Source organism: Chlamydotis macqueenii, chromosome 13, assembly GCF_036417535.1.
Source record: "Chlamydotis macqueenii isolate bChlMac1 chromosome 13, bChlMac1.mat, whole genome shotgun sequence".
In the NCBI taxonomy this organism is placed as follows: Eukaryota; Metazoa; Chordata; class Aves; order Otidiformes; family Otididae; genus Chlamydotis; species Chlamydotis macqueenii.
The window spans coordinates 16,375,410-16,651,179 of record NC_141568.1 but is presented as its reverse complement, the minus strand read 5'-3'; the positions used below and the strand labels follow the sequence as shown (position 1 = coordinate 16,651,179).

General features: G+C 44.5%; 10 protein-coding genes across 14 annotated transcripts; 4 read left to right on the top strand and 6 right to left on the bottom strand.

Moving 5' to 3' along the window:
- Nucleotides 1-6,841: 6,841 nt before the first annotated feature.
- LOC104475306 (receptor-interacting serine/threonine-protein kinase 2) lies at nucleotides 6,842-23,251 on the bottom strand. Of its 2 annotated transcripts, none has more exons than XM_086758025.1 (12): nucleotides 23,176-23,251; nucleotides 20,541-20,706; nucleotides 18,210-18,363; nucleotides 17,861-18,016; nucleotides 17,571-17,719; nucleotides 15,228-15,277; nucleotides 13,967-14,128; nucleotides 12,970-13,055; nucleotides 11,384-11,452; nucleotides 10,446-10,620; nucleotides 9,396-9,545; nucleotides 6,842-8,101 (listed from the first exon to the last, which is right to left on the bottom strand). In XM_086758025.1, exons 2-12 carry the CDS (start codon nucleotides 20,690-20,692, stop codon nucleotides 7,779-7,781), a joined length of 1,626 nt encoding a protein of 541 aa, XP_086614151.1. In that variant the 5' UTR covers nucleotides 20,693-20,706; nucleotides 23,176-23,251; the 3' UTR covers nucleotides 6,842-7,778. The 2 variants fall into 2 exon arrangements, with proteins under 2 accessions (XP_086614151.1, XP_010120319.2); XM_010122017.2 differs by having other exon boundaries at nucleotides 20,541-20,702; nucleotides 23,176-23,213.
- A 46,801-nt stretch (nucleotides 23,252-70,052) lies between these two features.
- On the top strand, nucleotides 70,053-81,126 carry OSGIN1 (oxidative stress induced growth inhibitor 1). The gene is made up of 6 exons (XM_010118753.2): nucleotides 70,053-70,189; nucleotides 74,405-74,507; nucleotides 76,996-77,132; nucleotides 77,456-77,647; nucleotides 77,977-78,068; nucleotides 78,736-81,126. The coding sequence occupies exons 2-6, from the start codon at nucleotides 74,423-74,425 to the stop codon at nucleotides 79,724-79,726; spliced, it is 1,497 nt and encodes a 498-aa protein (XP_010117055.1). The 5' UTR covers nucleotides 70,053-70,189; nucleotides 74,405-74,422; the 3' UTR covers nucleotides 79,727-81,126.
- An 18,085-nt stretch (nucleotides 81,127-99,211) lies between these two features.
- On the top strand, nucleotides 99,212-173,886 carry NECAB2 (N-terminal EF-hand calcium binding protein 2). The gene is made up of 13 exons (XM_086758028.1): nucleotides 99,212-99,445; nucleotides 108,428-108,452; nucleotides 135,532-135,640; nucleotides 153,181-153,206; nucleotides 155,743-155,840; nucleotides 168,869-169,005; nucleotides 171,214-171,332; nucleotides 171,496-171,575; nucleotides 172,335-172,391; nucleotides 172,501-172,613; nucleotides 172,934-173,011; nucleotides 173,349-173,440; nucleotides 173,626-173,886. Exons 1-13 carry the CDS (start codon nucleotides 99,245-99,247, stop codon nucleotides 173,652-173,654), a joined length of 1,164 nt encoding a protein of 387 aa, XP_086614154.1. The 5' UTR covers nucleotides 99,212-99,244; the 3' UTR covers nucleotides 173,655-173,886.
- Nucleotides 173,887-174,490: 604 nt separating this feature from the next.
- SLC38A8 (solute carrier family 38 member 8) lies at nucleotides 174,491-179,029 on the bottom strand. The gene is made up of 10 exons (XM_086758263.1): nucleotides 178,853-179,029; nucleotides 178,198-178,396; nucleotides 177,848-178,001; nucleotides 177,598-177,702; nucleotides 177,187-177,244; nucleotides 176,850-176,964; nucleotides 176,554-176,701; nucleotides 176,257-176,456; nucleotides 176,006-176,057; nucleotides 174,491-174,605 (listed from the first exon to the last, which is right to left on the bottom strand). Exons 1-10 carry the CDS (start codon nucleotides 179,027-179,029, stop codon nucleotides 174,509-174,511), a joined length of 1,305 nt encoding a protein of 434 aa, XP_086614389.1. The 3' UTR covers nucleotides 174,491-174,508.
- Nucleotides 179,030-180,732: 1,703 nt separating this feature from the next.
- Nucleotides 180,733-205,824, bottom strand: MBTPS1 (membrane bound transcription factor peptidase, site 1). 2 transcript variants are annotated; one of them, XM_086757869.1, is made up of 23 exons: nucleotides 205,529-205,824; nucleotides 203,852-204,344; nucleotides 202,407-202,664; nucleotides 201,791-201,994; nucleotides 201,301-201,411; nucleotides 199,895-200,004; nucleotides 199,413-199,529; nucleotides 198,338-198,405; nucleotides 197,599-197,701; nucleotides 196,707-196,858; nucleotides 195,559-195,720; nucleotides 194,834-194,978; nucleotides 193,901-194,089; nucleotides 193,550-193,722; nucleotides 192,474-192,589; nucleotides 190,181-190,337; nucleotides 189,177-189,301; nucleotides 188,085-188,162; nucleotides 186,224-186,364; nucleotides 183,973-184,104; nucleotides 183,382-183,508; nucleotides 182,574-182,704; nucleotides 180,733-181,555 (listed from the first exon to the last, which is right to left on the bottom strand). In XM_086757869.1, exons 2-23 carry the CDS (start codon nucleotides 204,036-204,038, stop codon nucleotides 181,359-181,361), a joined length of 3,183 nt encoding a protein of 1,060 aa, XP_086613995.1. In that variant the 5' UTR covers nucleotides 204,039-204,344; nucleotides 205,529-205,824; the 3' UTR covers nucleotides 180,733-181,358. The 2 variants fall into 2 exon arrangements, with proteins under 2 accessions (XP_086613995.1, XP_086613996.1); XM_086757870.1 differs by having other exon boundaries at nucleotides 197,599-197,614.
- A 756-nt stretch (nucleotides 205,825-206,580) lies between these two features.
- Nucleotides 206,581-213,099, bottom strand: HSDL1 (hydroxysteroid dehydrogenase like 1). The gene is made up of 5 exons (XM_086758245.1): nucleotides 212,910-213,099; nucleotides 211,740-211,972; nucleotides 210,669-211,114; nucleotides 208,464-208,691; nucleotides 206,581-207,526 (listed from the first exon to the last, which is right to left on the bottom strand). The coding sequence occupies exons 1-5, from the start codon at nucleotides 213,011-213,013 to the stop codon at nucleotides 207,425-207,427; spliced, it is 1,113 nt and encodes a 370-aa protein (XP_086614371.1). The 5' UTR covers nucleotides 213,014-213,099; the 3' UTR covers nucleotides 206,581-207,424.
- Nucleotides 213,100-213,110: 11 nt separating this feature from the next.
- DNAAF1 (dynein axonemal assembly factor 1) lies at nucleotides 213,111-227,248 on the top strand. Of its 2 annotated transcripts, none has more exons than XM_086758244.1 (14): nucleotides 213,111-213,229; nucleotides 213,365-213,596; nucleotides 213,941-214,081; nucleotides 214,543-214,678; nucleotides 217,176-217,267; nucleotides 218,087-218,308; nucleotides 219,054-219,220; nucleotides 219,477-219,598; nucleotides 220,110-220,324; nucleotides 221,091-221,351; nucleotides 221,947-222,056; nucleotides 224,727-224,795; nucleotides 225,937-226,288; nucleotides 226,623-227,248. In XM_086758244.1, exons 2-14 carry the CDS (start codon nucleotides 213,461-213,463, stop codon nucleotides 226,718-226,720), a joined length of 2,121 nt encoding a protein of 706 aa, XP_086614370.1. In that variant the 5' UTR covers nucleotides 213,111-213,229; nucleotides 213,365-213,460; the 3' UTR covers nucleotides 226,721-227,248. The 2 variants fall into 2 exon arrangements, with proteins under 2 accessions (XP_086614370.1, XP_086614369.1); XM_086758243.1 differs by having other exon boundaries at nucleotides 225,934-226,288.
- Nucleotides 227,249-231,555: 4,307 nt separating this feature from the next.
- Nucleotides 231,556-252,511, bottom strand: HSF4 (heat shock transcription factor 4). Its single transcript, XM_086758463.1, has 13 exons — nucleotides 252,389-252,511; nucleotides 248,643-248,751; nucleotides 247,393-247,520; nucleotides 245,921-246,045; nucleotides 243,689-243,764; nucleotides 242,231-242,295; nucleotides 239,326-239,425; nucleotides 238,424-238,548; nucleotides 236,321-236,545; nucleotides 235,662-235,767; nucleotides 234,157-234,222; nucleotides 232,627-232,714; nucleotides 231,556-231,749 (listed from the first exon to the last, which is right to left on the bottom strand). The coding sequence occupies exons 1-13, from the start codon at nucleotides 252,509-252,511 to the stop codon at nucleotides 231,556-231,558; spliced, it is 1,530 nt and encodes a 509-aa protein (XP_086614589.1).
- A 625-nt stretch (nucleotides 252,512-253,136) lies between these two features.
- FBXL8 (F-box and leucine rich repeat protein 8) lies at nucleotides 253,137-259,702 on the bottom strand. 2 transcript variants are annotated; one of them, XM_086758054.1, is made up of 4 exons: nucleotides 259,328-259,702; nucleotides 258,718-258,921; nucleotides 255,374-255,604; nucleotides 253,137-255,162 (listed from the first exon to the last, which is right to left on the bottom strand). In XM_086758054.1, the coding sequence occupies exons 3-4, from the start codon at nucleotides 255,535-255,537 to the stop codon at nucleotides 254,187-254,189; spliced, it is 1,140 nt and encodes a 379-aa protein (XP_086614180.1). In that variant the 5' UTR covers nucleotides 255,538-255,604; nucleotides 258,718-258,921; nucleotides 259,328-259,702; the 3' UTR covers nucleotides 253,137-254,186. The 2 variants fall into 2 exon arrangements, with proteins under 2 accessions (XP_086614180.1, XP_010125500.1); XM_010127198.2 differs by lacking the exons at nucleotides 258,718-258,921; nucleotides 259,328-259,702 and adding an exon at nucleotides 257,966-258,251.
- A 27-nt stretch (nucleotides 259,703-259,729) lies between these two features.
- TRADD (TNFRSF1A associated via death domain) lies at nucleotides 259,730-272,304 on the top strand. The gene is made up of 5 exons (XM_086758055.1): nucleotides 259,730-259,765; nucleotides 262,226-262,377; nucleotides 264,919-265,196; nucleotides 266,702-266,894; nucleotides 268,230-272,304. Exons 2-5 carry the CDS (start codon nucleotides 262,236-262,238, stop codon nucleotides 268,535-268,537), a joined length of 921 nt encoding a protein of 306 aa, XP_086614181.1. The 5' UTR covers nucleotides 259,730-259,765; nucleotides 262,226-262,235; the 3' UTR covers nucleotides 268,538-272,304.
- Nucleotides 272,305-275,770: the final 3,466 nt, after the last annotated feature.

Here is a 275,770-nt window from a genome sequence, read left to right as displayed (position 1 = left end):
ACTTTGCTCCTTTGTTCCACACGTGGCTCTTGATTACTTGGTGCATACAGTGTCCCACAGAGCAAATGGTAGTGGACTAATTAAGAACTACCAAGAGTTTCCCAAGTTATGCAATATCCCCACAACTATGAAAAGCCTTTTCAGGTTCCCAGTCACATACTGTGAAGTGCCATAAATCAAACTTTTGAAAACACTCAAAGCTGTGCTGCAGATACTTCCAGGTACATTTTAGCTCCAAGAGAAAGTAGTTACTTTTGTTAAAATTTACTACTGTTTTTTTTTTTTTCAGTGCTTTCAGTTTTTCTTAGTTTAACTCACACAAGCTAAGAGCATTTTTAATACCAGTGACATTGATTTAATGAGACATGATCACTTACGCAACATTGGTGACATTGTCTTGTCACATGAATCTGCAAGAGTAAGTGAAGTGAGAGCAAGCACTTGTGCTTCTATGTGGGAGCTCAGGCAGTATGATAAAGGAAGCGAAACCTCGTGGTTATGGGTGTCACGTTACTGCTTGTGGAGGTCAGGGGGATATTTTTACCTCAGTGTCACTAGTACAGGAAAACTTGGAAGACCTCAGCTTATTTTGAAACTAGGAGATGTCCAGGTTACTTGTTAAGATGGGTCATCAGTGTCATCTCATGCAACAAACTTTATGGTTGAAGTCCTGTAAGCGTCCTCACCTCACACTTAAATCGGTTGATCACACAGGTTGCTCAGTGTCACACTTATATCAACAACTCTGTATTTGTTCTTATTACAAAAGACAAATTTTATTACTGAAGTGTTCTGTCACTGGATAATTTTTTTTTTTTAATTATTCTGTGCTGGAATAATGTATGTTATAGTTGCCCATAATGTTTTATCATTAAAACAAAAACCAAGCAGATTTCTCTTAGGTGGTTGTACTTCTGAAACAATCAGAAGACAGCTGTATTACATACTCTTGGAGTTAAATCCAGTATATACTGTACAGTAAAATTAACAGCTGTGAAATCCCAATAATTATTTTTTATTTTGTTTTTTAAAAAGTCTTCCTTTGTCCAAGTAAAACCATCTGTGATTAAATAGTCAGCTGTAAAAATGGACAAGAAAAATCCCAAGCATACCTTAAAGGAACAAATTTGTAGTGCACCTTTACCTAGGCAGTTTTCACTGTGCACAGTAATTGGTACAGTTAATTGGCACTGTCATAAGCAGGAGAGGCCTGGCCACAGTGTGTGCACCTTCTTTTGCTGCTGAAGATGAAGGTAAAGAACACTGAACAAGAAATGACAGCTTTCACTGTTGGGGGCTAGTTTGGGCAAAGAAACTGAGAGTTGCTATTGGATTGAAAAAAAAATAATTGTCTCAGACCAGTTAAGAACAAATTAAGTTGCTATATGGATATACTAGTAATGGAATAGCAGAAAACATTCCTACTGAACCCATTAAAGTAAAATAAAATGCAACAGCTGAGGAATTTAAACCCTATTATTTCTCTCATATAGAAAATGAAATCAAAGACTATCCAATTTTGGTTTTGAAAGACATGATAATATGAACCAGCATCCAAATCTCTCTTCTCTTGACTATTTCAATAATTCTGTACTTAAGTGAGAGATTTCTGTAAAACAAATAAATCTGCAGCTTTGAATACCAGCATACAATTGATTTTAGCAGAGAGAACAGGTTTTAGCCAGAGATGCCAGACTGCATTTGAACCAGCTCTGCAGGAGTCAAGAGCAGGAGGGAGGAGACAGGAGTATTGGCTTGTTTTGCAGAAAGCCTCCCTGAGTTGAAATATTTATTTGGCTGTAAATCTTTGTGTCTCATACAGAGTTTAGTAAAACTTGTCTGAGACATGCAGTCTATCAGAAAAACAATCGAATTTCTGTGTGAGGTCATACCAGTTCAGCACAAATAACATTCTGGGTTTTTTTCTATGATTTTGTTTGCACTTTAACATTGTATGTCGTAAGTTTTTCTTTATGTTCCTGTGTTTTCATGCAAAAGGATGGAGGAAAATATATTAACTGGAAGAAAATCCCATTGTAAAAATAGACAAAGGAGACAAGAGCAGGTTCAGAGTAATAAAGAATCTTAAATAGTTTTAATTATTTTTCTAAATGAAAAATGTTACATGTTTTAGTGGCTCTCTCACCAAAGTTTTAAGGGATTGACAGAAATCTTGCTTGTTAATGATTGCGTTTTAATAAAGATGGAAAACATTTTCATTGTATTTTAGAGAAGATGACCAACCATGATCTGCAGAGGAGCAAAAATGTAGGAGCACCTTCTTTTCTTTTTAGAATTCACAGAAACACTGTAGAGGGTGGAAATAATTTCCATGGCTCTTTAATTCAGGTTTTCTCTATTCCATCTTCCTGATAGCTGACTTGCTAACAGGCACATGACTTCACAGGTAGATTTTAGTGAAATAAATAGTGATTTGAGTTACAGGGCAGTTATAAATATTGATGTTACGTAATTCCCATCAAAAAGACATTAATTTCTTCCTTAAATGACTTTAAACATTTGTATTTTGCATAAATAAACCGAACGTGCTGAGGGGAAAGGCTTAGCAAGTCACTGTTGTTTATATTAATTTTGTCAACTAAAGAGCTCTTGTTCAGGTTAAAAAAAAAGTTCCACGAATATTGCCAGTCGCTCCGGGTGTGGGAAAGGAGACTGCCTTCATAACAGCCTTTAAGTCTTTATTGAACACCTCCTTGAAAGCCACTCCAGAATCGTAAAGCTGTAAGAACTGACAACTGGTTGGTACCAGATCCTCTGTTTCACCACTGCATGTTCACTGCCTCTGCTCCAGACTCATATCTTCCCTTCATCTTCTGTCTGCTAGACCAAACACACACAATTTTATCAACTTGTTCCTGCACGCCAGGTTTCCTCACTGCCTATCAGCCTTCCTCTCTCTTCTGGGCTCTCCTCAGTCCCTGCTTAGAGCTGAATACTATTTTCCGATTAAAACATTGCCAGTGTGGCATGGAAAACAGTGGTTACGTCGACACCCTGCACACACTTAAGTGAACGTGGCAGGCACTCACCTCACAGTGTTTACCTTCTAATTTTATCTTCTTTTGTGACAGGACACTATCCAGCACATGTGGCATAAAGACAATTCTGTTGGGAACATATTTTGCAGCTATTCCAAGGTTAGAAGTCTCATACAAATTATTTTTTTTTTTTTAATTTTCAAGGTGTATTCCTTTGTCACTTCTCTCAGGTTTTTTTTTCCCCCCAGGTAACATTCTAATGAGCTGAAAAAAAGCTTTGAGCCCTTTTCGGTCAAAGGAAAACAAATATAATGTTGATAGTCATTCTGTTGACAAATATAAATATTTGTCCTTGAAATCTAAAGACAGGACTAACTGTACAGAACTTTCTGGAGTACAGCTAGGTTACTTTTGAAAGGGTGAAATTCAGCTGCGCTTTCTGCTCATGTGGATATTGCTGTTGCTGTGTGGACAGTTCAAGACCAACAGCTGGGAACAGGTGTCGAAATACTTCGGAATGTTATCACATTTCAAGGGGTAAATAAGTTTTTCTTCTAAGTCACTACCATTTAATTCAGCTTGCTTGAAGGAGTCCACAGTTTCTTCAACTGCTGCATCTCTTACTTCTGTTGAAGAGGAAAGGTCAACCTTAAAGCCCAGTGAAAGCAGCGGTTTGAGGCTATAGATCTTTAACTCTTGCATGCAATGTATTCTTGGAAAGAGGAATAAAGGCAGGAAGTAACAAAATACTGATCACCAGTTTCTGTCATATCAGCACAAGAGTTGGAAATACTACCTCTGAGCTTCTTGTCTACTGTTTTTATCATGTTAGGATTAAGCAAAATACAATGCTGTAACTACTAGCAGCCTTTCTTCAACACATACTGCATTTAACTGTACAATTAATGTATTCTTGCAGCTAGGCCAACTTTAATGTAACACAAATAACTCCAGGTTATTTTCAGACCTTGCCAGGTCATTTAATTTCTGGTGGACTTACCTTCAAAATCCAGGAGTTTTGTTTAACTGTGCTGATACACCAGCTATCAAGTCAAACATGCGATCACTAGAGGAGCGAGGGATTACTTCTTTTGATGAAGAACGAAATCAAAACCATGCTAAGGTCTTTTGAGCTCCAGTGTAATATTTTGCAAAGGGAGCAAGAAAAGAACAAAAGGGAATACAGTGCAAGACAATTTATTCATAAAAATTTCTGCATAAAAAACCCCCATTAAAAAAAAAAGACAACATATATTACTGGAAGAGAGCATAGTTAATAGCTGTATAGCACTATGATCAATAAATAACAGTAAAGAAACCTAAATTCTCTATGTTTGCCTTGATGATATTTGGATCCTTCCCTAACATACCAGTCCCATATGTGCACTTAACCTTCCTTACAAACCTTCACATGAATAGCTCGAGTGACTAAACCTGTGCAGGCATGAAAATGTTTACAAGGCTATGTAGAATTCACACTTGAAATAATAAAATAAGAATACTTGAAGTTTAGTATGTTATGGTTAGTGCTTTAGTTTTTGTACATTTTAGACTACCTACCTGGTGTAAAATTCTTCTGTGTACATTAGCAATCCATTAATGCATTTTGTAAAATTTTGTAGATTAGTATTTTATGAATATGCACTTGTTGTCTTCCTCTGTTGTTCTCTGGAATTGTTTTTAACAGGCACTGGCAACAACTATTGAGTGGTATTTATAGCTTTGTTTGTTTTGCTCCCTACTGGAAGGACTAATCTCTTAGACATTTCATTCTAGTACCTCAGATTAGTTTTCCACAAATTAACCTCAAACAAATTCTAGTGCAGACGTTCTTACACTGCAGGAAGTATCCCAGCTAAGATAAAGGTGTTGTATAGATAGGAAAAAGGGCAAGGGACAGTCATCTTTTTGCAAGTCAGCAAAACATATCTGCAATCAGCATCCAGAAGAAAAAACACATTACAGTAAAATCAGAAAAATAACTATCTGCCTACTCCACTTACTGTTCCTTTAATAAATCTAAATAGTTTCATAGAATTTGAATATGACTTATTTTTAACATCTACTAAGTGCAGTTTTGCCTTTTCTGAGTAACTGCAAGAGTTTTACAAATCACTTTGTATGGTCAGTCCTGAAGTGACTTCTTTTTATTTTTCCCTTTGCTGTTTGTAGAGTTATCCATGCTTTATATTTCCTTTCTGGGACTCTAGACATTCTTCACATGCAAGCCTTTTTTCTTCCCATAGATTCTAAAGAACAGTTTGATTATTCTATCTTTACTCTTGCTCAATGTCATTTATTCCATATTGTTTTGTGATATCAAGAGAACTGTAGAACACAGAGGCAAGGACAATAGAACTCTTAGCTAATGAACTAGCTTGGGTACAAGCAGAATACCATATATGAGCATTAAGCACTTTGATATTTCACATCAGTGATCAACACATTATGTTAATGTCTGTTACATTGCCAACACATTATAGGCCTGATAAGGAGATGTATTTTTGGTGAGACAAAATGAAATTATGCTAGTTGCAGGTCACTGTATTCTAGTTTTGTATAAAAACATGATATCAACAGTAGTTTCGTTTCAACAAACCTTCAAAAATACCACACTTAAAGACTCCCAGCAGCTACAACTGTCAACAAACCCCTAAATTTAAATATTTATATTTCATAAGGGAGAGTTATGAGGAAATCTGTGCATTTGACTACATCAACTTAAGTATGTTTATAGCAAGGCTTTAGCAGTAGCATAGCTAGTTATGACAATGCTTTTAGACAAAGTATTAATACAAAAAAAAAATCTCTAACCGATGCATTGATTTCAGTTGAGCAAGGTGGCAAAAATCTGATTGTGGATAGAGTTAACTATTAAATAACATATTTAAAGAATTCTATTCAGGCTCTTTTGAACATAAAATAACAAATTTGCCTTTGTTTTGTAATTGGTTATAAACTGTCTACTAGGGGTATCTTTTAAAAAATATAATAGTATCTTTTTTGATAGTAAGGGTAGTAATTGATCTAACTCTTTTTATTGCATGGTAGAATAGATCTAACTTTAAGGTCACATCCTATTACAAATACTTAAATTGGAAAGCTAAATATGAGAACAAAAATCTGTCTGGAAAAACAGATAACTTGTGCTCGCACTGGTTTGATGCCAGTTCTGCAAATAACAGTTAAGATTGAGTTTAGGTCTGGCATCAAATGATATGCTCAAGTAGGCAGCTGTTTCAAGAAAAGAGCAAAAACTGTTTCTGTGTCAAAAACATAATGACTAAAAATCAGCATAACCTGCCAGCTGGCACATCTTTCACAAAAGTATAAAGTGTCCAGCAGAACAACTGAATGGCCTAATTTTTGAAAGCTGATAATTAAATTTGAACAGTATTGCCGATTTCTCTCTTAGAAGTCTGTAAGTATTTCCCACAGGTGAATGATTATCTGTTTTGCTCTGATTATTTTATACCTTCTAAACAGGCAAAACCCCATGACAGCAGTTCTTTTCCTCACAATCAAGACGTTCTTTTTTAGCAGAGACTGTTGAAAGTTCCCATTTAAAGTATAGATTGAAAAAAAATTCAACAGTGAAGTAAATGTTTAGCTCCTTTAATAGGCAATACATTCCGATAGACATTGCTTTTAATTTTAACAACATATTACCTCAAGGCAGTCTTAAAGTTTAATCAATTTACATTTTTAAAAATATGTTTATGTTTCCAGCAGCATTGTAGTGCGTGATGTAAAAAAATTATGTCTTAAATGTGCCTAGAAAACACATTATTACTGTATTGAAAATTGCAGCCTGTCAAACAGTTTGAAATTGAGGAGAGAACAAATGCAACATAGAGCATGCTTTTGCATTTGAAATACTTGTAGATTGTGTAAAAATTTCTCATTTAATCCAGTGCCATGAAGCCTGAAGGAATCCCACTGTGCCTTCAAAAAAACAGCATCTTATATAACCTCATTTTCATTGTAATTAAAATAATCTTACTACTTTCCTTTACAGTTCAGCAAAATCACCGTTTCAAAATGATCAACGTGGCACCTCTTCTTCCTGGTTTAATTTTACATTTGAACTGCAGATGTACTTGGAGAACTACATGGATGTAAGGTATTAACGTTTTTCCATTTAGTATTTAAGCCCCACCTCTCCAATGTTATGCTATCAGTGCCTCATTTTCAGAGCACGTGACCATTTGTGAGTGAAAATAAAATTATTTAGATGCATAATAGAAAGTTTCCAAGCCTTTCTTCAGGCCCTGTTGAAGAAATATTTCTTGATTCTCTTAAGCCTTTCACTCTAACAGCTGGCTCAGCTATGAGTTCAGTGAAAGGCAGTAACTTTTTCCTCCTCATCCAGAACCTTGGTGTTTGCTATCCTTATTTGGAAGGATTTTGTAACAGCTGTTCTTTCACAGTGTGACCTCCAGAAAGTCACAATCCATTTTCCTCCCTTCTGAAGAAAAAAAAAAAAAAAAATCAAGGAAATAAGGTGTCATCTGACATGAACTATATTTGCTCTGGTACACATTACACTCCTCCCATCTCTGAGGTCCAAATTAGAATTTGTTATACCAGTCTTTGTAATTTCTGCAGTCAGTGGTTGACTTGACCTTTTAATCCAGCTAGCTTTTTCTACTAGAGAACGTAAATCATGGGCTGAAGGAAGAATTTACTTCAGTCAATAGGTTGTGAGGAATTAATGTGAATGATTGCCATTCCAAATCACCAGTGCTGATGTATGTAACAAACTGCAGAAAAAAAAAGTCATGACAACAGCCTGTTCACCTTAGAAGAACAGTCTGGGCAATGGCTGCCTCGTCCCAGAGGACCACGTTTGGTCATTGAAAGTACAGTCACTACAACCTGTGCCGCCCTCTCTCCAAGGCAAAGGCAAGTGTCCAACAATGCCCGAGCACGGCCAGTCACTGTAGGGTAAGAGGTAATTGTTTCATAATCCATTCGGGACAATGTTTGCTGTGAGCGAAGGACATCAAGGATGTGGTTGAGGCGTCCTTCTGTCATGCAGCTTAATATGGTCTGTCTCTGGCAGGCTAGTATTTGACAGCAGTTTCCTTTGCAGCAAGGATCTTAAGTGAAAAGGAAACAAAATGAGATAAACTAAGTGCTCTTTTCTTCCAGAAGTTATTAGCAAATGATAGCATAAACACCAGAAATCAGTGGAGGAAAGGAGTAGGAGTTAGTTTATTTGCATTCTTTGTTCAAAACTAGTCCAATGTATTTTCATCTTTTGTTCAAAACTCAAAGATCAGATTACAAAAAATAAGTGTTTCTAAAGATTATTAAGTGCTCAGATTGTGTAAGGGGAGATGTTCAGGTCTTGCACTATTCATCTAGCATCTGTATCAAACTTCATGCAAAGCAGCTTGGCTTGACATAGATGAGAAAACTTTGTCCCATAGGAAGTGGAAGAACAGATAATGGGGAGTTCAGGGTAGCAGGACTGTTTGAAACTGGGAACTTGAATATATGTCAAAGCCAAATGAGTAATAAAAAGTAATACTCATGGCAAAGTGGTCAAGAGCTTTAGGTTGTCTCTTTTCACAAACTGATTGGAATACTTAGTACTGACATTAGGGTTTTTAGTGTACAGTACATGCCATACAGCAAGAGAAAATTAATAGCCAAAAGCCGTTGCTGCTTTGGAGAACACACCTCTGTCATCCTGATTCCTGATTGTTGCCAGTAGAGTTCTGTGATTAATTTTTCCTGCATGAACTAGTCTGTTGATTTATCTAGAATTTACATCACCATTTGGAAGTAAATTGAATTAGAGAAGGATGGCCATTTAGATGTGAGAACTATCATAGGCCAGCTTGCGAAGAGTTAGCAAAAAAACCTGACAAAGCTTCGCCTACAGGCGGAGCCAGGCTTCACAAATCAGCTGGCCTTTCCTGCCTCTTTTCACTAGGAAGAGCTGAGACCATCTGAGTAAGGAAATGAATGGTCCCCTCTCCTCCTGTTTCTGTAGTCAACAGCTATTTTGTAGAGGTATAAAATACAGCTTAAAATAAAAAAAGTCCAGACTTAAACAACTAATGTCTTTCACATTCACTGTGTGCTACATTTTCTGCATTTTTATTATAGTCTTTTCATAACTGTTCTCAGCTTGAATATGACCCTGGAAAAGAAGAAGAAAATGTTCTCAGTAGCCGGTGCCTGAAGGTCTGAGAACAGAGGAGTAGCTGTACACAAGAAGACTCATGAGACATTTGTATCAAGTTTGGAGGAGTTATTACACTAAATACTTGAAAATGTGCACAAGATTTAGAGATATTTGTGTCCTCCAAACTTTAAACAATTTAATCACTAAAATCTGGCCAAGGAGAATATTGCCATCTCAAACTGGAAATGGCATCTTACCTGTCACTGCTTGTTCGAGATGCATAGTTTGTGGTCTGTCCTTAAGAGCCAGTGGTGGGTCCTTATGCTGAGTGCTTCCTTTGTCTGCAGTTGAATCAGATAAAGGAACGGTGCAAAAGTTTGATTTTCTACTGTCAGAGCCGGGATGATCTAGAAGAAGTTTAAGTTTAAGATGAGTAAGATGAGACCCTTGAACTGAGCAGCAGAACATTATACATATGTCAGCCACTGCAGAACACTGGAACTGAAGTGGAAACTAACTTGAGAGTGGTTACTTACTACTAGGTGTTCTTTGGGCCCTTGTCAATACATCACTATTCCAAGGAAGATTTTGGCATATGTTACTGCACACATCTGACTTTTTCAAGCTGTCTGTAAGAATTTGTTTCTGAAGTTACAGACAGAATAGAATGTTCCATAAGTCTGACAGCTATTGATCGGAACTAAAGTGCTTGGAAACGCAGATGTTGCTCTAAGTGAATTGATTTCTTATGGCTCAACTTTTGTACCCAAAGTCACGAGGAATACAGAAAAAGCTTTTAGGGAAATACATCACTTCTTGACACAAATTTAAACATTTTGACAGGACAAATCCACATTAGCAAAGGAAGTTATCCGTATAGGAATGGTGATTACTGGGAATCATTCACATGTTCCTGGCAACACAGTCTTTTTAAAACACGTAGTTTTCTTGTTAGCAAATTAAAAAAAAAAACCAAACCAGTTATTTCTGGTGGCACAGTGTCGTTCTTGGGAGAGACTTGTTCTGTCAAAAGCAACAGCAATATTTGATGTGCAGCTGCACATTACAGGTCAGTGCTTTTTTAAAATATACCCAAAGAGGCTTTTTTATCTATACACTTAATCAAAAGGTGTTGTGGCGTCTCTGGTCTTCTGTAGTGAACTCATGCTTCAGATGATACTAATAGAGGGCACAGCTGTACACTGAGAAGGGACAGTTTTACATGGAAAATAATGTGTATCTGGAACAACTGCTAAGATTTATCCTTTTCTTAGAATAGTTGGAGCTGAGTGTTTCAAAGTAGAGACCTTTCTTTGTTGTTGTTGTTGTATTCTGTGGGATAGAATTCGACAGACCCAACTCAAGAATATTTCCTCTTCCTGCATTATTTGCACTGCTATCAAGTAGAATAGTTGACAAGCTTGGCACTACAAAAGGAGTTTTCTTGCTGATTACACGGTCATTTTTTTGTGGACAGATGACCTGAAAAAGATCAAAATAGAGAAGAGTTATCTTATTGGTAACTTTTGTTCCAATACCTTTTCTAAGCAATTTTCTTTTGGAACATAAGGCAGTAGTATCACAGTGCAGGGCAGGTGGGTATGCAGCTGTTGAGCCTACGGACTTACTTCAACTTTAGCTAGTTACCTTGGGTCACTGTGGCAGCATAGATCCGTAGGCTAACTATTCTAGGGTTTACTGCAGTCCTAGATGGCTTCTGCAGCCTGCGCTGCCAGCAGCTGTGGTATCACTAGAACTTGATCAGTTTAAAGCTAGCTCTGATCCAGGCATGTGAGCTTCATTTCTATCTCTGTATCTTTCAATATTAGCAGACTTGACACAAGTACCAAAATGGAAGGTAACTGTATTTTGGAGTTATCACAAGGCAGTTGGCCTTGCTCTAAGAAAACTGGTTGAAAATGCTAGAATTCAGCCTAGAACTTTTCCCAGCCATCATTCTGAACACACTACAAGAAAGGTTAGATTTTTGCCATTTCATTAGGACTCCTTCAAGAAAGAGAGGTTCAGAGCAACTCTTAAGCGGAGGAGGTTGTCTTTGCAAAAGCAACATCAGAGTCAGCTGCTTGGAAGAAGGTAAACCAGTGGGTTTTGTTGGTTAACCAGATGGAGTTATCCTGATTAGGGACATTTTGCCCCACAGTGTTTGTATTATACATTATCAGGACTGGCAGGAGAAACAAGCAGCTTGTGAAGTACTCTCGTAAGACTCACACCACGTACTCACCTCTGAATTGCATATGTCTGTCTGCAATGTGTATATTTCTGAGCCTTTGCATGCATTAAGTGCTGCCTCCTGAATAAAAGAGCACAGTAACTCTAGTAAGTATACATATGGTTTGTTCAATTCACAGGTGTCAGGAGCAAGAATTTATACTTATAACAATTTATACTGACGATATAATATTCTTAGGTACGCTGATATATAGTAACAGTGAACTGGACAGAGCAGTTTTGCATTTTAACACATGTAAGTTTCAAATTATTTTAAAACCCAGTTTTGAATGATGCAGGGGAAGGTGAAAGTAGCCCTGTATTGAGACAGGGAAAGACTGGGCTAGCTATAACATGTCTTTCTTTAAGTATCCAAACAGCAGGGCCATCCTATGTTTAGTGTGCCAAACTGTCTGCAATAAGGATGTGTCAATACTTGTAACTTATTTTCCATTTTGTACATCTGCAGCAGATTTGATCAGCTATTATCTAGTTTGTATACTTCACCACTTACAAACCAATGAATTTTCAATTATCTCCAGTAGTATTTTCATAGTTATTTTAGACATACTATCAGTTTTTTGAATAATAAATAGTGCTCTTTGCTAGTTTAGCAAATAGAAAAATAAAACCTTGCTCAAGGGAGACTGATTCTAATGTAATCTGTTCCATTAGATTATGGAATATTTGGTAGTACAATCCTAAATAAACTTCAATGGTAGTAAAAATGACTTGGACTATAACTATGCCACCTATTAAAACGTTGATCAAGTCTGTTCTATAATCCCAGAAAGTGACTGCAACACATAGAAGTAATCCAGCATGCATTAACATAAACAACTCATGTAAGCACAGCAATGAAACCAACAACATTACATGGGTTGTGTAAATCCAGACAGACTCAGAATACTTGCTCAAGGGCTGAAGAATGTGTCACTGGTTTCCCCACTATGACTATCTCAGTTGACTAGATAGGATATAGCTATATTTACGGCAGTCAGATTTGTGCCAGATTTCCCGAGGCAATGTAGACATATATGGAGTTAGCTGTATCCCTCAGCTGTTGGCCATTCCCCATCCATTCCTGTGGTATCAGAGAACCCTCTTAGACCTTAGGACAAGCAGTGTCCTGTGCCTAAAGCACATCAGTTTAGAAGCAGTGAAGCATACAAAAAAAAAAAAGTGCTGATACTAGTATTGCTGCAGCAGGTACTAACGCTGTTTGGGTTTTGGAATAAATGTTTTCTTACCAGTACATAAGCCAAAAATTGGCTTTGGTTCTAGCCATAATCTGATGTACTTGAGGCTGATATTTGTTCTCTCGTGAGTTTCCCAGTCTGACTGCAGCTGGTGACTAGAAAGAAGCTGTCATAACTTATAATCACAGGCAGCAATTGACATGGTTTCTAGAGAACCTTACAATATCTGTTTTCTATAATTCCCGAATGAACCTGAAGCACCAAAGGATACTCTCCAGCTCTCTGGCATGTCCAATAAAACAATGAAGACAAAACCTTTTCTATTTTTGGACCACAAAGACTGCAGTTGAAAGAATCAGTTAATGTCCTTGTAGGAGAACAGAACTTAATTTGCACTAACCTTTGCATCCATCAGATTGTAGATCGCAGTGGAAATTGCCTCCTTATTTATACTAGTCAAAATTCCATTTAGAAGATCTACACATTCTGCAGAGGGAATAAAGCATTTTAAATACCACATTGCATATAAAAGTATTTACATATTTAGGCTTCAATCTAAAATCTAGTAAAATCTATTGCAACTAATTTTACTATTATGATGGGTAGCTAGATTAACTATATGAAACATTCAAGGCCAGGCTGAATGAGGCTTTGAGCAACCTGATCTGGTTGGAGATGTCCCTGCTCCTTGCAGGGGGGTTGGACTAGATGACCTTTGAAGGTCCCTTCCAACCCTAACCGTTCTGTGATTCTATGAAATTTAATACAACTTCCATATCATACCTCTTGTCTTGGTTTCCTTTTTTAACTGATTTTAGGGAACAGTTACAGTCACATTGGAATCACATTTTCTTAAATGTTCATACAGATGTAGTGGACTCACTTGCAAAAGGTTTACACATGACTATGTAAATCCATCAGAGTAAAGCTGTATGCAGATTGCTTCCTCAGCACTTGTATCTTTCGAAGCTGAAATTTTGCTCAAAAGTCCTCAAATATCACAATTTTAACGTATCTTGGCTGTCTTTTTAGAAACAGACGATAAACATAACCATTCCACTAGAGTAAACAATGATTGCACACTTCAGGAGGGAACTGGATATGCATTCCAATCAAGACAGGCTGATATTTGTTGAAATAGTATATATAGCTGATGGTATCCCTTCCTTTATTTGTACTCACTTTTACTTTATACCAAACACAATTTTGGAGATAAGTATGCCACCTCTGATAGGAAGCTTCAGTTAGAAAAAACATCTACGGTACTCTGATCATCTGAAGACCGGTTTTCCTTCCGCATCAGTTGTTCTCTCATTGCTGTAGAGTGCTAGAGTGCTGTTCCCAGCAAGAGTATCTCCATTATTAATCCTGCAAAGAAAGCACATCCTGAATGTTACCTGCAGTACGTGGTCTGTAATCTGGTTCTTGATGCCAGCACAGAGTGATAAAGTACAACAGTCTATTCCTCTCAGGCAAATTGCTTGGTATAAACTTTTCTGAAACGCCAGGCCGCAAACTCCTGCAGATTCCTGTCAAAACTTCCAGCAGGGTTGTCTGACCTGCAATTTATAGGAAAATGTCACTGCAAAAAAATAAATACCTCAGAACTCTCTTAAAATTATATTCAGCAGAAGTTATTTTGTGTATTTTAAAACAAAAAGTGCTTTTAAAAGCAAAAATTAAAAAAAAAAGTATTAACACACTTGTAAAACAGATGTGCTAACCTTTAGCAATAACCATAGCTACTTATTGCACCAGGCCATATCAGAACAAAGAATCTGTCCAAACAAGAAGTGATAAATGGCTATGTATACAGGCATTGTAAACTACATGCACAGATACCTCCGGTAATTTTTCTGGGTATATTCTAAGCACATCATTTTATATAAAGCCTTATACTTGCATTACAATAATATAACTCCTATTGTACCAAAAAAAAAAATCTACTTTGGGCAGCCACAAACTGCATGAACATTAAGATACTATTCTATGCAGCATTTCTAAAAGGTCCTCAACCTGTAAAAATACAGGAGGTCCTTCTGTTTTGCCATGCAGAATGGAGCCCATAGCAAAGAAGCCTTTCATTGATCTCCACCTCCATGAAACAGAGATAATTTCTACACTGTGACAATTATTATACAGTGTTTTCCAAACTAACTTTTAAAAACTGCTCACACTCACCTAAGAAAGTAAGATTCCCTGCTTAGTCAAGAGAACCCAGCATGAACTGGCATTTCTTAATCAGGATTTGAAATTTACCACAACTTTATAAACATCCAGTTAGCTGCTTGTCACTGAAATATTCTGTGATTTTAAAATGACAACTGTTAAATATAAAGTAGTATTCTTTCTCACTAAAGGTAAGCAGAAAACCCAACTGAGTAACAGAGTGCTTCAGCAAGTACAGAGCAATGGTACAAGTGGGCTAAGAAGCTTTCCCCTGCAGAAACACCAGCTTCTTTGGAAACACTGTGGATTTGTTGAAGGATTCCAATCTTTGCATTCCATAATGTGGAGCAGTGTGCTGTAACAGTAGTATAAAGCAAAGAGATATCTGAAAAGACAGTGCTGTTTGTATCACAATTCCCCTACAATAAGGGAATTTGTGAAAAGGATTAGGGTAACACAATGTCTGACATGAACAAAAGAGATAAATACCTTCAAAAGGTTTCCTTCTGCTTAGGCTCTCCCAACACATTATTCCAAAACTAGAATTAAAAAAAAAAAAAAAGAACAGCAAAAGACCATTCGTTAGTTTGTAATCCATATCTATGTTCTCATTTCCAAGAGCAAGTTTATTGGTTTAAGGGAAAGGACTTTTTCAAGACAAAGGCTATCCAAATCTTTCATAATTTGATAAGATCCTTTTTCCTGCATTATTAAGTTTCAGTTTTCAACTGAACTGTTCTCATAAAATAATAAATCAGAATTTTTTTTTTTAAATTACTCCTGTGAATTTCAGAACCTTCTATTCTCCTTTCTCTATCATTTTTGTTTTGTTTTAATGTAATTTAAGTAGCAACTGAAAGAGCTGGACTTTTCAGTAAGTACTGACAAGCACATAAGTTAACCTACCAAAAACTTGATTCTGACTCACTATGTCTGTTTTCTTCAGCAAATTTTAATGGAGCTCCAAATGCCTTTTTCCTTTTCTAACCTCGTAGAAAGTATGCCAGTGATACCATAGATCCATATGTATAAACAAAAACTGTGTGTAAAATGCAGCTTGATAAAAAGCTCAGTCTGCAAAATCGGAGGCAGAAGCAAGGAGTCTGCTGGAAGAAAGAAAGCAGGGTATGGATGAGTCAGAAGCAAAGCAATGGAAAGGGGAAGAAGTATTTCTAGGATAAACTTATCTGTTTACTCATATATCTTGCTGTAGTGCTGAATTACAATCTTTAAAAGAATCTTCTCTTCTGCCTTCTTTCCACATAAAATCTGAAAGTGCTTTTACTTTAATATCCTCTAGGAAAGTATTAATGTGGACACACATGTAACTTCCATGTACTTAAGTAATATTTCACATGACACATACTTTTGTTTTCTCAGGTGCTTGTCTAGACAGTAGTGGAACAACCTCATGCCCTGAGTCACATCTGAGCATCTCAAATTATGTAAGAATGACAAGCTGGAAGAGAATTATGCCATCTGAAAGTAAGCTGCCACTCTCCCTGCACAAAAATCTTATGTTTATGAACAACATCAGATTAGTCACATCATTTATAGGTCTCCACAGATGTATGCATTATTTGACTCATCTTAGAGCCTGCCTCTGTGTTGTGGCTTAGCCCTGGTTACCACGCAGTTGCTCCCTCTCTCTCCCCCACCCCAGTGGGATGGGGGAGAGAATGAGGAAGAAAGGAAAACTTGTGGCTTGAGAGGAAGACAGTTTACTAGAATAGCAAAGAAAAATAACAATAATAACAGAATATAAGGTTACTAAAATATACAAAATGAACAATGCACAAAAGCAAAGGAGCGAGAAGGAGAGATGCCCCCTTGGGCCAACCCCCACTTATATACTGAGCATGATGTTTACAGGATGGAATACTCTCTTTGGCCAGTTTGAGTCAACTGTTCTGGCTATATCCCTCCCAGCTTCCTGCACTGGCACATTAGTGAGACCTGGGAAGCTGGACAGTGTCCTTGGTCTCTTTAGCAACAACTCATAACATCAGTGTGTTTATCAACATTCTTCAGGTCTGAAATCCAAAACATATCGGCTACTGAGAGGAAAATTAACTCCATCCCTGCTGAAACCAGGACACTCTGACAATAAAGCAGGAGTTTAAATTTGTTGCCTCCATAAAAGCTCTGAGAGCAGAAGAGTGGTCATGCTTAAAAGTTATTTATAGTGTTAGTCCAGAGGCTCTGTATGCCAGTTGTAAATATGAATGTCCATACAGACAACAGTTGCAATTTGAGGTTCTCTCATTTGCTGAGGCAACTACAAAGCATGTAACATATCCAAAAGGGACACATGGCGGTAGGTAAACTTCCTCCTTTGTATAAATCACATTAGTTAAAAAGTATGAATGCTTGAGTGACTCAATAAGTATTCCAGCAGATATTCCTAATGGGATACTATTGAGAGAAAGGTCTTATTTTTACTGGGGCCTCATCTAGGCATCAACAGTTCTTCCTGAATCTAAAGCCAACAACAGTTCATACTTAGAATCTCTGTGAATTGTAGTAATTAGGTTTCAAAATGTATATGAAACAGTTTTGGCAGCTATGTTACACTTTTTCAACATTTAGGTCCATTATATAAATATTTATATGATGAACTTTGAGAACAGTTCTTAACCTCTGTTTACTATTTACTAACTATGGGAATTTCAAATTCAATTCACTGCTGTAATCGGCCTCACGTGGAACACTATCCTACTGCATTATATAGATCTGACATTTTTACTGTAGCGTCTTTGGAAAAAGTATTTTGGCAACATTGCAGAATGTAGCAAGGACTACGCATGACCTGCCCTTAGAAATCCCATTCACCTGTAAATATCGGCTTCCTGGGAAGGAAGGCCTCCTTCAAGTATTTCAGGAGGGAGATATACTAAATCCTGGCAGTTTCTCTGATTGCAGTTCTGCAGATCTGACCTCAGTTGCTGTTTCCTCCAGTTGGTTAGACCATAATCTGATATCTACAGAGATGAGAGAAAAAGTAAGTTTTAGTAACAATACCTCAAGTCCTGGTGTTAAATATTGACTATTAGGATAAATATATGCAACAACAGGACAATCATTGGATTTTACATTAATAGGCTAAAAGTAGAAGCTCCCACCTTGGCTCTGTACTGTGTATCCAAAAGCACATTGCAAGGTTTCAGGCTGCAGTGGCAGAAAACAGGCTTGAGGCTGTGAAGGTAATGCAGCCCTTCAGCCACATCCGACAGGATCCTTATGAGTAAGGGAAACGGAAGTTCTGGGTACAGCTGATGCTAAGTAACACAAAATACAGGTTTTGTTAGTGTGGAATTGTTACTATTCACATTTTCATTTGACAATAAACAGAAGTGCAATACAGAAGTTAAGAACAGATTGACTGTGACTACTGGCATAATTTACATGCTGATTGTTCTCTTTTGGCTGACTTTTAATTTTGTCACCTAAATGATGACTTCTTTTCTGTACCTCATGGATGAGTGAGTGGAGGGATCCACTGTTCATCCATTCAGTCACTATACCCACAAGTCCATGATACTGGTAAATCCCAAGAGAGGGCAGGAGACGTTCAGACTCATAGCATCTGACATTTGCTATATCCTGAAGTAGCAACTTCCACTCCCTGTAAAAAACAGCAAGGGTTAAAGGTAGATTAGACTGGAGGGAATTTCAGCCAGAGATGAGAGTATAGGATATGGAAGTGAGAGATAACCATATGGTTGGACAGAAGCTAATAGACTTCTACCAATAAACCCAGCATTGTATCATCTTCCAAACATTTCTAAGAAAATGAGGCAATCTCTTGTGTAGTGTAATTTTCTAATATAGCATGAAAAACCTCTGGATGCTTTAATAGGAATGTAAGAGCACAGTTTAAAGCAGGATTGAAGTGTGAAGGCAGGAGAAAAATGAAATGCTAGATTAAGAAAAAAAAATCATTTTTCTTCCCCTCTTACTGTGCCCAATAACTTCTACTGTAATCCACATTTACAAGGAAATTATGATCATCCATGCTTATCTAATGGGAACATGTTCTATAAATGATATATGATACCATAACATGTCATAGCTTGATATAAAAAGTGAAGACAAATTCAGATATAAGTAGTACAACTCTAGTGACTTTGCCAAATGTGAATCAAGCTCAGCTGTGGTTGGATTGTAGAACTGAATTCAAACAGTTTATTTACAGAGAATAACAAAGCTTGGCTTTGATCATCATCAGAAGAATAAAGTTTTGTTGTCTAAGGACTTCAAACAGTTGCTTCCTCATGCACAGGAAACACAGAACTGTCAATTCAATTGTGCATTTTCATGGAAATAACTGAACTTCTACAGGTTCAATTTTTGTTAATTGTATGTTTGATTTATATGATTTGATTATCTCTAAGGTACTTGTGAGCTGAAAATTCATTGAAATTAATTCAAAACACAGTTGATTTCAACAGACGTGGAACACATTATCATTATCCTAACCAGCCTTTACATTGAGACTTCAGTTTCAGTTTCTCATATTTACAGTGTTGATTCACAAGCCTGTAAACTAATCACCAGAAGCAATTCACAGCCCTACCTGTTTCCCTACTGTTCTGGTATTATTATCAGCACACTCAAACATTTGCAGCCAAGTGAAACACAGTTTTTTCTCCCAGCTTTCCTATACACTGTGTAGTATAAACAGGAGATCAGAATGGTAGAAAGAGAAAAGCAGAACAGTGGCTTTAGATTTAGGGAGCAAGTTTGGGTGAAATTATGCCAAATCAGGATAGCACATTAAACTCAAAGCAATGTAAAATGTTGATTTCCATCACTATTTTGTTTTAGGGTTTTTTTGATTTAAAGAAAATGTGGACAGAGGAAGCTTTTTTTTCTTTAAACAAACTGCCAGACAAATAACATTTGTTCAGATTACAAAATTACTGGACTTTTATTGTCTAAAAACCAAGCAGTCCTCTCCCCCAACCACAAAATAAAACCACCCTTAAAATTTTTAACTCTTCCTGAATTCTGGCAGTATTTGGTTTTTGAAGTATCACTAATAATTTAAACTGTCAATGTAAAATACTTGTGTCAAATACTGTTTTTTTCCTCCCCTGCCTTTATAATGGAACAAATTAAACACTATGTGTTCCACTAGGACACTTTTGTATTTTACTTTTAACAAAAATCATTTGAATGGCAGCATTCTCAGTTAACAAGAGTAACTAGTCCATAGATGCACATCAGACTCTTCTTTCAATAAACAGGTCAGTGCATTCCCTAAAATGCTTTCGTTTTGCTTCATCAGAAGTAGCTTGTGGTTATTCTTGGACATTTTCTGTGTTTTTGTCAACAAGCTGGAATTTTGTGGTCAGTAGGCTGACGCCCATCAGTTACTGCTCACTCGTTTTTATAATTACAGCATGTACACATCTCACTGCCCTGTAATCCTGATGATTATCCCTCCCCTCCTCCCATTTCTCTAGTCCCTCACCTGCTGATTTAGATTAAATTCAACTGATATCTCTTCAGGGACCTCCAGAAAGATGTAAAACCATAGCATGCTGAGTATTACTGATCAAGGTTTGTAGACATTATTACAGTAGAGATAATTAATGACTTCAGGATTAAGCTCTACTTTTATTAAAATTTGTAAAAAACCATAGAGCTTGTTTCTCAGTGTAACTGCCTCTACATTGCCTCTTGGCTAGTCGGGATTTCTAGGAATGGAGATGTGTTTAGGGATCAGATGGTCCTGGGCATGCCATGATTCCTTCTGGTGCCATTGCTGCAGGTTAGCTAGCCAAATAAGACACGTACCTCTGTGTAGTGTCCTGGCTGGTCAGAAGCTTCAACGAGATGTGAGTGTTCCAAGAAACATGAAAGGCTTTGAGTGCAAAGCCTGAGCCTGTCCTGATCAAGGTAAAGCTATCCAAATCTTCCTGGGCTACTGCAGGTAATGATTTGGCCATTTCTTGATGGCTGGCTTGGGGGGAAAAATGGCAGAAAAGAAAACAGTTTTAAGGACTACTTTTTGTCACTACTACCAAAGCTCAGTGAAGCTGCACCACCCCTTACTTTCCAAATAACTATTACTCTAATCCAACAAGCTTCCTTTTACCACTGTGTCAGACTTTCCTTATAAATACAGGAAAAACACACTAATTGCAAAGGAGTGTCTGGACCATAACTTGCCATCTGAGACTGCCAGGTGCTAATTAATTGCTTATTACTATTTCCATCTGACAACTTTGAAATCTTAGGCCATTATTTATAATGTAAAATGTGCTTCTAAAGTGATACTGAATTGTGCAAACAACAACCTAGTATCTTATAGTTACATGCTAGACAAATATAGTTTTCTCGCTTCTCATAAAAAAGACAGTTATTCAGTAAGACATGCCAATGTGTTCTGCGTCATTCTTGTGTATCTTCTTTAATAGAAGATCACTTGTCAACACAAAAGCAAATTTCCTGCTGCTGGAAGCTGGCAGAACTCTGCTAAATGGAGTTCTCTTTATAGCAGTCACTAATTTGGCCAATACTCTCTCTACACTTTACCTCTGTAGGGCCATCTGAATCTCTCAGACACACTGCATGGCAATGCACATGGATTAGAGATAACCTCTGCAAAGTATCGCTGGCTTACTACAAGAGTAACATTTTAATTACATCTGTGAAGCTACATTAGACTAGAGATAACCAAAAGTCAGTGGTAAAAGAGGAAAACAAGCAAGCTAAGAAAACAGAAGGGATAAAACCATTAGTAAGGATTACTGCAAGATCAGCAGTCAGTGAGTCAGAAGAACTCAAACTGGAATACTCCCTTCAATGTCAACTAGGTATATGGGCTAGGAAAGGAAACACATGAGGGAACTGAAGGGCCAAAAATTTAAAGTAACCTGTTAGGACTGTTGAGCATACATTGCGTCTATTTAGAAGACAGGCTCTACAAAAAGAGCTTCTGGGATGTAGAAGGCCTGAAAGTCTTCTGACTTTGAACACATCGCTTGTTCTCCATGAGGGAAATAGAAACAAAGCCCTGAAGACAAATTAGCCTGTTCTTATGGTTGAACTTCTTCATTGGTTTATGACCAATTTATTTTCAGTTAATCTCAGTATCTCAGCTGTGTCATGCAGACACGTTCACAGTCACAGAGGGGTACTAAGCTCAGTTTTGCATCTAACCATAACCAAAATACAGATAAAAATTCAGGAGCTGATTTACTAGTTCAGCTTCAACAGTATCTGATTTTGATAGGAAAGCAAAGTTGAACTTTTTGGGTTTTATTAGATTATTGTAGTTTGAAAGCAATAGCTGCCTTAGGAGCCTCACTTCAAGTTTCCTTAAAGAATAAATCCAGTATGGTGTGAGGTTGACAGACAGGTTAAGAGTTTCATAAAATGTGAAGACATTCCTGTGAATTAAGGTAAATTTCCAAATGAGCCATTTATCCCTTAAAGTTGCAAAGACAGACCACATGGATCTACAAATCCTAAGTATAAGGGAAGTAATCAAAAGACTAGCAGGAGCTAAATTATGTCTTATTTTTATTGTATATTGTGATAAACAGTCATTTAAACAGCCAAAATAATTTACTCAAGTCCAGACATAGTAGAAGGAGGGTCAAAGAATGAATACATAAACTAAACTATTCCTGAAAGTATCTATTTCTATTTAAAATTGAATCAAGTAAATCTGTAACAGTTTTTTAAACTCTTGCTAACTGGCTACTTAGATAAAAGCTAGCCACCAGCTCCTATTTTGGATTTGGAAAACCTAATTTAACTAGAGATTTTCCAAAACCAAAACCACTTCAATTTTTCTCTGTTATGAACCATGACATGCCAAACACCATTGTCCCTGTGTCTGGGTTTGTACATGTTTTTACATCTAGGCTTGGAGTGGTTTGCAGCTAATCTCCAAAATAGTTTAATTCTAAAGTGAGAATTTTATTTTATTTTATTTTTTTATCCAAGGTGCTACCCAGAATCCTAAAACAGTTGGAGGGATTAATAATGGAATATGGGACTGTCATGGAATTACAGATAACAAAGTCTCTCTCTGCCCCCCAGAGAGCAAGTTTGGTACCAAAGCCATTTTTCAGTAGTTCTGCTCTTCTGAATGCTTTTTCTGCTAGACCCATTTTTAAAACTCAATTGTCCAACCACAAACCAAATATTTCTTAGGTGACCTGTGCAATGAAGGGTTTCATATTATTTTTTAGTAAGACACTAAAAGTTTCAGACAACTTTGTCATCTTCCCCTAGTTGGGCAGGCAGGACAGGAGAGAGAGTGCTATAAAACCACTTATTTTGAGTTTCTAATTTTAAAGATAATTTTTTTAAAAGTAATTCATAACAAAGATGTTTTTCTTAGTATGACCGAAACTCTATGTTGTGTTAATATTCAGATATCTCAGTAAAAGAAATTGGAAATAAAAGTTAAACTTACCTCTGGGAATATGGACATAAAAACTCTCGAACGATGGAGTGAAACTGCTGTAGATACCAAGTGCGATTTGGCTTTGAACTGCATTCAGACACGGCTCAAGCGTTCCTGCCTGTGAGTCAGCTGCGATCTCTCCTTTTATTGGCTGCCTGCAAACATCTAAAATTTCCTGGTCGGATATACCAACTGTAACTCTTTAGTGACCGCAGATGTGTTTTCACAGGCTGATTCGTGACTGCCTGTAATTAACGAGAGGAATTACAGAAGAAGAGGTTGGATAGCTGCTTTTTCCACAAAGAGGAATGGCAAGAGGGAAAGCTACGTGACAGGGAAAAACACCACATTGGATGCAGCCTAGGTAAGAGGCAAGAAGTGTGTAGAGCTGTATGCAGATTGTGCAGCTGGTGCTTATCTCTGTAGATCAAGCAACAGCACAGGTCCAAAATCCCTTTAAACTTTTAAAGTCAAGTTGATCTTAAAACAGGATGAGAAATGCTAGTTTTCTGGTTAGAGGGTAGGTAAACAGAGGAGTAATGTCAGGTTGTGAAGAAGAAGTAAGGATCAATTGGCTCTCAAGTAGCCCCACTGAAAAAGATGTAGGGGCTATGGTGGAAGCTAAGTTGGTTGTGAGCCAACAGTGTGCTCTGGTCACAAGTAGGGAAAATTGCATGCTGGGCTACAGTAGAAATGCAGTCAGCAAAGTGAGAGAAGTCATTATGCCTCAGTGCTCGGAAATGGTGAGGCTGCATCTGAAATACTGTCGTCAACATTAGGGCCCTCAGTTCAAAGAAAATGTTGAGACACTGGAGAGGATGCAGTAGACAGCTACCAAGAGAGGGCCCTAGAGCATGTACCTAACAAGGAGAGGCTGAGGAAGCCAGTCTTATTTAGTCAGGTGAAGGATGCTCAGGGTGGGGCATCTACTAGAAGGCTCTAACTATTAAAAGGTCACTTACGAAGACAAAGCCAAATTCTTCTCCATAGTGGCAGATAACAATTAGTGGCATAGGCACATGTCTCTGCTTCAGAGGTTCAAGCCAGATGCTAGACAATTTTTTTTTCACTAGGTGGGTAATGCAGTACTGGAATGGGCCAGTCAGGTTGCAGAGTCTCCATCCTTTAAGGTTTTCTAGACAGCTAGGTAAAGCCATGGCTGATCTGATCCAGCACGGTTGGTAGTCCTGCTTTGAGCAGGAGGCTGGGCTAGAAAAAGCCAGAAGTCCAGAATATCTTTACTTTTATGAAAATTCTGTAAGGCCTAATTGTGTTCCTGCTAGGCCCCTGGCATATATATTCACATTGAAAGTTGATGAGACTGCTGGATGCATGGTGGAGACTTCAGGAGAAAGCAGGCATTTCAGTTGATCACATTTGCTCTAACTTTCCACTCTGTGAAGACTGTCTATTTCTAGAGCCTGACTTTAAAAACCAATGTCAGTCGATGAGATTCTGTCCACAGATTTCTGTTGGTTTTGGATCAAATCCAAACCCCCAACAGGGAGGGGAAAAAGCAGTAGGGCAGTTACCTAATCCTCCTATGATTCCAGGAAAGTCCCTTATATCTAAAAATCATGTGGCTCTGTGGCCTGAGAGGAAGCACATTGCAAGTAGGAAGCGTGGAGTACGCCTCAATGTACAATGCGTTATTTCCTGGCAGCTGTAGCTATCTGACTAGTATCAGCTTTCTCTGCCCAGCACACCCCTCCAAAAATGGAATTAGGATGAGGGAGCTGACATAGCAAAGGTAGAACAAGTAGGCTGTAAGAGTCCTGGAGAAGGCTGGAAGCATGTCACGTTGCTGTGGCCACAGGACTCTCCTCCTCTTGGCTTTGGTTTATCAACAACACATTAAATTATGTCCACAGTCTGCACTTCTATAAGAAGTACATTAAAAATTATTTCCTCTGTTTAAGCCTGTCAGGCTCAGACTGTACTGCAGCAGAATCAGAGCTGTTCAAAATCCTTACAACTAATTAAAGAAACTTCTTAGGGGGGGCATTGTAGACAGTTTGAAGGACTTAATTTTGCAGAAATTCTTTGACATCTAAAGTAGCCTTAGGTATTTCTGTATTTTTAGAATATCACATGCTGGGGAAGCAGAGTACTAGAACAACTGTGCATTTGTTTACTCCTTTTGACTATTGTTTTCAGCTTAAAGAAAAACCTCAGTATAAAACTATAAAGCTTCATTTTAATCCATATTTGGAGAAACCAGAAACATATAGGCCAATTTGCAGTGCAGGTCAGAACTAATTAAACATCATTATTACTAAACATTTTAATTTAGAAAAGAATCAGTTAATATTTTACCTACACATAATTTATCCAGAGAAATTTAAAGCCTGTCACATAATATGAAAGCTTGTAAATAATGGGCAAGGAAAAAACCTCTATAAGCTCACACAAGGGCTGTCTTGTGAAGTAAGTAGACAAAATTAAGAAAACTAAAGTTTTGTTTGACTGTCAGTAAGTTGTAGGTGGTTTGTGGTTTTTTTTTGTTGTTGGGTTGTTTCCTTTTTTTTTTTTTTTTAAATTATGGGAAGTACTTGGAATAAAACCTTCCAGCAAGGAATAATAGGTAAGACAGACATTGACTCTTTCTAGCCTCCTATCCATAGGATTCATTCATTTTCATACAGATACCTAAAGACATTGATAATGGAGACGTACAGACAACTGTTGCCAAAAACAGTAGCTGTCTAAAGACTGCATGATATCATCAAGGAATGGGAAAGATTGAGATCCTAACAGAAATACCACTGAGTGCACCTCTGACGACATGCAAGGGGAAACAACAACAAACAGGAAGGTAATCTGAAGAGCACTTAAGATGACCATTATGTGAGTGTCCGCAGGAGTCCTTATTTAGTGAGCGAATCCAGCCGTCAAAGCAGCATTGCAGTTACACATAGCAGACAGTATCTGACTATAACTGCAGGAAGAACTCGCAGTATGTTATTTCTCCTATGTACATTTGTTTGTGCTAAGTGACAGCCCAGGTCTTTCAGAAGAGCCACGGGTCTCAAAAAAAACTGAAGACCAGTTTTTATTTCATTCATAAGACAAACAAAACTCTGAGCCTCTGAGTGTCAAAGAATGAACAGTAAAACCTCACCATATTTCAGCTTTTCAAAGTGTCCAAAGAAGGTCTTAAAACCTAACTATAACAATGCAAGAACGAGAACATTTGCTTTTTCAATCCAAACTTGGTTTTGTGGCTCACTCACAAGCGAAGACAGTATATAGGGAACACAAACATATTCCTACTTTCAGGATGTTAAGAAGTTAAGAACAATAGTGATGTCTAAAGGAGAACATGGTTTAAGACTTAAATGGTTTGTAGGTCTCTCCCTCATAATAATCAAGCAGAGTGAGCCCAGTGACAGTAACATTTAAAACAAAATGGGATCTTTATAAGCAGCAGTATTAAAGGACCACAAGGTCCTTTAAAGGACCGAGACAAAGCAGTAATAGAGCAAGTATGCGCAATAAAAGAATGACACAGTACCAGAAGATCGAAGCGTTCAGATGACCCAAATACCAAAGCCTCTGATGCATGTTCAGTAAATACTACACTTTGATATTTCAGAAGAGTTATCATCATCATTTCTCAATCTGGTTATTCCAGTTGAGCATCTGTACAGGATAACTTTTGACAAAGAGCTAAGTTCTAAGGTGCTGTTTCTTTGACACCTTGTGTATTTCAGGAGGTCTTGCAAGAAGTGAATATTAAAGTGTTGTTAGGCTTCAAATTTGCGGGATTCAAATGCTCTGTCTTTCACCTTTATAAAACCTAAGATGTAGTGCATGAGTGCAGCCAATGACATAATCATCTTGTTCTAGGAGATAGGACTCCAAACAGGCACAATATTTGCCCACTGTAATGGGATACTTCAAGATACAAAATTATGATGTCCATTTCATGGATTTGCACTTGAATTAAGGCTTCTTTTTTTTTTGTTTAAGAAAATTGTTTCCTCAAACACCCATGCCATGTTATTTTGGAAAATAGTCATAACAGTCCCCTTGTAATTAATGAGATGACTAAAGAAGAGTACCACAGCTGCTAGCCTTAGGCAGTTTCTGTAAAATAAGCAGTGCCAAGCACCTCTGCTAATTAAATTGTTCCACAGAAACTTATTAATTTTTTAACCAACTGTTTTAAATAGTGGAATCTTAAGCAGGTATCACACAATTCATAATTCATGTAAATGTGAACAATAAGATGAAGAACTCTTAGACTGCAGAGAGCTTAGGGTATCATACCTCAGCTTGTTAAATAGTTTGTAAAAAGTGCTCTAGTCCACATCCCAAGCATTTGTGATCTGTTTTGGAACATGATGTACTAAATAGTATTAAGACAGGGTGGAGAAATGCTAAGCCTCCAGGTCTATCAATTATACACCTGCAGATAAATAGTTCCAGTAAGCTAATGGTGAAATGGCAGAGGCTTAGATTGTATGACCTCGCTGTGAATGTATAGCATAGGTATGTAAGAGAATATAAGCAGGCTTTCAAAGCCTTTACACATACCAAGCAAATTTCAAGCTCTTCAAGGCAAAGGAACATAGTGAGCATCCTCTCTGTTCTCCCCTAAGGATACCTGTTCCACGGAGACAGAAAGTATAGCCATATTCACCAAATCCCCCAAAGAAGCCTGTTCTGTAGAAGAGCACAGCACTAACATCTTTACCACTGCCATGTCTGTCTCCTGGATTTTCCACTGGAAAGTAGGTAAGTTTTTTAATTGGCTTGATCCTAAGTGGTGTGTTTTCTGTACCTGACAATTCTGAAAATATGAAAATATACAAGTGAGCACAAATAATCAACAAAATTTTTTTTTACAAATTTAATCTAAACTAAATGTTGTTTTTCCATTGTGGGGCTGGTTTGGGTTGGTTTGTTTTGGGATTTTTTGTTTGTTTTTTCAAAGTTGCAACAAGTCGTTGTGGTTTAACCCTAGTCAGCAATTGAGTACCATGCAGCCACTTGTTCCCCCTCCCCAGTAGGATGGGGGAGAGAATCAGGAAGAAAGGAAAACTGGTGGGTTGAGATGAAGACAGTTCACTACGATAGCAAAGGAAGAAATAATAGTATATCTATAAATAATGATAATAATAATAAAATATAGGGATAATAAAATATACAAAAGATGCACGATTTCTCACCAGTTGATGACCTGATGACCAACACAGCCCATCCCAAGCAGCAATCATGGAACAAAACCCAAAGCAATCCTGAAGTGATCCCAAGCAGTGAGAGAAAGAGCAACAGGGCTGCCCACCAGCCAACCCCAACTTGTATACTGAGCATGACATCTATGGTATGGAATACTCTCTTTGGCCAGTCTGAGTCAACTGTACTGGCTATACCCCTCCCAGCATCTCGCACCTGCACATTAGCGAAACATGGGAAGCTGAAAAGCCCTTGGTCTCTTTAGCAAAAACTAATAACATCACTGTATTATCAGCGTTCTTCACATACTAAATCCAAAACACACCAGCTACTGGGAAGAGAATTAGATCCATCCCAGCTGAAGCTAGGACACGTACATTAAAGGCATCTGAAAGATACAGATTGCTAGTGACTTCCTTTTAAGTGTTGGTATAATCACTTGCATTTAGTGACATGGAGAAAGAATTCTGCATTGCTACAGTAAGCGTCAGTGGACTTTCAGTCATTTAGGAAAACACTCTGCTTATGGTGAAAATACGCTCTACTAAAATTGACTTCTATTCAGTTCATAGTCTTTGACTTAAGATGTTAATACACTAAACTGGATTTAAGTCCAACAGTGCTGGAGACGAGTACTTCCTTCTCTTATGTGGAAAGCAGCCAACTAACACAAAGAACGTGAAAAAAGGACAATTTACCTTGGTTTCCCAACAGTCTTTCCAACCACAAGTGTCATTGCCCTTTACAGATTAAAGAAGCCTTTGTCAACCTGAGAAATTTTATCTAGAATAGAATTTCTGAATTGCATGAGTGATGTGAAGAGATAGCACCTAAAAAAAAAAAATTAAAAAAAAAAAGAGAAAGCAGGTCTTTATATACCAAAAAATCTACTTATGGAACTTCAGTCCTGTTAAAAATTTATTAATAAAATAGTTTTAACAGATCTTGCAGTAATGAAGGGGCTAAGTACAAGTTTCAGCTTTCATTTGGAAGCTGCCCAGTTGAAAACCCTCTGAAACTCTATTCATTACAGACCTACAAGTTTGGAAGGCAACTAAAAAGAACACAAGACATTATTTTTTATTACACATAATCTCGTGGAAAACATTAGTTTGAGAGGCTGAATTTTTGAACGTTTGAGATGGCAACATTGCATACGAACTCCTCAAAGGAAGCAAACACTACAGTCTTTGGCTTTTGCTAATGTTCTGGTTTTGTTAGTGAGGGGGGGCCTAAGGTGGTGGCTTCTGTAGGAAACTGCTAGAAGTTGCTCCCCTTTGTTCAGTGGACTCGGCCGGGCCTAGGGCGGACCTGCTGCTGGCCAAGGCCGAGCCAATTGGTAGCAGAATGTCCCGTGATAACGCCTCTGTGATAACGTATTTAAGTAGGGGAAAACAGGAAAAAGAGGAGGAGAAGATGTGAAGCAGCTGAGTGGGGGGCAGAGAGGGGGAGGCACGAGCCTCATGGGCCTTGCAGGCCTCACCCTCTGGCCTTCCACCGGGCAGCCGACTGGGCCCAACTCGGCCCGGCCCGGCTGCAAGAAGTGGAGAGGAGATGAGAAGTGAATAAGATGTAAAAAGGATCCTGAGAGGCGTCTGCCAGCCTGTTGTGAGGAACGGCTGCAGACGCCAAGGTCAGTTCAGAAGGAGGGGGAGGAGTAATATGGCTCCTGGCCAAGATTCCTCTGCAACTCGTGGTGAAGACCATGGTGGAGCGGGTTGTCCCCCTGCAGCCCATGGAGGTCCACGGAGGGGCAGAGATCCACCTGCAGCTCGTGGAGGACCCCACGCCAGAGGAGGTGGAGGCCTGAAGGAGGCTGTGGCCCGTGGAGGGCCCGCTGGGACAGCTGTTCTAGAGGGACTGCACCCCGTGGAAGAGATGACCCACGCCGGAGCAGTTTCACGAAGGACTGTGGCCCGTGGGAGGGACCCCACGCTGGAGCAGAGGAGGAATGCGAGGAGTTCTTCCCCTGACGATGATACAGCGGCGTAAAACAACGCGTGATGAACTGACCACGACCCCCATTCCCTTTTCCCCCCCCGTGCCGCTCGGGAGGGGAAGGTAGTAGAGATAATGTTAAGCCTGGGAAGAGGGAGGGGTGGGGGGAGGTTATCTTGTTCCCTGTCTCATTCTCCTGCTAATTTTAGAAAATAAATGAATAGTTTTCCCCAAGTCGAGTCTGTTTTGCCCGTGACGGTAACTTTAAGGATTTCTCCCTGTCCTTATCTCAAACCTTGAGCCGTTTTTCTTATATCATCTCCCCCTATTCTCTCGGAGGGTGGGGGGAGCGAGAGAGAGACTGCGTAGTCTGGTCCCGATCGGGGCTGAACTACGACAGCTTAGTACTATCTTCCAGTAAATTTTTAATTGCTTAGCCCATGGAGATCACTATCATTTCTCCTGTGAAAGTGATGAGAGAAGAGGGACACGGAGCAAGAGACACATGTAGGCAGCATCCAGACAGCTAAGAGAACCCAAGTTCTGTCTGTCCTCAGTAGCATGTTGCCTGTTTAGCTATCTTGCTAGCATTCTTTGGAAACCAGCATTTCATCTGTAGCAAAGACACTTGAGCCAAAAATATAATAATTAGTCACATGGTTTAAGAAAAATGTTTCAGTAATGCAGCATAATCTTCTTTTAAGACTGAATATTCTGACTTTTTAACTTCTTAATTATCTATCCATCCCTTTTAATAGAGGCGAATGAACCTAACTGAAAAGTAAACTGTTATTCTAATAATATCACCTTAAGTACTTTTTTGCTTTTTAGATCTGAAAATAGCGGCATGGCATGAGTGAAAACAAGCTGTACAAAGTGGACTTCGTTCTATTATGTTCTTTGCAGGAAGCAGCAACAAAAATTGCCTATTGCAAATTCCTCATTTGTAGTGTGAGAGAGAAGAAAACGCCAAGGCTTATCCATGTCCTGAAGTGATGTATACACCCACTTCCTCTTGTTTTCAGTAGTACAGGAGAGCAGGTAGTAAAACTGACAGCTGTATTGGAATTATTAAAAAGGAAACATTTAGAAATTGTGCAAGAGAAGCTGATGACCCGTAACACTGGCAGGCTTAGGGAAAAGCCATGGTCTTTCCAGCTTACGTAGATGCCAGATATAGGCTCAGGTTCATGATTGTGAGAAGCAGCTGGCATCAAGTATATTTGCACAACGATATGCATGTCTCCAGAAAATATTTTCCTCTTAAAGCAAAACACAACAGCATACGTTTGGCAGTGTCTATACCAAATTTAGTAACTCTCTTGGTTAATAGGCAATGATTGTGCTGCCACTCAGAAGCAACTCAGCAGGATGAAGGAATGAGCAAACAGGAGTCCCATGAAGTTCAAAGGGAAATGCCAGGCTCGATACCTAGGAGGGATAGTGCCAGGCACCAGCACATGCTGGGGGCCAATCAGCTGGAAAGCAGCTCTGCAGAAGAGAACCTTATCTACGAAGAGGACCTTATCTACTAAGGACCTTATTGTTCTTAGTAGATAAGCAGCTGAATCTGAGCCAGCAATGTGCCTTTGTGGCAAAGAAGGACAATAAGCATCCTGGGCTGCGTTAGGAAGAATGTTGCCAGTAGGTCAAGCGTGATCTTGCTCAGCACTAGTGACACCACATCTGGAGTTGCATCCCCAGTTCTGGGTTTCCCAGTACAAGAAAGACATGAACCTACTGCAGTGAGTCTAGTAAAGGGTCAAGAAGATGATCAAGCAATTGGAGTATCTAACATAGGAGGAGAGGCTGAGAGAATGAAGATTGCTTAGCTTCAAGATAAGGCTCAGAGGGATCTACTGATGTACATAAAAGCCTGATGGGAGGAAGTAAAGAAGGTGGAGCAAGACTCCTAATGCTGCTCAGTGAATGGACAAAAGGCAATGTGCAGAAAAGTCTGTTTAAACATAGGAAAACACTATAAAGGTGATTGAACACCGGAACAGGTTTTCCAGAGAGGTTGAAGTCTCTGTCCTTAAAGATTTTTAAAACCCAGCAGGACATGGTCCTATAACCGTAGCTTGATTACAGTTCTGCTGTTTTTTCAAAAAGAGTTTTCTGCAAAATAACTGACATACAGTTCTAAGAAAGGATGTGACATCAAACATTTTGAACTAGCTTTGAACTGCTGAAAAATTAGGAAAAATCTCCACTTAAAGAAGTAAACTGTGAGGTTTTTTTAGCTCTTTTGCTGCGGCTGCCACACAAAGCTGTCAAATATTTTAAATCTGGGTGTGGAAAGCTCTACAATCTGGTGCATTTTATTATATAAGATGAGGGACTTCTTGTGAGTCTGGTGAGCTGTGTACACATTCAGGTAAGAAAGCTGGTGAAAAAGAAATTAATCTCAAGCGGCATCAAGAGGAGGGGAGGTCCATTTGAGATTATTTTCTCTGCAGGTAGTTTTCTATGTGTAACATTTGACATTCAAATCCAATAGCAAGGAAAACAGCACTGCTTAAATCGCTTGCTTTTGCTCGGACTGGCTGTTTCCGGAAACCTGTCTGTTGGTACCTCCCAAGTGAAAAGTGATACCTGCAAACAACATTGTCATAAAAATAATGAAATAAATATGAGCATATTCATGGTTAAGCAAGTAAGATTTGGAGTTTCTTTGAAGTATCTTTGCCTTCTAGCCTTGATTCTACAGACTAAAATTAACATCATCTAAAATGGGAGTTTCCACAGTTGGTTCACATTTGTATGTACACGTGCATCACTAGCTGTTGTCTTGCTTAAACAACATTAGAAAGCAGAGCCATGAGAAAGATCAAACTAAAAAAAAATAATTTATCAGGTACTAAATATTGGATATTATGGCCACATGTATAACCTTTTTTAAAGTATTATACTGGCATCTGGAATTTTATCTAGTCTTGTGCTTTTGACTTTGCCATGATATGATACTGTCTAGAAAAAAAAAAAAAAGTATATTATTTTTCTGTGCTTATTTTCTCCAGACTATAGAGTAGAATACAGACTGTTAGCTTGGAAAGGTTCAGCTAAACTTTGACTTTATCAGTTTCTAAATTTTTAAGTTTTAGATTACATATAATACCTGTTGTCATTAATACATAATAAATAGGTAAATTGGGCCTGTCAACCCAGTTTGAGTTGTTACATGTGGCTTCATCAGATAACCAAAATCAAGGGTATCTACAGGTTTTTTTCAGAGGTTTTTTGCCTCGCCTCAGTGTCATGAAGAGATTTAGGTCAGAGGCTCATGAGTTTCATCACTGCCTTTTCTTGCTTGCCTGCAGAGTGTAGTTGCTTAACTTTACTGTCCTACATCTTTAATAGAATAAAAAATTATGTGAACTGCATTGTCAGATCAGGTATAGCACAACTAGCAACTTCACTGTGCTCTTGTAACTTTACTGTAAAAGCTCAGTTCCTGGTGCTTTAAAAATGTACAGTAGAGAGTCTCTGCAGTGTCATGTTGTGATACATGTGTTATAAGCATACCATAGACGGAAATAAAAGTGAGTGAAGCAATCAGAAAGGCTGACAACAATGAAAGACAGAAGTACTAAGTCCTACCATGATATGTTACAGTTTATTAATAGCAATTCTAAGTATAATTGAGTTCTCAGCATTCACAAGCAAGAGTTCACGAGCTTCTTAAAGCTTGGTCTAGAAGGAACACAATGCTAAAACTATCATAGCACATCTCAATCTGTACCCTTTCCGTAGTGCTGTAATACTTTTAAAAGTCTGAACTATCTTTTACTCAGGAAGAAGATTCCCAAAGATACTGACTTCCCAAAGGTGTTTGAACATAAGGAGCTTGGTAGAAGAGAGAAACACACATGAAGATCGATCGGCAGTGCTACAGCAAGAGGTAAGTTCTTACAAGACTCTGAAGACTCTACTTGTCACTAGGTTCATGCTGCAACTTCAATATACTTGAATTTAAAAAATTATTAACCACAAGATGCAAGTCATGCTATATTAGTTTCAACACCAATGCAGCTATTTATAATTGAAATACGTTTTCAGTTCTGTCCATCCCAGCTGCTCTTTGTCTCACCTAACTTCACACGGGCTTGATTCTACTTCTTTTGGTTCCGGAGAAACAAAAACAAACTGTAAGAGAAAGGCTACTATAATGATTTATCCTATATTGATGTTATTCTATATCCATTAGAACGTTTTTTTTTTAACCAAAATAAAGTTACAGTGTTGCTCCTTTTAGTCGATGCTTATTATTATTAGTGTCAGAGGGCTGCAAGAGAGGACTGCTGTGCAAGGGAAGTTGAGCAGGAGCCACAGGGGACAGGCAGGGACCACATCCTTACCAGCAAAGACTGCAGCACCCAAGCAACAGAGCAAGTCAACGTGCAAGTACTGAGCAAAGAGGTAGGTCCGAAGGCAAATCCTAGTCAGCAAGGTACTACACTGAACCCAAACACACCAGTAAGGTAGCTTGAAGAAGAGACACTAGTGCGGGCCTTAGCTTAAATCCAATTCCTGGGCCAACAGGCAGTCAGCACTTGGGTGGAGGTCCCAGATGATGCTGATGAGGACAATTAGGAACTGCTGGTGCTCTCAGGGCCCTGACAGAAGATAAATTCCAGTAGTCATAGCTATCTTTTCTTATAGTAGGCCCTTTGAAAGTACTGAGTTCGAATTAAAGATTTTGTGTGGTTTTATTAGGCTATAATGAATTTTTAATCTGTAATTGTTCAGTAGGCTTTGGTAGGATCTGTTTCTGAATGTCTAACACAGATCTTACAAAGAATAATTTTAATAGCATCATATGCTGTAATTCTACCTTCATGCAGTTCTGATTAGCTAGTGGCCAAAGCTACATAATTTTATATTGTTATATCTTCTGAAAAAGTCTCTAATTTTAGTGCTCTAAGTGTCTTCTCTCTTCTCTTTTTGGTAATACTCCCAAAAAAGCATGTTTTGACAGACGAGTGGATAAGTTTTGTTTCTTTTAGCACAGGGATTGTTTCACAGACATTTCAAGTTTCATGTCTGTGGTATCCTCCTAGAGAAAACAGTCATGATTTATTTAGAGGAACTTCATCAGCAGATGGAAAGAAATGAGGGAAGTAGCAGAAGAAAACAAGTTTCTCTAAATAGTTTCTGAAAGGTTTCATATAAGCTAGCTTCTTCCTAAACTAGAAGTTAACACATTGTGGTCTACTGGAGACTTTAGGAGATGAAGGCTTTGTTCTTGTCCATGATAGTAGGTCTGGTCAGTGTGTAAAACTACAAAAGTCATAACTAGAATCAGGTCTGATGTGAGAACGGTGTTCAGAAAACACTGCATGTGTCTTCAGGCCTCAATGCTGCTTGGCAGATGGAGAAGGATTACTCTGTTCATGAAGCTTTCTATGCAGTCATGCAGTGACCGCTCACAAGGGTCTGCTGACTGCTACTTGATTTTTCGTCATGGAAGCCAAGTACTCTATGTACAGGATGAGTATAATGGAAGAAGAAGTAATACTTAAACGTTAATGAAGATGTTAAAAAATAAATTATTCTTGTCATGTGAATATAGTATATTGATGTTGTGACACATTACATACCATTTGAAAGATTGCTGCTGTTTTGTCTTCCAAGAAAATACTATGCATGCTTTGAAAAGTCAGTGTATATACTGAATCACAAAAACAATGATGCTTTGGTTTTGTGAGGTCATGTGCTAATCTGAGCATTCAAATCTGAGAACTGAAAATCGTAGCTCATTTTTAAAGACACAGAGTTCACAATGCTGTATCCACATGAATAAAAATGTATTAAATAAAATCTATTTTTATTTTGCCTTCTTGCACCTCGACATAGTTTAATTTTGTCCAGCTACGACATTACCACTACTCCTCTCTCTCATCCTTTCAGTGTTGGGAAAAATGTGGCTGAGGTTTTTTCCTGCTATTTCGTCAGTGGGGCTTTCTGGTAAATTTTTGTAGCCTTACTTGCAAAACATTCACTTTCATTCTGAGTATCTGGGAGCTATTTCTAAGATTCACTTTAGAGGGAGAACGATCCCTTTCAGCAAATGGTAACATAATTGCTTTTTGTTTTTCTGCTGGCAAGTGTAATCTCAAGATGCTTAGCAGCGTTGCATATGTAAGGCAGTGTCCTGGTTCTGGCCAGGATAGAGTTAATATTTACCTGAGCTGGGTGGAGAACTGAAGCTGGTAGCCCCTATGGCTGGGATAGTTAACTAATTAGCTAACAGCTGGGGTTAATTTACCCAAATTAGCCAAAGGGCTATTCCATCCCATCTGACATCATGCTCAGTATATAAGTGAGGAGGGTGCTGAAGGGAGGCCCCCTGCTAGTTGGAAGAGACTGGATGTGGAGATCTGTTGTGAGCTATTGTACTGTATTTGTGTTCCATCACTCTCTTGTTTTCTTTTGTCATTACTGTTAAATTTACTTTTTGTTCAATCTCAACCTGTGTGTTTGTTTTTTTTTTTTCTGGTTTTCTTTTGTTTGTCAAATCTCCTCCTATTCTCTCGGAGAGTTGGGGGAGTGAGAGAGAGACTGCGTAGTCTGGTCCCCATTGGGGCTGAACTACGACAGGCAGAAAATACGGAATACTATGGTTCTAGAAAGTAGGGTGGAAAACTGTTGGTTTGTTCCTGGCCTTGAAACAGACAGTTTGTATGTTGACAATATTGTCTTCCTTGCTGGGCTGTACTGTGTAGCTGCTATTTTTTCTTGCTGCTTTTTCCACAAGTTTGCTTTCTCTCCCCTTGTTTTACCTCATTGCTTGGGAGGATTGTAAGCTGTGGCTCAAGCACAGCTGATGTGTCTTTATAGTGCTTAGCACAAAAAGGTCCTGATCATAGGTCAGAGAGTGGCTATAGCAATGCTGAACAAATAGGTATAAGGTGAAATGATGAGATATACAGATATTTGAGGTGGAAAGTGCTACCAAAAATGGTGGTAACAACAGTGAGATTTGTAGAGGAATGGAAGTTAAATGGTAAACAAAAATATGGCATTTTCTAATATTATCTAGGAGAGGTTAAAGCAAGGAGGTGAATGTGAACTGGACTTTGAGCTTATAGCAGAGTTGGTAAGGGAGGAAGGGAGCAGAAGCCTTCATTTTCAAGGCCATAGGAGGCAGAAAGGGTAGAGGATTCCAGCAAGCATCTGGGAGGGTGGTGGGTATGGACAAAGAGCTGCACAAGCAGTAGGAGCCTTAAGAGACTGCAAAACTCCGGGACCAACATAAAGAAAGGTTCAGCTCTTTAGTTTATGGAGGATTATGATAAGAATGTTTCTTTCCCTTCTCTGAATGTTACAACAGGCTTTTAATGCTCACTCCAGCTTTCTGTCAGACATAGCTTTTGCTCGTGTATTTGTGCAGATCTCCCAAGGGAGGTACACTGTTCAGTGTAAGGATGGAAATTGTCCCACTGTGCCCAGAACAGAGGTGATGAGGACCCAGCTATGCCTTGAACTGAAATTACTATGTTCAGGTTAGTTAAAATAAACTCAATGTGCTGGAGGGTTGGATGGGACTGCTGGAGAGGACAGCTTGAACAGGAATGGCTAATGATGGAAACTGAGGATGAACGTGGTGTGTTACTTCATGTAGTCCAGGGTGTAAAATTTAAAAGTTAGAAGGAAAAGTACAGACCTGTCTCATTTTAGCAATGGCAACAGCTCAGTCTTAGATAGTGGTGGTAAAATTATTTGTAATTCAGTACAAAAAACTCTATATAAATACTTGCATATTGATGACAAAAGAATCTGAGTGCTTGTATAAGCTGAGGATTAAACAACACTTTAATCCTAAAGTAACCATAGAGACAAACAACATCAGCTGTAAGAAATTTTTCATTTGACTATGAATCATTTGCAACCAAAAGTTCTCCAAAAATGCTGCTGAAGAGATCTGTCTCCAGATACTTAATTTTGCCAAGACTTAGAGTACTAGTGATAATCCATTCATTATCTCTAGAAAGATTTAATATATTTTATTTGTTGTTTCACAAAGTCAAGCAGATAAAACTTACAAAGTTCATACGTTAAAGATATAATAAGCTGAAAACCCACCAACTTGCATATTACTCCTGGAGGAGGGATGGTACCACCATTGCTGGTATGAACACCCCTCTGACACCAGTCATGATACAAGATCATTCCATGGATCCAGAAAGCTTTGCAGGCACATTTGAATCTCATTTAGAGGACAACATTCAGGAATGCTAAGTGAATATATGTACTTACTGGTACCGAGTATGTATTTGTTTAATATCCTTAAGATAATCTATTTATCCCAGCTTTCTGGGATATTTCTACACTTAGTTCCAAGGAATGTTACAAATGTAGTGCCAATATGGCAGAAGTACAAAGCATTCTAAACATATGAATCCAGATTATTACTTAGCTCAAACATGAAATATGTTGCAGGCATTAAATGTTTTGAAAAACTTGCAGAATTTTGTGAAACCAGAAGAGTGGTGGTGCCAGGATTTACAAAAGAAAAATTCTGATTGCCAGGATTTAAAGAGGACATCAAGTTGTAACTGCAGACAAGTTTGCTTGACATAAGTTTTGAACAAAATCATAGGAAAGCATGGAAAAGATTCAGCTGAGAAGTGATTAGAATATAATGCCAGCTAACATATTTTTATGGGAAATATTTATTTCTGAGAAAACTAACCTTATTTTCTGAGACTGCAAGTTCGGAGGGTAGCTGCATAGATAAAACAGTTTTGTTAAAAGTTTTAGTATGCTATGACATTTGAAATAGAAAGTTTTACAAAACTAAACAGGCATTTTACAAATATTAAGCAGATATGAAGTTGATGATGAGCTAGTTTACAGGAAAATCTAAGAAAGTAGCTGTTGGAGAACTGCCTTTTATTAGATATATCACTGGTAGCGCTTCACAGTGGTTTGTAGAGGACCCAATACCTTTACCTATCTGAGAGTAAATATGAAATATCAACTTTTGAGATTGATGCAAAAAATGGTAGAATATTAAGAAGCGATACAGAAGAGAGCTAGTTTGCTTGCTTGCTGGGCTCATTCCAGCAAAATGCATTTTCCATAAAGGTAAGGCCGAAGCTAATGCATTGTGGGGAGAGAAAAAAAAAAAGTGTGAGCCGGCCTAAATAATAAGACTTATCCTGGAAAGCAGTACCTCGGGAGATAGGAACAGAGTGGTAATGTTTGTGTAGAGGCACCAGTGAGGTGAAAATCCGCGCACAGCTCCAGCACATTTCTGAAAAGAATGTTGAAAAACCGGAAAGAGCAAAGAATGATTTGCCAGAAAACTTGAAGACTGGCAAAAACACTTCACAGCAAGGCACTAGAAAATGTTGTACGTTTCATTTATCAAAAACACACTGAAAAATAACTAACTTGCTTACAGGTTTTAGGTTCTTCTATGAGGAGGGAAAATGGGACAGATAAGCTTTTACAGAAAAAGCAAGGATGCAGAAGTGACTGGAGACAAAAACAAGGCAGTGTGAAACAGCGGCACGCCTTTTTAACAGTGGCTGTGATTGGCTGTGGGGAAAAAAAAAAGAAACAGGCACAGGAGTATATTGTCTCCCATTTGATTTGTTCAGACAACAACTAGATACCTTTTAGAAGAGGTACGTTACTCAGGTAAAGTTTTCACCTACAATATAGGAGGTAAGGGATCAAACTGGATCATGTATAGGAAGTCTTACAATCTGAAACAGTGCGGATGTGTGTGTATGCATAGCACTGACAAAAATATAGCCAGATTATCCAAAAAACAAGCTACTAGGATAGATCAGGGTTCATCTGCTTCTTTTTAAATTGTCATCACCATGGCTGTTGTTTTTAGTCAAGCCCATAAGATTAGACACATCTACATAACTTCTGGGGAGGATGACAGGGCTCTTTTTACATATCACTCAGTATATTCTTCTGAAGGCCTATGTTTTTAATTCCTCACAGCAAAGCTTGATTTGAGGACAAAACAGTTTGCTATGTTCTTCTTAGCAGAGCTTCTGGAATTTGCGTTAAGTATTTGGAGAAGAGCTGCATTTGGTCAGTGGTACAGTATATTGCACTAGCTCTCATTTTGTATTATTTTAAAAGCCTTGGGTTTTTTTTCAACAATTCCCTGATACTGGTGTATAAAGAAGGATCTTTATAGGAGTCCTGGATGCTCAGTAGTCTAAATTGAGAAGTCAGAACCCTCCTACTTCATAAATCCCACCCTCCAGTGCTTTCCCAAGGAAATCTATAGGTGCAATCTTAATCCACAGCTGGCATCAGTGTTTCACTGATGCCACCAGCAAGCCAGCTTCCCTCACTCGCTCACTGTCCTTTGCCTTTGCACATCTGAGACTCAAATTTTGAAAAATATTTTTACTCCTGTTACCAGCTGAATTGGGTGTCACCAGCTGTAGTAAATGAGTAATAACTTCACAATGCTGCCAGGAAGCTTTCTGCTTATGGCTGGAGGGTTTGAGTGAAAGTTTCCTACTTGCTCAGCCTTGTTTCACCACGCGGAGGCAGCGTGGGATCACACAGCTTTGCTCCATGCCAGCTTTAACTTTTTTTTGGACAGGGCAGTGTGCAGTAAGGCTGGACTGTTGCAGGGCCCAGACTCACATTCTTCATGTATGCAATACAGGGACAGGTCCTGGTCCCTTGGAAAGAGAAGAAGAGTTGGTGGTGAGAGGGAAGGGGAAGAACAGTGTTTTACATGTTGCTCCTGTTGATTTAGTACAATTTATGGTTGCTCAGTACTTCATTAAATCAAATCAAGAGGCTTATGACTGCTCCCATATGCTCAAATAGAGTCAAGAGCTGAAAACAAGCATCCTGTCTTTTTTCCAGTTTGTATTGCTTTGTCCCATGGGCAGTGTGGAGTGTAATACACAGGCATGACCGTGCCATTTACAGTAGTTTGATATTCTGCTGATTCTGCACAGGAAAGGGAGAGATGATCTTGTGATTAAAGAAGATTTTAAATAATTATTTCCCCTGAACTTGGTGCCCCTGCCATTGATTTTTGTGGGTGACTGCAGGCAAGTCACTCAGTAGCTTGTACCTCAGTTTTCTTCCCAGTAAAATTAACAGAAATATTTTTGAGGGTAGTTCTAGGTTCATTTGATGCTAATACTGGTTTTGATAACCAATGAAAGCATTAAAACATAGTTGTGGTGTGTTCATGCCAGTAACTTGAAAAATAATCTGTTGTTTAAACTCTCCTATTAGAATAAAGAGGAGTGCTCTTACCTTGAGTTAAGAATACTTGCTTTTGGAAAAAAAAAAGTTGTATTAATTTATCTGAAAGAGTGTTAACAGATTTATTTTAGCAGAACCAGTGTGCAATAGCATCAGCCAGGCAGCAGAGGTCACTACTGCATTATTGGCATAAATGCTGCCATGTGGCTGATAGCCCTGACCAAAACGATTTCTAATTCACAAGAAATATTGTATGTCAATAAAAGAAAAATTTCCCTGAAATTTTTGTTTCTTAGAAACAGAGGAAAAGCACCAGATGAGCCATATATACAGAACTTGCACTCCCAGGATTCAGCAGCCCTTTGAAAAACTTGGTCTTGACCGTTTCACAGGCTGATAGGAAACTCTCACAGACAGATGTAACACAGGCACCTATTTTCACATCATGTCTTTCACTCTTAACGTCCACAGAATTGACAAGAAGCAGTTTTACAAAGAAGTCACTGCAGGTTTGTCTTTCAGTTGAAACAGGGCACCTGAAATGCTCCCAGTTCCAAGGCAGAGATCCTCAAGCACATGCCCTGTGGGGCTTGTTAGTAAAGAACAGGCCTTGTGCCATAAATTTGCAATGTAGTTACTCCTTATGCATTATGCCTTAATAATACTTACTCATTTAAGAGTACTTACCCATTTCACACCATTGATCATCTTATAAAACTTTGCAACTTTTCAGCACCATTCTGAAGTGAGGTGGGACAGAAGAGTCCAAGATGTGGTTTAGATCCAGTGACTCAATAGCATCAGGCATCTGAAAGTCTTTTCAGGATGTTTGTCAAGATGAGAAGTAATTACACCCAATGTTTTACCCTGTGCTGACTACTCAACCTGGAAGAAAGATGGAGAAATGTGGTATTCTGCCAGGACTTTGTTTTTCATTATTTAAGCAGAAAGATTAAGTAGTAAGTTTAAATTCAAATCTGTAAATCAGCATTGTTATGTAATCCTAAAAAAAAAAAACACCAAAAAAACAAGCCCATTGCACTTCAGTAATTTTTGGAATGTTATCAGGGGTTATTTATAAATTTAATCATGGTTTTAGAGAGTGTTTGGAAGTGTGGTGAACTTCCTCAATAGAAAAGTGTAATGAATGGCCTTTGTCCATTAAAAGCAAAATTAATTAAGCACAGCATCAAATCTCTCTGTTCCCAGGCATAATCCTGTAAGAACAGTGATCAAGGGATAAGCAAAGAAAAGGAACAAAGAACCAGCAATTATGATTTTCAAAATGTTAAAGACTGCATTGAGGTCAGTCAGGATGCATAAGCCTAGGGGAGACAGAGAAGGGAGCAGTGCAAGATCCCAATGTTCTGAAGAAGTGTGTCAAAAACATAGCACAAGTGCAAGGAAGAAGAGTTTTGTTACCCTCCTTTGTTCCTAAGAGCAACACAAAAAGAATTTAAAACTAGAATTTGAGTTATGTGAGACATAAGTGTCAAAGCCTCACTGAAATGAAAGGGGTTGTATAGAAAAAAAGATTTCACCTCTGCCAAACAGCTAGCAGGGGTGGTGTCTAAACCATTTCTGAGCACTGTTTACACAGAGATTATTTCCAATCACAACTGAGCCAGGTTAGTATTAAAGTAAAATTCTGGGCTTCATTACAGTTCTGTACATTCTGGTTCCAGTCTAGCAGGTTATTTAAGTATGTCCTTAATCTGCCTAAGGAGGGTTGTAGGATTCAGAAGGTGCATTTCGAGATCGAGACTGAGCAATAGCAAAGCTACTCTTGGCCTTTCTGCACCCCATGCTCAGTCCTCCAAGCAAGACACTCTTCACGTGACTGATTATATTAACCTCTGCTTCACAGCTTTAAGCTGTATTTTCCAACAGAATTTCTGGATTATTGAATCCTTAACTCTTCTTTTCCAGAAAAGTCTCAAGCTCTTTTCTTTTTAACAGTTTGCACCTGTTTGGTGTTGTGAGTCCTCAGGCTCTCTGAAAAGCCAGTCCAAGCTATGTATTAAACTGACCTACCAACACAAATAGAGGTTTTTGTTTATACTTGTCTCTAACAAACATGTGGATCTTCCTATACCAGTTGCAGTTCTGCAGTGGATACAGAGGGTAGATCTCCAGTTGTTACAGATTCTGCTGAATTCAGTGCTAGCTGAACATTTTAAAAGCAGGATTGAATATTTCCATCATCTCTTTATACATGAAGCTTATATAACTCTTTCCCAGAACTTTACCAGTAGATTTCAGATAGTAGATTTTTACATATTATGATCACACATCAGTGTTGGCATGAGGAAAAAAATCCTACAGTGAATAAACAAAACCAGACTGTCCCAGGAAATCTTAGCATGAGAACTCCAGAGTGATTTTGGCACTTGTCCCTGGCATTAAAATTCCCTCATATTGTTCCATTATAGTCTGTTATGTTCCTAATTATTTAAGAAACCAAGCATCTTGGATAAATTCCCACCTGATACTAGCAGGCAAGTGCTGTGGAGTCCTTTATATAACTGTCCTTCAGCTATAAAAGACAGCAAACCATCAGCAGCAGAGGCTGGAGAGCAGCAGTAAGAGTAAGATTCAGTCAAGAATGGGAATAAGTTGAAAAACCTGTTGGTGCTTTCAAGTGAGTTGCACCAGAGATGTGCTGCAATCATGCTTTCAGTTAGCCAGGAATGTCTGGACCAAATTAAGTGTTCAACTGTCTGCAGTACTGACAGTGCAAAGCAATGGAGATGAGCTTTTTTAGAAGCATGCGAGGGACTTACATGTGTTCAGAAACTTTACCCAGAAGCTTGTGTGTAGGAATAACTTGAACTCTAAAAGATGATTAATGATTTAAAAAAAACCAACAAAACAAAGCATTGCTTTAATATTTTAATTAGTGCTTAAGTAAAGCAAAAAATGTGAGCTATTTCCTGAGTCGATAGTTGTTCTTGCCAAAGCTTACAATGAATGCTCAGTCAAGAGTGGTACTTCATCCTTGTGATCCCTGACCATGCCGAAACAGTTTTGAAACCTCCTGCTCCCTTCACTCCAGTGATTTCCTGGTTGTCCACTCTCCCTCTGATCATTCCCCTTGGTATATCTTTGGAAGTTCTTCCAAAGCCTCTCTCCAGTTTTCTGTATGCAAGGGGCCCAAATGCCTCTTTTCTGACACTTTTTTTTTTTTGCAATGATTCATATACAAAATTATCCACCATCACTTGTTAAGGACTAAGAAATCTACCTTTTTATTTCTGTCTTCTATCCAAAGAAAGCCTTGGCTGAAATTTGTGCTTGTGGATAATTTAACATTGTGTTAAATTCAGTGTGGCTGAACAGAATAGTTGAGGTTAAAAGGGACCTCTGGAGACCATCTAGTCCAAGCCTCCTGCTTAAGCAGAGTCAGCTAGAGCAGGTTGCCCAGGGCCCTATCCAGTTAGTTTTTAAATATATCCAAGAATGGAGGCTCCAGAACTTGTCTGCACAACCTATTCCAGTGTTCAGCCACCTTCACAGTAAAAGTAGGCCTCCACTTCCTCCTTCTGCAAGTCATTTTATCTGAGTCTTTTATCTGTGGAGATCATTGTCCAGCTTGTCAAAGAGCTCAAGTTGTGTTTAGACTTATCTCTAGGTTCTCATTTAAAGTTTCTAATTCTTGCTGCTGGACAACTACAATAGCAAAGCTTTCACAATTGAGTTCTCCACCTGAGATATTTTCTTCCGTTTCCTTGACAGAAGTAGTCCTGGCAATCCAGATGTTTATAGAGAGATATTTCTTTTAAAGTCTTCCCAGCCTCTGTTGGCTTGTCCCTTTCTATGGTTCTTTTAGCTCCTTACTCTTTTCTGTCGCTTCCCAATCAACATCTGCTTCAGTAAGAGGGGAAAGAACAGGATGTAGAACTAAACCAAGAAGCCCTAATCGACGTATACTGGCTATGCTGTTTCTTCCACTGTAGTTGTCTTGAACTAATGTAGAGGTGGGCCCAAAGAGGCACCTTCCCAATTTTCTTAAACCAGGTTTGTCTATAGGAAGGTCAGAAGAACTGCTTGTCTGCATTTCCAGATCCATCTCTACATGACCTGTCATTGGTCATAGTCTGCTCTCAAAAGCTGTCAAACACTTATTTGTCTCTCAAGGTGCACTCTGTGCTTGCAAATAATTACTTCTATAGCATGTGTGGGTACTGGAATGTGCCTTACCATCAACAAAAAAATACCAACACCAAAAGCATACAGAAACTCTGACTTCCTTCTACTAATGTCCAATCTGATAGCCTCATATTCAGCAAATGCAACTGACGTTGAAAGTGATGGTAAAGGACTGTTTTGTTTCTGTAACTGAGACTCATAATTAATGCAAAGAATTGGAAATTTACTGAAGCTTCTGTGAGACACTTCTGTACCTATCTGTAATTTTGAAAGTTGCTGTCACTTGATTCCCAAGATATTGTTATTACTCAACACAAAGTACGATCACAAGGGTGTGATGATGGCTTCTTCTTAAAGAGTTACCAGGATACTGATGCCAGTGCCACCAGTGTAAAGGACAATACCTTGACTGCAAGTCTGAGAAGATCAGAGAAGCGAGTCTGCTATTAAAGTAGCAACATAGTCAAAGAGCAAAATCAGAAGATACCTGTTCTTCACTATTTGATCCTGGCACCTCACATTCCTCCCCAAAGTAGGCTTTAGAGCAGCAATCTGAAGGTTGATCCATGGTCCAAGGCAGATCAATAGATCTGTCTTCCACTGAAGATTTTTATACAACCTGTTTTCAAAAATCTTCTGTGGTAGGGATCCCAAGGCCTCCTCAGGCAGTTTGCTCCACTAACTGACTATTACATGTGTCAGTCTGCTTTCTGAGAAACTCCTCCCAAATGTCCCACTTAGATCTTCTTTGCTGTAATTTTACAGCACTGCATCCTGCCCTGTTTGGTCTATATAGAGCCTTGTAGCAGCCTTTTGTGTTTTTAAATTCATTATCATGCCACAGGCCCTTCTTCTCCAGAATGAGCAATCCTAGTTCTTTCAGTCATTGTGTGGGTCAGTGTTCCCAGTTTCTCTTATTTTCTATGGACTATATTTTCTGTGTATTCATTACCTAGAAACAGTATGTGGGTTGGTTCTTGGAACTGGGAATGAATCACTGATTCCTCTTCTGGTTTATGGATAAACTCTGGACAGGGTTTGAAGGCAACTTTCAGAAACCATAAGAAATTATGGTACAGAAGTTCCTGGGGTGACATTTGGTACATCATTACCTTATTTTTCAATCTGCAGTAAGCATACTGTGATTATTCTGCCTTAACTCTGATGTTATTTAGAGTAGAACTGACCTTTTTTTTCCTGTTGGGAGTTTGTGGTGTTTTATTTTGAAACCAGCATATACTTACGCTTTTGTGGTATCCTGTGCATATCATACTGGATGGAAAAAGCCTGCACTGGCATCTGACTGAGATCACTTGTATATTTAACATGCTAAATTCATGCCATGAGCTGTAAGCAGCAGTAACAAAGTACATCTATGGGAATGGTTATTTAAGCTTAATTGAACAGGCTTTGTTTTAGTTTGCCTATTGTCTGCAAGATGCTACATACTTTAAACTAGAAGGAATTTTTAAGCCAAAGTAATGAAACTGTGGCATCTAGAACACATCTCCCTAATCTGTTTCTGGGCCAAAGATCACAGTGCAGTACTTATTGGGATTACAGAACACTATCCTTTTATATTCTGACTTACAGAAAGTAATTGAATTCTGATAAAAGTGTAAGTGCTGGAAGCTGATTTTTTTGAGAATGCTCACCAGGATGGAAGTTAATGTATGCAATGAAAGTTTGCATCTTCCATGTTTGTAAGTGACATTTTAGACATGGTTTGAGACACAGACTGTTAGTTCCATACACATTACAAACAAGTAAATACAGTATCAGAAAAACACTTAAAGGCTTACATTGTATATGAATAGAAAAGAGCCAAGTTGAGCAACATAGACCCATAGCAAAATAAAGGTTTCCCAAAGGATTAGAAACTCCAGTCTGCTGTTTAGATTCAACTTGTTTATCAAGCAGCTGCTCCCTCTTGCAAGCCATCAGCGGGCACGCACCTTGGGGAGCTGGAAGTGTCACTACATAGAGCAGAGCCCACTCAAGGATTCCAGCTGTGGCTTTAGCTCCCAGCAATGAGCAAACTGGAGACCCTGACTATGTTCTTTCTCCGAGTGCTCAGGTTACCTGGAGAGATTTATGGTTACATCTTTCCTCAACCTCCTTTCCCAACAATTTAATTGTTTGTCAGCTTGATCCCTTTACAATAACTTACTTTTCTTGTACATTACTCACCAAGCACACTGGCAGGGAGAAGTGAGAAAGGGATGCTCTGCAGCAGTAGTGTCCTTCCCAGCAAAGGCTGCAGAGTTCCCATACCTGAACAAGAGGTCTGGTGGTTATTACACAAGTCCCAAGCAGTAAGATGGAGCTGAAAGCAAGACAGGAGAAGCAAGATGCTAAGCTGTGCACAGCTCAAACAAGATCTAAAAGCAAGGCCTTGAGTTTAAATGCAGTTCCTGGGCCAGTGGGACAACAGTGTGTGGGTGGAGGCCCCAGATTTTATTGATGAGGGCAATTAGGACCTGTTGGTGCTACCAGGGCCCTGACACATTCCAGCAAATAGAAAAATGTACATAAGTAAGATTCTGCTTTTGTAAATGGAAGTCGTATGTTTTGCAATGTGAGGGGCTAAAAGAATGTAAGTGCAGCATTAGCTGAGAGAGCAGGAGCAGATCTGGACCAGGGTACCAGAAAAACTTTATACAAGGGAGTTTGTTATTCAGACTGTTCCAAGGACGCATAGTTTCAGAATGCCTTGGAACAAGAAACCAAGGGTTTTTTCTGGGTGGGTTTTTTTTTTCTTTCCCTTGCCTCTAGTTATCTAATACTGTCTTGGATAGATGGACTTAAGTTATCTTTTTCACTACCTAAATTTCTGCAGGAAGGTTTTTTTTTTCTGCACATTGCCTTTTTCATTGTTATAAGTATGTCTTCAACTTAACTCTGCAGAGCTTTTATTTGGACACTGGTCTTAAAAAACATTGAGGACGTTGACCATTATTTAGCACAGCACACTAATCGGAGTGTATTTTAGCTTCCAGTACAGTAAATATTTATTGGACAGTAAATAAGATTCCTAAATAAATGAATCCTTGCAATGAGGAGGCTGGAGAAGGATAGATGATCCAATCTGAGCTGAGACAAGAATGTCAGTTTAAGTTATCTAAATGTTTGCGTGTCGTGGGAAAACAGCTCCTTCATCTAATGGATTTTATTTCTCAAAATATCTTTGCATGGTCCTATCTCATTTAGAATGAGTATAAAAATTCTTCTATATAAAGAATCTATGATTTCACCAGATACTGGAAGGAATGTACAAATACATCTCCATATAGTGCCGTGCTGAAGTTAGTAGACTAGAAGTTAAAGAAGCTGGCTACCCGTTTTCCCCAAAACAAGAGGCAGAGATCATTTCAAAGCTCCTCTGTGAAGAAAAGTAATTTAAACTTATTTGAACCCAGAACAGACACAGCCATTCTCAGGCTAGCTTGTTTTCCCTATCTATTAAAACGCGTGCCTGGCAGCAGTACTGTGCTATGAATCATGGTTAAAAAATCCAATGGAAAGAAGTTATCTGCTTGAAGCCCTTTCTGCTTGTAACACTGGCATTGGGATATAAATGACAGAGTGAAACTTCTTTTTTCTTCTCTAATGAGATAAAGTCAGCGTATAAATCTTGACTAACAAACCTTTCTATCTATTAACACAGTCTTTATACTCTAGGAATATTGACTTTCTTATTCTCTTCCATTTCCTTTTTGAAGATAGGCAGACATCTTAGCTCTCTGAGGATGTTCTGATGGACCTAGAGGAGTATTCTCCTGGGTACATTGCGCAGCTGAGAGCAGAGAGTTATGAACCAGTATTACACTGTATTATCTTCACAAATAGTCAAAGTTTTCACTCTGGCAGCTGGCAGACACAGGATATAAGATGCTGGGTAAGGTAAAATTCATGTATGTTGAAAGATCTTTCAGTCAGGATGGTTTTGCTTTACTTTTTCAAGTTAAATAAAGGCAAATAATACAGCAAGTAATCATACAGACCTTGCTGCTAGGTAGGGAAGCCAATGATGGGATTGGAAGGAGACACCTTCACACTGAATTGAAGTAGGAAGCATTTCTTAACAATGGATTTAGAGCCTATTTAAGACTTCCGAAGATCAAAAGATGACTTAAACAGGCAGAAAACTCCCACAAGGAACAGAAATTCATCTGGGACATTTTGAAACATTTGGGTTTGAGAGTCAATGCTTGAGACTGGAGGCTGTGCAAGCTGCTGTCCACAGTTTGCTTCCCATGGCACCTGGGCAGTATCCACTGCTGCTGCCACCCCTAATTTTTGCACCCTGTGTATCGCAGCTGGAAGAAAGGGGATTGTCAGAGGCACCAGTTGAATGAAGGAGCCTTTGGAATTCATGGTGCCAGAAGAGGTGTAGAGAGTCAGACAAGGTGATAGGGAACAGCTAATCCCGATGTGAAGCCTGAGATATTTTCTCTCTCTTGAGAATGATTGAGATCTTCTTAGTGTTTGGTGGCCTTGTCGTGTGCTCTCTGCAACTGCTTTGCGTAGAGGACATATCAGTGAGAAACTTGTGGGAATTTAAATTTCGTATGGTTTATTACAGGAAGCTACACAGCTAAATACAGTCTCCTCTTGCCCAGAGAATGAGAAAATGTTCTGTTATGCCAAAAAGGCCAGTTTTCTGCTTTTCTATTAGGAAAGTGATGTGATGAAGTAATTAATGCTTACCTGCTCCTGTGATTCAGGCAACTGCCTTACCTGTCCCCAGAATCCATATGTCAGAACTGCCAGTGTCAAGTTTATGTTTTAAGTTTTTAAAACCCAAAATAACAGATTTCATTGGTCAGAGCACTGGCAGGAGAGCAGAAAGGACTCTAAGAGCCCAAGTTAGGTGCCAATCATTTAATATACATGTGTGTGTGTATATATATATGTACATATATAATAACTACCAAAAGCTTAGAGAGAACAGTAGTGCTTAGGAGCCACTCAGACTAATAACCGTGGAGATGGAAATCACCTATTCATCCATACAGCAAGAGGAGGAAAAGTTAGCCATGTTCTCCTGAATGTGCTTATTTTTGATGGGGAAAGATGAGTTTCAGAGTATTAGGGTGGTCTTACTGACATTATTTATTTCTTTACCTCTCTGGACACACTGATAGGAGACTTGATGGGGCTTATTTTTATAATTATGAGAACCTGAGGGCAGGCTTTAATGGCCCTGGGCAGCCTCACCTGGGATCTCCATCCCACCCCACCCCACCTATGGGCCCAGGAGCTCATTTAAGCTCAGTCCTGGGGCTCTGGTCCCTGTCTGAGCTGTGGATGTGGTAGTCTCTATGTGTTTGGCGCTGCTTCTTGCTGCTGTTGGCTTGTGGGCTGACTTTTCACTAACCTTGTCTCTGTGAAGCTGTTTAGCAGTCACTGGCCTGCATCTGACCTTGGTTATCCTTGCTGGAGCTGATCTGTGTGTTGAATCCCCAACTTGACTGTGGACCTGCCTTGTTACCAGGAGCCTTTCTCAAGATCTGGGCTTTCAGCTGGACCTGGTCATGGGAGCCTTCAAACTTTCAACACTTTTTTTCCAGGTAGCTACTGATTTTCATGAGCTACCTTGATCTTTCACTCTTAATCAGCTTGGAAGCAATGAAATATTAATAATCAGATGAAAAGCAAAGCAAGAACCTAGCTCATGCTCTTATGACTAGTATAGTGGCTGGAGCCATAAGGCAACCTGGATTAGTGTTTACTGGCTTAGAGAATATGCAAGTGAGTTTTTCTTTTTAAATAGGAATTTGTTGCTGATTCTAATTGACTGTCACAACAAACAGCATGGTGATACAACTGAGGGCAGAGGGTGACAGGATGAGAAACCACTGACAGATAAGGTGGACAAGTAGGGTGGCTTAGCTCTTTCTGTTGCTAGTAGTTTTTATCCTCACACTATATCCTGAGAGTCCTTTTTGTAATTACAGCATGGCTTTAGGGGTTACAGTGGAACACAGTTTATAGAAATCATTTTTGTGTTGAGATTTTCAAGGTTGTTCAAAGTGGGTTTGCACCTGTGCCATGAGATTGAATTCACTTGAACTTGATTGAACAAGTGCTAAGGGGTTGTTAAGATTGCTTCCCCTCTATGCCAAGGCTTCTTCACTTTAACTGCAATGCTGACCCAATTTTTAAATATAAGCATTAATTAAAAGCAAATTACTTTAATATTTTTTAATTTATTTTTTATAGTATTATACTACAAGATCAAATAGGGGTTAAATAGTTCTTGAAGGTCACCTGTAATTGTATAGCTGTGATAACATCCGTGACAGCTTAATTGGTTTCAGTGTTCCTCTCTGGAAATAGTTTTTATTTCAGATCTCTGGCTAGTGTTGGGCATCTTGCATATGTGTTTTGTGTGGAGCTGCCAGGTTGGGAACTCACAGGAGCTGAAATCAAACCTTAGGTAACTGTGTTTATGTTGGAATAACATCTAATTGTCAGTTGCATTAAATGTAGTGTAAATGTAACCTGGTGTGAGACAAACCATTCCTTTCTATGTTAACACTTCAGTTAATCTTTAAAGCAATGTTAAGCAGCTGCTGTGAACAAAGCCTTTGTTTTCTTGGTGGTATCTTTCTGACAGAAAATCTGGAAGTGTGAAGTGTTAGCAACTTGAAACTTGCCTGTGTTTTTCACTGAGAATCCCTAATGATGGGCACTTAAGTTTGATTTTAGACCATTAAAATTTTTTTCTTCAGTGGCTGTCGAAGTACAGATTTTACTGAAATCAGTAATATCTGCCAAGATGCAGCCTCTGCAATTAAGGCTTTGTCATTTTTAAGTCACCTAGTTGGGAAACTATTAGTCTCTAATTGTTTTTATGCACTTACTAATGATACAAAGCAAAGCATTTCTTGTAGCTGAGAAGTGAAAGGTGTAGCTAATAAAAAGATGTTATAATGTAAAACACACTGATCTCTCTAATAGTGCCTTAGTATCTGTAGTAAACTGCTTAGTTATCTTTGAAGTGGTTAGAATGGTGTGTATACATATATATATATATATTTGGAAATCAGAACAATATGCCTTACTACTGTGCATAAACAATATTAATATCACTAAAAGTAGGTGTGGGAATTAAAACAAACTTTTTTTCTGGGACACTTTGTATGGCTTTAAATTGTAAATTTAATTGCTAATGTCTTCTTGAGATATGAGTAGTTAAAGGTTTCTCTTCTTCATCTTAAAGTACATTTTATTAAGTATATAAAAGTCTAAGCTTAAATAATGTTGCAGCTGTTCAATGCCTGCTGATATTTATTAGCTGTGTAATAATTTGTGTAGTGTACCTTCCCTTCTACCTTCTGCAGGAACAGCTGTGGTGGTTCAATGCAGCCAGTGGTTAGAGGCACAGTGTGATACTTTAAAGAATTTGTTGGTGATTTTCTTGCCTCCTTTTACCGAAAAGAAAATACTTATCTTAAAATACACATTTGCTCTTCTTGGAGTTTCATGAGGCAGATATTATCCTAGCTTTTCTTGTCTTATACTTGTGCTGTATGGACTGGAGTTGAGTTCACCTTATAGCTATGGAGCCAGAATCCACGTTGTTACTCTCTTGGGAACGTGGTTGTGTGGTGTTGGCACGGGATTTGTTCTGTCCATTTTAACTTACAGCTATATTGTTTCAAAAGCCAAGTGTCCTATGTAGTGCCTTTCATCCTAAAAGTACCTCACACCTTGTCTAGAACTCCCTTTTCCTCTCTTTTCACACCAGCTGTTGTTTGTTTAGTTCTTCTGGCTGCAGTGGGATGGTTTCTGATCAAGCTGGGCTAAGTAGACTGTTGTCACAATATTTAGGTATCTATAATGCAAATAATACTGGACTGAGAGCCAGCAGCTTGTTGAATGCTACTGCTTTGCTAATTCCTCAGGCTATAATGATAAAACCTGAATTTCACCATAATACTATATCTGAATTTCCCTTGTAACTGGACTTAAAATATCTTCAGTGTTGGGTGTTTTTTTTTCAGTTGCTAGTGTTGCTCAGTAGCTCAGACTGACCTTCCACAAGATGGCACTTCAAGTATCGTGATGGCATCTGTTCAGTGCTAACATACAGGAAAGCATACTGCATTATACATCTTGATTTGCAGTGTGCTGCCTTTGATTTTTCAGTGTCTTAGGACTGGAATCAGAATGGACACCTGTATCCCCAGGTATAGACCCTCTGAATGCAGTCACATTGTGTCATCTCACTCAAACTAGCTTTTATGCTTGTTAAGCTGTTTTCCTTGGAAATCACCATCAAAATACATCTTGGTCAGTCCTGTTTTGAAGATGTATGAGGTGAAAGCTTTCAGAGGTATGGCTGCAGGCCACTTAATACAGATATGTGACCAGAAGTTTGCTGAGAGTGTCAGCTGGAGTTCACAAAGACCATGCTGGGTTTAGAGATATGACAATGAAATACCACAGGAAGAGAGGCAGTTGTTTAATGGAGGGTAATACATCTTATTGATTCAATACAAATGTAATCGTGTATAACTTTAAAAGCTCTCAAGAAACCATGAAAATGTCATACTGGAATATGTTCAGTTCCTACTGTGGTGTTAATATACCAAGTGCTGGAACTTTCAGATTACTCATCCAGAAGCATGAAAAGTATACTTACATATTTGGAAAACGCCTCTAATTATGTGGTTTAAAAAGAGATGTTCATCATTATAAGTCTGTAGAAATGATCTTTAAACTGTTTGTATTAGCTTTTGAAGCTGTAAAAGGGATTGTGATCTAATTCTTCTCAATGCTGTACAAACATGCTTTGAGAAATATTCCCTGTCCGTGAAATGTAATTACCATCAGAGGATAGGAAGTTCAGAGAGCTCAAGTGACTTACTAAGCATGACTCAGGTCTGGAGATAAAACCAACCCAGATATTAATGTTATCTATCAGGTAATGCTTTTGTTTACTAACAATGTAAACTCTTGGTTTCACGTAGATGTCTTCTGTTATTCCTCTGCATTTTTCCCACTTTCCATAGATACAGATCAGGAAAACTCATTTTATGCTAGAGTGATTGTTTCAAGACACAAGACTTCTAAAGCTCTCTACCCATTGCTTTTAAAAATCATATTCTCAGTTTGAATTAACACTTCTAATAGCTAAGCATAGCTGAAAAGTGTTCTAAGGCACAGGAGAGACTGAAGTGAAGCCCCTTCTGCTACTGTAAGGTGACTGTGGTACTGTCACAACTTCCAACAGTTTGGAAGTGTTGGACAGTGAATAGAGAATGTCCAGGGAGCTATAACAAGCTGTGTAACTGAGTTAATCCTTGACATGGATAAAAACCTTTTTATCCCTCATAGGACCCATTACTGACTGATCTCCCTGGGGATGCACAGGTCAATAAGGGATCATGTCCCTGAGCAGACTGGGTGCCAATGTTTTCTGCTCTAATGTAGTTCACATCTTGGGAAGCTGCATGCCTTTGCAAAGTAACAGCCTTCTGGTTTCCCTAGGTATGAGTCTTTATCTTTTGTAGCATCTCAGACTTGGTCAGATTGGATACTTCTAGTTCAACAAAACACTGGAACCCTTTCCGTTTTTGAATTCTTAGATCTGCATCTTTTATTCTCTGATTATATAGTAAAACCAAACTTGGAACTGAGGGGAATGTGATTGCAAAACTGTGGGTACTGGTGTCTTGATTGAGTTCAGTGCTACTTGCAACTGAGCTTCATATGTGAGTTACTTCTGCAAGGTTTTTCTGCTAACTGAATTGTAGGAAATAGCTGGTTGTTAATCACCCATGACGAGGAGACTTATATTTGCACATTACTTGTTTGATCCGTGTGTGTGTGAGATGCAGGTAAAATCCAGTTTATAATATAAACAGGACTCTTCAGATGCCACTTATTTTTTTTTTTTTAATCTAATGAAACACCATGAATGGGGCAGTGAGAGTAAAGATAAAGTGAACTTACAGGCAGACATTTAATAAGATGAGTTAGGGAGGAGGAAGTTAAGAGACAAGTGATCAGTATGGTCTGATCAGTGTGGGTGAGGGCAGCGTCCTGGCTTTGTCAGCATAAATAAAACCCTGGAGCTGAAAGGTTAAAAATGTACCTGTTAGTCTCAAACTGGCACTTCAGGAGTTGCCTGCCCAGCTTTTGTAAGGGGCTAAAAATGGGCAGATGTTACACTGGAGAAACTAGAGCCCATTTTTGCTGCTCTCAGCAGCAGTTAGGGAATTGAAAGAGGAGTTGAAGATGTTTTGAAAGCATGAAAGGCATCTCTGAATGCCTGTTTTCACATAAATGGAAGGAGCATGTGATGGACTGCAGCAGACTTGTGTTCAGATCAACTTGGAATTACTTGCACAGGCTGCTGCTGTGAGCCAGAGGAAGAAAAGACTTGCAGATATAACTTAAAGAAGCTGTTACCATAAATACAACTGCAAGCAGGTTTAAAGTTACTATAATCTATTTGTTTTTATTTATTAACTCAGTGTTTTGCAGAAAGATTTCAGAGTCTTGCATCATGTAGAGCTGGTACTTACTGTGTAAGTACTCATGCACCTTCTTTTAGTTCTCTTCTGAAAAGAGTCTGAATAAATGTCTCTGGTAGAGGTTGCCCCAGAGACAGGTTATGAGCACACCCCTAAGAATTGAAGAGGGACTGGCAGCCCACAGAGCCATAGGCTATATTCTTTTACTGGTTACTGTTACTGTATTTTACCTATATGCATGCACTGGAAACGTGTTTCTGGGCTTTTCTTTGATAGGAGACTGGTCCAGCTCAAAGCTCTAAGACTTACATCCACCTTTAATATTAATTTGGTTTTTTCATGCTTAGAAACGCAAGTGTGTTTTCTAGGAAAACACAAAGCCCTACTAGAAAAGGAGCAATCTGATTCTAGTTTGATTAATCTTCTCTTTGCCAGGTTTCTTCCTAAGACTTTGAGATTACTGCCTTGGTGTACAGAAAAACATTGTACCTTTTCCTATGTTACTAAAACATTGTAATATATCAATTTTATAAGGTGGCTGTTCCAAAAGCCATTTAAACTAATGGTGATGCTTACCTTTGTTTCAACAGGCCTCTATTTAATGTGGTGTGATTTGGCTCTAACATCTCAAACAAAACACACAAGATGTTCCAAAAGTATGTTTTCAGAATTTTGACAGCCTCTCCTGCCCTCCCACAACAACCTCATTCTTGTTAGTGTTTCAGATGAGGAGATTGAAGTGGGTAATTAACATGTATGAGCTGCGTTTACAAGCTGAAAAAATGTTTATTGTTTTTTTTTTCCCTTAAAGACTGACTGCCTTGCTCAACACTAGACTGAATAAAAAAAAAGAGGAGGAAAACGATCCTAGTTCTTATGAAAAATGTTATTCTGAAAGTAAGGAACTAAGTGGCTAAGGTTGTATGCGATTGTGGCAGCTATCTTATGGTGTCCAGCTAACAAATTCCCTTTATCCACCACTGATACTTAGCCAGATAGAACTCCTTTGTGATACCTGATACTAAGCTGTTATAATGAAACTTTACAAACTTGAAATTCAGGCTTGTTTTAATGTGTTGCTCAGACTTTTTTTTGTATGTCTTGGACTTCTTTCAAAACTGCTTTATGTTTAGGAGTTTAAATAAACATACCAGCAAGGTTTTCTTTTTGAGTAAGAGGGATGTGGGGTACCTGCTGGCTTCCCAACAGGTGATTTACTCAATAGGCAAGGCATCTCTGGAGATGTGGGCTAGAGTCGTTCAAATGCAATACACTGATCTGTATTTCCCAGTTTTTAGAGCAGTTCAGTGGTGAGCAATGTCCTGTGGAATATTGTGTGATACCTGTTTCCACTGGTGGAAGCCAGCTGCTGCTGAAACTAGCAAGTTTCTTCCCAGGAACTGTTGCACCTAATCAGATAGAGACGGGATTTTTCCCTTAAGGCTCTTTTTCTCCTTCTGTTAGCTCTAACTAGTGAACCTGCTTTCCCTGCTAGGCACATGCTTTTGATGCACCAAACACTCCTTCAGCAAGCTGCTGAAATGCCTGTTCTGCTTCAGTGAATATGCCAGTATTACTCCTGAAGTGGTGTTGGGCAACTGATTTTCAAAGACTTTGGCAGAATCCTTAAAGGACTGAAGTTGATATTAGGCAGAAGTTTGGCATGGGGTTCTGCCTGACTCCATTGTTTCATTTCCCAACAGAATCCTAAATGCAAGCTCTCTGCTTTGTGGCATGTTGCTTTTGACGAGCTTCTACCTGTACCAGAGCATGAAGCCAACTTTTGCAAGTTTTTGAAAAGTATGTTGCTGCTCAGCTGAAGAAATAAGGAACGGGAAAAAATAATTTGGTAAGTTTCAGTGAGGAATTTTTGTAGGGAAAAACCCTTGGAGGCAGCATAGTTGCAGTATAGGAGTAATCTGAAACCCATAACATGAATTGGGTAGTAAAGTCACCATCCGCTTCTCAGAAAATTAAGTTAATTATTATTTCTAGAAGATTAGGAAGAGTAGGGGAGAGTGGATAGATGTTTAACGAGTTGACCTTCCAAAGTTCATGGAAGTAATTTCTCAGTAGAGGCTAAAGATAAGATCAGAACCTGTGGGACAAACATGCCTCCAGAATAACTGCAGCATACAAATAGTTTTAACACGAAGTTCAATGAACTTGCTATATTAGACTGCTTGTTTTAGTTATTCACATCAATATTAGGAAAGAAATGCTTGTATATTGGAAAATATGCGAAGCTTTTGTAGAAGTTTCTGTAGAAACTTGCAACATCTTGGAGAGATGTGAAACTGAAAATAATGTAGCTATAAAGATACAGGAATATCTAAGTCATAGACTGTTCCTATAGTGACCTGTTATACAGGGACTGTTGGGGATTTTCAGTGAGAATGACTGATATGAAATGCGCTCAATCCTGCAGACGAGATGCTTGTTTACAGCAGAACATGCCTAAACAGTGTGTGGTTATCTTTATAAGATGCTGCATGGCTGAGGAAACTGGACAGGCATCTTGGGACAAAGTCCACTCCAGCATGCAACTGTGAATTAATTTCTAGGGGTTAATATTCTATAACTAAAAGTGAACTGGTGTTGTAAATTAATATTGCAAGTCACTTAGTCTGTTGTGTTAGAAAGTTTTAGCACTTTTTAATGAGATGCTCAATATTTGTGATCAGGCACAGAGGTGTGTGTGTGACACAGGTTGTTCTCTTGTAGCACAAGAAATCTGAATAACTCTTGTGCTGGAGTAGCCTTGTGGCTGAAGCACAGGCCAGGAGATCTGAGTTCATTCCTTGGCTCTATTATGTCAATTACTAAGGAGATACTTAATCTGTGAACTGTTTCTGTGTCCTTAAATGATTGAAAGCATTTATTTGACACCCAGTCACACCTATGTGACACTCATGTGACAGGCTGACACCCTGTTAAGATTAGAGATTTTTCTTTCTATTATGAAATTTGCCTATTGTTTTGTAAGAGGATTTATTCTATTATATGTTCATTTGTGTGCCACTTGCTTATTTGATTGGACTTTTTCTACTACACTTTTGTGTATTTGTGATGAACTGTGCAATCTTTGAGTGCGTTCTCAGGACAAAGCTTAGTAATGACACACTGACCTTTAATGGTGTTCTAAGACTAACAGCAGTACTGTGAGAGCAGGAGAAGTTTGCTCACGCCTTCCCAAATGACAGAACAGGGAGAACCATCAAGACTCCATACTGAATGCACTTCACTTCTTCCAAGGTATGAAAGCATGCTGAAGTTAAGTGCAGCAAGGTTTTATGGGCAACTAAAAAAAAACCCTGTATTTCCTAAAATTATGTTCCATTGTAATAGCTTGTGTTAACACAGGTGAAACAATTCATAAAAATCAGTGGTGTATATGGCAGCTTGCATAAGTCTATAGATGAATGTATGTAACTCAAATTATTTTGCTAAAGACACTTTTGTCCCATTCTGTCTTAAGATTACTGGATGCTGTAACATTTGACCTGAAGTATAAAGCTTTGATTCAGCAGAGAACTTGAGGATCTTGAGCACTGAAACATTCTTTCCTCAGCAAAAGTGCTTGATCACATGTCTGCCCTTAACTATAAGTGCAGCTGCTCTTTTGGAATCACATGTATGCTTAAATTAAAGCTAAAATACATGAAACAGAAAAAGTAATTCAATATAATTGTTTGACAGTGATAGTTTCTGTCACCTTGCCTGTATGAAGTGCAATTTATTTACCAATATAGTTGTACTCATAGTTTTATTAACAGACTGAACTGAAGAGTTGAATAAAGTGTCTGGTGTACTCATGAACACTGGTAGTGGTTTTGGTAAGTGTCATGGCTTAACCTGAGCTGGCAACTAAGCACGACACAGCTGTTTTCCCACTCCCCTGGTGGGATGAGGGAGAGAGCTGGAAGAGTAAGTGAGAACTTGTGGATTGATAAATACAGTTTAATAGGGAAAGCAAAAGCTGTGTATGCAAGCAAAGCAAAACAAGGAATTCATTCACCACTTCCCATTGGCAGGCAGGTGCCATAAGTCCAAATGTTTCCCCCTTCCTCCTTCTCCCAGCTTTATATGTTGAGCATGACATCATGTTGGGGTCAGCTGTCCTGGCTGTGTCCCCTCCCAGCTTCTTGTACACCCCAGCCTACTCACTGGTGGGATGGCATGAGAAGCAGAAAAAGCCTTGACTCTGTGTAAGCACTGCTCAGCAGTAACTAAAACATCCTCGTGTTACCAATGCTGTTTTCAGCACATATCCCAAACACAGCCCCATACTAGCTGCTATGAAGAAAATTAACTCTACCCCAGCCAAAGCAAGCACAGTAAGTGATGTGAGAAAATAAAAATTCATTTTAGAATAGTGAAGCATGTTAGTTTCCTTGGTTTTTTTAGTCTTAAGTTTAAAGTTTTAGAATTTTTTTTTTAAATCATGTGAGTAAAGAAATAAAATGTGGGGTTTTTCGTAATATTTAGATGCAACTGAAATTATTACATGTCTTTCACAGAAACTATAAATTCTCTCAGCTGTACTTCCAGTGCAAAACATTTGTTTAGAAACTCAGTTCTCAACTCTGGAGTCTTCATCCTTTGCAGTGCATTTCATGGTGCAAGTCAGCATGCTGGAGCAATTCTGGCCCAGGACCTGAGTTCCTATGTGCCATGAAACATGTCCATGGCAGGGTATGTGACAGTATTTTAAAGAGACACTGACTTTGCAATGCAGTGAATGTTGAGTGCCAAAAACCTAGGATCGGTTGTTTCCATTACAGCTTACCATAGCAGGGATATCAAACATGAGCGAATTGACAAACTGGCATGTGGCTCAGTGTTGCTGCTGAGACCTTTATGAATGCCTGGCTGGCTTTCTTCATGGTCACTAATAGAAAAGCTTTTCATGTAACTCTGGGCTCAGCAGTGAGAAATGGGTAGGGAAAGACTGCAGGGAGAGAAGAATGAAGATTATAAGGTAGGCCACGTGGAAGGTGGGGTGAGGGACAACAGATGGAGAATGATGTTGTACAACAGTCTTAGTTTTATGCTGGGATTGTTAGCCTGAAGTGGAGAAGCAAAACTTAGAGGAAAGTCAACAGAATAGGCTGCTTTTCTAGCAAGCCTGGATGCAAAAGGGGGTTTAACATTGCAGTGATGGTAGCAGATACACAGAAGATTTGGCTCTCCCAGGCTCAACAGCCTCATTTGTTTCCCAGTTGCAGTAAGGGTAGGGAGTACTTCAGAAGTCCTGCACATTACCTTGGTGCTGCTTAATATCCATTGTCTGTTCCAGGTTAGCTAAGGGTTCATACCTTCACTGGCTGTGCAGGTACTTTGTCTCTTTCAAATATGCATGAATAACAGCCACTCCTGAGGCAAACCTAGGAGTGACTTTGCATAAGCTCTTCATGTATGTTTTTTTTTCCAGGTGAGAGAATAAGAGTAGATCAAGATTAGGCCAGGGGATGGAGTGCAGTATGAGCCTTTCGTGCTTCTCTGCTGTGTTTACCAAAGGCCACCTCCCTCCTGAGGCATAAAGTGAGAACATGCTTCCTCCTACATGCTTGCCCTTCAGTTATTTTGTTGAGGTTTCTCTGTGAACAAGAAGTATCCAGAAAAGTCTCCAGGGCTTTCCACTTCACTTTTTATCAGACATACGAGTGACTGCATTGGTTTGAAGAACAAGCTGTGCAATGCTTCTGTATTGTCATGTTACTTCACACTTTTGCACAATTCCTGTGTGTTGTCTCACACTCTGGCACAGGTGCAGGAAAGGAAGCTCAGTCAGAAGGGACTAGCTTGAACTGGAATCTAAGGTCATGATAAATAGTCCTGTGGAACTGTCAGCTCAGTGCATACTGGTAGAGAAGCAAATAAAGTGCTAGGAAGGAATGGAGGCCAAACCAGAGGGCTGCTGCATACACCTATGGTTCACCCATGCTTAGATGACTGAATGATGTGCTATTTTTCTCATCTTGGCATATAAGAGATCTGAAGAAGGTCTAGAGGAGCCGAAACAGGTTGATATAAGGTATGGAACAGCTTCTGTACTGGGAATAAGTCAGAAGACTGAGAGGAACATAGTAGAAGTATATAGAGCTGAGTGGTGTGAAGAGGGATCGGTTGTGTAATCTCCCTTCAAGTACTAGAGGCCACATGTCAAATTACTAGGAACTAGATGAAAAATAAATGGATGGCATTAGCAAGTGAATAAAGCTCATCAGATTTCAGCCAGTTCCCTTGGCTGCAAATAGCTGGTGGGTGGGGAAGACCCAAGACAAGCATCACATGCTTATCCTTCTCTCTTCTGTGAGTGTCTGCTAATGCCCACTGCTGAGGATGGGATACCAGGCTGGATGGACCCTTTGAGTCAATCTGGCCTACCTTATGTTTGTGTCCCTACAGGCAGTGCAGATACAGTGAGCTCTGGTTACCCAGTGGGATGACTCACATATGTGTTCAGGCACAGTGAACTGCACCAGTAGAGACAAGGACATAAGCTCCTATGGCAGAATAGCTCTGATCTGCAGTTATTGCTGATAGCCTTGAATGTTAATCTGCAGAATGTCAGGTGTGTAAAAGAAGGCTTTGGATAACATGCTGGTCAGAGGTCCCAGGGAATTGATATCAATGATAGCCTGTGCTTCTGGCCACCTTGGTGCCCCACCATCCTGCCCTGCTGAGCATGTATCAATCTGGACTGATAAACAGAGAAAGTTGGGTACTCCATTGTCACACCTCTGCCGTGTGGCTTCAGCCTCGAGGTAAAGGGTCACTTAGTATTGCAGCCCTCAGGCCCTTTGGTAGAAGTTTTTATTTGATTCAAACTTAGCATTTTCACAATCAAGACAAATATTGACTAGGGAACCAGAGACACCTCCTCCTTTTCATCCTCGCTTGGGACAGTTTCTCTGTGGAAAAAACAGAAAAACTGGTGCATGCTGCAGCTGGTCTGACAGCTGCCAAAAATGTGAGTGGATTATAATTAAGTTATTTCTCTCTATAGAACAATTATTGGCAAGGGTATGGGACTAATCTGGAGTCCCTCATCTTTAGTCTAGAAATAGCTGTTTTATAGACAAAAAATAAAGCACAATAAAACAAAAACCAAACTAAACCCAAAGTCATTCAAGGAAAAAATACACCTGAAACAGGAATAGTAAGCTTTCAGTAAAATAGCTGGGGAGGAGAAGCAAGTAAGACACCTTTAGTGAAATTTCTCCCCCCAAAAAAAGGCAACTTGAACAAGATCTTCAGGAGATTTTGGGTTTTAATCTGTTAGATGCTGAATATGTAGGTTGAAAGATAATTCTTGCTACAGCAGCATTGCACACTTGTTTCATTGACTTGTGCTTAACTTTGAGCTTTGACATGTGCAAAAATGAATGACTGTCAGCTAAATGTGGAATTATGCAAATCGCTAGGTATTTCTAAGACAAATGTATCGGGGCATTAGTTACTGAATGGCTTTATTCTTGTGCAGAAACCTTGCCTCTTGCTTTCCTGTAAGTTCACTGTGACAAATCTTTTCAGGGTTCATAGCGAATATTTTCTATGTTCCTAAACCAGAGAAATGACCCCAGAATATATGCACATACTTCAAAATAGCACATCCTGGTTTACTGCAAGTGGCAGCTCCTTTCATGTTCCAGCCTCCTTAAACTAGTCTAGAAACAGAGCTGTCAATTACAGGTGAGAAACCTTGACCTATGAAATAATTTTGTTACACTTTAATGCATTACTGTTATACTGTGACTAAGTGATAAGATTGTCTTTTTCAAAGATACTGGCTTATCCCGTTTTACGCAGAACAGTTCTGAGGGACTTCAGATTTCAGTCCTGGCAGTCTGTGTTGCAGCAAGTAGCACTACTGTGAGGGAAAATTGGGGTCTAACAGAAACTTATGTTTGAATATATCACCTCAGCTGATCTTTCAATGTGTGTGACTGCCTTGTTAAGAGGAAGGGACTTGCCTGCTAAAATCTTAGAACTTCCCAGAGACTCTTAAAGTTACAGCAGAAAGAAAATCTTGCAAGTCAAGAACACCAGAACTGGAGACCTGGATCTAAGCAGCATCCACCTCTGATAGTATCGCTGCTTCAGAGGAAGGTGGAAATAAGCCCCAAGGGTGGGAAGCTGTGGGATAACCCTAGCACAGTCCTTTTCTAAATGCTCACAGCTAAAAACTATTGTGCTCTGCTGCATAAATGCTTATTTTCCTTTGAGGAAATCAATTATGTTGGTTATATGAGCTCTGGATGCTCTTAGCTGTACATACTTCTAAGCCTTTCAGGAATGCTACTAAATTCTTTATCTTAATTAAGTGATTCTTGATCTTGATAAAGTGAAGGAAAGAAAACTTTTTAAAGTTTAGCTAAAGAGCTGCAGAATGGCTTAAGCTGTGGCAAGGAAATAAATCTAAATCTCCAAAGGCTTTCTGCAGCTCTCTATGAAATTGTGCTACTGAATTAAGCTCATTGCATTATGTGCTCCTTTTCCAGTTTTCAATTACCCACTTGTATATGAAAAATTACTGTTTTACCTTGTACAGAAAAGATGCTCAGTGCTCACAGACTATATCTCCTACTTCAAGATCTCTTCTCTATTGATTATTCCAGTCAAGAAACCATGAGCGTTAGCTTTTGTGGGATATTTTCTGCTTTTGGGCATATGCTTGCCAAGTTGCTAAGTCTGGCACATCATAATGATACAGCAGTTATTAAACTATCAGTTGCCAAATGCTAGTGCAGATTAAAAGAACATAACTGAACACTGACTGTAAGATTGTAGAGACTGAAGGCTGTGTCTCAAATGATCCTGCTGTCCTGAACTCATATAAATCTTTATGAATATATTGACATTAAGATAAGATGAAAATTCCCTACCAGCATCATGTGCAGTTTAATCTTTGACTAGGTCATTGCTGCTATTTGTCTGAAATGAAAGTGCATGTGTTTACTCTTTCCCCAAACCACATCAGTGTTGATCATGATGGAGGTCTGCGTGCAGTACACGTGAGCTGAGCTTTCTTCCACATCTTGCACTTGTGGAACAAGAAATCTGCAAAGGCCCGGTCCTTCTGGCAAACAAGCATGGCTGTAGTCCCTTGAGCCTAAGGACTGTACCTCTTTGCATCCTGCCAGTTTTTGAAAGGAAGCATATGTGCTGGGAAGTAGAAAGTGCGTTAGATTTGGCTATCATCCCCATACACTGTCATCTGTGGAGAGAACAGTCCTCCTGCCCTGCTTTCTAAGGGTGGAAATGCATGCACAGCCACTCAGCACTCTGTGCTACTTCTCTACATGGGCTCTTCACATGTGAACTCAGAGTGGCTGTATTTTTGCAGGATATCCAGTACTGTCTCACAGTGTAGTGGGCTACTTTGTACTTACTAGGAGCATTCTTTTTTGGGGTGTGTTTATGCAGACTAGCCAGATCTATGCTAAAGCTCTCCATCATTGTTCCTTTAGCCTGGATAGGGAAGATGCGAGATCTCCCAAAAAGACGTTCTTAGTATGCACTGGAGTGCCCATGCATGTCTTCACTGCAGAGTAGCCAAAGGTATGACTGCAAAGATATGACTGCATGAATGCAGACAGTAGAGTTTGGCCTAATTGATTTAGGAAGACGACCATCTTAGAACAGTCAGAGAATGATTTCAACATAATGAGCTGAGAGCAGGGAAAAGCAAAGATCACTGTTTTAAAATAATTCCAGCAAAATGTAGGACTTTGCTTTTTATTTTCCTCAAACAATTTTCCAGGTTACTAGGACAAAACCATTTCAATTGTTTATTTGACTGGGAGGTCAATGTTCCTTTGAGTAGCAAATAGGTGCAGTGAACCCTTACTTCTCTCCCCTTCAACACAGCTGTCTCCCTGCTGCAAAAAGTATGAACATAGGACAGGTATGGCCTTGGGAATGTAGGACACGTGCTCTGGGCCAAATCTTTCTTTAGAGGAAGCCATGTGAAAGCACAAACGCATGTAGGAACTCACGAGTGTAAGTGGGAGCGGAACTGGGTCTCACACTTGCAAAGTTGCCTAAGCTGCTTTTTCTGTCAAGCCTGGACTTTCCCATGGCTTTTTTACCTCTGTTATTTACAAGCGCAAGTAGCATACTTCAGAGATCCAGTTGCTGTCAGAGGTGGTGTGGCCACAGCTTGCCTCTTCTAATTTGGAGGGTGCAAGGACATCCACAGAGAGCATCTTGCTGATGTGGGTCCAGGTTATGGTGTTGGTGACAAATGTGGGTTGTAGTTGAAGCAAAAAGAAACGAGGTAAAACATTTTGGCATTGATGTCAAACCATTTATTATCATTAAATATGTGGATTCTGCTTTTGGTGGGTAGGCTAACTTACAGTTTTGTAAGTGGAAGTTTTCCTGTGTGAAAAAGGTGGAGATGCTTTTGGCAGTAGCAGAGTGAAGCTGGATTTTGGGTACTGCGTGGAGATCATATGGAACCAAAATAGCTGGTCAGGTCTTCTAAGTCTTGAGTTTGAGATTCTGCTTTAGATTAAATGATCTGCACTGGAGATGAGCAAAGCACTTGGTGTTCCCTCAGACAGAAAACATGCAGAATTTTATATTTGTGTTTTTCTGTAATTGGAAGAAACATCAAAGCATCAAACGCTACTTGGCCCATGGAGGATCACACTGGGAATGTTCCTCTGGTTATGAAAAACCAGCAGAACATGAAGTTCTAATGTGTGAAACAATGTAGTATGTGATGATAATTTGGCACAGAGTGATGGTACCTTAAGCCTGCCTAGAGGGGAGGGTGGATGCCTGAAAGGTACTGTAAGAAGTGTTCTGCCATCCCTTGTCAGCTGCAGAGGTAGCAGCAATGAATTCTGACACCAGAAGGATGTTACTCCTTAAGCTCCCTCAAATCAGGAGACAGCAGAATCAGGGCTATCTGACAGGTTATGTGAGTAGGATGTGGATGGTTAGAATTTAATGACCTGAGGTGAAAAGTCAATTGGTAACAAGGAAATTTATTCCCATAGGGAATGGTTCAGGTGCAAAATATTCCTCCAGAACAGTGCTATGGCTCTGTTCGTGCTTTCTAGCATATTCTTCAAACTTTACCTTGCGAAAACATAGCATCGACTTGTTGGACTTCTGAGAACTCTATCATGGCTGACCTAAAGGGAAACAAACTGACCTTGACAACAAATGCACTTGATTGCTGATACTGTGAACTACAAGTACAACTTGAAGGTGGAATGAATGACTGCCAGTGAAGTCTGCCCCTCTTTTCTGCAGGCCAAAACTTTCTCAAGTGGGGACTGATGAGTGGTGCAGTGTTTTGAATTCCTCCCTATGCACTGATGGGGGGTGATTGGCCTAGCTACCATTATAGTATGGGGGAGCTCATTCCTATAAAAGCAAATGTAGTGCTCTGCCCCTGTGCCCTGTGTTTTTGCAAGTGCAAAAAAGATAGTGTAAAGGCTCTATCTGAAGGCAGTACTTAATGTCATGGATCCCATTAAAAAAAAAGCAACTTCTTTAAAGAAGGAAGCTTGAAGCTTTTCACAAGCTGCTGCATAACTGTTTTCTTTTTGCTAGATCATTTGGTGCTGTCTTGCTAATCTAGCTTGGTATCTGTTTTCTGGATAATGTTTTTTAGAGACTAAGCTTTACTATTTTATTTTTAAAAGATGTTTAAAGAACAGAGGAGAAACCCTTGCCAATAATTTGTTTTATTGACAGCTTCCACTTAACTCAGACAGATCTATTTGTACCTTGTGTGATAGAGATGTGGATTCCTCCAATCTCAGCTGAAATATAGTGCAATACACTTCAGTCAATTAGCCTACAGAATAGTGGTTTAGAAGAGTCTTTTTCCTGTAAAAATCTGAAGTCCTTTAAAGACCTTAAATCTGTACATGAATAAAATGTCTTTGTCAGTTTGTGCAAAGAAAGAAGTTAGTATTGTTAGTCAACTGCGTACTCTGACAGCTATGAAGAGACAGTGCAAAGTCATGCTGGAAATCTCCAGGCTTTTTACTTGAGCACTTAACTAATCTGAGTGATACTGCATGCAATAAATCAGGAAGAAAATATAAATGAATCACATGAATTTGTAGGTCAAAGGCCAGCTGCCAGGCCAAATGCAGATTGCACAATTACTTCCTCATCTGGAAAGTTTATGCTAAGTGTTGAGCTGAATGATTTGTTTCCAGACAAGGTACACAATGAAAACCAGTAACATTGATATATATTCCATCTGATATGTTTGTTGGGATTAGCTATAAAAAAGAAGCCTCTAAGTTTCTGTATTCAATGATTTTATACAAGCAAATACAGGACAGTGGGTTATTGTACCTGAACATTTTCCTGTAAAGAATTGTACTGTGTGGAAAAATATGATAGAGCTTGTTGTTTTGGAGAGACATCCTGGCTTTATCTGGAGGTAATAGACTTGAGTTTTCCAAATTCCAGTGGGAAACGGAATGGATCTCCTCTTGTGCATAGAGGACAACTTTATTTCTGCAGGTCTGCACACATAGGAAGTATTCCTGGTTTTACTGCTTATAAAGCATGCCAAACCGTCATGTGGTTTCCTCTTGCATCGATGCTATGAGCAAGTATGGGCTTGAACACCTTTGTTCTAAAGTGTTTGACATGCAAAACTGCAATATATTAAAGATGGTTTTTGAAAAACTTAGTAACAAGACAGTCTTAAATCAGCTAACCAAACAAATGCCTTCGTTTCTCTGGAAGGTTAATTTTTCCTTGACTGATGTGGATACATTTGTTACTTGCCAATAAATATCTAAATAATGCATATAAAAGCCTTTGCTCCTGTCTAAAAATCTGTATGAGTTATTTAAGAGCTCTGTGCAAATGTTACCTTGGATAAAGGCCCAGACGACTTGAAAGAGACCTTAAAAAAACACCCCTCAGTCTGACAATTATGTACTGAACCAGATTTTCAGAGGGATCACTGTTAGTTAAATTTTAAGTGAAACAAAGGCTTCGTATTTATTAAAAAAACCTTATTCTGGTGGAATTAAAATAGATTATGAAGTATCCTACTTTGATATGAGTTGTGAGAGTATAGAATTCCTTCTCATGAACTGTTTTTTATATCACATGGCTGAAAGTGTGTGTCTTAACTGGATATCAGCAGTCCTCCTCGTTCCCTGGAGATTGTTGTTTCAAAATAGATGCCCTCAGAGATAAAAGTATGCAGCACTTAATAATTGACCTGAACACTGGCAAAAGTTTATTTCATTTGTTAAGGGCACTTTAAATTTAGCTAGCTTGATCGATTAGTTCACTGAGTTGAGTAAGATACCTTGGATGAAAATCCTGCTGTGTTGTAAGTTGTACAGGAAGCAGTCTGACTCATTTTACTGCTACTGTGCCACAGGTTTTGAAGACTTTATCTCACTGAAGAAAAAATATAAACTGAAGTCTGTATTTTCAGACCCACTATATCCATGAATATGATAAGGTGAAACTAAAACCACAAACTGTCCAGAGTGGGAAGTCATCATCACATTTTCTTACCCTTTTGTGGCCAAAAAGATCACTAGTTTTAAAACAAACATGGTGTTATCCTATCACTTTGCTTCCCACCTGTAATTGCAACTAGCAGTTTTTATTTTAGATACGGAGGAAAAACCCAGTTCTGCCCCAGGAAGCATTACATTTTATGAAGTCTCAGATTTTAATTTGCCCTGAGGGTTAAAAATGAAGATATTTGGTCAATGCAGGACTTCTGCCATGCATGGTTCCTATAAGGCTGCTTTTGTTGTGGCCGTGTAGTCAGCTGAACATTACTAAGAAAGATCACTGTATCATTCATTCACAAGCTGGCAAGGGGAATATTCCTGCTGACTCATGCTTATAAGTATTTTCCTTGCTCCGCCTCCATTCATTTCGGCTCCTCCTCTCCTCTCTTAGTGCTGGTAGCCTACTCTATTTAAGCAGCTGTCTTAGAGCAGAGGCAGGATTCAAGGCTTGTAGTTTGGTTGGCTTTCCTGACTCTACAGGCATTTTCATCAAGATCTCACCTCTCATTGGAACTGCTGCTAAGGGTAAGAAGACTAAGGAAACGTGAAGAGCTTTGTCTGCCTTATTGTAACATTGCTTTCTGAATATCACAGGGCTATTTTTAGAAAGAGGTGTTATTTTTATGTACCATAAAGTTGAATTTTTCCATATACTTTCATCATGTTTATGGGGTAACTGGCCTGGCATGTAAGAGCAATAATGTAAATAGGTAAAAAAACCCTTCTTGGAAACTTGTAGGAAATTTTACAATGTTAAAGCTATTGAGATTTCTGTTTCTTAAAAGCACTAATGAATTAAATCTTAAAAAAATACTGATGTAATTAATGGGTTGATGAGGAAATAAAGCTGTAGAAAACTGTTGCATTTGTTAGCATTGTACTTGTTTAAAACTTAAGTGTCATGATAGCACTTTAGGTCTCTTCCATTATTTATATACTGACTGCACTGCTCTCTTGAACTCTCCCCATGTGCTGTACAGGCCACACTTGGTGGTCCTTACTTGAGCAGAAGTCTCATGGATGTTATAGGGAGAGCTGCTTGCGTATGGCTGATGTAACTTGGCCATTTATTTCTGCTAAAGACCATTTAGTGGCTTTGTCCTGTTAAATACATTTTTGCTTTTTCTTTTGCTTACTGAAAACTGGTTTTAGTTGTGCAGCCTGGGACTACTGGGGGTCACACTGACTGGCTTTGAGTTATAGTCCCTCCAGGCTTAAGGCTGTGTTGGGAAGGTATGCGGAGTTTGGTCCAGAATAAGCTGGATGCTTTTCCAAGCCAGAATAATTATGTAACATCACATAGACGCTGAAATGCTTTGGAAGCAGTGAGGAGATAAATTGCAGAGCTTGTAACATGGTCCTAAATAAAGAGGAGGAAAGAGACACCCATTTAAAGTCGGAAACTTAAAGCAGGAGCCAAAAGAGGAATCAGTGTCACTAAGCTGACTACATGTGAGTGCCCAGGAGCCTATTCTGCATAAAAGGAGGGTGAGAAGAGCAGTCTTGGGTTTCCTGCTAGCTCAGGCTCTCTCTGCTGCTAACTAGTTCTGTAGAGATTTGACATGAACTTCAGTGTCCTGTGTGCTTTCTGATAGCCTCTGCAAGAACAGACTTTAATCTACTACACTGTATTAGCTGTACAGATTATCGAGGTATATGTGGTCCTTTGATTCTAATGTTGAAAAAAAAATAATAATCCACATTTACTTCTAATGTCAGGAAAAGTGAACATTTTGCCTGAGATGACCTGAGAACAGTTTTACCCCCAGAAGTCAAACATTTAGCCTACAGGGTAGGAATAGCTATAAACAGGTTTAGCATCTGGTTCACTTTCTACTTAAAAAGAAGAATTATTAACTATGAATTACAGAGATGGCAGCTATAGGATGTGAAAGGGACTTCTCCCATTTGTAGAAAAATGCTAGAATAAACAGAAGCATCTCTGATGGTTAATCTTGTGTTGCTAGAATTGTCCAGTGTCAAAACTTCAGGAAACAAAGCGTGTAGCACTAAATTGGTCATTATGGGGTTTTGTGAACCCAAATCCTGAATAAAACTATGGCTAAAAATGGTCATGTATGTGCATGGATCTAGTAATTTCATCAGAATAATAATTGCGCTCCTCTGGCCATTAAGATTTGGTTTAATTCCAGCAAATGCTCCTTTTTCGTGTGTCAGAAGGTACGGAATGAAGGAGGAGAATGAAATAAGGGGAGTGTTATCACTGAACCTGCAGCTGCTGGCTTTGCTATCAGGGTGGGGTAGGGTGGCATAGTGCAATGGCCGGGAGCCAAGGCAACCTTCCTCTACATGAAACTGGGCTGCCAGGCTGACTTCTACCATCCTGTGCCTTTTTTTTTTGTCCCCTTCTGTGCTCCCCCAGAAAAATGCTGGCACACAATTACATGACTTTACGCCCAAGCCTTACAAACAGCCTTGCAGGCTCGTTATTTATATGCTGGCTTTGCTGCTCTCCTGGAACTGTTGCCATGTGCTGTACTGGGTTGGTTTAGCAGCCCTTGCTTCCAGCAAAGATGTTGCTGGGTTACCACTGTCTACAGAGTGCATACAGTCTTTCTGTGCGTGCTGCTGTGGACTGCTACAGAGCAGAAACCTGGAAGATTGCTCCCAGAGATCTTGCTTCCCTCTTCCAGGCTCCCAGTAGTTTCACAGAAATAAGATGTGCACTCTTTGTTAGGAAAAATTAGTAAGAACTTGTCTTCTTGTGTAGTACAGCCATGGAGAAGAATTTATTTGTTATCATGGAGAGGAAACCTCTGCTAACCTTCAGATAGGTGCTGTGATTTAGCTAGTTTGAGGGAATACTGGTCCAGTGTCCTGTTCGTTTGGTGCCTCGGGCCCTCCCAGGTGCTAGTGCTGGATTCTAACAATTGCAGCTTGAGCTTTGTGGTAGGGAATTATTTGGGGGGTAGATTTACACAACAATCTGCTGAAGGTGGTGCAGGTCTTGGTTTGTGTGGCAGAACGAACTCAAAAGGCTGGGGAAATACTTGGGCAGTTACGCTGTGCTCCTGCAGCTTCCAGGCTTGGGCTAAATATGCCTTAAGGGGTTGATGCGTGCCTTGGTATGGACACAACCCAGGGAAGTGTTCCTCTTCTCCAGTGTATGCCTCTACCTTCGAGTCTCAATTAAACTGGGAACCTAAGTTTCCTTGAAATCCAACTCTTCAAAGCTAGATGCTTGAAATTACTTAAATTAGAAAGCATGACTATTATTTGTTTTAAGTGGTTCTTGTCAGGCAAAATATGTGAGAGTCTTAGACTAATGCTTTAAGTGGCAGTAGGCAACCAGTAAGTGTTACTAATCTGTGATCCAAAAATTTGAACAAAGCTGCTAGTTTTCAATTCAACTTGTAAGCCTTATTTTGTGCCTCTCTACCTGGGTGAACCCAGTCCTCTTGGAAAAGCTGTGTCTAGCCCAGCGATGGCTGTATATTGGTGTATATGAGAATTGTCACATCCTTGCAGGCAAATGCACTTACAAGACTCCCTAAAAGCCTGGGATTCTGCAAATTGTGAACTCACCTGTGGTTTTCTGGCTGCTCATTCAATCACCAGGGTCTTACCACAGTACTGTAGTTGCTGGTGATGTAAATGTCAGGCTTAAAGTGGAGCATTCCACTTGTAGGATGACATTTGCTGCAATACCTACGTCAAAGGCAGTGATGTGCCAGACCTTATGGGAGTGTGCAGCGTGCCTGCCAAAGATCTTTCTGCGCTTGGAAAGGGTGTGGAGAGCATGGCCCGCTGAACAAAGTCATGCCATTCAGTGAATTTTTACTTAGCTTTCCAAAATGAGTCATGTTTTTAGAAAATACTGTGTTCTCTGTAGAGTAACTTAAAAGTTTATGCTGAATTTTGAAAATTTAACTTTTACTGTGGTGAAAAACTTTTTAACTTCTCTAGATTAGTGATAGTGTAGTTGAATCCCTTGGGTGACTATATAAGTAATTATTTGACACAGTAGGATACCTGCAGGAATGGCAAAAAACTGTGATTCACTATTCGTTGAACATCTGCACAGCAATCAGATGAGCTTTGTAGATTCCACTCTAATGCCACCTTAGTCTCCAAGATAATAAATTTGTTGTATGTTTTGTTTAAAGACTTGCTGTTGTTTACTTGTTCAGACCTAGAAAACTCTATTTTTCTGGAAAATTAAGAAAGAAGGTTCAGGAACTAAACTAGCACTTCCCAAAAAGCCCTTTAGTGATGGAATGGCACATATTTGAAAATGCAGCCAAAATATTTTCAGTATTTGGGCAGAAGTTTTGAGTGAGGTTTGCTCTACTTATCAATAAATGCACAAATGGCTTTAGAGAGTACGAAGTATTAATGAATGTGTTCATGATAATTATGGTAATAATGTTTTTCTACACAGTATGGAAAGAAGTGAAGTCTTTAACAAGCTGCAGGACGTCAGTTACTATAGTCAGAGAATTACCGAAGTTGCCAGCTGTTCTGAAGGGCCTGGAATTTGTGTGTGGAAGAGAAAGATATGGGTTCTCTCCCTTTTTTTATGGTATGATCAAGGAATCATGCTTTGGTTTTGAACGCAGGAGCAGAAGAAGATAAGCAGGCTTGTCCTGAGTGTGAAAGTGTAATGTGATGGTCTGCAATGCAAGGATAATGCTTGAGATCAGCCTGGGTTTGTGGGCTATAGAAAGTCATGTGTTTTGTCAAAAAAACTAATAATTAAAAACTTACTCTTTTTAACAGGTAGACTCCAGGACCTAAATGCTTCCGGACAGGAAGATGTATGCATTATTGAACAGACCCCAAAATAAGAGTGGGTTCAAGCCACTGCCTGTTGTGATCATAGGTAAGTTTGTTTTGGTTTTACTTGTTTGGTTTTGTTTTGTCTTTTCCTGACAGCATTGCTGTGTTTCCTAGCGCTGTTGTTACTTTGGGCTTGCTGTCTTCAGCTCTTGTTCTGTGTGCTCTTACTCAAACCAGAAATGCCTAGCCACTGTTTCTGCATCCTTTCCCTGACAGCCAAACTTTCGCTAGCACTGAGAGACACCACTAAGAGTTGTGAGAAGTAGGGAACTAGGTATTTGACAAACTAAACCCCATACTCATTTTTTGATAGCAAAATTGGTAGACTTCTGGACATCAGTTCGGCAGGGCCTGGTTTTCCTCTGTTGGATATTTAGAAGGGTGTTTAAACCTTTTCACTACAGATAACTAGTCAACTTGTTGTGAAGTGGTTATCTGTAGTGCTGGAATTGGGAGTAGGTTTGTGTGATCTTTTTTCCTCATCATGTGCTTAGAAAGTACTCCAGATGCTGTTAAAGTTTATGGAAACTTTTCATAGATTTTAAAATGCAAGTCAGCTACAGGTTATATAGTAAACAGGTTATATAGTAACTGTCTTGTCTCCCTTGCCAGAGTGGACCTTTGTAATGCAAGGTGATTCCTGGAGCAAAGCAGAAGTAGTGACGTCAGTGCCTTCTTCTGTGTGACTGATTATGAGCTGTGCTGGAGCACAGATGTTGGACCCTTTTCATCTGAACATGTGTTTAAATGCATTGTAGAGCTGGGTTCCTTCCTTATCTGTCATCTAACTTACAGCCCCCAAGAGAGCTGGTCCAAAGTTAGTGCACCGCATAAATCACACTTCATCCTTGTTAACAGCAAATTAACAAGGACACTACTACCACCAGGTTCTAGTCTGATAGTGACTTTCTACTGCCCAGTTGTACAAGTTTTCAGGTGGAAGGGAGGATATTTTGGTACATCCCTAGTGCACCTATACAGGAATCCAGTGTGGAGATATCACTAAAGCCTTGGAAGCACCAGTGTGAAGATGTGCTCTCTGAGGAGGCTGTTGGACTGAAGCAGCTCAGCTGTTTCACTGCAGCTGAACGTTGCACGCAGGTTCCAGCTGCTTCCCCAGGCCCTGCTCCAGGAAGGCTGTGCACTCCCTCTGCTCTGCTGGGAGCCTCATGAAAGCGGTTTCTTTCTGGAATAGCGTGAGCCCCAGAGGCAGCTGTGCTTGTGACCATCTGTATGAAACTTAGATGTGGCTCAGAGTAAGTTCTCTGTATGTGTTGCTAAGCGTGCACTCAGATGATTAAGTCTGCCTTAGGTACCTCCTTGTACTTCCTAAAGCACAGGAGTAAGCTGAAAGGTGTTAGATTTTACTATAGCTGCAGTCTGGTTTGCTTTTAGTTTCTGTTGCTGTTGGTTTTAGATAACTTTCCTGCAAGTGGAATATTCCAAACACTGACCTGCAGCTGCTGGTCCTTGCTCAGCAGACTTTGGCCTCGGCGTGGCACGTACTGCCCTTCACATAGCTCAGCTCACTATTACCCTTACAGCCTGGGCCTCCCTCTATCTCAGATTCCCAAGAAGCAGCCTGTGCTCCAGTCACTCACACGTGCAGCACGGGGACTGTGTCAACACAGGCTGCCGTGTCACTTCATCTCTCCTCCCCTACATCGTCACAGCATTATGTAATGGTGGTTAGTCACCTGCTAGTGAGCAGCAAACCCTGAACAGCCAGAGAGGCTGACACCTATTTATGTAGACAGCGTAAAATATTAAACATACTGGAGAACAGCCATGTGAAAACTTTCCACGGGCTACTTTCACAGGACTTTGGAGTCGCATACATCAAGTTTTTCCACTGGCAGCAGCAAGAGTTCGGTCATCCAGCAGTTTGAAGTGCTGTATTCTGGGGAATTGTCTTGGCATGGCAGAGACCTTTTTCCTTAACACGCTGCCTACAGTACCGTGGTAGGGTTGGTTCCCATTTGAAAGTGTCCTTAAGACCCCTTAGTCAAAACTGCTGTAGCCAAATATCCCTTATTAGATGGGATTTCTTACTGAGCAGAGCTGTTTCCTCTTCACTTCAATAGTCCCTTTTCTGGACTTACTCTGTATCCTGTGCACAGTGAACTACTCTGCACTGGTGTGAAATGTGCCTCCAGGAGAGCTGAGGCCCCCAGTCAGTATGTGACCTGTTTCTAAACCTTTGAAGACGTTAATGAGCAATAATTCAATTCATTAGCATGCTAGAGACTTCAAGCTTCAGGTGAGGTTAACCTCTGGCTTGTTTAACTTGATGTCTTTTCAGCAAGTTCTGAAGACCTTGCAATGCAAATAGGTGCAATGGATAGGAGAGGCGGACATATGAGGGTAAAATGACATCCTCACCTCCATCCAATAGATCAACCTGGAATAGAAAGTCCTCTGTATCCACAGCAGTGTCTTATCCTTTGAATTGATCTGGATGTTAGAAACACTTCTGAAAGGGCTGCTCTATCTGCAGGAGTATAAATTCTTCTCCATTGTGTGTTTTTCAGGGAATGGACCTTCAGGAATCTGTCTCTCCTATTTGCTGTCAGGCTACATCCCTTACTTCAAAAGAGACTCTCTTCATCCTCATCCCATTCTTCAGAGGAAACTGGAAGAGGCACCAGATGTCTCCATTTTAGACCAGGTTTGTATAAAGAGAAACAGTATAACATCATAGTAAAGCATGCTGGGGGTATATTGTAAGTCATAACCTCATTTGAATTTTCAAAGTGCACAGGCAGAATGAGCCTTAAGCAAAGTGCTTTTCATTGTCCAGATCTCCCTTGTATGAAATGCCAGCATTGCTGTTAAGGTCCTTGAGGTAGTCCTTGGGAAATAACAAGGTCTGTGTGTCAGTAAATGAGCTTCACAGAACACCAAAACCACGATTGGAAATACTGGAGCAACAAACAGTCTGCTGCCTGACAGGACATGTGGTTTTAAGTTATCTGATCTATCTCTCTTTAGGATTTGGAGTATCTGTCTGAAGGCTTGGAAGGACGATCCCACAGCCCTGTGGCTCTTCTGTTTGATACTCTTCAGCGTCCAGACACAGACTTTGGTGGAACAGCAGAATCCGTCCTCACTTGGTGGCACGAGACTGACCGAGCCATCCCCCACCTGGTCCTTGGCAGAAATGCTCCTGGAGGAGCCTGGCATGTATGTGAATCAAAGTCTCACTGCTTAGGGGTCTGCGCCTTGTAAGATAGCCAAATGTGACTGGAGAGATAAAAGCTCTAATATGCCAGTCAGCCATGTTTGATTTTATGTATATAGACAAGTAAAAGTATAAAAGGGAAAAAAGCACAAGAGGCGTTTGTATTTCCAATCTGTTCTTCTCTTTGGGCAACATGGATGCTTCATCCATGACAGCAGATCAGAGGAAATCACTGATCTCATGATCTGTGCCATATTGAGATATGACAAAATTGCATTTCACTTCTTACATTAAGTGATTAAAAGTCATTTTACTGTGTTTCTTGTTCCAGTCTATTGAGGGCTCCATGATTACCCTGAGCAGAGGGGAGTGGATGGGACTTCCAGATCTCCCATTCAAGGACTGGCTAAAGCAGAAGAGAAGGTGAGATATCTGTGATGTGGTTATTTGCAAACATGTGGAGGGTATTTGGGAACCTGGAGTGGACTTTTTGAATGTAGCTACCCGTCTATTACAGATGATTCTAGTGAGAGCAAGGATACTCTCTCACCCTCCAGTAAAAGTCCATTCTGCATTCAGTGATTCAGTGAAGTTGCACTGCTGTGTGGAATGTGTCCGTCTCAACACCCACTGGGACAATGGATCACAGTGACCCTAAGTTCTGAATAAAGCTTGGTAAAGGCACGGTCATCTGACTTCTGTGTCTACTCTTGCTGTCTCTAATGACAAGTATAATCAGCTCAGCTACTGGGCATTCTGAGGTGCTGCTCTTCCTGAGATGTGTACCAGTTAATCTTAAAAAGTTCATGAGTAAGAAATGGAATAGAAGCTAGATGTGAGAGGAAGGCATAAATGAGCAATCATGTTCTTAGGGATGGGACTCGTGTTAGAGAAAGCCCCCTCTATCCAGCAGCTTGTGAACCTGAGCGTTACCTCTGTATACCAGGAATAACTTCGCTGAAGTCAGGGAAACTAGATAAGTCTTCTCTGGTAGTGCTAGGATAGATGGCTCTAGCATACACTGAGTGGAAGCGGGGAGAAATTCCAGTCTCTTACTTAACTGCTGCTTGACCTTTGTACTATATTACAGAGGCCTCAGAAACAATAGAGCCACAGCAGAAGATATTGCTCAATACTACCAACACTATGTGATGAAGAAGGGGTTGCAGAAGAACTTCAGATGTGGTACTGTTGTGACCTCTGTGAGGAAAGTGAGTGCAGAGAGTGTCTCCAACCACGCACAAGATATGCACGACAACAGTGACTCACTCCAGAACTTCAATGAGAAAAGTACAGAGGTCTTTCAGGTGGATGGATTTTTCAAAAGTGTGAGAGGTGATAAAGAGCCCTTTTCCATCTATGCAGAGAATGTGGTCTTAGCTACAGGAACATACGATAGTCCTACTTGGCTTGGGGTCAAGGGGGAGAACCTTTCCTATGTCCATCACCAGCTGTCCGCCCTAGAGGAAGCGGTGAAGAACAACAGCATTGGCATCATGTCAGATCCGGTCTTGATTGTAGGTGCTGGTCTGACAGCTGCTGATGCCATTCTCTTTGCTCACCATTGCAATATTCCAGTAATCCATGTTTTTCGGAGACAAGTCAGTGATCCAGGTCTTATTTTTAACCAGCTCCCCAAAATGATGTACCCAGAATACCACAAAGTCCATCAGATGATGAAAGAACAATCAGCTGCCTGTGCTGGGCCCTATGAGCGTTACGTTAGCCTTCCTGAACATCATGTGCTCTCTTTTGGCAAGGACAAGAAATGTATCTTTCAAGACAAGAATGGCTACCAGAAAGCTTATAAAATTTCCATGGCTCTTGTTTTAACTGGTTCAAACCCTAACCTCTTCTTTCTGCCAAATAATGGCATTGACTTGGCAATGGACAGTGCCCAACCAGTCAATCCAAAGAGGAATCCCATAGATGTTGACCCATTCACCTACGAATGCACTCAGGAGAAAGGGCTTTATGCTCTAGGACCCCTAGCTGGAGATCACTTTGTACGCTTTGTGCAGGGAGGGGCTCTGGCTGTGGCCAGCTCTCTGTTAAAGAAAGCAGACAAAAATCCCCCCTAACAAAGAGAAATCCCCATGCTAAATGTGACTGAATGCGTTACTGCTGTTTTCGTAGTGAAGCAAATAATCTGATTTCTACATCCTCAAGTGTAAAGCCCACCCCTGGTATTCTCCAAGGTTATGCAGAGAGTTACTAAGTTCTGGATGAGTTATTTAGGAAGATTAAGTCACCAAGTACAGAGTGGGTTTCACACACGGCAGTACCTTCCGTCCCTGAGCATTCAGCTCCTTTCCCGCATAGCTGTGCTTGAAGGCTGCAGGGGCTTTGGATCTTGTGCCTGGAAAAGCAGGGGGCAAGAGAGTGGTTGCTCTTCTATACAGCACCTTCCAGATTGCTGAAAACTGAATTGGGGAACAATCAATGGTAATTATTGCTGGACAGCAGGCTGACAACCCTTGTCTGTCAGTGTCTTACAGTGTTTTCATGAAACAAAGCAAGCCGATACGGGTTTCTTTGCTCCTGTGGCTGGGCTATATGTTCTTATCAGACAAGAAATCGCTGAAAAGTGCTGCAGGTACCTCTCTGGCACATGAAGTGGTACTCTGCAAATAAAAACTGACATGGAAACAGTCAAAACTATGTTGTCTTACATAGCAGCAAGTAATATGTATATCTTTTTAATCAAGAGATCCCCGTGATATTTTTTCTCCTTCATGAGAAGGGATGGTACTGATTTACAAACACTTGGTTTGCTACCTTGCAGCTTTCTGCTATCTGAATCCTAAAACTGTGATGGCCAAACTCTTGGCAGCTGCTGTAGAGACAGCAGAACTAAAAGTCTGTCTTGCTGCCCAGGTGCCGTACGGGGCTTGTGCTGGACAGAGTATTTCAGAAAGAAACAATATGTTATATATTGTGTTAATTTCTAATCTGAGGTGATTTATTTTTTTTAAAGAGAATACTATTTGTGTAATGGGGAAATGGCACAGCCACTTTCAATAGTTTTGTGCTGTATATAGCAATTTTTATACTAAAAGATTTTTTTTTATTCTAAAATATTTTTATTGGCAAAATATTTTCTTACAGGCTTTCACTCAGTGTTTTGAATGAGCTGGAGTGGGTGGGAATGGTGCCTTATGTTGCGAACAGCCTTCTCAACAGACCTACAGGGCCTTTCATAGTGCTCTTAGAAAAAAAAAACAGACATGGCTGATCTTATTTGATGTAAAGCCAGACTCTGCTCCTTGTGCTGCATGCACTGAATGTCACTGACATGTCAGGATGTCGCGTATGTCTCTGGAAAGCTGAGTATTGGGGAGACAGTGGCTGTTTGTAAATTAATCGGCCTCAAGTTGAGATATGTAAGGAGTTTGTCTCTTGTGTTGCTCTGTTGCACTTGAATATTTTTGCCACTGACTGTTCTTTTATGAAATTTTTCAATAAAGTGATTTCAGACTTAGTCTGTGTTTGTTTTTTAACTCTGACTTTGAATCTCTGACCCAGAGGTCTAATGAACTGTTCTTCATCAGCTTCCTGGCAAGCACCAGGTTGTGGTTTGATGTGCCTGCCAAATCCTGCATTGTTCCCCTCCCTAGGAGCGCAGCCCTATGGATTTGCTTTCTGTGTATCTTCCTCTCTGGAGCAGGATGAAGAACCTTTGTAGAATGCTTTGGCAGTGTTTGTGTCCTGTGAGGCTAAAACGCAATACCAAACCAAGCTATTTGCTAAGCATGTTCTTGCCTAGGGTGTCTTAGATGTTGTTCCTGTTATTTAGTGTCTTCTCCTGTCTGGAAAAATTCCAGATCATGGCCTAGTCCAGTAAGTCAATAAGACAGTTCAGATCTGAAGGGAGTTGAAGGTCTCTTGTCCAACCCCATGAAAACAGGGCAAGCTTTGAAGTTAGATGTGGTTGCTCAGGGCCTTGTTGGGGAAAGCTTTGAGTATCTCCCAGGATGGCAATTGCACTATCAACATTAGATTGCTCTATTCAACATCTGACCACCTTTGTTGAGAATTGTGGGGTATTTTCTTAACTAGTTGAAGTGTCCCTGTTGCAGCTTGTCTGCTCCCTCTTGGTGTGGGTTTTTTAATTGCACAGCTCTGAGAAGAGTCTGGCTCAATGTGTTAAAACACCAATCTTCATTTTGTGGGTGCAGAGGTGTGGTATGGATGAGTTTCCTGGTCTGTGTAATTCCCCACTCGCCAGAGGGGTGGCAGTGTCCCCAGGGATCTTTTTGACAGCATTGCTCAAAATGAGGTTATTCTTCATTATTTTAGCGATATGGTTATGCCTGAGTATGAATTATGTGGTCCTGTGCTCTCTTACATATTTTTGGTACTCTCCAGGAGAGATGAGATGAGCTAGTACTCCTTTTGCCCGACTTTATGTTCCTCTAGACCACGTCCCAAGCAGTGTAGGATTGTGCTGTTCTTCCCCTACAGCTGACCTTTGCTAGAAAAAAAAAAAAAATCATTGATCAGTGTTCACCTTTCTAAAAATACCATTTTGGGCCAGATCTTGAGCTCCCTCATCAAAAGCAAATGAAGCAGAGAACAAAAGCCAAAGGGCATCTTAAAAAAACAAGAGGCATTGGAGCATGCCGGGGATAAGTGAAATGCTGCTCTTCCTATCACTGAGGTCAAAGTCACTGTGTTCAGGCGGATGATTCTCCTGTATCCTGTATTGCATTGCCGTGATCCGACTTGTCCTGTACCAGAGAGCTCCTAACTAGGACAGCAGCCTGTGCCTGTGTTGGGGGAGCTTGGGTGGCCGTATTTTAAATAGCCGGCTTTCTTGCCCAAGAGGGATAAGCTGATGGCCTGCCCTGTGCAGGACCGGAAAGGGAAGTGATTTTTCACAACTGATGCTTAGAAAATATCCTACATTCTGCTCTGGAGGGATGTCAAAGCAGAGGGCCTCGGTAGAAGAGGTGGTGGTTTACTCAACAACAAGTCCTTGGGGCAAGGCTGTGTGGTGCTAATCCAAGTTGCCATTCAGCTCTCTGTATCCAGGGAGACAAACATGAATGATTGTTCCAAAACATCAGCCATGAGAGTCAACAGATAGCAGCTTTGTTATTTGTGGCATTCACCCGTGCATTATAACCTTGACCTACAGCACATGATGGGACCAGGAAAAAAACCAGCCTCCTCCTGGGCATTCTGCACATCACGTGTCCCCAGTGGGAGTGGCGCGGCTTTGTCAGGCGAGGTAGCAAACACTTTCACCACCGTTTCCATTGCTGTGTGTGAGGCCTGGCCAGGAGGTTACCTTGGTGAATTAGCTGGCTATTTAAAACTGGAGACTGCTTTGCTTCATTTCTCTGTCCCCTGCAAGACCTTGGTGTCCTCTCCGTGCTGCTCAGTGGGGACCTTCTGCAGCCATGGTGACCAGAGCAGGTCAGTCTGGGAAGCCTCAAGCAACTCACTGCTCTGCTCAATTTGGATAGAGCTACTTTATTTTTATTCAGACCTCTGGCTGCTGCTAGGAGGTGATGTTCGTCGCTCCACAATAAGGGCTCTGTGTCAGGCACCCATTCCCTTTTTTTGTCCTTCAGGGCTCCTCCGCCCCCTTTGGTTTCCTCCCTGAACTGGTCAGTCCCCAGTTTGTGTCTGCAGAACAAGCTCCTGAGGTCTGCCGGCACTCACCAGGAACGGTGGAAAATTATGCACCCGGAACAGAAACAAGAATTGGAAGTTTACCAGCAAGACTAAAAGATAATTACAGATTTATTTATTTTTTTTTTATTTTATTGTGCTAGTGAGTCCTTGTAGTCAAGGCTGATGTGTTCTAAATAAACATGCTTGTGGGTGTGACAGAACTGACTGTACAAGTCTAAACTCGGGTACCTTTTCTTACGCAATTATTGGTACAAACTTACTGCTTCTACTTTTTGCTGTGGTGAAGGACTTACGAGATGTCAGAGCATGTTTGTTGTGAGCTTTCACTTCTTAAATGAAGAGAAGGATACCATCTTTGTAAAAAGAGCCGTCCGAATTGAAATTATTTTGGTAAAGTAGCCTTGGGAACCTCTTTGGTTGCTCAGCATTCACTTCTCTCTTTGAGCACAGGACTAAATCGAGCCACGTCTTGGCCAGACCTCTCTATTTAAAAGCTCTACAGAGAGCATTACTCTATATTGCAAGTCAGATGATTGCATAAATCTTAGCTTTTTAAGGACCCTTGGGGAGCTGTCAGGCTATTGCAGGCTGTGGTGGCTTAAATTAACCTGCATTGTTTAGGAAATGGAGATATTTGTGGGCAGGCCAGCAGCCAGTGCATCACTGCTAACCGACAGCTCCCGAGGGTGTGCTAAGCTGCTTGTAATTGGGGGGCACTTGGGGGTGGACGGGGGGTGGATTTTCTAGCAGAAGGAGTTTCAAGCTGGAACCAAGCCGGGAGGCTCCAGAGAAATCCATCTGACTTCCAGGGTTCTGGAGCTGCGAGGGTCGAAGCAAGCGCCTGGCTAGAGAGGGGCTAAGTGAGGGGTAAGAAAAAGGAGCACAAATTTTGCTGCTATCGTTGGCTGGATCCTGCCTTCTGCCAGAGCCTGGAAAGCTGCACGGATCCACTCTCCAGGAAGTTTCCTTTGCTGTCCCTTAAGTCCAAGCCCTGAGGACCAGGACAAAACCTGGATCCTCTGCTGTGCAGCTCAGAGACAGTGAGATTCTGCTCCGGCGTGGGAAGGAAAAAGTCTCACGGCATTTCTACCTTTGGCCGTATGAATGTGCCCTTCTGCTCTGTGCGGGCACCCGTTTTAACAAAGCGTGGCTCGGAGAAGTGGGACCTACTGCTATATCAATTTACAGGAGCCTGATGAGGAGGGGCAGAGCAGGCAGCTTCTGTGAACTTTCTACGAAGGAAGCAGAAGGGATTCTGCTTTCCAGCCCAGTTTTTGCTGTGGCATTCATTTCTTGGAAGGGCTGTTAACGGTTCTGCCTGTTTAGAGCTATGCTGCAGCAAGGCCGCGTGCATGCGTGGGCAGCGTGGCCCTGCTCCGTGACTGGCATCGCTGCCAGCTGGGAAGCCCTGTTTGGAAGGTGAAAGCACTATTTATTTAAGATATTTACCAGCAGGTGAATTGCCACATCTCGGTCTCACTGGAACCAAAGGGGCTGGTGAAATAACCGCAGGAAGCACCTTCACAAACTGGGATGAAGCTGCAAAGCCAGCCGAGCCGCGGTGTTTGATTACAGCCCAGCTATCTCTGGGGGTAAACAGAGCTGGTTTGGCGGCAGCGCTGGAGCGGGGCCAGGTCGGAGGGGGTTCGCTCGGTGAAATAGCAGCTAACTGCGAGCCGGGAATGAAGAGGTGGCACAACAGGGGTTGTGAGCATATAAAGTTACTGCTGATGACAAAGTACGGATTCTGGGATATGACGTTGGGTAAATCTCCACATTTGAGTTGTGCTTTTCTAGCCCACTGATCCTTTTGCCAGGGAGGCAAACTTTAACCAGAGGACAAGCAAGGGGCAGGATGAAATCATCCCTTTAATGGCAAAGAAATAGAAAACCAGGAGAGCTGTACTTTTTAATGAGACCACAGACAGAGTTTCAGGCCTCAAACATTCATTCCTTTTGAGAGCTGGCCCGGTGGAGCAAACCTCATTTGCAACTTGGCATTAATACCTGAGTTACCCAGTATTACCGTAACTGCGAGTCAGCGGAGGTCTCAGAGGCACAGATAGCTTTCAAAGCTAATAAACCGGCTGGTAGATCTTTCAGCTTAAGAAGCCAGGGAATTTGTATGTCAGAAAAAAATTCCTTTGTGTTTTTCTGGAGGAATAAATGGAATTTTCAATTTAAACATTAAGGTCTAGTAAAAACAAGCAAGTGACAAAGTGGTGGGTTGCTGCACGCGATGCCTCAGCAGCTGCAGTGCCGGGAGCACCGTGAGCTGCACGGGGCTCAGCCCATCCCTCGCAGAGCATCCTGCTCGGGGACCGAAGGGGACAGAGGGACTGCCCGGCCTCATCCAGCTGGGAGGAAAGGGGTTCCTGTGATGGGCATCGTGGCATGGAGAGAGGGGAGAGGTTTCTCTTCCCAAGCTGTAACCATTTGTTGCCTTAAGGCAGCTGCAAAAAAGATGAACAACAAGTCAAGTTGCACCAAGTTAACATACCAGTGTTGTTTCTAAACAAATGTGCACCGGTGGGAAGTTTATGCCATGTGAATCCCTTTGCTGTTGCAGCTGAGTTTTCTTTTTCTTCTCTCTCTCTTTTTTTTTTTTTTTAATCTAGTTGCTGGAGTGCCAGTGCTGGATTTACTGTTTTATCGAGCCGCAGCCTGGGAAAAGAAGCCGTGGCAGCAGATGGTGACATGTGGTGGCTCGGGGCTGATCACAGTCGATGCTTCTGAACAGCTTTGCGGGTGGGATGTGCCGTGGGCTTGCTCCCACGAGGGTGGTGGGTGGCAGCGCTGCCCGGAGATGCCAGCCCTCCCTCCCCAGGGCAAGTGTGGGTGCCTGCATGGGTCTGGGGGCCCTGCGGATGGGAGAGGTTCAGCGGGGTCTGACCCTGCATAGGGAAAACACAAGGAAAGGGAAACTGGAGATACACGGTGTCCGCTCCCCAGCAATTTTCCTGCAGCTGGTTGGGAAGGATGGCGTCGGCACAGCCAGAAAGGCGAGAGCCCGTGCTGGCTGCAATTCCAAGCTCAGATGTGGCAAAGCTTTCCCTGAGCCCTTTCCAGCACCTGTTTGCCGAACTCCCGTTCACAGGGGTTGCTGGAGCAGCTTTCCTGTAAATGCTTTTGTCACGGCAGCTCTGGCAGCTGCCCAGGAAATTAAGGCGATTAATGAGCAGCAAGACACATAAGCAGCGAGAGGGAAGGGCCGCGTTTTGTATGAATGAATTACACGTGATTGACCCTGCCTGAAGTGACCCGTTTGAAAAAAACACACCTTGTTCCCCAAGCTGCACTTTCACAAAGTTTAGGCTAAAGAGGTTTCTCAGGAGCGTCGATAACTGGCAGTATTTTTCCCAGCCGGAGTATAAATAAGATGGCTTAGGGCAGTGTGTTAAAGCAGGCAGCACGTCCCCTCTGTGATGGGCTGATCTGATCAAATATGCAACAGTAAGAAGGTTTTCTCCCCTGAAAATGAAAGCTTTAAAATCCTCCCTCTGTTTTACATAGAGGTGGAAGTGAGACCTTTGGAAATTTTTCATGAAAAACAGAGACAGAAACCAGTGTTTGACTGGGGACTTGTAGCAGAGCCTCAGACGCAGCACTCTGACATAGCAGTGAACCCTGTAACCTCCGGGATTTTAGGGTGGATTTCTGGTTCCCTTTTTGGCTAGCGCTTCCATCTCACGGCTGAGCAACACTTCCAGATTTGTGTTTGACCGGAACTGGTTTCTTCCCCTGCATAATTCTGGGTTTGATGAACTGGTGTTTGTAAGAAGCAAAAAAAAGGTCCCAGGCGATGCTGCGGAGGTCGGCGGCAGCCACTTGTGTCAATTTATACTTAAAGTGACTGTCATCCTGAGGTTGATATAAATAAGTTCACATTCCTGACAATAAAAATATTTATATTTTTCAGAAGATAGAGAAGCAAGTGTCTGAGAGAAAGATAAAGTTATATAAACAAATGTTATCTGTCTGATGTAACATTCCAAATATCTCAAGCACTGAGTAATCTGGACGTGACATCAGGGGGAGCTGGACGAGAGCTGGCCAAGTGAAATGTTCTCACCCCGAAACAAAGGAAAGCAAATCAAAGGGAGGCAGAATCACCCGTTCCCAGGCTGCCTGTTCCCTGTGACCTTCCTCGCGCTCTGTTACATCCATTTCCAACAAAAGGCTATTTTTTTCCTCCTTCCTTTAAACGATGTAATGGATACCCTTCCGTTCGCGCGCTGGGAAACGGCTCGCTGCAGAGGAAGCGATGTGGCTCTGCTGGAGCAGATCCCTGTTTGCAGGCGGAGCGTGTGCCGCTTTCCTAGCGCTAGGTGAAGAAAATTACGGGGCTTTGAAAGCAATCCCACAGCAAAAAAATAAAGTCTTACTCTGGCCGAATATTATTATGGATGAACTGTCTTTCCTCGTGTGAGCGGTCCCGGTAGGCTTTGAATACAGCACTGACAAGGGAAGTGGAAATGCATGGATAAAGGTGCTTATTCTGGTAAGGGCTGAATGAGCCCCAGATTCTTTCCCAGGCTAGAAGGTCCCAACGGCCCCTGCTTGGTGGAAGGACTAATACTAAGCATTTTCTGTATGGAAATGTAATTTCTGTATTTTTCTGATTCCCTAATACTCAGATTTGTCAGAATGATATTTCATGAATTATTTACTACTTTAAAGTTTATATTACATGAAAAAAACCCAGCAAGCAGGACGGTGACTAGTGATGCGTATTCAAGCAAACACAGGGAAAAGGTGAATGGGAATATTGCTGTTCAGATGGGATATTTTTTTTCTTCTTTCTTTTTTTTTTTCCTACCCAGTAAAGTGTTATTTGTAGCTCTAGTTGTCCTAGAGCTGCTGCTTCCAAGGACAGGAGCACAGAGGCAGCCTTGGTCCCTGCAGCCCAGGGCTGGTGCAAGGCAGCAGGCGATGGGATAGATGCCGCATGCCTTGTACTGTGGCTCTTCCATTTCGTGGTGTAGCATCAGGCTCTTTGCTGGCGGAAAATTCAACATAGTTCAGGTTTGAGATCAAAGCATAGGTGTTCATGCGTGGACATGTGGTTTGCTTGATGCAGTTATCTCATGCTGACAGTCTTCATTTAATAAATTCAGAACAGGCTGCCTAAACAGATAACAGGGGGACCTGACAGCATCTCTTTCTCCACACAATTTCTCAGCTGGCATCCTCTGATTTCTCCCCAGCTCCCAGAAGGAATCTGGGCTGTTGTCTTGTCCCCCCAGATATCTCTGTTCTCCCAAGGTGTTTGATCACACCTTGAAACCGCTGCCTGAATGTGGTGGTTTTTTTCTTTTCTGACAGCTCTTACAATAACAAATGCGAGTTGCATTCTCTGTAAACAGTCCACCACAGGAGATATGACTGCTGGCTAAGTTTGGGTTCAAAATCCTTACAGTGGCTGTGGGTAGGCAGCCACCCTGTCTACGAGAAGGATTTGACGTGTCCCAGTGACGGACGGTGCCTGGTTCAGCAAACAGGGCTGCCCCGAACCAGGAGCTGAAGGAAAGCCCTCTACAGGGCAGCAAAGGTGTGAAAGACCAAAAGGGGACAAGCGTGGAGAAAATGGACTATTTGAGGAAATGTCCTCGGATTTGGGCTGGAGGATCTGAAGGAGGCAAGCGTGGCAGTGCACAGAGTGCTGGTGTGCGCGGCCTCGCAGCGGCTGGTGGCTCTTCGGAGGCTGCTGCTTCGTACAGCGGCACTGTGCCGAGGCGTGGGCAGGCCGGGCACGGGCTGGGAGCCTCCTGCTGCCCTTTGATTGAGAAATGCAGCGCATTCCTGGTGGAGGAGGAGTGAGATTGTTACAGGGAGCCAGGAAATGCTTTTGCTCTTTATTAAAAGTGGACATCTTCTCGGGATGCTTAACTGCCCTTCACTGACGCCACGCTGACCTTGGATGAAGCTGGTCCCTGCTGTGTTTTCAGTCTGGGAAGGGCAGGCAGTTTGCTGTGCTGCGCTGTCACGTAAAGGTGGTGTGTTCAAACTGGGCTGCCTAGGAGCCACAGCACGTCTGGTGCCTTTTTCTTTCCAGTTCTTCTCTCCATTTTCGGCTCTCATGAACCCCTCCAGCGCAGGGCACAGGGAGCATCCTTGTGCTGGTTTAGGAGGAGTGGTGTTGTATTTATCACGGCCTGCTCGCCCGGGGTGGGACCGCCGAGCCCCGCTCCCCAGCCAGCTTACCTCCTAGCGTGACCGCAAATATAAAAACTTCCCTGTGTGAGCTGCTGCTCATCTTTCAGTAAAGATTAAAATAAACTGTTGTTTATTTGTCGAAGGAACAGCCCCAGATATGGCCTCCTGGCAGTACCTAATCTGGCTGTCAGAGCTGGAGGGCACTGCCCATACTTCCAGACATTTTGTGGTTGATACTGGGCCAGGCTGTTACCTGAGTGTGTTCCATCACGAGCTTTGCTTGTAGCGGGGGCACGTGAACCGTCATGAGAGATGCAGCATGGGCATCAAGTCACTGCATGAAGGATGCAGTGCACAGAGGATGAAGGCGTGATGGCCTTGTGTTGTCATAACTCCATCCCCAAAAGTTATCGAGAAAACCTCCTCTTGGCAAGTGGACTTGGAAACAAGCTTTTGTATTTGTCATAAAAAAAAAGAGGATCCAGTGCTCGTCTGCAGCTTGCTGGGGTGGGTGAGCACTGGTGTCTGTGGCAGGAGGGGTGTGCAGGAGGCAGCTTTGCTGTCAGGGATGTCTTGATTGCCAGCGTTGGGGCTTGCCAGCATAATGAAATCTGAGCAAGAGCCAGGGCTGGGGAAGGGATGGGTTAGTAAGCCAGCATCACCCATATGGCCATTTTCCAAAATCTGAGACAGCTGCCTGGAAGGACTTTTTCCCCCAACCGGTTCAGGACCGCGACGTGCGGCAAGTGTAATTCCAACCAAATGCCTTGGGGCCCTACCAACAGTTTATCTCCTTGATCCCTGAATTTCCTAGCAACAAAATTAGTCCCAGCAATACCTGGCCAGTGCAGCCACACCAGCCCAGCTGGCCCCACTCCGAGCCCCTGTGGGCTCCCGAGTGCTTTCCACCGAGCTTTGTGCTGTCTCCCCATCCCACTCCACCGCTCCCAAAGCCGACAGCCCCGGTGTTCTCCAGCCTGCTCACTCTCCAGGACCAAACACGCCTGCTCCTCTCAGGAGCTGTTGTTCAGAGACTCACATCTCCCTGCTGCAGTCCAAGCCTTGATGTAATTTGTGTTTGCAGTGGGACACTGAGGTGTGCCCTGTAATGCTATAAAACAAACAACTCTGGATTTATTTTATTTTACAAGTTTGAGACTAATAGCTGTAAATGCTCCACAGCCATGAAGAATAGTTAGAAGTAAAGCAGTTAGAAATCCATAATTTAATAGCTATTTTTCTGCCATTTTAATGTGAAAAGTCATGCAGTAAACTATTTGCTTCATATTTTTGCTGGTGTGTCTCATTCTGCATGGTCTCCTACTGAAATATGCGGACCCTCAGGCACACCTAGAAATTGAGAATGAGGGCATCATGAGAAAGATGTTACAATAGGTGTTTTGCCACTTAAATTTATGGTTTGCTGTGGATCTTTTTTTCTGTGATCTTCCAGAATTTACAAAGTCAGAGTTACCTGGAGTTCAATTGCCACCCTGCATCTTCCTATCTGAAGTCACTAAGCAGTAGACAGAGGAAGGGTAAACCCCTTCAGATATCAATTGCTTATGCTGGAAGAGGGGTTTCTCTGGAAATCTGTGCCAGGGAGCCCCCAGGAGATGCTGTTCTTGCTGGGCCGAGGGCTCCACACGTGTGCCTGGCAGCAGGAGCGGGCAGCCCGGGCTTTGCCAGCGATGCTCAGGGTGTTTGCACAGAGACAACATGGGGATCTGCTCCATCAGGGTATTTTGGACATTGCTTTACGTAATTACCTGGTTACGGACTGTACAGGCATGCCTTCGAGGAGGTGGTTAGCTGTCTTGCCAACCCCGACGCACCAATCTGGACTTGCACAGAGCGGTAAAGCTGCCGGGACAGGCTTTGCTGGGAAACAGTTTCGGGCTTCTGAAGGTGCGATTCAAACACCAGTTAAGGGCTGAAACCCAGGTGCGTGTGACTCGGGAAGCAGCTGGCGGTGGGAAAGACAATTTTAAAAACATTGATGAAACGCAATTATGTTATTAAACACAGTATGCTGCAGAGCCTGGTGGAAAGCAGCCCTTCGGCCCTGCCTGGGGTGTCCGTCCTGCAGCAGCGCAGCTCCCTCTCCCGTCTGCAGCGCTCACCAGCTCCGAGATGGAGGTGATGTTAAGTTCTCTGTGAGACAGGGTCATTTTTGCAGAGTAGAGGTCCTTCAACACGTGAAGGAACACATCTCCACCTGCGGGGATGGGATGGGTTAAGACATCCCAAATCTGTAATTATTTCAGGTTCTCCACAGGACTGTGCGCAGCAGTGGGATCAGTTTCCTACGCTGCAAACCCTGCCATCAGCTCCGTCCCCAGGTGCAGCTCTCAGTTAGGGTGCTGGACCTGTGCTGGGCTTTGAGAAGCCCACAGAACAGACATAGGGATGGAAAAGTGGGCACTGCAAGTGGATGAAGACACAAATCTCACATTCTCACCCAGGTGCTGCACTACCTGCGTTATCCCACGGAGCTCAGCTGGGGAAAGAGCCCCAAACTGCCCCAAATTGGACTTGTAAGAGACGCTGCGGTTCAGGGAAGGGGGCATGGGCTGTTGGGGGGGTACAGCAGGCCAGACGAAGCCTCGGACATGGCAGACAGCTGAAATGCACGTCAGGGCCTCGCAGCGACCCTCCCGCTGGGACGCTGCTCTCCGGAGCACCACTGGTGCTGAGCCCACAGAGCTTTTTTCTTGCTGCCAGGAGATAAACCACCAGAAACCCCCCCGTTTTGCCATAACCCAGAGCCTCCTTGCAGCCTCAGCAACAGGCACTAGATGTCCTTGCACACCATGCCGCAGGCGTGCAGCCCTCCGGTGCCGCACAGGCTGCGGGCGTTACATTTCCACGGGATGAACCACGGGATGAAGGTGGCTCTGGTCCTGCAGGATGGAGAGGACTTCATGAAGGAAAGGTGCTTGCTGCTTCACTCGCCGTGATGCTCCCCCAGGGATGCCAGTCTGGGATCTCACTCAGGAGATCCTTTTCCGTCAGATCCTAGCAAGCTTTCATCTGTGCGCATCCCAGCGCCTGCAGCTCGAAGTCACTTAATGGCGATTGTGTTAAATTATTTCAAGAGCAGCACTTTGTTGCGGGAAATCGATAGCTGCCTCACAGGCCTGTTGGTGTCTCGGTGAAACCCATTAAATTACATGAGTTTGATCCGAAAGTGGCAAACACAGCAGCATTTTAAAATAGCTTCACAGCCAGGAAACCCAATATCTGCTTATAAAATGAATTTTCTTGTGTCCGGTGGTGTGCAGGGCTGGAGAGATGGAAGATGTTACTCACCCAAACTCTTAGTGAGTGAATAATTACTGGAGGGGTTTAAGAGATAAATAATTTCCCCACTTCTGTCACTTCGAGGACAGGAAATAAGGACAAATAAAATGCAGTGGGGAAAATGAGCGTGCCTGGCACTAGAGCAGGAAGGAGCAGCCTTGAGTATGCTACTAAATTGATGGTCCGTACACGAAATCCTGATTCACTCCGGGAGTTGCAGTATCTTTTGGGGAGCCCTGACAGGCCTCTCCTCCTCACCACAGGTGCTTGCTCCCCTTCTGAATAATCTCCATGTGTTCCCAGCTTCAGCCACAAGCTAAATATGTTAAGAATAAGGCAAATTTCTATTTTATTTCTTTAAACCAAGCATCCCCTTGGGCAGCTCTCAGCCAGAGTCCTGACCGCGCCCCGGCTGTGCCCTGTGACCCTGACCTTGCTGGAAGGGGCTTTGCCATCCTGCCTGGATTGGGTACCCCAGAGGTAATCTCTCTCACATTAGGAGCTGTCAGATTTTACCCTCTGAGCAGTAATTAATTGTATTTAATGTCAGTAATAAATTGGGGAAATCTTCTTTCCTCCCACAAATGCAGCCAGAGGTGGTATCTGCTGGGCAAAGGAGGAAATTACTTTAGAAATTAATTATGAAGGGCGATGGGAAAGATGCCAGTCCCTCCCTCCCCACTTTTGCTATGACAAAGCTTGATAGCTCTAATTTGAATACATTTGCAGTCACATTTTGTCCATTAAACTCGTGTAAATTAATAGTTTTACATTGCAATTGGGGAGGACACGAGGTCAATTATACAGAGGCAGGAATTTCTTAGGTGCAATAACTCCACTGTTTTTTTAATTGGTGGTCGTGCCCACACACAGGCTTACACATTTGAAAGTCTCCAGTTCCCCATTTCTGTGCTTTGTGTGCTATTATATATGATCCAATACGAGATGTACCAGGCACGAGAAACAATGGGTAATTTTGAAAGGTCATCAGAAATGGATTAGCTTATTCCAAGGGTTCTTAAGAGTTCTGACCTAAATTACACATTGAAGAGAAAAATATTTTGGTTTGCTTTGTGTGAACGCTATTACAAGTAACAAACATGCACGAAAAATGTTGCAATGTCTCTGCCCTGTGAAGACACAATCACAAGCTCTATCAAGTCAGTGGCCTGTTACTTTAAACAAGGGTGGGTTGCTTTTGGTGTTAAATGCTAATTTTCTCAATTGCCAAAACAACACAGCTGGGTAATACCCCCTGAAAACCCAAAGAAGCAGGCTAAAAACCACCAAAACCAAACCAACCACTCTGGATTTATTTAGCAGCCATCAGCAGAAGGGTTTTGCCTGATGTTCGCCTGCATCCCTGCACCTCAGAATAACAAAAACACGATATTATTTGGTTTTTCAGGTTTCTGCTAAACAGTGGCAGCTTCCCTGGGAGGGCAAGGCCGTGCCTGGAGCTGGGTGGAGCTGGTGCCCCCAGCCCAGGTGTCCTGAATTTCCCAGGATGTCCGTAGCCCATGGGCAGCCTCAGCTGGGAGCTGTGCTGCTGGAGAGGGCTTGGGAGAAGCTGTGCAGGTCCTGGACCCTCTCTGGGATGAGCCTGTCTGTGTCCTGGAAGGTGAGTCTGTTACAATTTGGAACTTTTTTTTTTTTTCCTTCTTCTTATGGTGGTCATTCCTTGTGTTGCTCTGGAGAACTATCTCAGAGCTCTGGGGAAATCTGGGCATCTGAGGACTATGACCTCCTAATGGTACAGGAGTTTTATTTGATGGTGAGGTCAGTCCAGGTAATTCCCCTTTATGAGGTTTCCCGGATATCTGCAAGTTGCCTTTAGGATTATGACCAGCAATAACCTGTGAACTCTCACACTGTGCCTGGTCTCAATTTGCAGCAATTGGGTGGGACGAGTAATTTCTCAGAAAATCCCTTTTGGTCCCCTGCTTTCATGCAGGAGCTCTCCCATCCCTGGGCTGGACCTGCCTGTTTCCCCCCACGGCTGCAGCACTGGACCCGTAGCAGGAGGGAATGGTTGGATGCAAGCAGGAGAGCTTTAAAAGAGGGGGGGGTTTGCTCATTAGCGTACCTGTAGTTGGAAGAGGCTCTGGAGGTATTTAAAGTCAAGGTCTATGTTTTGTCTTAAAGCAAGAACCAGTGCCGCACTCTAAGATCAATGCGATGTAAAATGGTACATTTGAGGCTGCGCACTCGCTTCAGCTCCTGCCCGAGTCAGAAACCCATCATCCCAGTGACTGGGGTCGATGCTTGATTAGTGTGGGTGAGCTGTGTCCCCTAAATGATGGACTTGCTGAGGGGGAGGGGGGTTGGTTGTATTTTTAGGGTTTAACATACATTGCACGTATTACATGGTCTCTCTGGGTCTTCTTCAGTTCAGACAGGTGCGTTACCCTTGTGCTGTTGGCAGTGTGGTGTTTTCAAGCTGGGGTACAAATCTGTTATAAAATCACCCAGTGACTACATGTTGCATTATAATAAACATAAATTAGAGCAGTGACTAAAGTGGTATTTCGCCTGCACAGCCCGGAGGCTAAGGTTGCTCTGCCTAACTCCTGTCTCTGTAACGGGGTCACCATTTCCCCTTCCTGCCATCGAACTGTTGGATTAACCCCAATCCCTCGGTCATTAGCAAATATTAGTCAGTCGTATGTGACATTTTGCACTGAGCGGGGCTGCAATTCCTGCCTGTTGGAAGTGTTTAATTAAATAGAGCTCCCCGCTGTTCGCGGAGGGGCTGGAGGGAGAAGGCAGAACTCAAAGGGGAGATGAAAGCCGCTGCCATGCCGGGGTGCGGGCAGGGCTTCTGCTCTGTCTCGGACCTTTCTTTCTGATGAGCCCTTGGGTTCTTCAGGCGGCTTCTTTCTTTGTGGTTTGAGCTCCTGCTCCAACAGCCTTTCCAGAAGCTGCTGGAAAACTTCGAGTGAATGAGCCCAATGAGCAAACATCGCCAGCAATAGGAGTAAACCAGTGCTTTGTGCTGAGCCCCATGCACACCAGGGAGGAAAAACCCACCGGGCCAAGAGCAAACTTGGAAAATGGAATGGCAACAGCCTTTTCCTGAGATCTGAGTTTCTGAGCTTGGAGCTGGGGGTGAGGAAGAACAGGTCTGATCTCTCCCAGCCTTCAACAACCTTCCCATCCTTTCTGTACCCTTTATGTACGAGGTTGCAGTGGTCTGGGACCGTGCTTGTGCCCGGCTAGCGCCGCGGTGGGAAAGCTTGCCGTTAAATGTCAAGGAAGAAAAGGTGGAGCTGCAGCTGCTGCCTCTGCCTCCGCAGCTCGCCCTCACCGTAGCTGGGCAGGGTTTGAGCTCTCTGCCCTCAAAGTAGCATTGAAAACAAAATGCGGCTGGGTCAGCAGCAGAGGCGGTGGGCTGCACTGCGTTCTGGGCTTGCCTGTTGGGCACTGCGCGGCCTGACCGCTCTGCATCCGTCAAGACCTGTAATTGGCATTTACCACTTTGCTGGAATGCGCTTTGCCTGGATTTAACTGTGCTTTTTGTTGTCTCCTCTCTAGTCTCTCTTGTTTTTTTCCTATGCCACTCAGCAGCTGTGTTATGCGTAAAGCTTTCAAGGCAGCCAGGGGCTGCTGGTGGTCCCACGCTCTGTGCCTTTAATGAAAGAGCAGAAAGCTCCCGGGTGCCAGCTAAAGAGATGCTCCACCATCTGGCTAAAGAGGCAGGTGTCAAAACCATATTGTCTCCGCTTGTCCATGGCCCTGGCTGACGGCTGCTTGCCGGGTACCTGGGCAGTGCCGCGACTGGTAGCACAGGGTGGCAGGAGAGGCTGGCAGAGCCCTGACGTCTTGGCTGTGGTTGTGTTTATTTGCACAGGACAAAGAGCGTCCTGTCACCCTCAGCAAAAGGCAGGGGATGAGTTTCGTCACACAGAGCCCAACCCGAGGTCTGTGCCTCTGCCCTTGCCCTCGGCTGTGGTGTGGCAGGGGCTGGGACCAACCTAAGCACATGATTGGGGTTCCTGTGCCTTCTCACCTGGCTCAGATAAGTACAGAAATGTCTCTTCCATTTATTCCTCAAAGGGAGACTTCAGCCTCATGGAAATCTGGGAATAACTGAGCCCCTAACAATACGGCTGGTTAACTTCTTGTGGGAATGGCTGGCTTCTTCCTAATGCCTGAGTGGCTGAAACTTTTCCTATCTAGATCCATTTAGTAGGAAAAATGAGTATTTAAATGCCATGGAGCTGGTTTTGGCATTAACAAGAACTGATTTTTTGACAGAAGCATGGAAATAGCCCCAGACTTCCAAGCCAAGTAATGAATCTTCATGGCACACAGAAAAGAAAGTTCCAAGAACCTTATTTAAAACTATTTACTCAATAAGCTTACAAATAATGAGCATATCGTAATCCTAAAGTGAATGTGATTAATACATTAATTACCAGCCATTTAGCAGAGGAGAAAGTAGCATATGAATAATCTAAGGATTGTAGAAATACAAAATAGAGCAATAATCCAGGCCATGAGGGGTACAGGCCGATTGGCACCAGCGGTCGGTGCACAGGGATCCAGCCCTCCTAAGCCCATGGCAAGGATGATAAAATGTAGAATCATAGAATGGTTTGTGTGGGAAGGGACCTTTCAAGGCCATCCAGTCCAACCCCCCTGCAAGAAGCAGGGACATCTCCAAACAGACCAGGTTGCTCAGAGCCCCGGCCAACCTGGCCTTGAACGTTTCCAGGGATGGGGCATCCACCACCTCTCTGGGCAACCTGGGTCAGTGTTCCACCATGCTCAGAGTAAAATTTTTTTCCTAATATCTAATCTGAATCTACCTTCCTCTATTTTAAAACCATGACCCCTAGTCCTGTCACAACAGGCCCTGCTGAAGAGTTTCTCCCCATCTTTCCCATAAGCCCTCTTTAGGTACTGGAAAACCGCTATCAGGTCTCCCCAGAGCCTCCTCTTCTCCAGACTGAACAGCCCCAACTCTCTCAGCCTGTCCTCATAGGAGAGGTGCTCCAGCCCTCTGATGATCTTTGTGGCCTCCTCTGGACCCTCTACAACTGGTCTTGCTGTAGATTCTCTGCTGTGAGGTCTAAGTGGAGATGGAGTGATGGCTGGATTGTACAGCAGCCTGCTCTGAGTGTCCCTGTAAATGAACACAGAGCCATTAAAGTGCTCCACACAGCTCCTGTGAGCCCACATAAACCCCCTGAAGTTCCTCAATTTTCCCCCATTAATTTTGTATTGCTGGAGAAGAAGGAACCCCTGAAAGGTGAGAGCTTAGTGAAAGAGGGTCTCAACCCACAGGCGTCCTGGCCTACTGCCACGCTTCTCTGTGCCCCATCTATTTAAAAGCCTTTTGAGAGCCTCAAAGCCATTATCTGCATACTCTTGCAGAGAGAACTGGGCTCCCACTTTTCTATGAGCAGCAGCTGAGATGTAAATGCTTGTTCCCTCACCTGTCACCTCAAACACAGAAGTTTCACTCTAATTTAGCTGAATAAAGATGGGTGGTTAGAAAAAGAGGCCAAATAATACCTCCAGGTAGGCTTGACTGGGGGGGTCTGGGCTCTGGTGCACTGCAGTATATAAGCTCTGTTTAAAGAAAGTCTTTATTGCTGCTTTTTTTTTTTTTTTTTTTTCTTTTACCTCTTAAAACAGCAGCTGGTCAGGGCTTTTGGCATGATCATGCTGTTCCTCGTTTGGAGACCAGGCCTAGGGCTCAGTGTGGGAAGTGTGTAATGCTTGCACAGGGGTGCTGGGCTCGCTGGCTCCTGTGTCAGAGATATTCAAATGTGGGGACGTGGCACCTGTGGGGCGTGAAGTTCTCTAGAACTCGAACTGGGAGCATCCCCTCAAGTGTGGAGGGGAGATGAAATGATTTAGCGTCACTTTGGCCAGAGGACTTATTACCCCTACTGCAAGTCTAGATCTTGACCCATGTAGGTGAGCATGGGAGCATCCCAGAGGAACATCCTCAGAATGCAGAATTCAGGATTAGCAATATTGGTCCAGCTGAGCACTGTCATTAGCTCTGTAGCCACAAGTGCTGCAATACCCCAGCTGGAATCGCTGGCTGTTCATCGTAAAGGGGTTTTTGGGAGAAGGGGTAGGGGACCAGGGGCAAGTTTTATTTACTAGCAGGAAATTTGTTCTCTTCTGCTCTTACAAAGAGCTGCGAAAACGTGTTGTGGGGATAGGGAGGCTGCAGAGGGGAGAAGAATAATCTTTTTTTTTTTTTTTTTTTTTTTTTTTTTAAGATAGAAAACGCCTAAAAGGATGCTTTGTGTTGGAGCTGGGGGGCTGTATGGGGGCGGCAGCCCGCAGGTAGCACCCACCGGGGTGACTTACCCCCACCTCTAAAATCCGCGCCCCCCCCTCCCGCCTTGCTCTTGGGGCACGACCCCCCAACATCACCAGCCTCCTGGATCCCGCCCCCGCCCGCCGTGTGGCGGTGGGAGGAGGAGGAGGGGGCGGGGGGAGCCCCCGGGCGCGGGATGAGGCCGGGCTGAGCGATGTGCGAGCAGGCGGCGCGGTCCTGCCGGGCCGGGGTGCAGAGGCTGCTGCGGAAGCCGCCGCCGGCGCTGCGCGGGCTGGAGGGGCTGCTCCGCGGGCTGCTGGCCAGGATGGGAGACAAGGGGGTGGGCGAGAGGGGGCTGCTCAGCCCGGCCACCACCGCTGCCGCGCAGAGGAAGGGTACCTCCGTCATCCTCGATGTGAGTGGTCCCCCCGGGGGCGGGCGGGCGTGGGCGGATGCTGCGGGTTTTTCCTCGGGTCCTGCATCCCCCGGATCGGTTAGGGACGGGTTGTACCCCGGGTCCTGCGACCCCCGGCTGGGTGGGCGTGGAGGGTGCAGCCTGGAGCTTGTATCCCCTTGCGCGGGATGGGTGGGCGCGCAGCCCGTGTCCCGCATCCCTCCAGCCAGCTGGGGATGGGCATTATTTCTCGGTTTCTGCATCCGTGGGGCTGCTGTGCCCGGGTCCGGACCGGCTGGGCAAGAGGCTGCAGCCCAGCTCCTCTGTCCGCTTGGCCGGGTCCTGCAACCCCAGGCTGCGTGGGCGCGGGAGTGCGCCCCGAATCCTACACCCCTCGACCAGCTTGGTGTCAGGGTGTTATTCCGCGGGTCCTGCACCCCCGGCCGGTTGGGGATGGGGTGCAGTCCAGGTCCTGCGTCTCCCGAACTGGCTGGGCGGGGGACTGCCCAGACCTGGCAACCCCTTTTCCGGATCCGTTTGCCCTGCACACCTGGGACAGCTGGCAATAAAGTGCACCTCGGTCCCGCATCGGTCCCGGGTCTCGGACTGGCTGGGCATGGGGGTGCAGCCTGTATCCTTTATCCCCTTGTCAGGATCCTGCACCCCTGGGTTTGCTGGACATGGGCGTGCACTCCAGGTCCTGCATCCCCTGGACCAGCTGGGATGGGGATGCACTCAGGGTCCTTAATCTTGGTATTAACTCGACCAGGTAGGGATACGGGACTCCAGGTCCTGCAAAGACCCCAGTCTTGCAGCGTGGGTTGCCCTGGGCTAGTTTGGCACAGGGGTGCACCTGGGTTCTGTACCCCAGTCCCTGAGGGGCTGTGCAGTGGGAGCTGGGCAGTGTGGTCCTGGATGCCTGCGAGTGCCTGGGGCTGGGGGCTCCCTTACCCAGGCATGGGTTGGGCAGACAAGGGTGTGCTTAGTGCCTGGGCTGCAATATTTATAGATTTTTCTGATTAGGGAGCTAAGGAGGCTATTTCCACTTAAATGAATTGGGAGAATGGAGCAGAATCAGCCAGAGTGCAAACGGTGTAATTACAGAGTCTTTCTGCAGCATCTAGTAATTAAACATAGATCCTCAGCTTTGCTATCTTCTAGCTCTAAAAAACTGTAGTGAAACCAAAAACAAGCTGCTGGGGCATTGACTGTAGTAAAGGATAACTCTCACTCTCCTCCAGCCTCCTCGGAGTTAGGCAGTAGTAACTCTTCAGGTGAGCCCTTGCCTTTTTAAATAATTTGCTGAATCTTCTGCCACATCCCTGGTAGGCACTGGCATGGGCTGCTGAGTCCAAAACTCATTACGTCTCTGAGCACCCTGGGCTAACAGGCATTTCTGTTCCTGAGTGAACCGGTTCGACTGTGTATACTGAAGGGCCAAAAGCGGCTTGGAGAGCAGAGTGCTGATGGGTGGTCGTGTGTGGTGAAATGGGCTGCAGGTGGGCAGCTGTGGGCTCTAGGAAATGCTGCTTCACGGGGAAACCAAAAGCAACTGACACCCTTAAGTCTTTTAAGTTGTTTGTTTTCTTCTGTTTTCTTTTTCTTTTCTTTTCTTTTTTTTTTTTTTTTAAATTTAATTTTACAACAGTTGGGAATCTGGGCTTCAGAACATAAGTGTAGTTGGGAAGCAACGCTAAGTTTGCACAAGAGACTCTTGAGTTAGGACTGTTTTTCCAGCAAAATGGTGTCTTATCTGTTCAACTTTACCATCTTTAAATGTTTGGGATTTTTTTTTCCCACTTTGAGATATGAGCTGAGAAAATGAGCCCTGACCTTGCAGAACGGCTTCACTGGTGGGAAATACAATAGAGCTGGGTGTGCAGCTCCTGATCCTTTCTCCCTTTCACAATGGGACTGGGAGCCCTTTCTCACCTGCTGAAAGTAGAAACAGATGCTGGAAACTTAAGGTTTGAGGGTTTGTTCATTTTTTTTTTTTTAATTTTTTTTTTTTCTCCTTCCTTAGTGCTTGCTTCTCTCCTTTTTCTCCAGTTACAACAGAAACATCAATTGCAGCTGTGGCTTTGCTGTAACAGGCTCGTCAAGTGCACTGTGAGACCCCCACTTTCATACAAAGAGTTTAAATGTAGGAACACGCATTTAGATTAATTTTTTACACGTTAGCAGGAAAGTAACAAGGATCCCACTGAATCCTTGGGGATGAGAACATATTTTTCAATTAACTCATTCACGTTTGTGTGTTATGTGGATGTGCTGGAGAAGCAGTGAGTCCCAGCAGTGCGGCTCCTCGGTGGGTGGGAATGAAGTAAAAGACCTGGAAGATTTTATATTTAACTAACACGTTTGCCTGAGCTGGTGTGCTGGGTAGGCAGTTCATCGGGGGCTGGGGAAGGAGGGTTAAGCTTGGTTTTGGCTATGGATTAGGTAAGGTGGCTCTGATGCTAATGGTGCCTTAGTAATTTTTTCTTCCTCTTCTTTTGACTCAACCATCCCCAACGTGCTTGTTCTGACTGCTCCAGACTGTGAGGGTGGCTGGTGCGTCAGTATGAACCCTTTCCACCAGAGAAACAAAACCATAGTGTTATGGCGCAAAACAGGGCTCAGGAAGAACGAAACACAGCAAGGGAGCTGGATATCTTCTACTATCAGCCTGGCTACTGCTGGTTGGAGGATGAATCTTGACTTTGGGCTAGTTTCAGTACTTTTATTTAGCTTGTGCCATTTCAGGTAAAGGATTAAAAAAAAAAGTTGAATAAAGTTTATTTTTCAGCTCAAAATCACAGTTTTCCAAGTGTAAAAATAGCTAAAACTGCAGGTTAACTAAACCCTGGTAACAAACTAATGAAGAAGATATTTAAGTCCTAAGCATTGCCTAAAACAGGCAGCAAGTAAACCTAGGGAGCAAGAGATGCTCTTCAGTGGTGGTGGTAGATCAAGCGGAGGTGATGTGTCATTCTAGGAACCTGGAATACATCATTTTACATTTGCATTTAATGATCAGCTCTTAAAATGTCAATCAAATCAGTGTAAGGTGTTGAGGTTGAGCAAAGGGGCTGTGTTTGTCCTCAGATATTTGCCTCTGGGTGTTTGGGTCTGGATAGCACGTGGCTGCTCCGTCTGCAAGAGCCACATGCTCAGGGGGGGCAGCATGTGCTGTAGGTAGCTGGTGTCTAGCCATTGCTTATGACATGAGACCGTGGTAAAGCTACGTTCTCTATCTGCCCTCTGGGCTGCTTGAAGATGCCTTCCAAAGGCTCTGGGCTTCTCTTTGCACCCACGAGGACAAAATCTCTCTGTTAAAAGGAAGCTGAAACTGTCATGATGCTGCTTAAATCCATGTGTGGTGACAGTGGCATTTCCAGTCCAGAACAAATCCGCAAACGTCACAAGACTCGTGAAAGGGAGAATACAGCGCGTGTGGCGGTGAGCCTGTGTCGGATCGTGTTTGCTGAGTGTGAACGGGTCCACGTGCAGAACAGAGCTGATGTGGATGGCTCCCAAGGCGTGGGACATGTCTAGACTAGTATTGCTGTCTGGGAGTTCTTCAGTACTGACTTACCCACTGTCCTTACTCATCTCTCCCTGCCTTTATGCCACTGTCAAAAGCCTGCGTTGGCAGCAGACGTGTGAACTCCACCCGGTGCAAGGCCCGGTCAGCCGCCACGGCTGCAGGCTGAGGTGCCCCATCTGGTTCACAGCAGGGAGAGCCTGTTGAGAGAGCTCAGCTCCCGCTTGGTGTCTGAAATAAGGACCAGCCTTAGGTATGGGTGAGCATCCTGGTGCAGGACTGTGTGCTCTGAGGGGCAGTGGCATCCCTGCTCCCTTTCTGGCTTTGCCAGTAGTGACTCAATGCATTGCTTTTTGGCTTTATTTTAAAAGCCCCTGAAGAAAGCAATGCCATTCATTTCAGGTCAAATGAAGCTCTTTGATCTGCTCTGTCTTTTGCTGACAACTAATTTTGACCTTTGTCTTCCTCTTTCCTCCTTCAACAGGGTCAAAAAGATCGTTTTGAATCCAGCTCCACTGCTTATGGCTCCTCTTGCACCCTCTCTTAGATGCCCAAATCTGATTTACGCTTCTTCAGCCACAAGGGATTGAGTGAGGTGTTTGGATAGAAGATACAGATAATTTGATTTGTGCCAAGGGTGCATTTCCAAGTGTAGATCCAAGAGCTGGCACTGTTTTCCAACTGTTTTCTCAGTGATGCAATTTCCAGTGCAGCCCTAACCAACAAAGCTATCGTAGCCACAGGAATCCCTTATCGATCCCCTTCTGCTTTGACCTTTTTCCTTCTGCCTTTTTTTTTTTAAATTTATTTATTTATTTTAAGGTTGATTCACTCCTCTTCTTGTGTCCTCTTTACCTTCTCACTTCTCTGAAGAGCTGTAAGAAGAAGAGCTGTAAAAGCTCTTTGTTTTTCCTCCTTCATCCTCCCTATGTGACAGCCGTGGTTTGAGGTCGTCCCCTCATGTCATGCTGGCAGTGCATGGCTGGAAAGCAGGGACAGGGGCTGGCTGGGCTCTCTGCGTTCAGGGGTTGCTCACCACAAGGTACATAATAACACAGAAAAGCTCATTCTTTCTCTTCTGCTCTTCAGAGCTCTGTAAGGCGGTGGTTGAAATGAAGCTGCACCTAGGGCCGGTGTTCAAGGAAAAGTAACTCCCAGTGCTGCAAAGGTGGTAACATCTACTGCAATGCTTGCCTGTCTTGTGCAACTTTTACTTAGGACAGCTAGGTAAAGTCTAAGCAGAAAGTGAGAGTGAAAGGAGACAAAAAAATAATCTGCTTTAGAGTGGGGAAAATGCCATGGGACCTGGAGCTTCATAGCATCCTTGTTTTGGAGGGGGAGCTGCTCTGGGTGGGGCAATGTTTCCATGCCAATGACATTATTTCTTACTGAAACACCAAAAGCAAACCTTTCTCCTACATGGAGAAAGGTTGTTAGCCTGATGATGTCTAACAATGTAGTCCAAAATGGCAAAGCTTTGAGTCGTTATTTTCTTGCGTTGGTACCAGAAGGAGAAATGCTGAGAGGCTGTAGGGGAGGAAATTCCTACTGGTACCTTGAGTTAGAGAGCTAAAGGCTGTGCCTGATAGAAAACCTTGTCTTGGCTCCAAATGAGGTGTCAAGACTTGTAGGGAGAAGAACAGAAAGGAAGCACAGGAACAGATTAATTGTGAAAAGAACCACAGTGAACAGATTAATTGTGGTTTTATGTATATCTGTGTATCTGGATACTTTCTTACCCATAGGCTTTCCTCACCCAGGAGACTTAGTTTTTTGTTGTTTTTTTTTTTTTCTTTTGTCCTCAGTTCTGCACCAAGATTATGATGGAAAACAAAGCTCTAGCTCAGTTGCACTCTGTTTTAAACCAACATCATATCAACCTGCTGAAGCAATAATAAACTCTACAAACTCTGCAATAATTCTTAGGCTTGTTAGGGGAATGCTTGTGTGAATTTAATAAAATTGCCGAGAAAACCTTCCTTAAGCAGCCTCCAGTGTCGCACATTCTCATCCAGGAGCTTTGAGAAGGCAGAACTGAATGTTTAAGTTTGAAACCACAATTTTTTTTCAAGTTTATTATTACCAACTGGTGTTTTGAATTGCTTACTTCTAACAGCCAAATATCTGTAGTAGCCATTTGAGAGTACAGCAAAAATGTACATTTTTTAAAAAGCTATTGGAAATCTTGACAGAGGCTCCTTGCTCTAAATAAAATAGATTTTTGTATTAATCTAAACACCTGGTAAATGGAACAAGTATGCTGCAGACAGCAACTGCATGCATTGCCTGGGTAAATCCTATAAAATGGGATAATCTGGCCCATATTGTGGGCATCCTGCAGGCTCACCGTGCGAAGCGTAGCTGATGGGGGAGATGGTTGCTGTAGTACTTTTTGGACTGGATAATTTCTCGTTTCCCATCTGAAAGCAGCACGTTTCCCTGACTGTTGGAGAACTGGGGGTGATGGAGCAGAAAGAGCATCCCTGCTCAGGCTTTGTGGTGCTGCCAGCTCCCGCTTTGCGGAGCCCTCAGCCGCTGGGGACAGCCCTCGGCTGAGGTGGAGGCGCAGGAAGCCAATCGCTGCCGAGGGCCTGGTAGGAAAGAGTGTTTCTCCATCAATATTTCATCACCTCTGCTTTTGCTGACCTGCTGGTCTGCTGCCTTGGCTAAATCTAAGCAACTCTGCTGCTAAGAATAGCAGCGATGGAGTTACTGCAAGCCTGCAGAGAGCGAGCACGGGGCGGACCAGCTTTGCAGCCTGTGTACTGGAGATGATGCAGCATCCTTGCTTATATTCCCTTCTTCCTGGAGCTGGTTGGAGCTTTCCTTTCCCTGAGCTCCCTGGGAGCCTGGTGCTGAGTTGCCCTCAGGGTTTTCCCAACTGGTCCCTCGAGGAGGTGTGAGGGGCTGCGGTTTCCCTCCCATCACCAGACCTTATGCCTTTCTCTCACTGAAAGCATACCACGTCCTTCACGCGATGGAACGATGTATTCAAGACATGTACGGAAGGCATCTTCTGGGTGTGTGTGTGTGAGAGCACTCTGTTTGCTGAGCTAGAGCATAAGTCCTGGGTCTTCACAGAAGCAGCTCTTTTGGCAGCATTACCAAGCTGTCACAGAGTGTATTATGTCTTTATCAGCTCCTGATGCTCATTCCAGTGTTCAGACCCTGATGTACTGCCTGCCTGTGCTGACAGATGACTTTATCTTAAATTGCTTTCCCTCCAGGTGTCCTGTTTTAAATTTTTGTGTGTGTGTGCAGATTTTAGGGGGTCCAATTAAGTTGGAAGAATAAATCTTGCTCATTAGCAATAAAAGCTAAATAGCTTGGTCCTGCAGAATAAACCTTGGTAGGTAACACAGCTGATGTGATTTTCCATCGTAGTATCACGAAATGGTTTGAGTTGGAAGGGACCTTTAAAGCCATCCAATCCAACCCCCCTGCAAGGAGCAGGGACATCTCCAAGCAGATCAGGTTGCTCAGATCCCCGTCCAACTTCGCCTTGAGCGTTTCCAGGGATGAGGCACCTGCCACCTCTCTGGGCAACCTGTTCCAGTGTTCCACCACCGTCCTAAAATTTTTTTCCTAATATCTAATCTGAATCTACCTTCCTCTGTCTTAAAACTGCTTCCACTCATCATATTACAACAGGCCCTACTGAGCCTTCCTCCCACTTGAAGCTGCGTTCTACCCATTGTCTTTGCCTTTCCGTGCTCCCTCTGACAATTGTGCATAGCGTGGTGGCGATCTCCCACAGGACCTTAAAATAGACATCGCTGCTTCTGTGTTAGGCTTAACGTAACGTCTTTGTTTCAAAGCAGTGGGAACAGTAATAGAAGGATGTGGCCATGAAACAGAAAAAAAAAAAAAACAAAAAACCAAACCCAAAAAACCAACCCAGAAATAATCGACATCTACAGAGAAAAGTGCCTCAGCTGGATCTGTTCATGGGGAGTGAGGAGCTGGGATGTCCAAGCCAGGAAAAAAAGAATATTTCATACTCTGGGCAGGGCATATTGTGCACAAGTGGGTGATGTGCCAAAGCCCCAGGATTTGCCAGGGTCCTGCTTGTCCTGCCTGGCTTTATTCTTTCCTCTCATAGACAAGCCATGACTGGCCAGCCCTTCAAACACACATTTAACCTCAGTGAAGTCCATGATTATAGGGACAGGCAGGAGTTTTGAAGCGGTCACAAGTCATTAATCCTTTTAGGGTGTTTATCACCCTCTTCTCGTGAAGCTGGGCCTCAGTGACTCCCACCATTTGGGTTTGGCTTAGATAGAGGGTGTTTGCCTCTGCTGCAGAACACCAGAAAGTCCAGCTTTCACTTTCCCCTATGCAGCCTAGGAAGAACTCTGGGCGAAAGAATGATTAATGCTCCTTAATTAAGCCATATTCACTTAAATAGTACATTCTGCTATTCAGTTTATCTCTTGGGTTTCTTGTTTTGTGCAGCAGTTTCTCTTCTGATTTTTTTTTTTTTAATGATTTTATGACCCAGAAAATAAGATATTCTATTTTACAGCTGACTCTGATCTGTCCTGCTGGTGCTTTTATTCCCTCCCCAGAGAAGTTTCTTTGTGCAGCCAAAATCTCTGCTCTTGCTCAAATTAATAGGGTCAGGTCTGAAGAGACAATGAGAATGTTTTCCCTTTTCTGCTCGGTTTATGACCACGTTAATTTTTTGTTAATTTATGGCCAAACCTGTGCTAGCAGCCATTTTTAGCAGGAACCGATTAAGACTTCAACCCTTGCCCAAGCCTTTTGCTATTAATTGCCTTGTGTCAGGGGACTATTCCTCATATGAGTCAGAAAAATAGCAGCCGTTTCTGCTGTCTTTCTCCCTGGCAAATTCTATTGCACTACACGTTATTGCAATTTTTTTTTCTTCTGAAAGGGCTATCTGATTCCTCTCTGTGGGCCGTTCCACCACTCTGTAGTTTTAAGTCTAAATATAATCTCCTTCCCACGCAGGAAACTTGCTTTAAAAAAAAAAAAAAAGTATTGTAAATAATTTGTTTCAGAGGTGCAGAACTGTGAAACTTCGTTTAAGAGATATTACCGATGCTAGAGAAATTGGCTGGGCTGGCTGCACGGCTGTTGCAGGTTTTTTTTAGCGGGTATTGTTCTTGTGTTGGATCCACGTTTTTGGCTTTCTTCTGCGAAGGAGATGCTGGAACTGCTGGAAGCATTTTGCATTGTCTTTATTTTGCTAGCTGCCTCCTTTTCCAGTAGCTATAATAAAGGCAACTATGTGGATGATCTGCCCTGGCCGTGGTTGTCCATCGTGTGGGTTTAAGGGTGATGGGCTGAGTCTGGGGAAGGGTGAGCTCAGTAAAGCGCCTAAATTGGCTCCTGGGGGGCTGGAGCGTGTGGTCCTGCCCTGTGCATGGGGTTGAACGTTGTCCTGGTGCTAAGGGCTTCACCTTTTCAAGTTAAACATAGTAAAAATATTTCTTTCTCTTTTTCAATTCTAGATTTTCAGAAGAGCTGACAAAAATGGTAAGTCTGTACACTCACATTTCTCATTTCTTGATTGAACTTTTGTCAGTATTGTATTTTTTCCTGACAGTAACATCTAACTGTTTAAATGTCCTTCAATTTACTGGGTCTGATGCTGACACAGTCTATAAGCGTCAGAACGGGTTTTGTCGTTTCTTTGACTTAGATATTGTTAGAGCAGATGTGATGCTAGTGTGCAAGTTGGCATGGCAAGATCCACCAGATTTGGGGCAATTTCACAAAAAAAAAACCCCATAAAAATAAGTTGCAGCTAAGTGATAAGTGAGGATCCACCTCTCTATAATCTTGGAACAGCTTTGCAGAACAGACCTAGTCTGTGAATATTAGTAGTTTGGATTCTGAAGGACTGGACACATGCATCAAGGAGCAACATGAATTGATTGATGTGTGCTTTCGGTCTGCGCCTGTAGTAAGCTGAACAGCTTCACTGAGCCTGGTCTTGTCCTCAGATGGGGCATAACACAGAGGTCCTCGTTAAATAACTTGGGATCCTGAAAGGAGAGAGCTGCCCTGCTGTCAGATAACATAGTTATGGGAAAAAAAGAGGCAATGGGTTCAATCCCAGGATCTCTCTCCACCCTGAAACGCAATTTAATTTTAGCTCCTTGCTAAAATCCCAAGAGCTAGTCTCTATTCTTTCCCTGTTGTACAAGAAGAAAATTAAACATGCATCAAAACGGTGTTTGTTTGCAGAGAGACACACAGGAGGGTTGTGCAGAGGAGCACAGGGGAGAGTTTTTCGTTTTTCCCTACCCGCTTTCTGCAAGAGCTTGTAGATTCATATGCTCACTGCTCCTGGGCAAGGCCGTGAGGGCTGCTGTGAGCTGGCTGGCATACAAGCAGTAAATGCCCTGTTAAAGCAGGCATTTTATTATAGCAGCTGACACTGTAATAAGACACTGAAATTTGTTGCTTAGACAAGCGGAGCAGTTGTGCGGCGGAAGGGGAGTGCTGGGGCGCTGGCGTCGGGACTGGGCACCCGAGCGCCGCTTACAGGGAAAAATGAATTTGTGCTCTTGACACCCAGGCTGTCGTACTTCACAGCTTCCTGAGCACTTAATTGTTGCATAATTGGAGACCTGAAGGTTTTGTCTGATGAAATATTGAGAGATGCTGCCTGCTTGCTTTCTGCTGGCTGGTGTGCCTGCCCCGTGGAGCTGAATGTCGAGGTTGCCAGCTTGTGATGAAGCCTTACCTGCCACTTGCTCTCCGTCAGAAGCCTGGTGATAGGCAGATACTGGGCTAAAATCTGTGCTTAGTTATTCCTATCTCCGTTTGAAGTTGAAAATGCCGCTCCAAACTTCAGCCAGTGAAACTGTTCCTTGTTAAACTCGTGTTTAGCCTCTCTCCTGCCGCAGCCAACTTCAATTTCCATTACAGCCTCTGCGTAGGGCAGCCAAAATCCAAAGCAGTGATTTTTCTTTTTTTTTTTTTTTTTTTTTCCTTTTCAATAACAAATGTTACTCTGCTGAACAAAGCTTGAAAGGATTCACTTTAAGGTCCTGGTCTTGATGTCGTTGTTTCCAGTGACTGCTTTTTGAGCTCTGTCAAATGATGCTGCGCTTTTGTTTCAGTCTCAATTAAATTTGTAACAGCTGCGATGGGGCTGAAGAATCGGAACTTGAAGCACAAAATCTTGTCTTGGCTGTTGTGGCAATATTAATGCTTTTCTAGGATGGGTGAGCAGAGCAGCTCAGAAGTTGCTCTTGAAGCTTTGGCTCACCGCAGCACGATGGAAGGAGCTGCCGCATGCCAGGGGCGGACAGATATGTTTTTCCAACCCAGCCAAGAGGGCAAAGCTGTCATTTTGGTGGTTTCGCCACGTCACAAGGTCATGGGGGTTAAATTTTAGTGCAGTTCTTGCCACAGGGACAACTCTCTTGGTGTATTTGTTAGGTGCCAGTGGCAGGCCATGAATCTGTGTGGCGTGGGTGGTAACTTGGGGAAATGATGAGCCATTGGGCCCCCTTGGTCTGTTCGGATAATGGCTCTCTGAGAAGAGAGACATACCTTTGGAAAGCTAATGACTTTTGCTGGAATTGAAATTGCCGTTGTTGAAATCCATTCAAACCTTGCGCTTTGTTACTGATAACGGGCAAACGCTCCTTTAGTGCTCTAGCATGAATAACAGGTACAGGCCAAACAAGGTGCTTCCATCAGCAAGAGCAAACCTGTTGTTTTTACCTCTGCCCCTCACCCTGGGAAAAATCTGCCCAGCTCCTCCATAGTCTTTTCCCTGTATGTTCCCCGCTCTGTAAGGCTCCAGCAAGTGATCCATGCAGATAACAGGCAGGATCACTCCACTGCACATGGACGGGAAGACAGCAAGTGGCTTGGGTACAGTGTGACACTTAAAAGCATTTTCCTGTCCTGCTCATCTGACCAGAGGGAGCTTGGATTTGAGCAAAGAAGCAGGGAACAATACCCCAGAGTTGTCCTTGGGGTGTTCCTTGGCCACCCTGGGCACCCAAACACCTCTCCATGGAGCTGCTGTCCTGCCCAGCAGATGTACCTTCCTGGGGACCAGGGACCCCATAACATAGTGCCCATGGGGAGCATCGCTCATGGATGAGTGCTCTCTTTGGTTGGCTGTGCTGTGCAGAGATGAGAAGGTGTTCACCCCTTTGCAGGTGTTCCCCTGGATACTGTTTGTCTCAACGTCGTTATTCCATGATAACCAGTAGTATCCCAATTAAAATTCAAACAAGGATGCTTGCACGGATTGGGAGAATTGGAGGAGCTCTTACCTAGGTCACAAAATGTTAAAACGAGTGTGGTTTGCCAGTGGCGTGTCTGCCACCCTGTAGCTGTTGATGCATTGGGGGCAAAGGGGATGGACTGGCTTGTCAGGACCCGTAATCAGCTTGGGGTGGTACAGACATGCACCAGCAGGACAAGCCCTACCCCGTGTCTGGTGGTTAAATTGGTGGTTCATTGTTGAAGATGGTGCTGGGCAAGAATTTGGCCTGCCGAGGGTGAGAGCTGTCGCTGCCAGGACGCAGCTGGTCTGAGCGCTGGGCTTGCAGGGGCATGAGGAGGCCAACACCCCTGAGCAGAAGAGGTGCCACAGCTGGCTCTCTTAATAAAGGCCAGATGTTCTCTGAAGAAAGTTGTCTCTAAAGCAGCTCTATCCCCATGCTGGTTCCTGCAAGGCGAGGTGGCCAAGCATGCGTCAGTGCAGCTGCTTTCCAGTCCCACTGACTCGAGTTGTCTCTGTGATCTTGGGGCTGCCTTCTGAAGGACTGTATGTCCTGCAATTGTTTTCCCCTATATTTTTCCAGATGCTGCTTTTTTCTTGAGGCAACATCTGCTGGTTGTGGTGGCCAGCTTCAGCAGCCACTCATATCTGCTTAACTCTTGACAGCAGAGTCTGCCACTCTTCATCATTAGCTCAGTGTGTTCCTCCCCAGGCTTTTGGGGTCAGGGCTGCTCCCCACAGCAGCCCCTCCAGCTCCCCGTGGCTCTCGGCAGCTGCCGCAGGAGATGTGCAGGAATATTTCCCATTGTACAGCTCCCCGCAAGCTGTGGCTCAGAGGTTTCCAGAGCCAGAGGTAATATCTTTGTGTTTAAAATCCCTGGGGACTCTTCTTTTTGCAATTTTCTCTTTGATATCCTGGCCTTTAATTTACCGATTTGTTGAAATTTAGTGTCTTCATGGCTGTACCTGGTACAGCTCAGAGGAACAGTGGAAGCATCAGCCTGCTGCTTTCATGTCTCGCCGCAGGCAGCCTGTGTGCTTTACCCAGCTCTCTGCTGAAAAATGAAAATCTGACGCTTTATCGATTTTTGTCAGAATCCCAGGAAGGGTCCCTGAGCCCTGGCCAGGCTGCTGAAAACACAAGCTTGCAGGTTCCCAAAATATTTCACTCTGTTAACAGGCTTCTGCTGTCTCCACACCTGCAGAGGTTCTTGTCTGGCAGGGACTTTGCTCTTTTTAATTAACCAGCTGAGACAAGTCATTATCCGGCGCTGTGTGCTGGTGCCATACTGGGGAAGAGAGCTCCTGGGGCAGGGAGTGCTGGCAGCTTTACCAGAACTGGTAACTCTCTTTTTCCTCGGCTGTGATAAAGCCTCTCTTATAGACCTGTGTAGGAAATTGAGGAGGAGATCTGAAGAAAACTTCAGCTCTTGCCATCTAGTTTAACTAGAACATCTCATTTAACCTCTGCCTTCCAGAGATCAGATTATTAAAGGGTCACCTAAGAGATCAAGGAGGGATTGTGAGCTTAAGGAATCGTCTGTTTAACGCGCAGCTTCCTACAGCCAAGGGGTCATAAATTTGGAAATCTTTTCAGCATCTGGGTGTGTTGGTTTTGTTTTGTTTTGTTTTGTTTTTTCCTCTCAGCTGGTAAAAATGGCACGTATGGTGCTAAAGCAACATGGCTGGTTCAGACACAGTAACTACGGAGTCTGATTGTGTGAATTCAAGAGCTTCTCCCTCCTCCCCTTCCTTCTAAAACTCCTTGGCATAAATTGTTACTTCATGTAAAATTGGATGTTCTTGGCCCAAGATGTGAAAACACATCATTGTCCCTGCCATGTTCAGGTACTTTGTATTAAGGTGATTTGATTCCATGCCTACATGTACTGAGAGACGGCTAACAAAGCAGCTCTTCCTCGTTAAAAGACATCTTGCTCTCCTGCCCCAGACAAGTGAGATTCTGTCTCTAAGGTGGGTTAAGTCCTCAACCTTTTCCCCATCAATAACAATAAACCCAGCAAATGTTCTGGGCAGCACACCTTGCAATGATGCGCACCCTGGAGATAGCTGGGTAAACTGGCAAATGGTCCGAAAAAGGGAGAAGGGCTGGCGTGTTACCTTCTGACAGTGAGTAACTCGGCTCGCTCTCGTCGTGCTTTGCAGGGGCATGGCTGTTAATCATTCAAAATAATCTTTTTCTCCAGTGTAGGAGTGTTTTTCCTTTCTCTGCTAATAAATCCACCTACTGTCTTGTAATCCTCCCAGTCCCAGTAAACAATACTTAATCATTTAATTGGCATGTGGTAGGAAAACAGAAGCATCTTGGTTTAGGCTGGTGAAGCAGAGCTGTCAATCATCTGAATTATCTACTGTGTACTTTAATCCTCTCATTAGAAAGCTGTTCATCAATTATAAGTTAAATAGCCCAGGATTCTCTTTGAAAGACTAGGACGGTTTTATTTTGACAGAACAGCCTAATTGCTAACGATTCAATATAGAAATGTCGCGTTCTGAAAACTGGAGTCTTGTTATCTTGAAATCTCCAGTCACTTCGACTACCCAACTCCCATGTCTTGAGTGTAACTAAGTGGTTTAGTTTTGAGTTTTTGCCCTAATTACTACATCTTGTTTGTGGAAATGGCCGTTGGGCTGCTCCATCCATGGGGCTGGCTTGCTGGGCGCTCGGGGTTAGGTGATCCCTCTGGATCTCTGCCGTGGAAGAGGAGAGATGCAAAAGAAAACGTGCCAAAAATTCTGTGTGGCAGAGTTGGCAGGGGGAGCTGGCGGTGGTGCAGTATTTCACTGGATGGTGACCAGGGATGAATGAGTATCGTGATTAAGTTAACTTGGCACCTTCCTGTTGCTGCTGTCCTTGTGACTTCTGCATCCAGAACTGGCCCAAAAGGTTGCCCTTCTCCCTTGAGTTCATCAGATCTAGGGAAGGTGTGGATGGGAACGAAGCTGTTCAGCCCCTGCTGCCTTGGATAGCTTCTGCTGTTGCAATGAAGTGTGAACATTAATTAAACTCATTTAACTTATAAATTTAGCACAGAGATCTGGAGTGCAAATGCAGAGGGGAGTTTTTGTTTTTTAGCTGATCTGGATGATCAGCTGAAGGCCTGCAGGGGACGTAGCAGAGCTGACAAAGGGGAAAAGGAAGCGCGAGCGCAGCGTGAGTGCATGGTTGGAAAGGGCTTCTTGGTGAAGAGCCATCGAGGGCAATAGAATGGTGCCCGTTCCTATCCCGGTAGTGCTTGTCCTTTAAATAGGTGCGCACAGATACCTGTTAGCCACTTAGGAGCCCGTAAAAGGAGACTGATGCTGTTATTCTTTCTAAGTAAAGGTGTGCATATCCCAGCGTTAAATCCCACATGGTAATTGTCCACAAGGTGGTTTTAAGACTCAAAGTACTTATCTCCACACCTTCCCTCATCAATTCGAGGCCCTTTTGGAAAATACACTTGCACAGGACTTGAATGGTAGTAAGCAGCTGGGACCTCAATAATATGGCACCCAAGGCATCACAGAAGAAAAGAAAAGACATCGCAGCTTCGGGTGCTTTGTCAGATCTTAAAAAGATGCCAGGCCAGGGCCGTGATACCTCCCTGTTATGTATCTGAATAAAAAAAAAACAACAAACATCTAACAAGCCTCCTGTTGCATGCAGAACTCTTCCTTCCACGGCTGTGCCCCTATTTTGAAATTATACTTTTACTGAGAGCTCCCAGGAGCCTCACAGTCCCTGTGGTAATGGGCTACTGCTCATCAAAAGCCACTTGTCTTCCAGACCTGGGTGATTACCTTCTGCGTGGCTACTGCTCCTCACGCACAGGGAAAACCTTGAGCTACTCACATCTCACTGGTGTGTTCAAATTAAATCATTACCTCTAAGTGAGAATATTTATAATTCTTGCATAACAAAAACATTATTAGCAGCTGCCCATATATACATGGAAAAAAGCAGTGATGAATTGGGTTTTCTCGGTATGGGTATGGGTTTTCTCAGTACGGGTAAATCTAGTAGATTATTCCATGACCAGACGACCAGTGTAACAGTATTTGTCTTTTAAAATAAATAAATAAATATTTGTGGTTAGATTGGTCTAGATTTCATGTGACAATCAAAAAGCACCTTCGAAAACTGCTTAATAACCTTAATTTACAAGGAAAATGTTTGGCCCTGTTTTCAGTTATTTGTACTCCTGTATAATTTCCTCCCTCTCTCTGTTGTACATGCAGTTATCCTTCCAAGTCCTTGCAAAGTTAGCAGCACGTGGTTTTGAAGAGATGACATCTGTTTAAGTCAGGACATGCTGTTCCTGAAATAGTAAGCAAACCTATGAACCAGATGATGGATTGTGAGACAATGCAGAAATTGTGAAAGGTGGTTGCTGGCCATGCTCTATAGGCTATCACTAGATGTGTCCAGTACTTTTGTCCACCCTTCAGCCCTATGACCTTAGGACTTGGTTTTCATCATTGACTAGCTTGAGAGGGCACATCTCAGCCACTTGTGCCCTTTCAGAGCTACTTTTTTTTAATTTTTTTTTTTCTTTCAGCAGAGACATGAAGGTAACTGCTGCACACTGTGTGCAGCAGAAGTGAAGAGCTGAGAGCTTTTAGGGTCTGTTTCTCTTCTCATGTCACTTCTTGTTGGCAAATGCATGTTAAAATCAAGGGGCTTTTTTATACTTTTTTGGCTGGACCACCTTAATTCTGCAGAGCAGACCTTGGATTGAGGATCAGGACTTCATGAACAGCTGCATCCTCATGTGCTAAAGGCTGACAGCTATGCAGCAATCATAGTGCAGGGAGGTGGATTGGGGGTTGTCCACAGCTGGGACAGTTGCTGTATTTAAACGGAGTGCTTGGCCTTCCATGCAGCTGGCTTGCCGACACTTCAACTGGTATCTGATAGCTCAGGTGCCTAACTGGTATCATGCAGAGTGCCCTTTCCTCTTTATTGAAGGTACAAATCATTGCGGTGTTGGTGGCCATCATCTGTGTCCTTGCCCTTTTGCTGTAAAACCCACAGCTAGGATATCAAGCCAGAGTCAAAGGAAAAAATTAAAAAATCATCATCACCCAATATTTGTCCTTCTTCAGGCATACTTGCTGGGCTACAGTACTTGCTGCCCTGTGACTGTAAAGCATATTTGTGTGCCAATCCACCCCGGGGCTGTGCTGGCAGGTCCTGGCCGCCCTCCCTGCCCAGCACCCTCCCTTCTTGTGGCTCCAAGCCTTTCTCTCCACTCTCTCTCAAAAATTCAGCTGCTGAGCAGAACCCATGATGAAAGTGAATAACTGCTGTAACCTTCAAGGCTTCCTGGCATTTCTGCGTTGATGATGAATAGATTTGAATATCAAAGACAGTCAGATACCTCAACAGCCGCTTTTGTGTGTCTGTGTGATGGAGCCTGAGCGTTTCTATGGGCAATGCTCTTTTTCTGCTGTATCCATCTCACTTGGCCCCTCCTTTCAGTTCCTTTAACACAGAGTGTTGGAGACAAGCAGCAGCACTCAGGTGTCCCCGAGAGATGTGGGGAGGGGGCGTCGAGCAGGAGTTACTGCTTTAGCCTGGCAATTTGAGGCTGAGCGTTTGATCTGGAGGGCAGCGTTTCAAAACACTCCCACTTTGCTCTGAAGTGCACCAATTACGGTTTGACATACGATGTAACCCAAAGAAGACAGGGTTTATTTTCTTCTTCTCTCTGCGGGTTGGGAGATGTGGGTTTTCTTCCGCAGCCCTCATTAGAGACTTAAGACTGGACAGGAGCAAATGGGATATGTTATGGTGACAGATTTAATGGCCTTGTTGCAAGTTGTGGAGGGTGGGAATGAGGGATTGTGGTTTCCCAAGGAGACTTTGAAAGGCCGCTCAATTAGCCAAGAGGATTTTTAAAGACACTTCTTTCTGGAGCCAAACTTGAGAGATTTAATTGGGGTCTGCACGCAAATGTGTCTATGTGGCACGATGATAGCCAGCAAAGGGCACTATGAAATATTTATGGAGCTATTACCTGCTGGTGATCCCTAGCCAAAAAAAGTGAGCTTTATTGGCGGTGCCAGAAAAGCGGTGGTTCTTGCCCTGGCTTTTTTGAGGATGGAAATCACTAGATGCTGCCAGCTGGCCTGGAGAGCCGCTGCTGTAGCCATCCTGAAGGCCATTTCACTTGAAAGGTGGCATTCCTGTGTTTTCAATGCGGATGGGTCAGTCTGTGCAAAACCGCCCTGCCATCTCTCCCCCCTGAGTTCATGACGCAAGCCCCGAACCGACCCCAGGCTCCTTGTTCGGGTCGGGTGCGGGGAGTGTCCATGTGATCTGTCTCACCCACAGCACTCACTGTAGCAGGCAGCAACCGTCAAAGGGCAGAGAAAGCCAAAACAGCAGGGCATCCTTGAAAGGCGCCAGCCGTGAGTGCTTCGTGGGTCTGCTGAGATTTGGCTGCACCAGACGTGCCCCGTACCTGCGGACGGGGATGGAAATAGTGCAGGTTTGGTGGGGAGAGGGGGTGCTTCCCCCACCACAGCGAAACTGTGAGCTCGTGGAGATGTCACTGTGTGCGCTGGCCCAACCTTACCATGATGCTGTACTCAGTTTCAGGAGAGGAAGGTGTCTACAGGAAGGGTTTTTTTTCTGCATGGAAATGGCAGCAGGAGGCAAAGGGAAGGCTCGGGCTATAATGGCAATGCAGGGAACTGATGGACGCTGAGGGTTTAATGCCCAGGGCACTTCTCGATCTGTCTCATTAATATCTCATGTTGCTGTATCTGGGAAGCTTTTCAAAGTAGGTCCAGCAATCAATATTCCTCCTGCTGAATCCTTCATGTTGCTTTTTTAGCAGAGATTAATTTTTAAAGTGCTTGGAAAGGACTTTTGTGACTCAGCTGGCTGTGGTACTCTGGCAGATTAAATGGGTGCAGCTGACTGTGGGCTCTGGGGGAGTCGGCCGACGCAAAGCAGCGGCCACAGGGCATGGCTTGGGTGCAGGGATGAGCTGCCAGGAAGGCACCTTTAAAGCCCATCCAGTCCAACCCCCCTGCAAGGAGCAGGGACATCTCCAACCAGATCAGGTTGCTCAGAGCCTCGTCCAGCCTGGCCTTGAATGTCTCCAGGGATGGGGCATCCACCGCCTCTCTGGGCAACCTGTGCCAGCATTCCACCACCCTCAGCATAAAAAAATTTTTCCTGATATCCAGTCTCAATCTCCCTCCGTCTGTTTTAAAACCATTACCCCTTGTCCTGTCACAACAGGGCCCACTGAAGAGTTTTTCCCCATCTTTCCTGCAGGTACTGAAAAGCTGCTATAACGTCTCCCTGGAGCCTTCTCCAGGCTGAGAAGCTTTCCCTTGGAAGCACTTACACACGATGCTGCCTTTGGTGGAGAGACCTTTCAGTCTGGATATTTTACCTTATTTTTTTTCCAGTGATGTAGTTTGTGTGCTCCTGATGTATTAGGAATGAGTGACAAGGTACAGTGTAGCAATGGTGATACACACCTGGGTGGAGGTGACCAGCACATAGGAACCCCTTAAAATGCCTTCGCCGCCACCGCAGGCATCTTGTGTGACCCTCAGGTTGAGTTTTTTCTCTTCCACCCACACCTAAATCTCACTTATAGCTTCCCTTGCTGCTTCTCTCTCAGTAGCAGGGCTTTCCAGTGTTTGCCTCTCTGTTTAATCTGTGGGAAGTTCCTTCAGAAGCAGTGGAGCAGATCTTGCGTGGAGGAAAAATCACTGCCCTTGCCTCCCACCCTGCTGCCTGCGTGCTGTCCTCCGCTCTTGGCAGCGTGGGAGCGAGGGGCAGTGCTGGGCTCTGGCCCCTTTTTTAATTAGGTATCTTCTGCAGATCAGCTGTATCTATTGAAGATGGTTTATTATAGCTGTAAAAATTAAATAAGGAAAAAATTGAATCCAGAATAAATACACTGCTGCAAGTAATCCTTATAATTTGCTAGCAATTTTTGCCAGACAATTGTGAGAAAATATGTTCTGGCAGCCTGCGTTCAGGCAATTGGCCAGGAACAGCTATGAATCATGTGTATCTGTTTCTTCCCATTATCTTTCTTGCTGTTTTAAAATCCATGGATTAAAAGATAATATACATTGGAGAGGGGGGAATAATTGTCCTAGTGACTGGCAGCGGGGAAATAAGTGTCTGAAGCTACAACAATGATACATCCAGATCTGTAACTCCCAGCAAGGACAATCTGGGGGACGAGGAATAGCTGATTTTTTTTTTTCCTGGGTAGATGTGTTAGTGAAGAGTGAAAACAGATGTTCATGGACATGAGATGTGGGAGCCCAAGTGCCTTTGGTTTTACGCTTGGTTGTCTGCACTGTGGAAGGGTAGCGCGTAGCTCTGCAAACAGCCTGCAGTGCTTTCAGAAAGTTTTACAGGTGGAAATAATTGAAAATTATTTTTGGAGTGGAAAGTTTTCTCTTTTTTGAGTGACCCTGCTGCAGCCTCAGTGCGGAGGGGGAAACCTGCCTGTGTGTTGGCCGCGACCCAGCCGCAGCTCAGTTGCCAGGGAAGATGCTCTGGCTGTGCTCCCGCTGCTGCTCAGCAAAACTTTCAAGGGCTGGTTCACGCTGGGCTTGGGTTCAAGAAACGACTTGGCCTGGGCTTTAGGTTTGGATCTGAGATCAGATCCTGCTGCCAAGTTTCTGCTTTAATGAGACACTGGTGCTGGGCACCCAGCCGGACACAGTGTAGGCACAGGTCACTTCAGCCCTCGTTACTCATCGCTCCCTAACCTCAGACTGTGAAAGGGGCCAGATTTCAGGGCACTGCTATCAATAATGACCAGAACGGGTGGCTTTCGGGCACTTCTGGTGCTAAGTGTGTAAACACAGGATTTCTTCTCCTTAAGCCAAAAAAATTGCTTCCAGGAGCCCACAGAGCCTGTGTATTCTTTAGGCACGTCGTGGTTCAGTTATGTGTGCTGTGCCAGCACTGAAACCCAAGTTTGCACCTGGTCTGCTAATAAAAATAAGTATGCTGAGACTTACTTTCCTTTCCTAAGGATTTTCTGTTCCTCGTGGAGATGTTACTTTTGCAGCTGGCTGGTTTGCTGCCTTTCAAACATGCTGCACTCTGTTAAGCAAGGCTGCTTTTCCTTCCGTGCCTTTGTAGTACCATCAGTTGCTTGCTTTGTTTCCTTACACTTCCCTCCCCAGTTTCTGAAAAAGGTTGAGTTAATATTGGAAAATGGCCCAAGATTAACCAAAGTCAGTGTATTTACATTAGCAGGCTCCCCACAGAACAATGCGCTTTTTGCTTTCTTAATCTGTAATTAAGACACACCTGTTAGGCATTAATAGCTGATGCTATTTAGTGGTTTGTTATTCTTAATAGGGATTACTTTTGGCTCTGTGGGAGAAAAACAGGGCAATCTGCACCCCTGGCTGGCGGGAGCTGCCACAGCAGGGCTGCCGGCTTCCTCAGCATCAGTGCTGGCTGCAGATAGCAAACGTGCAAGGTTCATTGCTTTCTTGCACAAGACTGTAAAACCGAGGTGAGATATTTATATTTTTCAGAGAAAAGAATGAGGCTTGATAGCTCTCCCCTCTGTCCTACAATCTAGTTGTTGGAAACCAGCAGAGTTCAGATCTTTCAGAAGGAATTTCTAGGTTGGAAAACAGAGGGGAAATTGGTTTTGTAGCGTTTAATTGGAAGAAGGGTTAACTGAGAAGGTGTTACAAAAGTGGGACTGTACGTCGTAAGGAATATTACAACCACATATACCAACAGTACCATGAACAGACAAGGTGATAAATCCACCGAGATCCAGGGAAGACGAAGCGGAAAGGAAAAACCAAGCAGTGGGGATGTTCTTGCAAAGCATTGTCTGCAAACATGGCTGGAGCAGGACACAGACACTTAAAACTTCTCAAAACCAGTTGTTGCTTTCTAAATGAGGAGCCTGACATTTTAAAGGTCAGCAGGCAGGGAGAGGGTGACCCCTGTGAAGCAAATACAGTCAGAGACTGTGCTTACTGGTTTGCCATGTCCTTTACCTCGGGAGCTGGTGTTCCCTAAGTGTCTGGGAAGACAATTTCTGTAGATGTTTCCTAAAAAGGCAGATTTGCAATACCCAAATGCGGGAGGATACCTGATATTTTTCCCATTTCTCCTCTCTCTGGGAGAGCTAAAAAGGGGGAAGTGAGCGAAGAGAGACCTCATGGTAGTTTGAGGGTGGATTTGGGTGGAGGAAATGGAAGCAGAAGGTGTCTGTTGGCAGGGGAGACCTCTCTGCAGACCAAGGCAGCAGTTAATAGCAGAGATACACCCTGCCTTGCTGACAGCTGGGGAATGCAGGGCGATGTGTCCCATCCTGGCGTGTCCCTGCCCCATCCCGGCACGGTGAGCCCTCCCCGGCTGTAGCCTCCCTTGGCTGAAGGCTCGGGCTCTTCAGTGCAAAACCCGACCAGTTACAGCTGGAGGAAAGATGAGCTGGGTGAACAGATCTGCATTTTTTTTTTAATATCAAGAACCTCAAATTGTGGGTCGCTGGAGCCACTTGCTTCCTTCCCATGTGCTTTTTCTGAGAGCCATGCGCTGAATTGACCAAATGTATTCGTACAGTGATAGACCGAATAACGAAGGCAGCATGAAAGCAAGCAGTTTTCTTAAATTCATGAATCACTACAGAACAGGACTGGGCCATTGCAGCGTAGCACAAGTAGGTTTTTTTTCCCTTTTACCTCCTGTCTTCTACAATTTTGGCATTCGGGTTTTAAGCTCGTAGTACGTATTTCTTTGCTCTGACACTTGGATATTGGGACTGCTAAACCTTTGAATTATCAACATGCTGAGCATTTTGATCCTTTTATAAAAGAAGAATGAGGATTAAGTATTTCTCACAGTGCTCGTGTTGCAGCACTCAGTGCCGATTCAAGGAGGCTGATCTTGTGGCAGGAGCCACATTATTCCATAGCACAAACGTCCCACGGGACTTTGGGTGGGAAACCACCGAGCCGATCATCTGCCAGTGCCTTTCTCTCTGCAGCAGCACATCAGCATGCTCTGGGAGAGAAACGGATGAGGTCTGGAATTAGCTTCTTTTTAATTAGGGTGGAAATAGCAGGCAACAGCAAATGTTGTGCTATCTCCTGTGGCAAAATGTAACCTCAGCCCTCAGTCTGAGGTTTCCTAGGAATCAATGGCATCAAACCGTGTAATCACCCAGGTCTTCCTTGGCCAGACCTCGCTCTTTGCTGGGAAGGTTGCTGAGGTTTCCCTGAAGGGTAACTGTATCTCAGATCACCCTCAGATGGGCGCAGAGGGCAGCAGAGCACCCATGGTCTGCTTGGCCAACGCTACCTCCTCCTGCTTGAGGCTTTGTAGTAGGTCTGACCAGCACCACCACCTCACCAAGACCAACGGTTTTGTAAAGACTGTTTTATTTCCTATGTCCTCCATTATTCTTATGTCTTTCTTTTTTCTTTTGTACCTAAATAAGACAAAAACATTGCAAGCTCATGTCTGCACAATGAGGCAAACAGGTCCCTAAGAGCAGGGGGTGGCTCAGAAACCGTGTTAACTTCACCCATAGCTTTGTGTGTTGGACCAGTTTAGAAATCCAGCTTGTGCTCATAGCCTGGAAATGCCAGGTATGGTCAGTGTGTTTCCTATAGGCAAAGGAGAGCCTGGAGAGAGCTGTGCTCCTCCAAGGCTGCGACAACCTTTGTCTGCTTTCTGAAAAGCTTTGCTGTGACAGGTTTGTCAGTGACACGTGAGCTGTTAGTGCTGGGAGAAAGAAAATATCTCTGTAAACTGCTCCTTTGATGATGCTTATTGCTTCAAATGGATCCAATCTCTGCTAATAAAATCACCTCCTCCACCGGAGGAAGGTTTGATCGAACATCACAGGAGATATCATCAAGGGCTAAACTTCACAGTTTCTATTCCATTAGCTAAATCTCATAGCGCCGAGTATTTCAAAGCAGGACAGTGTTCCCTCAAGTGTTTCTATCGCTGAGTCAAGCAACCCGTGGTGAAATCTCCATGTGCGGAGTGACTACTGATTTTTTCTTTCTTGGTTGGTTATCTTTAAACCTTTTGCAAGTTCCAAGCTGAACACAGCAGGGCTGTGTTCCCCAGCTTTGGAAAAAAATATCAACAATTTGGATTTCCTATGAGTAGCCTGTATAGTGTTTCCTGGGACGGCACTTTTGTGAAATCACAAAGGTGCTGTTGGGTTTCGGTGGGATTTTTGTTTGTTTGTTTGTTTTTGGGGTTTTTTTTTTAAACTATAAAAAGATTCCAATGATTTTGTTACCAGAGCTCAGGGGAGGAGGAGACAGCTTGAACAAGCATGTTTTATCCTGTAAACTCTTGAGCATCGCAGTGAGCGCTGGAGACCCTGGAGAGCAAAGAAGGGGAGAGAGCCAGAGGCTGCACGCAGTGCTGCGCTGGTGGCTTTGGACGCGCCGATACGAGCAGTGTCGACGGGCATTCCCTTGGGATTCGGCTGATCCCGTGTTATCAGTCGTGCCGAGAAAGGCTGCGTGCTGCTGCAGGTCTCATAGCTGCAGCGGGCGCTACCGAGATGGTGCAGAGAAAATGTGGATTCAGCAAAAGCTAAGTAGCACATGGCATTAAAAATTCAGAAAGGCTTCTCTGAAACCTGCTCTGCTGGAGAAGCATTTTGATGAGCTGCAGCATGGCTGGATGAGAGAGCGGGGGACCCTTCCGCAGCGCTGGGCCAGGCAATGGCCCCCGTGCACTGGTCACCCTCGGCAGATTGCACATTCACTGTTCTCAGTTTTCAGCGAAAAACTCTACTAGAGCGTTTTTCATCTTCTTTTCACACTCGGTGGAACCTTACTCAGGTTTGCAGTGGAAAAGTAAAATAAAAGTTGAGAGGCTGTTGTCAGTGTTCAGGGGAAAATGTCAGGATTAAACCGAAACACTTTGGGATTTTCAGGTGTTGCTTTGAAAGCTTTCTCTAAGAAGAGAAACCAGGTGACCCCATTTTCCCCTGGAAAAGAAAAACAACCAGCCAACTTGTGGGCATTTTTCCAATGGCTTTGTCTCCTCATTTTAGTTTAGCCAAATTAAAGCGGGCTGGGCTGAGCTCCAGAGCCGGTGGCTGGGATGCAGGTGATGGGGGCTGAAAGGAGCTGACTGGGAGATGCTGAGGCAGGGAAGGGGTCTTGGGGTGCTTTCAGACAAGAGCCTTGGGCTGGTACACAATGTCCCCTCTGCCTTTCCGGCTGATACTAGCAGGCTTTGGCTGCTTTTGCAACTAAATCTTGAGTGCAGCACATCAGACGGGTGCATTGGGGATGCTCTGCCTCAGCCTTCCCAGCGCTGTGTTAAACCAGCGCCTGTTTGGCGTGGGTATTGTCATTTGTACTTTATTCTCCATTCTTTACAACATGGGGAATTGTGGAAAACACAGCAAATATCTTTCCCCTTTCTTAAAACCAAAAAGCCTGTTAAGAGTCTTTTTTTTTTTTTAAACCTACTTTTGAAAAAACCAACTACAAAAAAATAGAAAAGATATTAAAATGAAAAGATATTAATGCTGCAGCTTTGTTAAAAGCTAGTTGCAGAAGTATGTGATTAAAGATGTGCTTGTTGGATTCACTGGAGCACAAAAACATATTTGGGGTTTTTTGGTTTTTTTTTCTTTGCAATCTTTTCAGAGCAGATGCGCTTCCCCTGCAGGAACGTTCTGCTTCTGTGCTGCTCAGCCGGTTTGCAGATCAAAGAGCGTGGAAAAGATCTGCATTGTTTGCTTTAGCGACATTAAATGTCTCTGACAGAGCTGTCCTGCCCTGGACAAATAGCTGGAGGCACGGAGCGTAGGGCTTGCATTTTTATTTGTGAGAATAAATAAGAAACGCAGAAGCTTATTAAGCAGGAGCATAAAATTAAGAGCCACTGTGCTAGATTCAGTGAGGCTTCGCTCGGCTGCCCTCCATGGGAAGCCGGGATGGGCGGCACTGGAGACCCACAGGAGCATCCTGCGAGGAGGGACAGCTCTGGCTCTTGTTTATACGGAGTCTTGAGGCAAAGATTACCCCAAAAAAGAAGTTTGTGGAGGAGATTTTGTTGTTGGCAAACTTCTTCAATGGGAATTTTGAGACCATTAGGTTTCAAGAAACGAGATGTTCGTGTTCTAAGGCATCAACTTCATAGTCCAGGGGCTAAGACAAGGAAGTAAGTTATTAGTTAGGCAGGTTCTGATTTGCCATTCAAATAATGTCTTGTAAGTCCTGGCACAAGGACTTAAATGTCCTACTCTGCCAAAGCTAATGCCATAGGGTGACCTTTTTCTGCCTTTTGAGAATGCAAATGAGGGATCAGCTTTTTGAGCTGGTTTAATTTGCTGTCTCCATCTCTGCGCGTCTTATTAGCTGAATGGAAAACTCTTGATGCTGCCAATGCAATCTGGATATTGTTTCAGGGGACTGGAGAAAACCATGAGTTTGTAGCTCTCTAATCCATGGTAATTTGCTGCTAATTTGTCAACAGTCAACAACTCCAGTGGCTACAGCACCAAAGCAGCCACGATGCCGCTGCCTTCCTCTTACTGGTGGCAGTAAAAGGTCATTTGGAGCAGCGCTTTTCCTCCTCGCCGTGGCCACACCAGGACCGCACTTTGGATAGACAACAACATGCATTTTCATAAATTTGTCCTCTTTGGCTCAGACGCTTGCTTCTCCCTCTTTTTTGAAGCTGAGTGCTGGATGTAATGAGCTGAAAACAGCCCAAACCCTACCCTGGCCCTCTGAAATATTCATCTGCTCCTTAGAGAAGGAAAAACAAGTAGGAAAGGCTGGTTAATGAGGAGCAGGGGGGATTAGGGCTGTTTGGTGCCTGTTTCTGAGCTTTCCAGGAAACCTGGATTTAATAGGCTATTGCAGAGCCGGCGTGTATTGGAGTTGGTAGCGCTGGCCTCTGCTTCATGTTGATAGAAACATCTCAATACATCATCCCACGTTCACTTTTCTTGACGTTTCTGCCAAAGTTTAACGATTGAGTTTGAAAACTTGATTTGTGAGGCTCCTCCAGTTTGAGCTGTTCCCTAAATCTGATGGGATACAGAGTACATCTGACAGCTGCATCAGAGCTGTCGTGCCCATGCCTGGCTGCTCCAACGATTTCCCAGGATTATCAGTCCTACTTGTCCCGGTCTGGCTGGGTGCGGGAGGGAGCTGTAACTCTAGGATCTGCTTGTCAGCAAAACGGAGCTTTTGATTGCCCTTACAGAAATGGAAATAAAGCGACCCTCTGAGAAGCTCCGGAAGTGATGTTTTCTCTTGTAAATACAGAGGAACCCAGGTTTCCTGTTTTTTTCTTTGCTGCTGAACGTAGCAGGAGGGCAGGCCCTGGTGTATCTGTGGTCTCCTCAGCCACCCTGGAGAGAAGAGACACTGCAATACGTTACCCATGGTAGCTTCTCAGAGCCTTTTTGTTCAGATAAGATGAAGGTAACCTGGAGTTCAGGAGTGCATGAGCTCCCTTGGGCCCCATCTTCAGCCAGGAGAAGAACTGAGGAGCATGAAGCACTGGGCTAGGTGGAGAGGAGGTAGAAAAATTGCTTTTGACAACTGGAAGTTGACTGTCCTGGGTCAAAGCTGAACCCAGTGTGGCTCGGAGGAGGGAGAGGTTGTGTTAAGTGTGGGAGCTGTGCTCTCTCAGTCAGTAACAAGGTGCACGACTTCCAGCAGCTCGGATGGTGCGTTTCGTCTATTTACAGCTATTCAGTATATATTGATATTCAGTCAATTTTAAAAATTTAATTGAATTCCTCCATTCAACATCTATAATGCAGCCTTCCTCACGCACTGCTTGCATGCAAGGCAGTGGCTCGATGCTGGAGGAGATGGTTAGCCAGAAAAGATTCCTTTTACAATTGTGTATGGGAGATGAGAGGTGGAGGAACACTTTACAGACACTTCTTTATGTCATGGCTTGGAGCATTTGCTTGGCATGGGTTTGGGTCATTTGGAGAGATATGCACGAGAAAAAAAACTTTGTTTAAGGGCAAACTTGAGTGGTAGGAGACCTGAAGGAGAGCACACTGAGTGCTGCTATGGTTTTTTGTCCCTGCCCACCACCCTGAGCTTTCTGCCTTTCGGTGTGATGCATCCGGAGCGGGACCGTGGTGTGGCAAGAGCAAGAGCTTTGCAACATGTGTAGCTTTTGATGTGTGTGATGGGAATGGTAAAAAAGTCTCCCAAATAAACTTGCTCCTCTGCTTTGATGGTGGCAGAGCTCAGTAGCAGATTTAAATATCTCTCTGTGATTCCCAGGCCACCTCTGTTGTGCATACAAAGCAACACTTAACCTTGCAGGGGATTGCGTATAGCACTGTGGTTTGCTGATGCATAGGAATGAACTATTTGTTGCATAGGAAAACAGCAGCTATACTATTTAATATTTTAATATACGTATCCAAATGGCATTTTTTCTGCCACTATTTAGTGTATTTTTTGTGGTTTGTAGTACTTCCCGTGCAGAATAGTCATTTTTAGGGCACAGTAGGAGGCAGGTTCTGTTCTCTTTTAGCAAGGTCTCCTCGGGAGAATTTTCCCTTAAATAGAAGGAGGAAGTTTTGAAGTCGGGATTTACAGCTTTGGGGTTGCTGGAGCATGGAACGGTCTTGTATTAATGACAAGCTGTGCTGTCTTTCTGTTTTATTTCTCCTTTAGATCAAATGTTTAGATAGGCTGTCAGTAGCCCCTGTGTTTTTAATGGGGGTTTGGTGGTGGAGAGCTTCATGGTGTTCCTGAAATGCAGCATTTCAGGAAAGGGACTAAAGAAGGGGTCTGCAACAAGACTGCCTGGGCAATAAATAGAAACTTTGGGGGTCAAGTGGTAGGGATCAAAGATTGATAAAATCTTTTCTAAACCAGAAATCCTAGTTTTGTACTGCTGCATCCACAACTGGAGTTCAGAAAGAAAAAGAAGGTGGGAACTGTGGGGAGGGAAGATGCTGAAGGCACATTGATGGAGAAGGAAGACAACATTCGGGATAAGAGGGAAAGCTGGGGCTGAGTAACGCTGGAGAAAGCAGGGCAGGTGTTTGAACCCATGGAGAATCAAAGCCTTTGGGAGAGAGAGTTGGGCTCTTTGGGTCAGAAGGCTGCCAGCTCTGCACAGGAATCTGCTGCTTCACCGAGGTGGCTTGTGCTTGCATAACTCGCAGGGGAAACGGCTTGGATGGGCAAATAAATCAGAGGCAATAAAGAGCTGTGGTGGTTCAAAGTCAGCCATTTAATAGCACCCAATATAAAGGAGACAGGCTGAGGCCAACAAAGATGAAAAATAACCGAGAGGCAGTGACAGTTGTATGTCTGGAGCTAAACTGGGGTTGCTGATGGCTGTAGCAGCTTGGAAACAGAGATCTCCTCTGTGGCTGATGGAGAGGGCAAAGAAAAGGGGAGAAGGTATGTCCCTAATCTCTTTGTATTTATTTATTTATATGTATATTTGTAGTATTTAGCCCAGAGGAGCCCAGAGGTCTGCTGCGTGCCACCGCACTGACGCTTGGTGCGCATCCATCTGCACTGCTTCCCCTCCGGCCTCTCTTGGCTGCTTGGGCTAGACCCCAAAGATAGGACCCCAATCAAGAGTTCAGGTATTGCCTCTTCACCTGAACTATTTGCCAGGAGGTTGGTTACTGCAGGCTGCAGTTTCTTTTCCCAAATATTTTCCCGCTAGTCTGCCCTAAGCTAGACCGATGTGTTCATGTACAAAACATCCCGGGGGCCAGTTCTCCTGCGGTTTTCATGAATTATGACAGAGCAGCAGCACGTGGAGGGGCTGACTTAGTGTTTTCTTGTGCAACCACGGTTGTGAAGCAAATGTGTTGAAATCAGCAGTTGACACTACTTTTCTTGATAAATTGCAATAAATCTAATTAGCCAGAGGAAGACTGAAACAGGTTACCTCCTGTTTTCCACAGGAAAATGGTGGATTAGGAAAGCTTTGTGGACTGCTGGCATCTCTGCCCCAATCCTCTTCTAGATGTTTGGGTAGGGTTTGTTAGAGGCTCTGTTAAGCAGCGATTGCATTGAACCTGGCCAGGCTATTTGCACCCTGGGGCAGTCTGATCCCAGCATCTAATTTGTCAATAGCTGGGAATTTCTTTGGAAGACACTCCTAAACAGCTCTGGTAAAACATCCAAGTCAATATATTTGGAGAGTGCAGGAAAAAAAAAACAACCCTATTTAAGTCAGCCCGTCGCAGCAGGGTGAGGGTTATCTGGGAAAGTGAAAAAAAGCAGAGTCTTCACAAAAGACAGTGGGAGAACATGTGGTGTATCACTCGTGTGTCTCCCTGCCTGCCAGCCTACATTTGATATCTATCTATAGCTGCTATTAAAAATAATTTCAAAATTACTTCTAATTCTAGAACGACAAAAGGCTTGATTTGATGATAACAGCTGAGCGGCTTGGGGAACATTCTGGCATGCTAATGGACATTGCTGGATGCCCAGGCTATTTCTGGGGAGGACGAGGTGCAGGTTTCTGACTGCAGTGGAAATCCCCACTTTTCCCCAGGCCAGGTCCTACGGGGAAGATTGCCAGCTGTCCTCTGCTTGGCACATGCATACTCATCATCCTAGACAAGAACCGGGCTTTAAGTCACTCCTCAACATCTAATGCTGACTGATGCGGTCGTTTTGAAATGAAAGTGACTTTTCTCCCTTCTTAATGAAAATGAAAGGTTAACCCTGGCACAAAAAGGAGCCTCAGTCCTGTTCTATCAGTGCCCCTGAAGCATTTTGAATATGCACCAGTTCCACTTGTACCACAAAACTGTGTCATCTGCTGCAGCACAGAAAGGCAAAGACCTAAATTAAGCAAATATTTTGTTTGAAGAACTCTGTGCTTTGATACAGAGAGAAGTACCTTCAAATTACTAAAGAGCTCATCTTTATCACTGGGGTAAATGACTAGGGAGGGGTATTGGCTGCCTTCTTAAGAGATGTTCTGTCATTTGCTGTGTGCAGCTTGTGTTTCTATAAGCCCTCAGCTGAGCATAAGAAGGAAAGATGTCCTGGGAAGACAAAAAAAATCCCAAAGCTTTGTATTAACACACGGCAAAAGGAAAACAGTGATGCTGAAAGCAGAGCTGCCTGTGGCAGCTCTTGGTGCTGGGCTCTGGCACATGTGCACAGTCTGCCAGTCTGCCCTGGAGTAAGGGGACCAGTTGGTCCCATCAGCAGTCCCAACCAGCATCAGGAAACACACAGGGGTCTTTCTAACAGAGGTCATCAGCTGTGATGGAAACATCGGTCAGTCTCTCAAGCTGTCTGTGCGATCGCCTGGTGTGGTACCAACCCTTGTGAAAAGAACTGGGCTGGGCATTAGTTAACTTTAAAAAAAAAAAAGAAAAACGTTATTTTGGAGTCATTCCATAAGTTCCTTTCTCTAGAAAATTACTATAATTCTAGTAATTTCCTTTTAACAATGTGTGTTACGTTTCATTAGCAAAGACGTTTGCAGGGGCCCTGTTGCAGTGGCAAGGGGACCGTCCTTGTCAGGAGTCACCAAAACCTGGGCTGTGCTCCTCACCCAGAGCTCCGGTGGCTTCACAGCTTCAGCCAAAGACAGTGGTGAATCACCAGGCCTGCTTCCAACCGAATTCAGTTGCCGCTGAAATAACATGGGGGTAGGGGAGTTGAAGCGGGCGGATAATTTTCAGCTGGCTGCAGAGGAGCTGCGGATGAACTTGGGAGCAGAGAGTGAGCTGCGATAAATGCACCTCTTCTTTGGCCGGTACATCACTTCTGTGGACCTGGAGGTAAATTTTCCTAACAGCCCAGGACTGAAAACTCAAGTCTATATCCAGCTTCATTTAAATGAATAAAACCCTCCTGCTGACTTCCAACGGGGCTGGATGAAGGGTCCTGGGTAGTAGCCAGTCCATGTTCTCGCTGGCTCGTGTATCTGCACACACACCCCAGCAAGAAAGAAGAAAAAACATCTAGTTGTCATTTTTATTCACAGGCCACGGTAAAATCCAATTTGCTTACCTGTAGCTCTGCTGGCACTTGCACATTAAGCAGGGCTTTTAGCATTTTAGAACTTATTGAGTCATAAAAATAAGTAATGAAATATATTCATAATATAGCTATAAAATATATGAGAAGTCTCAACCTGATGTAATTGAAAATGGATTTGGCAAACTTGGGCTCAGAACAGTGACGTTATTTTGTAGATGCTTTAAGCTATTTGTATCGCTGAGTGAATTTACAAAAACTCAGCCATCAGATTTCCTATATTTTGGACAATTTATCATCTTAGTTTGATTTTTTTTTTTTTAATCTTGGCTGCCTTTGTGGGTGAGAACAGCCTGATTGTGTGAGTTAGAAGGAGTAAAAGCCGCCACTAGAGTCCTCAGATTTTCATGACAGCAAATGGAGCAATAATGAAATCCCAGTTGGGGCTTTCTGATGTTCTCCATTATATCCTTCTCCAGTTAGCTGTCACTTTGATAGCTCCATTTGGCCGGTAATGTGCTTGGGTCTTTGCCTGTGATTGAATTATTCTGAAAAGCTAGCATAATACAAAGATTATTCTCTCAGGAAAAAATGATGGCAGAATAGCCGTGCCCTGAGTATCTCTTTTCTTGGCTGATCAGTGCCAGTGTAGACGATTTCTAGTTGGTGACGTTTGTCCTCACTGCGAGCTTAGGGGCTGACTTCAAGTACGGGGTTTAAAGAGTGGTGGGGTGAGTAGGTGAAAGTAGGTTTCCTGCCTTTAATGTGGTTGTCCAGATGAAAAAGTCACAAAGATTTCTCTAGATCTTAAAAGTGACGGAAGCTTTATTTTTTTTTTTTTTTTTTTTTTTTTTAGTGAGATGAGGTGTGGAATCTCAATTTTTCTATTATCCTTCCTGTCAGCTGCCTAGGGCTGATGTGTCCCCAGACGAGCTCCTGCAGGGCAGGGCATGGGTGAGGCTGAGCCCAACGATTGACGCTGCCACTCTGGTACAGACGCCTGACGGTTCATTTGGAGAACTTGTATCTCTCGCACCCAGGCGCTTCCAGCGAAAAGCAGGTTTCTGGAAGTCTTATCCATTCTTTGGATAAGTGTTCTTCACAGAACACTTCCACTTTCAGAAAAAGCTTGCTTTTCTGATAAGGCTGCTCCTGGAGTGCAGCATCTCCGTCAGCTCTTATCACAGCGCCCGCCGGCGGGTGGACCTGGTGTCGGTACTGTTGTGGTCAATCCTCCTTGCCTAGGATTTCCTAGCATTTTAATTTCAGCTGCCAATTCCCAGCCTGGTCTGCTTCCTCTTATCACCCAAGTTCCCTGAAGGCTTCCTTGCCTGATGGGCTCCAGCAACCTGTGGCTTTCAGGCTGATTCACAATTTACAGATACGCAGCTCGAGGATTATCTTGTTGCTCTGGACGGCTTTTGCTCTCTGTGTTTGCAGACAAGTATTCCAGCTTGTGTAAAATAATGATCAGCTTTAAGCTGACTGGTAATTTGTGGTGTTATTTGTTGGGGGATAAATGTCTTGAGCACTGTTTACCAGTAAAATTTGTACTTTTATTCAAATTCCTGCCAAGACCCAACCAATTCTGTGACATCTCCAAACAACAAAAATGAAATAAAATTTGCTGTCACCTCCTCCTTCCTCTAGATCCTTTGCTCATCCCATTTTACTTTGGCTGTTAAATGCCAATGAATATTTGGCACGTGTTGGTACCTGCCTCCCTGCACTCACCTGCTACTCCAGAGACTGCAAGATAGGAATCAGAGCAGCATTTTGGCACAGATTTTAAACACTGATGCTTCAGAGGCTGCAGCAAAAATGCAGCCTGGCACTTACTATTAAAAAAAAAAATCAAGCAAGAGTAAAATGAAAGACAAGTTATAATATATAAACTAGGAAAGGGAAAAAGATGGTTTTCCTTAAACCTAGAAACATCTTTGTGCCTTTCAGAGGTAAGCAAGCTGTAAATTTTGTTTAAAATACTCTCCTGAAAAAAAATTGCTTGATTTGCAGTTTCTCTTTCCCTGTAAGTTGATTTATGAGACTTTCCTGGGAATTTAATTCTGCCTGTCCTCTATGTGGAAGGACGATTTCAAGGTGAGCAAGCTCTGATTTAAGGTTTGCAGGAATTATACCCCAGGTAAGGAACTGTTTAGCCCTCCTGGGACTGAAACACCATTATCCTTTTGATCTTGATGCTTGAAGACAAATATTCATTGCCAATCAGGATCAAAAGAAACCAAACCTTGATCTTGGCGAGGATTCTGCATAAATGGGAGCGCTGTGGGGGGAAGCTTCTCACCCAGTCATGCAACGTGCAGAGGTGGAGACGAGTGGTGTGGATGGGGCTCTTGCTCTGGGCACAGACTTTTCGTCTCCGTTGGCAAAAGTGGGTTCCCCGCCAGGCGACACTGGTGGGATGCTTCAGGCAATATGTGCTTGTCGAAGCATTTTCCTCCCACCAGATGCTTTAGTTTTCTGTAATCGAAATCAGAAAGCGAATCTGGGACCCATCCTCTGAGCCGTGCGTTCGTATCTGCACCCTGCCTACTGCAGAGAGGTCATATTTTGGGGAAGGAAGGCAGAAAAACAATATAGGCAGCTGAGTGCTCTCTATAGCCATTGTGGTGCTCTGAAAATGGTACTCTTTTCACCCGGCGTTGCTATAGATTTTGTTCTCCTGCTGTGTTCCTTTCGTAATTGCCAATTAAATAAGTATCTTGGACTCAATTTATCACTGATCTAAATTCGTCTGCCAGGCAAGGGAAACTGGGTTAGCATTTGGCAATGCAGGTATGTTTTAACAGAAGCAGACTTATTTAGGTTGGGGAAGAAATATTGATGTGTATGTGGTAAGTTGCCTAATTTTTTTCTTCTTGCATCATTTCCTGAAAGAGAAGCAACAGGGTTTATAACTGATTTGCTTAAATAATAAATGATACATTCTCCTACTGCAAAGCAGGCAGCGTTTCCAGTCTATGAATATGGATAGGCTGGATCTATCCAGTGGATATGAATGGAGAGACTCTGAACAGGATGTGACTGGGGGCAGTTATTCCTCCAGAGGCACTGCTGCACATCAGGGCACAGTGTCAGCGACCTGAGCAAGAAACTTGAGGTTAATTGAAGGCTTTTTAGTCTCTCTCCTGTTTCTTTGTTGCTGGACCTCACAGGAGCTTTCTCCAGACCTCACTCCCAGCTGTGGCTTTAAAGCTGTGCTGTACCTGTCCACAGCACATGAAGAAAGGCTCCATATTTAACCATTAAGCGTAAACCTTTGTCACCTTATCAGCCAAAAAAGAATTGCAAAGGAGTCTTGCCTGTATCCCCTTGTATATGGATTTGATAATATTTTTTTTTCTTTCTTGGTCATTTAAGTAGACTGTAATAAGGCTAATATTAAATTAATGCTGGGACCAATATATAAAATAATACGCTAAGTGTATGGCCAAATTTTCAGATCTGGATGTTGTTCTTGGATCTCTGAGTCAAGACCAGAGATGCTTTCCCCCAGGCACTGGCTGTCTGCGTGGCCGCTTCGTACGGCTGGAGGCTGCTGAAGTGCCTGTGCACTTCTGGCCAGAGCTGGTATGAAAACGTTCGAGGATGAGCTTGGAGCTTGCTGCTGAAATTCCTGCAATTTCATCTCTAGGTGCCCAGGAGAACATCATTAAACCTCTGCCTGGTGGCTCCTTCATGTGCTGGTAGGTTTGCCAAAAGGCAGCCAGCAAGATGTAGCCCGTATGGCTGGGCAGATGGGTTCTGTGTGTCATCGGGTCCCTTTGGAAGAAAAGGCACAACATGAAGGGGATGCAGCCCTTGTGTGTTTAAACATAACTGCAGCAAGATCTGTCTTGGTGTGCTTGGTGGCTGCTGTTTTGCATTTCTGTGCAGAACTGGGAGATGCTCTGTGTTGAAGAAGGTGCAGCTGGATGGAGATGGCAAAATATATGGGTGGGTCTGTCGTTAAATCCAGTGTTGGGTATCTGCCTATCTGTTACATGTCCCTTAACGAGCATCCTGCATCACTTGAACATATGGTAAACTAAACACTCTGTAATTTCTTAAATGTAATTCAGTTTTAGGCTGAAGCTTGCAGGCTTTTCCTCTTTAGGTTTGAGTCATGCTTTGGGTTAACAGCCCGGTTAGTTGCTGATGGCCAGTGCATCCCTACCCAGGAGTGATGAAGCTTCATCTAGCTCTGGTGCTGCCAGGTCCCACCCTGTGGCGGTGAGCTCTGCGTTGGTGTGGGGCCAGTTCTGCAGAAGCACTTTGAGATAGTTTTTGGTCTGAATCTTTACATCTGAACATAACCCTTGATTTTCAGTTATTGTACCACTCACTTTGCCCCTTCACTAATGGCAGCTGTGTTACTGTTTGCAGATGACGGGAAGCTGTCCCTGGAGGAGTTCCAGGCATTTTTTTCTGATGGGACACTCAATGAAGAAGAACTTGAGAAACTCTTTCACACCATTGACTCTGACAACACCAAGTAAGTTCTTTGTGCTGACATGGCCCTGTTTCACAGAGTCTTTGGATCGCGGTGTTGGTGTGCACGGGTAGTGCTGCTCTGGAGAGCTAGGCACCACAGAGGCTGCGGAGGTGCAACTCGCTCTGCGAAACTTTGCAAAATCTCCATTTCTGCCCAGTTTGTGTCTCATCGTGATGGCCACTGTGACTTCCTTTGTCTTGGTGGGTTTTTCAGGCCATTTTCTTTAGTGCAACCTGATCTTTACAGCATCTGAAATACTGCTTAGTTTTACCCATGAGGACATTGAAATGGCTCTTCAGCTTCTCCACTTTATCTAAAAGCTTTGCTGTGCTACAAAGGGTAATGGTGTGAACCTCTGTAAGTGTTGTCCTGTTTTACGCACAACATACTGGAATGATTTGCGGTCTTGTTGCTTTGTGATCTCTCTGTATCCCCTGCACTTGGACCATGCCAGCTTTACCCCCGTCCAAAACATCCCCTGATGCAGCAATCACTTTAGCACTTAATAGAAATGAGCCCCCTTCTCTTCAAGGTGGAACTGGGCTGTGTGGAGGGCAGCCTAAGCCCTGCAGCCACTGTTGCCGATGCTTTACCCCTGCTCTGATCCCAGCAGCCTCATGTGGCTGTGCTTCTATGTGTACAAAGCCTGGACAAGGGTCAAAAGCCCTCTGGCAGGGTCTGAGAGGCTTGTGAGCCCCCTGACAAGTGTCTGGCACTGGTGGTGTTTGGGATTGACACGAAGCCATGGGGTCTGAGGGGCCTCAGTGGGAGCCCCCCGGCCAGCAGCTGGTGACAGCGCTGGGCACCGGCACAAAGGACACAGCCCACTGGTGGGTTTTCTCCTTCCGGGAGGAACCCATCTTCAAAAGCCTGAGTAGTTTAGTCTGTTTGGAAATGCAAACGAAATCCAGCTTTGAATCATATTCCAGTGTCACTCTTATTTCTCTAGAGAGAAAAAAATCTGTCCAAAAAAGCAGATTAAAAGAGAATCCAATTTCAAATGAGAAGTCTTGCAGTAAGTGCTTAAAAAAATAATAGTCTGGTTAATTATAAAGCCTTCTGGCAGCGGGTAGATTGAGTCTTGCCTGTGTGAGTGGTGCGTGCTTTGCCACCCATCCAAAATATCCCCTGGAAAGCAGTGATGGCTCTAGAGTGCGCTGGCACCAACGCAGCCGATGTAAAACCCGTCAACCTGGTACAGGGGCTGCTGCTGAAGACATTTCTGAAAGCAAAGTAAATGTCCTGTTTCTCAAAAATCCCACCTTTCCAATGTGTGTACTTCCCAGAGTTGATTCTAAGATCAGAAATGCCAAAGGTCAGCTTGGTATATACTGTTCACTGAGTAATTAATCAAAGGAACTTAAGTGATCTTGTTACTAAAATTAGCTGAGAATGGTCTGTCCCTTCTGATGGTTCTTCTTCAACAGACACTAGGTGCTGCCTTGTGCTTTCCAGGTCTGTCTGTTGAGCTCCAGGCGATGCTCCCAGCTGGGCTCTCCATAGGCTCTGGGACTTGGGTGCTCACCTGCCTCTCTTCTGACAGAATTTACAGGACTGCCTGTGCTTACCAACCTTCATCTGGAGTTTGAAAGGATGCAGGTTGTGTGGGGGTTAGTGTGTGGATATTTCTGCTGGCCTTCTGGAAATGAGAAATTGAATCGCAGTCAGTTTTTGCTGGGGGATTGTAGAGAATCTACAGGTTGCTCTGAGCCTTACTAAGAGATCTCCTCTAAACTGAACAGAGAGAAAACGTGCCATTTCTAAATGTCATGCAACAGCACTGCCGGCAGGCACCGTCTTGCTGAGCAGCTCCTGAGCATGGCAAGAGTTCCCACAACGCAGGAGTGTTTTTCTGTTGCCAAGCTGGCTTGATCCAGTCATCAATACTCGTTAGGGACCGATGCTCGCACAGAGCAGTGTAGCATCTGCTGTTCTTGGCTGAAAGAAAAAGCAATGAGTTGGTCACCCTTCCAAGTTAAATCCTTGCGTGAAATTGGTGCTTGCTTATGGATTTGGAAAGCACAGACACCTACAGCAAATTTATCAAGTTGGGGGAATAAAATATTCCTCAAATTTTGAGCATTTTTCCATTTTACAGGGTAACACAGGAAGAATATTAACTTTATCTTTCCAAAAGGCTGTTTGAATGACAATTATTTGCTGTTTACTTTAAGTTTGTTTATTTTAAAGCTGTTTTTTGACATTTTGTTTTATCTGTGGTTTTTTTTTGTATTGCCCATCGTGTTTGTTTAGTGTGCAAAACGAAGTTTGCTGTTGAAATTACATTACAGCTAGAGCAGAAAATGAAGAAAATTGTTCCTGCTGATTATTAGTAATTGCTGTTACCAGCTAAATTACAAAATGTTGATTCAATTTCCTAGAGTAATTTTAGGAGCAGGGAGCTGCCTTACTGGAGTAGACAAAATGAATGTCTGTATTGGTTTCTTGACTTGCTTTAGTTGGGAAGATGGTGGAAAGGAGAAAAGTTGGGCAGATGAGCGGAAAGATGAGGATGCAGGAGTAGCTGTGCTGCTGTGGGGAGTCCATGATGACAGAAGTTGTGTGCTTCTGTCTTGGGCATTACAGTTCCCCAGCAAAACACAAAACACCCCGTTGGCAGCAAGGTGCGGTTAGGAGGATGCTTAACTGAAGTGGGATACTCCAAAATAGCCCAGGGACCTTAGAGAGGCTCCTTCTTTCTTCTTAACTGCCTGGGAAATGTCTCTAGGAGGTTGATGATGTGACGTGGTGGGCATGGGCTTCAAACACCCACCCTGGGGTTTTATTACAGGCTATTTCCCTAAGAGAGCCTGCCATCCATAGCAGGGTGTGAGAACTGCGCTGTTAGTCCCACCGTTGCCGGTTATTTAATCTGACAGCAGGAACATGCAAAATGTATCATGTTTTCAACCCTTTTTTGACAAAATTATATTCCTAAACCTGCTGTTCCTTAAAAATGATGATCAAATGGTGTTTTTCTCCATTGCTCACACTGGCTGCTCTCCTCCCAGCTGGAGCAGGAGGCAAAAGCAAGGTGTTGCTAGGTGGTTTTTCATTTTTGACTTTGGCTGCTATTTCAGGACGTTTCAGCAGTGCTTTATGGGGAGCTGCCTGAAGATTAATGGGGAGGTAATGATATGTTACTATTAATATCAATGCTGCTGGAATCGCACAAATTATGTATATGATATGTACACACACATTTTAATACATATGTATTTCGTTTAGTGGCAGATTAGGGCTTTATAAAACGTTATGTTGATGTTCACCTGGGAAACCCTGTTATATTTGAAGAATCATCTACACCTTTTCTTACCTTTTCTAATGATACCTATCAGTTTTGAAGGGGAAAAGCAATTGCAAATGGAAAATCAAACAATTTTAGGGCCATGAATGACCGGATCAAACCCTCTCAAAATGTCCCTTTGCTACTGGACAAAACTTGCTTTGTCTGACCCACAGTTTCATGGTCTTCCAGCTCCCTGAGCCAGTGCTTACCCGCTCTGCATCCCCTTGGAAGGATGGAGCACCTCTCAGTCCTGGTGAAAGCTGCAGGAGGTCAGTTATGGTTGTTGACCAAACTAATTTAGTCCTGGCAGGGGATTTTAAAAATTTCTTTTCTATCTCGTACATTTTTCATAGTTGCGGAGGACAATTCTCTGGGGAGAGATCTACTCACTGGAGCAGGACTTCTCCGATGAGCTGTACAGGTCCATTCAGAAGGAGCCAAGAACATGACATTAACATTCTGCTGCTCTGTCGTTTATTATCTCTTTGCTAGGCTTATAGCTATTATTTTAATTGCTTTATTTTTTTTCCCCCATCTCTAAATGAGCTCTTCTCTCTGGTGGCAAACACTAGAAAAGGTTGGAGCGTGCATGTAGGATAATTAATAGAAGCGGTATCTCTTCTCAGAAGCCCTTCCCAGCTTCCCCAGACTGTCACTTTTGCTGGAGAGTTGTGACAAACAGAGAACCGAAGACGATCGGGTCCTCCACCCTGTACCACGTCCGGCAGTGTGCCACTTCCTGCCCGTCGTGGCAGTTCCCTAGGGCGGGACTTGGAGGGGGCGATGGTGGGGATGGACAGGAAAACATGAACCTCCTCTAACTCAGCAAGGAAAGATCCCCCCAGGTCTTGTCTGATTTCTACCCTCTGCAGACATCGTCAGGGCATTTGCAAGGCTCAAAAACTCTCAAAATTGGGCTGATAGCTTGCACGGGAGAACTCTACCTCTCTGTAACTTTGATTGTGTTGATACTCGGAGATCAAAATTGTTTTACGTTAGATCAGGGTGCTGCTAGTGTAGCTAGGGGTCCAGACTGATGCTCTTCCCCATGAAAAGAGGCAAAGGAAGACATCTCCATAGCAGCCCTGCAGCTCCCTGGCTCAGTGGTACTCGAAGCTCTTGAAACTCCTGTTTTGGTGTTGTATAAGAGTAATGTGACATTCTGAAGGGGCCAGAGACAAAGGCAAAGGAGCTCAAAATCTATCCCTAAGCGAAGCGCAAGCAGCGAACAGCTTGCAAGGAAGCTTGATGTGTGCAAGTTAAAGCTACACTTTGTGCTCCAGCCGATAACCTGGGCAGAAACGGAGCTTCACCTCATCACACGTGAACGTGAGGTTCTCAAGACCCTGCTTCCAGCACACCACCCTGCTCCAGACCTGGACACCTTTGATCATGCAGCAGCCTGCTGCCCTTCTGCTCCAGCAATTGTTTTCCTCTGGTGGAAAAGGTTTGTCGTTACCACTTTGTGTGGGTACCACCGTCCCCCCCAGGCATACCCTCTGAGATGCTTTGCCTTCCCACAGCCTACATCAGGTCTGGTGCCCTTTGATGTGACGAGACTCCATCTGATAGAGGCCACTATGGCCTCTAGCTCATGCTGCCTGTACTTTTCTCCAGGCCTCTGCAGTCCACTCCTCTCAAAGTTGAAGAGAAAATACTTCTTCTCGGGCAAGGAACAATGATGATTATGATTGACTTTTTTTTTCCTGTCTTTTCTCCCCCTCCCTAATCTTGGCTATTTGCATTGCCAACCTGATTCAGCGGAGTGCCAGATTCGTCTGGGAGCTGAAGCCCACGCTGCAGAGATGGATGTGCCCATTGAAACCAACGTAATTTTTGAATATTGAATGTTCTCAATTAGCTGTCTGAGAAACAAACTATGTATGGTATAATCAGCTGAGATTTTGATTAACTGATTCAAGAGAGAGTTCTTGTCTCTTCTGAAAGGGACAAAATAATTGCACAAAAATTATATGTCTGGCTCGAATTTCTGGCTCTCAAGAGCCTGGGCATTTGGTGGATTTTGTTCTTTCTGTGTATGTGGAAGATGTTTTTTGAGTCCTAGCTTATTCTTCCCTGTGCTGACATGTCACTTATGCTGTACTGTGCTCTGCGTTTAATTTAAGTGAAGAAAATCTTGGTGCTAAAGCTGGTGCTCAGCAGCTGTGTGCTGATAGAGCTACAAAACATCTCGGGCTCTCCAAAGAAAAGGGTCTTTTAGAACAAATCACTCAGTGGGAAGGTCATCGGGAGAAACATGGAACTAGAAAAGCTGCACAGAAACTTGTCTGAAAAAAACATTTGAGAACGTTTTTCTATTTCTAATCATATTTCCCAGGGGTTTTCCCAGGCAGCCTCTCGGCAGGGTCCTTGACGGGAGGCTCTTTAGTCTGGCAGCAAGGCAGATGGGAGCTGAGAGCAGCGGGATGGTGTTTGCTGCCGAGGGTGAGGAATAGGGAGGGTTTGTCTGTGCAAATGGAGTGGAGAAGTATCACACCAGAGGGTTTTCTAGCTGGGACTGGGGCTGGATGGCTTGTTTTTCAGGCTGTGCAGGGCCATTCTGCCTGAGAAATTTTATTTTCTAGGGAATGGAAAGACACCAAGATCTTGCATTAAACCATAGAAGTGACTAAGATATTTAATTCTGATCAGCCACTTGTGTGTGAGTCATGTGGACTTTCAAAGAGATTGTAGATTTTGGTTTACACTCTGGTCTTACAAACTTATCCGTGTGTTTTTTTTCTGAATAAGTGTGCATAGGGCACGCGATGGAGCAGCTGCTCCTTGGCAGACAGAGCAAGTCCTCTGCCTTGGGACTGAGTTTGGGGAGAGGTTTTCCAGATCACTTTTCAGTAGCAAGAGAAGATAATACATGAGAAACAAAGATATTGGAAAATACAGGCAGCAGAGTACAGGGATTTCTTGCTTTACTATTCTTTTACTGGTTCCCTGCCAGTTGTTTGTCACGTACCCTACCCTGCACATTTGTTGCTCTGATTTCTTCTGCTCCTACATAAAACTTCGGTGACAACAGATACATCTGCAAAATCTAAGAGGAGGAAGCTGATTTAATTTGAACTCATACTCTCAATGCCTTACCATTGGCTTCTGGCAGTTAGCAAATCGTTCAGCTGAGCTCTGAACAATTAGTTTTTCCCTGCCTCTTTTGCAGTTCAGTATTACAGAGATTACAAGTACAAATCAGATTAGTCCAGGCTTCCGTATCAAGTAGAAATAGGCAAAAAGTTAAATGTTCATTCATCACAAAAGGCCCTTTAGGACTGATTCATACTGTTGGCAGTTTGTGCAAACAAACCTGAGAGACTTTCTCCTCTCCAAAAAAAAGGAAGGAATATTTATTTGTTTCAATTATTTGCTTTGAAAATTGAGCCGAAAGAAATAATGAGAGGTTCAAAACATGCATAAATGACTTCTTTTGCTGGAAACAAGGGGGCCAATAAGTGGAGGGAAGTTTGTTTCCGTGGAAAAAACAGCTGAAGTATAGCTTTGCTGCAAGCCACGGAGAGTTATCAGTGCCGTTATCCTGCCCCTGCGCAGGAGAGAAATCACAGCATCCCTTGGCTTTTTGCTCAGGGGGACTGGGACACCAGCCGCCCGGCGGGACAAGGGCATTCAAAGCACGGTACTGCTCCAAAACCCAGGTAGTGATTTCCAGTCCCTGTTAGGAACATGTAAATCTTTTCCACCTTTGTAACTGGTTGGTATCACCGTGTTCCCATGCCTGTCTTGCTTTCGGCACGTGGCACCATAGGATTGCTCTCTGTATGCAGGGCACGCCTGAAGCGGTCCCGGCTGAGTGTTGCTTGGGCTTTAACATGCTTGTGGGTGTTGTTGGCTTTTAACAAAGCAGCTGGGAAAATATTATTGGACTGGCCAGACTGGGAAAACAGGCGTGGGTTCAAAGGCAGAGCGGTGGGTGGGAGCCCATCTGGGCATCTCTCTGTTTCTTTGTTTTTTAAAGCATTTTATGGAGCACTCCATGGCAGGAGGGCTACGTCGTGATTTCATAAATGAGCATCATAGGTTGAAACCTTTATTTTCCTTCCTGCATTTTTTTTATATACGTTTTTCTGCAAACAGGGGATCCCTATTGTGCAAAACTGAAATAGTTACAGTAACTATCCCAATAATAGTGTTGACATTACAAAGCAGTTCAAATGCATCACAAACGGCTGGTATTTAAAAGTCTGTCTTGAGGCTGATCAATTTGAACAAGCCTGACAGCAAAACTGATGTGTTATTACCTCAGACAATTGCTGTACTTACTGTTTGTGAAACGCACGGGAGATGAAGGGCTCGGTTTAAAGGGGGCTGTGATGCAGCATGCGGGCTGAGGATACTGGCTGTACGTGGGACAGGGGTGCCAAAATTAAATAATCAATTATCCCAATGCAACATGATGGAATGATCTCAAAAATTCATGGTTTTTGTTCTGTTTCTGAAGCGGAGCTGGTGGGAATACCCTGAGAGCAAAAGGGGGTTGCCTGTGCCACCCCCGTGCTGGCCGTGGCGTGTACAGCCCGTCCTTCCGAGGATGAGAGTCCCAGTTTTGCCTGGCACTGACTGGGGATAAATTAAATGAGAGCTGATATGACCCAGTGTATATACACACTGGACCCAAGCCTATGTATAATAATCAGCAACTTAATAAATTCGGAAGTGCCATCCCTCCCAGCAGCTAAGTTACTTCTAGGCTGTAATTAAACCTGGCTGCTCTTTTCTTTCATGTACTTGCGAGCAGAGTGGTATTTTCAAGATCAAGTCATCCAGCCAAAAGAGAAGGAAAAAAAAAAAAAGGTTGAGGGTATAGATGCAATTTATTAGTGATCTGGCACACGCAGAGACTTGAAAATGTTTAGTACTGTACTAAATGTCTGTTTTATTTAAAGCTTAAAGACCAACTGTTGGATTAAGCTTAGTAAATCAGTGTGCTGCATCGATGTATTTTTCAGGATATCAATTGTACTGTAAACAAGCGTTTTATTGTGTTGTCATCTTGTTCTGAGTTTTTAGGAGCTTTTCAAGAGGTGTTTCTTTTGTGAGTGAGTGGTTAGAGGTTCCAGCCACCTCTGACAAAGCAGAGAGAGACGATGTTGATTATTTTTAATAGACTGTAAAATGGTCTTGCAAGATACAAAGAGAGATGCAAGAAGAGTGTGCCTTGATCACCCCAAATTTTCTTCTGTGGGCAGAAACAACCCCACCAATTTTTGCCTCTAACTTGCAAATCCTGGGTGGCTTGATTGGATGTGCAGAGGGAAAAAAAATAAAATCCCCTTGCCCACAACTGAGCTGCTGTGCTTTGCAGAGGGCAGGAGGAGAGAGCGGCGCTGGGACATCTCTGCCTTTGGCTTCTCCTGCTCTCCCATGGTGTCTGGATTCATGATTGGCACTTTCTGGAAAATTATACCTTTATGCTGCATTTTTGTGTTAATTTCTAGAAGCAATAGGGCAGGAAGGGCAGAGCCTTACTGATGCTCAGCCCGGCTGATCGGCGGTACCAGGACCCCGGCTCCCGAGCTGTGCGACAGTGCGAGGCAGCGGAGCGCCGGCTGGCAGCCTGGCATGCCATATTGCAGTTGCTGAAGAATGAACAAACAAACGTCTGGTGCTCCACAGGTGCCAGTTTAATGCCCCTGCCTTTTTTCAAAGTGACATTTATTTCTCTTTTAACTAGCGAGAGCTTAGAGCCTGTTTTCTAACAGCATCCAGAACATTGTTTCATTTTTTTCCATATTCAATCTCTTTTCTTGGTGCCGTTAATGATTAGAGCTGAGAGTTTTGTTCTGAAAAATCCTCCACCCTACAGAAAATGTTATTTTGGTTGTCTTGAAACCACTGGAGAAATAAAGCATCTGGCCTGCATCAGGGGTGGTTTGCAGCTTGGGACTTTCTGGGGGTGCGGGAGAGGTAACTGGGGTCTTCGCCGTCCTGTTCCTGACCTGTTCCTGCAGCTGGAGGTGGGAAACCATGTTGCACAGCGGCCTGGGCAGGGCAGGCAAGGGCCCGAGGAGCAGAACCGGTCTTGAAATAGAGCAGCGTGTGGGACTCTTTAGAAATGAGAAACGAAGCAAATAACATGCTGTGTTACACCAAGAGCCTTTCCTCGAGGAGCGTGGTGAGTGTGAAACCATGGCGGGGGTAATGGGGCTCTGCTGGGAGAGGCGGGGATGGATCCTGTAGGAGAAGACCAGCAGCCAAGATGGGGTCACAGAGGCAGAGATCCTTTCAGCTGCTGCATTGGCTTTGATGGTTTTGGATTTCAGAGATTCTCTTTAGCAAGTTCAATAGCCTCTTCGCGTTGTTTTGACGAGGTTTATTACTGCTACAAAGAAAATGCCATCGCATTGCGGGTCATTGGCTAGAGAAGAGACGTCTTCCTGTCACATCCCTAATTACCGCTCACACTAAGCGCTATGGCAACGGCCTTTCTGCGAGGCGCTGCCAGGCAGGCCATCTGCACTCGGGTGTCGCAGCCTTTTTGGAGCAGGTCCAGGCTTTTTGGGGGCCTGTTATTCCCCAAAGTGTGCCACCCACCTGTGGCATTCAGCATCATGACAAATCAATCAGGAGTTAGTATTTAGTGCCAACTGTCCTTTTTTTCCCTTCGCAGTTAGAGCTGGAGTAGCCTTTGTAAGGCATAGACCTTACTGCTGAGGCACAAGAGCTGCTCCAAGCTGAACTTGGCATCTTCTGTCATGGTGGGAAGGATGCCAGTGAGAAGGTCTGCTTGTAAACTCTACGCTCTGGGCTGTGTTGTGGCCATAAGGTGGTCTGGCACTTTGCTGAGGATGTGGCTGTCCCTGGAAGAGCCACCAGCCACACTCATGGGTCTGCCCAGGGGCTTCCACACTGCAGAGGAGAAGGGCATGAAGGTCTTCTACTGATCTTCCCCGTGATGCTAGAAGGTCACCTGGTCTTTGGTGATGCTGAAACCACAGATGTGGATATCTGAGATGCTTTTTGTCTGGTTTAGACAGCGAGAGCCGTACCTGCTGGTGCTCAGCAGGGAAGCAGGGCTTGGTGGTTTCTCCCTGTGTTTCTGCAAGAAGAGCAAATCCGTCCTGGCCTGTCCTGCTGCATGGTACTGCAGCAACTGCATAGGGACTTCTTGTGTAGGGGGGGAACAACCTTGAAACAGGATGAGTAAAGGAGTCTGTTTTATCCTGCGCCTGCCAGATTCACTGTGCTTGTTTGTACTGAAGGTCAGTTCAGTTTACCTTGAAAAATCAGTGTTTTCCAGATTACTGGCTTGTAATGAGGACTCTGCTGCCCTAGTGCACAACTTTGTGCACTGACGTTTCCAATAAACGTGGCTTTATGGTTTGAAAACTGGATCTGGGCAGTGTCTGTATTAATGAGAAAGCAGATGGCTTATCAAGGCAAGGAGCCACAGGGAAAGCCATATGAAAATATAAATATTAAAATATCAATATTCAGTGAGTCTGAATACAGGCTTGCTGTTGCTGAGCGACATCAGCCGCCGTGGCCGTGCATTGTAGAAAAGCAGAGAAACTGCCCTTTTCTTCGTCATCGTCTGCCTAAATCCAGAGGAAAGCTGTGCGAGGAGCTGGAAGGAGCCACACCCTGGGTTTAGGTGGGCGAAACGTCCTCGGGGACACTAGACTTCAAACCAATGGGTGAATGAAAATCCTACTGGTGGCAAGAGGAACTAGGAGGAAAGAGATTGTCTCTCAGAGTACCTAGAATCTGTTATAATCCCAAATCAGGCACCGTGGGTGTAATACAAAATCTGTATGTGAAAACTTCATACAAAAATCCTCCTTTTGCCTCTCTGTTTCTGGTCAATTCTTTGTACCTATTTTTTCTTCTCTGTGCTACCAGCACTTTGGAGAAAAATGTGATTCGCTGCCAGCTTTCAGGCCCCCTTACTGTGCTCCCCAAGAGCTCGGTGATGGAGCACGTGCCAAGGGGAGAATACAGTTACTAGTTTTGCTTTAGAAGGCAGCATTTATCTATCTCCCTTTCAGGAGCCCCTGCGGGAGCTGTTCCCCACAGGTGTTTTAATGTAAATTGTTGTGCTCCAGCTCTGGAAACATCCCAGTTATAGGATGCACCTGTTTCATATAACATGAATTTTTGGGAAACCTCTGTCTTGAGTGAATGGCGAACCCCGTATCAGCTCATGCGAGTGGGGTCTCCTCCATCTGTTGAACCTAAAATTAATTGTTTAAACAGATAAGGGAAATTATGTCAAAAGAGAAAGAAAGTGTTTACTGATGAGCTTATCTTGGAATGAAGAGGGAGCTGCAAGGGAAATATTAATCAAGAAAAGCAAAGAATAACACGGCAGACATGGCCCTGAAAGAACAGGGTGACACCATGAATCTGCCAAAACAAGGAAATCCCAAGGCGAGCTCAGGAAGAGCAGAACAGAGAAAATTACTTGAACGGTGAGCGAACTATGCTAATTCACATACTAAAATACCCCCCCTTAGACTAAGTACGGCCCCACTCTTTGAGCGTGCGTAGTATAGAGTTAGAGCACTACCACTTTAAATGAAAGCAAATAATTAGTAAAGACTAATATCAATAAATGCAGAGATAAGGAGATTTCTGCATTTTTCTGTCTATGGAAGAAACCATGTGTTATGGAAAAGGTGTGCTAGCTTTGTGAGACATCACGTAGTGCCCGTCTTTGCGCAAACATGAAATAAAACAATACCTGGCTCAGTGTGTGAACTGGTTTTACGCACAGCAGGTAAAACGAGCCCAGATTTGGGACAACACTTCCACTCTGGGAATTTAAATAGGTGGTACTTTCAGCCCTGCTGGAAAAAGCAGAGCTGAATAAAAAAATACCTGCTGGGTTATTTAAGGCTTGCTGCTCGCCCTGTTCATTGGTTGTACTGAGCCCTGTGCAGGACGAGTGTGCCTGCACCAGTATGTGTGTCTTTGAATTATTCCTGCTGAAGCACATCACAGAACGTATTTTTCACTTGATTTTGTGCGGGAAGCAGGGACATTTGGCAGGAGATACGGACCATCCTTTAAAGTAAGACCCAGGTGCCCACCAGAGCCCTGACTCTATCAGCTTGCTGTGGCTAAAGAAATTAAAGCCAAAACTGACATATGTTGCGAATACTTGTCTGCCTGTGCCACTGGAAGCTGCAGGTGGCTGGATGTGCTTCTGGCTGTGGATGGCCTTGGCATATGGTTGGTGCTGTTTCTTTGCTTGTGGCACCTCCGGTTTTGGAAGTCCTTTTTTATTTATGCCGTAAGAGCGGGGCTTTTCAAAGAGGGTGGGCAGGTGAAGGAGGTACTTGGGTAGGTGCGGGGAGAATTTAGCAGGATTCTCCAGAAGAGTACAATGATGGGCTTGGAAAGTTGCTTAGTTCTTTAGAATTAAAGTTATTTGTCTCCTGGCTGGCACCCGGTATTTCATATTCCTCTTGCTCTTCCTGGAATAATTTCTCTCACTCTGGGGTTTGTGTAAAAATGTTTCATTGAGTTCAGAGACTGATGATCAAGAGTGACCATCTGTGACCCCTTAGTAGGCATCTGGATGTACATTTTCCACTTCCGAGCTGTTGAGATAACACAGTGCTATTGCTGCTGGGACGAGGAGGCATCTCATCAGATATAATAATACTTTCCAGCTGCACATGTTGTTTTTTAGTCTTTCCTAAATGGAATGAGTTCTGCAGGTGGCTAATGCTAGAGGATAAATTATTCCCATGATCATTTGAAGCCTTGTAGCAAACCCAAAGACAGAAATAAAAGAAGAACGTGATTTCAGAAAAACTTCCATTTTCTGTGCTGGTGGAGCAGCTAAGCCGTGTGGCTGCTGATGCAAACCTTTCATCTGGCCAAGTGAAAGAGTCATTATCTTCAGCCGACGCGATCAGGTGTTGAGTGGCATTTGAGCGTCACAGCCAGGCAGATATTTGCATGAGAAATACGCTGCGAAGATGAGACTTTGATGTATTTGCAACTTCTGAATTCCCATTATGTTTTTGATTGTGCTGCTGTTGGGAGAGCCTAGGACATCTTCCCTTGGCTGAGCTCCAGCTGAAGAAGGGATTTTCATGCTCCACTCCTCCACATTATCTTTCCGTTCTTCTCCTAACTTTCCTGCTCTTCTCTGTGATTGAAGAGAAGCCTGGAGAAAGGCATTAACAGCAGCAAGTCAGGGGCTGTCAGCCCTGCCTTAGGGATATGCTGGGAAAGAGAGGGAGAGATGCTGGACGGTAGACTCAGGGCTGTTTTGGTTGGAAGGGACCTCTGCAGGGCTCTAGTCCCTGGTAGTGGGACTGTCATCAGCACTGGACTGGAACAGCCCTGACCTGGCCATGCTGAGTCCTGAAGACCTGCTGGGATGCCCTCTGCGTAAGCTGCACTGGGCTTGCTGCTTAACAGCTATAGCGAAATGGCAACGTGTTGCAAGAAAGGTAGAGAAGAAAAAAGAAAGCTTATAAGTGCTTTGAACCAATGGAGAAGCAGCAGAAAGTCAGTACAGGGACAACTCTGATAAAAGCCTATCCGCTGGATAATCTGCAATCAAGGACGTGACAGGGCAAAGAGGCGACTTCCCAGGGATCCTCCGTAGCTCGGGCGCTCGTCAAGCTGCCTCTCGCATTTTAACGTCGGGTGAGGGTTTGGGGGGAGAAATGTGTATATTTCTGGAGTATGCAGGAGGCACAGCGATTACTCTGGGCAGCTGCCTCCGCTTCCTTCTCGTGTGGCGTTAATTACTCTCTGGGCAAATTCACTTAATTAAGCCCACTGAGGAGATGCTCTCACAGTGTGGTTTTTGCTCTTTAAACTCCCACGTATGAGGGGGGAGTATCACGCTTTGAGGACTCTTCTTTTTCTTTGAAATAGTTGGATATGAACCAGCAGGGAAAACTATTTCCCCATTGCCGATATGTTTATCTAGTCAAATTATCCCTGTGTGTTTAAATGGTGGTGGGTGGTGAGCAATCAAGAGTCCTTTTTGTGGCCAAATCAGTTTATGGCTTGGGCTCTGATTTTTCAGAAGATGCTGTATGTTGAAAGCTGAACTCTCGTGTTTGGCTCGTATTTCTGTCAGTCAAATTAGGTCCCAAGTGGCAAATGGAGGGTCTCCAAAGTATATCTTTGCCTTGGACAGTAGTCTCGAAGGGTGCACACCCCCAGCAAGACTGGGGATGCAAGTTTGGGCTGCTCCACATTACAACTTCATTGGCTGGAAAACAGAGAAAAAGGCCTGGAACCAAAAAGACTTGAATTTAATTTTCTTGATTTTTTTTCTGCTTTAAAAGAAAGACTTTTGTTTTGGAAAGAAATCAGATAGATGTGGTCTCTACTATGCAGAAAATAACTGCATAGCACAGACTTCAATTATCTCTTCATTTAAAGTTTCACTTGAACATTATTATATTCTGCTTAGTTGGGTTATGACTTCAATAAGTTCTTTAATTAGTCATACTATTAATGTAGGAATGCTTAAAATTAAAAGCTAATTCACAGCCAAGTGTTCTGGTAGCTGAAAGTTTTGGGTTTTTTCCTGAAAAAAAATGAGAACAACTTGTTGCAATTTTTCTTTTTAGTTTATTGTGGCTTACAGGAATATTGAATATTTGGCAGCTAAAAAAAAAAAAATTGGTAACTAATGCTCACCCAAATGTTTTCATGTCAAAGGGCTTTGTGATATGTGACCACTCCAAAAATGTCCTCTGAAGGGCAGTGCTGGGATGAAGGGTTAGGGAAGATGATGGTGGGGAGCCGCAACCTCCCGTTTCACAAGGCTTGAAACCCAGATCCTGAATATTTGCATCATTAAAAATCCTACTGACACAACCCATGGGGTGGTTAGTTACTGAAGCATTAAACTACCAGAGCAGCTTGTAAATTGTTTTGTAGCTGGATATTGCACATCCCTTGCATTACATGTTCAGCTGTGCAGCGTCCACGTTGGGCAACAAAATCCCCTGTAACACCGATGGGGCCGTGGCTGTGTGTCAGCAGTGTTCCCAACAGGCACGCTCCTGTGGGATGGAAACATCCCAGGAAACGCCATGGGTTGTGCTCAGGTACCAATTGATTTCTACGTATAAATTTTCACTTAAATATTACCATATTTTTTTATTAAGTCAGCTTATGACTCAATAATTTCTTTAATGAGACTTATTCTTAATGCAAGATGGCTTGAAATTAAAAGCAGCTTCTCAGACAAGTTAACATTCAAGCACAATTAAGTTAAATACTACGATGGCAAGGTCTGAGGAAATAAAAGAACTTTTTTGGCAGCAGCAGATCAATTATTACAATCCAAAACCACATGGAATACAATAATATATATTTTTCTCAGTAACGTGCCCTAGTTGCAAACTCGTAACCAACTTTGGTAGGTGTTTGTAAACACTGACTGGCTTCTGAAAAATGTTATTTAAGCACTCTGTGTGTGGTGCTGACCTAAAAACTGTGCAGGTGCCTGAGAGTATCGGTTGACTTCTCAGGCTCTGTGCTGTGAGAGCTTTGATGAAAGACCGGCCATGGTCCTTGGGCGGGCATGGGGCTGTGCCGGTGCTGGAAATGCATCTTCTGGGTTTCTTCCCCCGCCTGAGTTTTCTCTGCCTGTAAATTGCTGAGGCTTTGTCTTAGCAATCACATGCTGCCAAGGCACTGTGGACTCTTCGGTTATGAGTCGGCTCTTTTGGGTGGGGTTTCGGATCTGCATGTTTAGTGGATTTGGGCATGAGAACGGGAAATCAGGGAAATTTCACTCACAGCATCCCCGGGAGGTTTTGTAGGATTCAGTGAAGTAATTCCAGGATGTGAGAAAGATCATAAATCTCTGAGGGAACTAGACAAAACCACAACAGGGAATGAAGATAAAGTAGTGCAACAGCTCATTTCGCAGACACACACGTGCTGCTGGCAGCTCCGGCTGAAGCTTGTGCCAGCACGTTTGCCGCCAGTAGCTTCCACGCCATGTATCCTGCACTGCAAAGGTGTCTGAGATGAGGGATGACTTTTTCGTACCGTGGCAGATGTTGGTTACCCACAAGGGTGCTTTTACAGCATGAGGCAGGTCGGGTGGCACAGATGGCACAGGGTTGAGATGTTTGTGTTTGCCTCCAGCGCCCGGCAGGCCCCACAGCTCAGGAATGGTGGTGAAGGGATCCCCAGTACTGTCACCAGGGTTCAAGCATGGCCTTGGTAGTGGAAAGGAATCCCAAATTAATGCTTTCTCACCACATGTCATCCCTTCAGAAGGATAACTCATCCCAAGAGAGGGTCAGCAGTGAGTGAAAGCTTCGGGTCATGGAGGGAGGGAAGAGCCCAGGGCTAGGAGCAGATCTGTCAGTCAAGGAACAGGCAAGCGGTCGGCAGGATTTCGGGATCCAGGGCAGGACTGCGAGAGGATGCTAGTAATGAAAGCTGTATTGAAAACATCTGTTTCCTTAATCCACTTATGTTGACAGGTCAGACAAGCAGGGATGAGTTTAGTTAAAGAAATATCTTTCCAGGACATTAATGGATTGATAAAATATAATTCTATTAAGAGATCATTCCAGTGCTTGAATAGCACCAATAATTTTGTGGGAATCTGAGGCACAAAGAGATTAGTAGCGATCTTTATTTCCCAAGCAGGTTGTCTGTTGAGAGGTCGTTACGTAAACTAAGTGTCATGTATTAAGAAGTAATTGTGCAATTTTATCTGGAGAGAGTCCCAGGTGGAAACTGTGCACAGCCCCGTGGATGCTTCATGGGGACAGAAGCAGGAGAATTGATCCAGCTAGAAAAGTAAATTTTGCAAATTTTTATTCTGAGCCAATGGGATCGAACACATTCCTGTACCACATCAGGTGCCTCACCAGGGTGTTTCCATGGTGGATATTTGGGAAGAAGGCAGAGGAGATGCTGCACTGGGTGTACCGGATCCCCCATAGGCACAGGTCCACCCCTGGGTGGGAGATGCACAAGTCTCCATTTCCCCCTGAGGGAATATTCAAAATAACGTGTGAACCCGTCCTGACTGTGCAGATGCTGAAGATGCAGAGGTGTGTGGATGCCCTGAGCAGCACCGACCATTGCCTTCTCCTCAAACTGTCCCCACTGCTGGCTGGGGGATGCTGGGGGCACGGGTGATGCTGCAGGTGGGTATCCGGAGTTAAGCCTGCAGAAATCCTGACTGTAGCCTTCATTTGAGCTTTACATTAAAAACTTCTTTCTCTCTCTTTTTTTCCTGCTTCCTCCCCTGCTCGTCCTCCCCCTCTTCCAGCAACGTGGACACCAGGGAGCTTTGCGGTGAGTGCGGTCCCTCTCCTGGGGCAAAAGCAATCGTTACATGCACGTGTGCTTTCCAAGGATGCATGAAACCCTTCACAAACCTGGTGGTGCCATGGCGGCTGCAGAGCTGGTGGGGTCTCAGCGCTTCTGCTGCTTTGCCCCTTATTCCACAGGAAAATTGGCAAAACTTTGCTTTATTTTCTTGCAGCACAAACGGGGTCAGAGCTGAGCGGAGCCCATGGCTGCTGTTCAATAACAAGCTGGAGTTTAATTTCTGAGAATAGCACGGCTTCCAGCTCTGCTCTGATGTTCAATAAACCAGTATCCCTCTCAATACCCGTAATGTGTTTCTCCTTAGGCAAACCTTTGTGTTTCCCAGCAGGCTGCCTAAGGCGTACACCACCTCCACTGCACCTCCCACAGCTTGCAGAAATTAAAGGCTGGAAATAGAATCTCCAATAATGTTTTGTCCCACACCTTGACCAGAAAGGGAATATTTTCTGCTGGGATTTCTGAAGAGCTTTGCCTCGATGGGAGGTGACTCATGCACAGGGCTCCTGCTGCTCACTTGGGCGTATTTTTCCATGGATACTTGGGTTTGGGAAATGTTTTGGCCAAATGGACGCTGTAGTCTCTCTCTTGAAATCAGTTGTGTGTTGTAAGACGTTGAGAACATCTTAAAAGGGGATTCTCGAGCCCTGCAGCTTATATGAGAAATTTGATATGATGTCATCCGTATCAGGTGGCATCTTAAAAAGTTCCGAGGTTTTTTCCTGCCAATGAGTGCAGCCATCACCAGCACCTCGACTGACACACACAGTTGTGTGGCTTCTTACCCACAGAGGAGCTCCCATTCATAGCTAGGAGCACTTAACATGCCCAGAAAATGTGAATGCAGCTACCAAACTATACCTGCCCCTTTCATTTTAAACTAAACAGAGACATTGCATGCAAAGGCACAAGCCATCCGGTGAACCGAGGTGTGCTCCACAACCAGGAGATGCACATTGACCTGTGACAGACTGCCAGGGCGGTGGGTGATGGGTGGGCTGGGGAGAGGTGGGGCGGCGGGCCCCCACCTCCTACTGTACCATCCCTGTCTTGCAGCGATGCTCATATCCTGAGTATTGACATCATTGCTCTCTGCGGACGTGTAGGAGCCACACAGGGTAGGAAGAGCTGATCTCAGATGGTCACGGGAGTAAATGAGGCTAAAGCAGTAGAATGGAATACTTTGGTTAAGTCAACACCATTCTCCTCCCAGGCGCTCCTTGGTCGGTCTCAAGGGCTGTGCTCTGCCTGCAGCAGCTCATTTCTCCTGAAACATATGAATTCAACTTTTTATTTCAGGACTTACAGAAAGTTGTTACCTTTAAGCTCTGCTCAGTTTTTCTTTCCCATTTAAAATCATAAGAATAACACAAATAAACACGCTGCAGTGAGAATAAGCTGTTTGGCTTATCGTGGAACAGCAAACAGTTGCTGTCAGTCATGCTGTGACATTCCAGTTTCTGCCAAAATCTTCTTCCCCTTGGATATGTTCTCAGACTGTAAATAGCTATAGGCACTTCTAATTAAGCCAAGAGAACCTAATTAGCGGGATTGTTTCCTAGAGTTTATGTCCTGTTGCATTCTGCAGAGATGTCACCTCGGTGTGAAGGTTTGTGTCTTAGTGCTAAGGAACGGCGCTGGGGGCTTTTAAAGAACAGCTTTTAGCTGTAGTCTGTGTCAATCACCCAGAAACCAAGTAGCTTCGCATCTACGCTGCGAGCTCACTGCACGCCTCGCTTCATTTCACCATTGCCGTTGTGAACAATGAATTTTAGGACGCCGTAGCTCGTGCACAAAACCCCACTGGGGCTCATAAGTGTCATGGAGCCACCAGCTGCATGGGAACGCACTGATTTTGGCTGTGTTTTGCATCAGTGAAGAGCAACTGGGATTGTGTCTGGCCACTGCAATCCCAGCTGTGACCCGCAGAAGGGATGAGGATGGCACGGAGAAAGTGTGGGCTCGCTCTCCATGGAGAACATGTGCCTTTGGGCGCAGCTTGCAGCTCCATTCTCTTCCTTTCAAGGCATACTTTGCTCTCAGAGGGAACGTAGGGAAAGATGTAAAGCCAGTCTCAGCTTGCATAAATTGGGGTGAACCTGGAGGTATTTGGATGCTTTGGATGTAAAGACTACCAACGGAATGGAAAGGGGATTTCTTTGGAGACTTCTCCCTCTATATTGGCAAGAGGGAGAGCACTAAGATACGGTCAAATGCAGAAGTGGGCATGGAAATAAAGCACCTGCTAATTTATTTTCAATGGGAGCTGCTGTGCCTTGCATCCCTTTTTTACAGTGGTCCTAAACTTCTCAGGAATTGCACCATTTCCTGTCTCTGCAGGACAAATTGTGACTTTGGCTCAGGATGTAGAATATAAAAATATACCTGAAACCACCCTCTCAGGTTTTTCCCTCCACTAATAAACAGACCTTGCTGTGTCGCGTAGCCTTGAAATGTTAGATTACATCAACAGTTCCCACTACATTCCTCTTGGTTTTCCCAGACTATTTCGCTGACCATATGGGAGACTACGAAGATGTCTTGGCCTCACTGGAGACACTGAACCTCTCCATCCTGAAGGCAATGGACTACACCAAACGGGTGAGTCCTCCTGACGGTGCCTTGTGCTCTATGGGCTTGGAGTGGATGGTGCAGATGTTGCCTTAACAGAGCACCTAAATCTGAAGGTCTTCATCCTGTTCAGCAGTGTTGTCTCCTCATGCTGTTGCATTTATGTGGTAAGTGGATAGTCACAGCAACATGATGCCAGTGGATTTATGTGTGTGTGTGTGTTAGCAGCAAATGAATCATGAAGATCTTGGCCAGATTGTGAACCAAGGTGCCAGTGTCATGTGCAGTAGATGGTGGCATGGAGGCTTTGTGGCAGAGCACCGCACCTTCTCAGCACCCTACCTAATTCTGTCAGGCGGTCTTGACTGTTCTGTAGCTTACACTCTCCATTGCCCGAAGGGTGAAGGTGCTCCAGTTGTCTTCAGACAACATGGCCCATGGGTCTCTTGGGTGGGATTTTGAATGTGTGAGTTTTTATTAGCATCATTGGGAGTGCTTTTGGAAACTTCGTATTGTAGAGCTGCCATTAAATACAGCTTCCTTGTGGGAAGGTATCCTCAGTTCTAGAAGTATGGTTGCTCACGTGCACAGCTGCTGTGTTAGAAGCTTGAGTTGCTGTGTGTTTGAAGGACTACAGGGGAATTGTGCAAGCACCAAAACCAGGACACAATGTCGTGTTTTATATGTGCAGAGTACCCCTAGCTTCTTAAAAAATCCACCGTGTGCCTTAATGATACTATTAATAATGGACTACCAGACAGTGGCACTGATTGAGAAGCATATTGATGTTTGTTTACAAATACCTAGAAAATCTGAGCTGATGTACCAGATAAACATCCTCTCTGAGAGGTGCACCTCTCTGAACAGAGAAGTGTTTACAGAGCTCTTGCTCCTTTGAAACCATTTTCTTGTCCTTTTCGTGCCACTTAATAAAGTAACTGGGCTGTAGCAGTGATATTTATTGCCTCAGGATAATCAATCCTTCTCCCACTTCTACCTTCAGCTGTATTTCTGTCATTCTTTTGTGCTATGTCGAGAGAAAAGTAGTCTTCCTCTTCACTGGTGAGTGGTAAGGTGGTGCACCAAGGACCAAGCCACAGAGGCAGGTTTTGCTTTTTCCAAGCACCCAATTCAACACCAGCCCTCCTCTGAGTAATCCAAATTGAAATCTCCCTTCTTGATAAGAAATTTTAGGAGTTAAAATGGGAAACAGCAAATTTCTCTCCACTTGGTTGCTGAGTAAAGAGCCTGATTTCCTTGCTTAGTCAATATCCATCCTTTTTAATGTTTAGGAGGAGGGCAGCATGGAAAGTGAAGCCATGTATTTCACGTGGTGATGTCTCGCCGTAATAAGCGAAAGGCAAAAGTGTTTGGCCAAGTACTCATCTGTCTGAAGAGTTTGTGAATCTTTTATCAACGTTATGAGAGGGTAAAAGAAATCAGGACAACAGTAATAGTTTATTTTTTCTGATTAATTTTCTGAGTCTGTTCATGCCTCATTATTGACAAATTTTCTGGCAGTCCGATTTGCCAACTATGTATTTCAAATACGTGTTAATATGCCAATAGATACCTCGGGAATTCACTCAAACTTGCTATTTGTGATGCCTTCCGCTGTTGCTTTTCAAATGTGAGGTTAGTACATATGACTAATTCCTCCCAGTATTTTGTGAGAGGAAGACGGCTTATTCTCTCTTTACAAACCAGGCATCTGAGCATGAGAGTATTACCTTGTGTCAGAAATCCGCAGCAGAAGCAGGATGGTTATTCATGATCCCAATCCACTGCCTTCATGAGAAATAGCATCTTTCTCCCTCCTTGATTCAGGAGATTGTGGCAGGATTCACCTGCCTTTGCTGCAACTGGAAAAGGTTATTTACCTAAACCGGAGCTGGTCACCTTCATCATGATCTTGTGGAGGGAACCGGGGAGGTCCAGAGCACTGGACGCTGAAGAATCACAACACTCTTCACCTCTGAAGCAGACATTCCCCTTCTAGATCGCCCAAGCTGAAAGAGGGAATGATCCCCTCGTCACCCCCCTTTTATCAGCCCATGAGGTGTGCTGCTCTTCGCCACCTGGCAAACTTTTGGCAAGCAAGAAAACCAAGCAAGGCTCCCTCACAGAGAGGCGCTGTCAAAGAAGTATTTCATTAAAAACATTGCTCCCTGCTGTGATTCTGTGGAACAAAGTGGTACAAACCTCATCAATGAATTATTCAAACACAGGCGCTTTGTTCAAGCAAAGAACTGAAGGAAAAAAAACCTCACACCAGAACATAAACTGTTGTAGGCGGTAGAGAAATTCATCTCTAGTGTTCAGATAGGACAGACTTCCAGGCAGCATCAGAAGCTTCTCCTGAGTGCAAACCTTTAGTGCTTTTTTTTTTTTTGAGACATTTTTTACTATATGTTTCCCCCCCCAAAAAAAAAAAAAAAAGTTATTTCTTTAATAGACTTCCTGGTTTTAGAGTCAGGATTGCCAAAACAGAGTGTCAGAAGAAGGCTTCTTACAATCCAAACTGATAAAATAATCTGGCTGAGATCTTCTCACCATCAGTTCCCAGCTGATGTGTGTTCCCATACCCCACCCCAGCCTGGAGGACATTGCAGGCGCGTTTCATTTCCAGGGCTGGGACCACACCTACAGGGTAAGGCTTCAGCCTCGGGAGAAGATCCATGCCAGGACTGCAAAAGCCAGTGTGAGCTCCCACTTGTCTGGTGAGTCCCACCATAAAGGTCTCCTTCTACTCCATCCCCTCCACATGTGATGCTGCTACCAAGGGCCCTGTGCTGATGTCAGGATGTTTAGGAGATACGTACACATAGATGTATTTTTAGACACACTGGATCAGGGAAAAGACTGCCAAAGCAACACGTTTTGGAAGAAGCCAAGTGTGGTTTTGTGACCCTGATGCTTGAACCTGTTGCTGTCTCTGCAGCTTTTCCTCAGGGCCAGATTCTGCAAAGGGCTTGATGCTGATGCTGAGCACGGTGACTTGTGAGCAAACTGCTTTGCCTGTGAGATGGTCCTGCCTCTCTGTATTACAATAAGCGTTTCATCAGCTGGAGAAAACTATTGATCATTTGAGACTGTTCCTTATTCCCTCCCTCTCCCCTCCATTAAAAAAAGTATTTGGTGCAAACGATAAATGAAGCCTCACCTTCTCCTGCCTTGGCTTTCTGACAAGAGGTGGCTGCTGGCAAGAGCGGCTGGATAGCCGTGGTATTTAATTGCTGTTTATATTATTCACCTTAAAAGACAACTGATTATTTCTTGCTCATAAAATGAGAAAGCAGAGATTATCTCGTGCTGGAGAAGCTCATAAAGTATCAGCAGTAATTAGATTCAATAGCGGAAGGTCTCATACAGCAAAACAAAACCTGTCATTGTAATTATTTTCCAATACGGCGATGTCCGTGCCATGTTGAAATGACTGCCAATGATGATGGGGAATGCAAAGTTAAATTGGAAAGAAAGGAAATGAATTTTCAGTATCTAAAAAAATCTAACGACAGGAAATGTTCTTATTTAATTCTCGTTTACTGTTTTATAGTGCAGTCAGCAAATAGCAAAAGCAACATGATCAGGAAGGACACAGTTTGTGTGTCTGGTGTTGAAGGGTACATCGGGTATGGTGGGGGACTGAAGCCAGGGGGATGCTGTCCCTCCTGTTCAGTTACTTGACCCCCTGCCTCGGGCTGTCTGCTGTGGGATGGGGCCCACCCAATGCCTCCACCACCCCTGCTAGCCTTGAGGGGTGCTGGGGACGGGGAGGCACGGTGCTGGGTGATGGTTACCACTGAACACCACCCAGACAACCTGGGAAGTGTGCTTTAGCTTGCTAAAAAAAGCATATATTGTAGTTTTTTTGAACCTGAGAGGCTCAATTAGCCCTGTTCATGCCGGGTACAGTTTCCACCGCCTGCCGCGCTGGGGCTGCTCCTGCTCCCTGCTTTTGCTAGATAAGCGTTTTGCAGCACGGAGCATGGAGACGTTGGCGGGGCTGACCTTTAGTGGTGACCATCCTCAGTGCGTGCTCTGTCCCAGCTGGAAGGGGAGTGCTCGGAAAGCACAATTGCTCAAAATCAGAGCTGAAATTGCAGCAGCCCCCCATGGATGTACTGAAATGAAAGGGGGCTGATCTCTCTGGTGTCCATGACATGGTGCAGGGGAAGACTGCGCCGCTCGGCTTCGTCATGGGCCAGTACAGGGCAAGCAGAGCAAGGGTGGGGGAGCTGACAAATTAGGGGGGATTTGGAGACTGGCTTCAGGGAGGGGTGAGGGGCAGCAGGAGGGATTTATGGAGGAGGCCTGAGAGTGCCCCTGGACAACACTCTGCACGATGCTCAGCATCACCTTTGGTCCTGGAAGGGAGCAAAAGGAGATGTGAAAGATGATGGTTTACTCCTTGCTTGCTTGCTGCCAGCTCCGCTACCAGCCTCTCGCTTGCCAAAATTTTTTTTTTTAATCTCATTTAACAAACCAGGAAGGACATATGACCAAATGGTGGCACATCACACACCCCTTGAGAGCCTTCTCATGTCAAGGCGCCAAATACCACAATGTGCGTCTTAGGGATAGGCACTGTACACAAACTAACCTCAAACGCATTTTCCTCTGAGCATCGTTATTTAGATGAGAGGATATGTAAATCTGAGTGTACTGACATTCCGTACCAGCTGCTGATGCTCCGGCAGCGCTAGGGAGCTTGGAGGTACTTACATAAGGGTGAATAGGTTTGCACATATTATTTGTGAGTTAAATTGTTCCTGTTGCGATTCACCTTTCCTGTCTCTACCTCGTGACGTGCCATCGCAGTGAATAGGAGATGCTGGGATTCTGGGGCTCACTGGGAGCTGCTGCAGTGGACCAGCTCTCCCCGCTGCTGGTGCCAGCATGGCTGCGGGTCTTCCCCAGGTTTCAGCCACCAGCAGCCACGCTGCAAAGGAGCACTCGGTTGTTTGAGCAGCTCGCTTACAGCCCCAGAGTGAGCACCATCTGCCACCAGTCTTGGATGCTAAAAATGATGGATAGGGTTTTTTTTGTATTATAGCACAGTCCAGAACAGCAATATAGAGTGCTCTCATTTGCATTCTTACCTGCCAAAATTAAGCTTGCCAAATATGATATTCCTCTTTTTTGAAAGATGACACCTCAAGAGAAAATAATCAGTAGAAATAATCCTTAAAAATAATCTTTTTCTCCCACCCTCCAGCTAATCCTTTATCTCACCCTTTCGTTTTACTTGAGCAGGTTTTCTCCTGCTCTGCTGAACAAACTTGGCATTCACGCTGAGGCTGTCCGAGGTCCCTGGAGCAGCGCTTTGCTGCGGCAGGAGCCTGGCCCGCGGCAGGGTGTGACAGCAGCATGGTGGTAGCAGCTCCGGGTGGTGCCCAGCCCAAACAGCATCAGTGGCTCCAGGCTTCCCATAGACATTGTGATCTGGCCCCAGCTCGGCTCACACCAAGCCGTGGTGGTTACATGAGCATCAGCTCTCTCTTTGTCTGGGCTTGAAGCCCATGGGGTACCACCACCTCGGTTGCTTCGTCTTTCCTCCTGGGTGTATTTGTGCCCTGACGCACATCAGGCTGTCCTTCGGCAAAGCGCTTCTCTGGTGTCCTTGCTGCCAAACACGGGGACAGCTTGTCTCCTGGTGCTTTGTACCTGGCTGAACCCCGGGAGGTCCTGGCTGCCTTGTCATGGTCTTCCCCCTTGGAAGTGCTTGGCTGTTCTCTGGGAGTCGGGATGTTTGCTCAAATGGCCCTTTGCTGGGGATGAGTTTGCCTTTTCTGGACGGACTGACAGACATCCATCCTCACCTTTGCAGCACAGAGGTCTGCCCTGATGGGGAGAGAGTGGTTTTAGGGATTGCTAACTCCTTTTTTGCCCCTTTCTTGGATTTTTTGAGACACTCCTATAATGTAATTAAAGGTGTATTCATGGTAAACGGTTTTGGCTGAAAAAAGAAAGGAGTGGGAATGCAGAAGCAAATCAATAAAGGCTGAGTCATCTTTCTGTATATTTTGAATGAAACATTTCTGACCAGAAATGCTGAACAATTTCAATATCAGTTTCTATAGCAAAAAAAAAACCGATGTGGATTTCTGGAAAAGTTATGGAACTTAATATTTCAGTAGTAGTAGGAAATAAGACATATTTGTTTAGCTTCTCAGAAAGTATTTCTGCAACTCTTCTCCACAATTAATTTTTAAAAATACTACAGCACAAATTAAAGCAGCAAATGCTACTCCGGTTCTGCAAAAGCTGAATTTCCCCCCAACTTTTCCGTTCAGACTCTGGAACAGAAAACTGATTCTCTGTGCGATGCCATCCCGAGCGATTTCCTTGCCAGCCCCCGAGGGCTGTGCGTGAGATCCAGCCGGGCTGCCAGACTGCCGGGGAGCACAGCGGGGCTGGCAGGGACTGGAATCTTAAGAAGGTCTGTCTTGGAGCCTATTTTTAGAATAAGTTGTTTATTCACTGCTCTTCTGCTTGTCTGTCACTGCAAAATTTGTGTCCCTCCTCTAGCTTTGAGAAGGAAGAGCATCTTCTCTGGAGGTCCTGCTCATGCTGCCCTGGCTCCAGCTGTCACGGACCTCCTGTAGGACATGGTCTTCCTCCTCCTTCCTCCTGTTTTAAGGCTATTCCTTCTGATATTAGATAAACCGTATGGTGAAGAGAATAAATCCACCAGACGTCAGTGCTGTGGTCTTGCCAGATAGCCTCAGAGCAGCTTTGAAGGAGCCACCAAAAGGAAAGGCAGGGACCAAGTCCACACATAACCAGCTGGCACAACCAGGCTGAGCCTTCAGCAGCTTGACCGTCCCACGTTGTTACATCTGTGGGGTCTTTTGAGTAGGTCCTGTTGGGAAAACAAAATCTGTACTTTCCTCAGAAAAATTGAAATAAAATATGTATTAATTTATGGTCTTGTGGATACTAAATACAGCTAATTGGGAACTTGTGTGAAGGGAAGGGCTAATTATAGCCAGGGTGTTCAGAAGCGGGAGGCCACACTGCATTCCAAAGTCTGTTCTTTGCCCGCTAAGTAAGTGGACAGGGTGCAAAGATGCCGTATGCCTCTTGATCCATAGGTGCCCTCAGGGGATGTGCTGTATAGCACCTGCGTGGGCCAACAGTTACCTGCCCTTCACATCTGCGTGGCTGCAACGAGAAACAATGGGATTATAATGCAGCGAGGAGACTTTCTAGTAATGAGAAGAGGGAAGTCCTGTGATCAGTTGCTTGGGAAGGGTCCGTGGCAGGAGATTTTCAGGACCAGACAAGGCAAACATGAGCTGGGGAGAGTCCAATACTAAGGTTTATAAAAGGAGAATTTTATAGCAAAAGGCTTTTAAAACCCATGTGATGCCATCCTCTTTTTTTTTTTTTTTTTTTTTTTTTTTAATCTGAACAGGTGTCTCGTTTGTTTTTCAGAGCCATTTCAGGGAGGCTGAGGATCTTTCATATGTTAATGCTTTCGTTTATCAGCTACTTGAGTGTCTGTTCTCTTCAGGTTTCTTCTACTGATTGTGTGCCAGGCAATCAGTTTTGGGTCTCTGCTTTTGAAGGGATTTAAGAGTCAGAGGGGAGGTAAGGGAAGGTCTGAGTGTTATTCTAATTATAAGAAAATATCTCTTGGAAGAAAACAGGCAATTATGAGCAACGAATTTAAATCAGCTGCTCAGAGGTTTCAGCACAACACATGCCTGGTTTTTGAAGGGGTGAGTGGGTGGAAGATAACCTCGTCGTCATCCCGGGATGAGGTTTGACAAGGGTGTTTCATGGCATGGCGATGGGTTTGTTGTTGGGTTATTTTGTTTTAACTGGAGGAGAAGTGTGGGTGAAACAGAATTGGCTTTGGTTTCCGTTTGAAAAGCCTCCTTGGTTCAGTGCCATCGCTCCGTGGGTGTGCTTCGGCAGTGGTTGGAGTTAATAAAAATTGGAGAAGCCATCAGTGTCCCCAGGCTTGATAAATGTCAGTCAATTTGGCCAATCTCACTGAAAAAAACATCACTGGAAAGCCTCGTTGGGCAGGCTGTGATGCTGCAAGGGAAAGGGAAGGTGCGGCGTTGTCACAGGGGGGTCTCCGAGTCCGTGGGTGGCACAGAATCATTTATATTTTACATCCTGCAGTCTTAACGAGCTGAATAGTGACCTTTAAAAATGCCAGCAAAGAAGATTTGAGACACTCGACAACATCGAAAAATCATATTTTTCAGTCATTTGATGCCCACAGGAACACAGCCACGAGAGCCCTGTTTTAGGCATCAGTTTGCAATGCCTGGTGAGGGATGATCAACACCAGCGTTGGCAGGGCCGAGCACTCAATGGCACCAAAGTCCCAGCTGTGATTTGCCCAGGTAACACATCCCAAGAGCATCTTCATTAATCTGTGCCAGAATTTGGGCAGATTTGGGACAGGTGCATATGGAAGCGGAAACCTGGAAGAGGCGTGGTGGGGCTTTGAGCAGCCTGTGCCCCGATGCGTGCACCCGCGGTGCAGGGGAAGGTGCGTTACAGGCACATAAAAACCCTGTGATGTAAAGAGAGGGGTGGGATTTGGGGCTTGGACCTCAGCCAACTGACCAGAGGACCCAGCACTGGGCAATATTTCCCCAGTTACCCGTCGCTAAAGCAACTGGTCCTTTTCCCACTCCTCCTTTCTCTCATTTTACAATGCCTCTGGCTCGTGCCCCAGTTTGTCAAGCAGTGATGCTTCCCCAGGCTCTCCTGAGAGCCATCCCCTGCAGAAATCTCAAGGCCATCCTTTCAATGAGGTTTTTACGTTTGCTCCTCACTGCAGATGTACACAGCCGCCTGTTTTCAGCAGCAGACGTCAAGGCCAGGCGACCAGGGATGTAGCAAGGGGAGACATGATTCTTTTCACCCTCCTCTGCCTCTTCGGTGGCTGCCATGCTCCTTCCTTAACCAAGGCTTGAAGATGCAGCCCTCCAAGTGCTTCTGGCACAAAGTAGCTTAATTAAGTAGCAATTATTATATTATCTCCATAAATATTGTAACTTCTACAGCACAGCGAAGAGGAAATAACTCTTCAGGGTGGAATTAATAAGACCAAACCTCATTAAATCTCCCTAGGACAGACTGACAAATGTTTTAATAAGATCACGGGAAGGATTCCTTTGGAGCTGGTCTTCTTAATGACTTGTTTTTGCGACGCCAGATAAAACATTTGCTAAAGGCGAGCCCCAGGGATTTCTGAAAAGCCTTTGGGCACACGTGTTTCAGACCTGGCTCCCAACAGCAAATGTCACAAGTGGGTTGGCAAATGACCAGATTTAGTTAAACAGTGGGGAAGAAAAAACACTGTTCTTTTAATTTCAGAGCTATTGGACTTACTAGCCTGCCAAAAAGCACCAGATCTTCATGGACACCCCACTGTTCCTCTGCACTGGCTGGTGTAGCTTTGTACCCAACATCCATCCATCCATCCATCCAAGGAACCTCGACGTAGGGAGCCAAGCTGATTTAAATGCATGTGGGAATCACCTGTATGATTTTTCCTAAAGCTGAACCAAGGTTTAGCTCTTAATTACAAGAATAATCCAATCAGCCGCTAAAGGAGCAGCGGCAGCCGGCGGAGGCCTGTGGGTCTGTATTAAACCCGCGAGGAGGGACACAGCCCCCGGCCCACGGGAGTGGCTGCCCTCCGCCGAGGCAACAATCAGCACAGGGCTGGGTGCGAGAGTTAATCAGAACCTATCTGTAATTATAGCAGAGCCTGTCTGAGCGCCTGATTAATGTATTTCTGCCTTCATTACTGGCAGAAATGTATTTATATACTGGCTGCAGGCAGGGGCACGCGTTGGGGGGAGCAGCCGTGGAGGAGACGGAACCACAAAAGAAATTGTCTCAGATCCCAGATGCAATGGTGTGTCTTTACCAAGGAGATTTATGGATTTAATACCCCCTCCTTAGCCAGAGTGTGGATAGTGAAAGATGTATTAAATTATAAAATAATTGCCTGGGCGAAGGGGTGGATTTGGCCCGGTGCAGGGCTCTTTCCAAAGCGTGCTGGCGGGGAAAGATGAGGGGTGAGGTACCTTGAGAGTGAATTGAATGTGCTGTCTGTACAGATTTGTTCAGATGTGGCATGTATATATGTATAATATGGTGCTTGAAAAGAATACACACACACACACACATACATATAGTATATATTGCATGTTCTGAGCAAGTTTGGGTGTTTTTCTAGGGAGAACAGATATCGTCCAGCTATCCAGTAATATTTGTGACTGCATCCAAATTTTTTTTTCCCAATCCAAACGCTCAACAAATGTTTTCACATTACCCCCTTGGCTCTATTGCTGTTTATTTGTCTCGCGGTGGTGCCTGTGCGTCCCACGGAGGGGGCTCGGTGGGGTGCTCCACCAGCTGCCGCATCCGTGGTCCCAGGCTGCCTGTTCATGGCTCTCCCTGCCTGCGTGGGATGAGGGAAAAGCAGGCAGGATTTGTCTGGAGGTGTCCGAGCTTGGCATGGTGGCACTGGCATTCCGGTCCAAAAAGCCCAGCAGTAACCCACCCTGTAGCAGACAAGGAAGAACAGCCAGCCCCGGGAGGCTGTATGGCCTCATAGCACGGCATCCCTGGTAAAATACAGCAAAATCTCAAAGGAGAGAGTGAGGGAGACATCGATCCTCAGTACCCCGTGGTGAGGCGGAGGTGGTCTCAAGGCAGCCCGGATGAGGACGTTGCTCCACCACGCTCGTTGTCCCGTGCTCATTCACACAGGCGAGCGGTGCCACACCGGCTCCAGTTGGTTTCAGAGTGTTATGACTCCCGCTGTTAACAAGCAGCAGGCAAGCGGGTTTTTCTAGGCTGGCTGACCTTGTTTTCAAACATCACCAGGCTGTGGAGGAAGGAGATAAATTGGAGGCGACCACTCAGTGTTATGGGATGTGTTTCCGAGGCTTTGATGATCTCTGGCCAAGGAGATGCCCCTGCTCTCCTGCCCGGTCTTCTGATGCATCCCCCCATATCCTGCACTGATGCTGGCTTTCCTCCCTCTGACCCGGCTGTCAGATAATGGTGGTGGTGCAAGTGGAGGACACTGGGCTGTACTGGGGAGCATGGTCCTGCTTGGAGAAAGGTTCAAAAGGTGACAGGGTCCCGTGTGCGCTGCTGAGCGCATCCCCCAAACCTGAGGAGCATCCCAGTGCTTGGGCATCATGCGGGTCTGCTGTGGTCCATGGCGTGCCCTGAGCCAGTCCCCTCTCTGTTTAACCAGTGTCCTGGGACGGGCTGTGCTGGTGAAGGAGCAACATAAGGCATCAACCCCTGCTCCCTCCCTGCCACCAAGCATCCACAGGAGATCGTGCATGTGGCACACTGCATGGCAGCTTGCTTCAGCATCACCGTCCGACAATGACTGCCACATCATGTGCATCCCCCAGAAACACCATGGCTGTGGCGGGGAGGGAAGCAAGTTTTTTGTGTTAGAGAGATGTGATTAACCGCCTAACGTGCTAGTTGGATGCTCAAGAAGTCGTCAAGAACCTCGTCCTCCCCTACCAAATCAGGGATGAGAAATCTGCTCTGTGACCAGTTTCCCCAGAAGTGTTTTTCTGCAGCTCATTCTTCTTTTATGATTTAAAATAGGAGATAAAGGCTCTTGCAGAGCTGCTCCGGTTGCCATGGAAATAACCCTTGTTAATCGCTTCGACATCAAACAAGAATAATTTGCTTTGGGGAGCTTGGGGTGCTCATGTTGTGCCTCTGTGTGCTCAGATAACTGGTGGTGCTGGGTCCACTCCAATCTCACCCCTGAGTTTGGTCATTGCTGGTGACAGGCAGGGAGCTGGGAGCGTCCGTCCCCATCTCATGGCACCAAAAAGTCATGAGTCCTGGTGGAGTCCTGAGCCAAGAGGTACAGGCACACAGGGACGGGCTACCTGGCAGGAGTTTGCCTGGGTCACATGCTGTCCCGGCAGCCACTGACCGGCTGGAAAGAGTCTGGGGAAAAATATTGAGCTGGAGTTTAGAGGAGCCTTTTTTTTTTTTTTCACTGCAAGTTTTTTTTTAGCTCTGATGCTGAGTGGTTTGCTTCAGCCAGACCTGGTGTGGCCAGTGGCATGGTTGGGCTGGTCTTGGTCTGGGGCCAGACTAGTTGGGCTGGTGTTGGACTGGTTGGAGTGGTGTTGGGCCAGTGTCAGACTGGTAGGGACAGTGTCAGTACGGTTGTGCCAGTGTTGGTCCAGCTATGCTGGTGTCAGTCTGGTTGTGCCGGTGTGGGTCTGATTGTGCCGGTGTCCCGCCTGTGCCGGTGGCTGGCAGGAGGTGGAGCAGCAGGACCGTGCCATGGGCAGGGCACAGCAAGGCTGTGCTGGGGAAGGGACCCTGGGTGCTTTAAGCAGATCAGTTGTGCTATTAAGACATTTTGTGAAGTGTTTTCTGTCTTGGAGGGGGTTGGATTACACTGGGACCTTCTGCTGCTCAAACAGCTGGTCCTCCTCCGCCAAAGCTCCCTGGGAGCAGCCTGCATCCTGCTCGGCGGGCTGTCTGCACCCTGCCTGTGCCCAAACAGCTAGGGCTTTCCTTTTTTCCTCTTCAGGGAAAAAAAAAACCAACCCTGAAAGCTGAAATACGCTGAGGCTCTGTCTCACAGCGCGGGACGGGAGGTAGGCTGGGTGGGCACTGCCGGAGCTTTCTGCTGCTGGCTTGAAGGCATCTTCAGTGTGCGACTCCCTATGTTAATTGTCCCAAACCCCTTTTACTTTAGCACTGGGTTGGCCGTGCTGTTGTGGACTAAGGCACTAAATAACAGGCAGAAGCTCTCAGAGTAGGGATCTCCAATAAGTCTGTCCCTGGCTGATGGATGCTGGAGGGGCTATACGCTGGGCAACCCGTGGATGCTGGAGGCCTCTGTGCTTCCCATGGGGTGGGACAGTGGGTGCTCACTCCTCCTGTGGCCCTTACGGTCAGGAACATGGAGGGGACTATCTTGCTCATGGGATGTTGGACGGATGCTGCACCATCCAGGGTGCACACCGGTGCTCAGAGCTGGGCCTCACCCTGCTCGCTGTCTCCCTTGGCAGGTGTACGAGAGCGGCAGCAACGTGGACCAGTTTGTGACCCGCTTCCTGCTGAAGGAGACGGCGAACCAGACCCAGTCACTGCTGAGCTCTGTGGAGAGTGCCGTGGACGCCATCGACGAGCAAACCAAGCCCACCAGGTTTGCAGCACCTCCTGCCCTCCTCCCTGCTTCCCGGTTGAGTTTGGCACAGGTGGGTGGGGGGAGAGGAGGAGGATGCTCCTGTGGGGCAAGGGAAAATGCAGCAGACGGTGCACGAGAGCAAAGAGGAGCCAGGTGAGCAGCCACCTTTCTCTTTGCCTCCCTTCCTGGCTTCCTGAGAGCTCCTGGGGCTTTCCTCCAGTGCTCTGTCCTGCCCTGTCTCTTGCTTTCCCACAGTCCTCTTGACACCTTGACTCACAAGCAGTGCAGAAGAAGGGACACAAACAAGGCAGCAGCACCCTGGGGCCAGGCTGGGCAGCACTGGGTGCATGGGGCTGCTTCTCCAAGCAAAAGCCACCGGTCCCATCCAGGGCAAAACACGGGCACCATCCCAGCAGCCTGGCACGTGCCACCGAGCTTGGAGGAGACAGAGGAGATGGTTTCAAGATTTCTCAAGAGCTGTCAGGTGTACCTGACAGCATAGCCCCCCTGGGTGTCACAGTGTCACTCGCCTCCCCGGTGTACTGCCATCACCAGCGGTAACCAGGACAGGTTGCCGGGGAAACCATTCATCAGATGCTCATGAAGCGAATCCCTCTCCTGCCCTACCTGCAAACCAGGAGGCCACGGGGTGCTGGGGGGGGATGCCTTGGCTTCCCCGAGCCGCAGATGGGCAGAGGAGGCCAAGGCACGTGGGACCACAGAGAGTGAAAATCCCAGCTCCCCGCTGGGACACCGCAGGGGCCAGCATGCCCAAATGGTTCACTGCAGCCAGGCCTTGGCATTTTGGGTTTTAACATCTGCAGCAGTTGCGTCCTGGACGGGCAGCAGCACAGGAGCTGTGGCTACCTGGGACACAGGGAGACCCTGGGCAACTCTGGTGACATCTCACCAGCTTTCCTAGGAGGAGTGCTCTGAGTCTCATCACCCCACATCTCTTTCTTCTCCTCATTTTGGAAGGAAACCGCTGACCTGTGGCAAACCTTGTACAAAACACGAGGAAAAAGTAAGAGCTCCTGGGAAACAATGAGGAGGAAACAAGCCCAACATCAGAAGGAGGAATTGGAGCTCATTAAAGACTTTGCTGGCTTTTATTCACCAACATGTGGGCCCAGTACATAATGAGGAGTATTGTAGTTGTTTTCTCGTGGTGATAATAGCCAAAAAAAAAAAAAAAACCCACAAAAAAATGATCTCATGCATCCACATGAGGACAAAGAAGTGGCCTACAAAGCACCCAAATAAAGGGCTGTAAAATGAAGTGCAAGAGCAGAGTGTCCAAGCCCGAGACACCTCATTAAACTGTGATTAAAAAGAAATCTCTGTCTGTTCTCGCCTAATTTCCTGCCTATTGACGAGGGATTATTTAGTGAAGGCAGTGGGATTATTGCACAGCTTGGAGTGGCGGGGATGTTCCTGCCGCCTTTATCGCTGTTCCTGCTTCCTTATCTTGGGGATGTTCTTCAGGACCCAATCCGCTCATCGCGTTCCCGTGCACATGGTCAAGTGCACACTGGCTGATCCTGAGGGACAACAGCAGCCCTGACGTTGCTCCCTTGACACCAGAGGAACCAGCCAAAATTCCCTGGATAGCCAGGGATGGTACAGGGCACCTGGCTGCTGCGCTTTGGAGGGAGCTCGGTGCCTGGGAAGGAGCAGGAGGCCAGGGATGATGCTGGCCAGTGTTGTGCTCATCTGCTCCCCAGCACTCGGTGTGTTGTCTCCAGCCAAGAGCCGCATGGCCAGCAAGAGATGCCAAGAGAAGCCGGGGCTCCCAGGCACCTCCATCAGCAGGCAGCCAGCACAGAGCCGCTCTCGCTGGAAGGAGATACTGGAAACCCTCAGCCTCTCCCTCTGAGGCTCAGCCTTCCCATCAGTGGAGGAGGAAGGAAAGAGAGGGTCACTCTTCCCAAAACCCGTTCCCATCTTGCCATGCACAGCTGGCAGCTGCAAACCGTCGTGGGGATGGCAGGTCTTAGTGTCTGCTCTGGCTTGCAAATGAACTAGGGCCTTGTGGGACCACCGAGGAGCTGGGGCTGGGTGATCATTGGTGTCTCAGGGGTACGTGTGCCGCAGGAGTGTATGCACACACACACGTATGTGCTCCTTTTCGCCAAGAGAAAAAAGGTGCCTAAAAGGATGCTCCAGAGCTGAGTCCCTGGGGCCAGCTCTGCCCTCCCTGACAGGCTGCGTGCTCTCTGGTTGCAGGCACCACCCCAGCAAGGCTGGCCACGGTCTGGTGGACACCTGGTACGACAGCCCTGTGCCCAGCTACTCTCCCACCAACCGGATGGTCCCCAGGGAGCACGGAAAGAGCTTCCCAGCTGGTAAGCGATGGCCGCTTCCCTGCTGCACGGGGGCTCGGGGAAGTGAGCTGTGGTCCCAGAGGCAGCAGGGAGGAGATGCCCAACTTCCCTGGAGGGCAGCGGGGTTCTCGGGAAAAGCCCACGGGTCCCCCTCGCTCCATCACTGCCTCCTGGCTCCACACAGGTTCCCCCGACACCAAGGCGGAGGGGCTGGAGGGGCAGATCAATAGGCTGGCTGAGCTGATTGGCAGGCTGGAAGACAAGGTAAGGGCCAGCGTCTCCCCGCGTGGGGCTGGTCCCCGCAGCCCCACCGCCTCCCTACCCTGGTTTGGATGGGGGTGACCAGAGGTGGCCATGCCCATCCCTGTGCTGCAGTGTGCACGGGTCGCGGGTGGGAGCTGGGTTGCTGGTAGTGGTGGTGTTGGAGGATATTGTATCTGATGAGCTGACTGTAGCTGTTGAATGGGGAACAGTTAACTGTGAGTCTATTTAAACAAGAAAAAACATAAGGCAGAAGGCAACATCTCTTGCAGAGATAATCTTACTCCATCTAGGGACTGAAGGACACAACATGCAGGAGATCTTTCTGAAGCACTCCTGGTTTGCACTTCCAGGGCAGAAGGGGACAGAGGAAAGGTGTGCCATACGTGGGGCAGAGAGGTCCCGTGAAGGTTGAGGAGAGAAAAAATGTCCGTCATGGTGTGCCCGAGGCTGGGAGGGGCACTGAGGAGGGATGGGTACCCCTGCTCCTGCCACCCTGGGGATAATGAAAAGGTGACGGCTGCTTTGGGGCTGATGTGAGGACACAGTGTCGAGGATGTCAGCTGTGCTGGGAGCACGGGGAGCTTTTGCAGAGGGTCCTGACAGAAAGGCACAAGGGTGCCAACAGCTCTCAGAGCCGTGCCCTGCAGAGGAGGGGTCACAGCCCGTCATGCCAGGGGCTGGGGAGACCAATTCACCAGCCTGGGAGGGACACGCAACCTCAGCCCACCCCACTCTCACTGCTTTTCCCCGTTTTCCTAGACACTCTGGTTTGACCTGCACCAGCGGCTGTCGGACAGCGAGAGCACGGCTTGCACGGTGAGAGCGTGCTGGCGTGGCCCCGCAGCGTGGCATCAGGCTCGGGGCAGGGGTATCACTGTGTTTTTTTCGGGTCTCACATGCCTCTGTGTTTCGGGGGACCCGGCAGTACCTCCTCCTGGTGCGGGACGAGATGACGGTGTCGCACAAGCACCTGGGCGAGTTCTGCAGCTCCCTGAAGCAGTACCTGAAGAGCGTGGCCGGGGAGCAGGACTGCTTCCAGTGGGTACCGCCTGCAGCCGTGCATAGAGGGGCCAGGGGGCTCGGGGGGCTTGGGGTGGGGGAGCAGGGGGTGTCCAGCTGCCCTCCCAGCAACGGCACCCCCAGCAAGTGAAAGGCTGAGGCAAAACAGCTAGGATTTGGGAGTGTAGTGATGCTCGGCCACCAAAACCCTTTTGCATTGGGGCGGGGGGGGGGGGGGGGGGGTGGGGGGGGGTGGGGGTGGGGAGGGTGTCCCCTTGAGGCATCTTAGTGGCCGCAGAGGCCGAGGAGGGAGGGATGCAGCATGGTTCACGGCTCACTCATCTCCCTGCTTCCGCCAGCGTCACCGCGGTGAAGCTGCCCGACGGGGTCACCTTCATTGTCTATGAGTTCTGGGAGACCGAGGAAGACTGGAAGAGGTAGGGGAGGAAGCGCATAAAGCTAATTTTGGGGTGGGGTGCTCGGGCTTGGGGGGACGGGACGGGGCGGGGACCGAAGACGATCCCCGGTGGCGGCAGCGGGGGGGAGAGGGTGGGGGGGGGGGTTCGCGGAGTGTCTCTATGCATCTCCCACCCGGGGCTGCGTTCGGACATGGGGAATGGGAGGTCTCGCTGGCCTGAACCACGGCGGGGAGCTTTGCCCGAGGAGAGCGTGAGCGGCATCGCTGGCACCCGGGCCCTGCCAGAGCCAGTGGGGGGGGGGGTGGGGGGGGGGGTGGGGGGAGATTGTCACCCACTCTTTCCCGCCCGGGCGCAGGCACCTGCAGAGTGCCACCTGCAAGGGCTTCCAGCACGTCAAGGTGGACACACTGAGCCAGCCCGAGGCCATCTCCAGCGTGGCCGTGCCAGGTAGGAGGGCGGCCGCCCCGCGGGGTGCGGGACAGGGATCCCCCCGGGCGGCCAGCACCGCTCGCACTGGAGTGGATGCAGGGGACACGGGGTGGGGGTGGGAGGGCAGCACGGACCGGGCTGGGTGGGACGGGTTGAGGGGGGTTGACGGGCGGGGATGACCCTTGGGTGCTGTTCCCCTGCAGCTGCTTGGTGCACCCTGAGCCGAGAGTGACCACTGGTGCCGGGGGGCCCCCCCAGCACCCGTCCCCGCTGCAGGGTGGCCGTGACCTCCCTGCGTGGCCGGGGGGGGGGGGGGCGGGGAGGGGGTGGGAGGTGTCGGTGTGATCTGTCTGCAGTGAAGGAAACCCCCCCCCCGCCCCGTGTGTGTCCCCAGCACCCCACAGGGCCCCCCGCCAGCTACCCCATCCAGGTACCGCAGCCAGGCGATGGGGAAGGGGCAAGGCAGGGGCAGGGACCGGGAATGAGAAGCAGGGGTGGGCGTGGGGGACTGGAGCCCCCCTGGGGGAGGGTGGGTATGTTGGGGGTCTCTGCGTCCCCAGGGCCACCTGGGGTGGGGGCTGGGGGAGGGGGCTGAGGCGCACTGTGCGTGCCTGCAGGGATGGGGACGCGTGTCCCGGGGGGGCGGTCAGGGTGGTGGCAAAGGGGAGCATCCCCGCTCCCAGGGTGCCCCTTACTGTGGGGTGCGGGTGGTCCCGAGGGGGTTTCTTTTGCGTGCGGGCAGTGGCAGCGAGTGCCACGCAGGCGTGGGGCTGGCTGAGCCCCCCCCTGCTTCCGGGGGTCCGTTTGTCTGTCTGTGTCCGTCTGTCTGTGTGTGCGCAGTGCTCGCTGCCTGTCCTGTCCCCCACCCCGCCGTGCCCGAGGGTCCCTCGGGGTGCGTGGCACAGGACCCTCGCCGATACCCTGTCCCGTGTTTATTAGCCGTTGTAAAACCAGGACGGTGACGCCAAATAAAACCCTGATAGGATCCCGCGGTGTAGCCGTGTCTGGGGGCGACTGTACAGGGCGATGGGGCTGGGGACATGGTGGAGCGCACAATGAGGGGGGGTGGGGGGGGTCTGTGGCCCCTTAGCGCAGCAGCCCCATCACGGCCAGAGCAGCGCTCTGCCCGCAGACGAAGGCACCGCCGAGCACGGAGAGGACACCCCAGGCGATGAGAGCAGCCCTGCGGGGGACAAGAGCAGGGGGGCAGTGGGACAGAGCTGACTCCCCCCCATAACATGCCACCCGCTGGCCCCGGGACCCCACGGGTATGGGGTCCTCTGCGGGGTCCCAGTCTCCTCTGCCACGCTTCTCTGCATCGCTCCCGGCGGATGACCGAAGACCCCAGCAGCCCCTCCGGCTCGTCCCCCGTGCCCACTGCAACGACACACAAAACCTGGTCAAAAGCCTGGCAACCGCCACCACGAGACCACCCCCTCCCCCCCCCAGTTCTGCCTGCACCCAGCGGCCCTGTCGAGGCCACCCCCCCCAGCCCCGCCGCCCCCAAATACAGCCCCCCAGCGCCTCCCCACCGCCCCATGCCCCCCTCACTATCCCCTCCCCGCCCCAGCTTCACGTCCTCGTCCGTGTCCCGTCCCGTCCCCGTCGTCCCCCCCGTCCCTCGTCCCGTCCCCGTGCCCTCCACCCTGCTTCGGCCAGACACCGAGCCCCGGGGACACGACACTCACCCCCCAAACCCCGTTGCTGCTCCATCGCAGGGCTGTCGGCACCGTGCACCTTCCCGAACTGCCCCGGGCGGGCTGGGGCTGTCCCCTCGCCGTCCCCATCGCCCTGGCTCCTGTTGGCCCCTCGCGTCGTGCTGGCACTGGGGGGCTCACGCCCTGGCAGCTCTCCCAGAGGGACCTCTCCAAGTCCTTGTCGCCCACCTGGGTGCCTGTGCTCACCTCCTGCCTTGGCTCCCCCAGCACTTTGGTACCCCCGGGGGCACACTTGCCCCTGCCCAGACAGCCATGGCCCCCGCGCCCAAGAGCGCCCTCTTGGCCAAGGTCATGGGGTGTTCCCTCCAGTTGCCCCGGGGGACAGGACTCCCCGCATCACCCGCATCACCAGCATCCTCACTGCTGCTCCCCTACAGGCACCACAGACATGCTTTGGCACATTCTTACCCAAAAACTCGCCAGCACTCCCCCGACCAGGAGTGGTGATGGGGATGCCCTGCCTTGGAGCACTGTGCCCCTCTGACTCCCCACCCTGACCCCAACCCCAGCGCCCACCTCCCCCCCCCCCCCCCCCCGCCCCGTGCCTCCAAACCCAGCTCTCCTTTCCCCTACAGCTGCTCTGTCTTGCAAGGGGTCTGGTATCCAGGCACATTCCTGGTACCGAGCACGTCCCCAAATCAGAGCACATCACTTCATTCCCACCCTTCAGCCCCCCCCCCCACCCGCAGCCCCCACGTCCCTCAGTGAAAGTCTACAGCTGCCCCATATCCCCCTCCTCGTGGGGCTCCCACCTTGGCCAGGAGGGGAATCCCTTAGGGACCATGCCCGGGCCACGGGGCATGGGGTGCCGCACCCTGCCCCCACCCCTTCCCACACGGCCGCTGCCGAGCGCACGGACACTCACTTTTTGCGTGGCCCGAGGATGTGGGTCCCGGTCATGCACACCAGGCACAGCCCTGCCACCAACGCAGAGGCTCAGCCCCCTGCCACCACGGCATCCCTCACCCAAATCCTGCTGCAGTGTCCCCCAAGCCCTCAAAACGGAACCAGGATGGGCCACCCACCATCACAGCCCGCCTACCCACTCTTCCAACCCCCCTGCAATGTTCTTGGCCCCTATGACCCCCCTCCCTGCCTTCCACGGCTCACTCTTGCCTGGGAAGATGAAGATGAAGAAGGCGCTGATGCCCCCGATGAGCTCGATGACCTTGCCGATGTCTGGGACGAACAGGGCGATGGCGAGCGTGGTGGCCATCCAGGCGACTGTCAGTGCCACCCGACTCCGTCGCTCGTGCGCGTCGGGCACCGCCATGGCCCCGCGCTTGGGGGTCACCCACACATCTCTCACCACAGACCTGGGGGGAGGGGGTGGCGCGGTGATGGGGTGCTGACAGCACCCAGTGGAGCTGCACTGGCCGAGGTGGGGCACTCGGCTCGCCTCTGCCCCCTCACCTGCCCAGCAGCACCACGATGGGGTAAATGGTGACTATGGAGACACCAAAGAGCAGGCGGGCGACGATGACGACAGGGTCGTTCCCTGGGTAGGACATCAGGACGTCGGACGCCACGGCCTTGCCGAAGGTCAGGTAGCCATAGAGACCTGCCAACGGGGAGGCAAGGGTGGGTGGCCATGACAGCGACAAGGACTGAGGACCCCCGAGGAGGATGGATGAGCTCTGGGGACAGAGGAACCCCCCCCCACCCCCCCAGGACAAGAAGCGGGTGAAGGGCTCAGGTGCTGTGGTTACCGGTGAGGGAGTAGATGAGCAGACAGATGAGCATGGAGAGCACGGAGACGCCGACCCAGTGGGAGAAGCTCTGGTTGCGCATGCTGCTGTAGATGGCCACACAGGCCTCGTGGCACTGCAAGGCATGGGGGGCACGGCGCTGGGGACAACCCCCCCCCACCCCACCACCTTCCCTCCTACCCGTGGGTGCCCCAGCCTGCCCCACAGCTGCCTCTGGTGGCAGCTACATCACCAGAGGGATGGTGCAACCCCGTCCTGGAGGGACGGTGTCCCCCTCATCCGGGCAGCTGCCAGTACTGCCCCTGCAGCAGGGGACAGCGGGGCAAGGGTGACTTACCTGGAAGCCGAAGCAGATGGTGGGGATGACACTGAAGATGGAGGTCCAGGAGAAGGCCCTGTGGCATGGGGGTGGGAGGAGGAAGAGAGCAAAGAGTGTGAGGTACCCTAAGGCAGAGGGGACCTTGGTGACATAAGTTGTGAAGCCTGGATGCCACTGTGGGAACCTCCTGCCTGGTGATTTTGGGAGAAGAGGGGATTGCGGGGGGTGGGGAGACAGGGGGACGGGACTGAAAGGACAGCTGGGGGCTGTCACCCACCCACCGCCCTGGCCAGAGCTGCCTCCAGCTCACTCTCGCCATCCAGGCTCACCACAGCCACCTGCACTGCCTCCAGCCCTGCCCCATGCCACTGCTGATGCTGCAGAGGATGGGGCAGGGAGGATGTGGGGCTGATCCTCCCCGCTTGATACCTGGAGGGCTGTGGGGGCTCAGGCGAGCCCAGGCTCTCTGCTTGCAGGTGGTATTTCAGGACGATGACCAGTGTGAGGTAGCAGGCGGCCAGCGTGCCCAGAATGCTGCCGGGGCATGGGAGAGCATCGGCATGCGGACCCCGGCAGCCAGGAGGGACGGGGTCCCATGGCCCCACAGGGGCCTGGGAGGTGGTGGCCCGGGGTACAGGCTGGACCACCACGGGGGGGGGGGGGGGTGGGTGGGTGGTACCTGGAGTACTTCTGGAAGCCAATCTCCCTGGGGACAGAGAGTGGGAAGATGACGAGGACACAGAGAGCCGAGAGGGTGAAGCGCTGGTCCGTGTACCAGGGGGGCAGCAAGGGGACCCCGCTCAGGGTCCCGTTGGGGTACAGCGAGTCGCACACTGTGGGGGGCAGTGGGAGGGGGATCAGCTCTGCCCCAAAAGGTGTGAGAGCATCACACCACGACAGGGCCAGGGAGCCCCACATCGTCGGGGGTCCCAAGAAAACTCCAGGGCTGCCCCCAGCCCACATGGGCCCACCTTCCCTTTGCTTCCCAGTAAGCCCCGAACGGGGGGGGTGGGACCGGTAACAACTCACGTTTCTCCAGCTGGTCACCCACCACCCTGAGGAGGGCCACAGAGATCATGAAGAGGTTGAGGAGGAAGCAGACCTCGCAGAGCTTCCCCACCCTTGCCCCGCACACCGCCCGGACGACCCCCTGGTAGGTGGGCTGGGCGCTGAGGGCCGCCGCGTAGCCCAGCACCGCCAGTCCGCTCACCAGGAACACCAGTGAGCCCTGTGGGGACAGGAACCGGCAAGAAGCACCACACCAACACTCCGTCACACCCCCCCCCCCGGACCCGAGGGCACCCATGGGCCAGGACGAGGTTGCTGGCTGGGTGAACACGGGTCAGCGAAAGGATGGAGAAACAGCCCTGCACGATATTTTGGGTTCAGATTTGGGTTTGGTGTTGTTTTTTTTTTTTTTTGGCGGTAGGGGACTAGCCATCAATTTTATTTTAGGTTGAGCTTCAGAGGTGAAGAACAGCCCTGAGGCGGCCACGGCTTTGGCACCCTTGCCCTGTCTGTCCTCCCTTTCAGCCTGGGTCGGGGTGCGAAGCGAAGGCCCCCCAAACCGCGGGGCAGGTGACCGCACCCTCCCCACCTTGGTCCCTGTCCGGCAGCTGCCTCGGCTGCCCGCAGCCCCTCGTCCCGCCCACCCCGGATCGGGCCCCCCCCCGGCTCCCCTTACCAGCTCGACCAGGAGGGCGGGGACGGCCCCCCCGGCCCTGCCGAAGGCCCAGGGGAAGCTGAGCAGCCCGGCGCCCAGCGCGGATTTCAGGAGGATGAAGACGGCGCCGGCCGAGGAGAGCCCGGCGCTGCCCGACGCCCGCAGCAGGGGCCGGGCCTCGCCCGCCGCCCGCTCCATCCCGGCGCCTCCCTGGCCGGGCTCTGGGGCCGGGGGAGCCCACCCACCCCCAACCACCCACACCCACCCCCAACCACCCACACCCACCCCCAACCCGCTCCCCTCCGCCGGGCCCCGCGGGGGCGGGTGAGAGCGGGGGCTCCGCGCATCCCCCTCCGCCCCCGTGGGGAGGGGGGGTATGGGGGGACGGGGCAGGAGCCGGCCCTGGGAACACTCAGCCCCCCCGCCCCAAGGAAAGCCCCATCCTGATCCCACCCCAGTTCAGGGGAGGGGACATCGCCTCGAAGCCCCTGTGGACGCGGGGTGAGGGGGCACGGTTCACGCAACCCTCCCCCCTCGGGACCAGCGGTCCGACTGCCTGTGGGCATCCCAGCTCTGAAACTGCTGGTGCAGAACACAGCAAAACCAGCAGCCCCCAGCACGGGGCTTGGGTTGGGCAGGCTGGGGGGCTCCCCGTTCCGGCTGTGTTCGCCCCATCCATGCAATTCCCACCATGGGGCATTCTGGAGCATCCCGGGGCAAGGAGGGCAAGGGAAGGTGGCTGCAGCCAGGGTGCTTCAGAGCGTTTGGCTGGTGGGCACCTCACCAACTCCTCGGGTGCAGGATGAGGCCAGCACCCCTGGGTGTCTCAGCAGCAGCTAAAAGCCCACCCGGGTGCTCCTGCACTCAGGAGACAGCGAGGAGCCACTCCACCCCATCCCCTGCCCCGTGCAGGGAAAGGGGGTGCTGGAACAACCAGGATGAGGTGACTGATGCTGCAGGGGACCCGCAAGGAGGAGGCTGCACCCCACAGGGCCCCCCCTACACGGGGAAACACACAGGGCAGCTCTGTGCCGCTCCCGACCCACACCGCTGCCCCAGGGCTCAGCGCACAGGCCCCCCCCAACACTGGCTGACAGCCCCTAATGCATTTTTGATTTCCCAAATATGTGCCCTTCTGATCTCAGTAAGACGGATAAAGAGACTTTAATCAGCTGCTAGGAGGAATTATGGATGGCTAATTGTGCCTGCCACCTCCATTACATCTCCACCGCCTGTGGGGTTTATAACCATTTACAAGGGCCCTTCTAGGACTTCATTAGCTGCACACCAAAGGCTTCGGAAATAATTGGCCTCTATGATTTAGAAATTGGCCACTGGGCTGTAAAATACCAGCCACTGGGAAAAGCTCTTAATTCGGACTGGCGCTTTGATACAGCTTGACTCTGGTTTCAAGGCTGTGGTGGAGCTGTAATCTCTCATTAGCACCGACCCGAGCAGCGGCACCAAAGCTTTCCAGGCTCCCTTCGAGAGGAGCACCTCAAATCAAAGGGACATAGCCCACCACCCACACCAGCACTGGGTCGTTTCCTGGCTCAGTGGCTCTGGGTTCCCTCGCTTACATTTTTCCCCCCTTTCTCCTGTTTACCTGGCTGCTCCCGCCCCTGGGCTGTGAGCCGTAAGCTGAGGGTCCCTGTGGGTTGGCAGCTTTCCCCACTGCTGTGTCCCCTTGGCAGGTGCCCTCCTCCTTTCTCTTTGATGGAAAAGCGAGCACCGTTCGTATGACTGCCCAGTTAGTGCTCCAAAGCAAAGTCTGGAGCTTGGGATGCTGCTGTTAAAAGGTATGGGGCAAAGACGGGGAGATATGAAAATATTCTCTACTCAACAACTTGCTCTCTCTGACTGGCAGTGGAAAGAAGAGCCATCTAGCACATTGTCTCGGCTTCATATAGATAACATATTTATTGAAAATCTGCTTCACCAACAACGGTGAAATCATGACCAAAAATTACAAAACATCATGGTAGTTGGCTTTATAAAAATAAACTGCAGGAGTATGCCTCACTGATTTGTACTGGTTTCTCTCGCCCCCTCCCTCCTTTAATGGTGCACGTTATACTCTTCAGAATAATACCGTTCTAGAAAATTGCATTCTGTCCAAAAAAATGCACTTGTTTTGCCTTAGCAGAGGTCCTTAAAGTGACTTTCCCCCCCGCCCTCCCCAACAATAAATATAGAAAATAGCCTCTAAACAAATAAATTTTAGTTTGGTCAGCTTAAAAAAAAAGGTCCATTTTCCCCCTCTTGGGATCTGTAGTGACTTAAGCAGCCATTTAAACAGTATTCAAGTCTTTGGTGGCTCTGGCTGCTTAAAGCTGCAGTTTTCTGTACAGACGATCAACCGAGGTCCTTTTTTTGTTTTCTCTACAGAAACCAAAGACTATGAGATGATGTCAGGTGTGGATCACCAGTACGATCAGTGCCGCATTCGCCACACGTTCACTGGGAGCGATCGATCGCCCAGGAAAGCAACTGGTAAAAGGAGGTGATCTTTGGCAACTGAGAGCTTTCACACAGAAGGCGTCTTTGGTGGATGAACCTGTTGCATAAGCTGCGGTCGTTTCACTCGTGGTTTGCGTCTCTTTGGCCTGCTCTTCGCTTTGTTGATCTGCACCACGAAGAACGCCAGAACCACCATGGCACCAAGAAAAGCAAAGACCGGAATAGTCTGTCCTACGTCCTGGTTGTAGCGGCCAGGCATTATACCTGCAAAGACAAAGAGGTTTGGAGCGACTAACGACCGTGTAAGCAACCATGTCTTTGCAGTGTTAACGCTATCTACCAAAAGGATCCGATGGTAACTCCTGTTCAAAGACGAAACAGCTATTAACCAGATTACATTTCAGACGGGAAGATTAACAACTGCAGACCGATCAGCGAAAATAAGACAGGATGCTAACGTTACAGAAAAGCACCAGCATTTCCACCTTGACCTATTTGGGCACATGAACGTACAACCCCGACTTCCCCTGCAACAACAATCTTCTGTTCTGCATTAGAAGAGAGGTGCAAATGCTCGACCATCATTTCACCACTAAGTAATTTCTATAAATCGCATCAAATCCTGATGCCGCAAGGAAGTGATTTTGGGCTTGCTCCAGAGACCGCGTGTGCACACGGTGAGGATGAGCTGTAGAGCCAAACTCTTCCTTTTTATAGGCATCTTCTGGTCTAGCAGCTCAGCCTGGGAAAAGGGCATGCATGAAGCTTCCCAACTACCTGCAGCGTCCAGCTTGTACAGGAGGGCAGCCGGCCATGAGACTGAAAGCTGTTTCAAGCGCTCTACATCACCTGTTAGTGTAACACCTTGCCCAAAGCACCATTCAGACAAAAGTCTTCTGGACTCTGCTTTTGTGCACTCACACAAAGAATTTTAACTAACAGGAGGTACCTACCCACAGCTCCCAAGGACAAGAACTGCTGCTGACCTCCATCAGTCTGAACAGCACCAAACAAACCTCAACTACCCAAAAAACACCTCCCAAAATCTTCCTCCCAGTATGTCACACACGCTTTCTCCTGAATAAACTATTCATATGCAAAAATATTTCTCTCAGGCTTCACCAGTCAGCCTTTCACAACACAGCCATACTATTATTTGCATGTTTTTCACAACTGGAAATAAACACGTGGCCTCTCTTCTGGTTGCGCCGTGTTTGCTTTTTTTCAAAGCTTATATAAAAAGGAAAGCAAACCAGCAACTTTCAAAGTTTTCAGTATTTACCTCCAGGAATGTCCCATGCTCCACTTTCTCCAGGGGACAATGGTCTCACTTGGGGTCGGTTCTGTCGAAAACTGGGCAGAGCCACTTTATCAAGGTCAATGGACAGTAACTTCTGATGTTTCCAAAGGTTACTAGAAGAAATTTAAAGACAGAGGTGTCTGCCACTTACTTCAGCAGTGCAAGGAATTTTGTAGAAACACAGAGAAACTGACAGCTGGAACCTGCAAACAACTCGCTGGCTGAGATGATAACCTGATCCACTCTCCACGTTCTGCAGTTTGCAGGCCTCCAAAGTTAAATTCAGGTGCCACAGGGACACACTTAGATCAGCAACTATTTACTAACAACTCACTCTCTTGCACACAGGCTACCAAAATTTACCATCAGCAGCTCAGCAGACAAGCAGGGGCTATACGCCGGTGCGTTTTCCTTCGAGTGACTGACAAATGATACAACAGAAGGCAGTTAGGCGAGCTGTCCAAGAAGCTGCTTCAGAAAACCTTTTCAAAAGGCACGGAGCGACAACAGATTTAACCAAGACCATTCTAAGTTGGGATCACTCAGTCACAACAGTGAACTGACTTGTGGAGCTGTTTTTAAAATCCCCCCAGTTACATAGTGCAGCTATAAGGTGAGTCAGAATTATTCACTGAAGAGGCATTAATCATTATTTCCTCTTTACAATCTGGTATTTCTCTCGGAAAGGCATTCCAGCTGTCCCTTTCACAAGCAGATGGAACAAATAATTTGTCAGCCAAACTCAAAAGCAAGGCTTCTTGTATAACTATAAGAAAAGATGAATACTAACCTGGGGGCAGTTTCATTCAAAGGCTGTGGTTTGGCCCAGGACAGGTGAGGACAAGCAGGAAGGGACCGGGGTTTAGGGTCTCCCAAGTGAGCCTCGAGCACCTTTGAGTACCGATGCAAATGGTTACCTGTAACTCGCAGAACAGACAGACTGGGTTACCAGAAGCTCTTTACAGTAACGACGACTCGTAGCTAAATCTTGGTTAGAATTACCAAGGGGTACCTTCCTTACAAAACAGTAAGGCTGTGCACCTACAATAGTAGGTCATCCAGGTTTTGCTGGAGCACGTGAGACAAGACTGAATGGTTCATACGTGCTCTGCTGCTAGTAACTAAAATGCTCCCTTAGCAGAACTAGGTATCTGAAAATTCCTACTCTATAAACAGAACATTTTCCTTAGTTGAATCACAACTACACTGTGATAAATCCCTACAAGTAACTGCTCCCTTCTAGTAAAACAACAGAACATTGTAGAGCTCACACCAAATGAACCTTACCGGGGTAGAACTCAAGCGGTCTGCCTGGGCCTTCCCAAATTCTACCCTGACGCTTCCTCAGTTGTGGGCTCTGCTTAGTAATCAAGTCTCTCACCTTCCATCCGCTCGGGGAGAGAGTAGCCTGCTCCTGACGGCGGTCGCTGTCTGTTTTCGGAATGGCTGAGACTTGGCGGCGTCACCCCATAGGAAGTGTACTGCAGGAGGGAATCCAGGAGCCAAAAGCAATCTGTGGATTTCACAGTCCCAAGCCCCAAAACAAGATACGCATTATGCCACATCTGAAATGGCTTATCTATCAGTTAAGAAGGCTGTAACGACATTTCTAAGTACAACCGTTTTTTCTGACTCTTTTTTTTTTCTCCTTCTGAAGTTCTAGGCTCAATCTCAAGAAGATGCAACTTTCAACACACACCCCATCCTCCCACCTCCCATATACAAATGCAAAAATAATCTGTTCAGTCTTAACCTATCTTCTCTTGTGTACCAAATCAGGCTCTTTGGGGAGCAGGACATAAAAAAACAGGTCTCAGATATAAGAATTCCAGGTTGTGCAAGGCCACCCAAGTCCCTGCAAAAATTATAAGGTTTTTCTGTGTGGAAACACAGGAAGCTCAGAGCTTCTGACATCATTTTTACGAGGGAAATGGAGAATCAATTACATTTTTGAAAGGACAAAATAAACATCTTGAAAAGGAAAGTAAGAACAAAGTAGTATCTTCAGTGGAAAGTTACAACTCATTCACTTTCCCAAGCTTAACAAAATAACAAACAAACAAACAAAGGAGAAAGGTTCTGGCCACATCCCAGTTAAAGCAAAAGCAGCACCTCCAGCAGCTGTGATACAGACCAGGCTGGGAATCAAAGCCACAATATATTCGATCGTGGCTTTCCTTTGCACTTTAGCAGCACATGGACCCTCATTTTGATTCTCTCCTGAATTACTATTAATCCAGAGCCAGCCCTAACAAACAAGCACTCCAGCTAGTTCACATCAAGTCTTTAAAACTTCCCTTTGCAGGAGTAGGACAATGCCTTATCTGCTATTTCCACTACACAGCAAACTATTTTTCTCAGAACTTCTCCCCGCAGGAACAGTTGGCTGGGAATTGGAATTAATCTTCATAATCCTGGTGTCCCTTAAATCCTCACCTTTGATTTTTAAAGAGGTCAATCAGATTTTAAGGATTTATAGTCACAAATGTTAGGAATTTACCTCAGTTAAGGCCACCGATGTCTCTGCAGGAGACATAGCTCCTAGTGCACAACTTAAAAGCTAATTTTAAAGGATTTCTTTAGAGCCTTCCACGTTTTCTTGCTTCACAGGTCACACCGAATTTAACAGCATTAGGGAGGTAACAAAGTGTCATTTTCTATTACTTAATTTAAAGCTAGGTATCCTCTTTCATGCTACATGCTTTCAATAACCTACAGCAAGCACATAAGGCACCGCTATGCTGGTGTTATGGCAACTCACTGGAAGCCACTCAAAGGCAGACAAGTAGAAACTGGAGAACTTTCAAAGAAAAAGAAAATGTTTGGAGAAAAAGAAATGAGCTACAGATGGTGAGCTCCCTTAGGCAGTAAGTGCCTTTAAACTTTAATAAACTAGGCAAGGGATGGATTGCATAACCCAGTATTTTAAGATGCTGGTGACAAAAGCTTAAAAAATTATAAATGTACTTTTCACCACAAAAAGAAAATTCAGCTTGAAACCACATTCAGTGGAAATGCAGAAAGAGATCTCACATAATTGGATTATCTTTGGCTTCTTGAGCCACAGATTTACCACCTTGTGCTTTACATGTTATGAGAAATCCAATCAATCTCTGAAAAATTTTAAAAGTGCTAGAGAGAATGGCTTCTCTGGGAGTCAAACAAACTGCATGCACTTGCTACCTAGAGTTGCAAACAAACATTTTGAAAACTCAAATAGAAATTTCTACTTTCTGACATAATTACACCAGCTGGTTTCTGTCAATAGCAATGCACAACTGAAATGTTGAACGTTACCCTATATCCTCCCAGGAAACACTGCAAAGGGCACAAGGCAAACATTGCAAAGGGAATAATGCAAGCTGATGAGCAAACTCAAAAGATAAAATCCACTGCCCTAAATAAACATTCTGAAAATGCAACTGGGGAAAAAGTGAAGGGATCCCCTAATAGCCTCTTCACAGCTTCAAACCAAGCATGCATAACGGTTGGCAGAAGTGAGATTAATCCCCCGTTAGGAATATTCAGAGAACTCCTAGAAAACAGCTGCTTCTGATGAGAGCTGTAAAAACCCCATAGGACAGTTGTCAGCTTAAGACAGTAACTCTTCCCGTGTGTCAAAGCTTACGCACCTTTCTGTCGATGGCTGTCATCCAAACAATTGGAGTCGCCATACAAAACAATTCTGCCACTGCCTTCTGAAGGAACTTGGTAAAGTCCCAAAATAGGGACATTTTCAATTACAGCAGTCTCCTGTTTTAAAACTTCAAGACCTAAAGCAAAGCATAAATAAATCTCATAGCCTGCAAAGCATCAACATCAATCTACCCGTAAGGTAACACAGCCCACATTGCAAACTTACCAATGCAGTTACGCCACTCTTCATGTTACACATTTACGCAAATGTTTTCAAAAACCCCATGATGTTATGATAAAAATGAAAGTGCTCCAAGACCCTGATTCTGAAGTTTCCTACTGATACTAATGTTTGTCTTACTTTGGTGGAGAAGCAGAAAAAGACCTCACAACCTGGATTATCTTCAATATGCTCAAACGTAAAATTCTAATATCTTCAGCTACAGGTTTAAAACCAAAGTGTTCTGCCTTACAAATTGCTTTGTTTTAGTCCTTCTGCAGAATTCTATGGGATATAGTAACTTAAAAATCAGCCATCACAACGCACACTGCTCTTCGCCAACTTACTTTGCTGCCATGCCTACCTATTCCTAAAATAAAACTGACTGGAACTAACAAAGGAGAACAGAGACATTCCATCAAATACAACATCTGTGTCTCTGTAAGCAGCAGCCACAAGACAAAGGCTTTGATTTAACTCATTTAAAGCACGCATTCAGGGGAAGCTCATTTTAAAGACTGCTGGGCTTGCATCTCTCTGCAGCTCTGCAGTCAGTTGCTAGTTACCTCTGTGCTTTGATTGTTCAGATTTCAATTCAGGAACAAAGAAAAGTATTGTTTAGTAAGGACAGCCAAGCCAAGGAAAAAAAAAAAAAGCTGCACAAACCAAAACCCTCAAGAAACTCACATGAGGTTTTCCTAGCTTCCTCCTCTGCTTTAAACTCTGGCAAATTTTACTCCCTCCTTACCCCAACTGCTCTTTGAACTGGCAGGCACAGCCACTTTTCAGTACATCCAGCCCTGCCATGGTTCAGAGATCTACTCAGCCTTTTCTGAAACACTTGCACCAATATTGTAAGAGCAGCTTCTGAAGGAGTATCATTTAAAAGCCTGCCTCCAAAAGCATTGCAAGTATGCTACTAATAAACCAGCAACCTAAGACACATTTGCGAGATATTTACAATTGTAACTGAGATAATCAATGAATAGAAAATACGAAAAAAGCACAGGAACCTTCCCAGTGCAGCAAAACCCAGAGGGCACCTGGCTATAAACCTGCCACCTGTACCTTACAAATCCCTCCGATCATTTTATCTCAGGAGGGAAAACACCCCAGTTCATGAAGGAACTAAAATGAAGTCTGCAGAAAGCTGGTTTTAGGTTAAAGGCTTCCCGCCTCAAACACCCATTTCAAAAAACAAAGTAAGACAAACTTCAAATTCAGTATTTAATCTCCTTTTCTTTAGACACTGTCTTTAGATAGCAGAAGCAAAACACACAGCTCTTTTGCTTTGTGGTTGCAATGAAACGGATTCAACAGAGAAGGCAGGTCTAGAAGGCTACTCGTCAAATTCATACTCTCTCTCCCCACAGACGTGTTTACATACAGCAAACATCATAAAAGACTGCATATATACACTTGCGTATCATTGTACTATATAAAAATTGCATACAGAGTCATATTGCAGCTGTCTGTTAGGTATCCAACTACATGTTCTACGCAAAATGGAAAAAAACCTACTCTGTCGACGTGTTTTTCACTCCATTGTTTTTACACCTTTAGACTTTCTAACTTTGCTTGTGCACCAACTCCAAAGTTCTACTTAAAGCACAGAAAAAAGATAAGGAAGTGCATACCTTGATCCTTAAAAGTCTGTGCAATGACAATGCCATCTTCTGGAAACTTTGCAATACTGCATCCTGATGCATAATTCACTGAAAGACATCACAAAATTGCAGTTTAAAGACTGAAAATGACACTGCCTCCCTTCTCACCACACTCAGCGAGCTGTTAAAACAAGAACTGAAAGAAAATATGCCCAAGAACACCGCTCTGAATTTGTGTATTTTGACCAATATGTGCATTCACAGAGAAGGTATTTCTAAGCACAGCTTTTGCAGGTTCGTCATTACATACAGCTTTCAAATCTTTCTGTTTAGGAGACAGACATCTTTTTTTTTAAATGAAAAGCTTAATCAAATGTCATGAGAAACGTAGTAGTTCACACTAACAGTCATTGTTTATACTACAGAGAATCTGTCTCCTTCAATCAACACTGGTGAGCACAGAGAGACCTCAGCACTGGTACCTTCTCTTTTCACACACACTTTCTGAATGAACCATTCAGAAGACAGATTTGGAAACAAAGCCTGAAAACATCAAGTGACTTGGTCAGATAAAAAGAAAGACTGGCTAGACCTAGAAAGACTGAAAACAGTAAGGTCACAGAGTTGTGGCCTAACCACAAAATCCGAACTGGGAACCAATCAAACATATTCATGTCAGGGGGAACAATTCAAAAGATTATAAGAACAGGAATTTATGAAACATCTCAGGATGTTGCGATGCATGCCTGAATTGGTGTATATCAAGGAAAAAGTCCCTATCAATTTTCTTCCTCCAAAATGTCAAATTTCCATGTAATTGACAAAATTAAAACCAAAGGCTTCACCTTAGCAAGTAACATTTACAGTCCAGAGAAACACAGACACGCCCCAACAAGACTCTTCCAAGTATCAGCACCTGGAACGCAAGCCTAAACTGAGGACATTCATGACCTGGTCTGAAAATTTTTCATACACTTTTACAAAGGAAGTAAGCATGCTTATTGAGACTCTTTTCACTGAACCTGAGTGTTCCCTTGACTCTCACTCAAGCTCATTCTCACACAAAACTATTTTCCAAACAACACACTGTAGCCTGCACAGGCAACAGCCTCCAGTACTCACTTTCATGGTTTGCCATGGTAAAGTCGCCTTCATACAGCCCATCGCTGAAGGCCATATTCCAGACAGAAAGCAGATCATTGAGAGCTGGTATATTAGCACCTCCAGTATCAGGCATCCACCACTGTCTGTAAAAAATATTTTTTTATTACTTTAGTTTATTACTATACAGAATACAATCCTAGAGTTTGTAGAATGAGAACCTTTGTACATGCAGACTTTTTTAAAGTCACTTAAATAATGAACTACATCTCAAAGCCTTATTTAACTCCAGGGGCATGTGAGCAGCTGTCTCTCTTTGACACCAATGCTTTTGAACAAAAGCTAAGGAATACTAATGCAAAGTTCTCGGTCCATTTCAGTTCCATGGAAAACTTCAGTTTGCCAGAAAGAAATTCAGTCTTATGCTCTTCATCTGGCTAAGATGAGGCAAAAACAATGGTCATTGTCATTTGCTTCTCATTTTTCTAATGAAGCAAAATGTTACTTGCTCACGAACCGCAGAACAGGTCTTTCTAGCTCAACAGTAACACAAACCAGGATGACAACTAGAGTAATTATGAGGGTCTCCACCACCATTGCTGGTATTACCTTATTTTCTCTTTATACGATACACTAGAATTACTTCAATGATAAGTGCACAACCGGGCAATTCTGTTTGCAACCCACATTTTCTTTCTATTCTGCTCCCCAAAAGTGAAAACTTATCCATTTTCCTTTGTTTGTCAGTCTCCCATTTCTTACTTCTTTTCATTGTAAATGTTTTTCTGGGCTTTAAAAGAAGATTACATTACGAAGGGGGCCTTTGCAATCATCACAAAATAGGTAGCTATTCCCTGTAAGCTGTAGCTCAACATCAATTTTGCTCTTCAGGTAGTACCTTCCCACAGGCAGTAAGCAAACACTAAAGTACAGCCTATCCCAGTTGGGATTTTTAGGGCAATATGTGCATAAACTGTCAATTCTATGGCATTTTATTTCCCAAAGAACTTGACACACATTGGTACCTTGTGTTTTCATCATAAAATTTGACTTTTCTCATCACAGACGTGTTGTACCAGTCACTAAACACTATAAGTGAAAGTCCATTATCAACATCCCTCCTCAACTTGGTTATCTCTTCGGGAAAATATTCTTCCTCACTGTCCACCATCAGTAAAGTCCCTGTGTGTAAAAGCAAAAACAAAAGTTCACAACAAATAGTTACAGGCTATTCACTGTAATGTTATCGCTACCCACGCAACCCACGCAAAAGTCAACACAAGCACACATTTTGTACAACATCTGGTCCATGTGCCCTGCTCTGGCAGCTCATCTAAAGAAGTAACATTTAAGAATGGGAAACATAAGACAATTCACTTCACAAATGTATCCAAAAATTATTCTGGCAGCATAATGTGCTTTTTAAGGGTGTCAGTTACGACTCGTGCTTGTATGGTCTCATGAACTGAATGCCTGCATATATCAGGTGTCACTCAAACGCTCCATAAACCAAGCCAAGCTGTGTCAGAAGAGGACAATCAGGAGATTCACCTGGTCCAATTTTAAAAGGTACTCTGCTCACTACTGCAGATTTGCAGCCAGGTAGACAACAATTACTCCGAAACTTGGTTTGATTCAGACCTTGAAAACTACAGCTGCATTTCAACAGATCCAACTAAAGTGTCGTGCCACTTTCACATAACCCTCTCTCACTCCTGTGCACAAGCAAGCACAACCTTCCCTGTGTCACTGAAAAATACGACCAGAAAAATATAGTTCTATTTTCCGAAAAGATGTCAATGCTTTCAGAGTGTTCCTGAATAATAAACCACTTTGCTTCTTCAATTTCTGATTGTCCAGAGAGATGGTGGAACTTTCACCCCCAGAAATTACACAAATTTCAACAGGATGATACCCTGAGGAACCTGCTCAACCACTGACACCGGCCCCGTCTCTCATGGTCCCTTGCAACCAGGCCAATTCTATGAGTCCCAGCAGTTTGCGTTTGGAAGGCCTTGTGATAAAGCTCCTGTAGAAACCATGTTAATGACTCCGACAATGGGACAGAGCGTACCATCACCAAGTTTGCAGACAACACAAACTAGGGAAAAGTGGCAGCTGGACCACAGATCACTGCATTCCCCACCCCTCACTTCTTCCCATTGAGGAAATTCTGGAAGCCCAACAAGCTACTAATCAAATGAGGTACAATGTAAGACTGGGCTCATACCATCACTAACGCGGCTGCTGCACAGGGAACACCTGAGGAATACCAGAAGAGATGAAAAATCAACTGTACCAAATCCTCTTCCCACTTAGTGCAGTACACATCCTAAACTACTTCTTTGGGATACTGGATAGGAGAAAACTGGTTCAGGTTTTCCATTCATTTCTCCAACCAAATGACAGTCAACCAGAAGAGAGACAAGTTCCCTAACGCTGCTCCCTATCAGCTATAAAACCAGCGGTCTCAGAACATAAACTGCTTTGTCACTTTTTTAAGGGCTACTGTTTCTGTATCCAGTTGCACATCCACTGAACTCAAAAAGCCATGGACTGCTATTTACTGAAGAATCAAGATAGACCAAAGTTCACCACTGACAACACTTCCATAACTAGAAAACTGTCAGGAGAATGCACCCTGACTTTACAGGCCACTGAAGAACACCACAGTCCACAAGAGAAGAGGATTTTGTTGGAGTATGTCATGGTCAGAGAGGCACACTGGAGCAGAAAAGAGCACAGACAGCTCGGTTTGTTTCCTCCCCGGCAAATCTACCAAATCTCCTTCCTGATAAACACAGAAGAAATAAGCTACATACTGCTTTGCTATAACATATGTCCAGATGGAATACTTTCCCCACTCTTTTATCTATCCACAAAGATCAGTGTTTTAAAATGCCACTGCTGAGGAAAAAAAAGAAACAGAATGGACACTTTTGATTTTAGCCTGCTATTCACGTCATGCTTCATCCTGACTGTGCCAAAATCTTTTGGCAAATACAGTTCTGCCTTTGTGGGATGGAATACAGTGGGGCTTCCAACCCACTCAGAGGTGGGCCTTCCCTTTCATCTTTTTTCACAATAAGAATATAAAACAGCACTAATTCTACTAGCTCCCAAGCAAGCTTCTGCAGTGACACTTCACACCGCTAAATATGAGCATATAAATAATAAACACACTCACTGTTACAACATTTTTCTACTATCATGGTAATTTTTCTTTGCGCTCCCACAACGTTTTTGGTCTTCCAAAAACCAGGCCATTTTAGGAAGTAGCTCACCATATGGAGAACAAGACAATTATCTCATGCTTACCATACTGACTTGCATCAAAACATGTAAACGGGGAACCAAGAACCTCAACAAAGTACCCCATGCTCCTTAGGTGCTGGTACATGTCCCTGAAGTTTGTGTGGATATGGTCACCATTCCTTAGGAAAAGAGAAAAGTGTTGAAGACACTTAAATCTGGCATGCAGAAATCTGATTTAAATCCTCTAATTACAGATTACTTCCTAAAAGGTCAATTTTTTTCAAATCATAACCTGTAGTTTTCAAAGCATCGTTGTTTCCTCGCAAAATTCTTCACAAATTACACTGGTTCCAAGTGCTACAGAGAAGAGTTATACACTTAAAGCTAGAGACTGAGCCTATTCCTTACAAAACACAATTCTACATGTTTGCATCCCACCACAGAGAAACACTGATGCTCTCCACAGGACTTCCTCCTTGCAAAAAAGCCGCATTTTTAACTACTAACTGGAAGAAGCACAGAAGACCACTTGTAAATAACTGCTGAATAACTGTTTCTGTCCATTTGCCATATTTGCATGCTCCAAGTAGCTTTCCAAAAGCCTATGTCTTGGTCACCAACTCAAACAATTCTGACTTATACATTGCTAAGCAGTTCTTCCTATGGATGGTTTCCTTCTCCATCTATGAAAGACAGCAAGTCAGCTGAGCCTTGCCCTGCTTCAAAGAGAGTCTCCCTAAACAGACAAAGGCTTTCTTCTTTAGGATTCAGTCTTTCAAATTTCTCAAAGTTTTTTGATAAGCGAATGCTCAAGCAGCTAACAAAGTGCCCCCCTTAACTTCCTGGGTGAAATTAGGGCAGAAAAGAAAAATGCTACACTTTGAAAGCCAAACAAAAATCTCAGTGTCTTAAATGTGCATTTTAAAAGGTTTTCATTTCATGGGAATAAAACTATAGTGCCGAAAAAAAATCCTGCACCAAAAGCATGCAGAGTCCAACTGCTTTTCATGGATTTTTTAGAAAAGATAATTCCCTGCCACAGTGAAAAAGGCCAGAGCATTCTGGCATTCAGTAAAGTTATCCCATATTGTTAACATACAATCAAGAAATACTGATTTAATAGAACTTGAGATAAATACCAATCTAACGGATCATTCTTCATCCTCAAGTTATCCCTGGGGAAGTATCCTGGTGGATAACGGAGATTATGATATTGATCCCAAAGGACTCGCTTACTACGAGGTGGAGTAGGAATAATCTTCACTTTTATTGGAAGCTTCACCGTTGAAGTCTGCTCTGCACCATTCTTAGACTGAAGGAAAGAACAAACTACAGTGAAATCCTTTTTCCCCACAGAACATTCATCAGTTAACTAACTTAAGCTTCAAATGATGGGATCAGAGTAACCCCTTAAAAAGAAGGTATTTGTATATAGAGAAGCAGTTTTCATAATTATTAATAGTGAAAAAAACAAGATGTACAGAACTTACTTCATTTTCTGCAGGGGATGATACTGTGATCATAACATGACCTTGAGCAATGCCTTCCCAAGATGCTGCTTTCTTTGCTACAGAGATGGAAATAGCTAAGTATCCAGACCAAGGCCACAACACAGGGGAATAGGAAAAAGCCACTTCGATATTATCCCCATTTTGCGGGAGATAGGGTTGCCAGTCTGGCTGTGAAATGGAGAATACAGAACATTGGCAAAACAGTATCTGCAGTCACTAATTTTTGCACACATAGCCCTCTTCCTCTGCACAAAGAAGTAACAAATCTTAGTTTTTCTGAAGATTATGTCCAATTTTTAAATGGGATAGGTGTCTTATTTAACTTGCATCAATTTCCAAATCTATTCAGCATTTAAACTTACTTAAAGTTTAATTAAAAAAAAAAAATTAAAAACCTCCCTAGTCAAAACAACATGCTCAACATCACTGTTGTAGAATAGGTTTTGCAGCAGACCTTGGTAAGTCAATACATTGAGGTCATTCTGACCCAAGGAAGAGGCATGATTTATAATGTCAGGATCATTTACTGAGATTGCTTATGCTCCAGATCAAAAAAAAAAAAAAAAAAAGAAAAAAAAAAAAAGAAAATAAAGAAGAAGGTCTATCCAAAAGTTTTAAAACGCTATCAGAGAATACAAAGAAATCTCCAAGAACCTGTCAATCCAAACTGGTTTTACAAAGATAAAACACTACACACCCCTGAAACCAATGCAGTGCTTGAAAACTTGTAGACAGCTCATGCTGACAAATCTTACTAATCTGGGTGCGTCCTTTGAAATCAAACATTTTGCATCTCTTGCTCTTAGCAGTAAGAAATCTGATTCGTTCCATTAAATTCATAGCTAAACATTCTTTTCTGGGAAGCCTTTAGCAACATTAATAGTCAAGACTTGGAACAATGTTAAGTCTTACCTTGTCTACAATTCTCCCAGTGACTCCCATACCATTAAGGATAGTAACATTAACAATGGTTGGCATCCCTCCATAGTATATGGGCTGAGAACAATAGGGCCACATGTAGGGACACTCTGTCAAGTCAATATAGCTTGGACTCAAACTACAGTAGGATGGAGAAGATAAATTTTAAAAAATAAATCAATAAACAGAAGAAGAACACACCATTATACATAACTATGAAAAAATTACAGATAAAACCTGCCAGTCACAGCTACTCTGTCAAGCTCTTACCTCACTTTCCAAATCTGCCCAAAAATCTTCTTCCCTTCTCCTCTAGTCTTTTTAAATTTTAAGTTTTGTGGAAAGATTTTCACACACACAAGAAAAAAACTTTTCAGAACAGTGAGAATGTTCTTATTCTCAAAAGTTAAAATTCAAGTACTTTTCCATTGTATTTTATGTTACATTATTCATAACATTTGAGACTAAGAGAGAAAGTAAATTTAGCTCTCATAGACATTTCATCCCCTACACTGCTGTAACTTATGCAGAAAATACTTTGACTTTTCATCTATTCTCTTGTCAAAATTCATGCATCAGGATTACATAAGATCTGTGCAAGTTCTCTTTGTTGCATAAGCACAGATTGCTCAACTGAGTTACACACACATCACCTGCTCTCTTAAAATAAATACAGTAGGTTATAGTGTATCAGTGATTAATTAAGGATTAAAATTAACCTGGCTTGTGGTTTATAGCTGTTGAGGATCTGATAAGCTCTCAGAAGATCCAACTTGCCATGTCCTTGTTCAAACATGTTGACTCCAGGAAGTCTACGTGCTGATGCAATAAGTGCCTGCTTCATACTTGCTGGATTCACCATTTCACGCTTCTGAACTGTGCTGAAATAGGAAAAATTAGATCATGTTAGGTGGCCTTTATTCTAGTTTCTAGCTAGTCTTGTTTACCACTCTGCCTTAAAAAGTCATCTGACTTAAAGAAAATGCAATCAAAAATCAATTTGCTGTCAGTAACATCCTCCCTTCATATTTGTCTACTACTTGACTTCTCACTGGAACAGCTGAAGAAGAGTGACAACTTTCTGACATATTTCTCTTAAAAACTAACATTACATGATTTTTTTTTTCCTTACAATGTGCTCCATGACCAGCAGTCATTACAATCAAGGCAGTGTCTTTATATGCCAAATAAGATATTCTGAAAATCAAAGCCTTTGTAACTGGAAACTTGCTGGTATCTTTCACATGAGTCTTCAGGGGGCGGAAAACAGCTTTGCTGTTCAAAGACAAACGCACCATTTTATGGAAGAAATACAATGATGACTTTGAGTTTTTGGCCTAAGTGTTTCTCAAATAAAGGTCTGTCTCATCCTCATGTAGTAGCAATGACAAACACAAAGTACAGACTTGCAACTCGCACCTTTCCAAGTTCTTCGGTGTGCAACAGATTACTTATGCAACTGGATAATCACCATAAAACCCTAAATCCTATAAAATTTACAAGTACTTAGATAATTATCTACTACAGGGGCCTACTTTGAGTAGCTGCTCTTCTACAACACAACTGACAGAAGCTCAGCAATTCAAAATTATTTAAAAATGCGACCAAATTGCTTTGTAGTACTGTCCTCCCTAGCTATATTTTCAAACATGTAAGTATTACTGAAAAGAGTTCTCAAGTTTTTCCCAGAAAACTTAGAGCTAGTCAGACAAGGTAGTGTCTCAGGGAGAAGAACCCTGATTTTATCCTCCGAATTTGTTTTCCTACATGTGAACACGATTTAGTTTTATCTGGTGGGTTCCTTTTTAGGGCCTTTTATGCCCCCTGTGCAACCTTATCTTTTTAGAGACTCTTATTTAAGACTTACCTCACTAACAAAGTAACAGCACCTGCCACCACAGGAGATGCTACACTTGTCCCAGAGAGAGAGCGGCATCCACCTTTCATACCAGAACCTCTCACTCCAGAGCCGTAGGTAACAATATCAGGCTTCACTCTACCATAACCTCCAGGCAGCTCCTATGAAAGAAAATGGATGGATTATTGTCCTAACACATCATGAACACTGGTTGCTTCACTTACGCATTTAAAATAACTGCAGGTTATTCAGAAGTAAAATTATCAACTAAATTAGGCAAGGTTCAGCACCACAGAATAGCAAGCAACACCTAAAGAAAGACTCAAGCCATTCATGACAAGCTCTTAATGTTTCAACGTTAACATTACTGATTAACCTAGCATCTATGCTAAGCATGAAACCACTACATTTGCTACTTGGCAAATGAACGAGATGCAGCACCAACAGAAACATGTAATAGTTCCCTTAATCAACATCACAACACAATCTCATCCGAAATCATGTGTGCAGTACCCATCACCTCAGTTCAACAGGCAAATAAGTGCAATGTTACATATAGCATCTGGAAATCCTAGCATTTTTAAACTAAAGGAAGGACAAGAGCAAGCCTTCATTTCTGCAGGTTTAACCACACAGGCGAGTCCTCACCGAAAATCAAAAGGCACTGGACATTTTACAACAATGTCAACAGTGGTCTAGATTAATGATGAGAAAACATGCAAAGAACATTAAGCTTCTTGCTTAAAGACTTAGAATCTCTATTCTGACCCCTGATGAAATATTTTATCACTGGTTACTCCACACATACCATCTGCATGGGACTATCCCTTCAAAAAAGGCTGCCTTTCCAAGACCCTTATTTTGGCTGCAAACGAGCCTGGCCATAGTCTAGGTCCCTTACCCAAGTGGTCATTCCCCTAGAAGAAAAGCGAGCTATATTATCTTCAAAGTCAATGCCACCTACTCCAATCACATCCATCTGGTCAGCAGGGTTATTGAGAGTCCTAGAACAAGTTGGGAGATAGGAAAACAAAAAAAAAAAAACCAAAAGCAAGATACAGTCATAAGTTTATCATGGGCATGCTGCCACCAGGTTTTTGTCAGATACTCTTTTTAACCTCCACAGAAAAAAATTTTAGTCCTACTCCACACACTTAAACTCACCAGTGAGAGTAACTTTTCAGGCAGTTAGTAACTAACTCAGTAACTACAAAATCATGTATCTGGAAAACAAAACAAAGTCTATTTTTTGGCATTTATTTTAGAAATACACCACAAATAATTCTGGTTTGATCCCTTCTATATTCTTTAAGCCCAAGATCAGTACCCACAGACATCTGTTCACGCTAACAGGGAATGTCAGCTGGAAGCACTGCCATTCTTCTTTTACTGACCTTCCACAGTTCCAATGAAAAATATTGAGCTCAGTACTTCACAAATTGCTACTACAGCAAAGTACTTCACAAATTACTACTACAGCAAGTGACAAAGATAGCGGAAAGAGTTTAACTTGAGTCACTTTCTATAAATAGATTACAGAAAAAAGGAGGAGGGAAAACTTCCTGACCAAGCACAACTACTTCCAACAACATATAATAACAACATACTTGCTTTCCTTTGAAGTGGTCGTTGAAACTTACCCATACAAAGGGCCATCATTGCCAATAGCAGAGACCATGATGACATTGTTAGCCGTCAGTTCCCATACCTACAAAAAATTATGCTTAGAATCAGGCTCTGCCACCAAAAAAGGAGACTTTTTCTAACAAACACACACTCCATGGGGCCTGACATAAGCAAATGATTAGTCCAATCCTCCTTTCTTACTGAGACTTATAGAATACTTCTCATTGGTATATTCAGTATTGAGCTCCAAACTTTCTTAAGATTGTGTGACCAATAACCCAGCTTCACCAGCAACACTGCTATTAGTACATACTTAGGTTACACCAAAGGAAAAACTCCTGTCCATAACAAAGCAAAACGAAGTTATTCTGAATTCCTTCCAGTAATACTCTGGGAAGAGTAGCGAAGTCACTGTCAAACTAAATTTCAGTGTAGGTTATTATTTTAAAAAGGAATAATTTCTATGCCTCAAATCCCTTAATTACTCTTTACAAAGAAAGATTTTATCTTTTTTAAAAAATGTAAATTAATTCACTTAGTGCTTTTGAAGGACAGATCAACAACTCAGGGGACCATGACATTTACAAAAACAAAAACCTAATTCCTGAAACAAATATCTTATCACACAGCTGAATCAACTACTTGTCTTTTTATCTATTTGTTCTTAAACAATTTGCTACTAAATTAATGCTATCCATATCTTTACCATGAAATAAACTAACCATGCAGAGAAGTAAAAAAAAAAAAACCAAGAGTGGATTTCAGTTAAACTCTTCTACTAAGGGCCCACTTAGTTGCCTGCTTAAGAGTCACAATTCTGAGCAGTACGTATAGCATTTTGCAAAAGGGCATGCTTCCACAGCTCTCTGAATGTTTGGGGTTTGCTTGTTTTTTTCTAAATCCATTCCTTAAATACATTCCTAAAAGCCTGTACACTGTACAGAATTTCTCTTACGCAAATGAAACTCCACAGAAATTGTAAGCAGCACTGGAACCTGTCAGCAGCTGTGGCAAACAAGTAGCCCTGCAAGTCCAGCATTTGTGTGAGGGATACAAAACACCACAACCACCTTATTTCCTCGTACTAACCTTGTCAACAAACGGATGATCCATGAAGTCTGGCCCACCAATACTTAGATTCAATACATCTATCTTCTTTAAAATTGCATAATTAAAGGCATCCAGAAACCAAGATGTATATGAGACCTATGTAAGACACAGTGGGAAAAAAAGCTACTGTCGTGATTCCACCACAATAGAAGAGAAACGACACCAAAATAAAGCACAAAAGTGACAGTGGTCTCCTAGTATTTCTAGTGCTCAGCACATCTGAGTGACTGCTCCAACACTATACAGATCAGACTTCCACACATTATTTCTGAAAAATATACCAGGTTTGGAAAGTGTAAGACATCTTGTAGTAAGGCTCCTTTAAACAGAAAGATGCATTCTTCTCATTTATCAAATAAAGTATGTCAACATGTACAAGTACTTGCAATATTCCCAAAGGAAAAAATTAATATAGCATTAATCTGGAAGGGTAGAAATTGAAACACATCTAAAATAGATACCTGGTTATTGGTGAACACTCTAAAAATGTGCAGTTCTGCATTTGGAGCAAATCCCTGGCATTCTCTCATGCTGGCTATCACTCCTGCCACAAAAGTCCCGTGGCCTAAACCTATCACAGGGAAAAGGAAACAAAATAAGCTGTTAGAAGACAAACCATTTAATTGTCAAGGATCTGTACTGTTAAACACTGCCTATACCAAAAAATCACATCAATCAAGCAGACTTCACAACAAACCACAAACACTGGGTTCAGTCCTAGCCTTCTCGAATCACATTTTGCTACTGAGTTCAGTGGGGCCAGAATTTCCAGCACTGTGCAGCCAGACAACCAGCTGACGAAATTCTGAGTGATACGCTCCCCAGTCTACCCACTCCTGATCGCTACCAATTAAATCAAGAGCCACACAAAGCAATCCTGAGAGAAAGGTTGTTTTGGAATAATGCAAGTCACAAGGCCAATGTATTTTTATGTAAACTTAAAAAAATTTTATCCTGACTCTGAAATAACTTTAGTTTGTGAAGGATGAAAAACGAGACAAGAAAACACATTTTTTCCTTTTCTGAAAAAATAATTTAGCTTTTGCTTTATGGGACTGCCTGCATCATACTTCTGTACTCTAAATCTACCAGTCCAGCAACCATCTGGACACAGAACTAATAAAAAGCACCACCAAAAGCAGGTGCTGCAATGCAAAGAAATACTGCATATAATACAGTGCACACAACACTGAGCAAGATATGCATATACCTTGAACCCTAAAGGGATTAAATTGCCAACTGACTCACTGACTTAGACTGTATGAAGTTAATAATCTGTGAAAGCATACAGTCAGGGCAAGCTAGGGTCGATGTATGAAACAGGAATACAAACATACCCCAGAATATAAACAGTTCTTTGGAATGCTGATGGGTGTGAGCTAGCACAGTGTTTGTGGATGAAAACTATACAGATTAGAAAAAGCTTACAGGAAGCTGGCACAACTCTGATTAGTTTAGGACTGCACAGTAAAGAAGGAAAATTCTCTCTCATAAGTATGAAAATACATATGCACTGTGAAACAGCAGAAAACATAAAAAGGAATAGGAAATAAACACTTCTGTGTGGTTTGCTCTCACCTCCACCTACTCTGCATAAAGTCTTCTTAGCCTGACATTTTTCAAAACCTATGATAAAACGCCACATATGGTTCAAAGGAGGCTTACACAAAACCTACTGGGACCTTAATACTCTTCACAGAATTTGGTATGAGAACAAAGTGCTCGGGACACTGAAGATTTACACTTAAAATCGCACGATAAACAGTTTCAACAGATGTTAGCACCGCAGCAGCAACAGCAGTTTTACAACGGAAAACAAAACATGCCTGTGTCAGGAATAGTTGGACCATTGTGCATGTTAACTCACCGTCATCCAAGGTTCTCTCATTAGTCCAGTTTGTTCTCTCCTTTACATTTTTGAAATGTGGATGTTTCTCACTCAGACCAGTGTCAAACACAGCTACTCTTACACCAGCACCTGTAAAAGAAAAGCAATGCTTTTTCTGATTCAGCTTCATAGCAAACCTACTCTATCATGTTAAAGAAAACTTTTATGCTTAATGCAGCATGCAATTTACAAGCTCATTAAATTACAGATTTTAGAGAAAATTCATATTCCAATTCAAAAATTCAACCACAGATCATAAATATGACCAACTTCTCTTAAGTACACCACACACACAAACAAAAGAGCACTCTGTAAGTACAAAACGCATCTCAAAACAAAGCATTTCTCAATCTTTCCAGAACTGGCACTCAGTGAGAGATTAACACACAGGAATCAATTAGCCTTTCCTTACACTTCACTTGCTTTTTCAAATAAGGCAATTGTTCCAAGCCAACAGACAAAAGCTTACCTGTGTAACCCATCTGCCAGAGGACGTCTGCCTGCAAGGTCTGAGCCACTTGGCGTGGGATAGCTCTCAGCAAACGCCTGCTGGAGTGTCGACCCGTTGCATGCCAGAAGCCAGAACCTAAAGAAAGACTTGCTCTTCTCAAGGGACGAGATGACTGCCATTTTTGAGTCCATTTGGTTTCATTGCAGTGCAACATTGGATCAGCTACGTAGAATTAGGAGGAAGAAAATAGAAAAAAAAAAACAGTATAAGAAAAATCAGAAAAGATTAGATTTTTATGTAAATATACAGATCATATTGTTATAACAAAAGTTTTAGACAAGTGAGTATCCATTTTCTCTAATCAAAATCTTGCTTTATGTACTAGGGATATAGTGGTCCATAGTCTCAGATAACTGCTGCAAAATAAATGTTTCTATGTTGCAGATGGAATTGTTGCCACATTTTAGCAACAATTTGATAAGACCTCTATAATTTTTTCAGGTAAAAGAATAGAGTTTTGTAAATTAAAAACTGTAGGGCAATTCCCACTTCTGTAATGCTAAGCTGATGGTCTAAAATAGGGCTAAGACTTTTCCAAAAGAGATCTCATGCAATTACACAGAAAATTACTTACACTCCAAATATTTGAGCGATCGGAAGACCTTCCGTTGAGGTGTTACACGCTTGATGTTTGGATGATCTTCCAGTGTCAGTACTCCATCTTTCTGTTTCTCATTGATCTGAATAACTTCAAAATCACTAGGATAGTCACTGGCTGGGTTGTTGCGAGGTACAATCCTCCAGTTCTCAATATCACTACTTTTTAGCGCACTTGAAATAAATTTACTTCTAGCTTTAGCTGTGAAGTATCCATTAAAAGCCACAATATACTCTGGAACAAGAGCACAACTTATCAGAACTGATGTTTAAGCAGCTTACTCATACAATCACATCACAAAGGTCCAAAAATTTCTTTTTTTCTTTAATCAGTGCAAATAATCACAATTTGAGGCACTTTTTTCTCTTTTAGAAATCTGCAATTTATTTCTGCACTACATAATGCTTTTTTTTTTTTAATAAAAAAGGAAATTGGCAAAAATATGATAAAAAATTTTGAAAGGAAAGTAGAACTGTAAATATCATGGAAAGGTGAAATGATGTGGGGGGGAGCAGGGGAGAGGGAACAGACTTAGTGCTACATCCAGCAGCAGAAACTGCTTGATATGCCAATTCAATATGCTTCTTGACACGTACGATTTAAAGAATCTAGCCTCCACAGGGTACTGAGTTTTAGTGCAAATTACTGACACCAGCCACGACACGCACAAAGAATGAAGCCAGACCCAGCAGCCCAGTTCTTGATCTGCATCGGTGATCGGTGAGGGGATCTCAGCCCCAGCACACCACCACATTCACCTCAGTAAGTCTCTGGCTAACTACACACAGAAATGTCCCTGCTGACATCCTGCCTGCAAGCACCCAGGCACACACACGGCTTCACTGTGGGAACATTCCGGGTACCTGAGGCAATAAGCGGACACAGGGTCAAGGCGTCCTACTGCTATCCTCTGCCACCTCAGCAGTGATATCTGCCTCACTTTGCCTTTCATCTGCTCCCTTCACAATTATCTTTGCAATTTTTCCACGCATATATTATCACTTCCAACCTTTTTTCTTGAACAAACCCACAGAGATTTCTTGCCTGTCTCACTCCTTCAAGGCCTGTTTGCGGTTACACTTTATAAAAGAGTCTCAACCATTCCACCGGCCAGGCTGAAAACAACGGCTACTAAACACACCAAAGTGACCAGACTTGCCCACCTGAGCCTTCACGCTCCATTTTCACTTTTAACATGCCCTTTACTTCCCCCTCTCTTCCTTCTCTTCTGCTTTGTATCTTGTCCCCAGTTAAACTACAAACCTTTGATAAAATGTTTCTCTTTTTGAATACAGAGAATTTAGCAGATGATATGCTTCTACAGAAACCCTGAATGTTACAATTGCACAAATACCATAAATCGGTAACATACACTTGAACTTCACATGGATTTTTTTTTTCACTGCTTAGCTCTTTATTACCATGCTCCACGACTGTAGAAGTGAATTCCACTTTCAAAGTAAGGCGAGAACATCCAGGACATATGTGAGCCTCATGAGAGGAATTCCCTAGTCTGGTACCGAAGTGTTTTTTGCCACAGAGTAAAATAACAACCAGAACAAACCAGATGTTTGCAAACTTCATGGTCATAGAAGAAAATGGTTTCATTCCAAAAATTCCATATATTCAAATCACAATTTTCTTCTTTATAAACTAGTTCATTTTTCTTTCAGTAAACGTTGCTTTCACTGTGACAATCAACTGGATATTCTTAAAGCTGTGTCCAAAATAAGTAGAGATTTCATGGTCTTTTGAGGTGAAGCCTAAAAAACAGGCTCATTTCTTTCTACGCTTCTTCTCCATTTTGTACTAAAGGATTCGGTCACTCAGGATGTGGTAGCTGAGTCCTGTACTCCATTTCCGATGGAAAACTTAACTCCCTTGAAGAATTAACAAAGCTGTCTGCAAGCCAACCTGTAAGGCACAGCAATACAGAAAATAATTAGATTCATGTTCGTGCAACTGTATAGCCTGAAAATCACAAAAGGCAGACGCCTTTGGCAGTTAGTATTAGGAATAATAAAGAAAAAATTGTTTATATTTTCATTTAGTAATTTTTCATGAATGCTCAAGTTTCTTCCTTGCTCACACCAGAGCATGTTTGGAACACTCTGGTATTAACCTGACAACAGAACAGGCAATAATGACAACCAAACTCTACCACCCTTTGTGGAGCAAAGAGAACAAAATGAGATGCCAGTCCCATGGCAAAGAAAAAGTAAACTGCAAGATAAAACATTAACACGATAAAAAGAGCCCCTGGCCACTTAAAAAAAAAGCATGATTTTTTTTTTCCAAGCAGAAATGTAGCAAACAGCAATTCTGCTATAGTACATCATTTTACACAAGAAGAATCAGATTCAAACTCTATGCCGAGGCGTGGTAAGGACAAGAGACACTACAGAAAGCAAACTTGCTGTCCCTGTGCTTGAAAGAGGAAATCAGCATGAAAAAAAGTCTTTCCAATTTTCTTGAGGTGGAACGTGTTACCACAACATTGGGACCAGAAAAAATAAGGGCTGGGATTACAGATGTAATAATGTGAAGTTAAAGGAAATTGTTGAAAGCGTTTTGTATGTGGAAGGGAAGCTTCTATACATTGCTTCAGTGAGCACGACTGAAAACCAGGAGCCTTATTAGGGGATTCACACTATTTAGGAGAAAATGGGCTGACCTCCTAGCACAATAACAGAATGAACTGAGTCTTCATGTGACAGCTGTTACTTCATTTTTATTTAACTTTACTTAGCATTCTCAAGTATTTCCTTGTAACAGGGACAGAATGCTTCTCAATTTCAATCTGACTGACATCATGACAGATTGTGAACTGCTTGCGATTATAAAACTTCCGCTTCATCCCTAAACTAGAGACAGTTACAGTACGTCGTCTGCTGATCTTGACTGAGCTGTTTACCTTATAACTTCCTTAACTTATAACCCTATAGCAATAAAACAAACAAAAAAAATCCTACACAAACAAGCAAAATAAACATTCTTATGGCTGATAACAGATTGTATGCGAGCATGATGCTGAAATATGACAAAAAAAACCTAAGAGCAAAAGAACAGCACACTCATAACTTTACTCTGTTTAATACCCTTGTCGTGCGGAGTTGGACAGGGGCTTAAAGTCGTCAGCTTGCCCATGGGCTACAACAGCCACGCGTGGAGGTGCTCCCTGTTTTTTCCGAAGCGAGGGCACCCCAGAGCGAGCGACAGGAACCCCGCGGAGACCGCCGGCTGAGAGAGGCTCAAAGAGCACCGACGTGGAGGCTTCGGGCCACCGGACAGCCGAGGAGCCATCCCGGCCGGGGGCCGCGCCGCTGGGAGCTGCACCCCGGGGCCCGGGAGCTCGGCCCCTGACCACGGAAGAAGCCGCTGACCGCTGCTCGGCGGCGAACGAGGGGGAAGCGAGCACCGGGAACGGCGCCCGGGTGCTGCAGGCCCGGGTGCTGGCCGCTCTCACCCCCCCCAAAGCCTGACGGCACAGCGCTCCCCCCCCAGCCCGCGCACAGCAGCGGCGCGGCGGAAGCAGCAGCAGCAGAGCCCCCGTCCCATTCTCCTCCCCGCGCCTGCCGCGCTCACCGTGCCGCCGCCGGGCCCGCCGCCGCCATTTTGTGCACTGTTTACCACAGCGCTCTCGCGAGAGCCCCGCAGCGGCCTGGAGGGGCGGGCGCTGTGCTGCAGCGCGCATGCGCGGGTGGGTCGCGATGGCGGCGGGGTGAGCCAGCTCCCGGCGGTAACGGGCAAGGGCCGGGGAGCGGCTTCCCGCGGGAGCCGGGGCGGAGGCCGCGCAGCAGCCGCCTCCTGAAGAAAGTTGTTTTGAGATTCTGACTATTCACGTGTGGCTGAGGGAGTTTCAATCAGCAAATACTGGCACAAACGAGGGGAGGATGCTCCTTGAGGCATGCTGCTGTGTATGAGGTACGGCAAGAGGTAGTTCATGGGTTTGATAGTTCACTACAGCATTACAGAAGCAGTACTGACAAGCCCATGATAATAAAAAAATTACAAAAAGATTGAGAACGTTCTCCCCACGTCATGTCCCTCTTTCAGGCACCAATTAGGCGTACACCGAAAGGACAGCTTTCCTGAGATGTAGAGCCTGCAACACATGAGCAATGTATGACAGCAGATGACCTCTACTAAGTACACATACATAAACATATTTATTTATATAAACAAAAGCATCAAAATCATACAGCATCAAAACTCCAGTTTTTTTTTTTTAAATCGGTATTTTTAAATCAAAACATTACTTCATTATTTTTCTTTAGCTAATGTGGCTTTACATTCTCTATTCAATTCTCCAGCCACTTTAAATATTGCTTCAGCACTCTGAAATACATTATCAAGCTCACTCACATTTGGAATAAGAAAACATACAAGCTTATCTCCAAATGCCTTTACAGCTCTGTAAGACCTTTTCAATAATTTAAAGCTCCAAGGCAATAGTGTACCTTGCCATGTACCTTAAGTTTGAGAAGCTCCTTAAATAACATAATTCAAAAGTAATATTTGTACTTAAAACATACAAACATCTGCCTTAGCAGACAGAAGAGTTATGCAAAACTACTTATTAAAGAAACTTAATACAGGTGACTGGACTGTCTTTCTGAACAGCATAATTTTTGGGGAGCCCATTCCTGACAGATTTGCAGAATTCTCAAATTCTGTCATGTTTTCAATTTGACATCATGTAGTGCTATGCAAGAGACAGTAATTTACTGTCTGAATTAAAACTGTACCTACTTCTGCCCAATTACCTCAGAGATTAAGCTCCATAAGATCAGCTTTTTGTCGTGGAGAAAAGCAGCAGAAGAGCTATTTAATACAAGGATACCGAGAGGATCCAGACTTCTGATGTCTAGATTACACATAGCTTGTTTAGCAAGGCATGGGTAAGTTACAGTAAGTCCATCGAGGTTCATGAAACATTTCTGCAGCATTCTGGTCAGAATGTAGTAGTCGTTACATAGGACATCTGGGTAATCCTATTTCACTTTGCATGTTAAAGCCTCCTTGCGTACAATTCTGCCAAAATACATCGCAAACCATGCCCAGATCCATTCCGGTAGGCGTTCAGTCAATGTGAACTGTGGAGAAGCATGGGGGGACACAAGAGAAGAGAAAAAGAAGAAAGGAAGAGACAGATTAATATACATTCCATTAAAGTAAACAAACAATTCCTCAAATTACTACTAAAGCAAGGCGAAACCTGCTTGAACATCAGCAACAAAGCCTTAAATTCAGCCCTCAGAAGTAAATATATTCAGCCATTTTGGAAGCAGTGCACACAGCTGAAGAGTCAGCTTCTGCAAATACATTCTGAAGTGGTTTGATAAAGTTCACAACAGCAGTACAGTCCATTTCCTTTAACTGCCAGATGTTGCCAGAGTCCTTCCCATCCCTTTTATTCCTTTTGCACTAATCTCCACTTCTTCAATTCCTTCTACTCAGCCTAATGCTACCTAGTGGCTTTCTACAGGCCATATGAGATGTGACTGATGTTCATAAAATTACTTTGGAGCACACAGCCTGCCCCAAAAATGAAAACCTAAAATATGGAAGCCCTGCTTCCAGGTAGCTTAGGATTAAAATGTGGGCTTTTTTTCCTGCTATTATTCCATCCACCCTGCCCACTCTTCCTCAAAGAAGAACTACGCTCAATAAATTAAGATTTTAAAAAGCTACTTCTGTTCATAGAAGACAGTGACATGTTTGCCTAGCCAGCAACATCCTAAGCAAAACGAGATACTCCGTGCTTTTGAGTAAGACATTGTCTCTTTCCCATTTCTGCTGTGCATTTCCAGTGGGAACTGGATTCATTCTCTCATTTTAAAATAAGCATGTTTGAGCATGATTTTCTAAAGCTGAATTACTGAGAAAATATGGCACAATGCCTTTAAGTCCCAATATATATATTTGACTTCTTCGGAATACAAGCATTATTTTCATTCAGATTCCTAAGAAAGTAAACCAGCTTATTTACTTCTATTTACAAACATTAAATAGTTTAATTAATTCCATTACCATTATTCCATGCTTCCAGTAACCAGTAGTCCTTGTGGATAACCCAAGAGTAGTAATAGCATGACTTGCATATTCTTCAGCAGAAGGAAAAATGAAAGATCTATTTGATGCAGTGCTGCTGCATGCTACCATTTTTGTTGCAATTACAAAAGGGGTTAAACTCTGAATAAAAATTCCTTTTGAGGCATACTCATAATGTAGTGCTCTGCTGAAATAGTCCAAGTAGGCCTAGAAAGACAAAAGCAGAGACACCTTTTTTTCTTTTCTTTTCTTTTTTTTTTTAAACAATCAAGTCTTAGGGCAGAGTTTTATTAAAATTACAGAAAAGCTGTAGCATATTTTATACATCAGCTAAAAAATAAAACCTTGAATAAATAATATAAAAATACACATTTCTAAGCTATTTGTTTGCTAAAGTACAGCAGTACAGTACAGCAGTACAGTAACTTGCAGGACAAAGCAACTGCTTAACTCTCTGATGTGAATTTAACAAATAATCTGACAATTTCTGCTTAAAAACAGTACAGAAATATTTACTTCATCTAAAAGAAACACCTTGTTTAGTTTCAGGGCATTGCAGGAGACACTCCAAAGCTAACTATACATACCGCAGTCAAAAGGACAAAATGAAGTTCCATCCTTCAGTACATTGACAGGTGAATTTCATGTTCAACTGATCTTACCCAGAAGCTAGGTTAATTACTTTCGGCAACTAACTCTCTTGTGCAAAATTAGACACGTATTTGTTTCTGTGTATCTGTATGATCTCCTTTAGTTCCTTTTACTTTTACAGAATAACATAGAAAAGCACAAGGCTGGTAAGTGGCATGGCTGGAATCAAACAGACGGGAGAACGAGCATGGCTCAGTCTTACCAAGGCAGCAGCACCGATGCCATGCTGAAGGTCCTGCTGTGCTGCACAGCCAGTGACCCCTGAGAAACAGCATTTTAGACCCAATTTGTTAGTGAACAGGTTTCTGCTCCCAAACAGCCTCACAAAAGTGCCCTTCCCAACAAACTGCTGGGACAGCATCTTCTACAAACCCCATCTGCTTTAGGAAAACAAACAAAACCAACCAACCACTTCAAACACCTTAACACTTAGCACATAACGAGGCTTAGGATGCTCGAGCAGCTTGCTCCCGCTTCTGTGCCAACATAACTGTACAGAGGCCAGGCTTTAAACTGGACTGCTGATCTAAGATTCGCGTTCATGATGACAGCTAAAGGAAGAAACTTCAGTACACTTGGTTTTGTTCTGTTCTTTTTCATTCAGGCCTTTTAATTCTGCAACAGAAACAGGAATCTTAAGCCAGTTTCCACAATGAAGAAAGTCTGCAAGGAGTTTTATACCTTGGGGTAATAAGAGCTGATTTTGCTCCAGGCAAAAGTACTTGCAACAGCTATCCCAGGAGCAAGGCTGCAGGGGGGTTAGGCTACAGCAGAGGGCAGCCACGAACAGCTGGGAGCAATAGCCACTTGTGTTTAGACACGGGATCAAGACAAGATCCTGCTACAATGTCGGTTGTTTTTGTGGATTCAGCACCAAGTCATTCAGTGTAAATCCACATCCTCACATGCATTCATACATCCAGCATCACCCAACTGCCCCATGCTAATCATTATTGACTGGATCTCCTCAAGAAGAATAATCTGGGGGGAGAAGTTCTTTTCACTTCTCCCCAGATATGGTAGAGAGTGATGTAAGAAGCCTTCTTCCCCTTGGTATTAGGTGAAGCAGTGGCTTGATTTGGCCACAGCCCTTGTCATAGTGGTGGCTTCAGAACGAGTATAGCACCTCTTCCTACCAAATACTAGTGTGTAAGTAGCTAGAGATGTATCTGCACAGTTCAGCTGAAGAAGAGAAAGATGAAATTCTTGACCCTTTTGATGGGTCATAGAATTGCCGCTTTGCTTTGCGCATCATTTCTCTGACGAAGGTTAACATTTCTTCTAGAACTACTGTTATGCCACAGTTCACACACAATCCAAATAGCGCTTGACTTTGGTTCAAAGCCAGTATTGGTGAGGATAAAGAGTTTACTGCACCATACGTGTAACATTCACCTCCGATATTTGAACAAATCCCTAGAAAACCTTCAAGTATTTTTATATCTCTGCTGAATGTGTTAAAAAACAAACAAACAAACCAACCAACAAACCCCAAAACCACTGCACACCATTAAACATCACATCCCAACCTACTTTAGAGGCTCCATAGACCGTCAACATTGGTGTCGGCTGACAACAGGATGCAGAAGAAACATTCACAATTGCCCCTTTCTTCTTCTCTAGCATGCCCGGCAGCACAATATGTATCATCATGTTGGCAGAAACAATATTTATGTTGATCACATCCCACAGCGCATCCTCAGACAGGTTGGTAAAATAGTCCGGGTAAGTATAAAAGATTCCTACATTATTCACCAAAATCCCAATTTCTCTATTTTTCAGAGCCTCCTTAATGGCTGGGTAAGGCTCATGCCCCTTGCTGAAGTCAGCTACTATGAAATCTGTTTCCACTTTATAGGTTTCAGATATGCTCCGAGATACAGCCTCCAGCTTCTCTTTGTTTCGGCTGATTAAGATGATGTTGACACCACGCTTCGCCAGTTCTTCCGCATATGCCTTCCCAATACCATCTGTGCTACCTGTAATAGAAAGAAAAAAACCAAGGTAAAAACCAGAGCAACTCCAGCCTTCTATTTTGACAGTTATTTCAATTATAGCTTTATTGCCTTCTCTGAAGATCATGTGGCACTGAATACGCTGATCTCAAAGCCACAATATTAAAGACAGCGTTGTCAGTAGCAGCCTTCTGCAATCTCACCTCATGCAAGTTTTATATTTTCCATTACAACAACAGAGAGTTTAGAGTAGAACCTTAAAGGTGGGGATGTCAGAGGTATATGACTTAAACCTTGTTGCAGAACTTGAGCACATGTGAAAAGCCCATAGCAAAAAAAGGATCTTGTTTGCATCTCTGTCTATGTCTGTACGTGTTCAGGATGTACCGTGCAATTTTTGGGAAAAGTTGCTCTGTGGTTCTTTCCCAGCAGTCAGTCAACACACTGAGCTTGCCCATCTCCTGAGGAATCAAATTTAGTAAGGCACTGAAAAACTGTCACTGCTGAAGCAGATTAAATTGCAACCTGAGAAAATACAGGCCCCAGTTTGTAACATAAAGCTCACCCAGCAGTATAAGCTAGCAAGTTTTGCAGTACTGGCACAGTATGTGATAGAAACATAAGCAAACACACTGCTTCAGTCTCTTACCAGTGACCACGGCCCATTTTCCATACTGCTTGACAAGATCCACCTCACCGGCCAGCTTTGGAATTACATGCAACCTAAGCATGCTGTAAGTGTCAAACGCAAGAGACACACACTTTCTGACGGTGTACCAAGCTCCAACTATAGCCAGGGCCTCCATGTAAAAACTGCAGGAACGACTGATCTCTCTGTACAAGAGGTAGAAACGATCCACTGCAGCCATGGTGATCACAAGCCTGGAAAAAAACAGGAGACGCAGGCAATTACAATCACCTCTTGGGCCACGTAAACTTTCCACAGTGAACAGATAACCTTTGAGATTCAGCATGTTACAGTATGAGCACCATTTTGATGCTGAAAAGCCACAAATCAGCCTGATAAAATTTGAATATCACCTAGCACCATCCCCACTGGCTAAGCTACTGTTTAGCCCTTGTTGAAGGGTTTAGCTATTAATTAGTTACACCATAATTACACTAAGGAATGATACTGTAAATAAAACAATTCCAGTCCAAGCAGATAGGGGAAGCTCAACACGTAAAACCTAAATTTGGAAGCTAAAGACCCACCTACAAAAGAGGCAAGAATAACCAGCAGGAGAGAGCTGAGCACACAGGAAGCAACGGGCCCTTCCAAGCACAGAAAACTACAGGAGAGACAGAGGAAGCGCAGAGGCAGAAGCATAACTGCGGTCCCTGGCTCTATCCCAGCTCGCACCGCATGTACTGCGTCCTTCGGGTTTGAAAACCCTTGGGCCAAGGGACAGGGCCGTGCATTAATGTCACATCGCACACCGGGTTGCTGTGCCTCGCAAGGCTTTGAGGGGCGAATAATTTTTCAAAACAAGCACAGAAGCCAATCGCCGCCTCCTCGGCAGCTCACTGCCACCTGCTTTCGCGCCATTACGCACCGCCCTCCCCTGGCCCAGCGACACCAACCGCACCGCACCCCGCCCCGCGGGCCTCCCCCCTCCCGGGGGGCACAGCGAGCCCCGGCGACCAGCGGGCCTGGCCCGCCCCCTCCGCCCCTCGCTCGGCCCCAGCCCTGCCCAGGGTCCTCCCTGGCCGCGGCCGGGCTCTAACGGAAGGAAACCAACGCCCAAGCCGCGGCCCACGGGGAGGAACCCGGCGCAGAGCCGCCCCGAGGGGCCGTTACCCGCCCTGCGCGCCTCACCTGCGGCAGCCGGCCCTCCACGCCCCCGCCTCGCCCGCCGCCTCCTCCGCGGGGCCGCCGGGAGCGGCCGCGGGGCCTTGTGGGCCAGCGCGGGGCGTCGCCATGGCGACGGCGGCGCTTGAGGCGCTGCCCGCGCCACGGGGCCGCCGGCAGGAGCGGGGCCTGGGTCTCCCGTCCCGTCCCTCGGGGCCTGCGTCTCCCGTCCCGTCCCGTCCCTCGGGGCCTGCGTCTCCTGCTGCCTCGGAGTTACCGCGGCGAGGTCAGGAGCGGCCGCCGAGGCCTGGGTCGGAACACCCGGCCCTACCCGGGCCCGGGGTGAGGTAAAGGGAGTTGCAGGTTTGACAGGAGATGGAGCAGCGCGCGGTAGGACATGGGCCTTGTCTAGAGAGCTCCTGGGCTGTACAGCTCCGTACAGGCTTCATAATTTACTCGTGTTGTCTTTTTCTCTGTAACAGGTTCACCTACTAAAGCCTTTACACATTTTGTCTGGAAGTTGGATTGTGAGTCAAAGCCTGACTTAGCTGATGTTGGTCTAAATTACAAATCTTAAAATGCAGTCACAAAATGGAGACTCGGACAAAGGCCTTGCAGGGGAGGTTACTGCACAAGAGGTGTCAGGGGAGGCTGTGAACGACAGCAGAAACGAAGCTGCCCAAACAGAAAATGAAGGCAATTCTGTTGATGCCGGTGAGCCCTTCCAGCTGGCTCGCTCGGATGAATTTAGGGAACTTTACTGAACATAAAGCCTAGAAATAAAGTCTGTCATTACTCATCTGGATGCAATATGAGGTTATTCTTTCTCCCACTGAAGTCACTGAAAATCTTGCCATAACTGAGCCTAACTCCATTGCTATCTTATTGTGCTTTTTCTTCTTTTTTTTTTTTTCCTGTTTCTTTAATTTTCTTCTATCTGGAGAGATACCTTTTCCTGTGTTGCAAGCATAAAGCTCGTCTAACCTCTAAATGTTTTAATTGCAACCATATTTAAGCAAACTGGTATAATCATCTTGTTTGCACTGTCTCTTTTTAAGTGTCTAGAATACAAGTGGAACTAGAAGGTGCAGAGCAAGAATCTGAAGAGAAGAGCATTGAAAATGCAATTAATCAAAGGCAGTCTAAAGACAGCTTGAATGAGTATAGCACTGGAGACACCTTCCGAAGAGTGGAAAAGGGTAAATTTGTAGATGAGCTAAGCTGACAAACAGTGCTTGAGATGACTCAGATACACCATTACTGCCGTCTCTTTATGTGCAAAGTTAGCAAAATGTTAAAATCAAATTATTGTTAACTAAATAAAATATATAGTAGATGTCTAAGACTGTAAGAGTATTGGTGCCAGTACTTTATATTGTTGTTGTATTATAATAATACTCTTAAGACTAATGGGTACTACCTGACTTCCAGATCTAAACAAAAAAAAAAAAGTAAATTTCAACAATTTATTTTGCTACTACTTATTTTGCTACTTTGCCTTCTAAAAAAGTTGTTTCCTTTCATTAAAAATGTTTATTAGCACACTGATTTTCTTGACATTCACATTCAAGTGCTCTTCAATATTTCTCTAAAGTAATTTGCAACATGACACTTTTTCCCCCACTCATACTGTTAAACTGCAACTTGTTTTCTTACAAAGATGTTAAAACTCAAGAGAAAGCCGTGAGCTGTATGTCCAGAGCAGATCAACAGAATGAACAAAACTCAGATGGTGATCACAAATGGGTAACCAGCTCATTCAGTCAAAGGACAGAAGAGAAGAGGGGCTGTGTAAGGTAATACATTGTTTGTGGATGGTTTTTATTTAAATCTTGGCATTATTGAAGCAAATGGGAGTTTTGCTATTCTATAAATCAAGTCAGGAGAGCAATTTTGAAGAAGAATTTGAGACTAATCAATAAATTGGGAATTGTTGGTATTTCCAACATCCGTACGGCTTTTTTATGGCCACAGTAGCAAACGACATTCTAACTACATGATGTAGTCTATGTAATGGATTTAGAGAAAATTGTGCAAGCTCTTGTGGGAGTCGTTTGTCAGTAGATTTGACCATTTCTAAGCATCAATTCAGACAATGCATTGTATTAATTCATCACAATGTAAGTGTTACAGTGGTAACGGTAATTTTTAGCAGAGGAAATCCAGAGGTACCTCAGATAGTTGACAATAAGATACAAGTCTTTTGTAAGGTCTGCCTCTAATTGATCCAGCCTAAACCAGCATACGCTGCGATGGCTGTTCATTCATAGTTGTCTCTGGGCACATGGCAAGCAACTAATAAAATTAAAAACTTTATTTGGTACTGTTTAATAGCATTGTTGAAAGTCTGGCCATGTTGGCTAGTTATGGAGTGATAGATAAGGAACAGTGAAGATTTACCCTCTGTTCCTGAACCACTGAGTTATCAGGGGGTAGATTGGAATGTACTTACATAGAAATCTTCATTAACCCAGGCTAACCAGCCTGGCATACTTCAGCATTAAGTTCTTATGAAGAATTATGGCAGAGAGCAACAACTGCACATAAGATAATCAAGTGTTTTGAGGAAACACATTTTATGATCCTGTAAGTTGCCTGAGGATGCTAATAGTTTGATGAAATGCTACTATAAATAGCGCAATGAAAAACAGTGGGATATACTGCAAGCAGCTAGCATACAATCATGTACCTGGGCTGACAATACAAGAAACAGCATATATTTAAAGTTTTTGCTCAAAGTTTATAAATCTTTCATTCCTTCAGAGATTTATGCCAGGCACATTTGGCTTCCAGGGCAGTTACAGACTGACAATATTTTGTATTGTCCCAGGAACTCAATTAACTAGTTGACACTATTACAGTTTTGTTCTTCAGCAATATTGAGATTTTTAGTGTAGTAAATAAATGAATCTAAAAGCAAATTCACTGTGAAAGGTTTAACTTCACTATCTTTACTCAAGTTTTTTTGTTATTTTGAAAATGTTTTCCCACCAAGAAAGTCTTACTGTTACAAGCTTTAGTCCTATGAATACTTATGACCAGAGATGCAAAGTTCAATTTGTTAATATGGAATTTAGAAGTAGAAAATAATTTTGGACCATTTAACATTGTACTTCTGCAATATGTCTTTAAGTGAGGAATATCTACTAGAAGTTTTATTTTGGAACTTTGTTTTGCAGAATATAATCTTTCTAAACAGGAAGATACAGATACTTTCTGCTTTGGAATGTTTTTGCTAGGTGTGTTCTTATGGGTTCCCAAGTTTCTTGTCTATAATGTTACTAGATTTTATGCAGGCCTGGACACCTTGTCTCCAAAACCAGTGTCCTGTCATTGTTTGCAAAGTCCTTGCTCAGGGACTGCCAACTGTGAAACTTGTGAATCCAGTGCTGTTTAGCACAGGGTCCCAGATGATGGCATAACTTATCCCATCAGCTGCTCTTCACTGCCACCCATTTCTGGTTTAACAGTTTTTATGTCACCCATGCACCATGCACCTCTTTGGGGGTTTGCTGTCCTGCTGACTGCTGTGTGTTGCTTTGTCCTCATTTGGCTGCTGTTGGGTGCCAGCCCAAGTGCTTTGCCCCTGCAGCCTCTGCTGTTTCACACTGCAGCTTTCTGCTCAAACCCTCTTGCCGAGTCCTCTGCCCCTGCACTGTTCGGCTGCAGCCCACAGCTTCCCTGAGCAGCCTTTCCTTGCTTCTCGCTGGCATGAATCCCAAAAGGAGTGGAGCTGAACGTTAAGCAATTACACCTGACCAGGTATTATTCATTTGCTTACTGTGGCACTCCTAGCCAACCACAGCTGCATATTAAAACTGTCTTGAGTGCTAGTTCAGAGTCAGCATTTCGTTAAAATGTTAGGTTGGTAACTATTCAGTTTTCTAGCCTGAGAAAAATGTTGTGTATTGGCTGTGCTACCAAAGGTCCTGCAACACAGCAGCAAGGAATGGAGGAAAGAATTGGAGAGGAAGGATCTGGTTTCTGACATAGAATCCTTCTGCTCTTTTCAAAGGTGGACTCTCTAATTCCCTACTCACTTTCTTATGTACTCTTTTTTTTTTTTAGCAGCAGAGCCTGATAACTCACTTCAAACAGGTAGAAATGGAAAGCCACTCTAAAAAAACCTACTGCTTGTTTATTTTCAGTATAGTCTCGAAAGCTGTAGCCATTTCTCTTGCACAAAAGAACTCTTGTGTTGCATTGAAATCTGTTAAAAAACTGAAGATTTCAGAATGTGCACTGAAATACATTTTTTTTTTGTTTTGCTTCTGTGTCCAATTATTATTTTAGAATGACGAAAAAGATTCTGCAAGACATCTGTAAACAGCAGAAATTATACTTGACCCCATACTTAAATGATACACTTTACTTGCATTATAAAGGTAAGATGTGGACATAACTGTTTAGATTTAGCATTCTAAGTAGCATTTTAGCAGAGAATCTATTATTTTATGGCTTACTGAACTAAGATATCTAAAAATTCTTTTACATTAGAAACATAGTTAAATTTTATGTAATATTGAAATTGTGAAACAAAATGAGTCAATGTGAAGGTGGAAATGTGAAATGATTGTAAAACTAATTCACTTTGTGGAGCCATTGAAAGGATCAAAAGAAATCAAGGGACACTTTTTTTTTCCCCCAAAATGGTAGCCTCTGAGAAATATCTTAAAATACTGGTCTGGGTTGCATTCAGAGGAAAATACATGTATTTCTTCTTAAATCTATTTGTATAAAGAAGCTGTTTTCCAGCTTTGGGGACTTTTGTACTGCCAAATAAAAATGGTCAGGAAGAAAAGGAAGAGTAAACACTTGCTGCGTGTTCTCAAATACTACTGAAAGAGAAAAGAAGTTGCTAGAATGACCACAGATCATCCTTTTGTGATTTTGAGCAGGTTTTTCCATGATACGGTTAGCTGCTTCAGGTTAGCATAAGAATTGTTTTAAATAAATAGGACATGCTAAACGTACCTGCTATGTTTGGCTTTGGTTTTGCTGTTTTCTCAATCTATATTATTTGAGAACCTAAAAGGCTGCATGAGGTATAGACCAGCGTAGGTACCTATACATTTTTGCCCTTTATGAGCCAAGTACTGTACCATTGATTCAGTGGAAACATTGCCATCAATTTCAATACTCCTCCAAAGACTTGTTTTCAGCCAATATAATTTCATTTTAAAACATATTTTTTTTTTCTGCAGGATTTGTCCGCCTGGAGAATCTTGAAGAGTATACTGGATTGAAGTGTTTATGGCTGCAATGCAATGGCTTGACAAAAATCGAGAATTTGGAGGCTCTGACGGAGTTGTGTTGCCTCTACTTGCAACTCAATTTAATTAACAAAATTGAAAACCTTGAACCCTTACAAAAGCTGGATTCCCTCAATATCAGCAACAACTACATTAAGACCATTGAGAATCTCTGTAAGAACCGTTGATGCAACATATTTTGACTTAGAATGAGCCCATATTCATAAGCTTTGACTAAGCTAAGCTATTATTAATGGCACTAGTTCAAAGGGTTTTTTATTAATGTTAGAACTTTGCACACTATCCCATACCAAAGTCCGCAAGGCTTCTATTGGAGAGTCAAACCTATGTATTTTGCAATTAAATAGATGAGAAAATAGAAAAGCTGTAGTAATTACTTTCACGTGGGTATCTAGGACAATCAAATAACTTTTCCTCACTTCTTAGTACTGTCCCAGCATTTATCGGTGTTGCAGACAGGCTGACAATCCATTTACTTTACAGTTAAGATGTGCTTTGGCAGTTGCAGACATGATTACCAAGTCTTCTATGTCTGTTAAAGGATTTATTCCATCTTCAGCAGAAAATAAAAAAGATTTCCTCTACGTTGTCATTTGTGTACATTGAGAGTAAGTTGAAACACAAGCTTTTGCTTTTGTGTAACTGACTAGTTTGAAATGTGAATTAAAAACAACCAGCATCCTAAACCCAAACAACTATTTTTCCTGAGGTGAAGAAAGCAGCTTTGGAGGCCTAGCCAAAAAGTGCATATAGCAGAACAACAAATTTAGGAAAAAAGCTCCCCACCATTCAATATAACCAATTATTTTGACAATACCGTTTTCTTCTTGCTCCAGAAAACCCTCTGTGAAGCCATGCCTCTTACCTTCCCTTTCATTGTACTGTTCTTGTCTGACAGCTTGTCTGAAAGTCCTGCAGACTCTACAGATTGCTCACAATAAGTTACAGACAGTGGAAGACATACAGCACTTGCAAGAATGCCCAAGTATTTCTGTTCTCGATCTTTCCCACAACAACCTAAGTGATCCAAATATCATAACTATTCTGGAGACCATGCCCAATTTGGTAAGCTAAATAGCTGAGAGTTTGTATCATGTATATAGGTGAATCCCGTTAAATGGTTTTGTGGTATAGTCCGGTGCACAATAGGTATTGGTCTAACAGGAATGTTATTAAACAGTGTTTGTTTTTTGTAGGTTACCTGTAACACCCAGTATGTTTTATTCACTTGTTGTTTTTGAAATGATAGGGAAAGTGCATAACCAGATTGGGATTTTTTTTTGCCACTCAACTTTAAAAATTGTTTCCCTTATTTCTCTAGCGTGTGCTGAATTTGATGGGAAATCAAGTGATAAAGAAAATTGCTAATTATAGAAAAACACTTACTGTTAAACTAAAACAACTAATGTATCTGGATGACAGACCAGTTTTCCCAAAGGATAGGTAAGAAACAGAGACATCTTTACACAGCAATAAAGCTCAAATGCTAATGATAACTCATCCATGTTTTGCCAATATTATCATGTAAAGAAAGGAAGTTCTACATCTAACATACCTAGAAAAAAGAAACAAAACTTGTATTTTTTCACAAGAGAATTAATTCTTCAACAGAATTGTTTTACACAAAGTCTGTAGACCAGAGGCAAATCCTGATTTTGACAGGAACTGAAGAGGTGTCTGGAAAAGCAGAGCCAAGATCAGCACTCCTGGCAGACCTCTGATGGTGTGATCACCATTTGGATATCTTTTTTTTTTTTTTGTTGAAGTTCCACATATGAGATAAGATGTACATGCATCCCTGTTGCATAAGGGATTGTCCTTGCTGTATGGTTTGTTTTTTTTTTTTTTTCTCTTGCAGCTATTTTATGCTGTTGCAAGCTATTTTAAATTTGTCTTTCATTATAAAGATGGGCTTTTACAGCTATATTACTGTAAGTTCTTGTGTTTTCATTAGAGCCTGTGCAGAAGCCTGGGCTGTTGGAGGGCTTGAAGCTGAGAAAGCAGAAAGGGAAAAATGGGAAACCAGAGACAGAAAAAAAATCCAAGATAGCATCAATGCTTTAGCGTCAATCAGACGAAAAGCAGAGGAAAATAAAAGAAAAAAGTATATGGAAGAAAGAGATGCAAGTGCAAAATGTGGAAATGAAGATGTGACAGACATCCTAGAAGGTTTGTGGTTAATATTTTGGAAGATGTTTGTATCTGCTTTAATTTGAATGTTTAAAATAAATGAATAGTTCCCAAATGTTCAGAAGCAGGCTGGTGCAATTTTTGGAATATGTTTATGACTCTTCTTTCCCATACTAAATACTTTATTAATCTTGGCACATTTTAGATTAACAACAATGATTTTAAGCAATTATCACCTTCCTCATTGCTGATGAAACAAAAAAAAAAAACCAACAAACCACTTTCTGTCCCAGTGTTTCAGGCTATTGTTCCATTCACCAGAGCAACCAGGTGCTAGTCAGGGCAATGATGGTTGCAGCAGGCATTCATGGGTCGAGGCAGGCAATTGCGGCCCGAGAGGGATATTTCCACAACAGGCAGGACTAGGCTGGCTTCAGTAGGGATCTGAGCTCCAGTAAGACCCAGTCATAACCACTTCACCAGTCCTCATGCAGGCACCTCTCCTGCTGCATTCACTAACAGTAAGAACTGCCTACAGCAGTGGTAATACAGGCAGTAAGAGGAAGGTTTTTAATTATTTGCTTCACTTACTGCCCTTTTTGATGCCACGAGTTCTCCCGTCACACTATTCAAGGAGGCATACATTTACGGCCAGTAATCGGTCCCAACCTAACCCTTCTGGAGATGTGTGAATGTTTCAGAATAAACAGGACTGAAGTCAAATAAGAAGGCAGTACTACAGCGCAGAGGAGTGTTTATCTGATACATTGTAATTGCAGTTGTAATGAACTTGTTTCTTCTCTAGGAGCACCTGCAAATTCAGAGGACAATGATGGAAATCCTAATACAGCAGAGACTTCAAATATATCAGAAAAGGAAGAAACTCAAGAGAAAACTGAGAAATTTAGAAATGAAAGTTTGGATACTCATGATGAAATGTTAACACTTCTACCAAATAGGGGAGGTGACACAGATTTCCCGTCTGGAAATATTCCTGCTAGAATTCAAGAGGATGCACAAGAATCAAGCTCTTACAAACACTCAAAGTTCAACAAGACAAGAGATGGTAATGTACACAGTGAAGAACCAAACCAAACTGAGGATGCAGTCGATGAGCCAAACTCTTAGTGCAGCACCACCTCTGCCCCGATTCAAACCAACTGATTGATAGATAAGAACATCCCATTGGATTTCCACTGTGACTAATTGAAAATCAAGTAATACTGGATAAAATATTCTTTAGATACAACAAATAAAAAAGAATTCTGAGGGCTCAATCTGCAACTTCTGCTACATACAGGTGGAGTTCCACTTATCATACGTGGCAGGTTTAGCAATAGGACAGGAGAGCTTACAGGCTTCCCTTGCTCCCAAATAAACTGTGCAATCTGTCTGCCACTCTGGACGTGGTTTTGTGCCTTCACACATGGAAGAATGCTTTTGTAGATTTGTGGACTACATTATTGAAAAATGCAAGTATTAATTTATAGAATATGAGGGAGACCAAGAATATGATAGAAAAACAAAGAGCTGGATTCAGCTGCGAATTCTGCAATGGTAGCCAGGTCCCCAGCAGTTTGGTTTTGCAGCGCTTGCTGTTGCAATATAGAAAGTCTTTTATTCAGTTAGTTCTCTGCAACTGACTAGTGTTTATTCTTTAGATCTAGCAAGAGAGAAGGCAGCTGCTGAGAAGGCCATGCTTCCTGAACTGGATGAATGTGCTGAAATTGAACAGGTCAAACTGGAGACACCGGAGAAAATTTATCTTGATGTATGTATTGGGTTCTGATTTTGGGAAGTTCAGATTTGGGTGCTGTCTGCTCCCAAAATAATTCTTGTAACATCCTGACTAATAAAACTATATAGTGAGGTTTCTAAGAAAGGTCTACTATTAGGAAAAGTAAAAGGAAAGAAAGAAAAAACTTGAAGTTCTAGGGGGATTCATTCTCGCCAGTGTAGCACGTGTAAAGGATTTGCTACTGCTTCCATGGTTTATTTTGTCCTTTGTATAGATCACCTGAAGCTGACCTTCTATCTCTGTAATTCCTCTGGAGAAGTTAATGAGGCCAGAAATCACAACAAGAAGAATCTAGTGGACACGTGTCCCCCCTTAGGCAAAACTCAAATGAAATATGCAGTTGAAAATGTGGACTACTGCAGAAAAAGCATGAGGAAGAAATAGCCACCCGCTCATTGTAAATGTTAGCTAGCAGTATTAGGTATTATAAATTAATTCTCAAAATATAACTTAAGTATATTTCCAAGAAAAGCAGAATGTGCATTATTCAGGTATATAATAAGCAACTGACATTTGTAATATGGTCTTCTGAGATTTCTGTCTGATGATGCAAACATTTAAACATGTTTAACCACATTTAACCATGAGGGGGACATGGATACTGCTGAAAAATGCAATCTCACTTCAAAGGAGAACTATTCAATATGTCCTAATTATGACACTGCTGCTAAACTGACACTGTCAGATTACGATATAACAAGTAATAACAAACTTCTGAGCTTGTGATTTCCCAGAGCACTTAATATAATCCTTGATATCTTATACTGCCACTGTTAACTGAAGGCTTACTGGAATGTTTTAGAAAAGTCTCTTATATCTTTTCCATATTCTTAATTTCCCAGGAAAAAATTCCATCCTGTTACCGAAGGGCTCAACTCACTGCTTCAGCAGAGGGCTTACTGCTGCATCCTCCTGTTTGGCTATTTTAATAATACGAGTTTAAAAAGGATAGTGGAGAGAACTGGCAGCAACTACAAGTATATACAATATTATTTTTATAGGCAGATGTTGCAGGGTTTGAAATAAAAGCTTTAAATAAATAGCAATGCTGTAGGTACCCACAACATGATAAGCTCATAGATTCAGTGTTTGTTTTTTCTCTTGATGCTATATGGCCCCGTAGCACACTACTTTGCACAAACTTTAATGTAGTAGAAAAGGAACTCTTCAGCATATGTGCATGGAGCTTCTTTTGACACATAAGAAGTGTGACTATTCTAATTCTACAGAGGCAAAACCAAACCCAAATCACATTCTAATACACATTTCAGTGTTCTCCAACTGATGTTTAGTGATGGAAAGAGCTTCTCACAACAGCCTCCAATACTTACGCTATTGCAGATTTTCCAAGGAGACTTAGTGCTGACATGGCAGGGAATGGCTGTGAAGATGCCAGTGGTGAGAAGCTCTGGAGCAGCACCGTCGTCTTTGTTCTTATCCTGCAGTCAGTAGATGGTCTCAGTAGTAATATAAGGGAGAAGAGTGGAGGAGGATTTGTAATGAGGTGATTGTGACATCCCTCTGTCAAGCAGAAACAAGCCCATGTTGCTGCACTTGCCTTGGCAGTGTTTGCATTCTCTGTACCTAAACCAGAATAACTCCTAGTAAGCAATTTTTTTAATTAATCTGCAAGAGCACCCTGCTGATTGGAACAAGAGTAACAACTCTTTCATTTCCCTATTGACATCAAATTCCACTCACTAACATCAGTCTCAAATGTTAATTTGTACATTTTTAATGCTATTCTTACAAAACTGTGTGACTTCAGGACATGCTGCACTAGCTACAACCATCTCAGGAAAATTTCCTTTGTTGATTTTAATTCTGTGACAATCTTCACTGTGCAAGACAGTACAAATTAGATGTTCCTGATGCTACCATGCCAAGCAGCTTGCTATGAAATCATTAAGCTCTAAAAACATCTAAAACCAAAAGGACATGTTTTTACCAGTATTGAGCTACATTAAAAAATTGGCAAAAAGGTCTTTCTACCTGTGATTTTGTATGCCCACCCTCTATTTTTGCTTTCATGTCTGTGAGTGGCAGTTGTCTTAGATAATATTTTATAATGGAAACCTGAAATGATTGCATCTGTCTGAGGAAAACCAGTTCTCAGCAAGTTTGCCGTTCTATACGCTTAATTATGAGGCATTCAAAGCAAAACATTGTTTTGTTATATGCATTTAGGTTAACAGTAATAAACAGTTTCAGGTAGACTGCAGATCTTGATTTGGCTCTTACCCATAAAGACGTGTTGCAGTTGAGATTAAGTCTATTAAATAAATAATAAACAGCTAATAGACATAAACCATATTTGCTTTTAAAATCCTGTTAATGCCTCGTTGCTTATCCTTTTTTTCCTTCATAATCATACAGCATAGTAGAAAATAGCACACAGCCTGACGTTAAGGTTATTGCCTTCCCATCTGCTATTTCTAGAAACGGATGAATTTTCCTTTTCCCACATGTGCTTAGCAGAGGAAACTGTCATCTTGGAGAGAATGACTCTGTGGTGTTCCTGGCTGTGGCCTCTTACCCTGAAAAGCATAGCTTTGAAGAAGATTCCCAGTGAGACAGAGATGTCATAGTTTATTGGTTGGAGTAGCTTTTCCCACTGATTAATGATCTTGTGATTGTCCTCAGGAACTGCCAGATTTAGAAGATATAGATGTAAACGACTTTCCCTCAGAAGAGGAAATCTTCATCCAAAAGGTAAGATTCTTATTAATTCCAATGATGAAGCTTCCCTAAATACATTTACAAATGTTTTGCAAAATGAGGATAATCGAAGCGGTGAAACGCTGCTTTGGGAGATGCAATCAGTTATGCATCTGTAAACTAAAATGGATGTTTCAGCAGATCTTCTCTACCCACTTGTAAATCTTTTTTATTTGATTTTTACATTATTGTGTTGCAAAAATAGGAGAATGAAAACCTAAGATCAAGTAATGCAACAGTTAAATAAGATTGATTTCATAATAGCATGTAGTGTTTTAACAAAGATTACTCTTGAAATATACTTTACCAGTGCTAATACGCTGCAAAGGACTGAGTAATAGTACAAATCACCTGCAACTGAATAAAATCAGACTTTTCAACTGAAAACAGAGAGACTGGAACTCCTCTGCTCCACTTGGGGCTAGTCAGATACAGCACAGTTCATGGCAACATTAGCGTTGTGCTGTTGCCAATCTAGGGCAAAAGCCTATAAAGAGAAGCAGAAGAGGAAAAGGAAAACAATAAATATTAAAAGCCCAGCTTTGATTTTCGTGCTGATGTTGACTCATACTTGCCTTGCTGGAGACAGGCTGATACTGTACGTGTTTTTACAAGTCTCTCCAAGATAATGCGAACTTTTCCTACAGTCAGTGCTCTTTTGGTCACAGACTCATAGCAGCGTTGCAAGATGTCTTGGCCAACAAAGCCTCCAATTAAAAGAAGATAAGGGAAGGGAACAAAGATTATTATTGAAGGCGTAAGTGTTAGCAGCTCTCACGCCCTGAAGGGTGTTCAGTTCTGAACTGAAGTCAGATGAAGATGTTAGTCAGCTCTCTCTGGAGGTAAAGCCATAGAACTGAGCCCACACGTTGCTGAATTGCTGAAATAGGTCTTCTTTTTGTGAACTGTTCATAGTTTATGGTCAGTTCATCGTTACTGCCTGAAAAATAGTTAACCCAAGATTCATCCACAAAGAAACAGAGCTATGGGTATGGAGCACATGTTCCATACATTTTGGGAGAACAGCACATCAAAGCTGACAGCTGTTATGTGGATCCAACAGATATTTACACATCTTTTAGCTTTTCCATCTAAAGTAACATATTTTCAATTACATTTTCTACCTTTACAGCAGGAATATCACCCAAAGATTGAAATAATTTCTGAAATGACAAATGACAGCGATTCTGCATTAGAGGAAAACAATAAAAGCATGTCTGAGAATTCATCAGGAGAAGAAGTTCCAACAGCATTTTTTTCAAATGTGTGTAAGATACATAAAGAGCATGAAAAGGAACACTTAAGACCCCTTGTTGAAAGCTTCTTTACAGAGCCTGCCAATTCAGAAAGATACCTGGAGATCGAAGATAAACAAGCAACCCCCTTGAAACCCTTGATACAAGAGGTTACCCCTGAGTCCAAAGATGATCTACTGCTGTCACCAGTCTGCGATCAACCAGATGACCCACGTCCACAGGAAGGGGACGGTAAGATCAGTTACTTGCCCTGGTAAGATTATGGTGACATAATTTGTCACAGACAAAAAGGTGGGTGGCATGCACACACTAAAAGTAAGGATTTGTTCAGCTCTTGCTGGAAAAATTTTCAATCCACTGTGAGTTAACCATCACCTCTTCCTTTCATTTATGTGGGAATCCCAATACAATAGGAATTAAAATGTTATTTTATCTTTTTCTACACAGGATTTCTTGCTGAGTTTTATTTAAATAGTTTTTAAAAATTGGGCTCTACATTTCTTTTTCCAGTATTTAAAGGACCACCAGTGAGTTTCATTTGCCTTTTGCCTTCATGCTTTAACAGGGAATAGCACTGATGGGGAAATACAGAGCCTGGCTGACGGTGAGGGACGTCCTCACGAAGCACAAGATGACAAAGACAGTGAGAGTGGATTAGATTAATCACTTTGAAAAAAAAAAAAAAAAGACCAAATCTGGAGCACAGTGCCTGGCTAACTGTGAGCAGTTATTCTCAAAATGCAGAGCTCAGCGATGGGACCATTAGTTAAAACTGACAAAACAGTTACTGTGATATAAAACCACCGCCTGCAACAGGAGGACTTAGTGCTTCAGCCAGTCAGAGGCTGCTGTGGCCTCCGGCACCGCACCTTCAGGGCAGAGCTTTTGGTTGTGTCAGCATGAAAAAACCCATAATCCCCTGTACCCCACAGGTAGCAAGCGCCTTGTGCTCCCACTGCCAAAGCTGCTGGAGATCCCTCGGCTCCAAGCTCTTCAGGGCAGCTGTGAAAGTGAGGGCACTACTGTTTTAAGGCTAAATTCCACTGTCTTACATCAGATTTTTTCCCCTTGCAGCCTTCTAGAAATACTTAGTTAAGTGTTTATAAGAATTCAATTACTTACATAGTTTCAGTGTGTAATGTAACATGTTTCTGTTGTGTGAACTGAATAAAGGTTCTGTTTGTAAGCACAGGTATTTTTAGCTTCTTTCATTTTATCAGTATGTGTCATACCAGATGGACTTCAATGACAAATGGAGATTGCTTCTTACCATGATATCTGATGGATCTAATATTCATAGACACTATGACTGTTTATGCAAAAACAGATGCAGGAATAGCATCCATGCATGGAAAAATCTGGTTTTACCTTTTAGGGTAGGGAAACAGATATGGTGACACATATACTTACATCTGCCATTTTCATCTTTTTTCATGGTGAGATGTGTCTCAGGATCTGGATTTTGAATATAACAGAAAAGGTAACCAGCCAGTCAGTGGTGGCAGAAAGACAGCTTTGGTGTAAGAAGCCAACTGAAGGGCTTTCTTTCATTAGGTTCACTCTTACATCGCAGCGGTAGTCTTGGGCCAAAGCGAAATGGAAGATAACAGCAGTGATGCCTCAGCCGGGTTCTTTCTTCTTCCTTTCCCCCTCCCTCCCGCCCCCCCCCCTCTTCTGATCTAGCAAATAAAATTCCAGGAAGTGGAGACTGCTGGAGAGCAGCGCTTCTTCTGTGACACCGCAAAAAGAGTTGGGGAAAATGGAAAACTCTTGACCAATTCTGCTGTGGCATTAACAGCTCCCATTTTCCTCACACCGAAGCGGCTGTGCTAGTCAGTTAGAAAATAATTGTTTAAGCACAACATAAAAGCACTGACCTCATCTTCAAGGCCTGGTATTTTTGTGATATAGCCAACAATTGCAACATCAGGAGTGGAAGCTATGCTTTAGGTGACCTCACTTCATTAAGCCATACCCAAGTTGAGCTGGATGTCTCTTTTCCTATTTCTATAAATCTCTAATAATTTGTGAAAAATAGAATTGAACAGGTCTTGTAGATGTGCACATTTAAAGAAAAAAAAATATTACTATGGGCTTGTTGGAAAGATTTATTTCCAGTTATCTGGGCTTAGGTGCCATCTGGTGGTATGAGAATTGGTCCTAACCATAACACAAAATAATCTAAGAGCCCTCAGGGAAGACAACATAATTGCTTTAAACTTTGGCCATTTCCCACCTTCTATCAGTAAAAGCAAAATCCTTGGTCTCCAGTACAGGGCAGGAGGATGAACGAGGGCCTGTGGAGAACAGGTTTGTCTGAAAGCTTCTTCACAGGAATCTTCCTCTGCCAACAACATTTGTGAGCTCAGTCCTAAAAATTATCTGCTTTCCTTTTCTGACAGAAAGCTGGATAAGGTCTGCTTTGAGGGCTTTGGGTTATGCATTTTTGCACAACTTGCTGTGTTTTAGTGCCTGTCCTGGTACCCCCTTATTACACTAAGAACAAATAAATAGGAGGGACCAGATTATCAAAATACACTTTTAAAAACTCAGTTTATAAACAAAAGATTTTTAAAAGTCATTCCAAGAGTGAAGTTTGAGCTCTATTACCACTGAAAGCAATAAAAAAAAAAGGTAAAAGGGTTCAAAAAAAGTGAATCAAGAGCTATAGATTCTTTTACTCTGATCCTGCCTTTACCTGATGCACCCACACTGACCCAGTGTTTTCATTTGAAGAACTCAGCTGCTTTCTGAGCTGTGTTTACTTTGCCACATTTTCATGCTCCTGTTTTTTCACTCATCCAAGCCCCACATTATCTCACAGGTGAATCTCCTGAATTCCCAGAAGCTGTTTTCACTTATCAGTGAGGACTTGGAAAGGAGGAAAGGAGTCAGGGTAGACGAAAGTAGTGAGAGAAATGCCAGAGCAAGACTAAATGAGAAAAAGGAAACATATTTAATTAGTGTTTTCTGTAAAACTTTACAAATGTACAGCATAGTGCAAAAACGCAGTCTCAGCACATCACCTTCAAGTAAAATTAACAATGTAAAAAGCCAAGGAACACAAGCTTGCTTCTTCACAGGAGTGGCTCTCAAATACTGTTCCTGCAGGTTTCCCTCTCACCCTCAAGCTCCAGTCTCACGTTTATAGTCGAGCAAAAAGCCTAAAGAAAAACCCAAGAACCATCCCGAGTGGCTGCTCACAGCGAATGCAGTCTGCTGCTTGGCACTATGAAAAACGCCGCGGCCTGAGATAGAGTTGGACACCCTTGTTGGTTGAGCTGCACCTTTGCCTACTTGCAAGTAGCTCTCCTAAGATGGTTCGTTTCTCAGCCCCAACTAGACAACCCAGTAAGACACTGAAGCATACGTCTGACCTCAGGCATCTGATAGGCTTCATAAAAATATGAGAAAATTACTCCTGAGCTTGAAGTTAGGCACATGCTTAAATAGCTTATTGAATCAATACATTCAGTGTTAACATTAAGGCAACCTAGCGTGTGAAGGTTCAGAGAAGGATGTAAGTCTTGAACGGGGATAACATCCACTGCCAGGTGATATGAGACACCAGACAGTTTTCAGTTACCTATGAGAAAATAAGTGAACAGAGTGCAACTCAACGCTTTCCATCACCGGAAATGACAAAATACAGTGGCAAATGGGCTGGTCTAGGTGAACTTCTAAGCACAAAGCTGTCAAAAAGGAAAACCTTGTCCATGGTACACTCAAGCACATAATCGAAATACCAGGCCAATGGGGGCTGCCAGAATTTTCCCTTGGTCCTGAACATGAAAAGAGTGGCTGGAATTAATTCAGAAGCTCTCACAGCCTTACGCCTGCAAAGGCTGCCCCACCAAGGTTGTGACAGAGCTCCCAGCACACAGTAGTTAGCTGAGGAAAAATGTGCTCAGAAGTGAATGTTCCTGAACTAACACATCTGTTCACATACTGATAAATGGATGGAGAAAAGGGCTATGACAGGAAGGTCCATTTAAGACATGCTGGTCTCCTGATTAAGGAGAATTTGAGCCTGCATTCCTCTGATCGATTGACTACATTTTGGGCTGCATGCTGCTTGATCATTCCAGATGCTCAGAAAAATGGTTTAGAACCAAGAATCGTCATGGCAATGAAAGTGGGCGGGGTGTTTCCTCAAATGATACCGGCACAGCTTATGCCTCCCTGTCTATGCCCTTAGCAGGTCTGAGTTAGGTGAATTTCCTGGGTCTGCCTTACTGCATTTGGGTAGCTTTCCTAAGGAAAAGCAACTCAGTTAGAGGATACTGAGATAAATAACATGTTCTCATTAGAACTACAGCATAAAAAACAAAGCTCTGCTTTGTTGAGAAACTCAGTTGTCAGAAACCACGTAGAAGAGAAAAATTAATGCAACCTTTGGAGGCTGGTCTCAGATGCACAAAGGACAGAAGAAAAGTTAGCGGGACGTGGTGGACTAACCCTTCTGCCTCTCTCCTGCACTGAGCAGCTGAGAGTCCTTCTAAAAAGGGGATCCAGTCAATTAAACTGGTTTATCAGATTTTATACATCAATAAACCAACAGGCACATCTTTACGGGAAATAGAACAGGTCAAGGCCAAGGAAAAAAAAAAAAAAATCATTGCACGTGGAATACTTAGCCAGCACCAAAACCCAAAGTGCACTCCCTCAGTCCTCTTTGCACATGGAAAACTGTGTGTGCAGAATATATATATTTTTTTTTAAAAAAAAAAAAAAAAAGTACGGGTGGCCTGCCTTTATGTTAGAGAAAATAAAATTGGGGCAAAAAATCCCCCAAACAACAAACTGTCTTAACTCAGCATGCGATGTTTTGGGGTCTGTGATGGTCTGTAGCTCCCCTAGGAGCCAGAGACACATTCTTGTCGTGGTCACTCAGAAAATGATCTTCTGCACACCCTGAGAGATCTTAATTTTCCTACTCAGCATAGGATGCTGAGGGAGAGGCACAAGTATCAAAACCAGAAAATGGATAAAATAATATTTTCAGAGCATTGGACTGGCATATAGAACTATTTTCCTATTTAAAAAACCAGCATCCAGAAGGGTCAGGCATCTCAGCTAATCTGTGCTGCCTCAACAAAATCCAACAGTTTGCTGTTGCAGACACTAGTCAGGATCACTTTATTTTATGAAGTCCCTGACATACTTTCAAGCTACTCTTCACTTAAACTTCATCAGAAGATTTGAAATTTCTAAAAGCATTTTCAAGGAAGAAAAAAAATCCTGCCAAGTTCTCACTCCCCATAGAAGCAAGCACCAGAAGCAGTATTTTGTTTTAAAATTGTTATCCTGGGCAAACACTGAAATCCAAGTGGAGAGAGGACAATGCAACAGCTACTGACCATTTCCATCTACTCAAAAAAAAGAAAGGGCACAAAAAAACCTCTCTTGTGGGTTTCTGAGACACTTCTGTTTCTTTACATTCAAATCTGTGGATGCTTGGATGGGTGGGAGGGAGATGATGTTCCCTGGAAGCTACATCACGGGTTGTTGTCAGTTGAAGAGCTCAGGTTTAATGGGATATCCCCTTGGACACCCACAGAGGACAGGTAGGAAGCCATATTTTCAGATGGAGCATAAAGTGATGAACTTTCAGGCAAGCTGATGGGGTCATTTCCAAAGACTGACTGACGATCAAGGAGGAACTGCTGGGTGCTTTCAAGAACATCTTTACCTAGGAATGCAAATAGACAACAGCAAACTCAGTTTCTGGAAGGCAAGACTTTAGACATGTAGAACTGAAAAGTGGCAAATTCCCACTGCAACAGGAGGTGAGAGACCTCACTCCAGGCAAAAAAAAAATGCTTGGAAACACTTGAGTCAAACTTGAGCTCGCTCAAAAGCCCATTCAAATCGACGGGAATCCTTGAACAACACACAATACATCAAAATTCTGAGGTGGGGTCAGGCAGCCACAGCACCAAACTAAGGCTCACAAAAGCTTCTCTTTCAAGTCTATCTCAGCTGAATACACATGAAAATAATAATATACCACTATTCAAGACCAGGAAAACACTTCTAGATTCATATCTAAGGTCACTGACACTTTATCAGTGTCACTGAGAGGCAAGAAGATCAGCTGAGCGGTTCCCTTGAGGTCTGGAGAAACTGAGACAGCGTTTGCCTCTGGCTGCTAGCAGCTCCCAGGTCACCTCCTCTGCAGCCGAAGCCAGAGGAAACACAGGACTGGTACAGCTCTCACCACCCCTGCTTCACTTACATCACCACATTGCTCTTAGGTGGTGATGAACAGGCAGAGAAAACAGTGGAGACACTGGTAGATATGATGTGGACCCAAGCAGGAGCAGAGGCAGTTCACTGACTTTTACACCTCAGTTTATCCCCCATGTATTTCCCACTGCTCAGCAACTATCTTAGCAGTTGTTGTGGAAACATTGCTGACTGAGAACATGGAAGTAAAATAACAAACGTGTTTTGTTCCCTCAAAGTGGCAAATGGTCAGCACTGGAGGTTGCATGTAGCCGCTGGCACGTTTAACACTTTAATTACATCCCCACTCCGCAGTCTGCAAGAGCTGCCTGCGCTCCTACCTGGGCTGGCATTGTTGAACGGTGGGGTGAACGCTTTTGAGGACAGCTCAGTTGCATTCTTCTCCAGATCCACTGTGAGTCGCTGCATCTTGATGCAAAAATATAAACTACAATGTACAATTATACAAAGACAGGGGAGCTTGTTAGAACTAGGCCATTTCTGAAAATCAGTGCTTCATCAACGCTGCACAACATCCACCAGCAACGCAAGCTGTCCTCCCTGCCCTGCCTCTCCCCCAGCCTCACGCGCACTTCGATAAGACAGCCAAGAGCGTATCTCAAGGGCAGACATGCCTGAAGGAGACAGCTAAGGGAGATGTAATCCCCTGTGAGCACTGCTTAACACAGTGTGAAACTCATGTCACATGAGGAGGCCAGGCTGGCATCACTGTGCCTGGGTGCCATACAAAGCAAACGCACGGTCCTCTGCAGCCAGCAACAAATATGAAAAGAATTTTCCTTTCATTTCCCTATGATTGTCTTTAGAGGGAAACTCGCTTTTGCTTGCACGGTGCTTCTAGGTGTGGAGTTCCTGCAGGCTTCTCTATGCTCATGACTTTCTGTAGGACAAGCAAGCCTAAGGGCAGGCTGCACCAGATGCTGGGAAATGCAGTGGACTCGAGGACTGGAGCATTGAACGTTGCAGCCTCCCTCTTGACCTTTTCTCTCATGTAATCCTTTTTAAAAGAGACCGCCCCTGGCTTCCAACACTTGCTAACATCATCTACCTCTGCAGAGACTCTCCTTCCTGACATTCAGGAAATGGAATTACCTAATAAACTCAAACTTATTAAGTCAAAACCTAAAAGGTATGGTGATATCATGAAGAAGGCTTAGAGACCTTCTGCACTTCACATTAGGATATATTACGCTTTGCTTGCACATCTGCAGAGATGGCAGAACCATCCAAGTCTTCTCCTACTTGGCTGGCAGTGAAGGCTTGGAAAATTCAACCTCCATCAAGCAGGGGAAAAAATCCAGACATGAAATGCACTTTTCCTTCACTGTTTATTAAATCACCACATGCACTTCAGAAATGCCTGTGTCAATGTCAGTTCCAAACAAATACTGGCAAATAATTTCTCCTTGTTTCTCCTGTACGGGTATGCGTGAACCTCTATTCAAATTTTGGGGTTTTACTGCTCCTGAAACGTACAGAGATGGCTGCACTTCATTTACCCCTTGGTAAAGGGCTTTGGCACAACGACACTTTATGAATCCATGGTATAAGTAGGAAGTGATATGCATGCTAAGAGAAAGTTTGGAGTGCCCAGTTTTGATCAGAGACTCCAGGACATCAACATGTCTCTAAACAAGCTCTGGCTGAGTGCAAGAGATAAGTTGTGAGTACAAGGTAACACACTCAGCCTGCCCTCAGGAGATGACTACTGGATGTGCTTTACCACACTCTCCCTTCTGGCTATAAAATAACAAAGCATTCTTCAGCTACACACAAGCTCTGCTTCAGAATGACATTATTATTATTATTATTTTCATCATCATCATAGCTCAGAAATACATGTCTCTCACCGGGGACAGACTGGCTTCCATTTCAGTCAAATTCCACTCGCTCAAAGATAGATTGGGATTAAAGACCTGTTGGGAGAAAAATACAATGAGGGCTCTGAGAGGTGTAATGGTTCGAGATCCTTGTTCTCAGCTGTCTGCTGGAGGCCGTAGCTCTGCCAGCAGAGATGCCAGAAAGCAGCGCCTGCCGGCACCTCAGCTGCTCTGACACGTTAACCAAAGCTACGGCGAAGGCCCGTTTGTGTGGATTTGCAGCAGAGCCAGAACAGCAAGGGCTAAGTTGTGGGCACACGCCAGCGGAGGGGCAGCGCAGGCACCCAGTGCCACAGTCATGCTGTAAATCAGGGCAGCTGTGTGTGTCACTGCACGTGCAAGTGGGAGCCCCTTTTTGCTGCTCTTGGGTCCTAGGACCCCCCCAGACTCATACAGTTTTTAAAAGCATTCCAAAACACAGTAGCAGACAGCAGATGACCGCTGCATCAACGCCTCAATGCCAATTTCTTGAGAAGTCAGAGCAGTCTGGGAAAAGGAGCTGTTGCTCTGGGGTACAGTTTTATGATTCATTCTCACTCTTGTGACATTCAGTTGCACAGACAGAGAAAAGTGTGTCAGTAACCGGAAAACACCTCCTAATGAGAAATAAGAAACAGAAACCAACAGAGCCCGTGACAGAGCAGGCCATTAGAAAAGCTTTCCGTAAAGTCAAAATCAATCACAGACACTTAAGAACCGGCTTTAGGAAAATAAGATTGATTTTTTTTTTTAAAAATGATTATCATTCCTGTTAATCCGTGCAAGTTTACCTTGTGCCTGTATCTGAAGCACCTCCTCAAGGGAGCATCTCTCTGACAGATAGATTCTTTTGCTACGTAAAGTTACTTGATTATTGGCAAAAACATTTGATGTACTAACTACATGTACAAGGAGAGAGAGAGTGAAAGAGAGAAAGAAACAAATCTTCATATTTCTGCATATGTACTTAAGAAAAAAGCCATTATCCATTTCTAGAGAAAAGCGACCTGAGAACTGCAAAGGTCTCAGCAGAGAGAGAATTTGACACCAGCTATACTTCCCAGAATGTAAGGAACAGGGGAAGGTAGCAGAGCTAAACACAACCTAGGAGTATCTTACATGCAGAATATGCAAAAAATAAACTAACCCACCTAAAGCAGCTATCAAACTAGCTAGAGAGTCATATTAAACCTATTTTATATACATGTGTTAGGTCTCATGATGGTGTCTTTACCAAATGCACTGTTTTGTGCTCCTAGAAGTTCAAATATCTGTATTTTCAGAAGAAATGTAAAAAAGCACCATTTAGAGTCTGAAATCCTGCCAGTTCCCATGAGCAAGTCAAAACAGAGCTGTGACTCTAGTGGCAGCACGTGACAGATAAAGTGCCACACAAGAAGCAGAAGCATGGTCTGTCTGATTTACAGCCCAAAGGCACCGCTGTGAACTTCAGAACAGTTTCCCGCAGCCGCCCCGGCGGAGGGCGCGACACTCACATCCAAGAGGCTGGCAGGCTCCAGGCCATACTGCTGGCTCCTCAGCAGCAGCTGCAGCCCCTCCAAGCTCCAGTCGGTGCCCTCCAACGGGTCTGAAATATCTGTTCTGAGAAAAGAGAAGGGGAAATACTGCCGCGGATGAGACTCACATAGATACATACAGGACTGAGCAGCCTTCCAATATGAGGTTTACGATTAAATCTCATTTTGAAAACCAAGAGCCCAGTGTCAGCCTGGGTTTATGCCATTTCCCTTAATCCCAGAAGTACAACTCAGCAGAGCACAGAGGGGACTGGACTGATGGTAAAACGAGTGAGACTGCTCTCCTGGGTGATGCATGTGGTTTGGAAATGGACAGTCTGTGCACATCTCTTCAAGACTGGGAAAATTAAAGCTTTCCTTAGAGAAAATCCTTCTAGAGAGGCACTTGGGATCCAGAACAGGCTACATTCCCATCCTCCTGGGTCTAATATGGCAGAATTACTACTAACTAATGGCTTTTATGTGCAGGCATTCAGCCTGGAGGCTGTATTTACTGGAGGCATGCAGCTAAAGAAGCAACGGTAAGTTGGACTTAATGATCTCAGAGGTCTTTTCCAACCATAATGATTCTATGATAATGGGAAGAGAGGGCCATAGCTCTCCCTCATTCCCCTCACCTGTCCAGCAATGCTCTTCTGCCTCTTCTCTCGGATGGCTGAGAGGTCCCTGGTGGGGCTGCACCACAGCTCCCTTTGCCTTCCAGAACAGACTGAACCATGGCAACTGGGAGCACAGGGGGCTCAGAGCAAGCCCGGCAGCCTGGCAGGGGGACATCAGGCTCAGCGGTGGCTTTCACTCCAGGGCTGACTGGCTCTTCCTTGATCAGCATGAGGCACTTCTCTCTGTGTCAGAGACAAGAGTTAGCACCACGCAGACATCTGCTCCACGAAGGCCTCGTGCTACTGGGAAGGGCAATAACACAAGGGCTTGCTTTGAGTTCCCAAACTGCCCCACAGAGTCTTTCCATTCCCCTAGATGAGCAAAAGAAACCAGCAACCTTGTTTTCTTTTCAGCAAGCTCCAGAAATGTGCTCAGCTGGAATATCTTCTGTCACTTCATCAGTCACAGCTGTAATGAATTTACCCCACTCAGTTGCTTTGCAAATGTGGAAAATACACTTCCATGTGTTCATCATTCCTCAGATGAATGCTAGGCTTGAGACAGGTTAAAGGGTCACTAGGCTAGAGAGGTTCCCCAGAAAAGAAAAATCTCTACTGTAGAGACAGGAATAGGATCAGTAAGACCTTCCCATGCTGGAGTTAGGATTGGAGCAGCAAGCACTCCGGAGATCCCAAACGACACAGGTCAGAATCTTGTGGCCCTGGAACAGAAACTATCAAAATCTCACAGTCCCAGTCAGATGTTTTACTTGTTTGGAATCAGATGTTTGCTTTTTTCCAGTGGGAGAGGCACTCCACGTTATTCCTAGATGGAGATATGACACTGAAGTTTTGAACAGCAGCATTTTGTGTGTAAATCTACTCTGTATTACTTACAGGAGACTTTACAGCTCACAACTGGAGCTGAAGTGACAAAGCCGTGTAGATCAACAGGCACAGGGCACGGAAAGCCGTACTGAAAAAAATATTATCTTACAACACTTACAGACTGCTTTGCTGCAAGACAACACACGAGCGTGTCACACATATGGGATGGGATGTGACACTACAAAGCCTTCCTCGGCATTCCTTTCAGATCATCTTCTCGCCTCGTGAATCCCAAACTCCCACAGGAAGCTGACGTTGATTTAGAAGTACCACACTCCTGAACTGATTAGGGCCATTGCTCGCTCAGATTCCAGAGTCATGCAGACATAGCATAGATCAGAGGCCACCAGATGGCACTCAATAATTAGTAGAAATAAGCAACTTAACTTGAAGGTTATATTAATTTTTTTTTTCTGCTTTAGAAATGGCTACCAGGTTGGTCTTGTTGTTTTTTTTTTTTTCTTTTCATTTGTTTGTTGTTTTTTGTTTGCGTTTTTTTTTGGGGGGGGGTGGTTTAATCTGGAGCTCTTTACCTGCTTCTAGCTAATTTTATGGCAGATTTAGGGGCAATTTCTAAAGTATAACTGCCTTGCCTCTATGCCTGAGAAACTGTTTCCATGATTCATCTGTCTACTTACTTTCCACTGACACAGTTGTAGCTATTCTGCTACTAGCCCTAAATACACTGCATGTCTGCGGCAGGAAGAGATAAGCATTAAAATACCTCTGCATTCAGTTCTTAAGTTACTGGGAGCTTTTCACAGAAAAGTTATCAAACATCGGAAGTTGTTGTGATGCAACCTTTCTGTTCTCATTAGCAGAAAGATGTACAGTTTGATTCTGTTTCTTCTTTGTCAAAGGCAAAAGGAAAATTCCTTTCTCTGTCTCGAGAAACCCAACAAGTGTTAGTATCTCATTATTTGATAAAGTCTGAAACAGCCCTTGTCTTGAGAATAAAATATAAAGAAACATAGACTACTTCTCAAAGCGGTGAGTGGAAGTTCTCAGCATGAAACTCATAACTCTGTTTTGACAGTTATGCTGTTATTACCTCTCCCTAATTCTGAAAATCTGACCCACATTGCAAACTGGAAAAAATATTCCGGCTCACCATCTCTATAGAGATTCACCAATCAGACAGAAACTTTGGTAGAATTACAAGCAGGAAAAACTTTTTTGAAGTTATGCGTGTCTATAACTGACTCTCCTGTTTTTAATCACAAACATGTTTACCTGTCACTTTCAGGAGGGGGTTGCATATTTATGAGGTTGGATGGTGATGCTTCAGTAACATCAGATATGATGGGACCTCCAGCAATGGCAGGGCTGTTTAAGCAAGAGGCGGGTTCTGTCGATGGCTAAGAGGAAAGCAAAAATCATACAGATTTATCCTTCGGAGGATCAGAACTATGAACCAAGGTCCTATCTGAGATAGTTAGGGTTTACTCACTGTGCCCTCAAGGCCTCTGTGTATGGAAACCAAGAAAGCTTTTACCTACTAAGCAACATTATAATTTTCTCTGGTCTTTCCTCCAGCCATACAGAAGTGGAGGTGTGAAATAAGCACTGTGACTAAAGTGTCAGCTACTGAGAGGTTTTACCATGGTTGACATTTTGCCTAGACTGCTTTGCTTCCTCTGGAGGGAAAGATCCAACACAGCCTGACGTGGCAGTATGAACCTCTCTCATGCCAGCTCAAGTGTTTTAACTGCATGACATGCCATGTGTCTGGTGTCTGCTTTGGTGGGGATCCTTCAGCAACTGCAGAAATCTGGCTCTGGTCAGAAAGAGCATGGTACCCACTTCTAGAACACACTCCTTCCTCTCTGCCCTTGAGGCAAGCCAGGCTGGGGTAACACCACGGAGAGTTTGGTGTGTGGGGTCTGCCTTTCCCTCCCACAACCCATGGCCTCCCACACGAACACAGCAGCACCAGCACACGCAAGCATGCGCCTCTCTCTGGAACAGGGGAGTTGAAGAAATAATACATGTCACTCAGTTCTGCAAACCTCTTCTCTTCTCCACTGCCAAACTCTTGTCAAACTCCTTACTCTGTAATCTGTACTACTGCTTCAAACATTTTTCCACCCTGGCCAAAGAAATCCCACAAAGCTCAGAGGCTGGCATAAACCCACCGACTGTATGAAATAGGGGTCGTGGAGAGGGTCCGTAGACAAATGCCGGCTGAACTTGGACACTTGCGGAGCTGAGATCCCATTGTCCAGCATCAGAGGTCTGGGAAGAGAAATGGATTTGTTTTCCCAGCACACACTGACTGGTTCCTGGTTGCTCATACAAGAAATGTCTCTCCCCTGGGTATTCTGTTTTTCCTCAGCTCTAAGGTACTTTCTTGTCCAGTGTTATGGAAAAAGAAGGGAAACAACAGTTTTGGAGGAGGTCACTTTAAAAAGGGCATTAGCCATATAGAGAAGGGATGAACTGGGTTTTCTAGATCTTATTTGAAAGATGCAAGTAAAACAACAAATTAAATTCATATTTTGAATTGAGTAAATTCAATTCATACTTTGTTCTAATTGCTAGTGATTTCAAGCTCTAGGCTGGATCCTCAGCTTGTGTGATGGGAGGTTGCTATGCTGAAATCATTAGTGCAATACTGGGAAATCTGGCCTCGTTACCAGCTCCCTCACACCCACAGCCTCGATGGCAAAGCTATGTCTCTGTACGTAGCACTGCATAAAGAGAATGTGTGCCACCCACTAAGTAATAAAACAAGGGGAAAGACAAAGCAAAGCAGAGTCTAAACTCATTGCAAACAGGCTTTTAAAAAATGTCTGACAGGCTTTTACAGATGGTCACTGACAATAAAAGCGGTTCTGTGTGCTAGGTCCTGTACCAGGAGTGCTTTATGTTTAAGTGAATGACTGAAACCAAGAGAAAACGAGAAGCAGCCTCAAAATGGTATTGCCTCTCCACCATGGGTAGCAGTCCTTGGTTTCATGATACGCTCCCAGAGGAGCTGGGAACTGGTATATTTCGCTACACACCCACTGGTGTTAATGCTGTGATAATCCTATAAAACTGCCTAGCAAATTCCTCTTCTCCTCCCACTGCCCTGCAGTCAGGAAAAGCGTCTTCAGTGTTCATTTAGAAGACAGTGATTTGGCTGAGGGCACAGGGAAAGCCAGCAGCTTTTTTCCACAGCCTAACAGACTTGACAGAAGATAATTCCTGACTCCCGTCATCCTACAGACACTGGAGCTGAACATGTTGGGAGAAATTACGGGTTTGCTCAGACTCCAGTTAGATCCCACAGTGAAGGGCATTATACAGCAGGACACAGCGCCTGAGATCCCAGTGTTGTCTAACAGCTCGTTTAACAGCCTTTTTCTATTCTATGACACTAACTAACAACACAGAATAAAACCCGAATATTTGAATTACCCTGACATGAACTTTGTCATGGCATAAGCCACCCTTCAGTACACACCAAGATACCATAGCCAGCCCTCTGACAATTAGGAATTTGTAAGCATCCAGCTCTCTGCTCCAGGAGCCACAAACTAACCTCCCTGTTCAAGATTTCTTCTCCAAGTAACTTTGGCATCTAACCCATCTAACAGCCTCCCGGGTCAGATATGCTGGTGGGACCTACAGACGTGCCCATGCTGTCCAAATCTCCTGAGAGTCCCTGGTCAGCACTCTGGTCTGTGCCAACAGCTGCTGCAGGCTGTACACTATGCTTTCCTGCAGAGAGGCAGGAAGACAAAACTCTGAAAGCCAGAAGTGCAGATATAGACACAAGAACTAAGGTTCCCCGAACACAGAACTTCATGTTTCCAAGGAAGCGGAAGCTCAACATGCACAAGACCATGCAAAGGGCAGCTAGGTTGTATCAGCGTGATCCCTCTTCATAAGGAGGTCGATACAGTTGCTGTGCAGATAGTTCTGTGCTCTTCTGCCCCTTTCAGCACAGTTTCTCACTAATGATTTGCTTTTTTTCAAAAAGCAGTGGTCTAAGACAACATTTCTTTGGTTGCAAAGCTTTTACATGGAGGGCTCGGCCCTGACCATGGAAAGTAGAGATCAGATCTAGCATCCCATTTCTCTGCTTCCACGATCCACTGGAGGAAAATTTCCCCACTCATGAACCTCAGCGATCCAGAGCAGCTGATATCCTCCTCTTGGGCCCTCTCCTTTGCTGTCATTCTCCATGCAGTGTTTATCCCTTCCAAGAGGCTCAGCAGAGGGAATAAGCAGAGAAGTGTCAGCCAAGAACAAGGACACTGACTTAAAGAAAAATCAATCCCCTTGAGCAGCCATTCTTGGAAAGTCCGGCTCCTTTCTCTGAGAAATGGAAAAGTTTCTGACTCGCCAAAGGCCACAAGGTAATAAAGGTGGGAACTGAAGGCAGGAACTCTGGCAGGAGGAACTCTGCCATCAGCCTGAGCCACAAAGGCAAATTCTCCTCTCAGTAGCCCCTCTCCCCTCTTTAGATCACAAGCACCACAGAGCAAGAAACGCATGGCTGCTCTCCTGGAAGGCACTAAGCTTCCTAACTCAAGCTCCTCTATTCACTTGCCTTGTAGAGCTTGTGTACGACTCTAAAGATACCCCTTTGCTAAAAATCTTTCTCCACCTTTCTCTCTGTAAGGCCTGCAGGTTGCACGCCACCAAACCTGCATTGGACACACACCCCATTCAGTGACTGTGGGCCAAACTAAAGGTGTCTGTGGGCTGGCTGGGCCCAGCCCTGCTCCCACTGATGACAAGTGGCAAAACTGGAACGTGTAGGACCAGCAGTGGGGTCCTGCCCTTTACCCTCCCACTAGTTAGCGTTCCCGTCACCCATCTCTCTCTGTATTCCCCAAATAAAGGTCACGAGCTGACACGGTGCTTCTCTAAAGACCACTGAATGGGGCATGTCAGCAGGTCTGACTCGGCAGTTCAGGCCATTCATTTCCCATCACCATGGTGCCCTGGTCCGGTGACCGCCTGCCTGGGCGAGCTGAGCTTGTGCTTTTAGTGAGGGGGCAGCATTATGCACCCGTGAGCGTGTGCGCACCACACAAGGGTACTTACAGCTTCCTCTTTATCCCAGTGCTGCTAGGGCTTGATTGGAGCTGGCCAAACAGAAACTGAATCAGCTGTCAGGAGAGATCAAAATCCGGTGTTAATCAGCAGAGTGATTCAGCACTCCCTGCTCTCGCAGCCGTTCTTATCTCACAGATTCCTCCCTCCCAACACCACCCCAAAGCTGGGAGCAGCCATGAACTACGGAAGCCAAACTGCATGAGACATCGGAGCCTGAAAGCAAACTAAGCTTTTCAAGAAACGCAGCCAGGTGTCTGCTTTGTGTGAAGGCTGCTAGATGCACATCCTCAGCGCTTTCCCTCTCCGCTCCCATGCATGCAGAACTCCAGCAAGCCCTACTAGATTTGGGAATCTGCCTGTAAAGTACACACACAAACATTCCTAGGCCTGCAGTTAAACTTGGCCTCTGTAAAAGTCTTTAGAGATCTTCACAAGAGGCTCTATAAAGTCTAACAAAGAGTTTGCAAGTGAAAGAGGCAACTCCCTACAGGAGACCCAGGATGGAAGCCTTTGCTCTTTCACTCGAGTTTTTCAGCCCCATGAAATTCCATGTTGATACAACAGGACACTAAAAAGGATGTAGAATGGCTTTGGAGAGGAATCATTTAGCAGCATATTCCCAGCTCAGCTTGAGCCTAACAAAGAAAGCATTATTATTATTATATATTGCAGCTGGCTCTTACTCATAGCTCAGTATAACAAAATAGAGTTGCACAAATGCCTCTACAAAGAGTGGTGTGGCTGGTCCAGCCTCAGAGATGGAGCAAGGTTTGATTGCCTCATGCGTTTCACCCCAGTCCTATGAGTCTGTGATGCCACGTGAGGGTCAGAACGCGGGTCTCGGGGGGACTGGGAAATGTGACATGCTTAGTCACGCCAGAACCATCTGGGAATCACTGGAGAGGCCTTTTCTAGCATGAGGTGTGCTAGATTTTAAGGCAGATGGCTCTGCAGTGCTCCTTCAGTCTTAGAAGGATGTAGAGTAGTTGCTCAACTATATCAGTAACGCCAGAAAATGGAACAGTGGCTGGAGGTCCCCACTGGATGGCTAGCCAACTCTGCTGCCTGCAGCTTCAAAGCTAGCAGGAGCGGGAGGAAAAAGGAAAGGTTTGGGAAGCCCAAAGGCATGAGTACAGCCAGAACACAGCCAATACAGGGCAATAGGTGAGAACTGTGCTCTCTGGCTCAGGACTTCGGCAGAAAACTGGTTTCTAATGTCACAGCAAGGACTGACAGGCAAATTAAAATCTTTTGCTCAAGGGCATTAATCTGTGCTTTGCTAATGACCACTCTCCATAGGACATGTAAGAGCATCACACAATTTGAAAGAGAGGGAAAATAAACATACTGTGATATCAGAGTATGGAGAAGATTATGAGACCAAAAAAAAAGAGGAGGACATACACTGTGCAGTACAAGTGAGTTAGGAGTTTATAGAACCACTACCTTGTTGATCACTTTCTGTTGCTGTGAGTGGTTCTGCCGGAGAGAAACAACTTCTCGCCAAAGAACTTCATTTTGCCTGAAAGTGAAACAGAAACTTTCTGTGAGCACAGAAACATCCCAATCGCCCATGGTGCTGCCATGATGCATAGCAGACCCAATTGTGCAAAATCTGTCTCACTTTGGGGCTCTTGCTCTCCCAAATGGGGTCACACAATTGCTTTCCTTGTTTTATCTTGACCTCAAAAGAACCCCACACCAAAGCATAGAGGAAAAACAAATAAAGAGGAATCTACATTTGTAGAGAAGGGTAACAAAAGGACATATGGGTTCAGTTTTTGTGGAATATTTGAGCCAAAGTCAAAATTTCAGCAAGGCCTGATTTGTGACTTTGAATGATTCAGATCATCAAGATTGTTCTTCCTGTGGGAGCCAAGAAAGCCCAACCTCTCCACAACTGCCCCCAGCGCCGCTAAAGGCCAAGAGATCCTATGGATAAAGATCAGCTAAAGAGACACTTCTGCACCCAAGAGCCTTGAACTAGGAGGACTGTAATGATTTTATTAGTGGGAGTCACTGATTTCATCCAGCACAGACCTGCATCCAGCTTGCAATTGCATGGAGCGGATTTATTTTCTGTTTGCAAATGCAGCCCCCAGGGGAGTTTCTGGGGCTGACTGTTCAAGGAAGCCTGTAAAGTGGGATGGGGAGATGCAGAGTTTATTTGCTGTGCTGCCTCCAAATCTGAATGCCAGCTAAGTCCATGCTGCAAAAGGTTTCGCCAGTCAATTTATCTCAAAAGTGTATGATGTACCAAAACTGACAGGCCAGCAAAACCCATCATATGGGTGAAATTTATAAATCTTTTTGATTTTTAGTCTTTCTAGTGTGGATTGATGTGGAAGGATAAGGTCCAGGGCTCAAAAGAGCACAGTAGCTGCCCTAGCATAGCAGCTTGTACAGCAAGAATCTCTGCAGTGAACTTTCTGTACTGGTTCTGAGAGGATTCTCAGCAAAGCAGCTTTCCTTAGTCTGAGAGCTGGCACTGGAGTTAGGTCCTCACGGTTCTTCACCAGTGCAAATTTCTTAACATAGTTTCAGCCTGGGATTTCTGGTCTGTCTTAGTTTATTTAAAAAATGCACCATTTTCATCAGCTGAATGCAATTCTGCCTTTTGACAGATGGATGGAGGGAGCAAGCAAATCAAAAGGGAGAATAAACTAAAAGCAAGGCCAAATCAGTGATACTGGCGTTCAAGAAGATACAAGCCTAAAACACTTTAATTGCCATTATACCTGGATTTCATTATTTCATGCATGTGCTAAGTCACTAAAATTTGAGGGACAATAAACACATTTATCTGTTGCACATAAGGGGCTGGGCTGCAATGAAATCTCACAGTATCTGTTGCTCTCTTGAGGCCCAGGATGCAATGTACGAATATCAGCTTTTGCTATAAAAGACATTTTTAGGTCTTATTATTTAAAAAGCACTTGAAAAATCTCTGTAAGGATTAAAATTTTGGAGGCAAATTAAAACCTCTCCAAGTACATGATTTATAAAACCGTATGCATTTACTAAATTCCTACTGACCATGTCTGACTCAGAAAATCCCAGTGTCTCAGACAGCTGGAGGTCAGGCGGCCACAGGGAAGATGCGTTGCATTTGCTTGGTTTGCACTTATACAACAATTCTGGCTGTGCCAGAAGACACAGCCTTTAGAGAGACTGACTAAACACTACAGCAGTTTGTGTTCTCATATACTTTATGCCAGTCATATTTTGGAGGTAGAGGATGACAGAGAGAGGTCTCCTGTTTTTTTGATAGCTGGAGTGGGCAGCACCACATTCTGCCAAGTCACAATTCCTCTCTAGGGATGAGAAACAGTTACATCTCTCTTCATTTCTACCTGGAGGAAACACAGTTAAGTCCCCAGGTTATATATATATTTCCTATATGGCCTCCTCTGTGCTTTCCTCATCTGTAAAGGGAAAGCACAGATGAATGGAATATGTCTGCCTTTCACAGAAGACAGAGAGGCTGAGATCATCGGGTCTGCACAGAAGTCCTACATGTTATTGTCTCAACAGATCTAGTCCATATGATTAATCCCTGGCTCAGCACGTGCTCCCTGGGAGGGAGGTGTCTAAGGCTCCTTCTTTCAAACATTCCCCAAGATCAGTTCTCGAGAAGCAAATGCCCATAAGAAGCAGCCTGAGTAGGATTCAACTCACTGCTTCATGTCCTGCACTTGACACTCCATGTTCTCCTGCTGACTTCTCAGTATCTGTACCTCATATAGCAACCTGCTGAGGTCCTCCTGGCGCATCTTGGTCTCCTCACTTTTCACTACTGACACCTGAGGAGGAAAAAATCAAAGGTGGATTTTACCAACACAAGAAGGGCCATGGACAGACAGAGTCATTGCTGTGGCTTGGGTGCAGGACTTCCACCAGCCGGGCTCTGACATGCTGAAATACTGGGACCGGCAATGCGCGCACAAAAGCCTGAACTATCCTTAGGGTATTACTGCAAGGGTCAAAGGGATAAAACAGAGCAAAGAGCAGGAAAAATGCTTTTGTACAGAGGGTCTGTTGGCAGCAGGACATTCTCTAGTAGAGTGGGGACTTATTTCAAGTTGGCTTGGGCGGGGGGGTATTTTGACAAACAGGGTGGAATTGAACTAGGTTATTTGGTTAATTTTTTCTACTTTAACTACAGAGAGATGAAATCCAGCCTTGTGTTTTCCAGAAATGAGACTGATATATGGTATATTGATATATTACACTTTTAGAAGGCTTTTGCTCAAGCCTCTTTTCTGAAGTCAAGATGCTAATTCAGTGGGAGAACAGCCCTTTTTGGGCATCAATAACAGGTTAAAAGATAGCAAATGGGAGGCAGGAGTAGGTTATAATTTCTATAATAACAGAAGATGGCTGTTGGGAGACCCAGCAGGAGTTATGTTGTACTTATCTAGAAAAGCAGCGGTGCAAAGCAAGCCTGGGCCGTGCAGCACTACACGAAGGTCTCGTGATATGGAGTGACAGAGCGAAAAAACACAGGCAAAACTCTGATGAAAGCCAAGTCCTGCACACAGGGGACTCCTGCCCCAACTGTATATGTATATGGAGAGGACAGAAATCAGACCACAGAGTGATCTTGGAGGTGTGCTGAGCAGTATATAGCACAGCAGCCTATGGTCTGAAAGCAAACAAGCATTTTGGGAGTTATCAAGAGAAGTATGCAGCTGTGGTAGAAAGCCTCGCAATGACCACACAGTGCTGTTCTGGTCAATTCACCTCAAAAAAAGGGATGTGGGAGGGTTAGAAAGGCCCAGGGCAGAGAGCCATGGTGGCAGGCATGGAAGGGCTCCTGCCTGGGGAGAGATAAGGTGTTTCCTGCTCAAGATGTCTGAGGGACAGGAAACAAGTATTCACTACTTCCCTCCTAGCAGAAAGCCTGGGGAAAACAAATTACATAAAGAGACAGCAGGCTTAAGGCAAACCAAGGGAGCTGCATTTCCACGCAGACCATTAGTTAAGTTGTGGGGCATATTGTTGAGGGACGTTTTGAAAAAGCACCAGGCAGCCTCTCCACACTGGGGGTGTGGAACCTTCCGGAACAGGGGCTGCCGTGCCCCAGCCTTCCCGCCCCGGGGCCCTGCTGAGGCCAGGCTGGTGCCTGCCCCCCGCCCAGCCCCCCTCACCTTCCTCTTGATGTGCTCCAGGAGGTGCTCATGGCCCTGCAGGAAGCAGAGGTGCTGGAACTCGGTGTCGTCCCGCTCCGGCTTGACAAGACCCCCCTGCTCGATGTTCACCACCTTCCTGAAGCCGTCTGCGTGGAGAGGGTGCGGGTGAAGGGCCGCCAGACCCAGGCCTTCCTCCTCTCCTCCGACCCCCGTCACTTTGGACGTCATTTCCCTTCACTCGCCCCACTCAAGGCACAGCTGTGCCCCTTCCCTGCGGCTGAGCATGCTTTTCGGCCATATCTACACAGAATCCACTGTGAAGGGGAGCCCTGTGCGTGCCACTGGCCACCCCTGCTGCAGCCCACGCCATGAAAGCCTCACCGGCAATCCCTCAGGCCTCTTGCTCCATCTGCCAGGAGCTGAAATCTCTGGTTTAATTTGCAAGCCAAGGGGATTCAGGGGAAGGTTTTTCAAAGGCACAGACAAGCATCAGGTGCCACTTGTGGGAAAAAAAAAAAAAGCATCATATGCACATTTGGAAATCTACTTTGATTACTCCTCCTAGAAAGGTTTCTACACCGTACCTAAAGACTGGCCTAAAATTTACAATAGTGCTACTGTAGAGTTAAAATAGCAAACTTAAAACTTTACTGAGGAAATCTGTGAATTAGTCATTGAAAAATTTCCAAAAACTATCAGAAAAGAACCGTATTTAATAGAGTTGTTGTCTAGATGTGGCTAAAAACTACACCTAAACCTCCTTCATCTAAATCTCCATGAAGAGGTGAACATATCCAAAAAGTAAGGCAAGGTTTGCAGGGAGAAGCACTGTCCATAATTAGTTCAGCAATTTGGCTAGCAAAATGAATAAACTCTGGGCATGCTACCCTCAAAAGCAATGGTTTCTGAGGGAGGTCTCACAGGATCAGACTGCTGGAAAAAGCCCCATACAGAATAAAATGGAAAAGAAACAATAACAGGTCATCAAATTGATGCAAGAGAAGCAGAAAACCTGTTAGCTGAAATGTCTTAGCTCACATCTTACAATGTAATCTAACAGAAATTTCATGCTGGAATCCAAGATCAATGCAAGGGAGTAATTTCCTTGCAATCTCAGAGGCAAGTCCTCTTTGGCAAAATCAATAACGTCACAATAACACATATATGTGAGATCTCAACTTTTCTCTCCACGGCTCTCTTTCATACCTCCTGTCGCTCCCCCGTGCCTGTAGAACCCACATGACCTAGGCTCTGGAGGTTGAACTTACACATGTTCAGCTGCCGGACAAAACTGGCCATGTTGTTGTGCTTGAAATACTTGGGCAGCACCTCTTTGGCAAAGCGTCCTTGGTCGAACACATGGAAGCTGGTGCCATTCTGCAAAGGAGACAAGGAGAAAGGCGAAGTCAGAGGAGCGTCCCTGACCATGAGAAGGGCCCAGGAGGAGGTGATTCCCTTGAGTCCTACAGCGGGGGAAGTCATCCTCTCTGAATTGTCACCTTGAAGCTGAGAAGAGTGACAACAGCCTTCAGTGACTGATGTCCTCCTTTCAGTTCTGGTACAGTCAGTCCTCTACGACTGCAGTTTTGATCTTTTTCTACTAAGCTTTGCCACTGCTTCATTGAGAGCCTTGGATGTGAGAACTGCAGACTTTTGCATCCAAACAGCGGGTAGCCTGTGATCGTCCTCCCTTATGTGGACCTCACAAAAAGACTCTGGTGTCTGAAGAAGGTCCTGGAAAGTGGGAATTGCCATTATAACCCTTCAATCTGCTTGTATAGGTCTAATTCCAACCCATCTGCCCTGGAGCACAGCAGTCCCAGAGGGAGCACTGCCTGCAGATGTGGCCCAAGAGGCCACAGCAAGGCAAGAAAGAAAACCATCTCTGGAGACGCCACACTGATCCAGAAGCTCTATGCACCTTCTCTTGTTTGTTTTTGAAAGTACACAGCCACAAGAGCAACCCTCACAATGTTAACAGTCGCACTTTACAGACCCAGCCAGCAACATGCACGTTAACCAGATAAAATAGCTGTTTCTGGGGTTGCATTGCCAAGATCTGTGATTGCAAAACAGTGCAAATGGCCTGGGATCACTGGCAGATACAGACACACTGCAGGCCATGTGCTTTCCCTGCTTGGCCTGTTAACAGTTAGGCTGGTACAGAGAGGGCCTGTGAGACACAACACACTGAAGCTAACTTCAAACATTTTGCAAACAGCCACTCAGCTGTGCAGCCTAAGCTCACCGCAGCGTGACGGAGGGGCAGGCAAAATGCAGAGACCTATGCCCTTGCAAAGAGGGGCAGCAGATTTTAGGGACCTACCAACTCAGCTGCAGCTGAGTAGCTAAAGACACCAGGGTCTGCGTGATGCTGTCAGGGAGAGACCTCAGCACAGCCATGGTCACCCTCCCGTTGTGTTCAGCGTTAGTACCGGCGGTCAAGCGGTGTGTCAGCCTGGGGGGGTTATTTCACAGGGGACTCGTTTTTGACAGAAGAGGATGGTATTTCGTAAGACTGAGCTCTCGGGCTCTGCGTGCAGTAAGAGCGTACCAGCAATGCCTGGGTCCCACCGCGCACCCATCACAGGGTCCGTGGCTCTGTGGGTGCACTCAGAGCTGCCTGGAAGTTTCTAACACAGGGAGTGCAATCAGGACCACGAGAAAGCTCAGTGACTAAAGAGCAGCTGGCAAATCCTGCTGCCCTACTCCTGCTACATTTCCATCACCCAAAGGTGCCCATTCCCTGTGTGCTCGGGCTCGTTTGTCAGCTCTAACAATAACCCCGCGCACCCACAAACATGCGACTGTGGGTCAGCTGTACTTGTTCGCTGCTGCGAATACTGAACACAACTGTGCCCTTTGACCATCACCAGGGTCTTTCCTATTGTTCCTTACCCTACGCAGCAGAAGCAAAGGCTGATCAAGCTCTCAAGAGATTCACTAATAACATATATGCTGGAATTATCCTCACAGACTGAGCTTGCAGACACAACCGCAGGGACCAGGGTTTCCCAGCACTGCAAAGGCTGTTCTGGGGACAGAGCCAGTTTATCCTGCTTCCCTTGTGCTTCTGCCCACTCACTCTCCCTGGGATACAGCTGTGTCCTAGGCTGGGCAGGCTGCTGTAAAATGAGAAGCAGGAGGGCTTTGTGTACCTGAACATCTCCTTATGGCCTCTCCTGAGAGGTCATTCATTTGAACTCAGGGCTGCAATGTTCTCAGAAGCTGGTGTACCCAAAAGGGTTCCTACAGACACAAGAGACTTTGGAGTTACTGTGTGTTCACCGATGAAGCCTGTGTGTGCCAGCTTGTTCCCATACAGCAGCTGTGCCTTGTCTTACATCACAGGAGCACAAACTCGGAGAAACTTTGAAAGTCTTCTCTGCCCAAGGCAAAATTGACTCTGTAGCATGTCAGCCTTGGCAGATGCTTATCTGAACTGTTTTTGACAGACCCATGGAGACAGACACCCTGTGCCCTGCCCAGGCAAGCTACTCCAGGAATTTGCTAGTTCTTCCTAACTGCATTTTCCATTTAAAGAATTCATTTAATTACTTCCTGTCCAATCTACCATGGACACAGGCAGCGGACTTTTCTTTTCCAGCTTATGACAGCCTTTAGCATACATACAAACCATTACTATGCTTCCTCTCCATCTCTTCTCCTTTATGCTAAGAAACAGTTCATAGGTCCTTATAGGTCCTGTTTTCTAAGAGTTCTGACTGTGTCCAGAAATCTTAGCCATGCATACAATTTCTCAGCTCCAACAACACTGATGGATAGAAGAGGAGGATGCAACATGGGAAACTTCGACATCTAAAAGCCTATCAAACCTCCCAAGAACATAGCTGTAGCCTATGTTAGGTTGCAGGAAAGCAGAGCGTGGTGGTGATGGTCCAGCAAAAATAACAGTGCTACAACTGTAACAGAGAGGGGACTATTTATACATGTTAGAAAATCCTTCTTAATTTCAAAGTCCTTGTTTAAAACACAGGATATCAAAACTCAGTGGCTGGGAGAGGTATGGCCATGTAATACCAACAGCAGAAAGCAACCATTGCCTTGGATAACAAAGCAGCTCAAACCCCATCTCAAGCTTTGAATAAAAACTCTACCAGGCACCTGACAGAAAGGCTGCTTTAGACTTTTTTTCCTTTTAAATCTGCTTTTGTTATAGATTCTTGATTTTGGACAACAAATTTATGCACACAACTTATCTGGTAACTCCCTGCTGAAGACAGATTACCTTATTATTTGCAGCAAGTCTTAGCCAGGCCAAAAGCACAGAGTGAGATCAAAATACTGTATCAGGGGGATAAATAAATCATTTTAATTCTCTGATTGCACTTATTAATGCCTCAGTTACAAATCAGAAGCCAAAGCAATCTATCCCTACGAAGCTGTACAGACAATACATACACACATCACGACGATCACCACACAGACTAATTGAAACATCAGGTAAAGCTCTTCCAAAATAGTCAGTGATTTAGGGTGCCAGTTTGAGATCTGTTTAAACTATAGGTTTCAGCCTCAGATCTGAATGCTGTGTATCTGCTGCCTTCTCCCAAGGCATTTGTGAAAAGCTGGTAAGAAACACAAGTGAAATAACACAAACAGCACTGGAATTATTTAAGGTCTTTGCAGCTTTTCTAGAAAATTTTAGGGAACTGCAGATTGAAGCAAGGCAAAAAACTTCTCTTGCAAAGAGTCTGGATTGTTAGAAGATTCAGTATTAGACACCCTTTAAGATGCTTCTAGTGAAATGTGTAAATATTGTTATAAAACTACTCTCAAACCAGTTGTCCCTTTGAAACAGAAAAGCCACAATATTGCAAAATAAATAATATCAAGTCTATCCAAAAGCTCCCCTAACGACCTATCAGTCCTTTCACTCTCCCCGTTAGCTGGTCAGCACTCCTAAAGCAAATGTGATATCATTTGGGCCTCACACCTCAGTTTCTCCCGGTGTCGCAGGCACGCCACGACACCCGATATTCGCTGTACTTACACTGCTCCAGCAGATGAGATGGTTCGTTTCAGGATCTTCCACCAGCGTCCAGAGTTTGGTTAGGAAGGCTGGCACATTGCTGGAGTATCCATCCATCACCAGCGAGCTGGGTGAATCCTGCATAGTTTTTCAGTGCCCCAGCTACACTAACCCCATTGCTCTTGGCGTGCCTGCCTCCCTGCACGCGCGTGCGTCCAACAGAGAATGAACCACTGAATTTTATCCCAGGCCAGTGGAAAGTAGGCTCCCAGGGAGTCACATCAGCAGTGCTGCTTGCACTCTTAAAAACTCAGCACAATGCGATGGCATCACCAGCCCCAGAGAACAATACACAGAATGAAAATGCACCGCAGCCGATCTCACAGAGCTGTGAATAAATACGCAGCGTCATGCACAGGGAACACGTGCTGCACACCTTATGCTGGGAGGTTAGCAAGTCATCGGAGTGAACCCACCTGCCCAGAGCCTGCGGGATGCCCAGGCACAGCAATGCCAGGTTTGTCAAGGCACCTGAATTGTCATTTTGGAATTTTCTTGTCCTAAACATTGGCCAGCACAGATTAACAAGGGCTGGCTAGAGGCACATCTTCAGCAAGGTTTTGAAAAGTCAAAATTATAAGCTGCTTAGGCTACAGATCCTATGTCATTTGTCAAGAGAAATGATTTGGCTCTTGGGTGAGAAGAGAGGGCAATAAAAACAGCTACACATAGAATCTAGATTACAATAATATTTTTATTATTATTATTATTATTATTATTATTATAAATGCTTCAGCTCTAAATAGGTGCTCGCAGTGTAGCTTTATGCCAGGATGATGTCAGGTCAGAAACTGCTCTGCAAATAACATTCACCAAAATCTTTGGTACAACAGACCAACACACACATCTCCTCATTCAGATGCAAGATAACTTGCCTGTGAATGTAGACAGCAGATGCAAAAACTGTCAACACTCTTGATTCTCCTAAGAAACACCAACAATGTAATTAAAGCAAAGGTCTTTGCAAAAGGCATTCAAATTATAACCTGGAAATCTGCATTCCTGAGCAAAAGAAAAGATAGACATGGAAATCTGCAGGCCACGTGCCTTTTATTACTACCTTGAGGAATCTTTTTCCTTAAGTGCTTTTTCTCCTGCTTCTATTTTCTAACATAACTCAGCTCCTGGTATACCCCTCCGAGCTGGAAGTTACCCGAAACCGGATGCCAGGTGAGCTCATCACCGTCACTGAAATGCCAGAAGAGGAATTATCAAGGTTAGAGTGCATTTTCCATCAGATGACCACAGTTTGTTGCTGTAGCTCACTCAATCTGCTTGGTAAAGTACCTCTTTGGGCAGAAAACAGCTGCATTGAAGCTGTCACTTCCTTAACTGTCTATTTAAGTAGTTGTTTGGCACCTGACACAATGTGCTGGACTTTGAGATTATTTTAAAATATAAAATAAAAATTAAATTTCGTTGAGGTCCTCAGTAAAAACCCGCAAAGGGTAGACTCAGCATTCCTGCTAAATAAAGAAGCAGAGAAGAAAAAACACCTGCCCTACATACCTCCATAAAGAAAAACAAAGCGGGGGGGCAATCCTGTTTCTCTGTGTAATCCTTTCTCTGTCACATCTGAGTGTAAATGCTTGGTCTGCAGAACAGGTGTGCATCATATGTAACAGCCAGTGCTGGTGAAACAGCATGTTCGCTGTGAGCGCAGAGGGCATTTTGCAGCATTTTCCTCATAGCCCTAAATTTTCTTTCCCTGTCCTCTTGTAGATCCCTGTGATTTTCCCAGCAAGTCAGTGGGAGCTGGTCACTGAACCATCACTGGTTTCCAGGGGTGCCGTTCCTTCGTGACCTTCAGAGTGTATTGTTTCAGACTGGGGCAGTGCGTGAGGAACGCTTCCACCACCTCCTGGCTGACCACACAGTAGCAGTGGATCTCCAACAGACTTCTGCAGTGCCTAGCCAGATCTACTAGCGAGGAATTTAAGTCCTCCGAGGACGTGGTTTGCAGCGTGAGCCTCTTTAAAGTACTGCTGTAGCTCTGGGTGACAAACCTGATCTGATTGACCATGTAATTATAGGTATTGAGCTGCAGCGTGCTCACAGGTATATTCAACTTTAGGATCCGTGGTATTTTGCAGGCAGGGACTGTATGATCAAACTCTAGGTCTACGCAAAGTTGAGGATGCTTTTGACTTACAGCAGCCCAGAGCTCTTCTGAGATGACTGGTATATATTTGTCCAGGCGCTCACAGAAAATGTCTAAATGGGTGAAAGCTGCTCTTTCGGGCTTGAGCAGTTCCTGAAATACATCGTCAGACAAACTGGCATAGTAAACCCCCAAGGCTGAGAGTTTGGGACATGCTCTGAGAACTTTCCTAATGGTGTCTGGTGCCACGTTGCATACCAGGGTGCGGTTGTTGATGAACAAACTGTGCAAGTTTGGGTTGGTGGTAGCTAAGAGTTCAACAAGCTCATCATCAAGAGTGAAGGGCATTTTTCGAAAATCAATATGCTGAAGATCTATCTGGTTTTTAGTGACACATATGTTCCGTATGCTCTGTAGGATGTCCTGGCCAGAGTAGAAATAAGGGTTCTCCCCATGGCACACAATGCACAGCTGCTGCAGTTTGTGGTTCTGTTTTGCCAACACATCCAAGATGCGCGTCACGTTCTTCCGGTTGACCTCCTTGGACTGGTCAAACATAATCTTCAGGTGTTTGATTTGGCTGAGGAACTGGAGCAGGCTCTGCAGCATGCCTTCCTCATCCTCTGAATCACAGCTGGAAGGGTAAAACAAACTCTTAGTCACCGTGAGCGCTGAGCTGAGCAAGCACAGAGCAGATACTCTCCTTTACTAGTGCTTCTGCAAACACCAGCAGGTACCCTAGACGTTCCTTCTCACTTGGTGCCTGGAGAGTCACTGTAAGGCCAAACATGGAAGGAGTCAGGAGGTGACAAGAGTCAGTCCCCAGAAAGACCCACTTCTCTTACCTGATCTCTGTGAAATGCCAAACAGAGCTAGAAGAAACAGCTGTAGCCCACTGCCTGCACACCTGGAAGACTGCGTATCTATCTCGAAGAGAAAGATAATAGAAAATTTGGATGAGGATTTCTTCTGGGATGTAGTTCCACAGCTCTGGAACTGGAGCAGGCATTCTGATGATTCAGTCAGGTTTAAAAATGGGGACAACTTCCAAAACTGCAACCAATTCTCAAAAGTCCCTGTTCAGTGAAAAAAAAAAAAAAAAAAAAGAAAAAAAGAAAAAAAAAAAAAGACAGACACACACATTAGGAGTTATCAAACCAATGCAACTGGATCACAGAGGAGGTAAAAAATTTTTTCAGACTTGAAATTTCACCAAATTTTGAAATTGAACGCAAAAATGAGGAAAACCTGTTGGCCAATTGTTTTGCACAGTTTTTTTTTCAATCAATCCTAAGAAGCTGGGTGATACTTTTTTCAAGAGTTAAAGATGTCAGATCAAAGCTTGGGGTGGCGGGGGAAGCCTTTTTTTCCTGCAGTGAGGTTTGGCTACTCTGAGTAATAAAAATGCAAGAGAATTTTCTAGTACTGCTGCACTGCTATTCAAAAAGCTGAGACAGATTTCTCAAACCGTGGAGGGGGAAAAAAAAAACCTCTTTGTAAGCAGAAGCTCTGCACAGAAAACAGCCCCACATGTCCATTTTTTACCGATAGTGAAACAGGTGGCCTATAGCAAAAACCGGTAGCTTAATCATAGTTGTCCTTGCCTGTGATGTGACATCTGAAAAAAAAGGTTTTATTACTGTGACTCCAGTCCTCAGAAATTGCATTTATACACGTCTGACTTAGAAACGGAAAAGCATATTTTGATTAACCTTTCATGTGAACTATAATACAAAAGAGTAAGTGTCCCAGAAGAAGGCTGAGGTTCACAGCATCAAGCCATGACCTAACTTCTTCATTCATCATCTTCCAAAATGTGTTTTATCCATCTTATAGATTTCTGCACAAGTAAAACTACCAACATGAGATATTTTCAACCCTCTCATAAACAAGCGAGGGATTTTAAAATACAAACGTTCCACTTCCTGGGCTAGCAGTGGAGCACGGACCAGTCTCACTCCGAATTTCACAGCATGCCCTCTTGGCTTTTGAAGCCCCAGGTTGTAGAGTCACAGCATTATCTCAGCATCACGCGTTTCATTTAAATGAAAACCTGCCCTTCTAGATATTCTCAAAGTAGGGAAAGAGTTGAAAAATATGAAGCAAGCATGGAGTCGCAATGCAAAAAGCATAATGCAGAGAGGAACACAAGTGCATATTTTTCTAGAATACGCAGCTTTGAAGCATGACTCATTATTTTGAGTGTGAGGTGGCAGCAGCACAGCAGCTATACTATCTTATCTCCCATCGTATCAGTGACAACCCCCTTTCCACCCACCGTGAGCTAGAACTGGCAAGTGACACAGTCCTGCTTCCTTCCTGGGAACTCACTATCTTTTGTCATTTTCTGACAGTCACCTTGACAGCTTGGACCTTGCTTTTCTACTTTTAGCTTAATACTGTCTCTAATACACGTTTGCCAAAATGTTAAACTGCTCTCTGCCCTACATGAAGTCTCACGTGTTCAGCTCCATTCATTTTCATGATGATATTTTTCCTTAAAGTCCAAGCCCTTGGAGTCACATAAAAAAGAGCTTAAATCTCTTAGAAAGTAAGAGTGCATTTCTAGCCATGATGACTGCTCGGAAAAGCTTAAACATACAGCCTGAGAGCAGGAAGACAGGCAAAATTCTCAGCGTAACTTTAAGTAACTGAACAGCTTTGAGTCAGTGAGGAGCACTTTTGTGGGCTGTGAATGCTGCGGGTTGGCTTGGGTCCACCTTGTGTGCCTGCCCTGCTGAGGACAGCTGGGTTTGGACCGGATCTCATGAGCCACCAAGGATCTCCGCGCTTTATTAACCACGTGATGGAGGAGCACTGCTGGTTGCTGCACCGAGCTTTGTCAGCTCTCAGCACAGCAGGCCCCAAGGAAGCCAGGCAGACGCTTGCTGGGAGCGAGCAGCCAGCAGCCCAAACAGGAACAGGCGGTGCTGCACCCAGGCGAGACGCCCAACACTACCGCTCTCCCTTCGAGCCCAGCAGTGCGGGGAAGCCCCTGATCCCTCCAGCCCCACGTAGGCCCCACCAGGCAGTGCGGGAAGGGGTGCAGCGTACCTCTTGGAGCAGAGCCTGTCTTCCTCTGCACTACCCGCCTGCGGCTCCCAGCACCAGCTGCGCCCCAGAGGGAGGAGCGGAGGAAGAGATGCCAAAAATAACACCAGAGAGAGAGGCGCCTTGCCCACGGGGTGGGAGCCAGGATGCTGTGCTGTCCTTTATGGGAAGGCACAGATTAATAGTCCTGTTTTTCTCCTCCTCCAGCACCTGTCCCCCTACAGGCTACCCAGCACCCCACTTCTGTCCTCCCCTAGCAGACACACCACAGAATCGTGACACCCAAATCTTGTGCTGGCTAAGCCCTGCTGAGCCGCAGCCTCTCCCCTCACTGGCACCTTTACTTCCCAATTGGGACATAAAAGAGTGAAACCCCGAGTGCTTACCAAGCCCTTTGATTTCCACACGCGGGATGGTCCCTGAAAGCGCACACTCAGCAAGGGTTAGCGGAGGAGAAACCCGGGTCTCGGCTACCCTTTCCTTTTCTGCTCCCCCAATACACAGTGAACAGATGAGCTTCAAGGAGAAATTTTTGCAGTACATCAACAGGTGACGGTCCCCACAGCAACTCACCCTGTGGTTCCTGCCTGGCTCTGGGAGCTGGCACTGCTCCAGGCTTGTTTTTCATGTGGAAAGGCTGGGATGTCCGGGCTCATTTAACCCTGTGAACCCTTAAACGCATGAACTCAAGAGTTGCTTTTTAAACTGTCAGCAAGTAAATGCCTGGTTTCCAGAAGTGCTGGCACCACAAAGCCTGCTGACCCTGAAGGGGACTGTGGATGCTGCCTGCCCACCGACCCTGTAAAGGAGAGTGCCCAGGAGAGGCAGTCTGGATGAACTCCTTCAGGGATTTATTTCAATTATGTTTTTCCTTTGGCAAACAAATTAGTTAATATTGTTAAACTAGTGTTGTAAAATAGCATTAAATTTATATGTATTTTTAAAATATGTGTATACAATTTTTTTTTTTAATAATGCTTTCCACTTCTGTTTGAAGTTCAGTTCCCTGGAGAGTTTGCACAAACAGAAAGAGGCCTGGCTCAGAAAGAGGTGGGAGATCGCTCAGGTATCACTGCAGGAAGAATTAAACCAGAACGCCCCACAGAATTCAGCAGCTATACTGACACCACCACCTTACCCCTCCTGGAGGGGACGCGAGGACCAGCCCAGCTGCGCAGTACCGCTCTGCTCTGCTGTTGGTAAGCAGAGTCCCAGAGGTCTCCTCCATCAGCGTTGCTCTCACAAACGGCGCCAGACTTCCCTCTCGTGTCTTTTGGGAGCTTTCCTCCTTCGCCCACTGCACTCTTGGACAGCTGCAGCCCGCTGAGCCTGCTGGTTTTGCCTGGAGAAGGAAAACTGCACGTCATTAATCCCTCTCCCCTCCTGAGCACTCGGATGCCCCTGGATGCTGTTGCAGATGCTGCAGAGTTACCGCGTTCCTCAAATTATCCTAGGACGTCTTTTCAAAATGAGCTCCAGGGAAGGCAGGGTGCAAGAGCCAAACTTCCTCTGCTGCTCAGTAATTACTAATCCAACCAATCTTCGTTTTCACCGTTCACTCTCATTAGCAGCAAAAGCTGACGAGTGCCGGCAGGGACGCAGCAGCCTTGTGGTGCCATGAGCTATGCAGGGGGGTTCAGACAACCCCGCTTTCCTCCATCCCAAACGGACCAGGGGCACGTGCCCGCTCCCAGCTGGCGGGCAGCTCTACCCGAACCGAGCCGTTTCCGACTGTTACATCTCCTCACCTACACGAGTGCCCAAAGCCGGGTGGGCACGCGGCTGCTGCAGGAGCCTTGTGGCGCAGAGACCGGGAGGCGTCAAGGCGTGGCAGGAACCTTCCGGAGCCCCTCAGCACGAACCGTCGGGAGCCCCTGGGCACACAGCAGCCTTTCCTCCGGGACTGGCCTTCCCACCGCCTTCGGGTGGGACTGCCCCGGGCCGAACCCCACTCCCGGGGCTGTTTTGGGGGGGCAGCACGCGAGAAACGGAAGATGCTAACGGAAAGTGGAATACCCCTTGCGTTTCAATGGGTTTATTTTATTTTTTTTTTCTTTCCGCCCGCGCACGGCCCCGTTTCGCAGCGCGCCCGCCACCCGTGAGGCCCGGCCCTGTGGAGCGGCGGGCGGCGCCGCGCAGAGGCGGAAGTGGCGGCGGCGGGGCCCGGTCGGCGGCGGTGGCGGAAGGTAAAGGCGGCCGGAGCCGCCGGAGGGGCCCGGGGCTGCCGCGGCCGGGCGGGGCGGAGAGTGGACGGGGCCGGGGGCGCGGGGGCTGGGCCTCGGGCAGGGTTGGACGGGCCGGGCGCTCTCCGCCCCCAAATCATCCCCCTCCCGCGTCCCTCCCGTCCCCGGTGCTGCCCCGCCGGCGGGCCCCGGCATTTCACCCGGGAGGGACACCCAGGCACCGGGGACAAGGCGGCGGTACAGCCCGGCGGGGCCCGGGGCCGAAGCCTGCCCCGGATTCCCTACCCGAGCTCTTTTTCCTTGAAATAAAGACAGCCCCCTGCCAGACAGTCCTTTACGGGAATTCGGCAGCAGGCTGACGCGTGCCAGATGTCAAAAAAAAGGCAATGACGGTGATGGCACACGTTACTTACTGCCTGGGGTGGGATTTTCCAGTTGGTTTGACCGCTGCTGCTGCTCAAACCCAGGAGTCCACGTCCCGAGTGGGACGGGGCAGCGCCCATTGGGATGGAAGACTCTCCGGCTGGGATACCACTGCAGCACCAAGGGCTCCTCACCTGAGTTTTAGCAAGCCTGGTGTAATTCCCAGCGTTGCCGAGTCCAACGAGGGGGTTGCTGAGGGGGCAAGAGCCTGGTTTGCGTGAGGAAGGGGTGCAGGGGCAGCGGGGTCCACGCCGCAGCGACAGGAGCAGGATGAAACACGGTCCCTGTACTTCGCGTGCCGCTGGCTGGGCTGGTAGGCAGCTCTCAGGTGTCTGCACTGCAAAAGATAAATTGTTCCGTGAGTTAAATCTTTTAAATATTCCATGTCTGTAGTTCTCTGAAATGTTACTCAGAGTTCTGTTACCCTCCTTCTGAGAGACACTAAGAGGTGGGTGCCCAGATCCCAAACTTCCCGGTGTTTGGAGGCTCAGACCAGACCTGGACTTGCACCAGCAGCGCATCCTCCTCTTTCTTCTTTACGAGATGCTTTTCTAAAAGGCCCGTGTGACATGGGAGCCCACGGCCTGGAAACACCCGCTCCTGCATCCCACAGGCACTCCTTCAACTCCTGATGTTCAGTGTGAATTTTATGATTTGCTGATTATTTCCTTTATTTTCTGAAGAAGTTAATGGCTCCCATGTTGGGCACAGTTCAAAGTTACAATAAGGAAACAGGGTGGGCCATACGTCCCAGTGCCCATTTGATGTGCTGCAAAGGATGGAAACGGTTCCCAGCCCCAGCTACCACCTGGATGACAGCCTGTCCATGGGACGTCATCCTTCTTGGTCTGGCAGCCCCTGGTGACAAAAGACCTTCACACCCACAATCTAAAGGACATCTGAACAAAGGGACGCTGTTGTCACCAGCAGTCATACTGTCAGGCCGGTGCTTGGCAGCCAAGGGAAAGCTCTTGAGGTTGAGCAACAGGCAGAAAGCAGGAAGGAAGGGATGCCTGCAGGAAGGCAGCTGATGGCGTGACAGAGGTGCAAGCAAGTAATCAGAGAGGGGGGGAAGGACTTGGGTCTGGGGCTGAGCCAAAAGCCCCAAATTACTTGCCACCATGATGTGATGGAGGGGCTGGTTCAGAGTGCCACTCTCTGTGGGAGCAGCTTTGGGGGGCTTGCAGTGTCCAGCTCGCAGACACAGTCAGACAGTTTGTGTACGCACCAGAAAGGAGAGGTGGCCATGGCTGTCTCCTGGGCTGTCAGATGCCTGCTCTCCAGCTGTCACAACTCAGTTTGGCATTGCCCAATCTAGCACAGGTCTGAGTATCTGTAGCCTTGGAGGTGTTTTTGTTCATCTTTGCCTTGCTAGCAGAGTTTGGCGCAGCTGCATTAGATGTAAGTTGCATTACCTGGCCAGTGAGGAACAGGCATGATGGAGAGAGAATGGAGAGGTGGATGGGCTGCCTTCAAGGTACATTACTGCAAGAGGGAAGAATAACAAATGAGCCAGTACATAAAGCAAAGGGATAGCCCCTGTGCTGCTACATGAGCTCTGGGCTCTGTAACGTATCCTTTAGTGAGGACAGCCAGGGGACCGGGACCTTGGGCAAAACACCTCTGCCTGCAGTAGGGCTTCAGTCTGTGTGAACGTGCTGGAACTGGGACTGCTGGGTGCTCCCTGGAGCGTCCCAGCTATGCATCTTCAGACTTTGCTGGCTTGGCTGGGCAGTCAGAGGCACAAGGTCAGAAATTCTTTGCTTTGGAGTCTCTTTGGACTGTAAAATGAATGGACTCAAGTGGAAAATGAAAGCAGAGCTTTGTGAGCTGTTCAGCCTTTGGACACCATGTCCAAACTGTGCTGTACTTTACAGAGTAACAGTAAACTCAAAGGTTACACTTACTTTAACAGCATCACCACCTCCTCTAGGAAATAAGGGTAAATCCCTGTAATCCCATCATGCTTGTGGTTGCTATGAGTACTCACTCAGCATCAGGCAATTTTTCCCCTCTCAGCTCACCTCTGTGATTTTGTAGGGTGCCGAAGATGGCAGGCAGCTCCACTCCATGGATCGGCAGCGCTTATCTCTTCCTCCAGTCCACGTGCAAGACTATTGTCCTGCCGTCTCTCTATGAAAGCTCCCAGAAGAAACCTAGCGTGTTCAAGGCGCTGAAGCTGGCATTAGCAGGTACCCATCCTCTCTGATACCTTGGCACAATGTCTCATCTCTTCACGCAATGCCATGCCTTTCTTTAATCTCACACTCACGGGTAAGGAAAGCTGGTGATCGCTGTATTTAGGAAAGATAATAAAGAGGAGCAAGTTCAGCAAAGGTCCACGAAGATGGTTGGGGGCTACAGCACTTGTCCTGTGAGGGGAGGCTGAGGGAGTTGGATCTGTTCAGCCTGGGGAAGAGAAGGCTTCAGGGGCCCTACCAACAGCCTGCCAGTACCGATGGGGCGGGGGAGACGGAGCCACACTCTTCACAGTGGTGCACAGACATAAGGACAAACATTTTCCCCATGAGGACAGTCAAGCAGTTGTCCAGAGCAATTGTGTATTCTCCATCCTTGGGGGTTTTCAAAAGGAGACTGGATAAAGCCCTGAGAAACTTAGTCTGACCTCAGAGCTGACCCTGCTTTGCATGGGAGGTTGGGCTAGAGACTTCCTGGGCTTCCTTCCAACTTGAACTATCCTGTGAGTTATCCCACTTTATGACTGTTTGTTTAAACCCATTTACGTAAGAGGGGAAAAGATTGCAATTGCTGTGAAAGAAGATTTAATTTCTGTCTTTATACTCCCACAGAAACATGATTTCTGCTTTTAGAAGCCGATTTTTAAACATGAGTGATAGGCAGTATAAGTTCTTTTCTGATACAAGCAGGCACAATTACATTGGCTTCAGTTGTATGTGATCCTGTCTACACCAGAAAAGGACTTGAGATGCAAATGGCCATGAAACTATTTCTCTATTCACCCTTGCACTAAGCTGACTTCAGAATAATAGCAATTTGAAGAGTTTATCAAATTTACCTAGAATTACTCTTGTGGTGTTCTTTACCTGTCATACAGCTGAGCCTGTATTGTTTAACTGGGCTTGTGTAACTATTCTGTAATTTTTTCTGGCAATCATCAGTTTAGCAAATTCAGCCAGTTTATCCAATACAGGCCTGCTCATCTCGCAGCTCGATCCAATGATGTGAAGCAGCAGGGAGCCCAGCACAGTTGTCCAGTTAGGCTTGATTTATGGCTGCTTTGTGTCACTGGAATGTGAATCTGCTCATACAGTTACAGGAAAGCCCACAAAACCGCTAAATCCGACCATGCTTATTCAGACCTAAAAAGGACATAAAATCTGAAGCTGTCTGAAGTTTCATGATGAAACGCATGCAAAGTCCTGTCTTTTGAGGCAGTTTTATGGCTGCCTTGTACACCATTCACAAAAGTTTCCATGTCTGTGCAGCTTTTCCCTCCCCAGCCCTCTTACCCTGTTATAGAAGCTTTTGTTTAACCAGCACTTATGAAAAACAAAGCATGAAGGAAGCGATAAAAGACATTTCTGGTCAGCCACAGTGAATGAAAATGCCTCTCCCAGGTGCCCAGCCCCATGTCATAGTTACACATCTGGTCCAAACTAGACTTCCTGATGCAACCAGGACTCAGTAAACCCCATAAAGCCACTGTTAGGTCACATACTTCTAAATGCTGGGTCACTTGTCCTGCCTAATGTGGAGCCCACAAGTCTGCTTTGCCTTGGGACTGTCCTCCAAGCATGTCTAAATAACGCCATCATGCATGGTTTAGAAACACCTGATGCAGTGCCAGCCTGAGCTGCCACCTCCGAACAGCCCTGTGCAACGACAGGCCAAGAAGTTAACTTGGGTCTGAAAGCAGTGCAGCCAGCCCCCCACAGGTCTCTGCTGCAAAAAAGAGAAAAACACGTACTCTAAACTGTCATAATCAGCACGTAGAATCCCTGTGGGGACAAGGTCAATGTGCACAGCTAATCAAAATTAAATCTTGCTGTGAGAAGGAAGAATGAAGGCCTGGACAAGTGCTGTTGTCCATGTTGCTCATGCTCCCTCTGCAGTAATGTTAGAGGGTCCATCTCTGGCTTCTCCTTGCTTAGATTTTACCGTGAGTTAATTCTCTGTGCAAAGGAGCTTAACAAGTCAAGGCCCAGCCTCAAGCAGCCTAAATTCCTGGTGCGGTGTCTATCATCCACCATTTGTGAGATGTGTTGAAGGCTCAGAGCCAGCCAAAAGTTACCTCTTCGCACAAGGTGGAGAGGAAATGCTGAGTCTCTTTCCAGGACCTTCATCACTGCGTAAAACTCCAGTCACGAGGAGTGAAGACTGAGCACTGAGCTGAACTATGCACTTTCAACTATAAAACTTTCTTGTGCTACCGGTTTAATGTAACCATTTCTGTCCTGGAAACAGAACCTCAAAACCTCCTCTAATAAAGTGTTGGGATAATTACCTGGGCTGTAGTACCATATGGCTTCAGTTGGACACCATACTTCATGGCGATTGATGGTGGCAGGGCAGCAAAACCTCGGTCCTTTCCTCTTGGTTTTGCATACAGGTTTTTCGTCCCAGAGGACTTTGTATCACAGAGAGAAGAGAATTCAAAAGCCGCTCCATTGCAGGCTTGGTGGTGGATGGGAGTGGGTCTGGCTTGTCTGTCTCATGCCTGGATAGTGACTCTGCTCACTTCTCCCTGCCAGACTCCACCGGCAGCATCAATGGTGTGGACATGCTCAAAGTGCACTGCAGCTACCCGCACCTGATAGTCCAGCTCAAGTTCTGCAAGCAGGAGAACTGCCGCCGGTTCCTGCAGAGTTACCGGGAAGGAGCACTCCAGGAGTCGCTCCAGAATCACCTCCAGGTCTCCTTGGCCATGACCACGGTGCCTCTTGAAATGGAGCTGAAGGCTGGCAACGAGCACCTTGATGACATGCTGAAGGATGAGGATCGCTGCCTGGAGTGCATCTACAGAGAAAAGGTGAATGGGAGAGGGTGGGAGGCCAGGCAGCAATGAGGAATGGTAGCACAGGATTCGGGAAGGTGGGTGCAAATCTTGCTCTGCTGCAGTGTGCTGGGTTGTTGACCTCTCTGTCCTTCAGTTTTCAACTGTAATATGAAGAAACAGCTCTGTGAGGCAGGCAGAGAGGACAGCAGTCCTGTGTGGAACCGTCACTGCTCAGCATCTTCCTCCCCCGCCTCACACACCACCTCCTCTGAGAGTAGCAATGGTAACTGCACCCAGAAATGAGTGTGAGTGCAAATACTGCACATTAGACCAACAACTTGTGACAGAGTGGGGATACGCAGCATCTGCTGCCAGCAGGAGTAGGCTGCCCTTCTGAAGGCAAAGTCTCTCTCTCGGGGGCAATACCTAACATTTAGCTCATCGCACACTTTGGCACTGGCAGTCTAATCCTGCTAGCAAGAACAGTGAGATCTTGTCATCTCATTGCAAAACCAAGGCACTTGATGTGATTACACTGACTGCCTTTCTCCTCTCTTTTTTTTCCCCACCCAATACCTTATAGCTCTGTTCCCCTTGAGATGGTCTTGATAAATAGGTAGTCGCCATCTACTCGGGAAGATCAGGCACAAGAGCATGTTTTGCCAGGTTGCTTTTCTGCAAGCACAGAGAATGAAATGCAAACCCTTCAGCCCTGGACCAAACAACATGTGATATCCCATACCCTGTCAGCTTCTGCTTGCTGCTGCCTCCCCGCTGCTGAACTAGCTGACCTGACAAAAGAGATGGGCTCAGTTCCCCAAAACTGACTCAGTCTGACCTCTGCCTAACAGCGCAACAGCCAGAAAGATGACCCTAGGGCACAGCTGTCGGTAGCTGAGGGCAGTGCTGGGTACTAACGTGCTGTACATGAGCTAAACAATAGACTGAGTCAGAGCACTCACCAGGTTTGACTCTTCTCATGTGCTTGCCTTCTTTACTCCTTTTCTCATTACCTGCTTTTGGGAAGTCAGACTAGTTTTCTCTTGGTTAGAGAGAAAAACTGGCCTGAGGAGAATCCAGGAACAAGAAAACTTAGGTAACATGGGGGCGAAGAGAGAGAAGGGGGGTAGCAGGAGCTGCCTGCTTCAGTGACCATGAGCTGTTGGATCAGATCACCCAATTCTGTGAGTCTGACCCTCACATGGAGTAAGTCAGAGAAGCCATGCTGCCGGTGGTGCACCCTAATTCTTGCAGAAGGCTGCTGAAAATAAGCATGGACTAGTAACAGTTTTGTGCAACTTGTAAGGACTCCTGCACTTGAAAAACCCAGGAGGGGGAGACTGCCTATTTCATATCACATTACAGATTCAAATTCACAGGTTCACAGCCAGAACTCCATTAGACTGTCTCATTTGATCAGTTTACAGCTCAGGCCATAGCGATCTCATTGCTCCTCTCTTGACACCATCATCTTCAGAATCTGCAGCTTTGCAAGATGGTGAACCTGGCACGAATTACTGATGCTGTTTGCATTACAGCCTGACCGCCTGCGGGATGAGGAAATCACGGAGCTGGAGGAATGCTTCAAGAGCCTGATTGTTCACCAGAGCATCAACAACAATATGGCTGTAAAAGACTGCGCGTCCCTGAACTCCCCGTCTCTACCTTATCCTTCTCAAGGCAGCTCCCTTGCCCCACAAATCACCTTCATCTTTCAGGGACAACAGTTTGGTGAGTAGCTAGAATGGACCAAGAGAGCCCTTGGTCTTCCTCGCCTCAAAGCCCAAAAGGGAGGATTAACATGACTACATATTGGGATCTACCTCAGATAAATCAAGGGTTTCCAGCATCCCATAAGGGAGGAATTAGATGCTGCCATACTGCTTCAGATCAGGCCTCAACCTGGTTTCTGTCTGGGGTGGCACAAATGCTTCAGAGTCTGTGTCCCTTCCAGGTTCCTCACATTTTAAAACTCCTTAATACTGAAAGGAGGAATACAGAGTAGTTCTCTTCCTCCACGTCATTTGGCAGACGTGAGTTAGTAGTGTATGTTAGATCAGAGTTGGAAGGTTACTACGGACAGCATCAGCCCTGCTTTCAGCCAGGACTGATTTCTCCAGGCTCCCTGCAGTACGCTGGCTTTCCCTGGTGTCTGTCCCCTGCAGAGAGCTTTCAGATAGTTTCACATAGCAATTTTAGCTTGAGATCAGCTGAATCATTTCTGAGCATGCTTAAGCTGTGTATGCAGTCTCCAGTGCTAGGAGAGCGCTCCGGTCTGCATTTCAGTATTTTGAGGAGGCTTAGGTAGGGAACAGGGGACTCGGTCAGAAAGACCTTGCCAAGTTGCTTTTGAAAGGCTGAAACAAATAAAGAGGATGTCCATCAGGAAAAAAAAAAAAAAAATGAGCTCTTGCAAACCACAGGCTAGTCCTGTCCTGGGGGACTGGGGGAGAGGAAAGGAAAAAAAAAAGGGGGGGGGGAAGAAAAAAAAAAAAAGGGGGGGAAAAAGGCATTGCCAAGCTAGCAGGGTGGGGGCAAGCCCAGATTGATGTTGTGGGAGGATTTCAGTAAGGGAACGGCCTGAGCAAGGCAGGGAGCTCAGATGTGCCAGGGCAGATGGCTGTGAGCAGGCAGGTGAGTGTGTCACCATGTGCTACAGTTTGCCACCCGAGGCACCAGCACTTGCCTGGGGTTGGTGGACTATGTGGAGAGGGGACATGGAGCAGGGAGACCCTAAGCAGTGAGGCTCAGCCCAGCTGGTTTTCCCGTCCCATTGGTGGAGGAACGCCATCGGAGTGCACAGATCTGTGCGCGTGACCCCCTGCCCGTGGTGGGGCTTTCCCTTTAGCTTCACTGCTCTTGCACTCTGCTCCAAACGCACAGTGCTGCCCTGGTGTTAAAACACCGCAGGGCAAGCGGAGCAGCTCCACAGCAGATTAATAACGTGCTGTGGATACTGAACAGACTCCCTGCTCCAAGGAGTCTTGAGCAAACCTTGGACTGGCCCAAGTTGCATCACATCAGCTGTGAAACCCCTGTGTTTTACCTGCCCTCTGTCCCTTTCAGCCAACAGAACGCTCACACCAGACGACCACCAGAAATTTGCCAAGCTCGTGTCCAAGAAATGGAAGCAAGTGGGTCGCTCTTTGCAGAAGACCTGCCGTGCGCTGCGTGATCCCGTCATTGATAACCTGGCCCTTGAATATGACCGAGAGGGACTATACGAACAAGCCTATCAGCTGCTTCTCAGATTCATCCAGTCGGAGGGCAAGAAGGCCACGATAGCACGGCTGATTGCAGCCTTGGAAGAAAATGGTCTTATCAGCTTGGCAGAGGAGCTCTTGGGCCTCCATTCCAATGAGGACTGCTCCTAGACCCCGAAGGGTAGTGGCATTGCTAAGGGCTTTCTTGCTTTAGCTAGCGTATGAGACTGCTGCCAGTGTTTGAGAAGGTAGTCCTGAAAATCACTGCAGGTTTCCATGTATATGGGAATGCCTGGGGGAGAGGGTCTGTGCTTGCAGAAGCCAGCATGGACCTCTTACGTTCCTTATTTCATCCTGTTTCCAGAAGCCAACGTTACCTTCCCATGAACTGGTGAGAGAGGCTTTCAGCCTGACTTCCTTCAGGACCGAAATATCACAGGGAAGCAGCCAGACAGTTGGAGAGCCCTAGGGGAGGGTGGGGGAAAGGAGAAAAGCAAGGGAGGCATCTCTGAGAATTACTCTGGGAAGCAGACAACGCCACTGTTTCTCAGGCTATGGCCTGGGGCCATCACCTAGAGAGCTGCAATATATTTTTTATACTGAAGACATTTATGCCCTCAGGCATGATATCAAGCAAAGACAGAGGGGAAATTAAGGAAAAGTCAAGTTTATATTATTTTCCTTTCTTTGTTCTTCAAACGAGGAAGATCTGTGGCAAGTGCATCTGTCCTGCCCTGCCCTACCCTAGCATAGCTCCTTCCCACCTTTCACCGCCTGAAGGCTTCCCTTTTACCTGGGACAGTCATAATCCTCCACAGGGCACAAGATTGCTGCTGCAGAACAAATTTCAGGCACTGAACAAGCAATATGGACAAACACAAATTCAGAGAATGATTCCCAACTTTTTCTGAACCATGGTGGACAACTGGACTGCATCACGCTTAGCTCTTTCCCACCAACCTGAGGGAGCCTGCATCTGTGAAAAGCAAAACACAGTGCTGGAAGGAAAATTGTCTCCTAATCAGCAAGTGACCTGTGGAGCGCAGATTGGAACTGCTGCTCCAAGGTGCGTCGCAGCCCCAAATACCATCCTGACCCCAGCCCACGGAGCTGAGCAATCGCCTCTAACCAGCTGGCTGCTAGTGCCTTCGCTCTCTTCTGAACCACCTGCCCTCAGCCCGCCGAGTTCACCGGAGAGGACAGCTCATGCCACCGTGTCTCATAAGAGTCGGGATTTGCACAGAGCCTTTCCCTGGTGGTATTGTCACTGTGTGACACTGTGTGACAACTGGGCATCAGCTGCTGTGCCTGGATTTACCTGCCCTGATTTTGAGGGTTAAAAATGGCTTAAGGGACAAAGCACCCAAACCCCAGGGCTGACTCAGGCTTTCAGTTCTGCTGGGAGAAGTCAGCTGTCCCCTGGTATAGATGATGCAGATTGCAACAGAGCAGAGTTTACACCTTTGCATGTAACAAAGCAACAAGTGTTTAGCGTGGCCTTGGTCCCATGAAGCACAACAGCAGCTTGATTACCTTTGACATACTCCCTATGCTTTCCTGATAGGTTTTTATTTACTGTTTGCCATTAATTCTGTCCCTCTTTGCCCTTCCCATTTGTGGGAATAGGCAGTGGGCCTTGGAAATTATTTCAGATGTAGAGGGTGGCTCTGCCAGCACACATAAAGCCTGTGTGTGCATGAGCATCGGGCCACTGGCAGTCCTGGTAGGACCAGCTTTCAGACAGGCAAGCCCAGATGGCCTTTTAAACCACAACTCACATCCTACTCCTTCCTGGAGTCAGACCTGCAATTCAGTAAGGAGGGACACAACCTTGGATTCCAGCATGGGCTCAGATCTGAGCTCCTGGGGCTGGTGCTGCTCCCTTAGCTTCTGCTAAAATGCATGGTGTGAGCATCAGCTAACTGAAGACCTGGACCAGGAGGATTTAGATGGCCAGCTTCTACCCAGTCAGGGTCCACATGCCTCAGATGTGCTGAGCATCGTGTTCCTCAGTGTAAGCCTGAGGAGCCTGGCGATTTTGAATCCCCAAGGTTATGTCCATAGTGTGGAAAGGAAATGGAGGGGGTCAGACATGGGGAGAATGCTTTCAGGGTGTGAATCTGTTTCCACCTTGCCCTTAGCTTCAAAGGAAGCAGGACTTCATGCAGTCACCTTCTCTACAAAGACTGTGGCCCTGTGGCATTTTATTAAGCCATTCTATGTCGGTGCTGTTCCAGTCTCATCTCCCCCATTCGTGCTCCGTGTCCTACCCTCTCCCTTACAAGTAGTACCAATACTCTTCCCAAAAGGAAGCAATTATCTCTCTGACAGTTTTGCTCCTGGGACCGGCACAGCGATGCTGATGTTAGTTAGTTTAGGCTGCTGTGGAACCATACCTCAAAGTATTTCCACTTTCCTGCCAGATCCCAGCTGGGGAACTCTGTTTGGCAGCAACCCACCCCGCAAAGAGTATTAAAAAAAAAAAAAAAAAAAAAAAAAAAAGAAGAAGAAATCAGAAACTTGAAAATTACTTTAACAGCAAGAGGGTTTGCTCTTGATTTTGCAAAAATGGTTTTTTAGAATACAAGGTCGTATGGCCTGCTGTCTTGTTTGTAATGAATATTTCTAAGCTCTCAGCCGAGCTATTCCGGTGCACAACATTCATACGCAGTTATAAGGCAGCCACAGAGTAGTGAGAACTGCTAGCTTTTATAGCATCTGTTAATGCTCAAAATGAGAAACGCTTATTATTTAGCATCTACTTCAAGTCCAGAAAACTTCTTTGCTGCTATTACTGTATCTGAGAGGACTAAGCATGAATGTTTTTTTTTTTTTTTCTTAATGCAAACTTTGGCCATTATTCCTCTGCCAGCAACTGGCATATGTGTTTCCTCTTACTCACAGATTCCTTCTCAAAAGTGCCATTAAGTGCTGGAGCTCCTGGCAACCTTTCTGGAATGTCATCATCTTTAACAGCATTCACAGGTGCCTTCATTGCGGAGACTCAAAGGAAAAGGGTTTTCCAGTGATATTCCGTAGTGGAATTGTCTTGAGCACATGGCGTGGTTTGGGACCATAGCAGTGGCTGTTTCATACCTTCTTTTCCGTGATCGGTCATCATAATCATCATTAGATGCAGCAAAAACTCAATTCTGTTCTCAAGCAGACTCCTTCCTACTAGAAGAACAGGGGTTTTTAGTATTATCTGGCACAAATATAGATAGAGACAATTTTCACAGAAGCCTTAGAATGAAACAGATCAATTGGATTGTGAGTACCCAGTGTCATTTGCATTGATTTGGCATCTGGCTGGGGCTTGACTCTGACTTTACTGCTGTTTTACCCAGAAGATTTTACAGCAGTTTTATGCCAGTGTGCAAAGACAAGGGAACTCGCATCACACAGGAAAGGAAGAGCCACTCACAAAGGAAAAAACATTAGCAGAGACTTGTTGAAGAAACTAGAGGCATGTCTTTACCTCAGAGAGTAATGCAATGAGTGGAACTGAAGGAGAGCTAGATGTTGGGGATACCTGCTGATACATCACAACCTTGGTGCTATATGCTGGACTATGGGCTATAAGCACCCCCGGTGACTGCCTGGCTGTCACGCTGTTGGACAAGGAGCGCACTCGTGCTTTCTTCCTTGCCTGTGCCAAGTTAGTTGCACACATACTGCATCTACTCAGATGCCAGACATGCAAGCAACGCTCCCTTACTTCTATTTATACTGATTAGCTAATGTCTAGTGTGTGAGATAAGCCATGGGCAGCGCTGCTGCTGGAGGGTTTGGCCTTATCCCATAACAGCTCTTCTCTACGTACAGAGATGTGCCTGGGGGAAGAAAAAAAAAAAAAAAAAATTGAGGTGGTGGTGGTGCTTCAGAATCAAGCATGCAGCAAACCAGCACATGATATTAAAAGCAAATAAAGATGCTAATCAGTTGCATATTAAAAAAAAAATGAAATAGACAAAGTCTAAAACAAACAGCAGAAACCAAGCCAAAATGCACTTACAGAAAGAGATCCAAGAGGGCTTTTTTGTGGTACAGATTGTTTCTGTAGTTTTAGCAGTGCTTCAGATTTGAAGGTGGCTCCTTTCAGTCTGCCAGAAAGAAAAAAAGATCCATCTAAAGGAGAATTGAATTATTTGTTTTGGCATAGCTAAGCTACAGCATTTGAACGGATAATAACAAAGAGGAGAGTGCAAGTTAAAATGCTCACGAGGTACACTTTGACATGAGGCATCTGATAGAAGTAAACTAGAGAGTGTATCCTTCTATAAAATTGTCACGAAGGAAAATATCAAACTGCCCTGCAGGGCACAGTTAGTGAAAGGCTGACATTAACCCCCTTAGATGCTTGTTAAAAATACACCACAGCTTAATTTGTCTGCTGAAGAGGACAATGCACCATCACAGCAGACAGGGAAAGCGCTCTCTTCCAGCAGCATCAGTTCTCACATGCCACAACTGCTTACAGTGAACTGGTTTGTCAGGTGAAAACAGTACTTGACTCAAAAATAAGGAAAGGGTTCAGCATTATTGATCAGAAGCACTTAAAAGTCATGAGCCGGACCTTACAGAAAGCATAACATTTTCTTCCAGATTTTCATAGCAAGTCAAATTAAAAATGAATGTCGACAGCTCACAGCAACACTTTCCGAGTTTCCATTTTCAGCCTCAGCTCTTCCACTGAAGAGGTGGCCATCGGGATTATTGTTAAAGCAAAAGAGGGTGCCTGTGTCACAGCACTGCAGGTTACTGAGCTTCATGAAAAAATTAAAGCCTCAGAGTAAAATATCTTCAGGATATTTTGCAGGAGTTTCATAGCTGGGAAGTCTCAGTATTGTATGCATTTCAAAACTGGGGGAAGCTGAGGCAGAAAACAGAATATACTTTACACCACTGTCAAGATACAGAAAACATATGGCCAAAGAAAGCACGTAGGCTTAGAGCTGAGGGAAACTGCTTGTTCAGAGAAGGCCTAGGTGCTTGGTGCAGACACTGCTCCAGACAAGTCTTTTCCCAGTGTGAGGAAACTGGGGTTTTTTCCTTACCTGTTAATTTTGCCATTAATTTCAAAATCCGCTTCAGCACTGAGAAGCCGTCCTGAGTCACTGTGTCAGCTCCCCTTTGCAGTTTCAAAAGGTACCTGAGGGCCACCTCTGGGGCACACCTGGCAGCTGCCCACAGCCTCTGAAACCAAAAGGGAGCACATACAGCAATGAGGAGCCTTGAATTCACTTAAACTGCTGATTTAGTTTATCTGAAAATTCTGGTATAGCTGAGAGCCTCTGGTATTGTACACCTTAGAGGAGATATTGGAATGGGAGTCAAGGGGGTTTCTTCAGTCTGACCCATGTACTGCAGTGTGTACATGGAATTGGTGAGATACATCTCTTCACACCGGACAATGGTCTGGCCATTTGTCTTTTGCACAGAGATGGGCTCAAATGGTGAGGCAATTTAAGGCCTGGAGTCAAAATTATATCTTATTTTCTTCTCTGGGTTGAATTTTAAAGCCGCTGAAGGCATTTGGCCATACTATCTGTAGCTGAAATCTGTAGGAGATGTGTGGTTAAGTCCGTTAGTCATCAGTGGAAAAATCCCTTGCTGACCTTCTCATTCCAAATTTCTGTGATATTCAGCATCAAATCCGGATCAGCCATCTACAGCTATGGACTGCAATGCCACGTATACTCAGGTCGAGGACATTCAACCTCCAAGGAATTGTCTTTTGTAGAAAAAAGCACTTTGGTCTACTTTTTTTCTCCATTCTTTTTTATAAATAAATACACACTTTTGATGAAAAGTGCCTCAGAGACTTTCATTAAACACTTAATGCAGTAGACAGAAAGAGGTTCACTAAACTCTGGCCACCACCAGCTCTCAGAGGAGTATCCAGCCAAAGCATCTGGACGCACAGTAGGGTCCTGCCCAACATCACACGTTTCTACTGACACGCCAAGGCTGGTGCCCCATCTGCAAGTTAATAGCCCTGATTTCAAGTCAAAACCAAGCTAAGCCACCACCTTTGTTCAGCCTCCAGTTACTGCTTTGATGCGCTTTTGTAGCAAACATGGCCAGAAGGGGAGGTTTGTCCCAAACCTGGCATCTGGCAGACCTCCCATGTTCCTTTTAGTGCCGTTATATACCTGGGACTCCTCCAAGGCCACAGCATCACTGTAATCCCGAGTGCCTCACTATTAGTGAGCTTTCTCACAAGGCTGCCTGCCCCTTAGGTGGGGAGCCAAGGAGCTTGGACATTAAATCTCCAGCAGCTTTGCACAGGAAGCCACTGGCTGACCTGACAGCTGAACTCCGGGAAATTCCTTTTGCCATGAACTGGAGCAGAGCAGTCTTTCAGCCTGAATCACTTAAACCTCAGACAGTACTTGAAAATCACAAGATCAGCCCTTCTTTACCACAAAGCTGTACTCCCAACCGCATGGCTTGATGCCTGTGACGGGGAGCAGGGCTCTGCCCTGCAGCGGGTGGAAGGACACAACACAACCAACCTGTCGTCCACAGGGGTGACCTATTGGTGAGGGTCAAGTGACCCCATCTTGTAAGACAGAGTGACATGCCACGGGACAGACCAAGGGCCCACATTAGTCTGCTCCTCACCTCCGTGGCCATCGTCTGCCTCCTTATTGAGGAGAGACGAAAAATAGCCTGGGGCTGCTGCTGTGGAGGAGGATAAAGGTACCTCGGGTTGGCAGAGGGAAAGCGTGCAGCTGAGTAACGTTTATGGCCGAGGTTTCCGATCAGCTGCACTATTCAGCAGGGAACTGCTGTTTCAGACAGCTGCAGATCTCGAGGAAAGGGCTTTCTCAGCCTGGAGCACCTGAACACAGGGCCTGAGGGCTGCTCGTCAGGAACCGTCCATACAACAGCTTTTCACGGTGACATTGTGTTCAAAAAAGCAAAACGTTTGAGCTGAAATCAAAAAAGCACAGACACTTATAAAAAAAGCATTTTTACATTATGATTAAAAACCAGCTGGGTGTTTGTGAAAACAACAGAGTAGATCAAAACCTGCTTTTGGTCTGACAAGATCACTGTAAGTGAAAAACTTTTCCTACCAAAGGGGCTGTGGTCTGGGCACTCTGCAGATCCCTGGCCTCTGTTAGAAGAGTAAGGGTCATCGTTTCCACGGCAGAGACAAAGAAACAGCCACAGCGATAGGAAACGCTACAGCTGCGGTCAGCTTGCGGATCGGTAGTGAAGGCAATTTAGATTTGGCTGCAAATAAAAATGTTTTGAAGTAATTAAAATTAAATGGAAAAAAAAGGGTGGGGTTTTTTTTTGTTCAGTGTTTTGGGAGGGACCCTCGCATCTCTCTTCAGCCTCTGCACTGCTCAGCTCCCACCTCCTCCCATTGTTTCCCTCCTAGAAAAAAAA

Bases quoted from the DNA above. Each gene is read 5' to 3' on its own strand.
- LOC104475306 (XM_086758025.1), bottom strand. From the start codon at position 20,692: ATGGCCAAATCATTACCTGCAGTAGCCCAGGAAGATTTGGATAGCTTT. The intron at 10,621-11,383 runs GTGAGTACGTGG...GATCTTTTTCAG, and splicing joins CAGACATATGCAATTCAGAG to GTCATCTGTCCACAAAAAAA. The intron at 9,546-10,445 runs GTCTCTACTTTG...AACTTCTTCTAG, and splicing joins AACAACAACAACAAAGAAAG to ATCATCCCGGCTCTGACAGT.
- OSGIN1 (XM_010118753.2), top strand. From the start codon at position 74,423: ATGCTTCCGGACAGGAAGATGTATGCATTATTGAACAGACCCCAAAAT. The intron at 77,648-77,976 runs GTATGTGAATCA...TTCTTGTTCCAG, and splicing joins CTCCTGGAGGAGCCTGGCAT to TCTATTGAGGGCTCCATGAT. The intron at 78,069-78,735 runs GTGAGATATCTG...ACTATATTACAG, and splicing joins TGGCTAAAGCAGAAGAGAAG to AGGCCTCAGAAACAATAGAG.
- NECAB2 (XM_086758028.1), top strand. From the start codon at position 99,245: ATGTGCGAGCAGGCGGCGCGGTCCTGCCGGGCCGGGGTGCAGAGGCTG. The intron at 171,576-172,334 runs GTAAGGGCCAGC...CCGTTTTCCTAG, and splicing joins TTGGCAGGCTGGAAGACAAG to ACACTCTGGTTTGACCTGCA. The intron at 173,441-173,625 runs GTAGGAGGGCGG...GTTCCCCTGCAG, and splicing joins CTCCAGCGTGGCCGTGCCAG to CTGCTTGGTGCACCCTGAGC.
- SLC38A8 (XM_086758263.1), bottom strand. From the start codon at position 179,029: ATGGAGCGGGCGGCGGGCGAGGCCCGGCCCCTGCTGCGGGCGTCGGGC. The intron at 178,002-178,197 runs GTGAGTTGTTAC...TGCCCCCCACAG, and splicing joins GGGTGACCAGCTGGAGAAAC to TGTGCGACTCGCTGTACCCC. The intron at 176,965-177,186 runs GTAAGTCACCCT...CATGCCTTGCAG, and splicing joins CCATCTGCTTCGGCTTCCAG to TGCCACGAGGCCTGTGTGGC.
- MBTPS1 (XM_086757869.1), bottom strand. From the start codon at position 204,038: ATGAAACCATTTTCTTCTATGACCATGAAGTTTGCAAACATCTGGTTT. The intron at 201,995-202,406 runs GTAAGTAATTTT...AATTCTACGTAG, and splicing joins ATCGCTCAAATATTTGGAGT to CTGATCCAATGTTGCACTGC. The intron at 194,090-194,833 runs GTAAGACTTAAC...TCCATTTCACAG, and splicing joins CTGGGAGAATTGTAGACAAG to CCAGACTGGCAACCCTATCT.
- HSDL1 (XM_086758245.1), bottom strand. From the start codon at position 213,013: ATGGCGACGCCCCGCGCTGGCCCACAAGGCCCCGCGGCCGCTCCCGGC. The intron at 211,973-212,909 runs GTGAGGCGCGCA...GTTTTTTTCCAG, and splicing joins TGGAGGGCCGGCTGCCGCAG to GCTTGTGATCACCATGGCTG. The intron at 207,527-208,463 runs GTAATGGAATTA...GCTTCTCCACAG, and splicing joins ACTGGAAGCATGGAATAATG to TTCACATTGACTGAACGCCT.
- DNAAF1 (XM_086758243.1), top strand. From the start codon at position 213,461: ATGCAGTCACAAAATGGAGACTCGGACAAAGGCCTTGCAGGGGAGGTT. The intron at 213,597-213,940 runs GTGAGCCCTTCC...TCTCTTTTTAAG, and splicing joins AGGCAATTCTGTTGATGCCG to TGTCTAGAATACAAGTGGAA. The intron at 214,679-217,175 runs GTAATACATTGT...TTATTATTTTAG, and splicing joins GAGAAGAGGGGCTGTGTAAG to AATGACGAAAAAGATTCTGC.
- HSF4 (XM_086758463.1), bottom strand. From the start codon at position 252,511: ATGCAGGATTCACCCAGCTCGCTGGTGATGGATGGATACTCCAGCAAT. The intron at 238,549-239,325 runs GTGGGTTTATGC...CTTTCCTCTTAG, and splicing joins ACCCCTATTTCATACAGTCG to CCATCGACAGAACCCGCCTC. The intron at 231,750-232,626 runs GTAGGAGCGCAG...TTGCATTCCTAG, and splicing joins GTTCAACAATGCCAGCCCAG to GTAAAGATGTTCTTGAAAGC.
- FBXL8 (XM_086758054.1), bottom strand. From the start codon at position 255,537: ATGCCTGCTCCAGTTCCAGAGCTGTGGAACTACATCCCAGAAGAAATC. The intron at 255,163-255,373 runs GTAAGAGAAGTG...TTACCCTTCCAG, and splicing joins TGGCATTTCACAGAGATCAG to CTGTGATTCAGAGGATGAGG.
- TRADD (XM_086758055.1), top strand. From the start codon at position 262,236: ATGGCAGGCAGCTCCACTCCATGGATCGGCAGCGCTTATCTCTTCCTC. The intron at 262,378-264,918 runs GTACCCATCCTC...TCTCCCTGCCAG, and splicing joins GCTGAAGCTGGCATTAGCAG to ACTCCACCGGCAGCATCAAT. The intron at 266,895-268,229 runs GTGAGTAGCTAG...TGTCCCTTTCAG, and splicing joins CTTTCAGGGACAACAGTTTG to CCAACAGAACGCTCACACCA.